Source organism: Pantherophis guttatus, chromosome 4, assembly GCF_059756535.1.
Source record: "Pantherophis guttatus breed Tessera chromosome 4, ASM5975653v1, whole genome shotgun sequence".
NCBI lineage: Eukaryota > Metazoa > Chordata > Lepidosauria > Squamata > Colubridae > Pantherophis > Pantherophis guttatus.
In genome coordinates, this window is record NC_142066.1 from 58,018,238 (window position 1) to 58,295,213 (window position 276,976).

The 276,976-nt window shown below is 38.8% G+C and overlaps 4 protein-coding genes and 6 long non-coding RNA genes across 19 annotated transcripts; 5 read left to right on the plus strand and 5 right to left on the minus strand.

Moving 5' to 3' along the window:
- Positions 1 to 9,969: 9,969 nt before the first annotated feature.
- On the plus strand, positions 9,970 to 12,732 carry LOC117665046 (uncharacterized). Its single transcript, XR_004591229.3, has 2 exons — positions 9,970 to 10,044; positions 11,983 to 12,732. It is a non-coding gene; the product is annotated as an uncharacterized LOC117665046 (long non-coding RNA).
- A 2,566-nt stretch (positions 12,733 to 15,298) lies between these two features.
- On the minus strand, positions 15,299 to 85,057 carry USO1 (USO1 vesicle transport factor). Of its 4 annotated transcripts, XM_034416089.3 has the most exons (25): positions 84,872 to 85,053; positions 79,012 to 79,098; positions 78,839 to 78,903; positions 77,919 to 77,998; positions 61,026 to 61,126; positions 53,450 to 53,552; positions 46,496 to 46,551; positions 44,669 to 44,789; positions 44,384 to 44,562; positions 44,090 to 44,230; positions 42,848 to 42,936; positions 41,079 to 41,233; positions 39,002 to 39,213; positions 37,716 to 37,736; positions 29,787 to 29,897; positions 29,025 to 29,143; positions 28,302 to 28,483; positions 26,939 to 27,060; positions 24,939 to 25,077; positions 22,555 to 22,718; positions 20,320 to 20,409; positions 19,530 to 19,595; positions 19,176 to 19,286; positions 18,148 to 18,363; positions 15,299 to 16,285 (listed from the first exon to the last, which is right to left on the minus strand). In XM_034416089.3, the coding sequence occupies exons 1-25, from the start codon at positions 84,935 to 84,937 to the stop codon at positions 16,187 to 16,189; spliced, it is 2,895 nt and encodes a 964-aa protein (XP_034271980.1). In that variant the 5' UTR covers positions 84,938 to 85,053; the 3' UTR covers positions 15,299 to 16,186. The 4 variants fall into 4 exon arrangements, with proteins under 4 accessions (XP_034271980.1, XP_034271982.1, XP_087748355.1 ...); XM_034416091.3 differs by lacking the exon at positions 37,716 to 37,736; XM_087892229.1 differs by lacking the exon at positions 77,919 to 77,998 and having other exon boundaries at positions 84,872 to 85,040.
- Positions 85,058 to 89,693: 4,636 nt separating this feature from the next.
- On the plus strand, positions 89,694 to 124,427 carry G3BP2 (G3BP stress granule assembly factor 2). Of its 5 annotated transcripts, none has more exons than XM_034416094.3 (12): positions 89,694 to 90,395; positions 96,405 to 96,520; positions 102,834 to 102,915; positions 104,495 to 104,668; positions 105,834 to 105,924; positions 108,509 to 108,611; positions 109,675 to 109,855; positions 114,038 to 114,133; positions 116,772 to 116,874; positions 120,924 to 121,052; positions 121,228 to 121,346; positions 121,675 to 124,427. In XM_034416094.3, the coding sequence occupies exons 2-12, from the start codon at positions 96,426 to 96,428 to the stop codon at positions 121,945 to 121,947; spliced, it is 1,446 nt and encodes a 481-aa protein (XP_034271985.1). In that variant the 5' UTR covers positions 89,694 to 90,395; positions 96,405 to 96,425; the 3' UTR covers positions 121,948 to 124,427. The 5 variants fall into 5 exon arrangements, with proteins under 5 accessions (XP_034271985.1, XP_034271984.1, XP_034271986.1 ...); XM_034416093.3 differs by having other exon boundaries at positions 89,732 to 89,933; XM_087892244.1 differs by lacking the exon at positions 89,694 to 90,395 and adding an exon at positions 90,833 to 90,873.
- An 11,538-nt stretch (positions 124,428 to 135,965) lies between these two features.
- On the plus strand, positions 135,966 to 161,324 carry CDKL2 (cyclin dependent kinase like 2). 2 transcript variants are annotated; one of them, XM_087892247.1, is made up of 13 exons: positions 135,966 to 136,155; positions 138,936 to 139,103; positions 140,817 to 141,011; positions 141,735 to 141,913; positions 143,671 to 143,783; positions 143,912 to 144,051; positions 145,259 to 145,347; positions 148,491 to 148,611; positions 154,305 to 154,594; positions 155,163 to 155,256; positions 156,648 to 156,765; positions 158,219 to 158,325; positions 158,973 to 161,324. In XM_087892247.1, exons 2-13 carry the CDS (start codon positions 138,936 to 138,938, stop codon positions 159,030 to 159,032), a joined length of 1,674 nt encoding a protein of 557 aa, XP_087748373.1. In that variant the 5' UTR covers positions 135,966 to 136,155; the 3' UTR covers positions 159,033 to 161,324. The 2 variants fall into 2 exon arrangements, with proteins under 2 accessions (XP_087748373.1, XP_087748372.1); XM_087892246.1 differs by having other exon boundaries at positions 135,983 to 136,291.
- LOC117664783 (uncharacterized) lies at positions 141,951 to 147,219 on the minus strand. Its single transcript, XR_004591173.3, has 3 exons — positions 147,086 to 147,219; positions 145,254 to 145,374; positions 141,951 to 142,863 (listed from the first exon to the last, which is right to left on the minus strand). It is a non-coding gene; the product is annotated as an uncharacterized LOC117664783 (long non-coding RNA).
- Positions 161,325 to 171,624: 10,300 nt separating the features above from the next.
- Positions 171,625 to 172,544, minus strand: LOC148114115 (uncharacterized). The gene is made up of 2 exons (XR_015733857.1): positions 172,425 to 172,544; positions 171,625 to 171,905 (listed from the first exon to the last, which is right to left on the minus strand). It is a non-coding gene; the product is annotated as an uncharacterized LOC148114115 (long non-coding RNA).
- Positions 172,545 to 185,608: 13,064 nt separating this feature from the next.
- On the minus strand, positions 185,609 to 194,372 carry LOC148114116 (uncharacterized). The gene is made up of 3 exons (XR_015733858.1): positions 194,051 to 194,372; positions 189,322 to 189,699; positions 185,609 to 188,282 (listed from the first exon to the last, which is right to left on the minus strand). It is a non-coding gene; the product is annotated as an uncharacterized LOC148114116 (long non-coding RNA).
- A 5,248-nt stretch (positions 194,373 to 199,620) lies between these two features.
- On the plus strand, positions 199,621 to 204,265 carry LOC148114117 (uncharacterized). Its single transcript, XR_015733859.1, has 2 exons — positions 199,621 to 202,817; positions 203,294 to 204,265. It is a non-coding gene; the product is annotated as an uncharacterized LOC148114117 (long non-coding RNA).
- A 9,213-nt stretch (positions 204,266 to 213,478) lies between these two features.
- On the minus strand, positions 213,479 to 265,629 carry PARM1 (prostate androgen-regulated mucin-like protein 1). Of its 2 annotated transcripts, XM_034416101.3 has the most exons (4): positions 265,286 to 265,629; positions 217,825 to 218,478; positions 217,013 to 217,091; positions 213,479 to 214,478 (listed from the first exon to the last, which is right to left on the minus strand). In XM_034416101.3, the coding sequence occupies exons 1-4, from the start codon at positions 265,341 to 265,343 to the stop codon at positions 214,394 to 214,396; spliced, it is 876 nt and encodes a 291-aa protein (XP_034271992.1). In that variant the 5' UTR covers positions 265,344 to 265,629; the 3' UTR covers positions 213,479 to 214,393. The 2 variants fall into 2 exon arrangements, with proteins under 2 accessions (XP_034271992.1, XP_087748374.1); XM_087892248.1 differs by lacking the exon at positions 217,013 to 217,091 and having other exon boundaries at positions 213,605 to 214,478; positions 265,286 to 265,617.
- Positions 218,291 to 229,472, plus strand: LOC148114118 (uncharacterized). The gene is made up of 2 exons (XR_015733860.1): positions 218,291 to 218,339; positions 227,859 to 229,472. It is a non-coding gene; the product is annotated as an uncharacterized LOC148114118 (long non-coding RNA).
- Positions 265,630 to 276,976: the final 11,347 nt, after the last annotated feature.

Sequence of the window (276,976 nt, forward strand, 5' to 3'; positions counted from 1 at the left end):
CTGTCTTGTGTTGTATACCCAAAGATACTTCAATGTTGGACAGTGCTGTAGACATTTCCATTGCCACAACTCTTGCTTCGCACCTCAATTTCGACAGTGGAAGCACATACTTGGGTCTTGTTTGGGTTTAAATGATTGATGGCATAATATCATTCTAATTCATCAAGTGCTACCATAATTTTCCCAGATACATCATCAAAGGTTGATCCTTGTCCAGCCATTGCTAAATCATCTGCATAGATGAATAGACGTGTTTTGTTGGGCACTGGTTGATCATTCATATATATGTAATACAATATTGGAGATAATATACTTTCCTGTGGCAGCCGGTTCTTCTGCATCCTCCATTTACTGTTCTTAACATTCAGCATCACATAAAATCTCCAGTTCTGGAGGAAGCTGCGAATGATACTGGAAAGCTTATTGTTTCTGCTGATATTATTTAACTTGCCTAACAATATCCTATGGTTATTGATAAAATCATTCCAGTAACTAGCTTTCTTTCGAAACCCTCCTCAATATGTTATATAAAGTTTAGGATTTGGCCGTGACATGATCTCCCCAGTCTAAAACATGCTTGCTCTCTTATGATTTTTCCATCAATAAATTTAGAGATAGTTGAGAATTATCCATTCTAGTGCCTTTCAGAGATGGCAGAGGAGTGATATTGGTTGGTAATTTTTCAGATTGTCTGGGTCTTTGCTGGGTTTTAGTAAGGGTGCAATTCTAGGCTGCCTCCATAATTTTGACATCTTAAACTCAACTGTTCATCAATTGTAGGAGCCAATCCAGAGTATGGGGACAAAATTGCTTTATCGATTCTCTTCTTATATCATCAACACTTGCTGCTTTGTTCATTTTCATAGTCTTTATAGCTTCCTCCAGTTCAAATACCACAAAAGGGATATTTAATTGCCCTTCCTCTTGTTCCTTTGTTCAGACAGCTGTTTTTTACATTTTACATTTTTTACACCTTTTTACTTTTTTCCCAATTTTCAGCAGCTGGCTGGCTACTTGGTCTGTTGTTACATCCATATGCTTGTTATGGTTTGTTTTCAAAGCTCATCTATGTGCACTGTCACGATTTCCAGTTATCGGCAAGTGCTTGCATCACCTCTTGCCCAGCTTCAACTCTTTCTTCCTGGAAAGAGTCCAGTTATAAAGTGCCTGATACCTATCCAGCAAAGATTTACTATCTCCAGTAATACATATAAGTTGAAAGGACTGTATATAGCATTATCAAAAACAATTAATTGAAAACAATGGCTCCCTACATTTACTCCCTGACTGCTTCCTGATTTTTCTGAGTTTCTGTTGTTTTGTTTTACCAGGACTCATTGTAATGCTGTTCCTTCTGCATAGTTATAGTAGATGTTTTAGACTCCCAATGGCTCATGCTCTTTCCTATGGTTCACAAGAGGTAGAATCAATAGCATACATTCTTTTATACTGCAGGTTTTATGCAACATTAGATTTAAATCTTATTTTTCTCCCATCAGCAATTTCTGGACAATCAGACAGCTCCTATGTTGATTTTCTGTTTGCTGACAAGGTTTTATGCAACCTATAATGATGTAAAATTTTGTTATTTAATATTAGGTTTCACAGCAGATCTATAGTAGGATAGAAAATGGATTGGTCTATGTCCTTTTGTTGTTGTTGTTGTTGTTGTTGTTGTTGTTGTTTATCTATTTTGATTCCTTTCCCCCTTCATCTCTGTTTTACTTACTTGGCTAAAGGGTGTAATAAAATTGAACTGAATTGAACTGGGAAATTAAAAAGGAGATATTTTGTGGTTAAAATGTTTCTTTGTTTTTCTCTTGGCAGGTATTCAGCATAATGAAATTCAGATTCGTATATTTCCTCCTGCTTGGGATTTTGATGTTTTTATCTGTGAGTATTTGCCAATGTTCCTGAATCAAGTAGCACAATCAGTATTGGATTCCTTGGGTTTAAAACATACAGCAAATTTATCTGGAAATAGTGGACTGCATATTCTTCTTCATCAAAAGCTCTAGAACCAGGCAGCAGCTATTCATTAATTGTCCCTATCCCATGTCTTCCCAATTCCTATGCAAAGTAAATTGCAAAGAGAAGCACGAGAAGTGGAAAATGGCAAATATACAGCCTATAAGCAAACGCTTGTCCTTTTCAATGTAGATTACAATTGCAACCATCCTCACCTTTTCTTGACTGTTAATAGTGAATTGGTTTCAGTTATCAAGAGAATCCTTTCATTTCGTTCTGAATGCAGCACAAAACTACTTTTATTTCCTGATGATTTTGGAGTCTGGAGCCTGGATTTTAAATGCCAGTCCCATAGCAAAGTATAAGCAGTTTGTTCTCTTACACAGTCAGCATATCCATGCCTCCACTAATGTGACTCCCAGTTCTCCCAAGTAATTCTTGGCTTCTGTTTGTCTCAAAATGCTGAGAAAACCATAAGCCAAATCTACATTTGGTCTTCAAAACAAAGGCCAACATTCAGTCACTCTCCTATCACCTTTTAATTTCCCCCCAGAATCTGAGTGAGGAGAGGAGGAGGAGCAAACTTCCAAAGGCTTAATAATTCTGTGAAATTAAAATATCTCACCAGGATATTCTATTGCAGTATTTTTCAACTTTGGCAACTTTAAGATATGTGTGACCTCAACTGCCAGAATTCTTCATCTGATGAGGAACCAAGAGCCAGATTTACATAAAACTTGCTAATAGGAAAAATCCCTAATTACAAGAGCTTCAGTATTTCAAAAGAAAAACAGTTTTGGTGGTGATTTGCAATGTACAGCTAGGAATCAGTGGTGAAATAAACAGTCTCAGTGTGGGTGGTGCTACATCTCCTTACAGCAGGGATATCAAATTCACGGCTTGCAGGCCAGATGCGTCACGTGCTGGCTATGCCCACCCAGTTTAGAGAAGGGGGAAAGAAGTCCCACTATGTCATGTGACAATGACATGACGATGTAAGTTTGACACCCCTGCCTTGGAGAGACAAGCAACTGTCTCTTCATAAATTCCTACAATTTAAATTTCACTTCACCATTTGTCCATCTTCCCCCACAAAGTATTGGGGCCAATTTTTGTTTTAAAAATACATAATCTCAAAAAAAAGTTGTGATATCATATGCAGTTTACATTGCACCAGGGAATGCTTATATCTAAAATTTTTATCTTCTTTTTTGATGTTGAAATATGTCCAATATATTAATGCACAATTAATTCATGGTCATTTAAGAGAAAATGGGGAAAACAGAGTAACTACCTGCAAGAGGCACTACCTGAGGTCTTATCCTGCTAATTAACCTGCAAACAAAACCCCACAGAGGATTTTACACTGATCAAAGCCAACTCCCCCCCCCCATTTTGATCATTTATTTTATTTATTTGAAATATTTTCAGGTTAGTGATAATTGATCAAATGAAGTTTAGAGGTTCTTGTGACAATTACAACCTAACACTATATGTGACAGCAGAAAACTAAAACATTAACCTGACCACAATAGGGATTCTCAAATCTTGAGCCTGTATAATCTCTGAGGCACTATTAAATGAATGCAATTCCTCTCCATGAAATAAAATTACGAACCCATGGTGTTTCAAATGATTACACTTCAGTGTATAATTGGCCACTCCAGATACTGTGAAACTGCAACTAAAGCAGCCATAGACAGGATTATGTATACTAGGTTTCGATGCATAGCATAATTGGAAGGATACAGGCTGTCCTTCTGAAGGAAGGTCAGTTTCCAAGGAAGACATATTAATGCACGCTAACTCTTGTCCAATTTCCAAGCTTTTTACTGCTGGAAGCAAAAAATGGAAAAAAAAGTCAGAATCCCCCACTGTGTCCTTCAGTGGTTTTGGCAGAAACTCCAGCCAGAGTTGTTGCAGCTCTTTCCTTCTGCCTCCCTAGCTACAATGCTCTTACTCAGCAGGAACAACCTGCCTATTGCAGCTCCTCCTAGGGAAAGCCTGCATTGAGGTCTCTTTCATAGGATAGGCTCCCTGTCCTGAACAATGAATTTTCACCCAGGTTCTTTTTCTTCCTGGAAAGAGAGCATCTTTTATACATTTTTTTTTTTCCATCAGAGGATGAAGCCCAGTTGGATCGCCTAAAAATATTTCAACCAACTCCTTTCATGTTTGGTTTAGACCTCACACACCCCTCCCCCAAATGTCACAACTCACAATGTCAGAATCCTGATTTACAGTCATTCATAAGATAAACCAAGGGACAACTGCAGGCAGCATGAAAGCCACTCTATTTCAGAGAAGATTGGCTGAGATCAAGCTAAAGGGAAGGTCTTGGCAACACAAATAATCGGGAAAGAAGATTCCTTGTATTTGGAGTACTAAATATGTCTGATTTAAATGCCTTAATGGTTAAGGAAAACATGTTGACCTGACTTACTCAGACCTTGAAGTAATAAGAAGCTTCTTGAGAAATATATATTTTTGAAACATGGTGAGAGCGGCAGACTTGGTTAATGCCACTAAATAATGTTTTTGGCTGACTGACAGTGAACAGACTTTTTTTTTCATCTGAATGCAATGAGTAGAATCAATTATCTTTTATGGAGAATTCAAGAGTACCAAATTTGGGTACCAATTTACACATACCAAACTCTGCACACCACAAATCTGTCTTTTAAATGAAGTCATTTTTATTAGCAAAATTGTAAGAAATCTGAAGGAAAAATTTACTCCTCTAAGCAGAGTAATCATGATTACGTTTTGTGTAGAAGTAGCCTTTCCACTTCAGTTGAGCTTCTGCTGCTGAGGTTTTGTTATGAATAAAAAGCACACTAGCTAGTGAAAGTCGGAACTAAGAAGACAAAAGGGCACCACATTTTCTTCTTCCATAGATATTTTAGTAATTTATATTAAATTAGCATCCATTATAGATACGTTCCTAAACAATAAAGAAGAAAATTTGAAATTAGGGATATAAGATAATGACTGTTGTATTATGTTCAGCTGGCATGCAAGTCCTAAAAAGTGCAGTAGGGCAGAGGTTAGATAGGTAACATAAAGCGGCAGTACTTAGCTTTTTTGAAACAAGACCTAATTTTATACAGGTAGTCCTCAACTTACAACCACTAGAATTTCTGTTGCTAAGAGTGGTGGGTTGCTACCAATTCACCTTGGTTCAGGTGAACCGGTAGCAGCGGCAGTGGGAGGTACCACCCACCCGCCAGGATGTCATGAAATACGCTCTGTGCATGCACAGAAACTTCTGTGCATGCACAGAAATGGCATGCGCGTGAGTGAAGTGAGCATGTGCGTGCGAGTGAACCGGTAGCAAAGGTAAGTGAAACCCATCACTGGTTGCTAAGCCACGCAGTTAAGTGTGCCACATCTGATTTTACTGACTTTTTTGCCACAGTTGTAAAGCTAATCACTGCAGTTGCTAAGTGAATCATGTTGTCATTAAGCGAATCCAGTTTCCCACATGACTGCCGGTTGCCGGCAATTTGGCAGTTCAAATCTCACCAGGCTCAAGGTTGACTCAGCCTTCCATCCTTCCGAGGTGGGTAAAATGAGGATCCAGATTGTTGAGGGCAATATGCTGACTCTGTAAAACTGCTTAGAGAGGGCTATAAAGCACTGCGGAGCCATATATAAGTCTAAATGCTATTGCTATTAACTTTGCTTGTTGGAAGTCAGCTGGGAAGGTCTCAAATGGTGATCACATGACCCAAGGATTTTGCAATTGTCATAAAAACATGCCAGTTGGCAACTACCTAAATTTCAATCACATGACTGTGGGGATGCTGCAATGGTCATTAAATGGAGGGACTGTTCATAAGTCACTTCTTTCAGTGCTGTTGCAACTTTGAATGCTCATTAAATAAATGCTTGTAAATGAAGGACTGCCTGTATCAATGATACAAATGATACAAAAGCTGTGATTTAGGCAGGGGAAAGTGTGTATCAGGATTACATCATTGTGCTGGCTACTCAGCACACATCATTTCATCACAATGGGTCTAAAAAGTTTTATCAATATATAGATTTATATTTATCTCCCAGTCCGATTTCCTCCTCCTCTTCCTCCTCCTCCTCCATTTTCTGGGGTTCTCTTGAGAGGAAAGATCTGTGGAAAAAAATGTCTTTTGAATTCAGTGATCAACATTTGAGACCTTCTGGTCTGAACTGGACTGCATTGGAATAATATTGCTTCAGTTGGATAGCTGATGAATCTCCTGAATCAGCCCAAATATAGCGTACATTTCTATCAGATACATATAGCAGTGGTGTGCCCTCCCTTTTAAGTATCAAATCATGCAATAACCACATATTTTCTTAATATATCTTGAACAGATTACAATTGCCTATCCTGTGTCGAAGTACGGAGCTCAGTATGCACAGTTGGTAAGCACAAGAAGTTATTCATCAATAACAGTTACTGCATTAAAGTATTGATGCCATTTAATTTTAGTAATGTTGCAGAATAAATTCCTTTAAATGCAATTCCTAGAAAGATAAAACTCAGTTGCTTAACATGTAGGAAATTGTAACAACACTCAGTTTTTACTCAATCCATTACACTATGCTGTTGAATTAAGTCATAGATATTCTACCCTTGCTATTTGAACCATGTTACAGGTCTCTTTCTGGCCACCTCTATAATCTAAACAGATGAGATATCACACTATAGGTATTGGAGTGATGGAGGGGAAAGGTAGAATAGGATGTGTTACTCTGGCACATTCCAGACGTGATGGCACCACTTCCAGAATTCCCAGCCTGAATGCTCTTCTGGAGAGGCATTTATTGTGGAAAGGAGTTAATGCCACCTGGAAGGTTTAATAAAAAATAAAGTTGGTGCTGCTGCTGGTCTGCAAGCCAATTTGACAGATTCCAAGGCAAAGTTTTCATAGAGATTTGATTAACCATAAAAATGAAGATATTATATATATTTAAAATGGGTTGTGTAAACACTACTTATAGTGTTCTTGTTGGAAATCAGAGCAATGTAAGTTCCACTAAAGCTCTTTAAATTTAAACAAATTTCAGAGAAATCAAACAGTTAAAAGAAAATGAAAAAATTGACAGGCTATGTCTTATGTTAATTGCTGCTTCATTTTAACTGCTGTGACAATAAATCTGACTGTAATGGTTTCAAAATTTGAGACTGAAAGTAAAAGTTATAAAAAACCCTGTTCTCCCAGGTACACTTAATATAGGAAGTCCTCACAAGAACCACATTTGAATCTGGAGTTTTGATCATCAATCTTTGCAGCCATTAAGCGGGTCACCTGATTTAATTTTACCATCATTTTTAATCATGGTCATAAAGCTAGTACCATGGTCATTAAGAAAATCATGTGGATATTAAGTAAATCTTGTGGCGATTAAGGGAATCCAATCTCTAGAATGGGCATTTTTGTCTAAAACTGGCAAAAAATATCAGAAATTGGCAAAAAGTGACAAGTCATGGTCACATGACGACAGGACACAGCAACTGATATAAATGCAAACCTGTTGCCTACTGCCTAAAATGCAATCACATGACTGTGGGAGTCTGTGTGGCTATTGTAACGTCAAGGATGGGTCATAACTAACTTTTTTGGAGTCTGTTGTAACTTTGAATGGTCATTAAGTGACTAGTTTGTAAGAGAGATATATCTGGGGGTGGGGAGGCTATGGTGTCCTTTAGAACAATGTTTATGAATCTCAGCATGTTTGAGATGGGTGGGCTTCAACATCCAAAATTTCCCAGCCAGCACGCTGAGATAGAGGAATTTGCCATATACTAATGCAGATGGGAGGATATTGTGCCTGCCCTGAAAAATAATTTCATGAAGCTAAAGGAAGTAAAGGTGTACAGATATTTTGTAGGTTCCCAGAAATCTATGTGTAGGATCTGTATAAGTCAGAATGGAAACAGGCTAGCATTAATATTTGTTCCATTCCTTTCTTGCAGATCTTTCCTTCGCATCGACTTTGTGTAAGTAATCTTTTATTTTACCATTTCTGGAAAACAGTTTTCTTATGTTAAATTATATATTCATATCTGTCATTACTGAAATGTATTGTTCTGGGGTGGCCCACTGATGGCACAAAGATAGTTCTCATATTGCTGGTGTATGGTGAGAAGCTGTGACTGCCCTCTCTCAGCATCTGTCGACGTCTGGATGGGGAGCAAAAAGCTAAAATTGAACTCTGGTAAGACAGAATGGCTCTGATCTAGGGTTTTTTGACTCTTGGATAATTACTATCTTTTGCCATACATGGGGTTGCACCGTCCCAGATAGATCCGGTATGTAATCTGGTGGTTCTCCTGAACTCACAACTCCTGTTCAAGGAGCAAGTGGCAGTCGTGGTTAGGAGGGCCTTTGCATATCTTAATGTTATGTACCAGTTATGTCCATTCCTGGGCCAATGTGACTTTCTCATTATCACCTATACCCTAATCACTTCCTGTCTGGATTATTACAATATTCTCTACATAGGGCTGTCCTTGAAGAGTATTCAGAAGCTTCAATTAGTTCAGAATGCAGCAATCAGAAGTTTTGTGCAAGCCTAGACTTGCACATTTCTCACCTCTTCTGCAGGAGGTGCACTTGTTAATCTACTTATTGATTCAATTCAAGTTGCTGGTTATAACCTTTAAAACCCAGTATCTCTTGGGGCCTCCCCTCCCTTATTTAATTAGCCTAGCCTACCAGGATAGGAAGGCATGTTTCATGTCCCATCAATTATAGATGAGTATCTGGGACCACCAAAACGGCCTTCTTGGTGTTGGCTTCTTCTTCCATTTCCCCCCAATTTCCTTCCAATGTAAAGTTGGCCTCCACCTTTTACTTGTCTGATAAGCCCTAAAAATGTGGTTTCGTCACCAGGCCTGGGGACCATGAATTGAGATGAAGCTGATCAAATGGCTGATTTGATTGTGTTATTGCTACCATGGTTTTTTTTTTTTTAAAAAAGGTTTCTATTATAATAGTGAATTTCTAAAATTTAGATAGATAGATAGATAGATAGATAGATAGATAGATGGATGGATGGATGGATGGATGGATGGATGGATGGATGGATGGATCTATCTAGATGATAGAACTATATATATAAAAGTGAAAACCACTCGCACATTAATCATAAAATCTCCAGAACCGTAAAACCTACAAACGTGAAATTTGCCATATATGTTCCTCTTGGCTTCTAGGTGCTCACTAAGAAAGGATTTTTCGAAGTAACCATCAGAGCATTAATATTTCCTATATTATGATTAACAGGCTCTGATGCTAAGGAGTTCTATTCGCCCTCCCCACCTGAAAAGAAATCTGTTCCAAATGCAAAACAGTTTTACTTTCACAGCAGCAAGCAGCTTTACTACAGAACAGTTGAGCTAATCCATGCCCAGCCTTCTTCCTGTCTCCTTCTTGCTCACACAGCAAATACTGTTTTGAGTTTCCAAACACTCCTCAACTCTTTCACACACTGACAGGATGCTAGCCAGATGAATACCGATGGATGCTGCAGGCTGGGGACATTCTATTCCCCCTTCCCCTCCGTTCCAACTGCCAGTTGCATTATATTAACACTCTGATGCTACAGAGTTACACATTGTACATTAAGTTTCAGGCTACAAGTGTCAATTTATCAAGCCTGAGCACATAGTTTCGTAACAAAGCACAGGCGTCGAGCTAATGAAGACATATGAGAGAGAGAGAGAGAGAGAGAGAGAGAGAGAGAGAGAGAGAGAGAGAGAGAGAGAGAGAGAGAGAGAGAGAGAGAGAGAGAGAGAGAGACAGAGACAGAGACAGAGACAGAGACAGAGACAGAGACAGACAGATCCATCTAAGACTTTCTCATGGCAATGGCATTTCTTTCCAAAGGAAAATGCAGACAAGGAGGAAAATAAGACAAGCAATGCAGGATGTATAGTTTGATCATAGTACCACCTTTGCTTTCAGAAATTCAGAGGAAATTCACTCTCCTGACTTTTTTTCCTACCTACAGATTGGAGGCCACTTATTATTTGCAGATAGCAGGGATAGCAGTAGTGGGTACAGAAAATGCATATTCCAGATGCAGGTAATTTATTATCAACCTGTTTTTGCCTATATGAGCTTTTCGTCCCTGCTGCTTTACCAAATGGGCAGGAATTCCATTTCTCACTAATTCTCATGGGTGATACTTGTCAGAAATTCTAAATCTTGTACTTCCAAGCCATGGCCTCTCTTTACACATTATAGGAGATCTGTGTTAGTCTATGGTAGCAAAAAATCAGGAAGAATCTAGTAGCATCCTTTTTGACTAACACATTTTCTTAAGGGCATAGGTTTCCCTAAGAAGGCACTTGTTATCAGATGCATAATGGCTAGACCTACGTAGGATTTAAGTTGGAATGAGGCAAGAGGAAGGCAGATTGATTACGCAGGTGAAGGTTACATGTGAGACAGAATACAAGTATCTTATCTGTAACATCCCAATACATATTCCATTCTTCTTCTATTAGACATAAAACATACATAATTTGGTGCGGGTGGGGTGGGAAGAGAGGGTAACAATCATTATACCAAAACCTGATCTTCATGTTACTGGTGACAGCCCCTTCATGGATTCCTATTCTGTAGTCATGATGAAGGAGATGGTTGGAATGCAAGAGTGGTAGGAGATGGAAAAAGTTGTCTTATGTTTGAACATTTCCCTGCCAAACATAGCATGATCCTTCCAGTGCATTATGCCTCTCCCCATGGGGAGAAAGGGTACAGCTCTGGTTGGAGAGAACATAATGGTGGTAGGCCATAAACTACTTTTATGGGGAAGCTGTTGAGACCTTCCAATGGAAGAGCCTATTTAATAGAAGCCCTTGTAATGAGGACTTCAAGTTTTTTTTCCAATAGAGAATATTCAGCCCTTTAGAAAAATGCTTTTTAGATATGGCAGAAAAGATAGCAAGAGCCCCTAAAACGGCCTCAATTTTATTCAATATTATTCTGCAAACAGGTTCAACAGTGCAATTTCAACAAACTAAGTTGCTATATCTTTCCATGGCTGAATAATAGTGTTTGCAACTTTGCATGGGAAATACTGTCATCTAGTGGAAAAATATACAAATTGTATACTACATTGAGCACTACCAACACTAGTCTGACAAAATTAGAAATAACTTACAGCCATCCAGTTTATCAACTAGATATTCAAACTGCATTAAATAATGAAACAGGTTTTCCTATTTTGCTTTGAACCTGAATTGTATCTAGATGTCTTCAGTGGACTATCCTTATATATATCCTGATAATTAATATTGGATAACATCATATTGAAAATGTCTCCTGTTTTCAGGGAATCCTCTTTAAATCTGATAGAAATGATATTGGTTTCATATTTCTTTCCTAAATGGAAGAAAAGTTCAGTGGAATTCTCAAGAATGGGATGTAGGTTTGTCCTGTACTTTTCTTAATTGAATGTGACTTTCATTGATAATCACCACTTCAGAGATCTATCAGCCTCTCTGGCTTCTAATGCCTCTAAGTTGTATCTTAGCAGAAGATATCAATGGCTAGAGCTGGTAGAGTTTTTGTTTACTTCAAACAAAAACAAAAATGCCCAAACAGGGCATACAGGAAGGTTGCAGAGTGACGGGAGATGTTATAGACATGTATTTGACATCTTGAAATAAATAAAATAAGCACTAGGTGCTGTTCTAGCCCTAGTCTACCTCATGCAGATAAGAACATGTAGCTTCCATAAGCCCAACCAAAACGTCAGTGGTCAGGTATGCTGATGTCCAATAACATTAAGAGGGCCCACTCTTATTAATAGAATGTATCTGTGATTTGGATATTCACAGCCTAATTTCCTTATTTATCTCTTTTATTCTAGAATTCAAAAAAATGTACCTGCATTGCCATTATGGTCAATATTAGATGAATAAGAGTAGTTACCATGTAATTAGTTGACAATTGTAGTGATAGAAATGAAGTCCAGCATTTCATAGATGTAAAATTTCTGCAAATTTCTTCACAGCCTTCCAAATGGCTTACTCCAATGCCTCAAGCTCTCAGACAACGAACCAGCATATTGGCAATGAAAGCTCCAAGGGTTCCATCTTTTATGACTCTAAAACCAAGTGTAAGGATACATTTTGTTGGAGCTGCAGCATGTTCTTTTCTGAAGATCCCCTCTCCTCATTATTGTCCCAGACTCAGAACTACTTCCACTACATTCAGAAATGGCAAGAAATTAGGATCAGTTTCTCACCCTCCAGGAAACAAGTTTCCTACAGTCACCCAAGGATTTTCTGTTGATACAACAAAGCATGCCACTTTTTATATCACTAAAATGCCCAGAGGTGATGCTTAATATCTCTTAAATTCTAAGTATTAAACTTCAGGCTTGTTCTTTAATTCATTTGGTCTTTAATGAAATGATACCTAGGCACAGCACTTCCAAATGATTTGTTGAATCCAATTAAATGTGAATGGAAAAATGTAGACAATATATTTAAATTTTGGGAATCATGTCAATACTTCTTATGATTCTCTCACAATATGAAATTATTTTTGTTCTCTGTGGTTTCCTATAAAATCATGTATCATTGATGAATCAATAAATGAACTGCTAAACAATTCAGAAATGAATATTCAGTGCTAAGAATTAGGAAAGCCTGAAAAATTCAAAATAATCTGTCTTTATTTTTGTTTGGTGTAAGATGAGGCACAGAGGCTTTCAATATTCTGTTATTTAACCTACAGTAATAAAGAGCATTGCTGGAAACTTGCTAAGTCTGTTTCTTGACCACATTTTTCTTTAAGTGTTATCAATTTTGTTCTGTATTGAACCCTATCTTAAGATTCATTAATAGAAGAAATTATATTTTAGTAAATAAATATAATAGTGAGAGAGGGTTCAAGTATTGTGCATCAAAGTGAGAAACATCAAAATCCTAGGGGTATAGTATCATCGCCTCTTTTGAAGGCCTCCCTCCTGTTATCTTCATTTATATCACTTCTCAGTCCACTTGAGTTACATTAGAATTCAAATGTAGACAGCTATGTGGAAGATAATATATGACCATTCTGATTTATCTTTTTTATATTTATCCTGCAAAAATTATCTCCTAAAATAATATGTATGAACTAGATGCCTTGAAATATATGTTGCCATTATTACCGTAGGAATAGCTAACACCAAATACCCAATGACCATGGCTAATTAATATTTTTAGCAATAAATCTTATAAAAAAAGGGTGCATAAATAAATGAAGAAAATTTTGATGAAGCAAATTAAAATCTCAGTGAACAATAATTTACATACAGCATGGACACAACTGTAAGACAATAAGTTGCATATTTGATTACACGACAATATGAACAACTATTAGCCAGAAAAGAATTACAAATCTATTTAGCACTTGAGATTTCCTGTTGAATTACAGAAAACAAGATTGCATATTTTGCTTGCTCAACATTCTGGAGCACTGCTATTAACCAGACAATAAGATAAGGAATTTTCTAGGGCCAATCTCTGTCATCTCCAATTAGAGGATTGCAGAGGAAATAAAAAATGAAATTCATCTTTAGAGCTTTAGTTGTTGTTGTGAGTCAGAAGAACCAACTAAATTAGATGGATTTGACTTTATATAAACCAGCTTGATAAATGTCAAAAGCATTCAATAGAGAACCAGAGTTTTCACTCTGGTTACTCACATAGTACCATGGACAAGATTTAATATTCAGAGTGCATTTTTTTTGTCACCTGGGATTTAGCTACCTTTGGCAACAAATTAAAATTAATCCCAGATTAGATTAAGAAAGCGTAGGGAACACTTTTATTTCCAAACAGAAATAATACGATACTGAGATAGCATTGCAATTTATTTTGCTGCAGGGCAGCATATATTACTTGTATTTTAATAAAGGGAGAACCTTAAATACGTCCTTTATACATTACCAATTTAAATCCTATTTTCTAAAAAACCCTATTAAAAGATTACCAGTGCAGAAAAAAATAATTTTATGGCCAATGCCTACATTTACAAGCTTTGCAGTGTCCCTTAGTCATGTGATTGCCACTATAGGTAGCCCTTAATCTCAATTGATCCCAAAATTTATGTTGCTAAGTAAGACATTTGTTAAGTGAATTTTGCCCCATTTTATGACCTTCCTTGCCATAGTTGTTAAGTGAATCACTGCAGTTGTTAATAACACAGTTAAGTGAATCTGGCTTCCGCGTTGACTTTGCTTATCAGAAGGTAAGGTAATCACATGACCCCAGGACACCACAACCGTCTTACATATGAAGTAGTTGCCAAGCATCTGAATTTTGATCACATGGCCAGGGGATGCCACCAGTCTTAAGTGTGAAAAACAGTCATAAGTCACTCTTTTTCAGTGCCATTGTAACTTCAAATAGTCACTAAACAAACTGTTGTAAGATGAGGACTACCTGTACAGTCAATACACATTGTCATGTGCCTCACCTCTTGTTTTTCTTTATTTCTACCTTTGCAGAGTAGAGATATTGGAAAGATTGTCTAAAGAGATTGCTTGGGTTTTTTTTTTCTCCCTCCATCCCTCCCTCCCTCCCTCTCTTTTTTACTGTATGTGATCTATCGCCCCATCTGCCTCTGCAAAGCAAAAAGATTGGCTAAGAAGGAATTACAAAGCAAAAGCAGGCACACAAACAGAAATGCGGCCAGCTGTTTGTGTAGCAGGCTTGTGCTTGGCAGCGCCAAAACATTCCCTGCAATATGTATTCATTACTGTGTGCCTGTCTACTTTCTTGCAGTCCCTTCCTCTCCAGTGAATGTAGATACAGATATTTATTTGCTTCTTGCTAATAACCCCGGCACCAGAATGAGCAGTCAAAAGGCAGAAGAGTGATTAGGAGGCAAATAAAAGCCCAAGGTCTAAAACTTTTGTCAGTTTTGAGCAGAAGCAAGCTATACCAGGTTGATCAAAGTTACTTCTTTACTGTTACAATGCCTATTTACAGAACTCTCATTAGACTGACTGCATTCTCTTGGGAACCATCAGATAAGGCTTTGGGAATTCGGGAAAAGTAAGATTTTTGCCATTTTCTGCTGTGCAAGCACTCTTAAGATCAGCCTCTTCACCCACCCACCCCCTCTAGCTAGATATTTTTACCAACTCATTCCAGGGTCTGAGTAAGCATATTTTGCAACCAATTTTTCCAATTGTGCACTTTCCCTGATGAAACATGGAGACCCTAGTATTTTTTCAGTAATACTTTTAAAAATTGAATCTGAATTTATTAGGGTGTTTATGTAAAATACACAGCATTAAACGTAATAAAAAGCAATCACAACTCAGTCAAATAAATGATACTAAATAGGCATATATTTATTTTCATTATTGAAAAAGTAAGTTGATATAGCAACTGTATTTATTTCTTTACTTTTTAAAATCTACTGGGCAAAAGAAACCTCAATAAATTATCATCAATCACAATGTGTTTTTTTTTAATAAAACAAATATGTTTTCAAAATAATAATCTGATATCCTTTAAACTTTTATATGGGAATTTTGCTAAAAATGTTTCTTTAATATACTATCAAATAGTGCTCTTTATCTTTGAAAATCCCTCTGTACTGTTGCAGCTCCTTTTACTTTCAAGGTACAGAATGCAGCCATTTCAGATGCAAGGCACTCAATGCTGAACAGCTCATTTCATTTCAAGCCAAAATCCACTGAGAAGAAAGCAAGGAAACTATGACCCACTTAACTTGAGCAAACCAAACCAAACCAAACCAAATCAAATCAAATCATCACTTTCAATCTTTTGTAAAAGGTATTAAGAAAAAAAATACGTAAAACTCTCCAAGCTGAATACAGGAGACAATTTCATCCAAGAGATTTTAGCCATATGCATACCATATTTAATCACAATATAATCCAAAATAAGAAAATTAAGTAATGACAAACACTCTGAAAATATGCAAACATTTTAATCCAACATTGTTACCTTCTTACAGCTTCTAAAATGGTTTCTAATTTGTTAATAATTGTTTGATCTGAATGTGAAATTTAACATACTAGGCTTCTGTATAGCTACAATATATTACTGACATTTAAGAAACTGAGGATACTTTCTAATGATCTTTTCTTTTATCAAGGTGTTTTGCATCACAAAGCCATCCAGATTGGTTCATACATTCCTAAATTTCAAAGCATTCCTAAATTCCATATTTAACCCAATAAAGTACTATTAATTTTCTTCTTCTCCTTCTGCATCCTCCTCCTCCTCCTCCTCCTCCTCTTCATCCTCACCATGATCACCTAAATCCACATCATCTTCATCTTCAATCTTTAGGGGGAAAACAGAAATAAAACTGCTATTTAGTGTATTATGTTAAATGGACAGCTTATTTTTAAACTTGCTAATTATTTTAATATGCTCAAGCAAATAATTAAAATTTAAATCTATCTCCTTAAGTTCAAAGAGAACATTTCTCCATCATCTGAGGCCATAATCCTTTTGTTTTATTGTAGAATCTATAATATAGAAATGTATTTATTTTATTTATGACAAGAGAACATTACATTCACCAGGTCAAGGTCCACATTTGCCTTTGAATAGCATATTAAGATTAGAATCCATCAACAGAAAAAGTTGGTCAAGATGCAACTAAATGAATGGTGAAATTGACTTGTTTGATCAGAAAGGAAAAGACAACTATTTTTTATAAAAGACTGGAAAAACTTTATGAACTTTTTGCTTAAAACAGATAAAAAGGATTTGATTTCTGGGTTTATCGATTAAAAAAAAAAAGCTTATTTGAGGAGAATGGAGCTTATGCCATATAATTTTAAAGGGGAGAAAGATATAAGTGTCTATAACTGCTGAAAAGAAGATCATTTGTTTCTTTTAAGTATTTTCTTTTTCTTCTATTGTTTTCAACACTTTCTTTTTTATCTTTTTTCTTTTATACTGACTTAATTTTGTAAATAAATTATTTAATAAAATATAAATAAAACTGCATAGTAAATTTTAATTTATGTTTATACAGTTATACAGTTGTATAATATAGTATCTCTAGTTGTAAAATTAGTTGCCGAAAGCCACACATCACTGAGAGTACTGGTAGCTGTCAGAACATGGTACTGGATTCTTTACTGTTCCCTTTTAGAAGCTTTCTCTACCAGGTAGAGACAGAAGTATTTAAACTAAACCTTCACTTTTTTCCCCTTTTTAATTGCTCTCTCACAATAGCACTGTGGAGCAGAGGTGTCAAACTCAAGGCCCGGGAGCTGGATCCAGCCTGCGGGGTGCTTAGATCTGGCCTGCAGGGCCACTCTAGAAACAGTGAAAGACTTGTCCACAGTGCCTCTGCCAGCAAAAACAAAGCACGGGAGGGCTGCGTGCGGCCCCTGCGAGCTCTGTTTTCGCTGGCAGAAGGTTGTAGGGAGGCCGTTGCAGCCAAAAATGAGCTTGGGAGTCCTTTTTCACTGGAAGAGCACTCAGGCGCCCCCGACACGAGTGATGTTGAGCTGGCCATGCCCCTCTGGCCATGGCCCCCTTGGCCCCCCGAGGTCAAACACAACCCTAATATGTCTGTCAATGAAATTGAGTTTGACATCCCTTCTATAGAGGATAAAAGTAGAGGAGAGCAGTGCCTCCAGTTAACATCTCTTACATTTTGCTGATAATGGTCCAGAGACATTTTCTCTTCCTAATTTCTCTTTGGTTGCCATTCTCCCTCTCCAACTTCCAAAGCATGCAGGGTTTGCCCAGAGGAAGTCAGAATTACCAATGTGGCAGTTAAACCACATTCTTTTAGAGCAGTAGTCTTCAAAACTGATATATCCGAACAACCTATCTCAATGTACAATCTATCTCAATCTGTAACTCATTAATTAACATATTTCATGCAATATATTTTATTTTAACAAAATGTTAAAATTAGTGTTGCAGTAATATATTTCATGCAAGGTAAACCAAGACTGTGAATGCTGAGACCGTAGGTGATAGTCATGGAATTCTGATGTTCCAGGGAACACAGTCTGAATGCCATGGTTCTAAAGGGCTGAAGGAACTTGGGGGCAGAAACACAAAAATATAGCTTTGTCATACATCTAAAGTCATACAACAAAAGATGATAAATTTACCCCTAAATTGTTTCAGAAAATTCAAGTCTCACATGTGCTTTTGCAAACTTTGTTTCTTACCGGTTCTCCAAGTTCTTTGAGTTTATTCTTTAATCCAATTATTTTCTGATCTTGATCAGCCAAAAGAACCAGAAAATCATCTTGTTCTTTTTTAGATTCTGCAATTTCCTGCTGCAGTTTACTTTTTTCATTTTTCAAAATTGCCACAGTGCTATTGGATGATTCCAATTGCTGTTTAAATGAAGTCGTCTCTTCACTGAGTCTTGCAATTTCATTCTGGCGTAGAAAAGAAAAAAATATTACATTCAGAGAGACTTTACCATCAATTAAAAAGTTGTGTCCGGAAGGAAGAAGAATATGCTTCATATACCATAAAACTCAATCTCATTTTAAGGTGATTTAAGTATTCCATATAAATATGTTCATATGCAATGATTTATTGACCCTCATCTAAAATCTGTTTTTTGGAAGTTTATGCTTCACATGGTTAATCTTTAGTAGATTTTCAATATCCGTTTCTCAAATGCTCTGTTCATTTTTAGAAACTTGACAAATGATTCTAGAACAGATCTTTGAAGATGGAAGAAAATAAAAGTGTAGCAAATCTCAGCATGCATTACTGATTGATCATTGCTCAGATCTCATCTCAGGCTAACATCTTTTGATATCTCAATGTACTGTATATTACAGTATAACAGCTTTAGGATGAGGACACATAATAAAGATTCCAGCAATAAAGAACTGTGACTCTACATACTTTAAAAGTACTTTTTTGACCAAGTTTATGAGCAATAAGACCTCACATGTTTTGCCTGCTTAAAGACTTTAGTATCAATACCTAAACATAAGAGAACATCAGCAAGAAGTAAATTCACATCATAATTAACAATGAGAATAATATTTTTTCTCTGGAATGCCTATTATAATCTATAGTTAATTCATCAATCATTACATCCAGACATTTTTTAAAAATGTAAAAAGCATTATGTGCCAATAATCCAATAAAACTGCAGTTATAAACTATAGACTGTTAACTCTAAAGTTAAATATGCAATATGCTTTATTAGTATGTTTTATTAATTAAATACCTTTAATTCTTTATTCTCCTGCAAGATCGCTGAAAGTTGTTTTTCCAAGTCAGTTGTCTTTGCTATCATATCAGCACTACTGTCTTCTGATGCAGGAACTGAAGTCAGGTTCTGAAAAACAAATAACACTGAACAAAATTATAAAGATAATAGTTTTCAGAAACTGTAATAATTGTGATTGTTTTATATGGTACAGTATAGCCAAGAATCAAATATGATTATTGATGGCTGATACTGAAAAGGCAAAGAGATTAAGGGATTACTTCTATTTATTATAATTCACACACACACATGCACACACAAAAACTAAACAAACCAGAAACTAAAAGGCAAGCAAAATTCTTAAGATCCTACCATTTTCTGAAGTTCTTGCTTCTCAACCTGAAGCTTGATTATTTGGGCCCTCAAGTTTTCAATTTCCTGTAAGAGAAAAAATTATTAAATTCAGCTAAACATATATTTATTTATAGGTCCAAGACTAATTATATTATAGTAGATATGATAGTAAAAATATTAATAAATTTGAAGTGGGTTTGCTGTTGAAGTATGGGTAACATGCAGATTTCAGTCTATTTCTCTCAAATATCACAGAAGCTAATTTTATAAATTGAACTGAATGTAGACCAGATTCTTATTCTAAGAAAATATTGGTGTTGTTTTGGATAAGAATGGATCAAGAGTCTTTAGATTGAGTTTGATGCCCAGTTCTCAGCTGGGGCATAAAATATTTTCCCCACCTCAGATTGGTCCACTTGTAATTTTTATACTTGAAAATACAGCATAGTAGTTTATGTTAGAGATATATCCAAATTGGATTTCTACTATGTGTATCTCACTGAGCTACTTTGAAGATACTTTAGCTCATGAAGAATGTGGAACCAAAGACAATTAAAGATTGCCTGTGAGATCAGCAGTGATCCTCATATGAAACACATAATAGAAATCAGGTTGGTCTCCCCATCCTAATAATCTGACACAGGGGGAAAAAAAGAGAAAACTGAATAGTACAATTAAAAACCCATAGGATCTAGTTCCAAAATCAAGGAAAGGGCACCCTTTTCATTCAAATTGTAGTCATACTTCGAGAGCAAGCAATGCATGGTTTCTCCCAAATACTTTAAAATAGGCTATAGCAGTTTCCTACCTTACACAGTTCACTATTTAACTGAGTTCCAGTAGATAAATTAGTTTGTGATGATTGTTCTGTTGCTTCTTCCATTGTTGTTGAAAGTTTCTACAAACATCAGACATATAAAAACACCCAGTTATTTAAAAAGCATAAGTACTTAATACTGTTATTCTGGTTTTATATTTTGAAAAAGTAGCAACCAGGATTATAGCTTCAGACAATCACACAATAATGATTGGTATCATCTTGGAAATTAGAAAACTAGCATTTTGGTATACTGCATATAGGAGAGAAAATAAATTATGCAAACTGAATTAAATCTTACATATTATTTTTTTAAAAATCCCATGCTAACAAACGTGCTGGGAATACCGAGAAGTATTTGAAATAGTCACGCTTTTAAAAAAAATAAATTAGATTCCATTTTTATGTTATGATTTCTAAACAATTATGAAATCAGTAAATCCATAGTATTTCATCTATAAACCCAGGTTCAGTTTTTAAAAATAAAGCTTAATTTGCCAGGATTCCAATTTATTCCTGATGAAATGAAAATAAAGTCATATAAAATTGGTGGGTAATTTCGCATTTTCTATTGCTTCTAGAAACAGGTTTCAATTTTATGGATTTAAACCACTGCCAAGGCAGTAAGCTGTTAAGTTTTTAATAAAATTCTGATTTAAAACAAACAAAAAATTTCTATACAAAACCACATTCAATATACCAATAAGAATCCACTGAATTTATCAATACATTTTATCATCATATCATCCAAACCCATTATTTAGATTACTTCATTCATTCATTCATTCATTTATTCATTCATTCATTCATTCATTCATTCAGTATACCACCTAATCATAAACTGAGATAACTTAGAACAGGGGTGTCAAACTCGATTTCATTGAGGGCCGCATCAGAGTTGTGTTTTGATCTTGGGAGGGCCAAGCTGGGTATGGCCAGGGTGGGCACAGCCAGCTCAATGTCACTCATGCTGGGGGCACATGCTGGTGGCCCAAGTGCTCTGCCAATGAAAACAGGCTCCTGAGCTCCATTTTCAGCTGCCACGACTTCCTGCAACCCTCTGCCAGTGAAAACAGAGCTCGGGAGGGCCGCACATGGCCCTCCGGAGCTCCATTTTCACTGGCAGAAGCACTGTGGGCCAGTCCTTTGCTGTTTCCAGGGCCCTGGGCCTTGAGTTTGATACTCCTAACTTAGAATAACTGCAACAGCATATAAAATATAACACATGAAAAAAATCAATTGATTTTAAATCTGGTTCAAAGTTAAAATACCATAAAAATAATTAGGTGGAAGTCTGGCAAAAAAAGAAAATGGCTCTTTTGCCATTTTCCTTAAATATTAGGACAATATGCACCAAATATTCCCTTAGGAAAAGCATTCTATAGGGGAAGCTGTGATAGACAGATGAAGCTATGTCCTATGGTGTGTCCGTGTGTGTCCCCGGGGGTGGGGGGGAATCTTCAAATAGCCTATACTGCTGATCTTAATAAAGGGGCAATTCCATAGTGGGAGAGAGCAAGTGCCTCTGAATCACCATATTACTTAAATTCTAAAGGTCTACATCTTAAAGAATGTCCATAACAGCTAATCCATATCAATGCAAAATTTTCCAGCACTGTTGTCCTAGTTTTGACAAATGTTAAAAAAAATACATCTGTGATCAAAATAAAAAAATGGGAAGGTTTTACAGAAATCTCTGCAAAATGCATGTAATGATCATCTGTGGAGATTCTCAAACATCCAGGCCATGGATGTCCTAAAGAGCTAAAGAAACTTCTTGGATGAGATAACAATCAAGGTATCAAAGCAACCTCTTGAGAACCTAAGTACATCATTAATGTCACAAGGAAGTTATCTGTAAAAACTGACTAATGTAGGGAACAACTTTTAATAAATTATGTATCCGGCAATTATATGGCTCAACTATTTCATGAACCATGCTTTGGAACCACTTTTTGAGATTAAGAAGGGTTTCAGAAAGGCGGCCCTCATAAAATGTATTTAGGCTTGTGGTCTAGGTGCTCCTTGCCCCCAGTACAAAGAATAAAAATTTACCGCTTGGATATATTTCTTTCCTCTGATTTGAAGGAATTATGGTCTGCTGTGATTTGGAAACAGAAGAAAGGAAACAATTTCTTAATCACCATTTTAGATCTGATCAGGAAAAACTGATGGTTTCAGACCAGATCAGAAGCCGATTACTGAGAATGAAACTTTACTGCTCACCAGGGTTTCAATCAAAGAATCCTTTTCTCTTAGCTGTTCTTGCAGTAATTCCAGTTTGTGCTTCCATTCCTCCATTTCAATGTGCAATTTGCTGATTTCTTCTGATTGAACACCATTCATCTGAGCCATATCACTGTGGGAACTATGATGCTGATTGTCTTTTCCTATTAAGCACATTATAAAATGATTAACTTCTAGCATTTCAGATAGAAAATTAAAACATTCTTACTTCAATGTATTTCAAAATTACAATTCCACTAGGAAATTAATGCAGAAGAACTAAAATTAAAAAACTGTATCAGAGAACTACTTATTGACTGTCAGACAGAGAAATAGAAACAGAAATTCTAGGATAAAATGGCAAATAAAACAGGACAAATAAATACATCATGAGGAATGATATTTAATATTGTTCTAAACATTTCACTTTTTAAACTAGCTTTTCTTGAGGCAAAACTTTCAAATATTGGTACCGTATTTTCCGGCGTATAAGATGACTTTTTAACACATGAAAATCTTCTCAAAAGTCGGGGGTCGTCTTATACGCCGGGTGTCGTTCTCCTGTAACCAGGTAGACCAGCCCGAAAGGCTCTGACAAGCCTTAAATGGCTCTGACGATCCAAGCTCTGACGATCCCAGCTGAGTTGCCTGCTAATCAGGCAACTCAGCTTGGATCGCCAGAGCCATGTAAAAAGAAAAAAGTCTTTTCCTTTTATATGGCTCTGGCGATCCAAGCTCTGACGATCCCAGCTGAGTTGCCTGCTAATCAGGCAACTCAGCTTGGATCGCCAGAGCCATGTAAAAGGAAAAAAGTTTTCCCCCTCCAGCTTGCTTACCTTAGCTGCTATCGCAACGCTTGCCTTGCTTCGCTTGCCTGAATCCATTCCATCAGCAAGCAACTCCCTGCCTGCAATCAAGCAGGCAGGGAGTTGTGGACTTCAACTCCCAGAATTCCTCAGCCAGCAAAGCAAAGCTTAAAGTCTTAAAGTTGCCAAGGTTGGAGAGCCCTCTTCCCCTTTGGGAGCTTTAAAAAAAATAGTTAATTGGAGTTTTTTTTAGTTGTTCTTTTTTAGACCTAGCCATTTAAAGTTTAGGAAGTTTTAAATTTAGCTTTCATATAAAAATAAAATAAAATAAAATAATATTTGTGCAGCTTTCTGAGATTTAGTGTGTTTCTGTAGTGTTTCACTCTAACTACACAAACACACAAAATCTCACAAAGCTGTATGTGGAATTTTGTGTGTGTAAAGTGTGAAAGTTGGGTTTTTAGGCTTTTTGTGGCTGTGTGAGGTTCCTGCTTGTTGCAGGGGCCATTTTGGGTCTAGCACAGCTGCTTTTACATTGTGGGTAAGCCAGCTGATGTTTTTTAATTTTTATTTGGTGTGCGTTGGAAGAGGGGTAGTCTTATATGGCGAGTATAGCCCAAACCCTATATTTTAACAGGAAAAGTGGGGGGGCGTCTTATACGCCCAGTCGTCTTATACGCCGGAAAATATGGTATTTTATGTAATTTATTTTACTGGTCAGTATCTGATAATTGCTGAAATGCTTAGAAATGTACTAAAGAGGGAGGGGGAAGGAGAAATATTATGATTCTCTATGATACTTATCTAAGAGCTTAAGTGGATGTGTATGGAAGATTCTTAAGACTATTTATATATAGTATGAATAAAAGAGTTGGATTACAGAGATATTCTGGTGTATCAGATTTATTACCTGATCAACTGATTGGTAGAAACTATGATAAAGACAAAGAAAAAAATTAAAGAAAAAGATATCGTCTTTTCAAGCTCATCATTGGGTAATAATATTCCTGCAGTTTTCTTGGCAGGATTACAAAAATCAGATGGCTACTCTCTTCTGTTAAAATGCTTTTTAAATTTCTCTGTAAAACCCACAGAGAACTGTCAAGTGGTTTCCCTATCCTTGGACTAATTAAGCTCAACCCTGCTTAGGTTTTGAGACTGAACAATGTTAAGTATGTTATCATTGTCTTCTGACAGTGAAATATAAACAAGAAATTTCTTAGCTTCTAAGGCAAGTGGGGAGGGATGGCACTGTGAGTCCAAACTGGTGCTATCAGTTAAAGCAACTGTTTAATTTATCTGTCTAAATTTTTCTTTCCACCACTATATCTCCCTTTGTCTTTTTGGGCTTCTTGAAAAAAATATTCCCACTTTATAGATGATAATCTAGATGAAACTCTGAGATTGACTCCAGATTGACTCCAGGTATTTAAATAGCCCATTGTCTGTTAATGATTAATGCCAATTCACCACATTCTTGAGGTGTTGAAAATATATACAACACAGCACAATTTAAATACCATGGCCTGCAAGTTATTCCTCAGGAAAAACTACATAAAATACTATTAGCATTACTACCTAGCTGTATTTTAAGGAGGTTATATTGGTCCTTGTGTTGCTGGATTTGTGAAACTTGTTGCGTAACTGCTGTCTGCAACTGTTCATTTTGAATTTTAAATGATTCTATTTGTTTCTTCAATTCCTCAAGCTCCTGATCCTTTAAAATAAAATAAAAAGAAACAAAATTAAGTTTGCATCCATTTCTTTAACATAGATCTACTATCTAATTATGCCTGGAACTTTGAATCTTTTACCAGATTTCTAACTGAGATGCTAAACTGACCAATTCTATTTGGTTAGTGCAATATAGATAAAATAGTTCTGGGGATTCTCTGGAACACGATAAGATAAAAAATGTATCAAGGACTAAACTATTCTACTTCTACCATTTACAGGTATTCCTTAATTTAAGATGTAGCAACCGTCTATAACAGTACTAAAAAAATGACTTACAATTCATCCTCCTACTTACTGTATGTCTGTTGCATCTCTGTGATCATCTCTGTGATCATGGGAAGGAAATTCACATGCTTGGTAATTGGTATGTATTTATGACAATTTCAGTGCCCTTGAGTCACATAATCCCCAACTGGTTTCTGACAAGCATGGGGGAAGCCAGAATTGCTTAACAACTACCATTATTCATTTAATGAATGAGGCAAAATAGATCATAAATTCAGTCACAGTCTGAATTTTAGTGATAGATGTTTCAGCCCAATTGTAGGCATAAGTCAAGGTCTATCTGTACAATAAGAGGTCAGGTCCTCTTCATGTCAAGAGGATATTCCAAAAAGTAATTCTGGAGAGAGTTTAGAAGATCTAAGGGATCCTCACTTACTGATGATAATTGAGACTGGCAACTTCATCACTAAATGACATTTTCATAAAGTGAAAAATCATTACAATGGCAGTTTGTCAGTTCCAGCTTTAATCATTAAGCAAATCACCATGGGTTGTTAAGTGTGATGCCACGTGACTGTGACTTGCAAATCCCACCAGCTTTGATTTTGCCAGCTGTGAAGATTGTAAATAGCGATCATAATCACAGAATGCTGCAAACATTTATGATGTGCAGGTTGTCAAGTGCTGGAATCCTGATCACCTGCCTGAGGGGACAATGGGGACAGTCACAATTTAGTAGACTGGTTATAAGTCTCCCATATTCAGTGCTGTCGTAACTTTGAACAGTCACTGAATGAGTGATCATTAAATAAGAATTACCTATAATATCTTTCAAGTATGAGTAACAAGTTTGACTAATTGATGTGTTATAGCTATTTTTTTAATCTTAACAACCAACTAGTGGTTGCAATTCTTATCTAGTGTTAAATGGAATTTAGGTGATGCATATTATAGCAGCAATGTACTATACATATAAGACTACGAACTATATAGGTAGTTTGGTGTAGTAGTTAAGAGGCTAGAAACCAGAAGACTGGGAGTTCTAGACTTGCCTTAGCCATGGGAGACAATTGAGTGACTTTGGGCCAGTTACTCTCACCCAGTCTACCATGCAAGTTTATTGTTGGGAGAATGGAGGAAAGGAGTATTAGGTATGTTTCCTATGTTCAATTATATATAAAACAAGAGGGATTAAAAATCTAACAAGAACAAGAACAACCATGGCCAGCCTAATGGAAGGCAAAACAACACACTGCATAATGACAGTTATTTGATGCTATTTAATATACAATTTTACAACATGACACTTATAAAAAAACCTAAGGCCTGCCAGAACTGAAATTACAATGAATAATGGAAAGTATTAATTTATATACCAAATTTATCATCAAAAGGTGCCTTTTGCTGCATTGCATATTTTTGGATATGTATGAGTTAAACTTCTCTTCCCCATGCTCAATACAAATCAATACTTCCATTTTTTCAATTAACAAATGCTATAATTTTAAATAAATTTCAATATAAAGTGTAATTTGGGCTTAAGACATGCCTCTTTAAATATGCACAATATTCCTGAGATTAAATGCAATTCACTTAAAACAAGATACATTATTTACCTGTACTCTAATGACATTTTTATAATGTGTCACTATGTTGTCATGCTGTTCTAAAGTTTTTTTCACTTCTTCTTCCTTTTTATCTTCTTCACTTGACTTATAAATTGCCTTTGTTATAACTCCTGTAAAATGATTATTTGTAATATTAGACAATTTAAGTGAAATGTTGTAGCATTCTAGATGACTATAGAGATTCATAGTTTAAAGGGTGCCTTATCATTAACTTGATAATGGCTATTCAGTATTTCTCAATCACTCAGATTTTTTCTTTATTATGCTAAAAACGTTCTTATCCGATAATACTGTTACTTTAAAATGAAAAACAAAACAAAACAGTTTGATAAAAATGTTCAATAAATAATGGATCAGGAAACATTTCTCAGTCATATTGTGGGTTAACCAATCCTGTTGCAATGTTTATCCCCACCCCCAATTTCCCACTGAGCTTAACTCTCCACAATTGTTTCACATTTAAATGAGTTCAATAAATACTAGTACAATAATACACCACAAGCATAATATATATTCTCTGATTTCTGTGGAGAAATATGAAAGCCTCAGAAAGAACAAACCATTTTTTCTCAAGCCTTCTGCCCAAGAGTGAAAATATACAAACTATACATTTGAAGAAAACTGCTGTTTCAAAATATTCAAATCAAATCATGAAATAGACAAATATGCAAAAGGTTTATCTCAAAATAAGTGAAAATTTCAGAAGTCCATGGAAAAATGAAGCAGAAGAAGCAGAGCCTGCTAAGGAACCCAGAAAATGACTGTGGATTGTTTCATGTGGCAACATTTGAATTCTGAGCTCTAGTGTCTCCTCTACTTGGTTTTCAGTTTCTTTTGAAACATTAATCTTCTATATGTATTTATAATGTATCATTTACTTTATTTTGCCACAAAGTAAATGGTTTCTTCCTCCTTTCTCAAAATTAACTTTTTGCTAACCTGATGGTCCTAAGCAAGTAAAAATGAATGAATGAAGAGATGCTACATTTCATTATATCCAGAAATCTACACCTCCATTGGTTACAAACTTTTTAAAAATTAAATTAATATACTTTGCGTAATGCTTTTTTAAAAAAAAGAAATTGACCTTTTCTCTCTACATGGTGCAATAATAAAGGCCATGAATGTATAATTTTTGTTATTTTTTCCCTGAATTCTCATAACTTTTTCATCAGAAATTTCAGAAATTGTATACCTTTAATCTATATAACATTATTGATTTTGATGGCACAAGATTTTTTTTAAAAAAAAGAATTAGAACTGCTGGTAAAATGTACTTTCTCCTTTTTCAAATGTAATACTTCAAGAAATAAACAAATAAAATCAGGAGAAATGATGTAACAAGTCTCACCTTCCAGTTCTTTCACCAGCTTTGTAAATTCATGATCAAACATCATATGATCAGGACTAGAAAAGTTTGGCTGTGGTTTCTGAGCTGCTCGGGAATAGAATTCATGTTTGCTAATAAATCCCAATTTCTCAATAAAAATTTCCTTTCCAATCCTTTTTTCTATAAGCTGCTTTAGTTTTTCTCTAAAGGGAAAAACAAAATTATATAGTAATTCTAGCTGAAAAAAATCCTCTTTTTAATCATATCCCTGCCCCTCAAAACCTTATGGTTCTCTTTAATAAATAGAGGATAGAGAAAAAGAAGATTACCAGGTAAATAGTATGCAATAAGCTAAAATGATGAGGAAGAAAAAAAGATGCCTTCAGATCTTGTAGAGAAATCGATTTCAGTGTGAAATAAATTGAGACAAATTACAAAACAAAATCAAGGAATTTCAGAATATTGAAAACAATGAGAAGACAAACTAAATGATAGTTTAAAAAAATAGTTATGTTTTATTTTGTTTTTTCAAGCCAACAGGTATTCTTAAATATCACTGGAGAAACTCAGCCTCTAATTCCAAATGACATTTTTTCAGTTTCAAACCTTTGGGGCCATAAAGTCTATAACAAATAATAAAAAAGCATGTTTTTGCCTTAATTTATATGGAAAGCTCATCTATTTCTAATACAGTATTTACAATGCAAAATATATTAAATGCAATATGAATGCCAATATACTCACTTTTTATAATTCTCAAGTGAATTGTCATTGTAATAAATGGAGATTCCTAGTAATAGAGCACACAATCCTTGAACCAGCTGCTCCTCTTCTCCAAGGTTTTCTGCTATTTGTCCTGTTAGCTACATTTTTGGCTAAGGATGCTAGAGACTCAAATCTTTTCTTTGCATCACATTTTAGAGTAAAAAGGTAACAATTTCCTTGATTTATTTTGACTGAATGGCCACGCCAAGCAGATATCTTTACATCTATTTGCTTGTACATTTGTTAATTTATTCAATTTCTATGGCCACCCATCTCATTTAATGACTCCATACCAATACCAAGTGGCTTGCCACTGCCTTCTTTCATAAAACTTACTGATTTACCAACCTGGCTACAGCTTTTGGACTTCCTGGGAGCTTTTTCTCTTAGTTCTAACTTAACTTTTCACCATCAGCATGTCTTGAGCCAGGTTTTTATCTTAATAACTTAACTGCAAAACAATCAGTTGTTTATTCATTTAATCAAAGCAAATTTAATAAAACACAGTTATCATACCATAACAGAAACATGCAGCATGCCAATTTTAACAGAGGAAAGTGAAAATCTATTTATGAGCACAATGTGAGATATTTTAATAATTATAAATGTCAAAATTGCAAACATTTGGTACATCATTGAAAGAAACATATCTTTTAGTGAAGTGTCACTTCTCTTCTTTAATCAAAATTTTATATAATTACTAAAGTGAAGCATTAAATGATAATTCTTTTAAAAGGATACAAATGGAATATTTGCTGAATTGTGAAGAAAATGTGTGACAGCGATGGGGCAATTGCTTAGCCACGTGCAAAGCAGCATTAATAATCCAACCCTTGTCTGCATTTTGCTTCCCTGGAAAAAACGAAAACAAATGTTATCTCTGTTTGCATCACTTTTATATCTTGCCTCATATTTTGATTCATAATCAATCAAAACCATTCTCTAAAAGTGAGGAATGCACAGGCCTAGGAGAAACTTGAAATACAATAAATTTTCAGGAAAAAAAATTGGGAATAAAATACCAAAGCAGTCTGATGAGAACTGTGCATCCTTAGTATTCGCAATTGGAAAAGAAAATAATTATGAAGAGCGGACTAGGAATTATTGCTATCAGATTATTATTATTATTATTATTATTTATTAGATTTCTATACCGCCCTACTCCCGAAGGACTCAGGGCGGTGCACAGCCAAACAATAAAAACACATACAATACAAAATTTAAAAAATAGAATAAAATCAAATTAAATAATTTTGGCCCCGACAAATTTAAAACCCCAAACTTTTAAAACCAATTTAAAATTGAATATATAAATACTAAAAAATATTTAAAATTTTAAAAATCTTTTATAAAAGAGGGGGAAAATTAGGCCAGGCCGGCCTGGTGAAATAGTAAGGTCTTTAAGGCGCGGCGGAAGGTGCGCAGATCCGGGATCCTCCGTATCTCTGGGGGGAGCTCGTTCCAGATAGTAGGTGCCCCCACAGAGAAGGCTCTCCCCCTGGGGGCCGCCAGTCGGCATTGTTTGGCTGACGGCACCCGGAGGAGCCCCTCTCTATGGGAGCGTACCGGCCGGTGGGAGGCTATTGGTGGTAGTAGGCGGTCCCGCAAGTACCCGGGTCCTAAGCCATGGAGCGCTTTAAAGGTGGTAACCAAAACCTTGAAGCGCACCCGGAAGACCACCGGGAGCCAGTGCAGCTCGCGCAGGAGAGGTGTTACATGGGAACGCCATGTCGCTCCCATTACCACCCGCGCGGCCGCACTCTGCGCCAGTTGGAGCCTCCGGGTGCTCCTCAAGGGGAGCCCCATGTAGAGAGCGTTGCAATAGTCCAGGCGGGAGGTGACAAGGGCATGAGTGACCGTGCGTAAAGAGTCCCGATCCAGAAAGGGACGCAACTGGCGAATCAGGCGAACCTGATGAAAAATCCTCCCGGTCACGGCCGTCAAGTGCTCTTCTAAAGACAGCCGTGAGTCCAGGAGGACGCCCAAGTTGCGAGCCCTCTCCGTGGGGGCCAATGATTCGCCCCCAATAGTCAGTGATGGCGTCAACTGACTATATCGGGACGTCGGAAACCACAGCCACTCAGTCTTGGATGGGTTGAGCCTGAGCCTGTTCCTCCCCATCCAGATCCGTACGGCCTCCAGGCACCGGGACATCACTTCAAGGGCATCGTTGGGGTGATCCGGGGTGGAGATGTACAGCTGGGTGTCGTCAGCGTACTGATGGTACTCCACCCCGAAACCACGGATGATCTCGCCCAGCGGCTTCACATAAATGTTGAACAGGAGAGGCGAGAGGACCGACCCTTGCGGCACCCCACATATGAGGGGCCTCGGGGTCGACCTCTGTCCCCCTGTCAACACAGACTGCGACCGGTCAGAGAGAAAGGAGGAGAACCACCGCAACACAGTGCCTCCCACCCCCAACTCTTCCAACCGGTGCAGCATGATACCATGGTCGATGGTATCAAAAGCCGCTGAGAGATCTAACAGGACCAGGACAGAGGAGCACCCCCTGTCCCGAGCCCTCCAGAGATCATCAACCAATGCGACCAATGCCGTTTCCGTGCTGTACCCGGGCCTGAAGCCCGACTGGAACGGATCCAGATACGTCGTTTCATCCAGGTGCTGGGGGAGCTGTTGCGCGACCACACTCTCAACAACCTTCGCAACAAAGCGAAGATTGGAGACCGGACGATAATTTACCAACATTGCCGGGTCCAGGGAAGGCTTCTTGAGGAGAGGCCTCACCACCGCCTCTTTCAAGGCGGCGGGAAAGTCACCCTCACTCAGCGAAGCGTTTATAATCCCCTGGAGCCAGCCTCGTGTCACTTCCCGGGAAACCAGTACTAACCAGGAAGGACACGGGTCCAATAAACAAGTGGTCGCGTTCAGTCTACCCAGAATCCTGTCCACGTCCTCAGGGGTCACAGGATCAAACTCATCCCAGATAACATTCTCAAGACCTGCCCCCGTCTCTCCCCCTGAGACTACCCAGTCGGAGTCCAAATCTTCCCGAATCTGAGTGATTTTGTCATACAGATACTGAACAAAATCCTCGGCTCTACCCTCCAAGGGGTCCTCCCGCGCTTCCTGGTGGAGCAGGGAGCGGGTCACCCTAAAGAGGGCGGCCGGGCGATTATCTGATGACGCAATAAGAGCAGCAAAATAACTACATTTCGCTGCTTTTATCGCCACTAAGTAATTCCTAATGTGGGATCTTACTACTGTCCGGTCAGATTCAAGAAGACTGGCCTTCCAACTACTCTCTAGGCGTCTTTTCCGGCGCTTCAACTCCCTCAGCTCCTCGGTAAACCAAGGAGCCAATTGAGATCGGCGCCGGGTCAGAGGCCGCAAAGGCACGACCCGATCCAGAGCACCAGCAGCCGCCCTATCCCAGGCGGCCACCAGGTCTCCAGTCGAGGCGTGTGCCAGAACCTCAGGAAATGGCCCAAGCTCCGTCTGGAATCTGTCAGGTTCCATCAGGCGCCTGGGGCGGAACCATCTGACCGGCTCCGCCTCCCTGCGGCGGGGTGCAGCGGTTCGAAAGTCGAGACGAAGGAGAGAGTGATCTGACCATGACAAGGGTTCAGTAACTATATCCCCTATATCAAGATCCCTCAACCACTGTCCAGAGACAAAAACCAGATCCAGCGTGTTTCCCCCTGTGTGGGTAGGGCCATGAATTAACTGGGTCAGGTCCATAGCTGTCATGGAAGCCATGAACTCCCGAGCCATCTCTGACGTCTCACCCACGGACGGCAGGTTGAAATCCCCCATAACCATAAGCTTAGGGGTATCAACTGCCACCGCGGCGATGACGTTGAGTAGCTCGGGCAGGGCTGTTGCCACGTGGCAGGGAGCCAGGTACGTGATCAGCAAACCCATCTGAACCCCATGACCCCATTTCACAAAAAGGGATTCACAGCCGGCCGTCTGAGGAACAGTGGCCTCCCTCGGTCTCAGACCTTCTTTAATGATAACCGCTACCCCCCCCGCCCCTCCCCTGTGACCTCGGCTGATGGAATGCTTGGAAACCTGGCGGGCACATTTCAACGAGGGGAACCCCCCCCTCCTGGCCCAACCAGGTCTCCGTAATACCTGCCAGGTCCGCACCCCCCTCCTGAACAAGATCACAGATGAGGGGGGCTTTATTTACTACGGACCTGGCATTGCACAGCATCAGCCGAAGGCCTGGGTCCTGAGGGTCTATGCAACCTGAGGAGCGAGTAGAGCCTTGGGGGCCGGAGCACGCCACCGCTCGTAGACAGCGAGTGCGCACTCCCCTAACACGATAGAAAAGGAGACTGGATGAAAGTGAATCTTTCATCCTATCTGGCTTACTACACAACTTTTATGATAGGCAACCTAATAATCAAACATATATTGCTGTGATTTTGTGAATGCTACAGTTCAGTCCACCACTGACAGGACCTCTCCTACTTTTGCCTTGTTCAAGCTTTCTATATAACTAAAAAGACAAGACCATATAATAATGTAATACTGCATTATTGAAGATGTTATCTAGTTGGCTAATGAAACTTCTGCAAGGAAACAACCAAGCTCAGAGAGCACCAAGAACTCCACATTAAAAATAACACAAACCATAGCAGAATAATATGATTTTAAAAAGGAAAATTATGAACCAAGGATGGATAGGGAACTGAATTATCAGATGTACAGTATACCCTTATTGTCTATTGCTACACTCTGTGTGTAGCTGCACAAAATTTAGTTACATTATACGTACTAGCAAGCTGTCTATCTCAAAATAAAAAGATGAGAAGAAATTCATCTGGTCACCCAGAAAAATTATTTAAAAAGAATAGTAAGTTTATTATGTAGATCCATACAGAATTTATGGTACAGCAAGACAAACTGTGCCAAGAGTAAGATTGATGCAATTCATTTAATAACCTCTTCCTTAGCAATGGAAATTTTGGCCACAATTCTGGTCATAAATTGAGGACTTGTACATGAGGGCAAGTATGACATTATTTACATTACTGAAACTTGGTGGAATATCTAGAAGGTAGAGGTATAGAGATTTAAATTGTTCAAAAGAAATAGACCTAATAAAAGAAGAAGTGGAGTTGCATCATTTAAAAGAAATAACTACACCTACACCTTTTTTTTTAAAAAAAGGATGAAAATCTTCTTAAATGCATTTGGTTAATATAAAAGGAAAAAGGAATGATATTGCCATATCTGTATATTACAGGACACCCTATCAATCAGAGGAAATAGACAAACTTTTTGCTAATCACATAGCTACAATGTGCAGGAAGCATACTAGAATAGCAATGGGGAATTTTAACTACCCCAACATCTATGGGGAGACAAACTCTGCACCAAGTAGAAGATCAAACGGGTTCCTGACAAACCTAGGAGACAACTTAGTTACCCAAAAGACAGAGGCGGACACTAGAGGTCAGCTAAACTCGACTTAATCTTTAGTAACAGAGATTAAATGACAGAAGGGATTGATGTTGCAGGAACACTGGGGGAAAGTAACCATGTCACGTTGGAATTTAACATAACCTAGGCACAAGCAAAGTCATACTAATATTTTAGGCTTTAGATTTTAACAAACTTAGAGAACTTGGGAAGGATGAAAATTTCAAAGGGAAAAACAACTCAAGAACCTCTGAAAATGAGAATATAAAAGCCCAGTCTAACAATATCACTGAGAAAGAAAAATAAGAGAGACCCCAGATGATATATATATATAGTCAATATTGGGAGAAGATTGCAAGTTGGCAATGGGCTTCAGGGAGAAATTGCATTTGCTTAATTTATTCTTTGCATGTCTTTCCACAAAAGGAAAAAAATAATCCAACCTAATAATAGTACCACAAAAAACAGATTATGAATACAAGTCAAAATAGGCAAAAAAAAAAATTATGGTAGGACAACAGCTTTCCAGACAAGTTTAAATCACCAGGACCAGATGGATTACATCCCAGGGTTCTGAAGAAGCTGGCAGACATGATCTTGGAATTACTGAACCATAACTTTAAAAAATCCATGAGCACCAAGGAACTACCTGAAGACTGGAAAAGAGCTGATGTGTTGATTTTCAAAAAAGGGGAAAAAATGAACCCAGGAAATTTCAGACCAATCAACATGACATCAATACCTGAGAAAATTCTGGAAAAGTTCATTAAGCAGCGTATCTGCAAATATCCAGAAACAAGCAACGTTGTTACCAGAAGGCAACATGGGTTTGTCAAAAACTGATCATGCCAGATAAACCTTACTGTATGCTTTGACAAAGTGACTAAGTTACTGGACCAGAAAATTGCTGTGGACGTAGTATACTTGGACTTCAGTAAGGCATTTGATAACATAGACCACAAACCTATTACTGAGTAAGATAGAAAAATGTAGGATAGATAGAATCTCCACCCACAGTCCCTTGGGAGTTGGGCGGCATAGAAATGCAACAAAATAAAATAAATAAATAAATAATAAGATTAATTTGTAACTGGTTTATCAACCACACTCAATTTGTAGTCCTCAATGGAACGACATCTACATAGCGGGAGGTACTCTTCAAAATCTTCCTAAACAATTTAGATGAAGGAGTAGAAGAGGAACTCATCAAATCTGCAGAGAACACCAAACTGAATGGAATAATCTTAGCATAGCCTTTAGAAGATAGGTTCAGGATCCAGAAGAATCTTGATAGATTTCAACAGTAGATCCTATCCAACAAAATATAATTTGGTAGTGAGAAAAATAAGATGTTACATGTATTTCTTTTCTTATGCAAGAAAAGCCAAATGCACAAGTTTAGAAGAGGTGACTCAACAGCAGTAATTGTGAGAGGATATAGGAATTCTAGTGCACAGCCACTTAAATATGAGCCAGTATGCCAAAGCTGCCAAAAAAGTCAACGCAGCCGAAAGCTATATCAACAGTAATAGTATCAAGGTCACATGACACTATACTAGCAGCTTTAGTACTGCTTTATACTGCAGAGACCACTCTTTATAAGATCACACTTGGAATACTGCATCCAGTTTTAGTCATCACAATATAAAAAAGATGTTGCAGAAAAAGTGAAGTGAAAAGTAATAAATTTAGCCTGGAAAATCAGAAATGTGAGAAAGAAATTCAAAATTGTTTCATTGACTCTGGTATAAAAGGGAATAAAAAAGAAATTCTATCAGGTTTTCAAAATTCTGTTACTGTGGCCAACTGTAATAATGTGGATTTCTAAGGTTTTTTTTCCCTTTTGTGGTGACTGCTTCCTGATCTGGTATACTTCAATGGAATGACACCACCTAAAACACTAGTATCATGCTGAGAGAACTCGATAGACTAAATATAATTAATTCTAGGCAGTATTTTTTATCATTTACTTCTAAAGCCATTTGGAAGTGAAAGGAAGATAAAAAGCCCTTCTGTGATTCTTTTTTATTTTATAGGTTACAGCTGCATCATCCACTTGCTTTAAAAAGATGTAGCCGCATGCTGTCTTCATGCTTCCCTATAATCTGAAACTATTTTTTAAAAAGAAAATGAAAATGATTCTGTAGGTTTAACAGGTAAATGTTTCAATAGTTATACTTGATAAGAATATTTATATTTTTAAAATCTATTCCTGACTGTTTCTATCTGGTTTTGATATTAAAAAATTTATAATTTACTTACTTTACTTTACTTTTTATGTCTTTTTACTTTAAATAGCTGATAGTTTTTATTAGCAATAGATTTTGCAATTGTATTTTGTCAATAGCATTTTTGTTTATTTATATCCTTTATATCTTTACTATTTACAAATAATGCAGCAAATATATCCAACATATCTTCCATCTATTTTCTCCATATAACCCTGTGAGGTGAGTTAGGCTAAGAGAGACTAACAGCCCTAAGGTCACCCAGCTGGTTTTCATGACTAAGGTAGGACGTGAACTCATGGGCTCTTTCTTTCTAGCCTGGCACTTTAACCACTAGATCAAACCGTCTTTCTGTTCTGTTCTTCTGTTCCATTTATAACTTAAGCAAAAAATTTTACAAAATGTAAAAGCATTCAATATATAAATTTTATCCTGCATGATCAGCAGAAAATACTACCCTGTTTTGCCCCAAATTATTATCCCCTGATAATAAGCCCAATTGGGCTTTTGAGCACATGGCAATAAGACCAAGTACTTATTTCAGGGTTAAAAAAAATATAAGACAGGGCCTTATTTTGGGGAAAACATGGTAATCAAGAGAGTGAATCACTTAGTAAAACAAAATTTAATCTGAAAATAATTTAATTAAAAATAGAATGAACACTAGTCTGAAATACAATGGTTTGGAAACACCTCAAATTGTTTATCTTCTATCTGGTTATGAACAGAAAGAAAGTACTCATTAAACTTTTAAATACTGAATTTACACTAAAAGAAGACAAAAGAAGTCAAACTACATTAGTACCCACTGGTTATGCAAGGACTCCTGGGAGAAAGAAAAAGCACCCATAACAACCATGTTTCCCTTATCAGTCACCAAAACCACCAAGAGATAGACAGTTTGTTACTAGAAATAACACCAAGCAACAGGCACAAACTGTAAGTAGAAAAAAAACCACCCTCAAACAGTTAATTCATAAAACACTGCAAAGCTGAGACAGCATAGACCCTGCTACAATGAAAGGAATGCCTTGTGTTCAATACATACCCGTCTGTCGATCTTATCACCCTGTGAACCATATATTAAATATTAAAAGGGAATGCTGCAGGATGTTAAAATCACTACAATACTGTATAGAGGTAAGTTGTTTTCGATTTTCATTAATCTGAACAGTTCTGCAACTATGTACATGGATGACATAGAAGTGTACACATTTTTTAAAAAAACCAAAGAGCAATAGCAGTTCCTTTTCAGAACAAATATTTTTGAATGAGATGAAAAATTAATACTGAAATTTGTTGTTATATATAGTTTAACATCAACCAAATGAGGTTTGCTTGGTTTATAGGGATTTTACTTCATTTAAATCTAGCTACCTACTCATTTGTTTTCAAATCTGTTTGCATACAAACAATGGAATGAGGTTCATAACAATTTTCCATGCTGCTCTGAAGGAAACAAATGTTATTTACTGTATTAAAAAATATGCAAGAGAAATCATTTTCCTCCATCCTAAATGTATGCACAAATGTTTGAAGCATATGCATGTTCTATAAACTAATAACAAAAGGATTGAAAGTCAATTTAAAGACCATTTACATTGGTATTTGTATTATTTTGTATTATTGATAAATTCATAAGAAAGTAAGCCCAAATGTGGTCTCAATAAGTGGCCTTTTTGTACACATTTGTTTCTTGGCTTCATACATTCATGGTTCAAATATTTACCATTGCTCTGATTGGGAAAAAAACAAAAGCACAACCTTTTAGTCCCTTATTTCAGTTTTTACTTCCTTCAAGGATGTACCATATATATCAAACAGATTACACAAGCGTTTCTGATTTTTTACAATCTGATTCTTTACAATATACTTTCCCTTTCCTTATGGAGTTCAAAGCATAACAAACACTCCTCCAATATTTCCCCTCTGTAGTTCTACGAGATAGATTGGACTGACAGATCTTCCATAGTTGAGGACAGATTTAAACTTGGATCTTCTTGGTTCAAATTCAGTGCAATCACACCACACTATTAATTTCCACATATTTCTATATATGTTAGGAACAGACATTATTACACCCCAGCAACTAGTTTTGATCATTCTAATCATTGGTTCTATCCCCATATGCTTATCAGAATTATCACAAATTAACGGAAAACACTATATATTAAAAGCAATAGTTTGTGCAAAGATCATTTAATAGTGTTTTATGGTTTACTAAATGTAATAATCAAGATATTTTATAACAGCTCTCTTTTTAAATAACGTTTCTTTATGGCCACTTCTAAAAGCGTTCAGAGGTATGCAAGTTATAGGTTCATAATGCTGTACCTGAGACAGAATGTTAGTGCACTGCTGAAGTAAGGACACTGGAGGATTTCCAATACTAGTGGCTAGCTGTACCCGTAGTAGCTGTTCCTTTAGAGTGGCATTTTCTTGCAAAGCATGGGCCAATGCTACAGCTGCACACCAATTTGAAACAGAATCTGTAGAAAAGAGTCCTCCACAAAGAAGTTGGCCAGCTGAGACAGAATTTCCAGTAGCTGTAAAATAAGCAGTCAATTTATTGACAGGACTATTTCAGACATGTTCACCAATATAAAACTTTTGAAAATATCTGGGAGATTATCTAATGCAGGAATGTTTTGACCTTGATAGAGCCTTGGTAGTACAGTGGTCTAAAGCACCCTGTTATTAAGACCATCTGCCTGCAATTACTGCAGGTTCGAATCTCACCAGGCTCAAGGTTGACTCAGCCTTCCATCCTTCCTAAGGTAGGTAAATTGAGGACCCAGTTGTGGGGGCAATAAGCTGACTTTGTATAAATATACAAAAGGATGAAGGCTATTGCTTAGCACATTGTAAGCCGCCCTGAGTCTCCGGAGAAGGGCGGCATATAAATCAAATTAAAAAAAAAAAAAGATAGGAGGCTTATAGCCAATTGAAATGGTGAGAATTGAAATGTGTTGGCCAATTTTGGGCAGCTATGCAGGAGTTGTTAGTCTGCTTAGGGTGGATTTTGTACTGCGCACTGGCCAGCTGGTCTTCGCACACACATGCACAACAGAAACCAGAAGACCAGGTGGCCAATGCACATGCCGGAAACCAGAAGATCATCTTCCTGATGCACGCATACGCATTGGGGGCGGCTGTTCTTCCGGTTTCCGGTACTCAGTGCTGAAAAAGTTCTCCAACACTAGCCTATACCATTTCGGACAAATGGCTGTCCAGTCTCTTTTTAAAAATGTCCAGTGATGGAGCATTCACAACTTCTGGAGCCTATTCCATTGGTTTACTACCCTCACCATTACGAAATTTCTCCTTAGTTCTAGGTTGCTTCTCTCTTTGGTTAGTTTCTATCCATTGTTTCTTGTCTTGTCTTCTGGTGGTTTGGAAGGTAGTTTTCTCGTCTTTGTAGGAGTCCTTCAAATATTGGAACACTGCTATTATGTCCCCTCACCATACTAGACATATACAATTCTAGTCTTTTCACCATACTAGACATACACAATTCCTGCAGCTGTTCTTCTTATGTTTTAGCCTCCAGCCCCCTAAATATTTTTATTGCTCTTTTTTGCACTCTTCCCAAAGTCTCAACCTCTTTTTATATTGTGGTGACCAGAAGTGGATGCAATTTTCCAAATATGGTCTTACTAAGGCTTTCAATGGTATTAGAACTTCATGAGATCTTGAATCTATTGCTCTAAATGCAGCCCAGGATTACATTGGCTTTTTTGGATGCACTCTGTTGGCTCATATTTAAGTGATGTCCTCTAGGATTCCAAGATACCTGTCATAATTATTGGTACTGAGCCAAGGGCTACCTATATAATTGGTTTTTCTTGCCTAAGTGTAAAACCTTACTTTTACCTAAGTTGAATTTCATTTTGTTAGACAGGGCTCATTATCAGTAAATGTGATAATCTTATGTATCATTATTTTGTTTGTTAATGATTTCTTATTATGAGATTTTTTTTCAGCACAGCAGGTAATGGGAAAAAACCCAAGGAAGTTGCTAGGAGAGTCTAATGCTGCTCACTGATACTTTATTTTGTTAAAATATCATTGTCATTTCTGGAATCAAAAAGGGATTAAGTGAAATGGGCTTCACATTTAAGGAAAAAAAACTATTCTACAATATTAAAGCAGCAGAAGGGTTTTCAAACAACTTACAGAAGCATCCAATAATATTTCTATTATGCCATTTCATGTGTTATTACACTAGTACCATGCCAAGCTTGTTTCTGGAGCAACTGCAAATGAACATAACTGGAAAGCTCTACAATTACCACTTATCCTTATAAGGCCTCCTGAAAGTGAGTAGAATTTTCCTCCCTCCTGTTACACCATAATCATGTATTTTTGCACCTAAAGTTAGAAGTAGGAATTTAACTTTCCAATATCGTACCATCAATGGTTGAAGGTAGAAGAGTTGATACAATTTCTCCTTGCCCTTTTTGGTTTTTGTATAAGAAACACTGGAAGCAATAAAGGACAGCACAGTGCAGGACAAATGGTTGTCTCTCATTTACCATTGACATAAGAAGCACAACAATTGCAGGCCTGTGATTGAAAGAAGAATCTTTTTTTTAGTTTAGGTCTGTACGCTTCCATAAGAATGTGGTGCATATATACATAAAATTGATACACTAATAGGTAAAAGAAAATATATTAATTAACCCAAGTGGTCAGAAAACATGTGACTTATTCAATTTCTCTCATTTTTGTTTTTCCAGTTCTCCCAAGTAATTACTTCATCTTACACATTTTTTTTTAATGTGGTTCTTCTTCCCAGGACAGCAATTTACAAAAATTATTTACAAATAGAAATCCAAGTTCAATGCTTAAGGTCTCCAAAAAAGGTAAGGAAGATGGCAGAGGGGCAACTAGAAATAATTACAACTTAGTATCACTTTTATATCCGGACTTTCCTTTAACTCATTTTTGAACTCAATTCAAAAAGAAAATAACAAAGTACTTTCTTTCTGACATTAAGAAACAAATGACTTGCAATTCATAAACCTCCAATAAAAAACATATTTGAGTATATGAAACAACTGTCAATACCACATTACTATTAGCGTACTATTAGTTTCCTTGATGAAACAGATTATTTGGACCTTTTGCAGTCAGGATTCAGGCCTAGATATGAACAGACATGGTATCATTGGTCGCACTTTTTGTGACCAATGATCTCTGGGAGCAGCATGGGAGTAGTTTGTTCATCCATGCTCTACTTGATCTATCAGGCTTTCTAGAGTGGCTTTGGGGGTTGCAAGTGGGGGGGGGAAAGCATTGTGTTGTCCTTGTTCACTTCCTTCCTTTAGGTTGCTCTCAGTCGGTGTTGATAAGAAGCAAGAGGTCCAGCCTCATCCCCTGCTTTGCAGGGTCCAACAGGGCTTGGCACTTTCTCCACTTCTGTTTAACATATACATCAAGTCACTGGATTAGATTATCTACCAACATGGATTGAAGGTCAATACGCTGATGACACCCATCTGTATATTGCAGCCCATGGTGAGTTAAACCATATTGTGACCTACCTTCCACAGTGCCGGAGGCTGTAACGGGCTTTATGGGGAGCAATGAAACCTTGGCAAGACAGAATGGCTCTGGGTTTGGGGTTCTTCAATCCATGGAAAATTGCCATCTCTGATCTTGGATCGGGTTTCCCTGCTCCAAAAGCCTCAGTGCATGATCTTGGAGGTTCTCCTGAACTCATGATTCCTGCTTGAAGAACAAGTGGCAGTCATGGCCAGTATGGCCTTTGGGCAACTATGGCTCAGGAATTCTGGCAGTTGAAGTCCACACATTATAAGTTGCCATAGAGGCCATAGTTGCCCACCTCTGATCTACTGGCACGAAGAAAGGCCTTCTCTGTGGCAGCCCCTTCCCTATGGAACATCATCGCTGCAGAAATAAGACTGTCCCTCATTTTGCAAACTCTTGCAAAATTGCCCTTATCACTGTAAGTGAATTGGGTGGCCATATAAATTTTCTTAATAAACAAACAAATAAATAAATCATGAAAACTCAGAATAACTTCTATATCAATTCCCATTTCTTATAATTAAATATTAACATTTCAGATTTTTATATCTAATTTACAGTTAAATGTGTTTCCTCCCATAAACATTAATTTTTACACAAAGTTGCATTACATTTTCTTTAACATACCTTGGAGGATTTGAAGGTGCATTTACTGAAGCAAAGTAATCTTGATTCATTTGAGATCCTCGAATTACTTCTGATACAGTGTTAATGGTCTAGAAAATAAGAATCAAAGAACACAAAGAAATCAAAACTTATAGCTATAATGTCAGAATCAGGAAGTGAACAATGAATTGATATTGAGTTAGTTTCTTTGATTTATGCTACATTATGCAAAATTCACATTAACAATATTTCTATTTATTTACGAAAATACAATCAAGTATTTTCAATTTTGATTCTCTGTATATCAGTGAAGGTAACATGATTGCTGAACAGATTTAAGATTGGACAATATTTCATTACTTATTACTCCACACATTTAGAAGAATATGAAATTATTGAAAATTGAGCAATTTTTGTGCATGTGGCTGTTTACATTGAATGCGTTGATTTGTATGTGATCATGTGAAGTCATACTCTGCAGACAACTTTTACATGCTATCCTACAAAATGTCAAAAACAATGAGACTGAATGACACCAGTCCAATTCACTTGCAAATGATGGTAAAACACCATAAAATATTCTAAAATGATAATATTACTCCCTAATAACATTGTTAACATGAACATTACCTTTATAATAGAAAAAGAAGACCTGAACTGTTTGTCAAACATTTTCAATAATCTAAAATTAGTTAAATTTACATTTGAAATGATGAAATTGAATCAAGCGCAGGTAGTCCTCAATAGTGACCATAGGTCATTTAGTGACCATTCAAATTTACAATGGCACTGAAAAAAATGACTTATTACTATTTTTCACATTTACAACCATTATAGCAATTCCATGATCATGGGATGAAAATGTAGATGCTTGGCAAGCAGTTTGTATTTATGAGGGTTGCAGTGTCCCAGAGTCATGTCATCACCTTTGCAACCTTCTGACAAGCAAAATCAATGGGGAAGCCAGATTCACTTAACAACTATGTTACTCACTTAACAACTGCAGTGATTCACTTCACAACTGTGGCAAGAAAGTTGTAAAATGGGACAAAATTCACTTAACAACTATCTTACTTAACAACAGAAACTTTGGGCTCAATTGAGGTAATAAGTTGAGGACTACCTGTAATAATGTGTGTCAATATTTTAAAGTTCTACAGAAATTTTAAGAACTTCAGTATTTCAGAAAAGGCTATGATAATTTCCTCTTGTTATCTGATCATTATCTTATTTTGCAACAGTCACTATTCTCTAGTATTTTACCTCTGTAAGAATATCAGCGAGAACTCCAGTTGCCATCAGAATTGTACAAAGCTGTTGTAATAACCCACAATGAAACATGGTTTTTTGACAACTGCTGGTGGCACCAGGAGGATTTGTAGGAGACACCAGCACACGTACCAGCTGTAAAGAAAGTAAACAATGATTTAGGTGTGCTGAAAGTATCCAAAGCATCATTTTTAAATAACTTCAAAGATAATGCTATTCCATTTGACATTAGTACAAAACTTAGTTAGACCTCATTTTAAATGTTACTGCATATGGATAAGAAATTACCTGCAGCATCAAATATAAATTGGTTACTTTCTGTGAAGACCACCCAGCATTATCATCACCAACTTCAAACCATGGTTTCATACGCTGAATATAAGAACCTTCCTTGAAAAAATTCTGATTTGAATTGTTATTTTTCAACAAATTTTGTAGCAACAGAAGACAATCCTCCACTACTATGCCTGCAAAATAGAGTGGTTAACAGACATTAATTTTAATAGCTGTTATAAAACTGAACTATCTGAACTTATAAACTATGGAATGAAAACGCAGATTTCAGGCACGTACCTCCATCACTATAACCCTCTTCTGTTATGATATCTAACAATCTTTCAAATGCATTTTCAAAAGCAACTATTTTCTGGATTGCTGCATTACTTTTTGTTAACTGCTGAAGTAACAAAACACCCTGGAGGAGAAGGGGGGGAAAAAAGACAAAATGTTCACTGGAGTTAAAAACAAAAGACAACAACCACCAATTGCAGACAAGAACTAGTATAAGTATATATTCCATAAAATTGCTTAAAGGTATGTGAGAAGCAATTGAATAAGAATCACTACTTTCTCTCATATACTGTCATCTTCTGTTGCTCAAATCTCCTTTAACAAAAATAGAGAATGAAGGGGGAATAAGTAGTTTTGTAAAGCAGTCAGTTATGTAGCTTCTTCAGATGACTCAGAACTTCTTCCTTATCTATGTGTTAGGGTTTTGAATGCCACAATATGGAGTAAAAATAATAATATTATATTGTTTTAAGTTAACTGTTTGAATAGCAAGGATAAATTATTACACATTGTGGGAACTTAGTTTTTTTAAACTTACAGTGCCATCTCTTCTTCTATAGTTTTACTAGCTGGATACTCGTGCTGTGCTACAAAACTATCTGATCAGGCTTGATAAATTGACATTTAAAGTTTGAAAATTAATGAGTAGTTACGATCGACCTCTCTTCTCCCCTTCTTTCCCTCAGCCTTGCCCCACAGAAATGTCTCCTATCCTACCCCCTTCTCTCCCACAGGTGTGCCCCACAGAAGCCTTCCCTCTCCTATCCCCTTCTTTCCCTCAGCCTTGCCCCACAGAAGCCTCTCTTCTCCTATCCCCTTCTCTCCCTAAGGCTTGCCCCACAGAAGCCCCCCCATCCTATCTCCTGATTGCTGCTGTGAAAGTAAAACTGAACGTGAAACTCCTCTCCTCTCCTTATGTTTTGCATTTGGAACAGATTTCTTTCCAGGCGGGGAGGAGGAGTAGAGCTCCTTAGCATCAGAGCATGTTAATCATAATATAGGAAATACTAATGCTCTGATGGTCATTTCGAAAATCCTTTCTTAGTGAGCACCTAGAAGAAGCCAAGAGGAACATCTGTGGCAAATTCCAAGTTTGTAGGTTTTATGGTTCTAGAGATTTCGTGATTACAGCATGAGTGGTTTTCGCTTTTATATATATAGATTTTAGAATTCTCTCTGAAATTATTAAATAAATAAATATGAACTTGCATATAGGAAGTTTTGGTTCCTGGCTCTTTCTTTGTTTGAACTTTGCAAAAAATAAAGGCATGATGCATACATAATAAAGCAGAATAGTGGCTGCTGCACCTGAAAATTTATCTCTCTATATATATCTACGTAGACACTTGTTGAAAAACAAGAAAATAAGATTTTGTTCTAACTATGCAAAATGTATGTCTGATAATTTATAAAATAAGGACAGCAATCACAACATGTAAATGAGTAAGGAAAATATAAGACTTAGGAATGTGAAGTGCAAGGAAATAGAGTTATAAGCAAAGAAACTGTCATTTCAGATTAATAATTTTCTGTGCAAAACAATGAGCACTTCTAAAATTAAAGAAACTTGTTCATCAATTTACAATAAATCTGTCAATCTCTTAAGATTTTCAGCATGAGGTTAATTAAAAATAAACATATTTTCTTCAAACACAGTCTATAATATTCTGCAATCATGACATTGGCATATACCTCATGTACTTGTCATCTACTCTGATTATATCGTATTTTCAGTGAAATATAAATGCTAAGAAAACACTGGGCTGGTTTTACAATTGAGAAAAGAATTTCATTAATAAAATGTTGCATGAATGTAAAATATCTACTCACATCATTTCTTATGACCTCTCTAGAATCTGCTAGTAGATCCATTAATCTTGAGACTCCTAGAAAAAAAATGATAGACTTGCGTTTAAGGGAGAATTATCTATTTTAATCAGACATTCAAGGTCTCAAGCAAAGTCTTATCTAGTCTGGCCAGTAGTGATTCTACTAAATGCCAAGGTCTGAGCATATGAATTTCTACATTCATGTCATATGAGACATCATTAAAGCATGACATTCCCCCTCCCCATATTCTTTTCTTTACAAATTAAGAAAGCTTGTTTTTAATGGCTTGTTGGCATTCAAAGAATAAAAAATAGCGCAGTCTACGTGCCAGATCGGCCCCCTGAAAGCTCTCGTCTCTCGAGGAGCCCGATCAAAGTTTCCTGCACCACTTCAGGGAGCGCTTCTCGAGAGACGAGAGCTTGCAGGGGGCCGATCTGGCATCCGCAATGGAGAACAAAATCTGGCTGCTCCCTGAACCAGACGCTGTTTACCGCTCCGAGTCCCAAGCAGTAGGAAACGAGGGCTGCCTTGGGCTGCAAATATGCCAAGGTGGAATCCTGATGCCGCACTTACAGCAGAGAGAAGAAGCTGGATTTTGCTCTCCATTGCAGACACCACATCGGCCCCCTGCAAGCTCTCGTCTCTTGAGGAGCCCGACCAAAGTTTCCAGTGCCGCTTCAGGGAGCACTCCTTGAGAGACGAGAGCTTGCAGGGGGCCGATCTGGCGTTCACAATGGAGAGCAAAATCCGGCTGCTCCCCAGACCAGACGCCATTTACACTCCGAGTCCCAAGTGGCAGGAGACGAGGGCTGCCTTGCGCCATCGGCTGGCACAAATATAGCAAGGCGAATGCTCATGCCATGCAAGTTCGAGTAGTGCTTCGCTCCCAAACTTCTTCCGGCCCTTGAATGAGAATGAGAGAGAGAGATGGGGGAGAGACTGAGAGAAAGAGGGGGGAGAGAGAAAGAGAGAGGGGGGAGAGGGGGGGAAGGGGGGAGAATAAGAGAGAGAGAAAGGGGGAAGAGAGAAAGAGAGAAAGAGTGGGACAGAGAGTGTGGGAGAGAGAGTGGGGGAGAGAGAGAAAGAGAAAGAGAGAATGAGTGGGAGAGAGAAAGAGAAAGAGGTGGGAGAGAGAAAGAGTGAATGAGAGAGAGAGAAAGAGAGAATGAGAGAGAAAGTGGGGGAGAGAGAGAGAGTGGGAGAGAGAGAAAGAGAGAGAGGGAATGAGAAAGAGAATTAGAGAGAAAGAGTGGGAAAGAAAGGAAGAGAGAGGGAGAATGAGAGAGGAAGAGAGAAAGAGAAAGAGGTGGGAGAGAGAAAGAGTGAATGAGAGAGAGAGAAAGAGAGAATGAGAGAGAAAGTGGGGGAGAGAGAGAGAGAGTGGGAGAGAGAGAAAGAGAGAGAGGGAATGAGAAAGAGAATAGAGAGAAAGAGTGGGAAAGAAAGGAAGAGAGAGGGAGAATGAGAGAGGAAGAGAGAATGAGAAAGAGTGAGGAAGAGAGAAAGAGAGAGGGGAGAGAGAAAGAGAGAATGAGAAAGAGTTTGGGGGGAGAGAGAGAGAGAGAGAGAGAGAGAGAGAGAGAGAGAGAGAGAGAGAGGAGGGAGAGTGCCATCCCGTCACTGGGAGTCCAAGTGCTTCAGCAAGCGGCGCGCTGGATTCATATTAGTAGTCCGCGAAATTTAAAATTATGAACTTGGTGGTGCCTGAGGTCCAAAAGGTTGGGGACCCCTGCTGTATGGAATGACAACATTGCTCCATTTGTTGTTCTCTTCCTTGTTATGAAACAGCTGCTGCTAGATCCTTTTGTGGATTTGATGAAGGCCCAGTTTTGATAGAGCATCCTTGATGTATTTTTGTTTTTTCTTTCTCTTTTACCTCAGGTGTCTTTGAGGATACAGAAAAACTCCCAAGTAGCCTCAACAACTTTCAGAGAGCTAATGACCAATCCTCAGAGTGCTAACAACCAGATGACTGCAAAGAATATATATTCTTCCATTCCTCACCAGTCAATCAGAACTGAAGCAGCTTCTTAGATGAGAAGAGACAATTTCAAAGGGAAAAAAAGTTTGGATGCATTTTGGAAAAGGCACATTTGGAACAATCATGACCGGGATATTGAGAATCTTCATAGAATCTCTCTCTTTCTCAAGGGATTGATTAAATAACATCTTAATTGGTTCTGGAACACAATTCTAAAGCTCCCAGCCTTTGCCCCACACTGCCTGCCGACACTGCCTGAATCAGGGTATGGTTTGATCCAGAATAGAGGCTCCTATATTGCAACATTTCATTACTCAATTATGATGTTCAAAACATAATGTGCTTATTATTACTCTTATCTTTTCATACTACAGAAAACATTATTTACCCAGAAAGTTAATGCTCACATTAACAGCGGTGGACACACACTTGACCTGATTTTCATCTCTGGGCAGTGGATAAATGCTCGGGGTAGGGATGACCTTTCTATATTACCCCTGTCATGGACCGACCATTCCCTCCTTCAGCTAGACTTTCCTTCCGCCAACCCCCACCGCTGGGAGGTGGAACAGACTCATTGGTTCCGCTCCAGGTGCCTGATGGACCCTGATAGGTTCCTGATGGAGCTTGGGACATTTCCCACTGACCTATCCCGTGATTTGCCAGAGGCCCTGGTGGATGCCTGGGAACGGGCCGCCACCGGGGCACTGGATTGAATCGCTCCCTTGCGGCCTCTCCTCTGACAGGGATCCCGGGTAGCTCCATGATTTTCCGTGGAGCTCAGGGAAATGAAGCTTCGGAAGAGACGCTTAGAGGGCCATTGGAGGTCTTCCCATTCCGAGTCTGACTGAACACAATTAAGAACCCATATTAGGTCCTATCCTGTGGCGATGGAAGCGGCAAAACGTGATTATTTTGCTGCTCTCATTGCGTCTGCAGAAAATCGCCCAGCAGCCTTGTTCCGAGTGACTTTCTCCCTTCTCCATCAGGGAGCAAGGGAGGACTCCTTGCAAGGCAGTGCTGAGGATTTTGCGCAATTTCTGCAAGACAAAATCGCTCAGATTCAGACGGGGTTGGACTCTGACTGGGCGGGATCCGATGAGAGATGGGAGCTAATCTTGGAGATGACATCTGGGTTGACTTTGACCTGTTTCTATGGAGGAAGTGGACAGGATTGTGGGTAGACTGGGGGCCTCCACATGTTTACTGGATCCTTGTCCCTCCTGGCTTGTTGTGGCAACCAGGGAGGTGACTGGAGACTGGATCCGGGCGATTATCAACGCTTCATTGAGAGATGGGGTCTTCCCCGCCTCACCCAAGGAGGCAGTGGTTCATCCCCTCCTCAAGAAGCCAGCCCTGGATCCGGCCTCCTTGAACAACTTTCGTCTCCAATCTTCACTTTATAGCGAAGATTGTTGAGTCTGTGGTGGCGTACCAGCTTCCGCAATTCCTGGAGGAGACTGATTATCTAGACCCATACCAATCAGGCTTCAAGCACGGACACAGCACGGAAACGGCATTGGTCGCCTTGGTGAATGATCTCTGGCGGGCCCGGGATGGGGGTTATTCCTCCATCCTGGTGCTACTTGACCTCTCAGCGGCTTTTGATACCATTGATCATGGTATCTTACTGCGACGTCTTGGGGGGCTGGGGGTGGGGAGCAGTGTCCTACAGTGGTTCTCCTCCTATCTCTCGGGCCGTTCACAGTTTGTTTGGGCAGGGGATCAGAGATCCTCCCCGAGGCCCCTCACTTGTGGGGTGCCACAGGGGTCGATTCTCTCCCCCCTGCTCTTTAACATCTATATGAAGCCGCTGGGTGAGAACATTAGAGGTTTCGGGGTGCGGTATCATCAGTACGCTGATGATACCCAACTGTACATCTCCACCCCGGACCAACCTAGGGATGCCCCTTCTGTTATGTGTAAGTGCCTGGAGGCGGTACAGATCTGGATGGGTAGGAACAGGCTCAGACTCAACCCCTTCAAGACAGAGTGGCTGTGGATTCCGGCGTCCCATGATCTAGCTGCCCCATCACTGTTGATGGGAGGGGAGTGTCTTGCTCCCTCGGATAGGGTCTGTAATCTTGGCGTCCTCCTTGATTCACAGCTGTCTTTAATGGACCATCTAATGGCCGTGACAAGGGGGGCATTTGCGCAGGTTCGCCTGGTGCGCCAGTTACGCCCTTTTCTAGACAGGGATGCCCTCTGTACGGTCACTCAGGCTCTCATTATCTCTCGGTTGGATTACTGCAATGCCCTCTACATGGGGCTGCCCTTGGGGTGTACCCGGAGGCTCCAACTGGTCCAGAATGCGGCTGCGCGAGTAGTAGGGTGCGTCCCGCTACTCCCATATAACACCACTATTGCGCGAGCTGCACTGGATGCCGGTGGTCCTCCGGATTCGCTTCAAGGTGCTGGTACTCATCTATAAAGCTCCTCATGGCACAGGCCCGGGGTATTTGAAGGATCATCTCCTACCGGCCTCCCACCACCCAGTGCGCTCACATAGGGCTACCCTCCTCCAGGTCCCCTCAGCTAGACAGTGTCGGCTGGCGGTCCCCAGGATGAGGGCGTTCTCTGTGGCCGCACCGACCCTCTGGAATGGGTTGCCCACCGAGCTCCAGACGGCCCCGAGCTCCGCACCTTCCGCGCCAACCTAAAGACATGGCTCTTCCACCAACTTCCCTGATCTGCCGTGGATTTTAATTTGGATATTTGGGGATTTTTAATTTGGTGTTAATACTATTTAATTTTTACTTATTGTCGGGTTTTTCTATTGTTGTGAGCTGCCCCGAGTCCTACGGGAGAAGGGCGGCATATAAATCTGACAAAAATAAAATAAATAAATAAATAAATAAATAAATAAATAAATAAATAAATAATGATATTGATATTTATTTATTTATTTATTTATTTATTATACCACCCTTCTCCTGAAGGACTCGGGGCGGTGAACAGCCAGCAGATAAAATACAGAAAATACAAAAATTAAAACAATATTAAAAACCAATTAAATTAATTTGGCCCACAGTTAAAATACCCCTATATTAAAAAATACATAATTTAGCAATTTAAAATTAAAACAATTTTAAAAATATGGCCAGGTCAGCCCAGCTTGATGAAACAAAAACGTCTTTAAGGCACGACGGAAAGTGCGCAGATCCGGGATCCGCCGTATCTCCGGGGGCAACTCCTTCCAGAGGGTCGGTGCCCCCACAGAGAAGGCTCTCCCCCTGGGGGCCGCCAGCTGACATTGTTTGGCCGACGGAACCCTGAGGAGCCCCTCTCCGTGGGAGCGTACTGGTCAGTGGGAGGCTACTGGCGGCAGAAGGCGGTCTCGTAAATATTCGGGCCCTAAGCCATGGAGCACTCTAAAGGTGGTAAACAGTACCTTGAAGCGCACCCAGAAGACCACTGGGAGCCAGTGCAGCTCGCGCAGGAGAGGTGTTACATGGGAGCGTCGAGTCGCCCCCATCACCACCCACACGGCCGCATTCTGGACCAGTTGGAGCCTCCGGGTGTTCCTCAAGGGGAGCCCCATGTAGAGAGCATTACAGTAGTCCAAGCGGGATGTGACGAAGGCATGAGTGACCGTACGTAACCGTATCGATCGTACCGATCCAGAAAGGGACGCAACTGGTGGATCAGGCAAACCTGATAAAAAGCACCCCTGGCCATCGCCATCATATGCTCTTCCAAAGACAGCCGTGTATCCAGGAGGACACCCAAGTTGCAAGCCCTCTCTGTGGGGGCCAACAACTCGCCCCCAAAAGTCAGCGATGGTACCAACTGACTATATCGGGATGCCGGAAGCCACAGCCACTCGGTCTTGGATAGGCTGAGCCTGAGTCTGTTTCTCCCCATCCAGATCCGCACGGCCTCCAGGCACCGGGACATCACATCAAGGGCATCGTTGGGATGGTCCAGGGTGGAGATGTACAGCTGAGTATCATTAGCGTACAGATGACACTTCACCCCGAAACCACGGGTGATCTCACCCAGCGGCTTCACATAAATGTTGAAGGGGCGAGAGAACCAACCCTTGCGGCACCCCACACACAAGGCGCCTCAAGGTCGATTTCTGCCCCCCCGTCAACACGAACTGTGACCGGTCGGAGAGGAAGGAGGAGAACCACCGCAACGGTACAGGACCCCCAGGCCGATAACAGGGCCAGAAAGAAGGGGGTGGGGGGAGGAGAGGCCACGCATGGAGGCCCCATCCCAGAGCCATCCACCGGACTCTCCAACCCCAGGTCTTTCCATCCATCCCCTATCATCGTTTCAGCCATGCCATGCCTCCATTGGCGACCTCCATTTCGCCTCTCTGCCAGCGTCCAGCAACATCCACCTCACCCATTTCGCAGCCATCTTCATCCAGCTATCATCCCCTCCCAATCACTGCGCGGCGGCCGCCATTGCCGCCGCAACTCTGCAACTCCACCGTCAGTGCCAGACCACCCTCAGTCCACCGTCACTGCCACGTCGTCACCGCTGTTCTGACAGCCGCCGCCCAGCGAGCAGGGAAGAAGCAGGCATCGCTGCAGGCCAGCCTCTCTAATCCTCCTTGCGCGGTGCCTCGTGGGGTCCTGCAGCCTCCCACGGCGTACTTCTTTCACTTCCCCTTACATCAAACATTTCGGAGGGCAAAAAAGCCCTCAACGGATTGAGGAGGAACTCTCCCAAGCGGTGGTCCTGGCAGCCCCAGGAGACCCTGAAACACCAAAAATGCTGCTCATCCCGACAGCAACTCAGGTCGGCACCGCCATGTTGGGGCATGCGCAGAAGATTGCAAATAAATAAAGCCAATGATTTTAAATTTTTATCAATTGCTTTGGATATCTGTTTTCATTCCAGTATGCTGTCCAGAGCCACCATGTGTGAGTTGGGCAGGCATATACATTTGTTTAATAAAAATATAATTAATAAATAGCTATTATGTTTAAAAATGGATGTAAAGGTTTAAAAATACTTACCCATAGGACTGACTAAGATTATCTGCTGCACTTGGGGACCTTGCTGTTTTAACAACACTGTAAGTAGTTTTACTCCAGGCCACCGGACATGAAAATCAAACTCCTGCAATGATCATATATTTCATTGATAAAGTATTAAAGTATTATTGTAGCAGTAATGTAATGCACCAGTTCTAAAGAGGCTAGCATTTACATTTTTCTCTGGGGGGAGTAATTAATAAATTATTGATTGAAATATTATAAATCTGCCAAATAATTAACATCAAGCAACAGCAATACCTAAAAAGCTTTTCTCAAGTAATTTAGATTAGTTTATAAGAAAAAAGCTTCAGGTAAAATTAAGAAGGATATATATGTGTGAAATTTACTTGTCATAGTCATAACAAATTCCTGGAATGACTATTCCAGGCAAACTGTTTCTTAATTTTTTATCCAAATAAAATTTAAGATCAAATTAAGTACATTCCCACACCATTTGGTCAGTGCTCCAGATTCTTAGAGCTACCCTGAATTATTCCTACAACACAGATGCGGGCTGGGGAAGAAAGCAAAGAATGTAAACAAGAGATTGTGGCAGCTTGTTATGACTGTCTCAGATGGAAGAGGAACAAATGAGATTACAGAATTCCAATCCAGTATTTCAAACATGGTCACATGCCACAGGGCTCACACTTCCTTTTTTTTTTTTTTTTGTAGCCCTTGGAATGCCTCAAATCACACATCTGAAAAAATAATGTGCAGTATCCTTTTTCTGGTTAAAATGCAAACATATGAGTTAATTTTGTTTGAATAATTGATTGAACTGAAAATTCTCAAGTGAGTTATCAGAAGCAAAAGGAAGCTAAAATATCCCAGTTCACTCTTCTGTACAGAACATTAGTGCAGCATATGAGGAGAAATGCAATCACAATGAGGATCTCTCCCTAAAATTTTTCCACTGTAATCCTTTCTTCCTAACTTTTATTAACTGGCACAAGTGAAGTAGGTAAGTAGGTTTTGTCCCATCCCCTGCTTTCAACACACACAAATTTCATGACTCCTTGCAAAATGTCTCTTTCAAATATGTATCAGACTGAAATGGTTAACTGGGAATGCTGTATAAATGTACTCTATTTATGAATTTTTGAATTGCAAACTTTCTCAGATAGAAACAAGCTGGTCCCTAAATTCATTCTTGAAAGTCCCAGAAATCAGGAGAAGATCAGAAAAGATTAGTTTCTGGTGCACCACACATCTATGACATACTCGCATACTGCGTACAACCCTTTCCTGTCTTCCCCCACCCCACCCCCATTTCATTTCTGACCTTCACAATGCCGACAATGTGGACATATTGAACAGAAGTGGGGAAAGATCATGAACATGACAAAATCATTAGGCAAAGACAAGATCATGGAACATGTGAAAGGTCCAGTATCTTATGCAATCCACAATAACCAAGAGGAAAGGAAAACTGATGGAAGAAATGGAGATGCTGTTTAGCATAAGGACTGAATATCAGCATCAGTGGTGTGTGCCCCGTAGCCCAACAGATACAGGAGAAGGCTAAAAGCTTGTTTCACGACTCATAACAGGAGGCTGGTGAAAGCATTGCTGAAGATATATTTGTTGGAAGTCATCAGTGGTTTCTGAGTTTTAAGGGTAGGGTGCACTTGCATAATGTGAAAATGAGTGGAGAGACAGTGAGTGTGGATGAGGATGCATCCTGGGAGTTCCTGAAAGCCCTCAAGAAAATAATTGAGGAAATTGGTTATTCGTCCCAGCAATATTCAATGTGGATGAAACAGGTTTTATTTGAAGAAAATGCTGTACAAAATCTATACCAGCAAGGAGGAGATGATGATACCAGGCTTCAGCTGTGAATAGCTAACTGTGATGCTAGGTGCCATGCTTCTGGTGATCTGAGCTTAAAACTGCTAGTCTACCACTGAGAACCAGCAAGCTCTTGAAAACATCTCAAAGCGCTCACTTTTTGTTGTGTGGAAGGATAACAATAATGTTTGGGTCACCCTTCTGAACACTGAAGACTGATTCTTCCAACATTTTGTCCTGGAAGTCGAGAAGTATTGCCATAAGAAAAAACATTTGGAGAATTATAGACTATTAAAATTAGAAGGCCACGATTTGTTAAAAGGGTGGCACGCCTTCTTGTGGAATGCCGGGAACAAAGCCTATAAACATTTTAAAAATCACATAATAAGAAATTCACTGATTGACATCTGGTTCGAAATTAAAAACAAACATTATATGAAGGTTCCTGGCTGGATATCTGCATTGGAGGCGGCAATGCACCCCAACACACTAACCCCCCATAAATTAATAAGATACAAAGAATTACTGGACCCCCAAGGAAGATTAAAAACACGGCAGGAACTCAGGGAACAAGGCATAGAAATAGACTGGTGGCCCTACCTACAAATACAAACTAGATACAATAAAGACAATGAGGAAGGAGGAATCGACATAAATCCCAACTGACTAGATAAATTATTAGGAACTAAGGATGGAAATTTGATTTCAAAGCTATACAAATATTTATTAGAATTTGACCTAGCAGAAAATTTAGTTAAAAGACAAATGATAGCTTGGGCAAGGAACATTGGCAAAAATATACAATTAGAAGAATGGGAAAGGGTATGGGAAACCAACTATAGAATAACAAAATCGTAGCATATAAGGAGAACCACTACAAGATGTGGTACAGATGGTATCTGGCCCCTGCGAGATTTGCGAGGATGTATGCAAACCTTAATCCAATGTGCTGGAAATGCAAGCAAGCACAGGGAACCTTCTTTCATGTCTGGTGGCTTTGCCCAAAAATTAAAAAAATATTGGATAAAAATTAAAATTTGGATATCAGAAATAATTGCAGAGGATATTGAGCTAGAACCAGAATTTTTTTTGTTAGGAATGCTTAAACAAAACAATAGAAAGGAAAAAAAGTACCTAATATTACATATAATTACAGCAGCTAGGTTAGCTCTAGCACAAGTCTGGAAAACAGATCAATTGCCAACGGAGCAGCAAATAATTCAAAAAATCTACACATGTGCAGAAATGGATAGACTAACGTTGAAATTGAAAGATAAGGAAGACTCTCATTATTTTAAGATATGGGACAGTTCGTATGAGTGGATAAATCAATGGAAAAGAAGGTAAAGTCAAAACTTAGTAAGAAATTTAAAGTAATAATTATACACCGTCATTAAGGGGAAAAAAAAGGAAAATAAGTTCTTGTATATATGTGTATTTATATACATTATATATACTGTCACTGCGTTTTTGTATTTACCAGCAGAGCTCATTATTTCTGGACTATCAGACTTTCCGTAGCTTGCCAAGAATCCTTATCAGTAAGCTAAACTGCGCATGTGTCCTACATCTACATTCTTTCACACACTTCTTTCCTTTGTTCTCTTGCCAAGAAGCCTGGCTGCTGAGAAGCAGCTGGCACGAACTTTATTTTCAAAATGTAACCAATTAGATCAGTTAGGTGTTTTATTTTCTTTATAACAAATAAATGAGTTTTCTTAGAAAATATCTTCGGGTTTTGTTTTCTTAAAGTATACTTGCAAGGAAAGGTCTCGATCCGCCCCTCGTAATCAGGTGCGATTATCCCAAAAGCAGAATGGGATTAATCAATGCCCTGACATATACCTTATTTGTTGTTTGTTGATATTGTTGATTGTATTTTAAGGTTGTGAATGTTTTATACAATTTTATGTTTTGTTTTTTAAATCTAATAAAGTTTGTTTTTAAAATTAAAAAAAAAGAAAGAAAAAACATCAAGTTCAAGATTCTGCATATTTCGGATGGTGCCCCAGGTAATTCACTTTACCTGAGCAATTTTCAATCAAATGTGAAGGTTGTGTACCTGCAGGTTGTGAACACCACCTGTCTCCCACAACCTAAGGAACAGGGAGTAATAGCAACTTTCCAAAAAATATTCTCTTTGCCACATATTTAGGCAGGCAGCTCAGGTAATCAAAGCAGACTCCCAGATGTCTTGTATTAGTTTTAGAAGCTGTACAACATCTACAAGGCTGTCAGGAAAATTGTTACAGTATGGCACAAGGTTATTACTGCAAATCTGAATGAAGTATGGAAACATTCTTCACTCATTTTTTTCATGACTTTCATGTCATATTAATATAAGAGAATGCACCAACACCATCACATCAGGTTTTACCAGATGCAGTAAGGTGCAAAATCTACTTTGAGTGTTTTTTACCTACTTCAGACTTACAAACAAAACAGATTTGTGAACAGCCTCTAGGAACATAACCTGTTTGAAATTAGGGTAATGTATGTATTTGCTGTGAAATGTCTAATTCTAGCTACAGCAGGCAATTAGAATGAGTGATAGCTTATCTGTCCAAAATTTCTGAAATAATCACCAACACTGATATAAAATACTCTTGAAAAAAGGTAGTCCTTGACTTGTAACCATTCGTTTGTAGTCAAAATAATGGTGAAAAAAAATTATTTACAACCAATCCTTGCACTTATGACCATAGCAGCATTCCCGTGGCCATGAAATTAAAATTTGGGTATCTGGCAACTGGCATGTATTTACGACAGTTGCAGCATGCCAGCATCATGTGAACACCATTTGCAACCTTCCCAGCTGGCTTTTGACAAGCAAACTCAATTGGGCAAGCCTGGATTTGCTTAACGACTGGATGATTCACTAAACAACTGCAATAATTTGCTTAACTATCCTGGTTTAAAATGTTGTAAAATTGGGCACCACTCACATTGACTGCCTTGCTCAGCAATGGAAATTCTGATTCCAATGGTGATCGTAAGTCAAGGACTACCTACCCAGGTACAGTACATTGTAACAGCAGTAACCGTAAGAGGGATCTAGAAGTCTTAGTGGGAACAAGTTAAATATGAGCCAGCAGCATGCTGGAGCTGCCAAAAAAGCCAATCCTAGATTGCATCAATAGAAGGATAGTTTCAAAAATCACATGATGTATTAGTACTATTTTATACTGCTTTGATAAGATTACACTTGGAATACTGTGTCCAGTTTTGGTCACCACAATACAAAAAAAGAAATTGAGAGTCTAGTAAAAGTGCAAAGAGCAATAAAGATGATTAGAGAGCTGGAAGCTCAAACATATGATAAACTGTTGCAAAACTGGGTATGTCTAGTCTAATGAACAGAATTCAATTTCAATCCAAAAGAGAGTTGGAAGGAACCTTTGAGGTTTTCTAGTCCAACACCTTGCTATATCATTTCAGGCAAGTGGCTTTCCAGTCTCTTCTTAAAAACCTCCAGTGATGAAGCACTCACAACTTTTGAAGGCAACTTGTTCCACTGTTAATTGTTCTCGCTGTTAGGAAGTTTCTTCTTAATTCCAGGCTGCTTCTCTCCTTGATTAGTTTCCATCCATTGTTCCTTGCCCTGCCTTCTGGTGCTTTAGAAAATACGTTGACTCCTTCTTCTTTATGGGAGCCCCTCAAATACTGGAATATTGCTAACATGTCACCCTAATCTTCTTTTCTCTAGACCAGGAGTGTCAAACCCAATTTCATTCAGGGCCACATCAAGGTTGTGTTTGACCTCAAGAAGCTGGGGGGGGGCATGGCCAGCTTGATGTCATTTGTGTCGGGGGCACCTATGGTGGCCCAAGTGCTCTGCCAATGAAAACAGGTTCTCGAGCTCAGTTTTCAGCTGCAACGGCATCCTGCAATCCTCTATCAGTGAAAATGGAGTTCGGGAAGGCCAGACATGGCAGAGGCACCACGGGCCAGTCCTTTGCTGTTTCCAAGGCCGTTCCACGGGCCAAATCTAAGCATCCTGCGGGTGTTAGTCTATGGTTAGTCTAGAGCAGGGACACCCCTACTAAAGACTAACCATAGCCAAATCTTGCAACCATTCTTCAAACGTTTTAATCTCCAGTCATTTAATCATCTTAGTTGCTCTTCTCTGCACTTTTTTCAAAGTCTCAACATCAACATCGAAGTCTCAACATCAAGGACTAAGAGTGACATAATAATAGTATTTCCAACATTTGAAGATCTGTCACAAAGAACAGGGGGTTAACCTATTCTCCAAAGCACCTGAGGACAAGACAAAAAGTAATGAATGGAAGCTTAACAAAGGGAGATCAATTCTAGAATTAAAGGAGTAATTTTCTGACAGTGAGAACAATTAATCACAATTAATCTGGTTTCCCTCCAGAAGTTGTGAGTGCTCTATCACTGGAGGTTTTAAGACACTGGACAGCCATTTGTCCAGAATAATATAGAGTCTCCTGCAGGGTGGATTTGATTTAAATCATGATTTAAATAAAAGGCTTGATTTAAATCAACTCGATTTAAATCATAATTTTTAAAGAGCAATTGTCATCTCTGCTACTCCTTTGACCCACCGTTGACTCACCGATAGTCCCAGTGTTGCAGAATATACAGCCTCATGCTACATAACTAAGCTCCATTTCATGCTGAATAAACTAAATTATTTATGTATCTTAAATAGAAAACTATCTTATGATAGATTTTTACCCCAAAAGTTTTTTATTAAAATTTGATAAAAATAAAAAAAATCCAATTTAAATTTAAAAAAAATATATTTATTTATTTATTTATTTTATTAGATTTCTATACCGCCCTACTCCCGAAGGACTCAGGGCGGTGCACAGCCAAACAATAAAAACACATACAATACAAAATTTAAAAATAGAATAAAATCAAATTAAATAATTTTGGCCCCGACAAATTTAAAACCCCAAACTTTTAAAACCAATTTAAAATTGAATATATAAAATACAAAAGATATTTAAAATTTTAAAAAATCTTTTATAAAAGAGGGGGAAAATTAGGCCAGGCTGGCCTGGTGAAATAGTAAGGTCTTTAAGGCGCGGCGGAAGGTGCGCAGATCCGGGATCCTCCGTATCTCTGGGGGGAGCTCGTTCCAGATAGTAGGTGCCCCCACAGAGAAGGCTCCCCCCCTGGGGGCCGCCAGTCGGCATTGTTTGGCTGACGGCACCCGGAGGAGCCCCTCTCTATGGGAGCGTACCGGCCGGTGGGAGGCTATTGGTGGTAGTAGGCGGTCCCGCAAGTACCCGGGTCCTAAGCCATGGAGCGCTTTAAAGGTGGTAACCAGAACCTTGAAGCGCACCTGGAAGACCACCGGGAGCCAGTGCAGCTCGCGCAGGAGTGGTGTTACATGGGAACGCCATGTTGCTCCCATTACCACCCGCGCGGCCGCACTCTGCGCCAGTTGGAGCCTCCGGGTGCTCCTCAAGGGGAGCCCCATGTAGAGAGCGTTGCAATAGTCCAGGCGGGAGGTGACAAGGGCATGAGTGACTGTGCGTAACGAGTCCCGATCCAGAAAGGGACGCAACTGGCTTTATTTAAAATCCGATTTAAATAAAAAAAATCTGATTTTTTAAAAAAAAATCATTGATTTTTATCCACCCTGGTCTCCTGCTTGAGCAGAGGGTTAGATTACAAGGCCTCCAAGGGCCCTTCCAATTCTTTTATTCTGCTATACTTTATTTATGACAATGTCACTCAGTTAAATGACATACTTATTTAATAATTTTAAAAAAACAATTCTCACCTCTAAATAAGTCAGCAGAAGAGTGACATTTTCATGTTGCTTAATGAAAATTTCGGTAAACTGACTTCCAAAATCTTCTGTTTGTTTCTGTGAATTTTCTTCTGTAACATTAAAAATAGTACAAATCAGAGGTCTCAACAAAGACAATTTAAAGTAAATATAATAAACATATTAAAAAGTGAAATTGAACGATTATATATATATATGTATGTATATATGTATGTATGTATGTATATATATATAAAATTGTTATATCAGGACTTTAGGTGTTACAGTTTACAGACTTGGTAATAAATGCCAAAGTAAAACAAACTCAATGAACTAGTAAATAAACATTTAAAAATATACCAATGTTCTATCTAAGACTACCTTAACTCATTCATATTCAGAAAAAGACACTTTAAGTTGTATTTCTCAAACAGGAATCCCTTAAACAAAAAACAATTTCATCTCATATTTTTTAAGTTCAAAAGCCTCTTCCTGAACAAACCATTTATTAAATCATATACAGCATAATGTCTGCAAGTTTCCAATTTTCGGGGGGGCGGGGCATTCGAAAGAAGGTAGTGTAGTTATGGAAAATCCCGGCTGAATGATGCTTTAGGCTCAGTTATATGATGAAAACATTATTAGATGTGGATATGGATGAGAGCAATGTGTCCTTTTAGACTCCTCAGCAGTATTTGATATCATGAACTATAGTGTCCTTCTAGATTGCCTATGAAAGTTAACGTTGTTTTATAGAGGTAGTACACCTTCCACTTCCAGCTAGTAGAGAATAGGAAGTCCCTTGGCCTTTCTTGGTGGGCGGAGCATACATTTTGAGGGTAAAGGTTCAATCTCCGAACTTGTGGGTTGATTTCTGAATGTTTTGTTACCAGGCTAGGTAACATTTTCAGCAGAGTTTACGGATGTCAGTGTCAGTGTTCTTCTGTTTATAATGGCTTCAGGTATGGATGTGTCAAGTGAGGATCTTGTAATGAGTCAGCTGCAAGTCATCAGTAGGTCTTATGATAAGGAGGTCAGGTTCATTGGGAAGTGAACTGCTGGTGGGGAGGGGGGTTGTGTGAGTTGGTTGAGGATTGATGCTGTCTCTGGTTGGCTGTGCAGTTGATTTGGATTCTGAGGGGTTCATGGGTTGGTCAATGAGTCTGTTGATGGAATTACTTGTGGAGTGCCGGGCTTCAATGAACTCATGAGCATGGCAGGTGGTAGTGTGGCTGATGAATTTTGTGTTTCTCCAATTGAACTAATACTGTTTGGTGTCAGTGTGGGTAGAGACTAACAAAATGTTTGGAAACCAACCCACAAGCTCAAAGAACGAACCTTAATCCTCATCCTACACCCAAGATACAGATATTTGTCCCTATTACAAACCATTGATTTTGTTGGTCAATAACCATATGAAACTTTTGGGAGAAGTTGTCTATTAGTTGGCAATGGATATTAGGTGCAGTAATAATTGAAGATGTAGAAGATACTTATGCATCTCTGACCTTGGCCAAGCAGGAGATACTGTGGATTTCTTTGTTGTGTCTGATATCTAAAAGGACTGATGAGATGAAATAAAATCTAAACAAGTCCTAGTAATACTGATTTATCACTGCATGACTGAATTACTATAACTCTATTTCAGACGTTAAAGATTTAGAAACTACAGTTTGTTCAGAAACTGTCAGCTTGTTTGCTGGCAAGTATGAACCATTTTTATAGCAGGATAACACCTGTATTTTAGATACTATATTATATAATATATAGTAGGTTTCCATATATAATTTAATGTCTTGGTTATGATCTATAAAGCCCTTTTGGACATTCTTTTATTTATGGAATTATGTTCTTTAAACTGAATCTGTCCTATATATTCAAATTGAAATAATGGGAGTTAAAAGTAGGTCATCTCTGGGACTTCCGGTGCAGCTATCAGATCGGTGCTGCGTTAGCTCTGCAGCGACGAATGATTTTCCAGACCCTCCGCGGCTTTTTTTTTTTTTTTTGCCGTTCTCAGCCCCAGAGAGGTTGGGAGAGCAGAGGGGCTTTCTTCAGAGGCAAGGAGGGGGAATGCGACCCCTCGCCGCAACGAAGCGTGAGCTCCAAGGATCCGGAGGACAGGAAGAGGGCCGCGAAAACAGCGGCCCCGAAGCCAATGACACTGCGTTTCCTTTTGACCGGTACAGGGAGACGGGACGGAACGATAGGGAAGAAACAAGAAAGAGACTGATTTAAAAATTAAAGGGACTGTATAGCGACTGGAGATAATAGCGGCAGCTGAGATTACAAGTGAAGGAAGCTTTTACTCACTAATTTTTCAACCATCTTGCTACTGTGGAATTGGAAGGAAACGGAAGTACGAATCAATTGGCATATTGAATTACAACGAATAAAAGAACAATAAATTTGGATTTACTAATTGTATGAAGTGGGTGATGATCAGGGGGTAAATCTTCTCCTGAACCCCCTTCCTCCCAGGAGCCTTAATAGTGAGCCCTTTCCGGTGTAATTTAATCACTCTAATGAACTGAATTAATCAAAGTGAGACTGGAGATTAAAACCCGCCTGAAGAGTTAATTAATAACTTATATATGCTCTTTCAATATTTTTAATATTTATTAATTGTATATAGTGATTATTGATTGATTGACTATTCACCTTTTTGCTTGCTTTTTTCTGTTTTGATTTACTACTTAGTATCATATATATACGTTTAGAGTGTATTTAATTGTGGATAGATAAGATAAATTAGAATTGATTAATAATTATATAGAATTGTGATTGAATAACAGTAAGAGCTTAGTTAAAGGGGAGTATTAATTTAAGTAATTTAAATAATATCTGTGCATGATAATTTGGAAAAACCTTCTTTGCTTAGCCAACATGTCTACCACAGTGACATCCACAAAAGTGGCGAAGAAACATATAGCCTCTACTGTGGCATCTTCTCCAATAACAACGCCTCCAGGATTAAGGAAATCATCGGAAAACTTACCAATAGCAGAGAAACCAATCACGATGCAAGGAATGCAGGCGATGTTTCAAAATATCCAAGAAATAATGGGAAAAAATCAAGAATCAATTTCTAAAAACTTTGATGATTTGAAAGTGGAGATGAGTGGACTAAGAGGATAAATTGTACAAATAAAAGAGACTTTGGGAGAAATGAGAACAACTATTTTGGAACACGAGGAGCGATTGATAGAGGTGGAAAAAACTACAGAAAGAGTTGAAACCCAGATTGATAAATGCGAAAGGAAATGTGCGCAAGCGGTGGGGAAACTTGAGGACGAAGTAGTCTTCTTAGAGATGGAGAAATCCGCCTTTTTCTCATGTCTCCAAAACGTGGTCGAGGACAAAGAGGAACAGCTGGATGAAATTGTGGGAGAAGTAATTGCAGAAGTAGTGGGGAGGAAAAAAGAAGAAGTTTGTGGTGATATTTATGAAGCATATCATGTCTATACTAATTATGCGAGATGTTATAACCTGCCCAGAGAAATACACGTGAGGCTAACTAAAAAGGCGTTAAGAGATGACAATCTCCACAAGCTAGGGATCAGAGTGTTACATACAAAGGACGTCAGATCACAATTTTGAAACAGATCCCTAGAAGAGTGAGAGAGCAGAGACATAATTACCAATTCATAACTTCACAACAGAGGAAACACAATGTGCCGTACAGATGGTTATTACCAGAAGGACTTTTGGTGACATGGCAAGAGCGGAAACTTAAAATTGAGAACATACACGATGTACAGGAATTTTGCGAAAACTTTTTTGAATCTGACGAAAGTGAAAGAGACAAAGAAGTAGTCAAAGAGAGTCAGAGAGAGCAGAAAGAGGAGTGGAGAAATGAAAGAGGAGCACAAGCGTATTACGGAAAGGGGAAACGAAATGGGAGGAAGGGGGAAGAAGGAGGAGTAGAAGAATACGGGGTAGAGATTAGATTAGCAGCTAAAACTAAAGGGATTAATAGATAGAAATGAATCAAGGAGTGAGATTACTGACGGTGAACGTCAATGGTCTCAATGTCCCAACCAAAAGATGACGTATTTTAGCTAAAATCACTAAAGCCAAAGCAGATATAACATGTTTACAAGAGACTCATATTAAACTGTCACAAACAAACTTATTGAAATGCCCCAAAGCAGGGAAATTATTTGTAGCAGCTTCAGAGGAGAGAAAAAGAGGAGTAGCAATATTTGTAAAAGAATATCTCTCACCGAAACAAATATTCGCAGACGAAGAGGGAAGAATGCTAATATTGGAGGTGGAATTATTACAAAATAAGATTTTATTGATTGGAATTTACACCCCCAATACTAAACAAACATTATTCTTCCGAAGATTACGAAGAGAAATCCGAGAACTGGAATACGAGCAAGTATGTCTCATGGGTGATTTTAATGCAATTAGCAATAGGACTCAGGATTATAAAACAGGAGAAAACTCCCCAAAAAGAAATAGAGGACAAAATAAAAGGATTTTACCAGCCATTTGTGAGGAAATGAGAGACAAATTAAGACTGAAAGATACCTGGCGTGAACATAATCGGAAGGTAGAGCAATTCACTTATTATTCTCCTAGACACAAATCGTGGTCCAGATTGGACATGATTTGGATGACACAAAAACTTAATTCCCAAGTAGAAGAAATTAGAATTTTACCGAATGATTGGGCGGACCATAATCCAGTACTAGCTGTATTAAAAAAAGAGGGGAAAAATAGAAGACGGTGGATGATGAGATCAGAGATTTTAAACGAAATTGAATTCACACAAAAACTTAAGACAGAAATAACCTTTTTCTTTCAAGAAAATAAGACACCGGGAATGCCACTTCAAACAATTTGGGATGCTGCTAAAGCCTTTATAAGAGGTCTTATTATAAAACATATGGCCATTAAACATAAAAAAGAAGAATAAGAAAGGGGTGATCTAATAAATAAACTAACAAAGGCTGAGGAACAGCTATAAAATAACCTACTATCTAGAGAGGCGAAGGAACAGATAATACTGTTAAAACATCAGCTTAATCTTTTAGAGTTGGACAAACTGAAAGATAAGATAAAAGCAGCAAAGCAAAAACATTTTGAATCAGCTAATAAATTAGGAAGATGGCTTACGTATAGACTCAAAAAAAAAACAACAGAACAGACGAATTGATCAGTTGGAAGATAAGGAGGGAAATTTAATAAAAGATAAAGGAGGAAAGGAAAGAATTGCAGTGGATTTTTATAAAGAATTATACAAAAAAGAAGAAATCTTAATAGAGGTGACAAAAAATTATATTGAGAATTCGGATTTACCTAAAATACCCAATCTAACGAAAGAATTATTAGAAGAGGAAATTACCTTAACTGAGATTGAAAAAGCAGTGAAGAAACAGGGAAATCTGAAAACACCTGGTACAGATGGACTCCCCACGGAGTTATATAAAACAATGTTTGAGGTAATGGGAGAGCATATGAAAGACTTATTTAATGAAGTTCTGGGGAAAGCAGAAATTCCCCACTCATGGAGAGAGGCCAATATTAGCTTAATTCCAAAAGAAGACCCCCCCCCCCGACAGACATAAACAATTATAGACCAATATCTCTTCTGAACTCCGATTATAAAATCTTCACAACAATTTTAGCAAATAGATTAAAAGGCTTCCTGAATGAATTTATACATATTGACCAAAATGGGTTTTTACCATCACGCCAATTACAAGATAACCTGAGAGTCATGCCCGGTAAACAGGTTGCACTAGTTTTTATAGACGCCCAGAAGGCATTTGACAGGGTCAACTGGGAGTTTATATTATTACAGCTAGAATATATGGGTTTTGGACAGAGATTCATAAACGCAATCAAAGTGATTTATTCCAAACAAACGGCCAGACTATTGATAAATGGGGATTTGACGGAAGAATTTCCTATTAGCAAAGGCACAAAACAGGGTTGTCCCCTATCCCGCTTATTATTTATTCTATCACTAGAAACCTTATTACGAAAAATAAGGAATGAGGAAAGAATAAAAGGCCTTAGAATTAGACAACAGGTATACAAAACCCAGGCCTTTACGGATGATATGGCTTTCATTTTAGAAGACCCTATAAAATCTGGCCCATACTTATTAGAATTGATTGAGGAATTTGGAGCAGTCGCAGGATTATTAATAAAAAAAAAACAAATTTATTAACGAAGAATATCTCAGAGGAAGATAAGAGGAGCTTACAGGAAGTGATTGGACTGAAAGTAGTTAACAAAATTAAATACTTGGGAATTTGGTTATCTGGCAGATGCTCAAGTATACAAGAAGACAACTATAATAAACTATTAATTCAAACAAGGAAAGAATTAGATAAATGGGATAAAATTCAACTTTCACTTTTGGGATGAGTAACAACAGTTAAATCCTATATTCTACCGAAATTTAATTTTTTATTTCAAACGATAATTTTTTATTCCAGTGAACCTATCCAAAAAATTCTTTATGGAATTAAATCAAATAATAACTAAATTTATTTGGCAGGGGAAAAAGCCACGGATTAAAAGAAAGATGATGCAGGAGATAAAAGAAAGAGGGGGCCTGGGCTTACCATGTTGGGAGAATTATTATTCAGCAGCTCTGTTAGTATGAGTAAAAGAATGGGTTACCCTAGGTAACAATCGTCTTCTTAAATTAGAAGGTTATGAGCTACAACAGGGCTGGAATATGGCTCTCTGGCGAGACAGTAACCCACAAAGTAAATGGTTCACCAGACATTACATAAGAAACATCTTAATTCGAAACTGGGAAAAGGTCAGCAAAAAATATATTAAAACACCGTGCTGGATATCACCAGTGGAAGCACTGACATATCCTAAAATCTATAATCCGACAAAGAAATTAATATATAAGGAGTTATTGAATGCACAGGGAAATTTAAAATCTAAACAGGAATTGAATTCTCTAGGACTACAAGTAAACTGGTGGACCTACCTACAGATTCAATCCAAATTTAAGAAAGATAGAGATGGGAAAGGTATACATGTGGACCTACAAGAATTAGATAAAATTTTGATGGGACAAGAAAAAGGCATGATTTCGAAAAGTTATAAATTGTTAATGAGATTAGAGATAGGTGATGAGATAATCAAAGATACAATGATCGCTTGGGGGAAAAACTTCGGTTACTCAATTCATTTAGACAAATGGCAAGGGATTTGGTGGGAGAATATGAAGTCACGGCATACAAAGAGAATATTTATAAAATGATATACAGGTGGCACCTTTCCCCCCGATAGATTGGCTAAAATGTTCACTGGCTGAATGTTGGAAGTGTGGGCAGGAACGAGGCAGCTATTATCATCAATGGTGGACATGCCTGAAAGCAGTTAAGTTCTGGGGAAAAATAAAAAAATGTCTTAATGAGATTTTAAACCAAAAGATTGATTGGGCACCAGAGACATGCTTGCTCGGCTCCAAACCGGATAATATAAAAAAAAGACTTATGTTACTTAGCCCTACACATTATCACAGCGGCGAGACTGATATACGCGCTATTTTGGAAAAATAAAAATATCCCATCGGAGGAAGCAATTATAAAAAAGATTTTGGACTGTGCGGAAGCAGATAAATTGACTAAAAAATTAAAAGATAAAGGTCAAACTCAAACATGTTTATCCTGGGAAAAATTATATACTTGGCTAGCGAAGAGAAAACCACAACCCAATTGAAAAGAGGAAAGGTATTTACTGAGAAACCTGTATTATATTAACAAAGTGAGGTCGGATAAACCTAATTGATACATAAAGAGATATAAGTCGTTCTGTCTCCCTCGGAATATAATGTACTTTGTTATTTGTTATGTTATCTTGTATGTTATTTATATGGTGTGTTGTTATTTTTTGTTTTTTTTAATGGGGAAAAAAAAAGTAGGTCATCTCTGCAGCATCCTTGACCTTGTGGTACAGCATTCCCTGGGAGATCAGGATGGTTTCATGTTGTTTGCTTTCAGGAAGAATATGAAGATAGTTCTTTTTCACTGTACATTTGGGAACTAAGTGCGAGTTGTGGGATTGATGTTATCTTAAAACATGATATATGGTTTTAAAAGAGCTATAGTGGCACAATGGTTAGAATGCAGTATTGCAGGCTAGGTCTGCCCACTGCCAGGAGTTTGATCCTGACTGGCTCAAGATTGACTCAGCCTTCCATCCTTCTGAGGTCAGTTAAATGAGGATCCAGACTGTTAGGGGCAATATGCGGACTCTAAACCGCTCAGGCAGTGCTTTAAAGCATTATGGAGCGATATGTATCTGAGTGCTATTGCTATTATACATATTTCATCTAGTACCGGTATTATAGAGTTATTAATTCTATAATTTACTTTAATAGATTTATTTTTGTCGTGAAGTTATGTTTTATTATAGATTATCCTGGTGTGATTTTTCTATTCTGAGCATCCCCAAGTCTTTAGATAGGACAGAACAGCTATTTTGTGATATATGTGAAATATTTTTTCATTGCTTCACTGACTAGTTCCAGATTTCAATTGCTATGTACCATACAGAACCTATATAGAAAATTGTGCAATATATTCTACTTGTAATACAATGAAATAGTATTGGGGCTATATTATGTATGTAAGAACAAACAAATATTAATAAATTTAGCTAAGATTTAATTCTCAGTTTATTTTTAAATATTTAATTCTTATTGTTTATGGTTTTTTAATCAACAGTAAGGTTCTTTAGCTCAGAAAAATTTGCAGGTATCAATCTACTCTACTATTTGGTCTGGCCTTCACTTTGCAGCAGTTTCCAATGGACACTGCCCAAGCAATATGCAGCAGTAGCGTGGTTTCCTGAGGAAGAATGACTGTAGAAATCTCCAATATGTATTGTCCAACACGCTATACAACCACCTATTTTATTTTATTTTTTTAAATTTTGATTTATATGCCGCCCTTCTCCGGAGACTCAGGGCGGCTTACAATGCGTTAAGCAATAGCCTTCATACTTTTGTGTATTTATACAAAGTCAGCTTATTGCCTCCACAAATTGGGTCCTCAATTTACCCACCTTAGAAAAGATGGAAGGCTGAGTCAACCTTGAGCCTGGTGAGAATTGAACTCGCAGTAATTGCAGGCAGCTGGATGTTAAATGCTGCCTTAGGAGGCATTAGCCTCCTACGCCACTCAGGCTCCTATTGATTGTTCCATTTGTGAGAATCTGGAACTTAGCTAGACTTTTGAATGGACATTTCATTAATGCTGATCTGAGATGCTTCTTACTAATATCAAATCACAGATACTCTCATACTGGCGGGTTCTTTATTGAGAAATTCTTGATGGAAACCAGCTGCTTGTAGAATATTTGTTCCCTATTGGCTACGAATCCCTTTTTCCTTGTCAGATTTTCCTTCTTCAGAACTGAAAGGAACAAAAATATTTTTTTTTCTACTTGGCCTTGCAGGAATTGCTACTTCTTGCATTCAAGAGGTCAGTATCATTGATAAACCTATTTCATTTCAGAACTATGAGACTGTGTTACATAAACAATCTGTATCTTCAGAACAAAATGGAAAATTTAGTTGACATAAATTGTGAAATTTATTTTATAACTATAGCTACATATCACTGAACATAAAAATGTAAAAAAATATGGATCACTATTAGTGGTTGTGACAAATAATCCTAAATTGTAAAGCAGACTAGAATGTCTTCCCTGATCACCATTTCCAATTTTTTTCAGTGAAAAAACGAAGAGCTGTCAACAAACTATATTTACTGAAAGATTGATTCAATGTTTACAGTACATTTCTTAAAAACTAGTGCGTGGTACAGATGAGACGTAATGTGAGAAATAAAGAAAATACTAGGGACATGAATACTGTACTACTGATTTTATTCTCATATCAAGGGGATTAAATTACATCTGCAAATCTTGTCTATTCAGCAAATCATATTATTTTCCACTGTTTTGCATATACTAGTGCTTGCTAATTGCCTAGAGTGTGACCCTAGGTGAAGAAGCTTCTTGGATGAGAAGCTAAATGTTTTCAAAGAAAAACAAGAAAGTCCAGTAGCCTCTTGAAAAAGCACCTTTGGGATGACTCTGTAGTGTGCAACAATTTACCCCCAAACAAAGGCAAAATAAGAGATATTGTGTAGTGCTTATAATCATATATACATGCTTCTGATCCAATGGAGTATCTCATTTGATCATGTGGATTATCAATCTACTAACTGATATAAAAAAAGTTAATCGTAAGGCATTTCCTGCTGTACTACAATTACTTTTCTTGTCAACGTCTATGCCCATGATGGCGAACCTATGGCACGCGTGCCACAGGTGGCACGCAGAGCTCTTTCTGCGGGCACACCAGCCGTCACCCCAGCCCAGATCCACCGCACATGCGTACACCTCCCATTGGCCAACTGGTCTTCGGGTCTCTGCTGCGCATGTACGGGGGCGGGGTCTTCCCCAATCTCTGCAGATTTTACCCTCTGCAGGTGCCTCTCTGTGGCAGGAAGGCAGGAGAAAGCTAGGACGCAATGTGGGGAGAAACTGCAAAGATCAGAGGAGGCACAGAAGGGCTAGGATTTGATGGGGGAGAAACTTTGGAGATTGTGGAAAGCAGGAGGCAGCTACGACTCGGTAGGGGCAGAAACTTTGGAGATTGTGGAAGGCAGGAGAAAGCTAGGACTCGGGGGGGAGAAACTTTGGAGATCGGAGAAGGCAGGAGAGAACTAGGATTAGATGGGGGAGGAAGAAACTTTGGAGATCTGGAAGGCAGGAGGCAGCTAGGATTTAATGGGGGAGAAACTTTGGAGATAGAAGGCAGGAAGCTGCTAGGATTCGATGGGGGAGAAACTTTGGAGATTGTGGAAGGAAGGAGGCAGCTAGGATTTGAGGGGGGAGAAACTTTGAAGATCGTGGAAGGCAGGAGATAGCTAGGATTAGATGGGAGAGAAACTTCGGAGATCGGAGAAGGCAGAAGGCAGCTAGGATTAGATGGGGGGGGAAGAAACTTTGGAGATCATGGAAGGCAGGAATGCAGGAGAAAGCTAGGATACAATCTCCACAGTTTCTCCCTCATTGAGTCATAGCTGCCTCCTGCCTTCCGTGCATTCTCCGATCTTTGCAGTTTCTACCCCCATCGAGTCCTAGCTGCCTCCCCCCACCCCGCACCCAATTTTGGGCCTGAAAAGCCTCCTGCACCAACCTGGAAACCAAAACAGGGACCCAGGATGCATGCACAGTGGGGGCGCACGCGCAGAGAACATGCATGCGCAGGGGGCATGTGCAGAGGGCACTCACATTGCATTTTGGAGGTTGTGGCACACACATGTGCATTCATTCGTGTGCGTGTGTACTTTGGGCACTCGGCACCAAAAAGATTAACCATCACTGGTCTATGCTATCCTCCATAAGGCTTAATTATGCTTCGGGATATATTTTCTTTTACCACCAACCATTAGTCTTTTTCCTACCATTTTATCACTTATCTTAAAGAAATTGCAGGCACAAGATGTAATAAACAAGGTTTTAAAGACAATTTGAAGTCTTAAAACATTTACAAAGGCTCTTAGCAGTGGATCATGCTCTATTTCCTAAAAGAAATATAAAGAAGCCTAGTGTAACATTGCTACTTTACAAATGTACAGTGTTTGGGATCAGATACATTTAAAAGTTGAAAGGTTTCAAAATGATATACAGGTAGTCCTTGACTTATGGCCACAATTGAGCCCAAAATGTATGTTGCTAAGTGAGAAATTTGTTAAGTGAATTTTGCCTCATCTTACAACTTTTCTTGTCACATTTGTTAAGTGAATCACTGTAGTTGTTAAATTAGTAACACAGTTGTTAAGTGAATCTAGCTTTCCCATTGACTTTGCTTATCAGAAGGTCACAAAAGCAAATCACATGACCCCGGGACATTGCAAATATGAACCAGTTGTCAAGCATCTGAATGTAAATCATGTGACCATGGGGATGCTATAACAGTGATAAGTGTGAAAAATGTTCATAAATCACTTTTTTTAGTGCCGTTTGAACAGTCACTAAATGAACTGTTGTAAATTAAGGACTACCTGTACTTCCAATCCCAAATACTTGAGTTGATCTGAGTTTCAGGAAGTTAAAAATAAAAAAGAGAACATTATGCAGGAAATAACAGCAAGAATTACAGTGAAGTATAAAAATGATAGAAAAAATGAAAAAAAAATCTTGTTTTATATTGGCTGTACACTGATTACAATTCCTAATAAAAACATGTGCTGCTCCAAACATACACACAGGAGTTGGCTACTGGTGCTTGTACTTCCTTCTCTCATATGCCTCAATAGATTACTGTAGTAAATGTTCTGCAGGCTAGTAATTTTTCTAAACTTACTTAGTTACAATGCTTTCCAAACCTGGGTAAGGTATTCAAAATTAGGTAAAAGTACTTTTCTTTAGGTAAGAGGACACAAAACTATTACCCAATCACAGCAGAAATATTCAAATAAGTAATTTCTAATAAGTAGTTTTGAATAATGAAGGAAAAATATTGGGAAGTGCTGACTTATATTACATTCACAGATATCTCACTGAATTTTTTGAAAAAAGATATTGCATAATTCTGTTGAAGAGGGATGATGGAATTCAAACTAAACACTGTTACAGCTCTTACTAATCTTATTCCTGCAAAGGAGACTAACAACCAGCTATAAATTTCAATCCATCATTGGTATTTGGAGGCCATTTTCTGCAACTTGCTCCACTCCTGCAGACATTATGAGATGAATGATGGTGCTTCAAAATAATTAGTGCATCATTAGCAACTTCAACTGCAAGTGGACACATGAAAATTTCCTTTTAAAGATTTGTTCCCCTTAAAGCATTTAAAATTCCTTAGTATCATTACAATTTTTCCAACATTTGATAATCAAAATTGTTATTAAAACAATAACCATTCTTTAAAAAATTGCTTTGATTACTCTTTTTAATAATACCTCATAATATAAGTTAATAAAATATGATAACCTAAGCCCAACTTATATATAATGAATAAATATACTATTAACCATGTTAAAACTGTTTATAAATCCTTAATAGAGTATTAGAACAAAAGCTTCTGAAGACTGGCTGCTTAATAAATCAGGACAGGCATAATATACAATGTTAACTAGAAAACAATCTTTATGAAAGTGCATAAATTAAAGCATGCTAATGGATCCAACTCTGTTTTAAAAGGACTGCAAAAAAATCAAATTGCTCCTATAAATTGTTCAAGGAATAATAATTGCCTTTAGCAATTATTTTAAAAAAGCATATTAATTGAAAACTCTTTAAGCAAAAAAAAATCCCAAGTATTTTACTTCAATATCTAATATCATCCATATTTTTTTCAAATAATACCTGAAATTATTGCATGACTCTCCTTAATACAAAGAGGACCATGTCAAGTTTGCATCAGATCAGACACTTGTGTGCATGTAAAAATAGCACACAGAAAACTGTTTAGAAAACTATTTTCTAAACTATAGCATCCCTTTTTAAAATGGGTAAGTGTTGAGAATAATTAATACTTAGAACTACATCTAAATGCATCATGCTCCATTTCTTTTACCTTCAGAATCATCTGTAAGAGCAGAGGGAGAAAGAGAAAGTTTTAAAAAATAAAGCAACTTCTATTTAAAATTGCAAAGAAGCACAATTGATTTTATATAACTAATGTTGAAAAGAAGAATACAAATTGGTACTAAAAAAGATATTTACTTATACCCTTCTAGTTAGAAGAGAAGGCTTAGGGTTTCTTTTCTTGTGGATGAAGCCCCTCCCTTCAGATACACATTTTAACTTCAGCTGACCACTGGACATAGTGTAACTTCTTTATAGTATGTATGGTCACTAGAATAATTGTCTTTCAGTGCATCGGAGTGTCACTGACTGTGAAAGGCACTAAGTCTTTAAATCCAACTATAACTTTTGGTCACTGAAGATGGAACTGAAAGAACAAGATACCGTAGTACAGTAATGGCAAACCTTTTAGACACCGAGTGCCCAAACTGCATGTGCATGGATGCCCAAACTGAAAAATGTGTGTGAACGTGCGCATGTGTGGACATGCGCAGCAGAGACCCAAAGACCAGCTGGCCAGCAGGTGGCCGGATATCCCAACCCAGCAGCGCAGCAAGATCTTTCTCTTTTGTGAGCTTCTGTTTTGTCGTTTGCAGGGAAACAGAAGCTCACGAAAGATACGCCACGGAGATCTGACCTGGGGCGACGGGGTGCATCCCAGCAGAGAGGACTCTGTGTGCTACCTCCGGCATGCGTGCCATAGGTTCGCCATCATGGCCCTAGTATGCTCAGGGAGGGTTAATTCAATGTTAAAGCCTCCCCAGTATTGATCTGTGGAGCCTCACTTTTCTATCTTACAATATTTAATGTATAGAGCTGGTTCAGACAAGATCAGTATCTTTAAAAAATTAGAATTCTCATTCTTTGATGTTGCTGGCACTCTTGACTAGATATGCTAAGGAGAAGAGTTGTGCTAGCTGAACATGCCATAGCAATATATTCTCTGACACACTTGCTGATGGTAAATACCTCAAGTGTGTAAGTGATAGACTGAATGCTTATTTGGTATATATCTGTAGTATATTTTAAATACTCCAGGCGCATCCAGATTGGGCAGGTTTGTTATCTAGGATGGGAAGGGGGGAATACAATTCCTTGGGCTCAGTGGAATTTGGAACTGTAATTGGGCATAAAGCAGAGATCTGGTCTTAGCACCATCTTATCTTGATACTTTTTTCACAGAGAGAGCCCCTCGTTCTATAACAAAGGTGGGTTTCAGCAGGTTCTGACCAGTTCTGGAGAACCGGTAGCGGAAATTTTGAGTAGTTCGGAGAACCAGTAGTAAAAATTCTGACTGGCCCTGCCCCCATCTATTCTCTGCCTCCCAAGTCCCAGCTGATCAGGAGGAAATGGGGATTTTGCAGTAACCTTCCCCTGGATTGGGGAGGGAATGGAGATTTTATAGTATCCTTCCCCTGCCACTCCCAAGCCATTCCCACCAAGCCACACCCACAGAACCGGTAATAAAAAATGTTGAAACCCACCACTCCTTCATAGTTAATATGGCTACCAAAAAAATAGGTGAGTATGCTTTTCGGCATCTGCCAAAATAATCTAAAAACCAGGGGTGAAATCTAGCAGGTTCTGACAGGTTCTGGAGAATCAGCAGCGGAAATGTTGAGTAGTTTGGAGAACCGGTAGCGAAAATTTTGAGTAGTTCAGAGAACCGGCAAATGCCACCTCTGGCTGGCCCCAGAGTGGGAAGGGAATGGAGATTTTGCAGTATCCTTCCCCTGCCACAGCCACCAAGCCATGACCACCAAGCCACACCACACCCACCAAGCCACGCCCATAGAACTGGTAGTAAAAAAAATGGATTTCACCTCTGCTAAAAACCAATTATAGAGTAAGTTTCATGAGGGAACGTGTTGAATGATTGGGAAAGTGAAGATGCTGACATGCTTAGGAAAGGTTGCCCATCACCCAATCAGGACATAGCCCAAAGTGACAATCAACTGATACAATACATTAGTTGTCAACTTTTCTCAAGCCCCATGTAAATGGCAACCCAAGATAGGCAGGAGAAGAATGTAATAATAAAACTTGAAAGTTAGTTCTCAGACAGACTTATAATAAACCAATTAAGGGAGGATTTCTGGATTGTATTGCTTCAACTCAAACTTATTGAACTCTTCTTCCTTTCTTCCTTTCCTTCTTCCTTTCCTTTCTCATAATCTGCCACAGCGCTTACACTTTGGTCCCATTTATAGGAATCTTAATAGTTCCAGGACTACTGGTTCTGGTGCCAAGAGCCTGTCTTCTGTGCTACCAAAAGCATGCCTATCAATTAATAGATTTTGGCAGTAGCCAGGTGTCTTGAGATTATGATTTCCTTCGGGTTGATGTTGACTCCCAGATGCAGGATCCGCTACACTGGTATTCTCCCAATATTTGACATTCGGCACATTTGAGCAATTTATAGTATTTTGTTTCTTATTGGGCCTATTTAATAAAAGAACAGTTCCAATCCTTTGCATCAACATAGTACTGTAAATCTTTTTAAATTACTTTCTTTAACATGAAACAGCAAAAAACACAAGGATATTTAAAGTTGGCAACTTTAAGTAAGATAAAAAGAAACACACAATGAAATATGGTTATCAGTAAAACAAAATAAATTTGAAACTAGAATGAAATGAGAATCTTTAATTTTAGAAATTCCAACATAATTACTTTACTTGTTTTGAGTTATACTCATTCAAATTGATTTCTGTAACCACTGGCTTTAGCATATACTTAAATTTAAAACAATGCTTTCAGATGCTGCTCATTTTACTCACACTACATTAAAAACAAAACATGCAAATCCAAAACAAAAATTAGGAAAGACTAAAGCAAAATTATTTCTGCAATTGGAAAGAGATACTGGATTAGTTTGGATGCAGCCTTAAAGTATGATCTATAATTACATGAATGTGCCTTCCTAAGCCTGGGGCACCACACTTTTCTCACTTCCTTATAGCTGCACTAGAGAAGGTTGGAAGGACTCAATATATCCCTTATAGCCATTTTGCAAAAATGGGGGGTGGGAGGAAATCAAATCCTGGATTATAACTTTTTTTCCTGCAATAGTCATAATACCTCAAGTTCATATACAGAAAAAGCCTTTTTTCAACTTAAAACTGGATTTATAGGCATTACATTTCCTCTGGCCATTATAGAGGTGACAGCAACTGAGCCAAAACCTAATGGAAACTTGCATATCTAAAGCAGATCACTTAAATTTTTTTAAAAATATTTCACTAAATTAAATAAAATTAAGTAAAATCTATTTGTTAAGGACATATTAAAAATCAACTACTTAACCTTGTTCTTCCTCTTCCAAATCATTGGACATGATATTGCAGAGGGTATCCAAAGCATAGCCGATTATTTCAGAATCTGAACTATGAATAAAAGGACAAACTCTCATTGAATAAACTGCATATAACACTAACATTGCAAATAATATCATTATATAATCTCTTATGTCGTTTCAAAGCTTATTGCAAAGCCTTGATTTGGAGTATATTTAATACTCGATAAGGAGTATGTTTAGGAATTCTACTACAGGTAGCCTTTGCATACTGACTGCAATAGGCACTGACAACCCTGCACTACACACTGTAGTCTAAAAAGAAAAATCACATTACTGTGCCTGACTTATGAAGGCAGTGTGATAGTTCTGGCTGTGTTGTAAGTGAATCAACTGTACATTAAGCACAATATAATGTGACCATGACTTGTGACTTCCTGCCTGCCTGCTTTCTCACTGACTTTTCTTGTTGGAAGGCTGCTGTGCAGGTTACAAATGAGGATTATGTTACTATGGGATGCTGTGACTATCATAAATACATGCTGGTTGGCCAAATGCCTGAATTTCAATCAAGTGACCATGGTGCTGCTACAAAGGCTGTAACTTCAAGGCCAGTTATAAGTTTCATTATTCATTATTCAAATTGTTGCTGAACAAATGATGAATGAGCAAGAAACACCTGTCATATGCATTCCAGATCAATTTTCTCATGTAAACAATTCGTTAGTTACATTGATAGGTTCTGAAGCTTCTTAAATATACTAAAGTAGAATTATACTCCATTATTGCGGAAAACACTGGACAGATAAAGATCAATTTGATTCTCATGAGTATATTTCTTACATTTTAATCATAATTCAATTTCATAATTCAAGATTTTATTATTGGAAGATCCTATTTATATATTTTTAAATCATCTGGCAAATCTTACCGGTCTGTTTGGAGAACATTTATAAGATGAGACATAGCTTGAATCCCCACTTCCAAACGATATTTCTGTCAAAAACAGAGCAAGTATTTAAAAAAAACGTTATCATGTTCTACCAAACATACTTTAGATGCCACATGCAAATGAAATTTTGTTAGAAATATATTTATATATACCTTTGAAAGAGATTTAATGGCACGTACAGCATCTCTGCGATCCTCAAGTAAGGTGGAAGATGCCACTCTATCACATAATTTTTGAATCTATAACAGAAATAAAATGATTCAAAAATTAAGATTCTAAGATCTTGAAATTCAAAGGGCTTTATAGCTTAGAAAAATTTATTCACAGATTTTCTCAGACTGAAATCAAAATTAAACATGGTATAGTTCACATGTTACAGTTTAAAAAGAATATGATACACAACACAATTTTATAAAAATATGAATTCTTCATTTGAAACGATGTGCTAAATGGATTCACACATACAGAAGTGCAAAACCACAGTACAGGATACCTGATACCAGGGTGGATTTGATTTAAATCGAGTCGATTTAAATCATGATTTAAATCATGATTTAAATCACTAGTAAAAAGACTTGATTTAAATCAACTCGATTTAAATCATAATTGTTAAAGAGCAACTGTCATCTCTGCTACTCCTTTGACCCGCTATTGACTCACCGATAGTCCGTGTTGCAGAATATATAGCCTTGTGCTACATAACTAAGCTCCATTTCATGCTGAATAAACTAAATTATTTATGTATCTTAAACAGAAAACAATCTTACGATAGATTTTTACCCCAAAAGTTTTTTATTAAAATAAATTCAATAAAAATTAAAAAAAACCGATTTAAATCAAAAAAATCTGATTTTTTTTTATTTTTTAAAAAAAAATCATTGATTTTTATCCACCCTGCCTGATACTGACTTAATATTTTGCATGAATATATCAAATTGTTGATTTCTTTGAGAAAAAATGGTTGAACAAACCACAGTTTAAAGCAATGTGCAGACTTAATAATAATAATTAATTATTAAAATGATTATTAGATATTAGTTCTCCATTTTCAAGGAATAGTCTTTTATCTATTTATTAGATTTAGATTTCACTTTTTTACAAGAATTCCAAGATGGGATATATAATGATACCTTCTATTTTCAACATGAGGTATATTGGCTAAGAGAGTGACTATCCCAAAGTCACCCAGTAAGCTTTTGTAATAAAGGGTGAACCTGGACTCACTGCTATATATCACCTTAAGCACTACATCAGCAATATTTCAAAATTTATTCATTTCAATTCAATTTTCAATTCAGAATAGATCTTTAAGGGACCTTGGAGGTCTTCTAGTTCAACCTCTTGCTCAAGCAAGAGACCCTATACCAGTGATGGCGAACCTTTTTCCTGTTGCATACCAAAAGTGGGGGGGTGGGAACAAAGGGGGTCGGGCGCATGCATGCCCACACCCATAATACAATCCCCTGCGCCCCGCCCATACACATGTGAGCCCTGCACACTCCCTCCCCTCCACCCATGCATACATGCTTGATCTCCCCCACACACGCGCCCCACATACCCCACCACCCGTTTTGGGCCAGGCAAGCCTCCCTGAACAAAAAACAGGCTGGGGGGGGCGCTGCTGGAACATGGAAGAGTGTCAATGAAATGCCCCCCAGTCCGCCACCAAGAACAAGCCAGTGCAGCCCCCCCCCTTCTGTCAAGGAAGTGCGCCTGCTTCCCGGCCAGCGCATATCTTACCCTGGCACCGGACAGATGTTACTTCGGGGCGGACTCCGCGCCTACAGCAGCACTGCTTGTTCTCGGTGGCAGGGGAGGTGGGGGTGGCAGTTCTCCTCTAGAATCCCGGCCACAAGCAGCAAGCTGAGAACTGCCCTCCACATTACCTGCCACCGAGAACAAGCAGTGCTGTCCCTGGTACTTTCCTGGGGCTGAGGAGGCTGCTCAGCGGTTTTCACCCTGCCGCTGTGGCCAGGATTCTGAAGGAGAACCACCGCTCCCACTCGCCCACCACCAAGAACTAGAAGCGCAGCCCCTGCTACTTTCTTTGGGCTCTGCAGCAGTTCTCACCCTGCCGCTTGCGCCCAGGATTCTGGAGGACAAACCCCCCTCCCAGCCACCGAGAACAAGCAGCGCTGCTGCTGCTGCTCTTCAGGGTGCCCAACCTGGCAGGCGCTCCGGACCTGGCAGGCGCTCTGGACCATGGACGCGCATCGCCATAGGCTGGAGAGCTGGGGCTGCGCAAGAAGCCTGGTCGGGCAGGGAGGGAAGCCCTGGCCCGCCCATCCTGGCCGACAGCTCTCTCCCCTAGTAAGTGACCGCTGGGATCCCGTCTCTGCCTCTTTGGGCATACAAGCTGTTCTTCATGTACGTGTGTGCACCAGAAAACCAGATGGCCAGGTCACATGCCGGAAAGCGGAAGATGATCTTCCTGGCGTGCACATGCATACTGCGTGACTGCTCTTTCAGTTTCTGGTGCTCCTGCGTGTGTAATGATCAGCTAGCTGGTGTGCCGGAACCCAGAAGAACAATGAGCGATGGCTCCAGGTGCCCGCAGAGATGTCTCTGTGTGCCACTTGAGCATGCATGCCATAGGTTCACCATCATGGCTGTATACCATTTAGACAAGTGGCTGTCCAGTCTCTTCTTAAAAATCTCCAGTGATGAAACACCCACAACTTCTGAAGACAAGGTGTTCCACTGGTTAATTGTTCTCACTGTTAGGAAGCTTCTCCTTAATTCTGGGTTGCTTCTTCCTTGATTAGTTTCCCTCCATTGTAATGTATTTATTGCAAAGTTCTCTGTGCTGTCATTTAAAAAGATTTGCCTGTTTATGAACAGAGCCATACTAAAGCTATGAAACAGATCAGAATAATTATTTATCATTGAGTTCTTTTTTTCCTCATACACATGTAAGTCTTACACTGGAACCTAAGCTTTATTACTCAATTTTTTTTAAAAAAAATCATACCCAACGCATTTCAACAGAAAAAAAGCAAGCAAAGATTTTTTTTTATTTCTAAATCATTCTAAGAAGATAAATTCATGATAAGTATATGTTTGCTTCTTGCAGGTAAAAACAATTGGGCATAATAGTGAAAGCTTACCAGACAAACAAAAATTAAAAAGTCTATCTTCACTCATCTCTTCTCTTCTCTTATTTACCAACATTTTTCCCCAGGAAAAAAGGATTCATAATGCTATTTAAACCTTAACTGTTGTGAAATGTATACATTATTAATTACAATTGCTTTTTGAATAGTACTTGTCAGTACTTTCCTTGTCAGCTCAGGTCCCTGTTACCTGTGAACCATCTATTCCAGGTGGAATTTGCCTTTCTAATATGGAGGGAAAGCCTATGGTTCCCATACACTGAAAAAAATATCCTCCTCAAAGAGAGTTCCCTCACTCAGGAACAGCTTCCCCCATAAGTTTTTATTATCTTAACATTTAGAAAGGCAGAACTATTTTTTGCAGAAACATTGGTGAAAAAACTTAAATTGACAAAATATGCTCAGAACATAAGCAGAATGTTGTTTCTGCCTTAGATGTAGCAATATTATCAAAGGTCACAGCATATTATCTTCTACTTTGATCATACTGAGTTTATTTTTCAGTAATCCTGTGTGGGACTCAAAAATGGTGGACAAACTGAGAGAAATGCTTCCAGCTTATTTTTTTTATTATGTTTAATATTAAGTAACAAAAAGAAAAAAATAAGTAACAAAAACAAAAAGCTTTGCGCTACTCTATTATCTTCTAATTCAGTTAAAAGTCATGTACATGTTCTCTAGTAGTAATGTCGCAGTTTTTAAAATAATTATGGAGGATTAGAGCGTATAGTGAACAATTGTGTTGTCTTTGAGGTTGCTTTAATCAATTCTTCTTATATTAAAATATAAGAGAATTGCATTAAAGGGCAGGATGTAGGGAAAAAAATTAAAATCTATCTTTTAGAAAATTCTCTGATTTGCTTATTTATTTTACTACTTGTTAAGTGCACACTTCATCTGCACACTAAATCATAATATTCATACTTTTTTCTAAACCTTAATATAATTTCAGGGGATTGTTTATTTATAGCACCTTGTTTTTCATTAAAGTAATCCCAAAGTAGATTAAAATAGTATTTATGAAATGCATGGGAAGATTTTAGAATTACAAAATCTAATGTTTTAAAAATTAGAATCCAGGGGTTCTATTCAATAAAAACACCTGGGTTGAAACTTAATGGTACTTCCTGGAACAATAGGCTACCTATTGAAAGTATAACCAACTATCTGTACAAATCTCTATTTAATTTGCTGTATTAGGGAACGTAAGGTACAGTGGTGGGTTGCCCCGTTCACATCGATTCTATAGAACCGGTAGTAAAACCAGCAGGAGGCTCTGCCCGCCCACCCACCCTGATGTCATCAAAATGCTTCTGCGCTTGCGCAGAAGAGTGTGTGCGCGAGTGAAGTGAGTGCGCTGCCCCGTTGCAAACCGGTAGTAAAGGTAAGTAGAACCCACTCCTGGTAAGGTAGGGTGTGAATCAGGGGTGGGTTCTACTTACCTTTACTACCAGTTCACAACGGGGCCGCACATGCGCAATCACAAAGCATTTTGATGATGTCGGGGTTGGTGGGCGGAGCCTCCCGCTGGTTTTACTACTGGTTCTATAGAACTGTGGGCAACCCACCACAGTGAATGTTATTGCTCTTAAAATAATGGCAAATCAGAAATTGCTGTTGAGGTTTTTTTGCAAATAATCCAAACCCAAGTACCAATAGAATCCAGGATCTTGCTATCGCACCAAATCACAATACTCATACTTTTTTCTGAACACAAAACATGACATATTATTGAAGACACTATACAAACAAGGTACAGCAACTGTGAGTATAATATGGGAAGCAATTTGTTAATACTCACTTCTAAATCAACTCAATTCCCACCCCATATAACATATGTATTATTTTAGCAGAATACAGATGTGATTTGCTTTACATACCTTATTCCAGGATATTTTTTTAAAAAAAAATTATCTTATTTTTATTTCTCCATCTTAGTATAGTCTAATATATCTTAGTAGTCCTGCATCAGGTCTAACTAACGTTGACTTTGCTGAGATTTCTTTTTAGATCAGGCAAATTTGGCTAGATGCTATCATTTAGCTGGACAAAAAGATATAACATGTTTGAATACGTTTCAAATTATTTTTTCACGTTTTATGTGCTATTGCCAATATCTATAAATTCAAAAACGTTTGCGCAAAAATGTATAATGTACTACAATATGTTTTTAACAAGCTCAGTAAATAAATGATTTTATATTCATAATTTAACAACATGGGGACACAAATGGAAATAAAATAATTTCTTAGGAGCAACTATAACAGAAGTCCTCTTTTCTTGGGCTGATTGCTGAAATGACCTTAGATTAAAAAAAAAAAAAAGACATAGCAGGCTAAGACACTGAGCTTGTCGATCAGAAAGGTCGGCAGTTCGCCGGTCCGAATCCGTAGCACAGGTCTCCTGCGTAAGCAGGGGGTTGGACTAGATGATCTCCAGGGTCCCTTCCAACTCCATTACTGTAATGCACTGAAATGTAATTTATGTTTTATAAGGGGCGACTGCAGCATTGATCCTCAGCTTACAGAAGCTAAGGTGGCAAATTAAGGAAAATAGGTGGAAATGGCTGAAATTCAGCTCCTCCGCTCATTGTTTTCAAAGATATACTTACTGTACAGTATTTACCAGGCTTTATCACCCCGAGGCAGTGCTTCATTGTGATATATTTTGTCTACATGGACACAGCCTCTTTTACATATTATTATAAAGAAACAGGTACGACACAAATGGGTTACTTCGAAGATATCCCCACCCTCAAGCTTCTGCAAAAGCTCTGCAAAAGCAGCGAAAACGCCACGGGTCTGTAAAGCAGGGCTTTTGCTCGGAAGAGGGTCCTACGACTCACCACGCAGAGAAACGGTCCTAAACCGGACTTTTTTCGCCAGACTCTCCAACTTACCGTATCAGCACCGGACGGCTGAGGTCCAGTGCTCTGGCCGCCCATGACGCCCCGTAAGAAGTTCATCTTGTCACCGTGGCCACTCTCCCAGAGATCCTTAGGCCGCGACACCCCACTAGGTCCCCGTCAACAACCGTCAGCATTAACTTCAATGCGCTTGCGCCAAGACGTGGCACCACGGTACTCACCATAGAGATAGACCTTAATAGTTGGTAGACAGAACTTCCGTTTTCAGTAGATCTTTTTAATCTTCTTCCAGTGGAATGTTGTATGCGGTGTAAGGGATCTGGGTTTTAGTCAAATTCCGAACGCGCAACCCGTGTGTTCACTAAAGCAAAACACTCGGCTTTTATGTTGTGTTTCATCATTTTAGATCAGGAGTCCTCAAACCTGGCAACTTGAAGACTTGTGGACTTCAACTCCCAGAATTCTGGGAGCTGTAGTCCACAATCTTCAAGTTGCGAACTTTGAAGACCTCTGTTTTAGATATTCAACATTTAAAATGCAATCGAATCAATGGAAAGCAAGGCGGTTTTGCCACTAAATTCTGAATTCCATATTTGGCTAGAAAGGAAAGCATTGGCGCAAGGTCAATGAAGATTGAACTTTTCTGTAATTCAAGGGTTATTTTAATAACGATCTGGCAAATAGAAATTCAAAGGAGCCTCGCATCATGTCTCAATATGTTATTAAGACTATTCTTAAACTGTTGCCCTAAAACATTGAGGTGACACCCCATGTGCAAAACAGGAGACAAATGGTCGATGTTTTAAAAGTTAAAAGCTTAAATTCTTAAGTCCAGTCTCTGAACTCGTCAGGATATCTTGAATTGCTCTATTAATTTTGCTGGGCAATTCTCAGGAAGGGAAAATGTTTTCCATACGAAGAGATGAAATACTATAAATATTAATGTCTGAGAAAAACACACACACACACACACCGTAAATGTTGTGAAACAATTGAAGAACAATGAAGAAGCAATAGGCAATAATAAAACAGAACAGAACAGAATAGAATAGAATTTTTTTATTAGCCAAGTGTGATTGGACACACAAGGAATTTGTCTTGGTGCATATGCTCTCAGTGTACATAAAAGAAAAGATACGCTCATCAAGAATCATAAGGTACAACATAATGATAGTCATAGGGTACAAATAAGCAATCAAATCATATTAGAAAACAGTCAATATAAATCATAAGGATAGTGTAAATGAAACCACTAAAATATAAATAAGGTTATCGAGTGAATATGCAGACAATGATGTCATAGTGTTGATTATATTGATAGTTAATTTTAGATAGGTTGCATGAGGGAACAAGAATATGGATCTGAAAATCATTATATTAAAAATCAAGGTAGTTGTATTTGACAGGAAAATGAAGAGTTTCAATTTACACAGAAATAATAAAAAATTATCAAGTACATTAACTTGTATTCATCAATAAAATGTTTACTAAAGAAATACCTAGATAAGTTAATCAGATAAAAGAGAGCGGATAGTATGTAGTTTGTTACAGGGAATGAACATTGAAATAAGGGAAAATAGAATACAGAATTATAGGGCTACAAGGGAGGCCCAACCCCCTGATCAAAGCAGACCTCATAACATCCCAGTCATATAGTTATGCAGTCTATATCTGAAAACCTCCAGCGATGGAGCTTCTACAACTCTGGGAGGCAAGCTATTCCATAGATAAATTGTTCTGTCAGAAAATGTCTCCTAGGTTGGATCTCTCTTTAAGAAGCTTCCACCCATTACTTCTTATCCTACCCCTTGTGCTTTGGAGAATACATCAGTTCCCTCTTCTCTGTGAAAGCCCCTCAAATACTGGAAAACTGTGTATAAGAAAGTGCTTCTGTTTGTAATTAAAAGTTAAATAATAATAATAATAATATATAATATAAAAATATAAAAGCAGTAACATTAAACTAAAATGAAGTGGCAATAGGAAATGTATGAGGTAAAGCAAAGATTCTTTTAATTATACCCGATTTGGTGGGCTCAACACAAAAGCACTCACAAGCTATTAGTTACTACACCATTCTTCTCATTGCTATACCTACACCTCATGAGTTTTACTACTATTGCTGCTGTTGTCCCGTTACTCTTTTCAAATACTGTTAGAGAAAATTTATCACTTTCAGGCTTCTTTGCTTCCTCCCCCCCACCCCAAATAACACCAGCTGTTTCTCAGCACCACTTTAAAAAATTGCAGTGCTGGCTTGGGAGAGGGTTTAAAAAGGACAAGAGCAGCACAGATGTTGGCCATTTTCTAGGCAGCCTTTTCTCTTACAGACAGAATGCAAAAGCGCAAAGTAAGTGAACTGTATTCGTCAATAAAGAAATACCTAGATAAGCTAATTTGGTAGAACAGAGTGGATACTATGTAGTTTGTTGCTAGGAATGAATGTTGACATAAAGGGAAATGGGTCTGCTTCTGTATATACCAGTATATTTTTATTTATAATTGAAAGTTGAATATATCAGAAACAGTAAATTAAAATGAAATAGAAATAAGTTAATTAGGAAATGTGTCTAGTAAAGCAAGAAAATCATGGGTTCAGAGAAAGGAGAAAACTTTAAATGATTGGCTAGAGGTGAGAATTTTACAGAACAAAAGGTGGTGTATGAAGTGATAAATGAATGTCTGTGATATAAGCAAAGAGGAGTTGCAAGGAAAGTGGTGAGGAAAGGGAGAAAATGTTATTTTAAGGCAAGTACAATTAAATAGAATAGCTGCCTTTACAATGCAGAAGACAAAAAATTTTTAAAACTGGAACAGCTAAATACAATTTTAGGTGACCTCTATAATTGACTGCCAGTGAGACAAAGGTTGTATCTTGAGACGTCCTCTAAAAGTGGCTAATGGGACATTTTTGAGCCACAGTTAAGTGGGTGTTCTTGTCTATGTCTTGGACTAGTGCACACAGAAAGCATGGCAGTTAAATGTGAGAAACTTTGTTAGTGTATATATTAGTGTGTAAATGTTGATATACAGAAAGGTCTGTTTATTTAGAGGTAAAGAAAAAATTGGATTTATTTTCCTCATAATTATGCCATTTCTACAATCTGCTAGCCAGGAGAGTTTGGAAACAGAAATGGTGAAAGAGAATTTAAAACAGTTAGTAGGTTGAGCACCAAATAGTTCCACAGAAGTCAACTAAGTCCCATGGTCAACTAAGTCCCTTAGTAAGCAGCAGGGGAAACTTGAAGGAGCAGGCAGCAAGGAGGCAGGTCTTGAGCATTTTGGATATAACCTGATAAAGCCATATAATGCTACTTCCTCTTAAGGTGTTATGCCATGTCCAGTGCTCAGCTTTCTTTAGTTAAAATATGATTTTGGATTTGGCACTCTCCGAAGGTCATATTCTGAACCAGCAACTACTAGCAATTAGTAATTGTCAGTACTCACAGACAGCTGGCAGCCTGTTGCCTTCTGAACTGCAGGCAGAGAGTTCACCTGGTTCTCCTTTTTATCCTCACAATCAGAGAAGTTAAAAGAGTCAGTAACAGTTGGATATGAAGATGAGCCCTTGAATTGGTGTTCAGTAAAATTGTGGGAGAGCTACAAAAATCTAATGGATGGCAGTGAATAGGAAAGAGACATATCGAGAAAGAAGTGAAAGGGAGGCAAATCTCATTCTCCCTATAGCTTTTACTTATTTTTCCGAAGGTGAATGCTGAAGGATTTGGGTTGGAGAGTGGAAGTATTCCTAATAATCCATACCCACCCCTACAAAGATGCTTCACAAAACTACACCTCAAACAGCACGTTTCTCCCTCACCCTGTTGTACCCTCACCACTCCAACACTTGTTGGAGTCCTCAATACTTGTTTCACTTCAGCTTCAGTGAAATAGACTAAGAGCAATACACAGAGTATGGTTCTGCAATGTCTTTCTTTGCCTAGTAGAACTTAGTTAACTTTCTCTCTCCTTGATGGGTCCAATTCAATGAACAGGCTTTTATGGTAGTCCCCTGAGTCAAAGACGTTACTTCTAGGTGGGTGAGTCACTCTATCCTGTTTCCCTCACAACTCCTCTGGTACACCTGTAAACTCAGCCATGCCATAAAATTAAAGTCACTCATAATCTGATCTGTTTTAGGGAATATTATACCTTTAAAAATAATTATGCTCCTTAAACTATGGAAGAATGTTTTGAAGTAGGTGGCTACAAAAATAACAGCAAGTAATAGTAATAGTTATTATTTTTCCTGAAAACTATTACCATTTCTTTTAAAATAAATTTGTTTCTGGACTGCTGTGGTTTATTCTGGAATAACTCTTGAGTATAATTGGATTTATAAAATTGCAATATTGTATGAGTTTCACTTCTAAAATGCTGTAATCTCTGTTTTTGTATTTATAAAATATTCATTTTTGAGGCTTTTTTTTCTTCTTCTCAGGCATTTGGATAATAAACAGAATGGGTAGGGCTACAGGATATGATCATTTCAGAGCGCTACAAAGATAAGAGGTCTTTAAATAGATTAGAATGATGGTTTCAAGAATAATTCCATTTTGTCTGCCCAGATGTGAAAAATCCTCATTGGAACTGGAAGTGAGGTTTGTGCAGGGTTGTTGTTTTTGTGGTTTTTTTTTTTTAAATGTCTCTTGGGAGAAGGGAATCACAGAAACCGTTCTCAAAGGACGTCATAGCTCGGAGGCTCCTGATTGCCTTGCAGCTGAGATAGTGAAATTCTTGTCTCTGGAAAACACTGGAGGGAGGAATTCATACATAGATACACAAGCAGCGCGGAGGAGAACCAGAACTTCCGGTCAAGCTTAAAACCTGCTGTTACCCCGTTAACTTTAAAATTACTCTGACATCCTCTCGCTCTGGCTCTAGCGGCCTCTCGTGGTAATCGCGACCCCGCCCACATCTGGCCACTTGCGAAGGTTGCGCGCGACGCGTGCTCTTCCCTCCCCGCCGAGGGCGCGCTTCAGACATCCGGTTCCGCCCCGAATCAGCGTGAAGGAGGGACGCGCGGCATCAGTCGCTCCTCCCCGTGCCTTTGCCTGGGAGCGAACCGGATCCTGAGCTCGAAGAGAGTGTTTAGGTGGGTAACGGAGTAAGATAGGATGAGAAGGCCCTTCCCGGGAGGAGGTGACTTCTTTTCCTTTGAGAGTGTCAGGATGTTATCTCTACAAATCAGGGCAGGTTCTCTGCTGGGGCGCTTTTCATTAAGGAAAACAGGGATGGGGGGGTGTTGGGGGAGCTGCTGTCAATAACACGCAGGCCGACTTCGTGATCTAAGGAATTTAGGAAAAGGTTTATCTTACTCTTTCCTAAAAAAAAAAAAAAAGAGAGAGAGAGAGAGAGAGAGAGAGAGAGAGGATCACAAAGGAGAAAACAGAAATTCAAAGCTCCTTAGACAGCTTATAGCATATCTAGAGCTGGCCTTTGAAAGCCATCAGGGTATGTTGCCTAAGAAAACATACATGCATACGCAGATAGTTTGAAGAACCTTTATTAAATTTTATAACGGAAGTCGTCTAATCAAGGAGAACAGCCGTATAAGGTAAATCAGTATTGGGTAATACTGTGAATTTATTCTTGGTGGGTAGCTGCTGACCACTGTACTATGCAAACTCAATATTGTGCGCTTATATTTCTGGTTACACAGCTAGGGTTGCTTCCTGAGTATGTTACCATATATGCTGAAACACACATTGCTTGAATACTTTTTTCCTTCCTCTAGAAATATAGTAATTTAGTGAACGATAGAACTAATCCTAATAAGATAACAAATTCTGAAGATTCAGGAAGGGTTAAATTTGCCTGAAATTTTATTAAGAGTGATTATAATAGAAACCACAATGCTCTTTAAAAGTCTCTTAATGGTTCGTCTTATTTTTATTACACTGAGATGGAAATAGATACAACTACAAACCCTTAGCAGGCAAGTAACAGAATTTGACAAACCTATTTTGTATGCTTGGTTTTCCAGCAGTCATGGCAAAAGGAAAGGAAAGAAAAACCAAGGTAAATTAACACAGGTATGCCACATAACCACTATAACTGAAAAGAGATGAACATTAAGGAAACATTTCCTGTTTATAGACCTAGCTGCATATTTACAAATGAAAGCATTTTGTGAGGTGTTCTTTTGCTCCCCAAGTTCATCTCTTTAAAATTTGAACCTTGGATGCCATTATGGAAGGTACATATGGAGGAAGGAGAATCATCCTTAGTAGCATGACCTATAATATGTGTAAGAAAATGAACTATCACTCCTTATCTTTTGTCATAGTTTTTCTATGATACAGCAAAGTTCTCCAATATTTACTCTCCCTTGCCATGCACTGCAAAGACACAGAAAGTCTGTGGAATAGGAGTTCCATGTAGTATTCTGTGAAATAATGCTACATGACAATACTTAAATACATGTTCATGGCAATACGCTGTATTGCATACTTTTTTTTGTATCTGTGTAGTTCTGGGACAAGGATTGTCTTTCTACTGCATCTACTGGAGGACCAGTATTGCAGAGAGCCAAAATAACAAGAAATAGCAATATTGAAAGGATCATAATTTTGTCTGGTGCTTGCAATACATATAAAGTAAGCTATAGAATTTACCAACAGAGTTTTCCTGGACATGAAGTTCAAACAACAATCACTTCAGTCACTTTCTGGTTACTATATCCTTTAGGATAGTTAAGCCAATATAGATGGATGGATAGATGATAGCTTTTCTGCAGTAAGACACTTTACAGGTAAATGATCAATGACTGACCTTTGTAGTAGTAGCTATTAATGGATATAGGGAGTGATATAGGCTTCTGGTCTTTGATGGGATATGGTTTGAGATTCTTTTGGGTATGGACTGAACTTAAAAGGAACAGTTCTGGCAATGTGTGACACAGCATTAATGTTTGCAAACTAGTGGATAGCTGTTTGCTAAATCTTTTCCAGATTTTGATGAGCTAATTGAACTTATGCAGTTTTCAATTGAATAAGTATACTGTTTTAAGACTGATAGAATCAAGCAGTAAAATCCTTGTGTACTGTGCAGACATTATAATGTGAGATTTTCCAGGGAAAATGATTTCTCTCAGATGGTTTACCTGACCCCTTCCACATTCCAACTGGCATGGTTATAGGCAATTATGTCCACAGGGTTCTGGAACTCTTATATGGGACAAGAGTTTCTGATTTTCCTTCGCTTTTAGGAAATCAGTTTTATCATCTATCTTCTTGGTCTGTTGGTACATGTGATGGTGTTTCCATCTTGAGATTGTCCACATCCTACAGGGCATTTCAGAAAAATTTAGTGGCTTTTACTATTGTTGAGACAAATCTCTGTTTACAAAGTTTATTTCTTGGGGATTTTTCTGCAAGTATTATTTGATATGCTGGTTCTGCTTACATAGCAACAGTTGGGTGCAGCATTTAGTTACTTCTTAAAGATCATGAGTATTGTAATTTTCACTTCTGTAAGCTGATAGTCTTTGAGAGCTAGAAAGTGTGCTACCACACTTAAAAGGTCCAAATGGCTTCCATTTAAGAGTTTAAAGCAAGTTAATCTAATCTAATACATCTCTAGTAATCCAGGAATGTTTCTTAATAATAGGTAAGGAAGGATTCGATGTTATTGTCTATTACAAGCCTTAATATATCTGGATAAATTCAATTTGAAGTACCGGTATATGCATTTCTTTCTTATGGTGTTTGTGTATGTAACTCTTTTCTTTTTGTTTGATCGTTATTGCAACTGCAATCTTGAGCACAGTTCTAGAAATGGGACTATGATACAGCCTTCTTCCATTTATTTTCTAGTCGCAGCTAAATCTAATAGAAAATAGAAAAACATGCAAATTCCTATGTACACTTCCATTTTCAGAGCCATTTTCAGTAGTTTTTTTTAGACAGCTTCATTCTGCATTTCTTAAAAATAATTCTAAAAGATAATAATTCCTATGTACACTTCCATTTTCAGAGCCATTTTCAGTAGTTTTTTTTAGACAGCTTCATTCTGCATTTCTTAAAAATAATTCTAAAAGATAATAAAATATGCCTATTCTTTCTTACTAAGATTCTTAGTAAAACAGTAAATTTAGACTACAAATCTGAACATTATTATAGCATCTATAAATTCATTCCGTGTAGAAACTTAGTTTTGAAAGTGAGTAAGAAATTTACTGAGCAGATGAGCGGAGCAAGTTATTGACTATATTGATTCATGAGTTTGAAAAAAAGCAGATCACATCTGAAATCTATTGGGGATCATTGTTCTTGCAAAACAGACTCTTTTGGACTTGAGTAATAAATTCAGACAAATAGAAATAATTGACTATTACATAGGAACTTAGTCAACATTGTACTATACTCAGAATAATTAATCAGAATGAGAAATTATTTTTTGATTTCCAGTGGTGAAATCAAGTGTTTTTTGTTGCTTGTGTTATTTGCTGCTCTTTGGGGATTGGTGAGGGATTGATTTATGAGGTTCTGGATTTTGTTCCCAGTGTCCATTTTCAGTTGCACTGTCCAGAATTATTGAAGTATCCAAATATTTAAAGATAATGGAAATATTAAGTTGTAGTTATTGTTCAAGAGGCATCCAAACAATTGTAATGAAATACTTCTCTGCCTCTTGGGAAAATGTAAGTCAAAAGTACTCAGAGCAGTCTCTGTTTTCTTTGGTATGATATATAGTGGTCAAAACAAAAGCAATGTGACCCATCACAAATCAGACATGAACAATATAACTTCTGAGAACTTTGCAATTCTGCATACGTAGTGATTATTTACATTTTTTAACCTGGATATGCATTTCAGTCTGAAATTCTACAATACTGCAGTAGTTTAAAATAATTTTGTAAGCATTGCGGTCATTTTAAAGCTTCCTCAAATTGAAATACCCTGAATTACAAAAATAATTTCAAATATCTATTTAGCACAAACTGCTAAGCATTATGCAAAACTTTACAACGTTTAGAAGTTTTACAGCAAAGCTTCTCTGAACTTTCATGAACTACAGTAAATCAATTGCAAAATGTTATTTCACTTTTACTGTTTCGTGTTGTATTTTTTAAACATTGCAATTTTTTTACAATAGTATAGTATGCTATAGTAGAGCATTAAGAAAGAAAGAATCAATTTTTCTTCTGAATTCTTAATATGAAAATTATTGTAAATGTTAACATCTGTTCAAATATATAAAATCTTGTGTGACTCCATTCTGAAGATTATTTGATTCTACTTCTTAATTTCATTCTGTTGAAAAAGTGTGTAGCATTCTATTCAAATGAGATTTTAATAAACATTTACCAGAAGATGTGAATAATAATAATAATAATAATAATAATAATAATAATAATAATAATAATAATAATAATAATTTTATTTATATACCACCCTCCTCCCGAAGGACTCGGGGCGGTGTACAGCCAAAATTAAAACATAAATATACAATATCATAGTTAAAACTAATTAAAATCATTAAATAGTTTTGGCCGAATTTTAAAACCCAAAGTTAAAACCCAATTTAAAATCATTCAATTTGACAGCCCCGTCTTAAGAATCCTGAATCTTTAAATTCCGTGTAAAAACCAAAAATCACCAAAAATTGTTAGTTAAAATAGCTTTGAAATATTTGTTGCGAGGGCCATATTTGCAGAGTCAAGGAAATACTTGTCAACAATATTATGTTCCTATAGACTTTAAAGTAATCTTATTAACTAAATCATAAATGTTTAAAAAATCTTGAACTGTAGATTACTGTAGTCCTTAATCTATAACCACAATGGAGCCAAAATTTCTGTTGCTAAGCAAGATAGTTGTTAAATAATTTTTGCCCTGTTTTATGTCCTTTCTTCCGATAGTTGTTCACTGCAGTTAAGTTAGTAATACAGTTGTTAAGTGAATTTGGCTTTCCCATTGATTTTGCTTGTTAGTCACAAAAGATGATCACGTGACCATGGGGATGCTTCATAGATCATAAGTGTGAAAAACAATCAGAAGTTGCTTTTTTCAGTGCTCTTGTAACTTTGAATGGCCATTAAACAAATGGTTATAAGTCGAGACTATGTGAATACAAATTTTGGATAATTAATCTGTAAATGTTTATTGAAAAATTCCATAGCGCTCATTGGAGACTTTATCCTTTGCCCGCTTAAATTTCAAGTAACTTCTGCTACAGTTAAGACTGAAGAGATTCAATCAATCAGAATAGAGCTGGAAAGGACCGTGGAAGTCTTCCAGTCCAACCTGGAAAAAGATGATTAGAGAGCTGGAAGCTAAAACATATGATAAACCCTTGCAAAACTGGGTTTGTCTAGTCTAATGAACAGAATTCAATTAAAATAGAGTTTGAAGGAACTTTTGAGGTCTTCTGCTATACCATTTCAGACAGGTCTTTTCTCCCATCCAGTCTTTTCTTTAAACTGTCCAGTGATGAAGCACTACAACTTCTGAAGTCAACCTGTTCCACTGATTAATTGTCCTCACTGTTAGGAAGTTTCTCCTTAATTCCAGATTGCTTCTCTCCTTGATTAGTTTCCATCCGTTGTTTTTTGTCTTGCCTCCTGGTGGTTTAGAAAATAAATTGATCCATCCTCTTCTTTGTGGCAGCCCCTCAAATACTGGAATACTGCTATCATGTCACCCCTAGTCATTCTTTTCTCTAGACTAGCCATACCCAATTCCTGCAACCATTCGTCATATGTTTTTGTCTCCAGACCTTTAATCGTCTTAGTTGCTCTTTTTTGCACTTTTTCCAAAGTCTCAACATCTTTTTTGTAACGTGGTGACCAAAACGGAATGCATTATTCCAGGTGTAGTCTAAGTTTTTGTAAAGTGGTACTAATACTTGATGTGATTTTGATCTTATGCCTCTGTTTATACAACCAAGGATTGTATTAAACTTTTTGGCTGCTGCCATATACTGCTGGCTCATGTTTAAGTAATCGTCCACTAGGACTCCAAGGTCCCTCTCATAATTATTATTTTTGAGCCAGGTGCCGCCTAATCTGTATTTGCATCTTTGTTTTTTTTCTGCCTAGGTGTAAAACCTTGCTTTTTTCACATTAAATTTCATTTTGTTGGATAGGGTTCCTTGTTCAAGTCTGTCAAGGATCTTTTTAGATCCTGAGCTTGTCTTCTGGTGTATTGATTATTCCTGCCAATTTAGTGTCATCTGCAAATTTGATGAGTTCCCCTTCTATTCCCTCATCTAAGTCTGATTCAAATTCAGATTCAAAATCTACTCTTGTCCATAAAAAGTCACTGGGTAACTTCAGTTTACATTTTTCAACCTAGTCTATAAGAGTATTGCAGTATAGGCTGCCTTCAGTTGTTAGGAGAAAGGTAAGTGTAAATTTAATAAATAAAATTCAAAGGGGTTTTCATGGGATTGAATTGTTAGATGTACTGATTGGTCACAAAGATCTTCAGCTGCAGCCTGAAAGAAAAGATATTCTTCTTTGTTTTGAAAACTTTTTAAATATTTTCAAAATTATATTACATTTAAAACTAATTATTTTGAAGTGTGTGTTTCTTATATAGATATTTTTCCTCTGTTGCAGCCTTTGACGTTTACCAAAGAAATGGTGATGGAGAAGCCAAGTCCGCTGCTTGTAGGGCAAGAGTTTGTGAGACAGTACTATACCCTGCTAAATAAAGCACCAGATTTCTTACACAGGTACTTTCTTTTAAATATCTGTGTCTTGTGTAATCAAAATCAACTAAGCAAGCTGGATCGATTTATTCATATAATGTAACTATCATTGCCTTTAAAATCAATTCAACATGACTTTAGGTTTCCTAAGAAATGTTTTGTTATGGTCCTTGGATACTTATTGAAAAATGGCCAAAGATCTTTTAAATTAATATTTTTATATAGCTAAATTTGACTAAATGTTATCTGTTCCAATTTTTTTTACAGTATTAAGAAAAATCCCCTGCATGGAAATGTATAAATTATCTAAATTTAGATTTTTAACTCTTAAATTTGCATCAGGTTTATATGCTGTATTCTTTGGAGCAAATAGAATAATAAGAAACTGATCAGCAAATTATAGAAAGTGGAATTATGTGGGAGAGATATTGCTCTGTCATGCAGTTTTAACTTTTAAAGGGGTTCACAAAAATAATAAAACAATTTGGGTGCCCAGAATTGTTTAGAGCTGTGCAGCTTGCAAATTTAATACATTTTAAATATAGGTATGAAAAAAACATTCAAAGTGAATGCCACCTCACAAAAGTGCCATAAATTGTTGCAAATTGAAATAGCATGTAAAAAGCTTGACAAAGCTAAAATGCATGTTTTGTATTGATAGAAAAGTACCTGGCAAATTTTTTCATGGAAGTAAATGCACAAGACAGGGATGTGTGATCTCCTAAATGTCAACTATTATTAGTTTTGATTACTAGAATTTAACATGTCATTTAACATATCAGCAATTATTATTTTATAGAATGCAGTCAAGCTGGGGGTTGAAGAGCATCCTCAATCATTCAGTTCTCTCTAATGATAATTTGGGGTATCTACCTCATTTGAAATAGGTATATAACAAGGTATTTGTAGATCATATATTTGTAAATTTGTATTTGTAAGTTGCATATCATAGGGAGGAGACTCTATCCATTTCTGGCACAGGCAATTCAGCACCAAACCTTATTTATTTGTATCCTGCCTTTATTATTTTCACAAATAAACATAACTAACAATCTGTGAGGTGTGTGGGGCTGAGAGAGAATGACTGGCCCAAGGTCACCCAGCTGGTTTCATGGTAAGATGGGATTTGAACTCACAGTCAATACTAATTTCTAACCTGGTACCTTAACCAATAGACCAAACTGGTTCTCAAATGCCAAAATGTCTCTCAAATGCCAAGAGTCTATAGTTTTCAGCGGTGCCTCACATAATAAGAATAAAATCAAGATTTGATTCAGCAAAATTTCATTGAAAAAGAAACAAAACAGTACAGCAAAATTATATATAAATTTAAATAAAATGTAAGCAAATATTGATGAAAGAATTTTTAAAATATTTAATAAAGAGTAAAAAAAATTGTGCCAAATCTGTTTAACTAACAACCATTTCAAAGTACATATAAAACCATATCCCTAATCTGTGAGAGGGCAGGCTGCCTAGAAACTGGCCAGCATCTCTGCTGCTATTGTTCTCCCTCTTCTCAGCCAGCGCAGGAACCCATGACTATAAAAGCTATGCTGAGAGAAAGCCGAGGTTGTTGGTTTGTATCAAAGAAGGAAGGAAGTGGGTTTGTGCATGGAAATAAAATAGCCTGATTCAGCTAGAAAGAAATACTTTTCTCCAGTAGTAGAATTCACAAGGAGTTGTGAAGAGCAGTAGGAAGAGTTGTAGTAGCAGTGAAGAAAAATGGAATAGTGGTGAGCAGTGTGTACTAGTCTGTGAAGGCTTGCGTGGATGTTGCGTCTGAGAACTGTTGGCTATCTTGTGTTTTGGAGCCCACTGACTTGGGTATACTTAAAAGAAACCACAATATACTCTTTCATGTTCTTCCCAGCATATGGGAGAAAAGGCTAATAGCATTCAGTGTAGTATCACTAGTCCAATAATTGGTGTCAAAGTTCACATATCTGACCTTCAGGCAAGATGGGCAGAAGATAAATTGAGTAAATAAATAAAACAACTTGTTTTAAAGGTTTGGTTTTGGTTTCAAAATAAAAATAAAATAAAACCAAGAGAGCTCAGTTGCCTTTTATAAAAAAACACCTTTGGAGCAACCATGACCCGGATAATTGACAATTCCATAGAAACTTGCTTTAAAAGACTGTTAGACTAAATACTATTCAAGTATCAGTCTGGTATTGAGAAAAAAAGATACATCCAATTTCTAAAGTTGGAGATAAATTAAAATGGAATCCAATCAACAAGTTGTAAAAGAACTTTAGAAAAAAAGTTAGAAAAAAAAAGTACTTAAATTATCACATGAGACTTTATTATGGAATGAATTACCCCCGGACATACGAAGGATCCCCGACCTCCGCGCCTTCCGTCATGCTCTGAAGACCCTATTATTTCAGCAAGCCGGTCTGATGGGATAAATGATTTTAAATTGGGTTTTAAAAGTGGTTTAAAATGGTTTTAATTGGAAGTTTTAATTTTGGCCAAAGATTGAATTGTTTTAATATGTTTTTTAAATTTTGTCTTGTATGTTGTTTTATCATGGCTGTTCACCGCCCTGAGTCCTTCGGGAGAAGGCGGTATACAAATATAATAAAAACTAAACTAAAACTATTACTGCTTTAGCAGTATGTTTGTGTACACCCACAATGTATGCTTTCCAGTATTTTTGACTAGTGATAATTACCTACACAAATCCACCCACTTTTTATGAGGTTTTTAGAAATGGTTTGCCTTTGCTTTCTTCATAGGACCAATAATGTGACTAACCCAAAATCATCCAACTGGCTTTGTAAGGAAAGCAGAACTGTAACTCACAACCTTCTAGTTTTTAGCTTCGTGGCTCAAACTGGTTTCACTGAGTAGAGAAACTGGAGTGATCTAGGAAAAGAAGGAAGGTAGTAAGGCCAAACACTACCTAGAAATTCCAGTTGCTAAGAGAAGTCTTTTTCTTGAATTTAGTCAGTAAACAGCCCCTTCATTTGGTTACTTTCTTCAGACATTCTAGCAGAAAATATTAAATACATTCCAATCAGTTCATTAAAGGATTACTGTAATTTTTTTTTAACTGCATCTTTTGGAACATCTTTTGTCTGTGCCTAAACCTAATTATGTGGACAAACAGGAAAATGGATTTTATTTTTCACTCTTATACTTGATTTTTCAATTGCAGATTTACTTAAAAAACCTCTGGCAGTGCTAAAAAAAGAATGACAGTTTCTAATTTCTACAATAAGAACAGAAAAAGGAGAGAACCATTACCTAGCAAAGCCCTCTTCTGTGTGGAAAAAAAAATTCTGACTGCTGGCATTTACATCCTAATTATAAATTACATTCATATCCTTAGTTGCATATAGAACAAGAGTAGTCATGAGTCATGCACAAACTCTTACTCAGGGAAAAAATGTTTTTTTCCCCTTTCATGCTGATAAAAGGACGGAATAACAAACAGATTTAAACATACTTTTGCATATCAAAGCCAGCATACACTGTCAAAATGTACTAGGTAGAAACTGTCATCCTTTTTTTTTAAGAACTGCCAAAACTGTTTTTGGGAGGGTGTTATATTGCAGGAGGGCTACATGTGGAGGCAGGGAGAGTCAATTTTGATATGTTAGGATTAAGCAAAGAGATGAACAGATGAAATAGGTTTGACCCTGTCATATCTAAAAAACGGGAGGATAAGAGGGTGTGGCCTCCATTTTGTTTGATGTATTTTCTTCATTGCAAAGGTGTATTAATTATACTGCATCTCAGATGATTCCAGATAAGATTTGATTCCACATAGATTTAGATAAATCTATGTAGAATCTCTGCCACTAGAACTATACTGTGTTTCTCCAAAAAGACGACCCACCTTGAAAAGAAGCCCTATCACGTTTTTGAGTGCATGCGTTCAAATTAAGCCCCACCCACAAAATTAGCCCTAAAGATCCCACCTACTCCAGGGGGTGGGGCAGAACACAAGTAAAAAAATAAGCTAGGGTGGGGATGGGAGGGTGGAGCTGGCTTCACACAACCCTATACCTGCCTTGCCTTTGACCGCTTGCTGCCACTTGCATGCATCACCCTGGTCTCTGTTTTGTATTTAGATGCCTGCCATTTTTTCGGGGGTCAAAAGAAAATAAGACCCATCCTTTTTTTTGGAGAAACATGGTATAATCACTCAGGGATTGCTTAAGAACTAAAAGAGACAGCCAGAACCATTTGAAATCTTCTCTAATCTATTGTTAAATTTATTTGCCGCATATGTCACCAAGAAACTACTCTGGGCAGCTTATAACAGGAAAAACAGAAAAATGAAAATAAGTGTAAACAAAACAGTATCAAAGTAAAGGAACTGTTTCAATATTTTTTATTATCTGTTACTTCCTTGCCATCTTCTCCCATTACTGAACTGATTGTTTCCTTGATTTTTTTTTCTCACATAAAAAACAAGAAAAAAGGAAACAATCAGTCTATTAATGGGGGGGAAATGGCAAGGAAGTAACAAGACAACAGAAAGAAAGCAGAACTGCTTAATTCATTCTTTGCATCTGTCTTCTCACAAAAAGAAAATGCAATCCAGTTTACCAAAAACAAAGCCCTAAAAGACAGACTAGAAATTAAATTAATTTCTTACTTATTAAAATAAGTAAGAAAAAGGTAAGAGCATCATCTAATCTAGAGGGATTCAAATCACTGGGCCCTGTCAAATTTCAGTGAACTGGCTGAATCCCACCACTGCTTATGACCATTTTCATACTTACAACCATGATCAAAATTCAGATGCTTGGCAACTGACTCATTTTTATGATGGTTGCAGTATTCTGAGGTCATGTGATCCTCTTTTGTGACCTTCTGACAAACAAAGTCAATAGGGAAGCCAGATTCATTTAATAACCACATTATTAACTTAACACTTGCATTGATTCACTCAAAAACTGCGGCAAGGAAGGTCATAAAATGCAGCAAAATACACTTAACAAATGTCTCATTTAGCAACATAATTTTTTGGTTCAGTTGTCATAAGTCAAGGACTACTTGTATAAGACCTTAAATCAAAAATAAATAAACAAACAAACCACAATATGTCTTTGCATGATTTCTGAATTAACACAAATGAGATTATGAGACAGATAGCTTCCCTAAATTATGGGTTTCTGGCTATTTTTACTGTTCTCACTGACAGCCAATTTTGGCTACTGATTATTCACATTGGTTATGAAGGATAAGACAAGATGTGACCTGGCTATGACATGTGCCATACTATTGATCACTAAGGTTGATTTGACTGAGCTAGGCAAGTGTCCCCTTCCTCCCTCAAAACTCCATATGTGCCCTCTCCCCTCAATCTGTGTGCTCTGTAAAAAAGGATGACCATTCCAGATAGAAAGAGTATACGATCTTCAGTCAACAGTATGCAGTCACTGTGCTCCCATTGCAACCTCAAAACAAGCTCAGGATTGTTTCTTCTGAGGAGGTCTGGTTTATCTTCATATAAGACTATACTCCTATAAGACTATGAATATAACTTAAAAGGAGATACATATTGCTTAGTGATGTTTGCTTTTCTTTTCATATTTGTCCTGTGTTTTTAGAAATTATTATTTACTATACTTGTGGTACTGATAACTGTTTTCTAGAATATTTACCTTTTTGTATGTTAAAATTAAATTCCTTCTACATGGGATCATCTGTATTTATTCAGCAACCACTTATTTAGTGGTTATTTAGTGACCATTTAAGTTATGATAGTGCTGAACAAGGGGACTTACAACTGTTCTTTGTAATTGCGGCTGTTGCAGCATCTCTTTGATCACTAGTAAGGCATTTTCAAATCAGCTGACAATTTCAGTATTCACAGTGTCATGTGAACATCACTCGCAATCTTGACCACTGGCTTCCAACAAGTCAATGTAGAAATCAGCAGGAGGTCACATATTGATGATGTGACCATAGGTTGATGCAACTCTGAGATTTACCTAACGAGCAATTGGAGTTGTTGCATTGTGAGACAACATAATCATGAGACATTTTGCTTTATGTACAATCCAATTACTGACATTAAACAAGGACTACTTGTAAGAGTTTTTATCAATTGAAACAGTTTGCCATGATGGTTAAGGTTTAGGTAAAGTATGAAAAAGTCATTAGATGAATTTGGGCTTGTCAGAATTTTATACAGTCCTGTGTATAAAAAAAATAAAATAAAATAAGGTCCTTTTATTTACCTCTCAAATGCAATATTGTAGAGCATTTAAAATATGTTTCATTTGGAGAATGAAATATTTGAAGAAGAAAATATTTTAGAATATGCTTCCACATGATAATTTTAAATATTGTTATTTAATTTTTTTTAAAGGTTTTATGGCAGGAATTCTTCATATGTCCATGGTGGATTAGATGCCAGTGGCAAGCCCCAGGAAGCTGTTTATGGCCAAGCTGTATGTACTATAAATCCTACTTGAAGTTGGATGCTACAAATAAACATGACTCTTGATAATTAAAAGTTATCTGCATTAACAAATGCTACCATATATTTACATGTTTCTGTTAAAGCTCACAATAATTCTACATATCTTTAAAGTTGGGACAAAAAAATCTTCCCTTATCTCACCTTTCTTCATTTCTCCTCACTCCATTCATCTTCCTAACGCTTAAATGCATGTGATTTGGGAGAGGGGGCTGGCTTATACTTCCTGTTTTATTGACTTTCTACTGCCATTCCTTGTAATACTTAAAAATAGCATCCACTTACTGATTATTCAGCAACTGTTCAAAGATGTACTGGTGTTAAATAATACCTTTAGGTTTATTTATGCCCATTTATGATCTTTGCAGTATCCCTTAATCATATAATTACCATTATAATTTAGTATACTTTTCTTTTTTCCCCTTTGCAGACCAAAGAGATTGGAGATTGAAAAAAAACAGACTGTTTGACTTCTACACATCAAAAGCAGTGTGTTTTTACAAGCAGTAGGAAAGAGTCAGACAAAAGAGAGAGTCCCTACAATTTTTTTTCTCTCTCTCTTCCCTCTCCCCACCTCTTAGAGCATAGAGATTGGAGAGAAAGAGATTTCAAGAGAGTATGCGTAGCATGCCCAGCTTCAGTTAGTCAGCATGGTTCCGTTGCTTTCGATATGTACAAGATAGTAAGCAGACACTTGAGCATTCAAAAGATCAGGGAGTGGTTAAGAGGCAAACAAAAGCTGAAGGTGTGACAATGTTGATGAGAAAAAAGACACTGATTGATTTTAATAATTGAAAAGCCCTTCTGCACTTTATGCATGAAACAGAAAAAAATTATATGTTATATAGGTTTGATAATTTTAAAAAAGTAAATGATAGTAAAAATGAAAATTATGTAATTATAGAGTAAGAAGTGAATTTAAATTTATTATAAGTATAAGAAAATAGGAAGTCAGTTTTATACACACATACACACACACATATATATTCCCTGTACTTTTGGCTTTATTCATTCCTTTTTTTCCTCTTTTTCTTACCTTAATTGTTAATTTACGTTAGGTTTTTATCTTTCTTACTTAAACATTTAATAAAGTTATTAAGCTAAAGATGTGCAAGTGAGTACCCTTCTCTCTTTCCAACTGAGAAAAACAGAAGTGGTGATATGATTTGCCACTTTACTCCTTTATTTAGCAGCAGAGTTGCTGCTGCCAATTAGGGTTGTTAAGTGAGGACTACCTGTTCTATCACTGCAAGCTATATTATGTCTCTCTTTACCAAAGAAAAAAGGATGTTAACGTAGAGCCTGTACCTGCCTTGTTAGCAGATGATATTTGAAAATGTTGTCTTTGCATTCACTAGAAACATGCAACTAGCTTCCTAAATGCATTGGTTTTCAAACTGGCTAGTACATTTTAATAAAACTATAAAGGAACATTTTTAAAATGCCTAATAATATTGTATTGTTTTTCAGTGCTATTTTTTCTACATAAATGTATATGTTGTAGAAAGTTAATTTTACTTAGCCATTTTTTTTACTGTATTTGTGTTTAGGACATTCACAAAAAAGTGATGTCTCTGCAGTTTAGTGAGTGCCGCACTAAGATTCGCCATGTTGATGCTCATGCAACATTGAATGATGGAGTAGTTGTACAAGTCATGGGGGAGTTGACAAACAATGGACAACCAATGAGAAAGTTCATGCAAACCTTTGTGTTAGCTCCTGAAGTAAGTGATATTTTGAATGTTGGAAGCAGTAGAGATAGCTGTACTTTGGTCCCTTGCTAATTGTAGGTGGAAGGAAAACATGGAAGCAGCCAGAAAACTCTTCCTTTAGAGTAAGGTTCTCTTAGACTATTGTCTCTGCAAACTTACACAGTCGCAGCCAATGGTGGGTAGAGGGAAAACATGGAAGCAGCCTGCAAACTTTTCCCTTTCTTCTCCCCACCATTTGCTGCACCTGTGTTAGTTTGCAAAGAGACCAGCATCTATGGTCTCTCTACTCTAAAGAATTTTGCTGTCTGCTTCCATGTTTTGCCTCCTCCCACCATTAGCTGCACTTGTGTAACAAAGGGGGGAAAGGTGCAGGGAATGGATGCAGAGGATGCCCAAGCAGCAGTGGGTACTTCAAAGAGTGGGAAGCGGAGCATGGGATATCTCAGTGGATGAGGCGAGCCGGAGGAGGTGATTTTGTTCCATGATTTCCCCCATCCCTGAGGCATCCCATGCAAACTCCACAGAACTAGCACATTTGTTTAACAAAAGCATTGGAGAGAACTGGGATGGGGGCTTGTTCACTTAACATCCTCTTGATTTGTGAATGTAATTGGCAGGCTCCATTACATTCGTAACTGGAGAATTACCAGTATTACCTCTTCCTCAATAAACCTCCCTTTATACATAGCTGTGAACTAGATTAGGATTAAAAGTTTACTTTGTGTCCCTTGCTGGCCATCTACTCCTTCCTTCAATTAGTACCAAAAATGTAGGCCAGCATGAGCAGTTTCACCTTCATTAAGAGAATTTGTGTTCCCCTAAAGTTGGAGGGAAGATATGTCTAAGTGCAAAACTAGAAAGCAAAGGCATGTATTTATATTTACATGGGTGCATAGAGCTCTTGCCTGGCTTCTATTATTTCATCAGACGTAAAGGCAGAAATAGCAAACCACAGCTAATAAACCACATGTTTTTTTGGCTTTCCCAGAGCTTCTCCAACTTGTATGCAAAAATGTAGATTTTCAAGAAAAGGGCAAGTGAAAATTTATACCAGATACGTTATTGCTAGGCTTAATTTGTTTTTTAATTATTTTGTAGAAAAAAATATAGGCATAACATGTAATATTGCTAGAGCAACAATCCTCAAATTAAGCTTTCTTCTATCTTTGTTTTTCAGGGGTCTGTTCCAAATAAGTTTTATGTCCACAATGATATATTTCGCTATGAAGATGAAGTATTTGGTGATTCTGAACCTGAACTTGATGAAGGTAGATATTTTTAGTATGAATTCTTTATATATTTTAAAATAATAATAAAACAAAAGGAATAAACAAAAAATACATTCATTACAAAAATACATAAGTACTTAAAAATAAGTGAAAAAATAACAAAAATGTACAGTATGTTGTTATAGTAGTAATTATAATTCCATATATATATATATAATTACCTAATGTAAATATTATACGTGTGTGTTTGTGTATTTCTACTACACATATATAACTAATGTTTTTTTTAAGCCTACTGTATTTTGTTTAAATGACTTCCATATTTATCCATACTATGTTTATAGTTTATACTATCTCCTCATTAAGTAATCTCCTGCTTAATTGTAATCAATTAAGGTCTTTAATCCATTGAATAAAAGGGATCATACATTTATCTTTTCAATGTTGCAGTATCAGACTTGTAGTTAAAATAAGGACCTGGAGAATCTATTTATATTGTCTAGTTGTCAAATTCCATGTACTAAGTAGGTAATTAAGAGAACAGTAACCTCTGAAAAAATTACCATTTGTTGCATAGACAAATTTATATAGTCCACTTCCAAAGTCTTAGTAAGTATAGGACATAAACAGGTGTTAGATAATTTACTTTATTAATTGATTAATCCTATGACCATATCAAAATACAAAACAATAAAATACAGACTCTTAATTTCAGGCTAAAATAGATAAGAGAAAATGCAGTAATAAAATACACATGTGCTAAATACAAAGAATCAACATTCAAATAAACACCTCTTCTTTACAGGATACCCTGATCTGTTTGATATAACAAGTTCTTAGCTTAGCTGCCTTAATTATAAACTTTGAAGTTCTGCTCATGATGTATAGCTTTGAACCTAAAAGAAATAGGACAGTGTGCGATTCAGATCTCAGTGGGCTGTTCTTTAAAACAAAACAATCAAAACATGAACAATTGCTGGGGCACTGCATATACATATTTTCTCATGACATGCTATGCGGTAGAAGTGCCTATATTTGATTGTGGAATCCAATAGCTTGAATCTGGCTGTCAAATATGCCCATCTTGAAAACTGTCAATTTCACTAGCAAGTCATTTTTCAAATTGAAAAGTAGTCTTGTTCTTAGCCAATCAACTTAAAAATCTACTTTTTGCCATTAACTCCATGTCAGTTTGAGCATTGATATCTAGGACTCTTGTTTAAAAATTTCCCTTGCCTGGGAGGCAGTTGAGAATAAATACTGGGCCAGTGGGGAAAAAAGAGTAAGATTAAAATTTTGCAAGGCTCAAAAGAGAGAAGTGGATTATCTTTTTTCAATCTCAGATTATTATTATAGAAGTAACCTGTTTGTCATAGATAACAGACTGGATACAGTTTCCTAATAGCAGAATATCCACTCTAGGACAGGGCTGTCAAACTCGCAGCCTGTGGCCGAGATCTGTCATATGCTGCCCACGCCCAGTTTAACGAAGGGGGAAAAGTTGTGATACATCACATGACACCACCATGATGACGCAAGGTTGACACCTTGTTCTAGAAGAAGCAGGCTTAGTCAATGGACTTCATAGATATTTATGGGATAAATAAACCAAAGAAGATAAAAATCAGAACATAACATAAGAGAAAGTTCGTCTTTTAAAAACCATAATATCTGATAAAGAAGATATGCTGTAGGGCCCGTCCATCTGGACTACGCTAAGTGGAATCTTCTCTCCCTGGGTGGAATCTTCTCTCCCTGGGTGAGGTTAATTCCATCCTTCTTAACATTCCTCAGGTCCTTCAAAAGCTGGCTATCCATTCAAATACTAGGGAGCCAAAAGAATCTTACAATGGCTCCCCTACTGTAGCTAACAGCATCCTCTCTTGTACTTTCTATAATTATTTTTAAATATGACTGTTTTTATATACAGATAGTCCTCCACTTAACAATTCATTTAGTGACTGTTTGAAGTTGCAATGGCACTGAAAAAGGTAAACATGACTATTTCCATGTTCCATGTGATCAAAATTCAAACGCTTGGCCACTGACTTATATTTATGATGGTTGCAGTGTCCCAGAGTCATGTGATCATCTTTGTAACCTTCTGTCAAAAAAGTCACTGAAGAAGCCAGATTCGCTTAACAACCATGTTACTAACTTAACAACTGCAGTGATTCGCTTAACAATTGTGCCAAAAAAGGTGGCAAAATGGGGCAAAATTCACTTAAATGTTTAGCAGCAGAAAAGTTGAGTTCAATTGTGGTAGTAAGTCAAGGTCTACCTGTATTATCAAGAAATAGGCTAAAAACCTAATGAGAATTGCTTAATGAAGTTAGGAATCTACAATAATTAATGTATTTGGAAATAATTGAAAAAATAAAAAGCTATCTCAAAGAAGGGACTTGAGCAAAAGGATGACAGAATTTGAAATACTTATACAAAGCTAAGATCATTTATTAGACTATACCTACAATTTTTTATGGCTTTTGGCATTATGGAAACAGAAATGTATTGTATTGCATGTCAGTTCCTGGAATAAATATGTTTCCTTTCATTTTCAGTAAAATTGAAAATATAAAAAATTACTGTGGCAGGCATCATACTTTTATTAATTATATTTTAGAATCAGAAGATGAAGTAGAAGAGGAAAATGAAGAAAGGCAAACATCACCTGAAACTGTACAAGAAAATACAAGCAGTGCTTACTATGATAGTCATCCTGTAACGTAAGATAATTATCCATGCTTATGTTTCAGACAGTCTGGGCAAATGTGTTTGAAAATCCATGAATCTGTATGTTAATGGTTTTATCCTTAGCCCATAATAAAACAAGATATGAGAACTTGTAATCAAAGTGAAATGAAACCTTGTTCATATTTTCTAAAATGTTTGATACAGGCAGTTAATTATATGGTTAACTATTGATGAATTACTGCAGATTTCATGAGGTTAATTGTTTTTTTTAGTGATCATTATAACTTCTATTATAAATAAAATAGAAATCATTTAATCATACGTTTATCTTTTATTAAAGTTCTTTGTAAAGGGGTTTGTATATAGAAGTAGAATGTGCTAGTGTGTTTTCAGTGCAGCAGGCAGTATTAAAATGATCAACAGTTCTTTTGAAGCCTTTTGAGGTGTATTTTCCTGACAAGTTTTCTAAATGTATAATAGATAATTACGTATGTTTGGATGTTTGCTTGTTTTGCTTTGTGGTAGCCTAGATCCCCAATATAAGAGTGATGTGCCCCGTGAGATGCCCTTAGACCCAGTCAACTTCCTTCTCTACTTCGCTTATTGTTTGTTAATATATTGTTTTAACTTCAAGCAGTTTCTAAATGAATTGTTGTAAGTTGAGGTCTACCTGTATTCTGTCCAAGGCATACTTAGAAAATAAAGTCATGGATGCCTGTAGCTCAGTGTGGAGCTTTTATTACTTTTATGGAGTAAATGGACCTGACCAGAAAAAGGCAGAACACCTTCTGGGTGGCTAGAAAGGGCAGAATATGTTTTCCGAAGGGCCAGATTCATTATGATAGCCACTTTCTCATACAAAAATCTAGAAATGTCCATCTGTCTCAAAATACTAACAACCTCTGCATCTTAAAAAAAAAAAAGGCTTTTAAATTGGGCATCAACAAAAGAGTTCAACTAAAACCTAATGTTAAATGATGCATAAGATGCATATGTAACAATTGTATAGTAAATTGTAGTAGTTTTTTTCCCTGCAAATTGGATAATACTAATAATTTACATTAATAGAAACATTGAAATATCTGATTATTCCAGAAATGGAGTAGAAGAAACATTGGAAGAGTCTTCTCATGAACCTGAACCAGAATTAGAATCTGAGTCAAAAACTGAGGAATTGAAAACTGAAGCGGAAGAAAAAAATCTTGAAGAACTAGAAGAAAAATCTCCATCCCCACCTCCTGTAGAAACTATTTCTCTACCACAGGAACCACCAAAGGTTGGTTAAGTCAATATGGTTTGTGTAATTAAATGGAACCTGATAGCAAAATCTAGATTATGCGGCTGCTCTAAATGTTTATAATCACATATAGATTTAAAGAGAATGTAGCTTGCATTCAGCGTCAGCTATATTCCAGTTGCCCAGCATGTACAAACAGAGATCATAATTACAAACTGTCTAAATCCAAAAGGTAAATACATACAATTGATAGAGGTTCATAAGTATGTGGATATTATTTAGTATTGTAATATTTAAACATTATTGGAACATAGTATTATGTTAAGGCATGTCATTTAATTGGGTGAAAATTAATTTTTGCATTTTTTCAAAAAAATGTGTTTTTACACCAAGAATTCAAATCTGCTGTTATTTTTGCAATTGCACAGTGTTTAGCTTGGTATAGTAAATCTGATCATATACCCCATAAAAGTCTCTTATAACCCAAGAGACTAACTTTATCTTCTCAAAATTATACCCTCCGCTACAAAAATTAAAGTTTTTTTCTGCATGAATCTTACCTAGCTAAGCAAAAAATAATCCATGCAATCATAAACAAACATTAGAAAGCAATTATCTAAGATACAAACATGTTTAAGTGAATTTCATCAAGTCTTGTTTTGATTCATTCTTCGACATCAGCCACCGACTTGTTTCTTGGTCTCTGATATAACTTTCACTTTCTCACGTGTATACACTCTGTTTGCTATTTCTGTGACCTATTTCACACATCTCTCTATTGATTGGACATGACAGGGCCACTGTGGTACTTGCATTGATTCGTCAATGAACATCTTTATTTCTGCTGTAGTCAGTTTGCACAGCAAAGTGGCTCATATACACCTTAAGACCAGTCACATACACCTTAAGTCAGTCAGGTCCAGAGAGTGGATGCTCTCACATTGATTAAAGGTGTTTTTCTTGCACAGAAAAATATCCCACTGTGTCATCGTCTGCATCCCTCAAGTCAATGATCTTTTGCATACCAGCGCTTTCATGAATGTCATCTGAATACAAGACTGTTTGAATTATCACTTGGTTGAAAGCATAACATGCTGAGTGCTGAATTGTTGGCTAAACAGCATATACTACAGCCTTCTTTTGCAATGTGACTTGCTGTAGTTGGAACAACACTGGCCTTCAATCCAGGAATATTTTACTTTGATGTTGAACCAGCAAGGATCGTACACACCAACTATGTATTCCACTATCATTCTTAAGTTTTGGAGTTTTGCCTTTAAAGCCATGTTTTGAAACCAATATTTGAAAAAACCTATTTGCAGTTGTCAGCTAGCATAAATGTTTTGCAGGACCAATTTCCAAAAGAGCCAGATTTGTGGGAAGTTTTCCTGTCCTTATTGCCTCTGTGATCCTATATCCATACGCTTGATCAGTAGGGAGATCCTTTACAACACTGTCATTTAGTGAAATGAGAGGCTCACCAATTGAAACTCTGGTGAATAAAGGATCATTGTCAAGTTCTGTTACAGTGTCTAGCAATTTTAATTGCCCATTTGTTGTTAGAAAAAGTCTTCCCATCCAATTTTGTGATTAAATGTCAGAGAGGTAATTCATTCTTGTGGAGTGCACACACCAATCAGCTTGGTCAAGCTTCCGGTCAAGCTTGACTTGTACCCAATGCATGGCACAACCTTCACAGCCAGTATTAAAATTTGTAGAATTTCCTCCAATGGCCTTTAAGATTTTGTCAATACCTTTCTTTTGCATGAAATACACCAGATTATCTGCAATCACTTGAGCAGGTTTTCTTGTTTTTGAGCCTTTCTGGAGTGAAATAATAAAAATATCTTCCACCCATCTCTCATCGTCTTGCCATTTTTGCCTTTTGACTAGTCATTTCTGCTTGGGCACATCTGGCAACCAATCTGGTGCAATCCAAAAGAATCAATTTTGTCTTTTTGACCTTTAACAAAAGCAAGTTCCTTCAGTGGTATCTTCATCTCCTTAAGGCAGGATCAGTTAATGTGAACTTTTTTGCAGCCAGCAGAAGAGCCAAATTCGGCACACAGAACAATTTCACACTTGTAGTTGAGGATGTCAAACAGTTAAGTTTCATAGTGAAAGTCTCTTTGACATCTAGCTTTCCTCTACCAAGAGATATGTTTTTGGTTTGATCCCAGCTCTTGGTTCTTGTCAAGATTGTCACTCATGAATTTACAATAGGGATCATAAAAGAACTGTTTGCTTATTCCCACTTTTCAAAACTTTTGGATATATGTCTTTTGCAAGATTAGCTGCTGGGTAGTTTCTAACATCATCACTACTTTGATCTCTTAACAGTAGGCCATATCTGAGAATGTCTTGCAGTGTTGGGAGATCAGACGGCAACAAGTCCCTGACAGTCCTAATTAGGGTGCTCATATGAGTGAATGTTCCCAGTCTTGTTCTTTTTTTAGAAGCCATTACCACACTCACAGGAAACAAGGCCAGCAGTATTAATACCCTCAGACAAAATAATGTTAAACAAAAAGAGAAAGACAGCTGAACCTGTGAAATGAAATAAACAAAATGTTAAAAAGTTATGATATTTACGTAGTTACTTACCAAGCACATCTAAATTATATTAAAGTAGCCAAAATATCTTTACAATCCCCAAGGCATGTCACAATTTTTGAAGACCCCTAATGTTCGGAATTGAAAGTTGAATAATTTGACACACCCTAGGATACTATTATGAGCTTTTATTTTAATCATAATTACTTCATATTTTTCACAATTTAATCTGAAATAATCCAATCCTAATAGTAATCCCTTGTTATTGAGTACTAGTTTGTAATATCTGGTTTGTAATGGTAGTAATAATACTTGTTCGTTTGGTTTTGCAGTCTGCAGGAAAACATTAAGAACTTTGTACACAGTCCTTAAATTCTTAAATACATGCATCTTGGTTTTGGTAATTGAAGATTACATACTATATCTCTACTATCTCTGGTACAGAACATAATATTCTTGCTATCTTAAAGAAGGATAAAACATCAGGAGTGTATTGTGAATACAACTTTCTATTATTGAATTTAGCTACCCTTATTAGGGTAATGTAATGATTCTTACTTTAATCAAAGTTAACTTTAATATTACCCCTGGATCTCTTCTAATTTGGATTTCACATTTGGTTGAAGATAATTAATAGTGCTGTTATTTAAATTCATTTGTTTAAATTATTTCTGATGCTACTCATTCTCCATATTATCTTTGGTTAGATAATAGTCTGGGGGGAAAAAGCCAAACTAATCCCAACACAATAAACAATGAAATAATTTAGAATATCAAATAATAAATGTGACACTATCAGGCACTTAAGAGATAAAATAAGCTGTGGACATGAAGTCAAAAATGTAAGAGTAAAAAGAAAGGTTTTCATTTAGTAGTAAAAATCAGATACTTTGGTTTCATCTTTGCGCTCGGGCAAGATCATTCCAAAGCCAGGATATCACAACAGATACCTCAAAGTTTGACATGTCACAGTTTGTATAGCCTAGATAAATGTTTCTCAGCATGGCAACTTTTATGTTTAATATCTTAAGCATTGGTGTCTGGCGAATTCTTGGACTTCAAGTCTGTGCAGCTTAAAGTTGCAAAGTTTGAAAAACATTGCTCTACAATATATTTTTTTCCTGGTACAGCATCTTCAGGTAGATTGTTTAATGCAACATCAGCTCATAAATTGTTTGTAGTATAAATGTTAAGGGTATAGATATTAAGAAAAAGCTATAGCTAATACTTTTCTAAAGTTTCCTGTTACTGAAAAGAACTCCTGATTAATTTTGCTTACATTAATTCAGGTGCTGATACTCATCTTGATGCCATAGCCAAGTTTGCTTTCAGTTCAGGAAGAGAAGAGGTTGAGAAAGTGTTTTACCCATAATATTTTTAGATTTTTAAATGTGCAAATATTAAGTCTGTACTACTTAAAAAATCATAAAAATAATTGAATAATTGACATCGGATATATTAGTAAGAACATTTGTAACCTTATGCAATGAACCTAACAATGGTGCTTGTTTAACTTTAGCTTGCACAGTGAATAAACTGAAAATACATTGTTCTAATTAACTGTAAATTGTGGATTAGAACAGGAATATTTTCATAAACCAGATTTTACTTAAGGAATGCCAAAAGTCTGCCATAATCAGTAGACCAAGTTTGTTGCATTTCCTGTAGGCTTTCTCCTGGGCTTCAGTGACCAGTAAAAACCTGCCTCCTAGTGGTACTATTTCTTCTGGAATTCCATCACATGTTAAAGCACCAACCTCACAGGTAACCAGTCTGTGGATGCCTTAAGTTATTTTCTTGTTTATCTCTGAAAACTGTTTCATTAACAAAGCTGTATTATTTTTCATATACAGCTGATTCTCCTGTACCACAGTTATTTGTTTGCAGGTTGCAATAATGATCTAATAGCATAATCGTTGTCAACATTTTAAAAATACTTGTGAGAGAGTAATGGAAAATATCTGGAAATATCAGGGAGGGAAGAGAACTGCCTTAATAGAAATCTAGCTAACACATTCCAGGAACAATTTACATAATTCTTCATTTCTTTAATTCCTCATTTCTTTATATCTCAAGCTATTTGAAGAAAGTTAGAAAACTCTGCACATACAGTAATTCCCAACAGATTAGTTAGCAAAATACTTAAATAAAGATTTGTGTCTAAATACTGATTTTCATATATTCATATTTAAGATTTGAAAAATATTTTTCTTATTAGAAAAAATAGTTATGGCTTATATCATTGTTGCTGTTTATTTCCTATAATAGTTCTGGAAATAACAAAGCAAAAATATGTATTTTCTATATATCCTCTGCAAGCTAAATGTTTGTGTGGATGAAGTTAATAGTATACTTTTCAAACAAACAATATTAGAATTTCCTGGTAAGAAGATACAGGTTAGGCTAATAGTTAGGGTGCTAGCCTAAAAACCAGCACTTAAACACTGAGTATTAGGCCTCAGCTAAGCTGACTTTGCGTCAATCATGCTGTCTCGGCACAACCAACAGAGAAGAGGGTTTTTTTTTAAATTGATCCCTAATCACTAGTTTGCATAAGCTCTCCTTTATGATGTTAGTACAGGAGGTAATTAGTTCTGAGTTAGAAGGCTTTGTTTGCATTTTTGGTCATTTTCAAGAAGTGTCCATTGACAAACCTAGATTTAGAATTTAGACTACTTCTGATTTTACTGGTTGTACTGCATGTTACAGGTAATGTTTGTACCAATGAGTTAATTCTGTTTGATGATTTAGGATTTTATGGTTTGGGATTAATAGTTGTTTACTATTTACAACACTTCACTGACATCTAAATAATCTATAATTAATCGAAGATATGGATATATATATACGGATATGCTACTGTATGAGAATCTCAATGATTTGCCTTGAATATTATGTATAATGAGGTGTCCAAAACCCCAAGTCACGGCCCACTACTGGGTCTTGAGCCATTTGGAAGTGGGCCATGGAAGTGGCGAGCGTGCTTCCACATACATCCCAGCAGCATGAGCAGCAAACGCCTGCATATGTGCTCCATTTGAACACGTGGCAGGCACAAGAGCCCACAGCTTGCGCAAATGGAGGTGCGCATGTCCTTTCCTTCTACTCACATGGAACCATTCCCCTCCCCCCCCCCAGCCAGTCCGCAAAGCCGGGGAACTCTGGTATAATGTACAGATAGTTCTCACTTAAGCATAGTTGTTAAGCATTAAAAGGGACAACCTAAAAGCTACTTACCACCTGGTACCAAAGGTCCAGTGTCCATCTCCCACATGCCCCATGATTGCATGACTGCATTTTGAGCACTCAACAACCAGGCTTTTATGGCCATTTGCAGCATCCCATTCCAGCATTCCATTTACTTCCAGTTTTCAGCAAAAACAGCCCATAGCAAACAATGGGTTTGCTTTGCAACGTGTTTGCTTTATGATTGCCATAAATGTATTAATAATAAATAAATAAATGTAAAAATGCATCTGCTCATGTGTTGACCTGCTTTACAATAATCATAGCAGGCTCCATTATAGTTGTAAATTGATGATTACCTGTATGATATCCCATGTATTATCTGAAAATTAATGTATCCAGAGAGCAAGGTAATTGTACATGGTGGAAATATAGAGTGTTCTTTTTAACAAATAATACAAGTGCCTGGATGACCTGAGGATATACAAGTTGCTTATCAAGAGCCTAATTGTTTTAAGTAAATATCCCAAAAGAGAAGAAATAATGTGCAATGAGATTAGAAAAAAAAAAATCTCTCCTCTTCCTCAACTTCAGAATGTTTAGAGAGAAGGTATTTGCAACTATAAAATTCCAAATTCATTAGCGAGATGATAAGAAAGAAAATACCCCCAATTTCTGAAATTTCTTCTCCATAATATCTGAAAACCTTCCCATTCCATCTGACTGGCTTTAACTTGGTTCTAATGTAATGTAATTGCTTTTTCCTATTTTTATATTGGTTACTTGCCTTTGTAATAACATAATTTGGCTTTAAAAGTTTCTGGACTGAAAAAATGTATGATTCCGAATACCTCCTATACCCATCTTGTGCATGTGCAGCATGATGAATATTTTTCTTCTGAAAGCAACACTTCATAACTACTTGCCTATAGGGCAAACTAGTGCACAATAATGGAAAAGAACTAAAAATCTCTCATAAGGCTAATATTTTAGTTCCAATCAATATGAATAAAATATATATTAGACATGGGTTACCACACATTTTGTTTGTGATTTTCTTTGCTGATAGAGAAACAAGCCATATAAGTATTGAAGATGTGGAATAAATAGTGAATAAGGGGTGGGGTTTTTGTTTTTTGTTTTTTTTGGTATAAATAATACACAATGCTCATGTTGTTTTGGATGTTGTTATCTTAAATTCTAATATTTTTTTCAGCAAAGAATCGAAACAAAATCTGAAAACCAGTCTCAATCACCTCGTGTACGTGAACAGCGTCCAAGAGAGCGACCAGGTTTTCCATCAAGGGGACCCAGGCCAGGTATTTGTTGTGAATTTCCTAGATTTCCATGAAGATCAAGTTATGAGTTTTCACTTAAAGATTATAGACTTAATATATGCAGGTAAAAAAAAAAACTATACATAGAAGATAGGAGTGCCTTTTAAAATTAGATAGGGGGTAGGACTGTTCATGGATGAATGGAAATTGGGTGAGAACTAAATGTGCCATTTTGAATTCCATGATAGAATATAAAATAAAATATTATTAAGTAAATAATTATGCTGGATAAGAAAATAAATAGGGCTATGCAAAACACTTTTAAATTTTAAATTTTACTTTCAATCCATAATTTTATGAAACTTAGAATCTGAAGATAGAATCAGTGTTCTGAGTATCAAATTGTTTGTTTCATTCATTTGGAAGCATTCCAAGTTTAATATGTGTTACATCATGTTTGTAGTTCTTCCAGAACACTTTGCACTCATGACAAATTGATTTTCCCAGATGTCCCATGAAATTTCATTCATAAAACATTTCAAAATGAAACTTTTACATATTTTTACTCTGGAATAAAGTTTTTCCATGTAAACAGGACTTTTTACAGTGACCCTACTCTAACAATATAGTGATTTTTTAAAATATTGTGATAATTCAGGAAGTCCTTGTTTAGTGATTGCTTCATTTAGTAATAGTTCACAGTTACAACAGTAATGAAAAAATAATCTTTGCAGTTTTGTAAAGCAAAGGAAAGCTGAAATAAGAACACAAGTATAGTGGTGGTTTCATTTAGCAGCTGCTTTACTTAATGACCAAGTTGTCAATCCCGTTGGTCAATAGCGAGGACTACCTATAATAGAAATTTGAGTTCCTTGCTGTTTTCAAAATTTCTTTTGTGAATATAGTTCAGATTTATAATCTTATACAACAGCTGAGTAGAGCCTTAAATAATGTTGTTTCTGAGTAACAAACTTGCATTAGAAATCAAATGAAATTGACAGTGAAAATCACATGAATGCTATATGAACTGCACAGAATTGTTCTGCATAAATATATGGAACAAATATGTTCAGATAACTATGACTATATTTACTGGAACAGTTAGGACCCTGTTTGGTATACTGGTTAAGGTGCCAGACTAGAAATCTAGTCCTGTCTTAGGTCTGAAAGCCAGCTGAATGACTTTGGATCAGTCACTGTCATCAGTCCAGTTCACTTCATATTGTTGCTGTGTAGAAAATAGGAAACTAGGAGGAGGAAGGAGTATTAATTATGTTTATCACCTTGTTATTAATAAAAATAATAAAAATGTTGTTTTATGGCCCTTTGTGTAATCAAAGCGCATAAGCAGCAACTTGTGAGGCTAAGTAAAACTGCAATAAAAATCTCTAATAGCAGATAACATATACTGTAGGTTCATAAGAATTTTTCTGGATCTAAGAAAAAGGTACAGTTCAGTAGGCACTGCTAGGTAGGTATCTTTTTGTAATGACTTATAGCTTTTTTTCATTGATAACAAAATGAGTAAGAGTCTTTAAACATAGTTTTTACAGAATATGTATAAAACATTTTTATAAAAAATTCAGGGGAGACTCACAATGATTATATGCACCATATGCTTAGAAAAAGCTGAGTTCACCAACTTTTACAGTTAAAAATATAATATTTTTGTTTTGGATTTTACATGATTCTGGCAGTGACAGTTATGAAAGGAACAAGAATTATGAAGGTCTACCCTCCCTAATCTACTTCCAGTGAAAATTATTCTGCCCTCCAAAAATCAGAAATCATTGCCCAGATGTTTAATTTTAACCTTGCATTTATAAGAACTAAATAATTCCTCTAAAAATAGAAATTTGGCAAACATATTTTCATTTGTATTCTCTATATCCTTGTATATAAGTTATACTTCCTATTATAACTTTAGAATAACAATGTATTTAAGCAAATCAATCTATTTTGAATAAATGAAGCTAAACATTTTACAGGCTGTCAGTTTTGGGTGCTGCTAAAGTAGTTATTTGAATCATGGCCAATAGGGTTTGAAGCAGATATGCACAAAATCTTGTCTCTTGATTTGGCTATTGGTCCATTTCATCACACTTACAGCCAGATGTTTCTGTATCCACCCATATGTTTCTTTGTAACCAAAAGGATTTAGCCACGTGTAACACACTATGTTGTGTTACTTTGAGTGAGCATGTGTAGTGTTCTGCTGCCAAAAAGAAAATAACAGAAGTCCTCTTCCAATGTTTTCCTGATTTTTTTCCTTCTTCTGTGGCATTTTATTTCTTGTAATTTCATGGCTGACTCTATCTATAAATTTGATACAATTAAGTAGAACAAAAAGAAGCTTATAGAATTCTTTGGCAATACTACTGCATTGTTTTAGATGTCAATAAAGGAGAATATTTGTAGTTCAGTGTTGAAATGAGGGGTCCTTGGTGCTCTGAGCTTGCTTGTTTTCTTGCAGACATTTCATTATCTAAACTAGGTAACATCATCAGTGCTAGTAAGGATTGGGGTTTGCTGTCAGTTTATATTCTAGTGTGGGTGTCTGCAACCTGCAGCTCCGGAGCCGCATGTGGCTCTTTCGTCGCCCTGCTATGGCTCCCTGTCGGCTGAACCCACCACTGACTGACCCCGCCCCTTGCCCTCCTCTCCCAGTCACTCCTCGCCTGAGAAAGTAAGGGTAATGGTGGGAGATGGAGACTTGCTCCATATTCCAGAGCGGGAGCAAAGCACCCTGTACTTGCCATATCTCGCAGGCGCTTCTTTTGATCCTTGTTGGTACTGCGCGCGCCTCAGTCACTCAGGGAGATATGCAACTTGCTCTCCACCTCAAAACACTGACCTGGCCCAGTTGCAGCCAATGCTCTGCATCGTAATGGGCTCCAGGAAGAGGAGGGGACACCGTCTCCTCCATTGTGAAGTGTGCTAAATTTAACTGTGCTGCGCAAGGCGCTGTGAGAGCAACGGGCAGGCTATGGAGGTGGCAACAGTAGTGGCATCGGCTGCAGCCAGGCCAAACCAGTATCTCAGGGCAGAGAGCAAGTCGCATGTCTCCCTGAGAGACCAAGGTGTGCACCCATCAACAAGGGCCGGAAGAAGCACGTGCAAGATATGGCAAGTACAGGGGTGCTTCACTCCCACTCTGGAATATGGAACAAGTTTCCATTGCCTGCTGTCACCCTTACCTTCTCAGGCCAGGCAAGGAGTGACTGGGAGGGGAGAGCGAGGGGCGGGATCAGCCAGTGGTGGGTTCAGCCAACAGAGAGCCACAGCAGGGGGACGAAAGAGCTTCATTTATCTGGAAACCTGAAATGACTCTTGATTTAAATATGGTAAAAAGCACCCAAAGAAGAAGAAAGAACAACATCAGCAAAACAACAACAACAACCCTAGCCTGTTTTTGGAAATGGTTCAGCAGGGAGCACACACATACACACACACACATGAGAGGGAGAGGGAGAGACAGAGAGAGAATGAGAGAGACAAAGAGGGAGAAAGAGAAAGAGAGACAGAGAGAGCAAGATATCTGTTTCCCACAGAAAACACCAGGAGCCACAAAACCTGGGTAAGCATGGCGGGGGTGTTGGTGGTCATGTGACTAGGTGGGAGTGAGTGACGTTGAGTTGGCCATGCCCATCCAGGTTTTGTGGCTCCCGGTGATTTCTTTTCTGTGGGAAACTGATCCAAATGGCTCTTTGGGTTAAGGTTGCAGACCCCTGTTCTAGTGGCTTGCCCTGTCAGTGTTGATTGAGCTGTTTAATATTGGCTTCTTTGGCAATTTCTTGATTTGGATATTGTTTACTTGATTGTTAGTCTGATGTTAATTTTGGAGTTAATCTATGCTGATATAAGTGCTGATAGCTGGTGGAGCAATTTTTTTGGATAGGTTTAAATTTATTAGAAACCAGTAAAATCGTATCTTCCTTATTTTTCTCTTTTGAGATTATCAGATTTTCTAAAACATATCTGAGTCTAAAAGAAGAATTGTGTGATTGAAATACCAATATAAAATTACCATTATGTATGCTTATTAAAAGATATGATTTTTACATTAATTTTTCATGTTTTAATTACTATAGGCCGGGGGGATATGGATCAAAATGAATCAGAGAGTCGTCGAATAATTCGATATCCAGATAGTCACCAGCTCTTTGTTGGCAATCTGCCACATGACATTGATGAAAATGAACTGAAAGAATTCTTTATGAGTAAGTAATTTCTCTTTTACTTTGCTATGAAGCCTAGTGGAGAGAAAACTCCATATTTTTAGATTTTTAAGCCCTATTATAATTCAAATATTAAACTGCTTCTATAAGCAACATGTCATTTCTGTTTAATCCATGAAATGCATTTTTCCTAACCACCTGCGTTATATTTTTACAGGTTTTGGGAATGTTGTAGAACTTCGTATTAATACAAAAGGTGTTGGAGGAAAACTTCCAAACTTTGGCTTTGTGGTGTTTGATGACTCTGAACCAGTTCAGAAAATTTTATTGGCCAAAGTAAGTAATTTGACTATAGTCACTGGATGGTGATTACCAGAGTGAATTTAGTTTGAATCAGTTCTGAAATTCGTTTATAAGTCCTATATTGGTCTTCTATTAGTAGACTTCTCTAGATGAAGAAAAAGTAGTGAAATATCTATTCTTGAGAATATTAGTTGCAGAATGGAGCAAATGTTTTCGTAGACCCATTATTTCAAGTTTAGCTGAATAAATTTTGAGCTAGAACATGTTTTTCATATAAACTATTATTGGCCTGTGTCTTTTGGATATTCAACTAACTAAACTTTTTGGTATTACCATTCTTCCCTTCCTCTTCATTTAAAAGCCTATAATGTTCCGTGGTGAGGTGCGTTTGAACGTAGAAGAAAAAAAGACCAGAGCTGCTCGTGAAAGAGAAACTCGAGGTGGTGGTGATGATCGCAAGGATATTCGGCGCAGTGACAGAGGCCCTGGGGGTTCACGTGGCATGGTGGGTGGTGGAATGATGCGAGACCGTGAAGGCAGAGGGCCACCTCTGAGAGGTGCCATGGGCCAGAAGCTTGGCTCTGGAAGAGGAACAGGGCAGATGGAAGGCCGATTCACAGGTCAACGTCGCTGAAGATTCATTGTTGGCAGGCAGTCTTGACAGTGATACGTTATTCGTCATGTTTGCATTTTTGTTAATTTTCTGGCTTTGGAATGTAACATAGCCTTTTTTTTATCATTTCTTTGGTGTGAAAAACATCTTTTGATCACCAGGTAAATTGTGGTGGACATTCTTTTCCTAATTTCATGACGAAGTCATAATGTTAATTTATAAATTAGTCTTGGGGATTAGGGACCGAGAAATGATCATTTAAACTTTCTGCAGCAACAACAAAGGACAAAGGGTATGCCTAATTGAGTTAAGGTCTTTCCAGTGTGTTAAAATCCTTCTGCTGCACATTTCGTTTAAGTGTTACTGTTGGAAATGCAAATAGTGCAATCTTAGAATTGGAAAAGCTTCCTCCCCCCCTTTTTTTTCTTTTAGAACTCTTGATTCCAAACAACTCACGTTGTGAACTTTAAGCGCACTAATGGGTACCTGCCTCATCTTACATTGACATCTGCTGAAAGCAGCAAGGAAAAATAATAGCTTGTGAAATGATGCGGGCATCTGCTCTGCTTGCTGTGACCAATATATGTACACGTAAACCTTAACAAGACTAAAAATATGTTCCAGAAGGAAACCATTTAGCTGTAAACACAAATGTAAAACTTCAAAAATCATAGTCCTAAATAGAAAAAAATTTTTTTTCTTTTTTAAAAGTCTTATGAGCTTTCTGCCTCTCTGTAAATGGGGATGGTTGATTGCTCTACACACTCCTCTTACCTTTTCCCTTTCTGTAAGCAGTGTACAGTGAAAAATTGTCTTTACTGTATTGAGGTCTCTGGTAATGTAATAAGCATGATGGTGCCTTCTATTAAATACATCATTCCAGTCTTGCTGGTGATTTTGTACAGTATAGTGTATGAATGGCTGTGCTGCAAAACTTTAACAGCTGTAAAAATGTTTATAAAATCATTGTATAAAATTGCAGTATCTTTAAATCAGTAAAGGCTACTGGAATATTACTTGCCTAGCTCTATAGTTAAGTTTTTGAAGCCTTGGAACAAAAGAGGTATTAAGTGGGAGATGCTTTTTAAAAATTGAAGTTTGGTTATAGAATTGAGTATTCCTTTTGCATAAACAAGTCCAAAGTTAATCAAGTGGGGTTTTTTTGTTTTAAGTAAACTCCAGATAACATATTTAATATACAACTTGTTACACTCAAGGATACTGCAATTTTCATGGAGCAGGGAAATAGCTCAAATACTTGCTACTTTCAATTTTTGAACTATCACCCATTTTGCACAAACTTTGAAGTGACTTTGCCTACAAGACTCAGATTTGTACATAGAGGGAAGATCTCTTCTTATGTATTTGGACTTGGTGGAGCATCTTGCGTTTGGATGAAAGGTTTGCTGTTTCCAGTTCCTGTTTGCATAGATAGCACATTCCAGAAAACTGCAGATGTAGCGAACAGAACTCCCCAGTTTCATGCTAGACAGTTCAACAAACCCTCACTCAGGCTTACTCTTGAAGAGGGGAGACAAAAGCTTGTGACCGTTCAGAACTGCTCTAAACATGGAAGACCTCATATGCTATGATGTAACAAAAGCCTGTAATGCAAGAAGCATTTGGTGAAACTAACCATTTGTTGTTTCCCAAAAATGTGGAAAATTTTGCCTGTAGAGGTGTGGAGTAAGTTTATATTGTTTTTTACTCCCCAAATTGAGATCTTCCATGTTTGATGGTAAGTCTTGCACTATTTTCATACACTTTCTGGGATACATTTCTCTATTTCCATGTTTATGTGAGGGGAGGGGGTCGTGCTGAATTGTTTCATTTTCAGATGATACCTGGATATGTAGTACTTGAATGCTTCTCCATGAACTATATTGAATTCAAAACCTTTTTTTAAACTGCTTTTCTCAACAAGCAGTTATGTACCAGTGTTTCAGTATTTATATTTGGCTTTTTAGTGCTATAATACCATCTTCTGTAAAACTGTTAAGGCAAACAGCACTAATGGAATAACAATAATAAATAATGTAATAAATAATGTAATGACAATTAGAGGAGCTACCGAGCCATTGAGCTTTCCAGTTTGCTTCTTTAAATGCCATGAACTAACGATATTGGAAGCATACACAGACGTTTACATGGTGATTATTCACCTACTTTATAGTGGAAACATAGTGTTCTTGTCTCTCTTTTCAATAAATGTACCTCTAGAAGAAAAGAACAGATCTCTTTGACCTATTTTATTGCTGATTTGTTGATATAGGTAATATTGCTATTGTTACAGTCCTATGTCAACAAACTTGCTTTAATCATCTTTTGGCTTTAATAGGTATGCAAACAATGGACTACCATCTTTATTGCTGTAATGTGTTGAGCATTATATGCTAGTAGAACCTAGTTAATTGTTGCAGGTGGAAAATATTTACTTTTAAGTTTCCATTTTTGAATGTGTTTTGACTAAACATACTAATAAACTACTGATGTCTGCAGCATTTACAAATGGTCCAGAATTCTCTCTCAATGTGATTTAGTATTCCAGTTTGGCAACTTTCTGACAAGTAATCCTGCTTTGGTGATATACAAAACTGCCTCATCCACATCATTTCATACTGAACTGTGGTACAGCTTAACGATGGTAATTGAGACTGGCAACTCTGTTGCTAAGCAATAATCTTAAAGCATGACATCATATGATTGTGCCTGACTTATAGTGGCAGTTGCAGCAGTCTGAGCTACTGTTGTTAGATAAATCCTAACGATTACAGCATCCCACTGTATCTCTGATTTCCCCATTGATTGTGTCAGACGCTGACAGTGAAGACCATAAATGGTGATCGTATGAATGTGGGATCTGCAACCATCATAAATCCAACCCAGTTGTCAAATGCATAGATTGTGATCATGTAATCACAGGGACACTGAGACAATGACCATGAGACCCCTTCACAAGGACATCTCATTCAGCTGGTTGTCAACAAGGACTATCTGAATTCCTTTTGATTGCAGACATTTCATTCTATATTTAACACACATGCTAAAATATTTCTATTTTATTAACTCATTGCTGCTTACAATTTAATGTTTTTATTTTCTTCAATAAAATCAGGCATCTTTTAAAATTTACTAGATTCTTTGCAGTGATAAAACAGTCGAACTTTAACTTTAAAAACCAAAGCAGATACAAAGTTATCACTTAATGATTCTACACTGTATATCACTTGTGCTTATGAGCTCTCATTTCTGTATTGCTATGGTTAATTCATATGATTAGTTTGTATGTTTTTGATTATGTGCCATCCAGTTTGTGTCATTACTTAGTGATCACCTACATGGATTTTTCCCAAGGTAATCTATTCCCAACCTGATTCTTTAGGTTTTCTAAAGGTGAATTTGCTGCTGTAGTTGAGTCCATCTTGAATTGATCATCATCACGTCTTTCCCAGCACTGTAAAATTCTCAAGAGAGCTAGAGTTTCCCATAATGTGTTGAAAATATGATAATTTGACCTTGGTCATTTGGGCCTTGAAGGAGTTTTTATGAGTTTTCACTGGCTGGTAAATGATATATTTTTCTACTTTAGAGAAGATGAGTAGCTAAAGCAGTTCTTTGATTCCATTGTTTGACACCTTGATTCTTGTGGGATTGCAATATATGTTTGGGGCCTGATGAAACCTGGACTGATTATGTATATTTAAAATGGCATGCGAAATTGTTTCTTGAAATGAGAATCATTTCAGTAGATACATCTTTGCCAAGGAAAACTAAAAATCTGTTCAATGAACATTTAAATGATTATATTTAAAGTCTATGAAATTGATTACAAATAATCCTCAATTTATGACTGGGTGCTTAACAGCTATTCAAAGTTACAATGGACTCCCAAAAGCTACTTATAACTCAGTCCTGAAGTTAAGGCTGCTGCAGCCCTCCCACAGTCATTTATCCTTATGGCCAAGTGCCTCCCCCTGCTTAGCTGCCTCCACATAGTGTACTCATGCCTTTCCCCTCACACTGGATCCCAGTTGGCCATTCCCCCATTAGGCTCTAGCAAAATTTTCCTTCACCACCAGATCCCTGCAAGCCTTTTCCCCCCACGGGTCCTCTTAGGCTTTCCTACCCCCACCAGATCTTTCCAGCCTTAAATCTGATTCCTACCTCACCAAGCCCCATACACTCATCTTTAATGTAGTGACACTACACTAGGAGTTCTAGGACAGTCCACTGGTGGAGGGGGGGGTGCAGGGGAAGGCCTGCTGTGGCCCAAGAGTTGGAAAGCAGAACACAGTGTCTTGAGGTGGGAGAGGTCTTAGGGAGCCCAGGGAAGTGGCTTGCACTAGGCCGTAGAGGGCCTCCCTTACCCCTAAGGCACCTGTGTTCCACTCAATGACCCACATGCTCATTTAACAGCTTCATCAGGGAAAGAGCAGAGGATAATGGCCATTAAACAAGCCTGTCTCACTTAATGGCTATCATAACATGTTCATAATGGGAAGGCTTCATTATAGTCATATGTTAAGGACTATTTGTATATCTTATGCTTTATAACTACATATGGAATGTTTGGTATTATCTGAGCTTGGTTGTTTTCTTGCAGATATTACCCAGCTAGGTAATATCTGGTGTTAATAATATTCTAATCAAGGAACAACCAAGGAGAAACTACACCCCACCAAAACTAGCAAGGAAAACTACTATATACAAACAAGGAGCAAATCCTACATTCAATAACACTAAAGATGTTAGCTAATTGGATAATGAAACGTCTGCAAGCAAACAACCAAGCAAGGACTCCACAATTTAACTCTTCTTCTTCTTCTTTTTTTTTAATTTGATTTATATGCCGCCCTTCTCCGGAGACTCAGGGCGGCTTACAATGCGTTAAGCAATAGCCTTCATACTTTTGTATATTCATACAAAGTCAGCTTATTGCCCCCACAAACTGGGTCCTCATTTAACCTACCTTAGAAAGGATGGAAGGCTGAGTCAACCTTGAGCCTGGTAAGATTTGAACCTGCAGTAATTGCAGGCAGCTGTGTTAATAACAGGGTGCTTTAGACCACTGTGCTACCAAGGCTCTTCAGTTACATTTATTCTTTTTATTGCATAAGACTTGCTTCATATATTCACTATAGTTGAGTTTTATTTTGCTTCACTGATTTATCTTGTATGTGTTTTTTTTTCCCCCGCTCAGTTTAGTTTTCTGGCAATTATATAAATATGGTCTGCCTCCTAATCTCCTAGTCTAGTCTGCAGATAGACATAGACATAGAATCATAGGGCTGGAAGGAACTTTTGAGGACTTCTAGTCTAACCTCCTGCAGAAGGCAGGAGACCTTATACCATCCTCTGGGATTTCATGATGATGTCTGATTTAAGTATTTAATCTGGCCTGCCCATCCTTATCTCTCAAGGGGAGCCAAAAACAATATTTTAAAAAATGGAAAATTAACCATACCCTAAAGCTAAATAATAGTATGGATGGTTTTGCCTAGACTTAATTGCATACCTTAAGAACATTCAAATCTTTCATACCTGGAAAGAAAGTAGGTATTCTACCAGTTAGAACATAAAGTGAGAAAATGAAGCACAATGAGATAGAAATAATGTAAAACTCTTATATCCAGTGACAAATATACAAAACTATTAAATGTTTTGAAAAATATTGCAGAGGGAATTTGTGCTCTGTTGATTATTATTTCTATCATTGTAAGGCATGATGTCCAAAGATAATGCACAAATTTGGAAGGCAGCTGGAGCATCATTCAAAGTCTAATGAACATAGCACCACAAATTGCACACACTGAACAAATATTCAAAGCATTAAAATATAGTATATGTAAAAAGTTTCTGGAATTTTTTTATCAGGCAAGGTGGCTAACCCAGGGGAAAAAAGGAAAATATAGTTGGTATTTAAATCACATTTGAAACCTGTTGCAATTTTAATAGACTAATGTGCAAACATGCACATTGGCGTCTATATATTCTGAAATATTGTCAAATTGTATTAGTTATTCTTGCGAAACTTTCAGAGAAGAAGGAAGAAGTAAATATTTGTCCCCTTTTAAAAATATAAAATCCAAATGTTACAGAATGCATAGAAAATAATAATCCTTTACAAATTTATCATTTCTGATATTTTTATTACACAACTCTCTTTTTTATGCAAAAGCCCTTAAAATCAGTATGTAAATGTAGAATGTTTCAAGAAAAATTGTCATACTTTTCTATGATTTGACAATGATTATTAAGTTTCACAGTCTGAGTATGCAGATTTATTTATTTTTTTATTAAATTTATATACTGCCTCTCTTGCCTAGAAGAGTTTGTAGGCAACTTGCAATCATGAAAACAACATGTAAAACATTAAAACAATAAATATTAACATTGAAATTAATGTACATTAATTTAAATTAACAAGATGAAAAAGAAGGGAACACGACACAGGGAACAGGTGAAGTTAGACAAGCTCCTAAATCCATACTATCAGTGGAAATATATAGCATTAGCTATTTCTAGATAGGAATAGTCTGAAAAAATAATGTATTAATAAATTAGAAATTATTACAATAGGCTTTGTGCAGGGCTAGTTTTCAAATGGTTATGGAAGCTACCATTTTCACTATTTGATTCTAAAGTGAATATACAGTATCAAGAATATATTAAATCTATTTTTAAGATACGTTACCAAATCAAATGCAGGGGTTTCTATTAACATCAAGCTTTATGTGTTCATAGAATAACAGTTGTAAGGAATTTTGGAAGTCTCCTAGTCAATCCCTTGCTCAAGCAGGAGTCCCTATATCATTCTGGTAAAATGGCTGTCCAATCTTTTCTTAAACACCTCAGTAATTGAGCATTTACAGCTTCTGGAGGCAAGCTGTTCCACTGGTTAATTGTTTCATTATCAGGAATGTTCTCCTTAGTTTTAAATCATGATTAGTTTCCATTCATTGCTTCTGTTAGGTTGTGGTCTACTTTGTCAAATGCTTTACTGAAATCTAAGAATACTATGTCCACAGCATTTCACCGGTCTACTAATTTTGTTACTTTGTCAAAGAATGCAATAAAATTTGGTGTGATCTGTTTTTGACAAGCCCATGTTGGCTTCTGATTATGACGTTTGTCTTTATCTGTTTGCAGGTTTGTTGCTTGATTATCTTTTCCTGAATCTTTCCAGGTTTGATGTCAGACTGATAGAGCTGTAGTTTTCTGGATTTGTTTTTTTCCCTTTTTTTGAAGATGGGAACTATATCAGCCCTTTTCCAGTCCTCTGGTAGTTCCACAGTGCTACAGTGCTACAGGATCTTTGAAAGATATGATTCAGTAATTCTGAGATCACATCTGTTAGTTCCTTCAAAATAGGGGTGAAATCCAGCAGGTTCTGACAGATTCTGGAGAACCGATAGCAGAAATTTTGAGCAGTTCAGAGAACTGGTAGCGGAAATTTTGAGTAGTTCGTAGAACCAGGAAATACCACCTCTGGCTGGCCCCAGAGTGAGGTGGGAAGGGAGATTTTGCAATATCCTTTCCCCAGGAGTGGGGTGGGAATGGAGATTTTGCAGTATCATTCCCCTGCCACGCCCACCAAGCCACACCCACAGTAGTAGTAAAAAAATTGGATTTCACCACTGCTTCAGAACCTTGGGTGTAATCCATCTGGTGATTTGCGTTCATCTAGGGTGTACAGGTGTTCCATTTTCTTGCCTATTTTAATTAGTCTTTTACGGTTCTGTTTTTAGCAGGCTGGGCTATTTTTTCAATTTGCATGACAGATGCAAAGAATGAATTAAGCAGCTCTGCTTTTTCTCCACTACCCATAAGTTCCTTGCCATCTTTTCCCATTAGTAATGTAAAGTGATGCTTTATTATCTGGTGGATTACCATTTTTCTCTGAAAAATTATAATCTAATAAAGATGTCACCTTAACACTGCTACAGAAATGAGTCAATGTGAGAGAAGTTCTCGATACAAGAATCCAATTACTATATGGAATTTTCTTCTTACTTTTATTGACAGGATCATCACCTGAAGATTCTTTTTTCCCCTCCGTGCATGATAAAAGTGTTCATATACATCTTTTTGTTGGTTGTTGTTATAGTTCTTATGCTTGTTATCTTGTGGCATAACTTTAACTAGGGTTGTGCATATCTTTAAAGAGGTTTGTTGCTGTATCAGAGATATGAGCAAAACATCTTTCTGAAGTAACATCATGAAGCAGTGCCTACTTGGTGTCAGCAGACTGGCAGGTTCATTTTCCTTCCTTGATAATAGGCCTTTCTGTACACATGATGCAGAAGCAAAAATAAAGTGGCTAATCAAAGTATATATTATCTGGACCCATTCCAATCAAGTTTCAGACCTCAATATGGAACAGAAATAGCACTGCTCACCAGATGATCTCTGGTGAGTATGGGATCCATCTTTGCTCTCAACCTCTTAATGGCTTTCCCTATCATTAACTATGGTATCCTTTGAGGCCAGCTGCAGTCGGGACTGGGCAGCACAGTTCATGGCCACTCCTTTGCAGTGTGTCAGACGGCTTGGTACTCTCTCCGCTCCTTTTTAACATTTACATGAAGTTGATGGGAGATCTGCCATCATGGGATGAGATACTATCAGTCACCAGATATAAACAATGTACCATCAGTACATTGATGATACTCAAATTTATATCTCCATCACTGGTGACCTAAGTGATGTTATTGCTGCCATTTTGGAGCAACCCTAACCCTGGAGGCTCTCAATGGAAGGAAGACAATAGGCTTTGGCTGAATCCTGCTAAGATCATGTTGTTTTGGGGTTGTAGAGCTTTGGGAAATAGGACTTTTAACATCTGGATGTGGTTAACATTGTTCTGGATGCAGCTGTACTGCCCCACAGACCTGGTGCACATCTTGGGGATTTTCCTTTACTTATAATTCTGCTCAAAGAGCAGTTGGCAATCATGGCTAGGATAATTTTTGCGCAACTTTGGGTAGTGTCCTTTCCTGGGTCAGGAGTATCAATGCTCAGTCACTTAAGTCCTGGTCTTCTCATGCTTGGACTATTGCAATGCACTCTACATGTGGCTACCCTTGAAGAATATTCAGAAACTGCCGATGGTGCAAAATGCAGCTACACAGAAGTTCTTGGTACCTCTAAGGAGGAACGTGTTAACTGCTGTTCTCTGAGTGCACCGGTTCCCAGTCTGCTTCTGGGTCCAAATCAAGGTGTTAGTTTTTACTCTTAAAGCCCTTCATAGAATGATCCAGGTCATCTCAGGAACTGTCTCATCTCAATAAGATTGGCCCATCATGAACATATGTGGACTTCCTGCTGATGTCGCGGCAAGATCAGACGCAAGGAGTGGTTCTCCATGCTCCTGCGCCAAGTTTTCTCCATTGGAGGGCTCCAAAAGGAGCTAAAGCCATCTGTAGGGGTGGTGAAGGAAAGAGGGGTGCCCTGTAGGTCGGGGAGAGTCACAACTCTCCTGATTGATCCAGGGCTCTTCCCTCTTACTCTCGATGAGAAGAGGCAGGCATCATGGCTGCTGTGAAGCTAGGATAGCCAAGGCAACAAAGAAAATGAAGGAGTGGTGTAAATGAACAGTGATCAGAGCCAAGCGAGATTATTCTTTTGCTACTTAAAAATTTAACCCTAAAAGGAAAAATATCCAGGAAAGAGACTCTTAGAACTATTTGTTAAAGTGGTGAACAATTATTCAGAAAAAAATCTCAGACCCAAAAGAAAGGAACTAAGGGGAGAAATGCAATTTTTTAAATAAAATAAAATAAAACATAGAAAATTGTACTTCTAAGCTGGGTAGATGCTGTTTTGGAAAGGCATTTTAAAATGCTGCAACTTTTTACTTAAATAATTGACTTTGCTTCTACAAATTGAATTAAAATTGGATTAAATACCAGTTAGAATTGAGACAATGCTGAAACCTAAGTTGAGGGTGCCACCTACTGTTGAATGGAAAATATACTATACTCTACAAGCCTGGGAAAATTTCTGATAAGACAAATAAACAAATCTACCTGGAGACCTGTAGTAATACTTAATTGTTTTTTATTTATCTACTCTATGACTATTGGAGGCTCAACTGCGAGACCAAGGAAGAGATCTAATTAAAGCGACTTTTGAATATTAAGAAGTATGATTAAACTTATAAAATGGATTTAAGGAGACATTTGGAGAGCTTTCTGGACTACTTAAATGGATCTGATTAACTGTGGGACATAAAGAAGGATGACTACTGTACTCTCTGAGGAGCAACATTAGACCTGAATATATGGTTTTTGGACTATTGAGCAAGAGTGGGACTTACTAAAATAAAACAAGATGCTCCACCAGGGGGAAATGAGTGGATTTTTGGAAGAAATGACACTGTTGTTTCAAAATATTAAGGATCTTATGACAAAGAACTGTAAAGAGATAAAGAACCTAATGTATGGCACATATGGGAAAATAGAAAACATTCAACAAGAGACAATGAATAATGAAATGAAAGATCACTATGTCCAGGAAAGGGGGGAGACAACAGAAGGAATGGAGGAAAAGACAGAACAGACAAATCAACAAATAAAACACGAAAACAAGAAGGAGAAGACAATAAAGATAAAAATGACTGATGAAATAAAGCAAGGAAAAAGTATTTTAAGAGATTTAAAAATGGATTGGGATAAGCAGGATGATACTTTAGAAAGGGAGACAGGAGAGATAGGAGCTTGGGTAGACACTCTAGAGGCCTGGCAACATGAGATGGGAGAAATATATAGACTGAATAGTAAAGATATAGAAGTTGATAGAGACAAAGTTCCAAGAGAGAAGTATGGGAGGCAATCCAAAAAATTAATAAGAATTGAAGCATTAATATGGGCAAGAGATAATGGATAGAAAGGAAAGGTCTTTTAATATAATGGTGGACTGACTGAGGCCTATCTAAAAGTTAGAATAGAGGTGGAAATAAGAGATAGGAATATTAGTATACACATTTTTATATAACAGAATAAAAGTAATAATTAGATGGGAAGATTAGAGGTTGGAAGACAGTATTATGTATGTTCAAATAATATTGTGATTGGCATTAGAATGGCACATTGAAACAGTAAACAAATAATGAAGGATTATATTTTAATACAACATGCCTATTAATACTAAAATTATATGTTTGATTGTGATAAATATTATTAACATTATTATTTGTATCAAAATGAATGACACCCAGATGCCACACTATTCATGTATTGATATTGATGTATATTTAAAAACAGAAATATATATATGCAAAAAAAAAAAAGATTGGCTCATCGCATCCATGCCAGCAGAAAAGGCAGGCTGCAGATCTCATGGTCAAGAAATTCAAACTGGTGGAGTCTAGGAAAAGAGCCTTTTCTGATGTTTCTTGCCTTCTGGAACATCATACCCTGAGGTGAGATCCATATGGACTCTTGACTTTCTGAAATGGCCTTAAAATCTAGATCTATTGGTTGATGTAGGGTCTTAATAAGGTCCCATCATTCTAGAAGTGATTAATGGACTAAGATAAAACCCCATGTTCACCTGTTTACCTTGTTCCCTTCTTTCCCATCTGATTTTTAAATCAGTTGTACTCTTAATATTTGTTTTAAAGTTTTGGGTTTTTAAAAATTGACTGTAAACTACCACAAATTGCCTCTATGCAAGATGGGCAGCATATGCCTAATAAATGGTATTAACATAGTCCCTCTGAGTATTTTCCATTATTAACCCAAGTCGTCCTACTCTTTCTTGAGTTGGGACAAAACAATGCAAACATAAAATTTGCTTCTCCCACCTGCCAGTTGACAATCCTGTACTGTTTGTACTGTTTCTGTTCCAAGTCATTGCCAAATGATGTTATCATGATTTGGGAATGTGCTACACACTATATACAAGAGCACTTATATTCTACTCTGGTTTTGTTGTGAGTTCAACACACCACGATCCAGTGGGATAAATATCTTATCAACCACCTCAGCAGGAATGGATTAGCCTCCCACCACCACTACCTTGCCTCTCCCATTTCCCATTGGGGCATTTACCAAAGTTTTATTTATTTAAAGGCAAAACACAAAATATATGGGAAAACATCAAGGCAGAAATGGTTCCAAAAAAGAGGGAGGCAAGTTCTGTAATTACCTTGTTCAACAGACAGGGATAACTGAAATTGACTAGTTGCTAGATAATCATTTCTTACTATACATGGAACAAAAGAAGTTAATAAAAGTGACAAATATAAGGAAGCTGTCAAATAAAAGTTGCTGAACTATATAGATATTTGTTTTGATCAGTGACTTGATGCTGAGCTAAATTATTATTTTCCAGATGCCAAAAAGTAGGGATACCTGGGATTCTGTTTTAGAATGCTGATGGAACTGGAACAATGCTACTACAACCCATGTTATCAAATTTAATAAAATACTGCTCTCCATATCTTTTGGAAAAGTTTTTTTTTTTTTCAAAACACAGAAAGTGGAAGAAATCATCTGTAAAAGTACAGAAAGTGCTGCTGAGGTGAGCAAAATGATAGAGGCACGCTAGTGATCAGAAGGGCAGGAGGATGCCTGCAACTCCCAATGTTCCCCAAACACCTCTCAGCTTATAAGTGTTTTTCCCCAGTGGGTCTATCAGGACAACCTGGTCTACCCAACTATGGGACAGAGCATACTGCTTCCTCTCGACTTATAGTTAGAACAGACCTCCTGATCTAGCCTCTAAAATAATGGCTGGTAAAGCATTAAATATAATAATAACAGTAAACACTGAAACACAAGAAGGGTTAAAAACAAAACAAAAAAATATGCTGGTTTTCCTTCAAAGCATTACATTTACACACATAGCTTCAGGGGGTGTAATAAGTAATGCTAACACTGTTGGGGAGGAAACTAGTTTTATATAGGTATTCTTCGGTTACTGACAACTTAGGGAGATTCAAATCATGGACTGGGGATGAGATCAGACCTATTTAGGAAGACCGGGATTGTCAGTACCACATGGTGGTTCAGTGGTAATACACAAGAAGGGACAAGACTGTCTCAAGGCAGGGGCTTATTCTCTCAAAGTGAATTGCCTTGTCAAGGTGGATTTCAGCTAATCTGCGCAAACCTTGCTTTAACCTCTTGTAATTTAATTTATATGGTTGTTTTGGGGACTTTAATGTATTAAAAGGGGGCATATTGGGGAAATGGAAACCTTTCCATGTTCCAATGCCAGATGTAGTTCTCTGGCTTTGGCATCAAAAGGATGGAGTTGTTTTCTCACTTCAAATGAGGTCAGACCTGATTTTGTATTAAGATGATTGGGGACCGAAATAGCTGTTGATATTTCGGTTAAGCTATAGTGGATTGTTTCTACACTCAGGAATAGTGAGATTCCCCCATTTAAATTCCTAGAGCCCCACTTCTATTTTGATGCTCCATCTTGGGGGAATAGCAGCCTTGAGAGAAATGATGCACTGTTAAAAAAGCTTCTGCTCCGAAGAGGAAAAGAGGGAAAAGGCGATAGTGACATGCTCGGGGCAGCAATCCTGCCTTCCAGTCTCTGAGCTTTTCATTACTAAAAGAATTGGAGCATCCTGTAAATCGGCGGCAACTCCCTCCCCTTCCCCCAACTTGTCCGAGCCCAAGTTTTGCGCAGCCATATTCCTACAATTTTCTCTGCCGCAAAATAAAAAGGATAGGGAAGAAAGAAGCAAGGAAAGGTATTTCTTGTCATTCACCACGAAGCCTGGGTTTTGTTATACATCGCTGGCTAATTTTTCTTCCTCAAGCCTTGGGACGCCTTTTTCTGACTGATCTACACTCCATCCTTGGGAAACGGCACTTGCTTTTGTATTGGATAAACATCCTTCAACCTTATTATTGACTGCATATTTGCTTCAGATTGAGGATAAGAAGTATAAGTATAAGAAGTATAAGAAGATCAGAATCTTCACTAATACCTCTTCCACCAGAGCCTGGAGTTGCCCCTCCTTCCCAGGCGGCGTGCATCGGCCGCTGCTCCTGCTATGTGTTGTGCAAGAGCAAGCAGACTGTTGCCATTGGTTACTGCCTGGGCCTTTGCGTTCCATTCTCGCAGCCGCGGCTAAGCTCGCGTTGTGCGGATCCCTCACTTCTTCCCATAGGTTTGTGGCTCCCCAAGAAGCCTTGCAGCTGAGTGGGTGATGGTGGTAGGCACAGGCAAGCTTCGACAGGGAACTTTGCAAGCGGAACAGGCTCGGTGAGTTGCGTCCACTGCTGCAGGTGCAAATAACTCCAGGATCAGAAATAGTACAATCTGGATTTTATATTCAGATAGTGTTACTGTTTTGCGAAGAGGAAGAAGGCTTTGGGACAGCGATGTAACAAGACCTGCGGTAAGATTTATGGGGCAGGCACTTTCGACAGCGTACTCTAATTGCTCATTGACCTTCCTGTCTCGGAGACCCCAGTCCTGCCAGAGAAAGGCAACTCGGAGAATGGCTCCGGAAGATCGGACTGGAGACGGAGCTCTAATGGAGTGATGATCCTGTAGGAATTTATAGCCCTCCCCGCTTTAAATATCTACGTGAAAATATGGGATGAGATCCTTTGAGTTTGGTAGTTTAGTTAGAAAATTGCGGTTCTCCAATCACTCAAGTCAAACGTGGAATGTCCACCTGAGATGAGATCAGAAAATCGGTATTGTACACTATTACTAAGCGTGGGTGGTGAGTCTAAGTGGCAGCAAGTAACCAAGATGGCATGTGATTTCAACAGTAGCTTTGCTGTTTTGGAAGTCCTACTAAGGCCGGTATTTTAGGGCCTCCTATTGGTGGCTCAAGATAGGAATGGACTTTTTTTTTTTTTTACTAGAGGCTAGTGTTGTGTATCTTCTAAACTTATTACAGTACTGCATTGATTGCTACAGGCACTACAGTGTGCTTCCAGATAGTTTAATTTTACTTCTCCGGGTATTGAACTATTTTTCTAAGTCATTTTTCAGTTTTCTTCAGGAACTGCAATTAGATATGTGCGGGAAAGGGGAAAGTTAAAATCAGCAAAATGGGGCTTGCATCATAACACTCTGCCTGTTACCTCCTTTGTTGGTGTGCCATTTCATGAATGCTCCAAACAGGCAAATCCCACATTGCAGCACTCCATCTGTCATCTTGCTAATTTTTGACTCTCCTCCCTTGCTAAATTCCACTATCTAGAATCCTAATTCAAAGGAACATTTTTTTCATACAGCCTTTCATAGTAGTAATCCAGCTTTCTTGGACATAAAACCATGGCTTGAGTCAATTTGATTCAGTTAGGGCACCTGGCTAAAAAACAAAGAAACTGAGCTTTAGCCCATCATAGGCAAGAAAACTAGGTGGGTGACTCAGGGCCAATTTCTCTTAGTCCAATTCACATTGCAGGGTATTGTGGGGCAAATAGGAAGAAGAAGGAATAGTATTAGGTATGTTCCTACTCTTGAGTTTATTTATTAAAAAATAGATGGGATAAAAAAAATCTAAACCAAAGATACATATTTTGTTTGTATAATGCTTATTTTCAATGGCAAATTGGGGTTTTTATTAAGGGAGATAGTAGGAGAGACTTCCTTCCTATGAAAAATCTACTAAAACTACTTTTGCAATCATTCAAGGTTGGTTAAAAAAAAAAGACACACATTGCTAGATATTTTGAACTGCATAATTTTATTTGAAGTGCCTTTGAAATGACATACTTTTAAACATAGGTAAAACATTTGTATTTCTAAAGTAGCTGCTGCCCTATGAGAGGTATCTCAGATGGATTCACACATTTTCCGCCCATGCTTTACCTATATCTTTGTAGTATATATGAAGCATAGTTTACTTGCGTTCCCCCCCTAATAGTATGATTTTATGATGAACTTGCAGACTTTCATCTATTTGTTTTATTATTTAGGATTCTTTTTAACGTGTCCCTAATTTTTTCATTGTAAATTCTCCTCAGCATTATTTTAATTAAACAAAAAATATAAATATTGAATATAAATACAAAATGTGACATAATATTTGCACTGTGAACACACAGTGTTTGTAAAACTAATGAAGCTGAATCAAATAAAGTCAATGGGACATTATAATTTGTTCCATTTATTTCATTGTGTTCAGATCACCTACTGAAGTGAACAAGAAACATTTTTCCCCCTTTGGTAGAAATCTTAAAACAGATTTCATTTCTAGTTTAGTTCATTAAATGTTCAACACCTATTGGCAAGTGTCTACAATTACACCATTATGTTTTCCTCATATACTCATCGCTTGATTATTTCTCTCTTTTCTTCCTTGCAAAGCAAAGATTAATGATATGTATTACCCTTATATGTTTTTAAAATCAACTTTATTTAACCAAGGATGTATATTTGTGTTTCTAGTGGCTTTTAAAATAATTGCTTTTCCTATTAGATACTAAGCATAAAAGCTCGAGTCCTAGCTGATAATATTAATTACTTTCTCTTTTAAATACAATTTTTATTAAATAAGTACTTTTTAAAAAAATAAACACAATACACCATACAAATTTTGAAAGAGAAAAAATAAGGAATATAAGGGAAAGTAATAAGCAGGGAAAAAGTGTAAGGAAAGAAAGAGAAAAGAGAAAGAAAAGAAAAAGTTATATAAGAAGTTATAAAAGTTATAAAAGAAGTGGTTTCAGGTCTTCTTAAATAGGAGTTACAAGTACATTTATATTTTACTGTAACAGAAAGGTTGTGCTCTTCTAGTTCTAAAATTTTCTTATTTCTCAGCAGCACCAACTTCTTCATCCAAACCAAGCAACAGGCCACAAAATACAATTTCAAATCAGGCAGTCCTCATTCCTTGGCATCTTATAAGATTTTATATTTAACCCTTGGCTTTCCCTACAATATTAATTACATTCTTATAAGGATATAATGTATTTTGTTAAGCCACCATGATGAGAAACTTGCTGTGATAATTGATATATTAATTAATGTACACTGAGTATTAATTGTATGCTACAGACTCCCCATTTGTTTGAATACAGATGGAAAAATATGAGATCCTTGGACTTGTTGGAGAAGGAAGTTATGGAATGGTGATGAAGTGCAGAAACAAGGAGAATGGCAGAGTTGTTGCCATCAAAAAATTTTTGGAAAGTGAAGATGATAAAATGGTTAAAAAAATTGCCCTGAGAGAAATAAAATTTCTCAAGGTAAGATAATGACTGATAAGTTCATATTTCTAAATCTGTAGTGCTCTTTCACTAATATCAATATATGTAATCTTATAGACCTTTTGTCTTTGCTATAATGTCATTCTTGATGTTTATTAAAAATTAAAAATATAGGAGATGGCAGAGGTAAAGTAACACCAAAAGGATATATGCAAATACAATTACTTATGTTTAGTTTTAGATTGATTTCATACATCATTTGTTTGCTTTCCATTGATTAGATTACCGGAACAAAAAAGTCATCATAATAGTTTATTAACCATAATTGTTGTAACCAAAATCCAAACTACTTGATGATTAATATGATTAATATGTAGTGTGAATAGGGCTCCAGCATGTTAAATATTAAACAAAATGTATGTAGAAAACTGTTTTTAGAGAGAAGGAGATGAGTATTACTAGAGGGAATTACAAGCATAACAGTAAGATTGAGCAAGTAAAAAAGAACTAGTTAATAAAAAATAGACCATTTATTCAACTAAAAAACATAAATTAAAAAATGGGTTTTGTTTGGTTTTTAGATAATTACTACAGTGGTGGGTTCCTCCCGGTTCGGTCTGGTTCGGCCGAGCCGGTAGCGGTGAGGATATGACATCACCGAACCGGTTCTCCCCCCCCACATTATTCTTACCTTTTATTTGGTCTCACCCCCAATCTATTGCTGCCTCCTGAGTCCCAGCTGATGACTAGAGGGAAAAAAACTGTTTAAACTCTTGCCACGGGGCTTCAAAGGGCCATCCTACCTACAGCTGATCAGTGTTAAAAGCAAACAAATGAGTCGGGTCGTAAGTGCGAGGACTGGTCGTAAGTGCGAGGACCTTCCAGAAATGACTCTGACCACCTAGCCATGCCCACCTAGTCACATGACCTCCAAGCCACACCCACAAAATAAGCCAAGCCCACAGAACCTGTAGTAAAAAAATTTAGAACCTACCCGTGAATTACTAAGATATGATTTTGTTCCTGAGAGTTACTAGCTAGTTAGAAAAAATATTGTAATTTCTCTTTTACTATATTTATTATCATTGTATAGTACCAAACTATCTATAGATTTCAAGATACAGAGTTCTAATGTTTAGAGAAATCTAATATTTGGAAAAAGAAATCATTTTAAAATATATATTATTTTATATTATATTGTATAACTTTATTTTATTGTCATCGGCTAATAGAAATAGGGCATAGAATTAAAGAAGTATTTAACCTTGTTCTATCAGTTAGATTTTGCTGAATAAATAAATGGAGTAAATGTCTACATTTAGGGAATCATCTCTGGAAAAATAAATAGTGTACTGCGATTGTAATGGATTGCTTAGTTAAATTATTTATATAGCGATAGGGAAAAGAGATTGTGTAAATATTAAGACTAATAACTGTTGAATATTAGTAATCATTAGTACTACCATGTTTACCCCAAAATAAGACCTTGTCTTATATTTTTTTGAACCCTGAAATAAGCGCTTGGCCTTATTGCCATGCGCTCAAAAGCCCAATTGGGCTTATTATCAGGGGTTGTCTTATTTTGGGGGAAACGGTATTACCTAGTAAACATGCATAGAACAGTATTTGGAAGTATTTATATGATTTACGTAATCATGTATATATTCTTCAAGAGGCAATTATTGTGAATGTTTTCACGCAACATACTGCCTCTTATTGTAGTTTTATGACGCACTTTCTGTCTCCTGATAGCAATTAAGACATGAGAACTTGGTGAACTTGCTGGAAGTCTGTAAGAAGAAAAAACGATGGTATCTGGTGTTTGAATTTGTAGATCACACAATCCTTGATGATCTTGAGATGCTTCCCAATGGCTTGGATTATAACAGAGTTCGAAAATACTTATTTCAAATTATAAAAGGGGTAGGATTTTGTCATAGTCATAATGTAAGTAAATTGCTGCATCTATTTAATTTTGTTTGCCCATTTTCATCTTAAGATTTTTGAGAGAGATGCTAGTTTTATATCTCAGAATAAATTTACATTTATAAGGATTTAAAATATCCCGATAATTATACTTTCATGTTTCTTACATACAGCTATGAAACTATACGCTATCTAATGAAAACAAACTGCCCTTTTCATTTCTATTCTTTGTGGAAGTGGAAAACATGACATGTTTGTGTCATGTTTTCCCTCATTAGTTGGTGATGTAATAGTTGCTTCAGGGTTAGTATACAAAGCTATTCTTTCAAAAGCAAGGATAGATTATTATGCTTGTGTGAATATTTTCTGAACATTCTGCATGTTTATCACTTGTATGCTCATATAAAGTGAGTAAATTTACATGTTCTTCCTTTGAGATAGCACAATATTTTACAGTATTGGGAATAGGAAGACAGTTCTTTCACAGACATTTTGTTGTTGTATAATTTTTTTTTCTTCTAGAAAAATATCTTTTTTAAAAAATAATTCAATGTGTGGAGATATAACATCATGGACCATCTGTGATGGACTTTTTGCAGTACAGTTTCTCACATAATATTCCATTTGTCAAATAATGAGAATGTGAAGTAGGCTGTCCTCTTTAGGTTAGTCTGAAGAACCTAGATGTTTTCCATGATGGGTTTATAGTGACTTTGCAAACATAGATATGAATCCTTTTTTTAGATCATACACAGGGATATTAAACCTGAAAACATATTGGTCTCCTGTTCGGGAATTATCAAACTCTGTGATTTTGGATTTGCTCGAACGCTTGCAGCTCCTGGTGAAGTTTACACAGATTATGTGGCAACACGGTGGTATCGAGCTCCTGAGCTGTTGGTTGGTGATATCAAATATGGCAAGTAAGGAAATTTAGAATTCAATATTAAAATATTCTTAGATTTTTAAAAATATTTTTTATTTTATTCAGAACAAAATTAAAATACAAAACTCAATAAAAATCCAAGAAGACATAAAAGGAAAAAAACCCACAAAACAGAACATTAAAAAAGGGTGCATCAACAACAGTATATTATACACATATTATCCCCTCTAGCTGAATACTGATTAATACATAATTACAATTAGTTCCTACCCCTTGCAAAACAGGCTCTCCCAAATTTTTGAACTACTAAATCTATTAGGAATGTTGATCTGTCTTCTATATGTTATATTAATGATAGTTAGCTGGAAAAACAATAATAGTAAAACAGAACAAAATTAAAGTTTAAAATCTTTCTGTTAACAAGTTGTTATTGTAATTCACTTGTAGAAAATTTACCAGGGTATCTTAACTATCCCGGATCACCCCAAAAGTTATAAATAGATTGTCCTGAATCAAAAATCCATGTCTGTTTCTTAATATCCTCTCTTGTCAATTATTGTTTAATTAAATGTAGTATATGCAGTCTCCAGACTATGTCTGTCTTTGGGTCAACGTGCAAGCGGAAGTAGTTACCACTTAACTGTAATAAATCCATCCAGTCTTCCTCTGTTTTCATATAAGAAAGGGATTCCTTCATAGAGGAAAGGAAGTTGTCTCCCTCTCTTCTAGCTGAAGCCATAAGACTTCAGACAGACTTCTGAACAACAACCACTTTTCTGATTCTTCAGCCATGAGACTATCTCTTTGATCTGGAACTGGGTCAAAGTCCTTTTGTTTATCTTTATCCAACGATAAAGCTTCAGGTTGTAACATTCTTTGAAGAATCATTAAAGTTTGATCAAGTTTATGTAAGAGGAAACCAGGTATAAGCTGCATATTTTTCCATCCTTCTTTCTTAGTTTTCGGACTTTGTTCAGCCATTTTAATCTGTGGAATTTAAATCAGGGACCAAAGAACAAAAAAGCATTTTCCTCTATATTTCAATCCAAAATTATAAGAAAATTTCAACAGAAATAAACTCCAGACATTTTGCAAATATGTCTCTTCACCACTTCCCAAACACTGCCATGCCTTCCATACAGAAGGAACTGAAGTTATCCAGAAATCGATATATCAGAAGGAAAAAAGAGAAAAAGCAATTACAGTCTAGCAAGGAGTTGAAATAAATTAGCATTCAATCACTGATCAACTTTTAAACAAAAAGCAAAATAAAGCAATAAAGTCAAAAAGTGAAAGTTATAATTCCTGCATGCTTAGAAAATGAAACTTCTTGACAAAAAGATGGAAATGCCCAGTGACTTTTCAATTGCTTCTAGAGGGAATTGGCATCTTCAAGACCTCCTTCCCCACTGGGTCCACGATTGTCCAAAAGTCATCTTGGGTTACTCCTAAGTACTCCCATTCAAAACCAGGAAGCAGCACTGTTAAAGAACCAGCTTCAGCAGTGAAATCAGCAGATTGTTGATAAGAGAAAAAAGAAAACATAGCAAGTAGCAGCCATCTTGAAAGGAGGGCCAAAAATTTTTTAGATTTTTTTATATATTTACAAGGAAAAGGAAATTAATGAATAAGCATTATGATGAATTGTAGCCTAAGCAGAGATTTGAAAGCATTATTATTATTGTAATATACTCTCTGTTTGGAAAAAATCAAATAGAATAAACTTCTTTTTCTATTATCACAAATAAAATATTAGGGCAGAGCTAGTTCTTCATAAGTATGTTCTATTTGCAGGGCTGTTGATGTGTGGGCCATTGGCTGCCTGGTAACTGAAATGCTTACAGGAGAGCCCCTTTTCCCTGGAGACTCTGATATTGACCAATTATTCCATATTATGAAAAGTCTAGGTAAGAATGCATCCTGCCTTTTTGTTTATGCTTTTATCTGTCTGGCTAGCCACCTAGTTATTCATATTTTTTGTGCAAGGTTATACTTTTAAAGTCTTGTTATTGATATAAACAATTATAAATTTTAGGTAACTTAATTCCAAAGCACCAGGAGTTATTCTACAAAAATCCTCTCTTTGCTGGAGTGAGATTGCCTGAAATCAAAGATTTAGAACCTCTTGAAAAACGATACTCAAAGCTCTCCATTGCAGTCATAGAATTTGCAAAGGTAATTTTGAGGTCTCTTATCTTTCTAGTCTGTTCCAATTAATGGAATCATATCTTTGGGAGTCTTCAAGTTTCTGTAAAATTGAATAGTGATAAGAAAACCAATCATTTTAATATCAGTGATCTTTTCCCAAACTCTTTGGGAAAGAGTGACTGCTTTAGAAACTGTTTCTAGCTATTTTAGTATGTATGCACATGCCCTCCTATTTTGCTTTTCAGAAAAAAAAAGCAGAATGAAGACTCTGTATTTAAATGCACATGAAAACAATTGGGAGACCCTTCCAAAGAAGCCAGATGTCTAGTTCTTAACTTAGCGGCCATTCAGACCCCTCAAAAGCTACTTATGTTCCAGTTTCAAAGTTAGGGCCCCTACAACATTCTTACAGTCATTTGTTCTTACAACCAAATGCAGGGATGCTGCAGCACTCCCTCCCCACCGCCTATCTTTCCCCCATATTCCTCCCACCAGTTTGCTGCAGGACTTGAATCTGTTTTCCACCTCACCAGGCCCAGAGCCCACCCAACATCGATTGTGCTACATAGTGACTCTGGACTGCTTGACTCCATTCCAGAAGTATGTGCCATTTTCCAAGTGCCATTATGAAACAGCAACGTATTTTTCGAAGTATAAGATGCACCGGAGTATAAGAGACACCTTAGTTTTTGGGGAGGGAAATAGGGGGGGGGGAAATTCTGCCTACCAGGTATTCACCTGGCTTGTCCCAGCACATTAATTCGCTCTCTGGTTTTGAGGTTGGGGCTGTGCTTCTAAAGCACAACTGATTGTCTGAGGGAGCAACAATTAGAAAAGAAGGCAAAGCACGGAAGATCACTTCGCTTGCGTTGTGGCTGAAAAACAGCTTCAAAAGCACAGCTGATCCTCAGATAAGTACAGATTCTACATATGTACAAAAAGCTAGTTTAGACTTAAAAGACTGGAGTGCTCAATGGAATTTTTGACATTTTAGTTTCTGTCATTGCTCTCCTCCCATTTCCACTGTATAGTATACCTTTTTTAAAAAAAAAAAGTCCATCTGCTTCAGAAATGGTTTGCTATATGATATGAAAGGAATTTCATAAAATTCAGGCTAAATTCTTCTGAAGTATGTAGATTAGATGTACTGATATTGTGTCTTGTTCAATAGAGCTTGGATCATTTTGTATGATTCCATTGTGTTTAACAAAATAAAATTTTAATCTTACTTCAGCAATGCCTGCAAACTAATCCAGAAAAGAGGCCATCTTGTAATGAACTGCTGCAATGCAACCTCTTCAGCAAAGATGGGTTTGCTGAAAGGTGAGTTTCCTGGTTTTATCAAAGTACCTGTTAAAAAGTAAGAATAGTGAGAATTTATATGTATATAATACATTCTCCTTTTAGCATTTACAAAGATGGAACTAGATATTGATTACTTCTGGAGCTGCAAAATACTTACACAGTGTCAGGAAGTGAAAATCATGGATTGGAATAGTGACACTTCTTATCTGCTTCCTTTTCTGTTGCTACGTTCTTATCTCAGAAAACAGTTAACAGATTTGGTCTAAGCACAACTCGGGAATACAAAGTGGCATTGGGCATGATCTGACCCGCTAATTCTTCTTTGCAGAAGAATTTTACTTCTTCCAATTTCCTGTATCAAATGTAAATTAGTTGCTCCTTGTTTGCTATCAAATGTTTGGTGCCAGTTCTATATAACCAAAATAATACCCATAATTTCTTTTAAAAGAAGTGACCTTTCAAATGATTCTTAATTCATATTAGAGACTGCCCCTTTGCACATCTATTTAGCTCTCATAGACTTATGTGAGTTTATCACATATGTCTATGTTCATAAACAGAGTTTATAAACAATTGAACAATATAAAACTCAGTGTTTAGTGCTCAGTGTTTCTAGTCAATTTCTTTCAGTTTTGACCAGCAAATCAAAACTTTGCAACATAGGTTTGCAATCATCCTGTTGAAATAATAGTATAACATATACATGATAAAAATAAGCTTTATTATTAACTTTAGCAGACAGATTTAAAGAGAAACACAAAAACATAACATACCAAGCAAGATGATAACAAATATCCGTTCAGCTATCAGGAACCCTAAGATGGCCATTGTACACAGCACTCAGCAATAGGTCTGTGTCAAAGTTTATAGCTTTATAGAGTTTTGTGAAGTCCTTTATGCCCTCTTAAGCTTGGTTTCATTACCTGAATGGATAACAATCATTGGTACACACAGTGATTGTTGTGAGCAAACAGAGAGCATCAAGGAGGCCATAGTTCAGCCGTAAACCACATATATTATCCTGTATCAATGATGGCGAACCTTTTAGAGACCGAGTACCCAAACTGCAACCAAAACTCACTTATTTATCGCAAAGTGCCAACACAGCAACTTAACCTGAATAATGAGGTTTTACTATCTAAAATAATGACAAACAACACAGAATTCAGCTAATTGTTCTAACAAAAACATGATAAATGCACTTTTATGCCCTTTCATTTTTTTTCTGTTTTTGAAATATTACATTTAGCAACAATAACAAAGAAAAACTTTTGTAATATCACTTCTCCTTCCCTCCCCCTCTCTCTTTCCCCTCTCTTTTCTTCCCCCTCTCTCTCTTTCCCCCTCTTTGTCTTTCTCTCTTTCTCTTTCCCTTCCCCTCTCTTTTTTTCTCTCTTTCCCTCCCCATCTCTTTTTCTCTCTCTTTCTCTCCCTCTCGCTCTCTTTCCCTCCCCCCTCTCTCTTTCCCTCCCCGCCTCTCTTTCTTTCTCTCTTTCTTTCCCTCCCTCTCTCTCTTTTCTCTCTTTCCCTCCCTCTCTCTCTTTCCCTCCCCCCTCTCTCTGTGTCTCATCTATCTATCTCCCTCCCTCCATCCATCTTTCTCTCTCCATCCATCATCTATCCATCTATCCATCCGTGCTCTCCTGTTCAGCTTCACGTGCTGTGTGAATCCAACCACTTGGGCTGTGGAGGGGGACTGGAGGCTGGCAGGCAAAGCCAAGCGTTAAAGATCCATACGAAATAAGGCAACTCCAACCTGGATCCTGTTGGGGAGACGCCCCCCCTTCCCTCTCCTTCTCTCCCTCCCCCATGGCGGGGGCCGGGCAGCCTGAGCACAGCTCCCTCCTCGAAGGCAATCAGCAAGAAAACAAATGTGGCACTTTGGCTGGGAGGCGGCGGCATGAAGCCCCACCTCTGGCCAGTGAGAGTGGAGCAGGCAGGATATGCACCTTCCCTGCTGCTGCTGTGGCGCTGGCGCTGGCTGGAAGGGTTGTGCGAGCTGAATGTTTGGAGCCGCATTCGGTGGAGTTTGCAAGCAGGCTTGGTGGGGCTGCTTAGCGGGGAGACCTTGGCCCATTTGGTTTGCTTCAGTGCGGGGTGGGAATGCAGAAGGCAGAGGAAATCTGTGCCTCTCAGCGTTCAGTTCTCAAAGACTCCTTTGGGGCAATTTTTTCTGCTTTTGAAACATTATGTTTAGCAACAATAAAAAAGAAAAACTTTTGTAATATCACTTCTCTTTTCCTCCCTCTCTCTCCCTTTCCCTCCCACCTTCTCTCTCTTTCCCTCCCTCCTTCTTCTTTTTCTCTCTGTCTGCCTCTCTCTCTCTCTCTCTCTCTCTCTTTCTCTTCCACCCTGTCTTTCTCTCCCCCCCCCTCTGTTTCTCTCCCTCTCTCCTTCTCTGTCTCTCCTCTGGTGTGGGGGGAAAAGGAACCCCTGAACTGGTGCTGAGTGCTGGGAATCTGACATCCAGAGGCTGATGAGCCCAGGTGCAGCATACCCAAGCTCAGTTGGCTGGCGAGGAAGCTGGGCATCCCAACACGGGCAGCTCTGTGGTAAAAGCAACTGACTGGATGTCAGTTGCTTTTTTTTGCCGAGCCGACGCAGGGTCGCATTGTGGCTCCACATCGTAATGGGCTTCAGGAGGAGGACGGGACCCTGTCTTCCCCATTGTGAAGTGCCCAAGTGAAAAAGTTCACTCAATCATTTCCAACTTCACAAGGTCTTTTTCTTTTGCGAGAAGTTGGAATTGATTGAGTGAAACGCGATGGAGAAACATGATTGGAGCTGGGCTGGGCCAACTGCACATATGCCCACAGAGAGGGCTCTATGTGCCACATCTGGCACGCATGCCATAGGTTCACCATCACTGTCCTATATTTTTCCTTAGACTTGTTTAAGTGGAAGTTTTATTTGTTATCTCATTGTATTTCTAGCTACATTAAGAAATGATAAATAAAAGGCCAATATTTCCAGAACTATATTGAAATGTCTTTACTTACAAACATGATAAAGATAGTTTTTAATTTATGTTTTTTGAAAATGTTTAATAACAACAAAAACATAAGAGAAGGGGGTTTAAATGTGAATGTATGATGGGTAAATGCTTTTACTTATTAATAAAAGTTGCATTTTTACGTTTTCATTTTAACATGGAACATAAGATTTATTCAAGAACTTAAAATCAAGATTCAAAAAGAAAAAGAACATTCTGTACCCAAGAAACCAAAAATAAATAAGGACAAAGATGATATAGGCGATGAAAGAAAAATGCTTTTAACCCAGGTTTGTGGCACTCCGGATTTTTCCTTCTTTACAATTGTATATGAATATATGTATAAAAAAGATTTTAAAGCCAAGTTTAATCTGTGCCTCTGAGAAATTGCTCTTCTTTGTTTAAGATGGGACTGTCAGAATGTTGTTACATTCTAAGAGCTTTCTTATTAGAAATCATGCAGGTTTTATTTAAGCTATTTGCATACAAACCCTGTTTTCTCCATGAATTACATAGCATCCTATTTTCAATGCTACGTTCCTCTGAAATCCTTCCTTCTTTATTTTTTTAGTTATATATTTTATTTATTCAGGACAAGATTAAAATATAAAGTACAAAAATCCCCCTCCCCCCAAAAAAAATCCAAAAAAAGACAAAAAGAAAACAAAAACATAAAACATAAAACAATCAAAAACATTAAAAAGGGTGCATCAAAAAACCGCATATTATCTCCTCTAGTTGAATACTGATTAATACATTGCTACAACATTAGTATCCAACTCTTGCAAAAGAGGCTCTCTCAAACTTTTTAAACTACTAAATCTATTTGCAAATTATTGACCCATCTTCTGTATGTTATAATAGTGACAAAGTAGTTAACAGGAACAATAATAGTACTAAAATAAAACAAAATTAAAGTTTCAAAACTCTCTATTAACAAACTGCTGTTGTAATTGTAGAAGGTTTACCATGACATCTTATCTATCCCAAGTTATCCCAAAAGTTATAAATAGTTCATCCTGGATCAAATATTCATGTTTGTTTTATAATGCCATCTCGTATCAATTGTTGTTTAATTAAATATAATAGATTCAGTCTCCAGAATAAGTCGATCTTCCAGTCAAAGTCCGAATAGAAGGGAATACCAGTTAACTAATAAATCCATCTAGTCTTCCTCAATCGTTGTAGAAGAAAGGAATTTGTAACTTCCCCTTTCAGTCAGAGTCCTGGTATTGTAGAAATATGCAGATTTAAACTTCAGAGCAGCAGATACACTTTGTTAATCCTCCAGACATGAGAATGTTTCTTTGGTCTGAAACTGGATCAAAATTCTTTTGTGTATCTTTATCCAAATTTTCATGCCCTAACATATTTTGCAGGATCATTATTGTTTCATCAAGCTTTTAAAGAGAAAATCAGTCAAGAGTTGCATATTCAGCATCTTCAGAATTAATCAAGTTGATATGGTACTATATGGTATTAAGCTATTACAGAATCTAATTTGTTTTGGATACTGCAGAGCCTTCCTTCTAGAAAATAACAAAGAAAACTAGTTATGGAGAGGATGTGGATTGACCCAGACAATACTGCAGACCCTAGTCAAGCAATGCTTATAGGCCAGTGATGGCTAACCTTTTTGCCATTGCATGCCAGGAGAGGGGGCGGTGGGGGGGTCATGCACGCATATGCCCACACCCATAATTCTATGTGCCCTGCCCTGCGCATGTGCGCGCAACCCCCCTTGCCCCCCGGCTCCTGGCACACGATGGCCTGGTAGGCCCGTTTGGCTGCTGATCCTCTCTATTTATCTGGGAAGAGCAAAAACAGCCTTTCTCACTCCCGCGGAGGCTCTCCAAGGCCTGAAACAGCCCATTTCCCAAGTCCCGGTGGGACAGGAAGTGACTTTTTTGCTGTCCCCAGCCTCCAGAGCTTCTCTAGGAGTCTCTAGGAGCCTCTCTAGGAGTCTCTGGAGGTTGGGGACAGCAAAAAATGTCACTTCCTGTCCCACCGGGAGTTGAGCCATTTCAGGCCTTTGGAGAGCCTCCGAGGGAGTGGGAAAGGCTGTTTTTGCCTTCCCAGATAAATAGAGAGGATCTGGAGCCAGGTAAGAAAGAAAAACGGGCCTTCCCCCCCACCCCCCAGGCCCTCCGGGAGCAGGAAACAGCCTGTTTCCCTACTTCTGGTGGACCCAGAGGGCCCGAAAATCAGCTGGCCGGCAGGTGCCCCAGAGCTGAGCTGGCGTGCCCACTGATATGGCTATGCGTGCCACTGTGGCACGCATGCCATAGGTTCACCACCACGGTTATAGGCTATGTCCTGGATAGAAGGAAGTGAACTTCCAATAATCTTTTCTGCCATCCTCATCATTCATTGCACAACCTTCCTGTCCGAAACAGTAATATCTTCAAACCATACAATAGTACAACACAACAGGATGCTTTCCATCGTCCTTTTATAGAAAGTGATAAGAAGAGAGGAAGGAAGATGTGCTCTTCTCATACAATGCAGAAAATGCAGGCACTGCTTTACCCACTTCACTAGAGCCTCACTGTTGAGCGACTAAGCTAATCTGCTCATGCTTCACATCTGCACATCCAAAAACTTGATATTACTAACCACCTCCACAGAGTTAAAACATGATGGAACATTTTCTGAAATCAACAATGATCTCTTTTGTTTTTCTTACATTTAAAACCAGGCTGTTTTTATTACACCAGTTCATCAAACCCTCTAGTTCAGTGGTTCTCAACCTGTGGGTCGGGACCCCTTTGGGGGTCGAATGACCCTTTCACAGGGGTCGCCTAAGACCATCGGAAAACACATTTTTTCAATGGTTTTAGGAATAATTTTATGGTTGGGGGTCACCACAACATGAGGAACTGTATTAAAGGGTCGCAGCATTAGGAAAGTTGAGAACCACTGCTCTAGTTCATCCTGTAATCGCTCTTGTTATCGTTCTGAATAAGGCCCACCAGTGTTGTATCATACGCATGCTTCACAATATGGCTGGTAGCAAACCTTCAACAATCGTGGGTCAACAGGGTGAATAATAGCAGACTCAGAACACAGCTCTGAGGAAGAACCTGTGCTCAAACACATACTGGGGCCTATCAGTGAGAAAAACCAAGAATCCAATTGCACAAAGGAGTATTGAAGGCTAAAAGGCTCAATTTATCTACTAAATGCTGAGGAATAATCGTATTAAATGCCGAACTTAAACTGACAAACAACATTCACACATGAATATTTCTTTCCTCTAAGTGCATCAAGCTCAGATGGAGATCATAGGAAGTAACATCCTGTAAAATGATTTGGATGATAAGCAAACTGAAGTTAGTCAAATGCTGGAAGGAGGCTGGATACAATAAAGTCGTTTATCAGTCTTTCAAAACATTTCATAATGATGGACATAATTGCAACTGATTGATAATCATCAAACATAATTGAAGACTTTTTTTGACACTTGCAAAATAATAGTTTTAAAACATGATGAAACACTGGCTGCTGCAATGAAAAAATGAAAATATTTGTAAGAACACAAACCAATTCATCTGGATACTTCCTAAGAACGCCCAGCGATATTTATCCAGGTCTGCTGATTTATGAATGTTAACTTTCCCAATGTCCTCCAGTTAGAGGTAACATCAAAGCTAATCACTTTCTCATCAGGATGGGGTATAGCTTTCCTCTCAGGTAATATTTGATGCCTCAAGTGTTCTCAAAAAAGGGTATTCAGCTAATTTAAAAAGATGGTTGTCCTTACAGCACAATAGAGCCAATTTATAATCTGTAATGGCCTGGATGCTTTGCCATATACACCTGATGTTTGTAGAGTCCTGAAAGAAGTTCTGAACTTTCTGACAATGGGCTTGCTTTGCTATTTTATGGTATATGTCAAATTGGCTCTGGCTGTTGTGAGCACCAGCATATCACTGGATTTAAAAGCCGCATTCTGCTCATCTGTATCAGGTTGCAGTAATGTGATGTCTCTAATAATCTTCAGGCTGAAAAATTCAATTTCAAATGCGGTTCAGCTGCTACCAATGAAGTACTAAATAGGATTTATTGAAGAACAAAAAGTATAAAATAGGGAGAAATACTGAGAATTAAAGAATGTGACAGTATTGCTGTCCAGCATATACTGTAGAAGTATGTGGTTTATTAAGATATCATTCCTATTGTTGCTCTAAAATAGTCTACAAGGCTTTACCTCTTCATTGCTTCCTGCTGTTATAGAATTAAAATTTAAAAAATGACTAATTTATCTTGCTTAAATATTGATACTAAAGAATTAAGATCACCCCACATCTTGGTGATTTAGTATGTGGTCCCTTAATTTATTTTACACCCATGTTTATATATTCCTTTCCTTCTATCTACCTCTGTGTATTTCATTAATAGTTACTATTTTCCAAATAAAATAAAGTGCAGACAAGAGTAGAGAAAAGAAAGTTTACTCTGTTTATTAAAAAATAAACAGAGTAACTCTTGTAGTAAATCAGATACTGTATTAAGATTTTTTTGTTACTGAGAAATTCTTAATAATTGTTCTTCCAGAGTAATGTAAGACTTTCTCAAATATATACAGTACATACTGTAGAAACTCCTGCATACAGAATAGAAAAGTGTTTAGAAATCGCATTTCAGAAAACCAAATAATTTTTTTGCTGAAACGTATCATTTTGGCTGTCAAATGACAGCCAAATGATAATGGAATATTTGAACACAGAAATAATTGGAAATTTATGTATATATCATGCAGGAAAACTCATTAGAGAACCAGGATCGGCATTAGCTGTTTGTCTAGTGTACACTTGACCAACAGACTCAGATTTATTGCCATTTCTGTTGAATACTTATTATAAATGTGACTTTCTGTGTTTCATTGAGATAAAATAGAAGCTATATTCTTACATAGTTGGATCAGGATAATTGTACATATATAGAGCAGTACTGTGGATTAGAATATGATCGGTTGCCTCTTGCAGAGAGAAATAATATTTTTTCCCCATGTTCTCCTAGTGTCACTAAATGGTGCAAATGTTAAAAGGATTACAGTTTTCTATGACCTTCATATTTAATTTAATTTTTAATTTAATTTCGAATTTATATACCGCCCTTCTCCCTGAGGACTCAGGGCGGTGTACAGCCAAGATAAAAAACATAGAATACAAATATTAAAACATTTAAAAATATATATAAAATTTGGCCCCAAAAATTAAAAATCGCAGACTAATTAAAAGGATTTTAAAATTTTAAAATTTTAAAATTTCTTCTTAAGCCAACCCGGCTTGCTGAAAAAGATAGGTTTTCAGGGAACGACGGAAGGCATTGAGGTCCTGGATTCTTCTTATCTCCGGGGGCAACTGATTCCAGAGGGTGGGAGCCCCCACAGAGAAAGCCCTCCCCCTGGGGGCCACCAGCCTACATTGTTTGGCTGATGGCACCCTGAGGAGGCCCTCTCTGTGGGAGCGCACGGGTCGATGGGAGGTCATCGGTAGCAGCAGGCGGTCTCGGAGATAGCTAGGCCCTATGCCATGGAGCGCTTTAAAGGTGATAACCAACACCTTGAAGCGCACCCGGAAGACCACCGGGAGCCAGTGCAGCTCGCACAGGAGTGGTGTTACATGGGAGCGCCATGTTGCTCCCATCACTACCCGCGCTGCTGCATTCTGGACCAGCTGGAGCCTCCGGGTGCTCTTCAAGGGGAGCCCCATGTAGAGAGCGTTACAGTAGTCAAGGCGAGAGGTGACGAGGGCATGAGTGACTGTGCACAGGGAATCCCGATCAAGAAAGGGCCGCAACTGGCGAATCAGGCGAACCTGATAAAAGGTCCCCCTGGTAACAGCCGTCAGATGTTCCTCCAAAGACAGCTGCCTATCCAGGAGGACTCCCAGATTGCGAGCCCTTTCATATAACACTGCCTATTAATTTTCACTTGTGTTCAGTTCATTTGTAGTACTTGGTTTGTGTTTTGTAACAGGATTTAGGTGTGAATTCAAAGCTCAAAGACTCCAAGCTGTTCAGAATGAAAGTATCTAAGGCTGACATCCTGAAATCGGAAAGATCATCATGTATGAGTTTCCTGTATGATAACAGTGTTGGACAATTTAATACAATTCCAATATATCTAAAGGATTCAAACAGTAGCCTAGAATATGTGAAGAATCCAAGCATGGTAATTCCTCCCATTGCACAGAATTATTCCACCACACAATCCAGCATCGATGGGACCCCCACAATGGGGACAACATTGGCAAGCCATAATTACAGGTACAAAATCAGAGTAAACTATCCAATTGGTATCAGTATTTAGAAAATATATATCTTTGCATATTATCTAATGTTACTTAAGGATTAATTCATACATTATTTTTACATTATTATTATTACATTATTTCTATTGTATAGCTATAATATACAGTACTTATTTCCAAGTAGGATGAAGATCTTATGCAAAGTGAGAATTGCTCCAACAGTATTTTTTCTTAAGTTTAGGCCTCATAGTTAGCATTTGGTTTAAAATAACATACCCAATTGTGCAGTAGTGGAACAAAAGACCTATAATTGAATAGATATTACAGAGTGAAGGAAGGTTGAAGAAGGAGGAAGAAAACCCTTACCTAGCTATTAGCAAATGTATATAGCATGACAACTTCAATATTAATTCATGTTAGCAGTCTTCTATACAAACACTGACCCAGATGTAGATCTAATTAATTTCTGCAAAATCTCAATCTCTTCTGTAGATCATTCTGGGACAATTATATTTTTCAATTCTATAGTCTTGGACCTGACTTTTAAATTTAAGGATGCCCATTTTTTGTGTGTTTATTTCTAGAACTGATGAGAAAACCAAAACATATTTTAATCCTTGTATCAAGCAAGGGAAAAAGTCACCAGCAGGTCACTATAATGTGAACTTAACAGCATCGGTAAGCTCTCTTCGAAAATATTTGATCCTTCCTGACATTTGGCATTTATGTAGCTACATCTTGTGGGAATATGGGAAAACATAGATGAGCTTTATACTTTAGCCATTTTACACTTTAGCCATTTCTATTTAGAAAATATATATCTTGGAAAGTGGGCAGAGGCAAGAGAAGCAAAATTCCTCTTCCATGTGCACCTAGCAAGTAGGGCCTTTCTCTTAACATTTTAACTCTCCTTGTTATTTTGGTATTATTTTGTTCAGTTAAAATATTCTACTGTACTCAATGGCCAAAAATGTTCCCTGGGTGATTTAAATAAAATCAATAAAAATACAGGAATCCTACTAGCAAGCTTACAGTGAAACATACACAGCAGAGGTGGGTTTCAATTTTTTTTACTACTGACTGTGGGTGTGGCTTGGTGGGCGTGTTTTGGTGGGCATGACAGGGGAAGGATACTGTAAAATCTCCATTCCCTCCCCAATCCAGGGGAAGGATGCTGCAAAATCCCCATTTCTTCCTGATCAGCTGGGACTTGGGAGGCAGAGAATAGATGGGGGCGGGGCCAGTCAGAATTTTTACTACCGATTCTCCAAACTACTCAAAATTTCCACTACTGGTTCTCCAGAACTGGTCAGAACCTGCTGAAACCCATCTCTGATACACAGCACGAAGAGAAAAAAAAACATAAGGAAGAAAGAAAGAAAAAAATTCAGCATTTTTTTCTTAAACTACAAAACATTTGTAGGGGGGGAAAAAGAGAAGAGTTTCTTCAATCCCTTTCAGTTACAGATTTGCAATTAATGCTTTTTTCTTTCTGAAGTATATTCTGTATATATTGACATTTCTTCATAATTGTTCCTGACCAAATGACACAAAATATTTTCATTTTTGTTACGTTTCATAACTCATTTAGCATCAGCTTTGAAAGCTTATCAAGATACAGGCACAAACAATTCGAATATTTAGGATATATTATGCAAAGTGTGTGTTTTTTCTTAATGGGGAGAGACTTTATTTGTACCTAGAAAGTCTTATCTCCTACTAGTAGATGCAACTCAAACTTTCAACTTTTCCTAATAGAGAATAGCCTGGTTTAACTTAACTTTAACTGATTTCATCATAGCATTCTTTCCCAGCCAATATTCCAACATTATATTTTCAATAGTTATCACTTCTTTCTGCAGATATTTGCAAATCATGTTTTCCCATCCCTCCCCCCACTCTCTCTATTATGTTTGTTAAAGTTCTTTTGGTGTTTGAGAGTGGGCTCGCTATTAATATAGGATATATATAGTAAATATTTAGTACTGCTTATATAATTTCTGCATACAATGTTTCCATTTAGACTTTATTTTTTGCAAAACTTTAACATTTTATTTGCTTGGTAATAGATGCCAAAAGAGAACAATGTTCTTCAGTCCCTCAAAAAAAAGTGGGAGTTTTCTAAAGCAGATGTCCATTTGCCAGAGCTTAATTACAGCCATCTCCCTGAACTCAAAGGCGTGGATGGTAAGTGTTTGTGTTTGGTTTTAGAATGTTTATGATTAATTTTTATTAAATGTAGATTTTACAAAGATTTTTTTAAAAACTACAGAAACATAGAAGGAGAAAATCATTGTGTAACCATATAAACCGATTTAATAAATAAAGAAAAGAAAAGGTAAAGACTATCAAGAGAGTAAGAAAAAGAAAGATACCTAAAGATGCAACTTCTGGTCTTCTTTGTAAGCAGTTTGCAGCAGTTAGCATAGCAATCACATCTCCACCATTTCATGTTGCATATTATAGTTCCTTCCAATAAACAAACTTTTTAAATCATATGTTCATTTTGAACCATTTTCAGCAAAAAGTTTATAAAAGATGTCAGTCTTTTACATTTTATAGTTCAGAATTTATTGAATAATCATAACATTCAAAGCTAAAAAGTACATCTCAATGTATCATTGCCAGTTACATTTTTCTGAAATGTGATAATTCTAAGCAAAATCGAAACATCAATGAAATTTTACCCTGCTCTATCTAAACATATTGAAATCATTTCTATGCTTGCAAGTTTTGTATATGATGTATCCTAAAATTCCTTATGCATATGCTTGTGCACAGATGTTCAGCCCATAATAAACATGTCTTCTGTCTTTGCTACAAATGTGGAGGACTGTAATTGATGCTAGCCTGCCCATTTGTCTGGAATTATTTTAGTCCATATTAGTTTTTTAATTAAGGAAATGGAAAATATTCAAGCTAAATATCTCTAAGTAAGCAAACTTGAAAAAAATCTCATTTAAAAGATATCGTGTAACTGTCTAGATCAGTGATGGCTAACCTTTTTGCCATTGCATGCCAAAAGCGGGGGGAGTGCAGGGGGGGTCGCGTGTGCCCATGCCCACACCAATAATTCTATGCCGCCCACCCCCCTGCGCATGTGCCCATTCACCCCACTTTTGGCACGCGATGGCACAATGGGCCCTGTAGGCCCGTTTTTCGCTCTCCCCAGGCTCCAGAGCCTTTCTAGGAGTCTGGGGAGGGCAGAAAAGGCCTTTCCCACCCCCCCAGCCCCCGGAGGTCCTCCAGAGGCCAGAAACAGTCTGTTTCCTGACTTCCGGTGGGCCCAGAAGGCCCGAAAATCAGCTGGCCAGCACATGCATGCAAGCCGGAGCTGAGCTTGCATGCCCACCGATATGGCTCCGTGTGCCACCTGTGGCACGCGTGCCATAGGTTTGCCATCACGGGTCTAGATTCTGTTAAGCTTCAATTACCTTCCTTCCTAGCCAGCATGACCAGATGTGATGATAATGTGAACTGCAGTCCAACAATTGAGGAGAGCCACATGTTGTCCAACCTGTTATAAATCAATGGCTAGCAGCTCAAAGTCCTATGTAGCCTTGTACATTTTAGGAAATCTGGTACTTTTGCAAAGAGTAACTTCTGTTTATCAAAAATCAAATGTTTCTTTCATAAATAGTTTGGAATTCCAGATTTCTAAAGAAAGAAAACAAAATTGTTCCAGAGTCTCGCATGCCATCTCTTGCCACAATAGATCTTCAGAATCCAAATCTGGCTCTGCATCAGGTATTCAATTCCTTTTATTTGGGGAGTAAAAAAATGCATACACAAGTTATAGCATTTATATTTCTTCTTATTATTATTATTAAGTATGTATCTTTCCAATATGCAGCCTTACCTCCCTTAAAAAAATGCAGGGTATTCCTTAAGAAGAAAAAACTTATTGCTTTTCATCTTTGTATTTATTAGTAAATGTATTGAAAGTAAAGCAGAGAATATCATAATTATATTTCGTACAGCTCGGTTAGAACACCATTATATCAATATTATCTCACAAGAAATATGAGAGAGAATCTTTAGAGAAAGATAATAGAAATATATATGAAGTTGGACTTTTTAATACCCTGTTTTCCCCCAAATAAGACATCCCCTGATAATAAGCCCAATCGGGCTTTTGAGCACATGGCAATAAAGGCAACCGCTTATTTCAGGGTTCAAAAAAATATAAAACTGGGTCTTATTTTCAGGGAAACACGGTATATAAAAATATGACTTTAGGGAACATAATAAAAGTTTATAAAATTATCTTAACATGATCAAACATGATAATAGATTCGAGTTATTGTTATTTCTTACTGATGTTTTTGGTAACACTAACTGCTGCCCAAATATTAGCATGCTTGAAATTCAGTCAAAATTTACTTGATTTGCAGATATCTGGAAGCTCCTTGCAAGATACCTCAGAAGCCACCTTCCCCAAGGTAGAGCATTAGTAACAAGCGGAATTGGCAACTCTTACGTGATTCCCATTGATTACACATCTGCATCACTTTTACACTCTTATGGAGGTACTTTGAAATTGGGGAGGGAGAGGCAGTTGCTAGTATTTTGCTGTAGTTAAGATAATGGCAATAAAAGGGAAAAAATGATATTATGTTAACTAACACTGGTACTAAGGCTGCTACTTCTTATATAATGTGATGTGCATGAAGAAAATAATCTACAATTACTCATTTCAGTGGTCTTGAAGATCTCTAACAGTTGAAGATAACAAACAGATTTAACCATTTAAATGAAATTCTCCCATTTCCTCATTGCTGATTCACATTTTCTATAGAAAAACTGTCTGTCGTTATACAGTAAATCAGGCTTTTAAAGAATCTTTCTTACTGGCTGTTCACATATTATGATAAATAGCAAACAAATCAGACATAGGTATCCAAAACAGAGGGGCCAAAACAGAGCCAGTGATGGAACATATATCAAAATATTGCAACATAAACTTCAGCCCTTACATACTTTCATTCACCATTGCAATATAAATATGAAAGGACAGACATCTCAACACATATTTCATAATTTTGGCATTATCATGGCTACTCGTACATGCTTGTGAAATTGTATATGACTTAGCATTAAGTATGAGGTCAAGCATGTAAGTAGACAGGGAAGGCAGATTTTACAAAATTGTCTTATACTAATAGGTATTTTACAAGCATCAGTTTTTAAAACCTTTTTATTTCAAACTCCTTGCTATGCAAATTGCAAATTGAATTGAAATCATAAAGAAATCAGGGGAAGGCCATTGACTTGATATCTTATTCTTTAACTTTCTTTTAAATATCAAATTCAGTCCTGTGAAAGCCAGAATTTTGGGCTAAAAAGCCTTAGCTCTGATCTAGCAGGGAGAGGGAGATGGTCTAGAAATGCAAAATATAAATAAATAAAATCTTTTATAAACTCCTAAAGCAAAACAAAATTAGTATAAGTTTTCATTGAAATAAATCTACTGTGAATTCATATCGGTGAAACTATGACAATCTATAGTTTCTGACAATCTATGGTAGGGGTGTCAAACTCAAGTCCCATGGGCCGGATCTGGAACACACTCTGGCCCATGGGGCCACCCTGGAAACAGCGAAGGACTGCCCACAGTGCCTCTGCCAATAAGGAGCTTGAAAGGGCCGCCTTCGGCCACATCCGTTTTCACTGGCAGAGGGTTGCAGTAGGCCGCCACACAGCCCTTCCGAGCTCCAGTTTCACTGGCAGAGGGTTGCAGGAGGCCGTTGCAATCGAAAACAGAGCTCGGGAGCCCATTTTGGTTGGCAGAGCACTTGGGCCGCCACAGGCGCCCTTGGTACACATCGAGCTGGCCACATTCACCCTGGCCATGCCCAACCCTGCCCCATCCCCCCAAGGTCAAACACAATCCTGATGCGGCCCTCAATGAAATCAAGTTTGACACCCTTGATATATAGCCATAAGATTAGCATTTTGTATGAACCCTGCCAGTTGTGGTTTATTCAAGAGAACATGGTTATGTTAACTGTGATTGGACACAGTATGCAAACAGACCTAGTAATGGTATTTTAGGAAAAATAATGCTTTGATAAAAGATAAATAGTGTTTAACACTATTTTTATGCTTTTGGTTAAAATTCATCAGTTACAGCTTACATTTGCAAAGTCTATGACAAATACTTTCCTCCCGTAATAAATTAACTTGGATGAATTAGAAAAAAACTAAGCATGATATGATCTGATTAGTACTTGGATAAAAGATCATCAAGACATTTCAAGTTTGTAGACTCTGGAAATTTGGAAAAAAATAATCACCAGTCAAGTTCAACGATGAAGTCACCAGGAGTCAAACTCAACTCAAGGGATACTTTTCTTTGTATAAGTTTTCTATCAAAATTGAGAGAATGCTTGCAGTTATTCATAGCTCTATGTCTCTCTATTCATTTCCTAGTTTTCACTGAATTATCTTCACGTAGTTTCAAGCATTCAAGGAAAATCAGCACTCCTAAACATTATGTTATTTGAGTAGTACTTTTTTCTATCACTGCACCCAAATAATGTGAATTGATCATTTCTAAAGCATTCTTATATAAGACATGTTATTGAAGATGCTTAAAAAGTGTGTTGTGAATATCAGTGTTTGTATATATTTGCCCTTATAACTCTTCAATGCATTTGGAAATTCTGGGTATTGTTACTGTTTTGAGTAAACAGATATCTAACATTTTTAGTTTCCAGATAATAATAAAATTGTAGTAATTATAATTATTAGAATACCAGTGATATTTCATATCTACAGCAGGAGTGGGCAATCTAAGCACCATGTGGATTGCCTACACACACACACACACCAGTTTCCCATTGACTGCCTTTTCAGATCGAACAAAATTGAACATTACAGAATCACCATTCTTCCATTTTGGTGATATAGGAAAATTTAAAGACAAATCCAGTGCTTTGTAGTACCAACTATATTGCTTAAAAATGCCTGTCTCTCTCCTCCCCATTATACATAACTTTTTGTGCGTACAGAAATGGTCTCCACAAAGCACATTCTATGATAATGAAGATGCTGATTTGGAAGCTAATGGCAATGTGAAGTTTCTCTTACTTGCCACTAAAAGCTTTGTAAAGCATAATGAAGGAAGAAGGATTCTGCAACCACTGCAAAGGACTTGATGTTTGGATGCTGCTTGCTGGAAGTTTTATGAGGAAGTATTATGTACTTTGGCCTCAGCATTTTAATGAAAACAAATCAATTCTTTTAAAAATATGGATGGATATAAAGGTAAAGGTTTCCTCTGTCCAGTTGTGTCCTACTCTAGGAGACAGTGCTCATCTCCATTTCCCAGTGGAGGGAACTAACTTCCGAAGACATTTCCATGGTCATGTAGTCAGCATGACTATATGCCAAGGCACATGGAACACTCTAATCTTCCCACGAAAGTGGTACCTATGTATCCACTCACATTTGCATGCTTTCTAACTGCTAGGAGGTGGGGCAAGGAGTTCACCTTGTCACATAGCACTCAGGTCTTGAACTCGGGCTGTTGGCTTCCAGCTGACCAGCTCAGATTTTTTAACCATTGAGCCATCATGCCCCCCCCCCCCCATGGATACAATTGTTTATTAATTAAAAAACTGAATCATAGTTTTTTATATTCATATAATTGAATCATAGCCAGACCAGTGATAAAAGAGCTCTTTATAGCAGCTAAATATCTTAGTAGAAGACAATTGTTAGTACAGTAGACTGGGGTTCCAATCCTGGCTGGTACCTTTTTACCAGTAGGAGTCCTTGGCAAAAAGAAAACCCTAATGCTTCATCTGCCTATCTCAAAATATGAGTTACACAAACTAAAAGAGTCATGCTGTCTTGCATGTTATCTAGATTAACACAGTCCACATTAGTGATTGAGGAACAGGACAATGTGATAATAGACGGGCTACTGGAATTAACCATTCATGGACATAGCAAGAGAACCTGGAATTGATGGAATGCTACCACAACATAGACCTAATGAGAGGGAGTATATGAAATGCATGAGGGAACTGCAACCACACTAACTGAGAAAAGCTAGTTACCCAACACTTTTTTTTTTTTTTAATTTGATTTATATGCCGCCCTTCTCCGGAGACTCAGGGCGGCTTACAGTGCGTTAAGCAATAGCCTTCATACTTTTGTATATTTATACAAAGTCAGCTTATTGCCCCCACAAACTGGGTCCTCATTTAACCTACCTTAGAAAGGATGGAAGGCTGAGTCAACCTTGAGCCTTGGAGAGATTCGAACCAGCAGTAAATTGCAGGCAGCTGTGTTAATAACAGGGTGCTTTAAACCACTGTAGTACCAACACTTCAACATTGTGAAGCATGTAGCTGATCTATCTCACAATTTGAGATAGATCAGCTACATATTACATCCCAAATTCAAGAAGACTTGGAAGAAGAACTGGACATGTAGCCAACACCTGAAAGTGGAATGTCAATACCACCTCTCCTTTACAAAGTACAACAGTGGATATGAGGCATAAGATCACAGATAAACTTGCTACAATCACCTGAGAGTGGTTACCAAGGCTCAGTAGAGAAATACCATCAGATAATATATTAGAAGCCCTCACAACAATCCTTGATATCACAATAACTCAAACTAATGAATTGGTATATACTACAGTCACTATAATCCAATATTTGGCTAAGAAAAACAGTAATACATACTCTCTCTGGAAAATGAGGTTAGAGGCTAAGATCAAGATAACTCGGAAAGAGGATAGTTAACTGGTGGAATTACAGAAAGGTGTAAAGATTAGGGATAAGATTAGGTTTCTGAAAACATACAAAGGCCTGACTCTATCTGAAATCCTTGAGATGGATAAACAAAGGCTTACAGTACTGGCTACCAGGCCAAGAAGATAGAGAAGCAGAGGCCAAGAAGATAAATGCCTTGTTCTTCAAAGAACCATCCAAGTGTGCTTGCAGTGCAATAACAGTAACAACAGAGCTACCATTAGCAGAAACTGAATAGTACTGGAAGAACATATGGGACAAAGAGAAGCCATAAAACATCAGTGTAAAGTGGTTGCAGGACCTGCAGCACACCACAGCAGTCTTCCAGAACAAGAACCAGTCATCATCACAGTTGCAGACATTCAGCAGCAGGTTAAGAACATGAAGAACTGAATAGCACTGGGCCCAGATACAATCCACATCAATTGACTAAGGAAACTAACATCAGGGCATGAATGCCTAGCATCACAAATATATTAGCTAGCAGCAGGTTCCCACCCACACTGGTTAACACAAGGAAGGACAGTGTTGATCATGAAAGATCCCCACAAGGGAACAACAATGCCCAACCACTGGCCAATAATCTGCCTCCACACAATGTATAAAGTCCTATCAGACATTATAGCAACCAAGCTACAGAACCATATGGGCCGATATATGAACTCAGATCAGAAGAGCATTGGGAACAACACCAGAGGCTCCAAATATCAGATGCTCCTAAATAGAGCAGTTGCCTAAGAATCAAATCTAGACAGACCAATCTAAGTACAGCCTGGATTGATTACAGAAAAGCCTATGACTCAATGCTGCACACACGGATCTGTGAATACCTGGGGCTACACAAAGTCAACAGGACACTAAGGACTTTCCTCAAAAACTCAATGGGACTATGGAAGACAACACTGGAAATCAGCTCAAGACAGTTCATATAAGTGACCATTAAGTGCAGCACATACCAAGATGATGCACTGATGATGCACTGTTCTGCGGAAGCTTGAACTCCTTTAGCCAGATAATCACAGGGACTGGATATGGATTCAAGTTCAAGAGTAGAACTACTGTCAGCCACTTCCTCTACATAAATTACATCAAGTTGTATGGTAAGGGTGAATGAGACATCAATTCACTGATCCACCTGACATGGATCTATAGTGAGGACATTCGGACTGGAGAGGTATGGCAAGTAGGTGATCAAGAGATGGAAAGTTTCCAGAAAAACAAATAAGTTTTGAGAGCCCAAAGTGTACAAATTCTACATATTTTCTATTTTTTCCCTCTCTTGCTCATCATTATTCATTTCATCCCTTGATTGCAATTCTCTGTCTCTAATTTTTCCCCCAGGCCTTTCCTTTCTTTTCTTATACCCTTGTATTTAAACTAGGAATGCCCAACCCAATAGCTAAGGGTACCAGTATGTACTCTTAAGAGTATATCCCTTGAATTCAAAAGGACATTGTAATTAATTAATGAGATTTAATTGCATTGTTTCTTTTCTAACTGACTTTTATATGACTTATTTTTTTGCATAAGAGGAAATGCTTTCTTATTACCTTCTGTCTCCTGTATCAAATAGGAATATTATCTTTTACTGTGGAAATAACTTTTCATTGATGCATATTTTTAACTGATTATTTGTTAAATGATGTGAATAAAACAATTCAGAGATTAGAAAAATAATATATATTTTAAGGTGCATCTGCTGCCCAGAGACATTTTTGTATTAGATCTTGTTTTAATTAATTCGCTTATGGCATTGTTTTCATATGTGAACCTTCTATATGTGATTTTGCTATTACAGTTTATGGCACATGAACATAATTATGTTTGTAGAAGATATAACTAGCCTTTGAAAAAACTGTTGTTATTGGGTAGAGCGTAGGCTAATATTTATGTTTGATCTTTCATATGAACAAAAACATAAATGCTATCATTTTTATCCAAATACTGACCTCTCTCTTATGTAACCACAAAATATCATTCTGATTTCAATGTTTAAATAACCTATAATTTCTAAGCTCTGTGGCTTTGCAATGTTCAAACATGTATTTCTCATTGTGTAGATAAAATGTTAATTAAATGTCTGTCTCATGTTTGAACAGAGATTTAAAATCAGTGATAGTAAAGCAGAAACAAGTGATTTAAGAGGGTGAGTTAATGCCTTGAAATAAGTGAGAGGCAGCATTGTGCCAGCTTTTTAGGTTTCCCATACAGCAATTCCACTGTATCTACTTTTCCTTAATATGACTAAAAGTGGGGAGCATCTGCATTTAATCGGGGAAAGAGCTGAAATAAGTGGGCCCCTTTGTCCACTCTCCTGCTCTGTTCTCCCCCTAATGGCCATTTGTAAAGGCTCACTAAGTGAATTCAAAATTGGGTAAATCAGGATTCTGAGGGAACAATTCCTTTTCTCTCTGCAGGGAAGGGGATAGTGTATCACCATTTCCCACCCTTGCATAGAGCATTTACTAATATCTGGACAGGTCTGCCTGAATATATCTTCTGATATATGTGCTTGTTCCAAGTTATCTGTCGCTTAATATTCTTACAGATCTTTTTTGCTCATTTAAATATGTGTCTCTGCGTACTCATGCATCGTTCTGCTTTTAGTCTTCATATAAGCAAGCTGAAAGGTTGAAAATGGCTTCAGTTGTGAATGTTTCTTGCTCTACCATTTTTTAACCAACTGAAATAGCAATGGAGACCGCAATCAAGTGGGAGTGGAAGGAGATGCTTGACTTTTACTTTGGAAGATCTTTCTACTCAATATTGTTCTCCATTTCTCCTAAGTATTAACTTAAACTATATTCCTTTTCCTAGAACAATATTTAATAACATAGATAGTAAATAAAATTATAAGACAAGCCCATATTATATGGAGAAGCATATACTCCATCATTTTATAATTCCAGCACAAGTGATAGCTAATCCTTTATAACATCACACACACATACACACAAATGCTATTTTGTAAGTTAATTGTACCAACTTGATTTCAGGATGAAATCAGAGGCCTGAATTCTAAACATCGATTAATAGTCTAAAATTATTCACCATTTTATTTTCTGTAATTCTATGGATCTAAATGTATTGGCATCAGCATTTAATAAGGAAGCTGAATCTATAATCAGCCTTCAACCTTCTTTTATCTGAGCTTCTTTGAAGGAAGTCAGGAAAAGAACATTATTGCACATCTTCAACAATACGGGGGGGGGAGGGGGGAATTAATGTATGACCCTTATTACACATTAAGATAGCTTCAACAGAGGGACCTTTTCCTATTTTCATGGGTAAAATATATTATTTCCCAAAGAATGAAATATGCAGCTAAAAACACTGCTTGATCTCATATGCTTGGAAAAGCTATAGCATTTTTAAAATGATTAATTTCAGCCTCAGTAATCTTTGACTATTATAAAAGTGAATATGAAAATCAAAAAGCAGATGTATTAGATTGGAACTATTACATAGCACTCCTGATTGTTGGAAATAAACATTATTGTATCATTACTGTTTCAACTCATTGTTCTTAATCCCGTTATCTATGCTTCACATGGTTCACTGAGTGTTCTGTATCCAAGGCATAGGTTTCAATCAGTAGATTTAATCAGGGCATATAAAGTCAAAGGTTCCTTAGCAGAACAGTTTCCTATTTTTAATTTTGATTCCTTTCCTCCAGTCCCATAATGGAAGCAGTGGAAGGGAATACTTGAGTGTTCCACCTTGGACCATTCTTTTTTCCTACCATTGCTTTCCACTCTCCTCCAGAAAAAAAACCAGCCTGGGCATTCAGCTTGCAGAGCCAAGTAAGCATTGTAATTCAAGGATCAGTAGAAGATGTACAACTAAAATTAAATGCTGGCTGACAGATACGCTCATTTGGAATATCCATTTCTCCAAGATACAGCAAGAATTGAGCCAGTCAAACCCAGCTTTGCCCAGGAATGGAATGAATGTTGGGTTACTTGAACCAAAGCCATTAGCAAAAATAACTACATGAGTAATCCATGAATTAATCTGTTCTTTATGTAATCTGTTTCCAAGATGCAGGGGGGTATATTAGAGAGCAGGTTCAAGATTGTAGCAGTCTGAGTAATTATAAACTTCAGGAGCAGAAGCTTCACTCACCATCTCTTTGATGTGGGTTTTGTTGCTGAATAAGATTTTGGAAGGAATAGAGCTGTTATTCAGGCAGCAGTTAGCATTTTTTCTCCAATTATCAGTTGTAACTTTTACCTGGTAGTGGTATTGGGTTACTTATTCAGAACACTTTGAAAACAAATCTCAAATTGTTGTCTTTGTGAAATAGGCATTTCTATTTTGCTAAATATTTAGGAATACAAATATTTTGTCAAACATTTATGATATAGTTGCCATTACCGAACATTGGTAGGATGAAACTCATGACTGGAATGTACTGATGGAAGGATATACGCGTTCAAAAGAAACAGACCTAACAAAAGAGGAGATGGAGTTGCATTATATGTAAGAAATCACTACATCTCTATAAAAATACACAAAACCAAGAATGAAAACCTCCTAGAGTGCATATGTGTCAATATAAAAGGAAAAAAGAACAACATTGCCATAGGTATATACTACAGGCCACCCAACCAAGCAGAAGAAAAATATGAATTTTTGCTAACCAGTATGTAGGAAACACACCACAGTAGTAATGTGGGACTTTAACTACCCTGACATCAACTAAGAGACAAACTGCATCAAGTGGGAGATTGAACAGCTTCCTGACCAGTCTAGCTGACAACTTTGTCATCCAAAAGATAGAGGAGGGAAGTACAGAGACAGCTATACTAGACCTATTTTGTACTAACAGAGAAGAAGTGATAGAAGGATTGAAGTTGCCAGAACTTTGGGGGAGAGAGACCATGTCATATTAGAATTCAATATAACACAAACAGTAGAACATAAAGCAGTGTCTTAAACCAGTGGTCCCTAATCTTTCCAGCTTGGTAGCCTGGCCTGGCACAGTAGTGGGGGAGGGGGGGACGGTTCTGTTGCGTGGCAAGCATGCATATGTACACACAGCTTATTTGTGTGAGCGGCTGGCATATATGTGCACCAATCATGAATGGAGCTTCACATGCAAGTGCCTGCTGCTTGCATGAGTGGAGCTTTGTATATGAGTGCAAGTGCCCACAGCTCATGTGAGTGGAGCTTTTGGTACACTCTCACCCACTGCTTGTGCCAAAGGGCCATAGCCCGGTAATGGACCACAGCCTGGGATTTTGGGACCCCAGTCTTAGACTTTGGAAGAGCTGGTTTAACAAACTTAGAGAGAGCTTGGGAAGGATTCCATTCATGAAAATCTTAAGGGGAAATCCACTCAAGAAGTTTGGGAAACTCTTACTTACAAAATCTGTTCAACAATTGTGGTCTGAATACTGTTGAACCCCCAGATCTGTGTACATGGGTTGAGTCTATCTCTGAACATCTTGCTCAAGAGGAGGTCTTGAACAAGATTGAAAACTTCACTATTCTCAGGAGGAAGATTTTGAGCATATTTGTTAAACATTTAATGTGGAAAAATCACAGTAAACCCAGCATCCAAGGGAATATTGAAAATAATCATTACAAGTCTTGGAAATGCAAAAGATTTGTTAGCAGGGTTTTAACTGCAATGTAGCACTTTCTACTATTCTATTAACAATATTGCAGAAATCCTTTTAACACCCAATGAAAGAATAAGAAGATATTTTGAAGTTTATGTGACTTTAAGAAAGCCTTTTCCCCCCCTGGGCGTTATTAAGTTACATAACACTTAGGTAAAGGATGTTTGTGAAGGAAGGGTAGGCTGTTAACCGTATCATTTACATTATTAATGCATCTGTTTCTGAACAGGTTTAGAGCTAATTAGTACTCCTGAAAATTGGACACATCAATGTAATCTATGCAGAGTTTTGATTGTATTCTACCTTGTAAGAGAAATGTCAAAATTGTTGTATGGGGACACATACTCCAAACTTACAGTTGTTAGTTAACAGTGATCCATTTTCCTAAATTCACTCATCTGCTTACTAATGGCTTACTGATGAAAGCTTAATTGGTTTGGTTCTTGTGTAATATTCCAAAATTTAATCAGAATCAACAAACCAATGAAAAATTGTATTTTAATGAGCAGTCTGTACGGTTATTTCCCCCTAATTCTTTGATACATAACCACACAATATGGTTGCGACACTTGCTAAGAAAGGGAGAGGTGATCTACCTTCTTTCTCATTTCATTCTTTGCCAAAAGCTGGATAAGAGAGAAGGCCAGAAAGGCCTTCAGCAAACCAACCATTAAACCCCAAGGTTATTCAGGCCTTATATCATTTCTGGAGGATAATCTAAGCCTACCAGATCAGAACTGCAAAAATCTGATGATTACTAGGTAGTGGCAAAGAAATCTAATCCTTGCTTTAGTGTTTTATTAAATTCTATCATGTAAAAGAAAATGTGGCAGGTTTGGGTTTTTCCTCTAAAAGCTTAAAAGAAAACACCAGGAATATTACTCTTTAGCCTTATTCTCATGATACACATAAATAGATTGGGGAGGGGGAGAGATAAATTGTAAACTGTCACTTGATCCAGTAGATTTAATCCCCCCAAAATCCAGTCATACACAAGGTACCCCCAGACTCCCACACAGTTATGCATTGGCCCATTTGAAAATGAATTGACCCAAAGAGATAGAAAAGATAGAAAAAGCCATGGTTAGCATTTTATCAGACAGAAGTGGAACCCAAAAGGCACTGAATATATCCTGCATGCTTGCATAAAAACCAATCTTTTCCGTCAGAATGCTTGAAGTCATATCTGTGAAAGCACATGTGGTAATGAAAGCAAATGAAGGAAGAAAAAACAACAACCTTAAAGTAGCATCACTAACTGATTGTGAGACTGAATCTCACATACTGTACTTCCAAAGTTAACTAAAGAATATTGGAATATGGATACAATCATGGCACTCAAAATCCCAAATATTCCCAAATATAAAATAAAAGCTTTCTTCTGTTTCAAGTTCACTCTGCCCCATAATAGTTATAACTAGCTTCTCCATTAATTATGCAAGGGAAACAACCAGTAAATAGTCTTCTTGCTATCAAATCTCATAGTACAATACTAAAAAAAACTCACCTGCCCCCTAGAGCACCATGAAGAATGGAATACATACTTCTCCTAATCCTAGTCCATGCACATAAGAAATGACAGAAGACCTGAGACATTGTCATTATCTACCTTGGGAGTCTCCAATTTTGGCAGCTTTAAAACTTGTGGACTTCAACTCTCAGAATTTCCCAGCCAGAAATCCTTGCTGCAGCTTGGACCATATGAAAAAAATGTATGAGAAAGCTTTCTACTAATTTGGCAATTGGAGGCCGACAAGCTGAAAGTCATGAAAATCAATTCATGAAGGTTTAGGAAGCAAGTGCAGTGTGTAGGTGTGGGTCTGGAGAGGGGAATATATTTGCTTGGAAGGAATATACAGAAAGGGATGAGTAGGAAATGTAAATCCCACATCAGCATTTCGAATGGTGCTATCTTTAGTGAGTTTTTTTTCAAATTAATCTCCTTTTTTGTTTTATATCCACTGCTACCTGCTTCACTGGTAGAGAAGAGACTACTAAGACAAGATATGTTCCTGTTGCCTGGGCTTATCGAACACTAGACATTTCTGTCTCCAGTGAATAGGTCTTTGATTAGTGTACCGTGAAAATGGTGACTTTTGACCCAATTAAGGTTGTTGTGTGCTGGTAGAAGTAGTAGTAAGGAAAATTAGCTAGTCCTTGTGTATGATAACAATGGATTCTGTTCATTGCCAATGAGAAAACTTTTCTCAACTCCTTTCTCTAAACTGTTTATAAGTAGAATTTGTTTTGCTTATTTAAAGATTCAAAAATCGGTATGTCTAATACCGTGTTTCCCCGAAAATAAGACCCTGTCTTATATTGTTTTGAACCCTGAAATAAGCTCTTGGCCCTATTGCCATGCGCTCAAAAGCCCGATTGGGCTTATTATCAGGGGATGTCTTATTTTGGGGAAAACAGGGTACTTGGTTCACTCTTGGCTGTTAACTTAGTTTCGTTCTTGGTTATAAAATCATTGTTTAATGTCTTTGTTGTGACTGCCAAAAAGAAGAAAAGCAAGAAAAGTGAGCATTGCAAAGAACCATCTTGTTACTTCATAGAGGTCTTGCTTTTTTCTTAACCATTAGTGTGTCTCTTTTCCTTCTCTTTTCTTCTGAAGAGTCATCTCTCAAGAATTTGTTATTCCAGATGGTGTTATAACCAATGGCACCTTTACTGAAAGGAAATATAACATTAAAGACAGTGCGTGATGGACGTGGAAAATAGGGCAGAAAATACAAAACTCGAGGTCTATCTTCTGATGATTCTGTTTCAATTGTGTGAGTTGTTTTCTTCATCTCTTTGGTTGTAGTTTGTGCTTTGGTGACTGGAGGTATTGTAGTTGTTACTGGAACAATCTGACAGTTGGTTTCTTGGCTGTCTGTGCCTCTAAGCTGTGATAGACCAAAGGAAGTGGACCGCTTTGCCATTTCTGTAATAAATATAGTTCATTTTATTTAGAACACTTTCTATTGAACTGCCTAGGAACATTTGACATATTATTTGACATAATGCCTAAAACAGTTTAGGTGGATTGTACCAATTATTTAGTATAATAAATAGACATAACCACCATGTTGAGCCAAGTACATGCAAAAGCCCCTTTACTTTTCATAGCAAATTAAACATTCCAAGAATTTTATATTCTTCCCATTAATCCCAGTAATTCTGTAAATCAAATGTGCACAATCCTTTTCATGGACATCATTTTTTAATTATTCTTATTTTCCTTGGCACTAGTACTACAGTGGCTTCCATTGTGACCTTCAGGATTCCTTTTGATTTCTTAATCCCATCTACCACCTATGGATTTCCTGTTAGTATTAAATAGGGTTTTCAAGCTTAGCCAATGTACCACAGGTAGTTCTAGGAGTACACTTTTAAAAAAGGTCAACAACATAACTTGATAGTTTGGGCTGTCTGGTATTCATGCTGTTTCTTTCATACTTACTTCTTGCAATGCATCCAGCTGGAAACTCACTATAGTCATCAACAGGTTCATTGTCTGTCTTGGTCAGCTCCACGCTGACATCTCTCTTTTCTTCTCTTTGGAAAAGGCTTGAGTCTTTTCCTACAAAGGTTAATGACAGAACCAGTCCAACAGTCCATGCAACCTGCTCTCTCTTCCCCCTCCCCCCATTCAGCATGTATTGCCTTGCATTTCCCATCAAACAGAAGCCACATGCTTCTCACATATAAGAGTAAGCAATGGGTCATTGAAGTTAAGAACTGAGATGTTTCAGAAGGAACTGGATGAATAACTTTGACTGTAGCAGCAGGGAACCTTCAAATATGGTTGTACTCTCCTCCCCCCCCCCCAATTTTAAATCTTGAGAATAATCCCAGCCTACATTGCTGAAATATGGAAACTTTCAAGATAGCTTTTAGCCATTTTTCACTAAAACTAAGGCAGATGTACATATTTGTCCTACCCTGATTCTAACCATTGCATTCATCCTTCCACAAGAACCAGAAGTCCTGGAAGTGGCTGCTAGATTAATGGCAGACTCCCCTTCCTTCCCCTTGTTCTCTGCTGTCCACCCACCCATATTTTTAGTTATCATTTTGATGCATAATTCTCATTGTGTTCCTATGTCATTGTTTATTTTATTCTATTATTTTATTTCTATTCTGTTTGCACTCCTTTCTTTTTTTTCCTTCTTATTATTGTAAGCCATGTGAAGTAGCCCCATGGTGAGATAGATTGGTGGCTGCTATTAAAGCCCCCCAGTTGTAGAGTGAGATATCTCAGATTTCAAGCCTTGTATGGAGCCGGACGATGACTGCGGTTTCTGGCCCTTCCCAGCTTTCGTGAGAGGGCAGCTGGTGTTAACATCTGGCCTCAAAGTGGCTTAAGACTCCATCCACTGCTGTGAGAGAGCAGTGGGATTTATTGAATTTATTGACTTGGAATTGATTGAATGTCCCTCCCCAGACTTTGGACTATCTGGATTACCCCCAGGCCGTGGACTTCCCCCAGATTAATTAACTGATTGATTAGATGTATTCGCCAACAGAACTTCTTATTCTGCGAGACTCCCCCCTCTCACAGGTGTGGCCCTCCACTTTATCAAGGGCCTACCTTTATGACGGGCTTTGGCACCCCGAGAGGTGGCATGCTGCAAAAAGGGGATTGAGGGGTTTTTTAGGGAAACTTTTTGATAGATTTTTAAGGGATTTTAAGGGGTGGGAGGGTTGTGTGGGTTTGGGGGTTAACCCACAGGGGGAGGGGTCCGGCCCAGCTGTTAGTGGGGCCACGGAGGGTGCGGATTCCGGGGGTAAGGGGGACATTAGAGTCCATTCTGTCGAGGGCTTTTCTATCAATATGTTGAGTGGGAGGGGCAGATATGGCGGGAGCAGGGGGCCGCATCATGTGGTGGGGGCGCGTACTCGCTATCTTCGAGCGGTGGCGCGCCCCAGTCCCCATAGCCCTTCTCGTATCCCAGGCTGTTCAGACTCTCAGGGCCCGAGCCTTCGGCTGCTGTCGTGCAATGCCAGGTCCGTGGTAAATAAAGCCCCCCTCATTTGCGATCTTATTCAGGAGGGGGGAGCGGACCTGGCAGGTATTACGGAGACCTGGTTGGGCCATGAGGGGGGGTTCCCCTCGTGGATATGTGCCCACCAGGTTTCCGAGCATTCCATCAGCCGAGAGCTCAGGGCAGGGGGGGGTGGCGGTTATTATAAAGGAAAGTCTTGATCCGAGGGAGACCACTGTTCCACAGATAGCCGGATGTGAGTCCCTTTTTGTGAGATGGGGTCGTGGAGTACAGATGGGCTTGTTGATCACGTACCTGGCTCCCTGCCGCGTGGCAACGGCCCTGCTCGAGCTGCTCAACGTCATAGCTGAGGTGGCGGTTGGTACCCCCAGACTTCTAGTCATGGGGGATTTCAACCTGCCATCTGTCGGCGAAACGTCTGAGGTGGCTCGGGAGTTCATGGCTTCCATGACGGCCATGGACCTTACTCAGTTAATTCATGACCCCACTCACACGGGTGGACACACTCTGGACACACAGTGGTCGAGTGGCCTTGATACAGGGGATATAGTCATCGAACCCTTGTCATGGTCTGACCACTCGCTCCTTCGACTGGACTTTCTAACCGCTGCACCCCGCCGCAGGGAGGCGGGACCGACCAGGTGGTTCCGCCCCAGGCGCCTGATGGACCCTGATAGGTTCCAGATGGAGCTTGGGCCATTTCCTGAGACTCTGGCTCATGACTCGGGTGAGGACATGGTGGCCGCCTGGGATAGTGCGGCTGCCGGGGCCTTGGACCGTGTCGTGCCTTTGCGGCCTCTGACCCGGCACCGAACTCACCTAGCTCCTTGGTTCTCCGAGGAGCTTAGGGAGATGAAGCGCCGGAAAAGACGCCTGGAGAGTAGTTGGAGGACCAGCCGCTCCGAATCCGACCGAACACTGGTGAGGTCTCATATTAAGAACTACCTAGTGGCAATAAAAGCGGCAAAATCTAGCTATTTTGCCGCTCTTATCGCGTCATCAGATAATCGCCCGGCCGCCCCGTTTAGGGTGACCCGCTCCCTCCTCCATCTGGAAGCGCGGGATGACCCCTTGCAGGGCCGAGCTGAAGACTTTGTGCAGTATCTGTATGACAAAATCGCTCAGATTCGGGAAGGGCTGGCCTCTGACTGGGTATGTCCGGACGGGATGACTGAGGCAGGTCTTGAGAGTGTTATCTGGGGGGAGTTCGATCCTGTGGCTCCCGAGGACATGGGCAGGGTCCTGGGACGGCTGAACGCGACCACATGTTTATTGGACCCGTGTCCCTGCTGGTTGGTACTGGCTTCCCGGGAGGTGACACGAGGCTGGCTCCAGAAGATTGTTAACGCTTCTTTGAATGAGGGGGTCCTGCCGGCCGCTCTGAAAGAAGCGGTTGTGAGGCCCCTCCTCAAGAAGCCCTCTCTGGATCCGGCTGTTTTGGCTAACTATCGTCCAGTCTCCAACCTTCGCTTCGTTGCGAAGGTTGTTGAGAGTGTGGTAGCGCAACAGCTTCCCCGGTACCTGGATGAAACTGTCTATCTAGACCTGCTCCAGTCCGGCTTCCGGCCTGGGCACAGCACGGAAACGGCATTGGTCGCGTTGGTGGATGATCTCTGGAGGGCTCGGGATAGGGGTTGCTCCTCTATCCTGGTCCTGTTAGACCTCTCAGCGGCTTTTGATACCATCGACCATGGTATCATGTTGCACCGGTTGGCGGGGTTGGGGGTGGGGGGCACTGTTTTGCGGTGGTTCTCCTCCTACCTCTCTGACCGGTCGCAATCTGTGTTGACGGGGGGGCAGCGGTCGACCTCGAGGCACCTTGCTTGTGGGGTGCCACAAGGGTCGGTCCTCTCGCCCCTTCTGTTCAACATTTATGTAAAGCCGCTGGGTGAGATCATCCGTGGCTTCGGGGTGGAGTTCCATCAGTACGCTGATGACACCCAGCTGTATATCTCCACCCCAGGCCACCCCAACGATGCCCTTGAAGTGATGTCCCAGTGCCTGGAGGCCATGCGGGCCTGGATGGGGAGAAACAGGCTCCGACTCAACCCCTCCAAGACCGAGTGGCTGTGGCTTCCAGCGTCCCGATATAGCCAGCTGACGCCATCGCTGGCTATTGGGGGCGAATCACTCGCCCCCACGGAGAGGGCTCGCAACTTGGGCGTCCTCCTGGACGCACGGCTGTCTCTAGAAGACCATTTGACGGCCGTGGCCAGGGGGGCTTTTTATCAGGTTCGCCTGATACGCCAGTTGCGCCCCTTTCTAGATCGGGACTCTCTACGCACAGTCACTCAGGCACTAGTCACTTCCTGCCTGGACTACTGCAACGCTCTCTACATGGGGCTCCCCCTGGGGTGCACCCGGAGGCTCCAGCTGGTCCAGAACGCGGCCGCGCGGGGGATTATGGGGGCGACGAGGCGCTCCCATGTGATACCTCTCCTGCGCGAGCTGCACTGGCTCCCGGTGGTCTTCCGGGTGCGCTTCAAGGTGTTGGTGACCACCTTTAAAGCGCTCCATGGCTTAGGGCCGGGGTACTTACGAGACCGCCTACTGCCACCAATAGCCTCCCACCGGCCAGTACGCTCGCACAGAGTGGGCCTCCTCAGGGTGCCGTCCGCCAGACAATGTCGGCTGGTGACCCCCAGGGGGAGAGCCTTCTCTGTGACGGCGCCCACCCTCTGGAATAACCTTCCCCCAGAGTTACGTATAATAACAGACCTCCGGATTTTTCGTCGGGCCCTGAAAACCTATTTATTTCAACTAGCTGGGCTGGCTTGAGCTAAATTTTAAATTGATTTTAAATTGGGTTGTTTTAATTAACGGCCAGAATATTTAATTATTTTAATACTGTTTTTTAAATTTTGTATGCTTTGTTTTTACTTAGGCTGTGCACCGCCCTGAGTCCTATTTGGAGAAGGGCGGTATAGAAATTTAAACAAATAAATAAATAAATAAAATAGGCCCACTGGAACTGACAAAAATTACGTTTTCTAGTGACAAAGTCTAGAATTGCTAGAATAGAATTGAAATAAGAATATCCTAACAAAGTGAGGTTCTGGAATCTGAAAAAGAGCCTACAGACTAGCGGTGAAATCCCCCCCCCCCGGTCCGAACTGGTAGTGCTGACAGCAGGAGGCTCCGCCCACCCGCCGGGACGTCATTATCTCCCTTTTTAAATCATCTGTGCATGCACAGAAGATTCTGCGCATGCACAGAAGAGGCACACTCATGCACACTCCTGTTCCCGAACCAGTAGCGAAGGTAAGTGGATTTACCGCTGCTACAGTCAGCTAGATATTTTATCACCTTGAAACAATCTATCTGTTACCGAACATGGTCTGAGACTCACTTTTAACTCCCTTCTATCTTTTCAGCTGGAAGACAGAATTGGCAGGAAGAATGTATCTAATAGGATAACTTAAGGGTGACTGAAACCAGTATGTTACTAATGTGAATTTAAGAGGCAATAAATACCATCTTAATACATTTTTCATGTCAGCCAGATGAATTCTTTCTTATTAATTTAATGTAACAAATTTTAGTCTAATTGCATATAGTGCAATTACTATATCACTACCTTGGCAACTTTAAAATGTGGCAACTTTGGCTCCCAGAATTCCCCAGCCAGCAGGTCCATAGATTTTAAAGTTGCCAAGGTTGAGAAACATTGATATAGATTATGGAAATAGATCAGTGGTGGGTTGCTACTGGTTCGCCCTGGTTTGGGTGAATTGGTAGCAGTGGCGGCAGGAGGCTCCGCCTACCACCAGGCCATCATCAAATATGCTCTGCGCATGCGCAGAAGTGGTGCGTGCGCAAGCAAACCAGTAGCAAATGTAAGTGAAACCCACCACTGAAATAGATAATGAAGGGATGGTGGTTAAACTGGAAATCTAACACTCTTTCCAGTTATTGAGTTAATTGTATCTCGTCTCCTATTGCTTCTATGTTATTCTGTTTTATTATACAGATAGCCGACTTATGAGTAGTTGCTTAGTGACTGTTCAAAGTTACGATGGAGCTATTTTGGGGTGGGGGAGGACTTACAACCCACATTCAAAGTTCCAGTGGCCACCCTCCCTCCTGTGGTCATGTGACCACACTTTAGATGCTTAGCAATCAGACTGCTTTTATAGCCATGTGTAGCATCCTGCAGTCACATAACCTCATTTTATGATGGTTTTGCTGAATTTACTTCTGGGTTGTTGTTGTTTTTGACAAAACTGTGTCCATAGAGATCCATTGATTTATTTAACCATTGTGACATTTGTTTAATCACCATGGTGGTTACTTTATAACTGTGAGGTTTGATTAATGATTGCCATCAAAAAAGATCATAAAATCATCAGCAGTTGTTTTACAGCTGTGACATTATCTTTTATCTATCACCAGTTATGACCCTGATGGCAGGCTCCATCACAGTCATAATTTGAGAACTATCTGAACATTATGTTATTATCTGGGCATTTGATTCCTGAGAGCTGTTTTATGCTGCTAGCTTTGGGCTATATAAAGAATTCATTCATTCATTCAAATCAAGAATGTATATATTTTTCTTTAGTTTTAGAGCCATCTGTGGGAGCTACTTATGGTTGTATTTGGCAGTGAATGAGTAAAATTGGGCTTCAGGTTAATTCAGAACATTCAGATCTAATTCAAATAATAATTGAAAGAAGTTGCTATTCAAGATTTCTGAAGACCATTTTTTAAGCCATTAGGTCCCAAAAGTCCTCTGTCAAATCAGTGTTTAATAAATTCTCTCCAAATGCAGCTATTGGTAAAGAACATCTATGCACTAAGAATATTCATACTTGTACTGTTAGGAATTAAGAAACGCTGGCTCAGTGATTAACCCAGGAACACGAGGAATAATTTTCTGAGAAAGAGCAAAATGATCCCAATAATCAAACCTGCTATGAATTATTTTGGCATCTATTTCTTTCATATGAACTATCTCCTTGATATTAAAACAGCTCTTTCTGCACATCCATTAAATGCAGACACAGCACTGTAATAGATAGCAGGCTATAACTTGCTCTTTGTCATCTCATTCTTTATTGCAATTTATTCTGCAAACAATTTCAAATCATATTGTATTCCAGGCAAATGAACAGTATTTACTATATCTGAAATGAAATTTTCAAGTAGGCACAGTTATTTTATTTATTTATAAAATTTATTGGCCACCCATTTTACCAGAAGGTGCATTTTATAATATGTTTGATGTCTTTATTAACTGAGGGAAGTGATACTCAGTTAATAAAGACATCAAACATATGTTCAAGAGAACATATTAATTATGATTATAACAGTGGTGAAATCTGAACCAGTTTACTATTGGTTCATTGGCCGTGCGTGTGCGCCATGAACCATGCGCCAAACATGTGTTGCGCACGTACATGCACAGTGCACACCAAACATGAGCTGCAGTGCGCACCAAAAGGAGGCTTGAGAAGATAAGTAGAACAGTGCAGGAGGGGTGGGGTTGATCAGCTGTGGTGCGCACGGGAACCTTTTAAAAAACTTTTTAAAAGCATTTTTTACTACCGGCTCGAGCGAATAGATAGTAAAAAATGCTTTAGAAAAGTTTAAAAAAACGTTCCAACGATCATGTGATCATCAGAGCCATTTCTTTACTTTTTTAAAGCATTTTTTACTACCTATTCACCCAAACGGTAGTAAAAAAATGCCTAAAAATTTTTTTAAAAAAAGTTCCGATGATCAGCTGAGTGACGCACCATCATTAGAATTTTTTTTTTTTAACTTTTTAAAGCATTTTTAACTACCGGTTCCGGAGAACCAGTAAAAAAATGTTTAAAAAGTTTTTTTAAAAAGTTCCAATGATCGTGCGTTGCTCAGCTGATTGTCGGAATTTTTTTTTTTTTTTACATTTTTTACTACCGGTTTGGCGAACCAGGAGCATTTTTTACTACCATTTCAGGCGGACTAGCCCAAACTGGTAGCATTTCACCCCTGGATAAGTTGGCTGGGAAATTTGCTCAAACATGCCTCTGGCTGCTAAGTGAACTTGTTCCAGAGACATATTTTTAAGCCCAACTGATCTCATATATTTATTACAAGCATAAAATTAGATAAACACGAGGAAACTGATCTGAACTCTATAAAAGGGATCAGAACTTTTTCATCATTGAAATTACCTAATGTTTGCAACATGAACTGTTGGAATGCTCCCCCCCCCATAAGAACTAGTAGAAAAAACATTAGAATTGCTTAGGGAGTAAGTTTGTTTAAAAAACAGGTTAGCTATAAAGACATTCCCAAAGAGCTTTTTAATAATAATTGCACCAACTATCCCTTCCCCAAATTACAACCAATATATTGATAATGACCTTAAAGTTAAGAGTTTAGCACAACATTTACAATCCTGAATTCTTCCATATGCACACATACATAAGCTCTGTTTAAACCTGAAAAACATAATAAAGCCAGAGAGCCTTACCTTCTACAATGGACAGAGCTAACCAGAACACCAGCCACCTGAAGCAAAAACTGTCAGTTTGCTCAAAAAACATTTTCTATACTCAGCAACCAAAGAAGCCTACCTTTGCCAAGAGCTTAGAACTATCATGGCTTTGAGCTTTAAAAAAAAATGTGTTCAGAAAGTGGACTAGAACATAAAAATGGGATGTCTGGTGCAAATTACCACCTTGGTCAATTTATTAAATAGCAATCCTATTTCTTGTCTGAAAGCAAAAACCACCAGCCAAACCAAAAAGTCTGAATGGAAAGAAAGATATGAATACTTCTGATTTCCATTTGGCATTAGAGAAACTTGGTGCTCTCTCCAAGAAGACTGTGCTGAAGATGGCTTGATTGGAGGCACCTCAAGCACAATGGACTCTTTTTCAACTTGGGAACTAGGTGGCCAGTAAGCAAGAAAAGAACTTTGTTTAGCAGGCAAGTCTAGCCCTGTGCACAGAATGTATGTGCAAGCAAGCAAATTTGTCTGGCTCCCACACCTGGGGTCAGAATCGTATAACTATGCAGGATTGTAGACTGAGGTTCTTCAGACTACCCATATAATCAAGCCCTCCCTTCACAAAGTCTGCAAGAAATTTTCTGAGATGAAATAGGGTGGAGTAGAGGCAAAGTGCAGGTATAAAGTCCAAATCTAAACTCTGGATGTAAGAAGAAATCAAAACACGCAAACATTTTATATTATATTGGGGAGAAGAGCTACATATAATTTTAGTAAATCCCACCGCCCTGTGCGCTCACATAGGACTGGCCTCCTCCGGGTGCCATCGGCGAGACAATGTCTGTCGCGCCCAGGATGAGGGCATTCTCTGTGGGTGCACCGACCCTCTGGAATGGGTTACCCACGGGGTCCGGACGGCCCCCGACCTCCGCTCTTTCCGCCGTGACCTGAAGATATGGGTTTTCCAACAAATTTGCTGATCTGATGGGTGATTTTAATTGGGAGATTTTAATTGAGTATTTTGGTTGTTATTGTTATTGTTTTTATTGTTTTAATTTCTGTGAGCCGCCCCAAGTCCTTTGGGAGAAGGGTGGCATATAACTATAATAAAATAATAAATAAATAAATAAATAAATAAAAAATATTGGGGAAGGGAGGGATGCAGTTTCTTTCAAGCTGCTTGATTATTTCTTTTCTTCCAAATGTCAAAATTACTCATAAGGATTGTAGGCCAGACAGCATTTGGTCGGTTTCTGGAATATGGCTTGGTTGGAATGAATCATAGGGCTGGAAGGGATCTTGGAAGTAACAGTAACAGAGTTGGAAGGGACCTTGGAGGTTATCTAGTCCATCCCCCTGCTCACGCAGGACACCTGTACTAGGGATTCAAACTGCCGAAGTGCTGACCTTTCTGATCGACAAGCTCAGTGTCTTAGCCACTAAGCCACCTAGTCTTCTAGTCAAACTCCCTGTTCAAGGTAGGAGTCCTTATACCTTCCAGGTTAAATAGTCCAGTCTATTCTTGAAACTCTCCAGTGATGGAGCACCCATAACTCTAAGAGGCAAGTTGTTTCATTGATTAATTGTTCTCATAGTTAGGAAATTTTTCCTTACTTCTAGATTGGATCTTCCTTTAATGGGCTTCCATCCATTGCTTCTTGTCCTAGCCTCAGGTGCTTTGGAGAATAATGGTACTAATGTACTATGTCTCAATCTCAACAACTTTAAGTCATGGCTAGGAAATTTTGAGAGTTCAGGTCCAAATGTGTTAAAGTGCTGAAGTTGACAAGCATTGCCCTGATATGGTGCGGGGATAGATGCTTATCTATTTCCAACAGTTGAAAGATTGTTAATTTATACTGCACACACACAGATATGCAAATTTTGCCACACTGGTAAATTTTTAAATACACAATATTTATCCTTAGGTTGTCTGAATTATAGTTTTTATTTATTAGTAAGTTAATTCTAATAAAGAAAAATGAAGTGAATTCTATTCCTAATTATATTTGTTCATCATTAGGGCTTTATTGTGTAGATAGTTATGTGAAAGTAAGCTTGTTTCAATGAAATCACTGGGCTTTATGAGAGTAAACAAGCATTCTACAATTTCTATTTACAAACCCTCAGACTTAGGGATATTTGGCATTTTGATTTGGTGTAGACGATCAATAATTGTTATGATAAGTATATTCACCACAATAGTTATTGTAAACTAAATGCAACTGAAAATCAATTTCACAAAGAATAAGTTGGTGATGCTAAAAAATAAGTTATTTGCTTAGAAATATTATTGTTAGATCATAGGCTAGATTCATGCATTCTACTAAGCTAGAATTTAAGATGACATGTTGAGTATACTACAATCATTAAGTTTATATACTATGCAGAGACAGTGACAAGACACTTTCTCTGTCATACACACATTGCAAAACTCTAAACAATGCAGTGATACCATAGGGGTAGGAGCTTTTTTTTTTTCCTCTATGTGATTTTGCAGTGTGACAACCAGGATGCTCAAAAATGGAATATAAAGAATATCTCTGTAAGGATTGATTGATTGATTGATTGATTGATTGATTGATTGATTGATTTATTTATTTATTTATTTATTTATTTATTTATTTATTTATTTATTTATTAAAAATTTTATACCGCCCCCTCTCCCGAAGGACTTGGGGCGGTGAACAGCCAAAATTAAAAAACATACAATATAAATATTAAAATACTATAAAAACAAAATTAAATTTATATTGGCTTCTCCCAATTTAAAACCCCTTACCCATAAAATTCAGCAATTAAAAGATTTTTAACCCAGCTTGGCTTGCTGAAATAAAAAAGTCTTCAGAGCCTGGCGGAAGGTCCGGAGGTCCGGGATCAGTCGTATCCCTGGGGGTAGCTCATTCCAGAGGGCGGGTGCCCCCACAGAGAAGGCTCTTCTCTGGGGGGTTGCCAGCCGACATTGCCTGACCGACGGCACCCTGAGGAGGCCCCAGGGGAGCGTATTGGCCGGTGGGAGGTTATCAGTGGCAGAAGGTGGTCTCGTAAATAACCGGGCCCTAAGCCATGGAGCGCTTTGAAGATGACAACCAATACCTTGAAGCACACCCGGAAGACCACTGGAAGCCAATGCAGCTCACGCAGGAGAGGTGTCACGTGGGTGCGCCATGTCGCCCCCATAAGTACCCGCGCGGCTGCATTCTGCACCAGTTGGAGCCTCCGAGTGCTCCTCAGGGGGAGCCCCATGTAGAGAGCATTGCAGTAGACCAGGCGGGAAGTGACGAGGACATGAGTGACTGTGCATAAGGAGTCCCGATCCAGAAAGGGGCGCAACTGGCGTATCAGGCGAACCTGATAGAAAGCCCCCCTGGCCACGGCCGTCGTATGCTCTTCTAAAGACAGCCGTGCATCCAGAAGGACACCCAAGTTACGTGCCCTCTCCGTGGGGGCCGATGTCTCACCCCCAATAGTCAGCGATGGCACCAGCTGACTATATTGGGACGCCGGCAACCACAGCCACTCAATCTTGCAGGGGTTGAGTCGGAGCATGTTCCTCCCCATCCAGACCCGCACGGCCTCCAGGCACCGGGACATCACTTCAAGGGGTGGTCTGGGGTGGAGATGTACAGCTGGGTGTCAGTACAGATGGCACTGCACCCCAAAACCACGGATGATCTCGCCCAGCAGCTTCACATAAATGTTGAACAGGAGAAGCGAGAGGACCGACCCTTGTGGCACCCCACAAACCAGGTGCCTTGAGGTCAACCTCCGCCCCCCAGCCAACATGGACTGCGACCGGTCGGAGAGATAGGAGGAGAACCACTGTAAGACAGTGCCTCCCACTCCCAAGCCTTCCAACAGGCGCAGCATGATACCATGGTCGATGTATCAAAAGCCGCTGAGAGGTCTAATAGGACCAGAACAGAGGAGCAACCCCTGTCCCGAGACCTCTAGAGATCATCGACCAGCGCGACCAATGCTGTTTTCGTGCTGTACCCGGGCCTGAAGCCAGACTGGAACGGATCTAGATAGACGGTTTCATCCAGGTACTACGGGTGGATTTAAATCCACCAGTGGATATACTAGGACAGTGATGGCTTAGTGGGCCCGGTAGGCCCATTTTTGCCATTGTGTGCCAAAAGTGGGGGGGAGTGCAGGGGGGGTCATGCGTGTGTGTGCCCACACCCATAACTTAATGCATCCCTCCCCCCCATGCATGCATGCATGACCCCCCTCATACTATCCCCGCTTTTGGCATGTGATGCACAGTGGGCCCAGTAGGCCCATTTTTTGCCCTCCCGAAGCTCCAGAGGCTTTCTTGGAGCTTGGGGAGGGCAAAAACGGCTCCCCCCCCGGAGGCCCTCTGGAAGCCGGAAACAGCCCATGGCCCGACTTCTGGTGGACCCGGAAGGCCCGAAAAGCAGCTGGCTGGCCCACTCATGCGTGTTGGAGCTGAGCTAGGGCAATGCTCGTGTGCCCACAGATATGGCTCCAGGTGCCACCTGTGGCACGCATGCCATAGGTTTGCCATCATGGTACTAGGAGATCTATGAAACCCAAAGGTAACACATTGTTTCCTCAATTCTTTAATGAAAAGCCAAACAGACCTTGGCAGTTGGCATGATAGTGCCCAATAAGGTTTGCTCAGCACCGGGGGTGAAATGCTCCCAGATCAGACCGGATCGCCCGGTCTGGTAGTGATCTTGGCCATTGGTTCTGCAATCCAGTAGCAATAACAGAGTGAAGCTCCGCCTGCCAACCCGGGTGTTATTACTTCCTGGTGTTAAACAGGAAGTAATGTGTTTTTTACCTTCTGTGCATGAGCAAAAGGTATTGCGCATGCGCAAGTCTGCATGTGCACATGATGCACATATGCGCGAGCAAAGCGAGCTCACACATAGCGTGTGCACTTTTGAACTGGTAAGGAAGGTAAGTAGATTTCACCCATGCTCATTACCTTGGTTTATTTAAGTGCTGAAAATTATGATGCCAAGAAGACAAAGGCTTTCAGTAGGAAATTTATAGCTCAACCTACTCACTCATCAAGGTTCCTCTTTAAGTTGGTTGCATCACAATATTATGACAAAGTATGACTGATGGTGGCAAGGAGTTAGTTTGACTTACAAATCTGCTCATATTAATCCCTGTGTTTGCTTTCTTTCATTTTGGGTTTTGTTAGAATGAGTACGGTATTCTTCATTTTTTCTTTGAATTTTCGTCTTAGATCTTAACATGAATGTAGCTGCTATAATAAGAGGGCTTTCATTCTTGCTTCTAAATAGTACCTCAAGCAATAATCATGGCTCAGTAGCATGTAATTTCCTAATTCTCCAGCTATCTCAACTAAGAAAATGCTAGATATGTCTACTGACCGATTGTGACTCAGCAGCCCACCAACACTTAAATGCTTAAACCAATGAATGATGCATGACTATTATTTTCCACAATTTTGCTGCTACTGAAATATTACAAAGAATGTTTGTAGAAAGCCAGGCTACAGGGCCAAACTCATTGGCTGCTTGAAAAGAATAGTGATATGAACAGTGGCTTTTTATAAAAGCAAATATAATGCTCAAAGTATGCTAAGTACTTGGAGTTATCTTAATTCCCCTCATGATCTCCGAATATGTTGGTTTATTTCCCAAGCTCTGAAATTCATTTCCTTTCCAACTCACTTCATTTTTCCAAAATATCTGTAGCACTAGATAGCCCTGAAACACTCTTTCACGTGAACTATTATTTGGGGTGATAGAAGCCAGCCGGTCATTTCACTACAATAATATACCAGTACAAGAAATGTGTCAGTGAATGATCTGTGAGTACTTATACATCTACTTTAAGAAATCAAATAAAATTTGAGACAAAATTAAAATACAAACAATGAAGATTAGGAGATGGAAGCTAAAACACATGAAGAACAGTTGCAGGAATTGGGTATATCTAGTCCAGTGAAAAGAAGAACTGAGGTGACATGATAACAGTGTTCCAATATTTGAGGGGCTGCCACATAGAAGAGGGGTTCAGCCTATTTTTCAAAACACCTGAAGGCAAGACAAGAAACAATGGATGGAAACTAACCAAAGAGAGAAGTTCTCCTTTTAGTTAATGAACACCCAGGCCCAGCTTGCATTGCTATCTGAAATTGGCTTGATCCTAATCAATTTGATCGCAAAGGCTTCCTTCTGTATCTTAAATGGCCAGGCCAGGAGCATGTTAAGCTTGCTGTACCAAGGCATTCCTTTCAATGGTCTTCCCCATTGTGTGCTTTTTCCTCTGTTGTAATTAATTCCTCTCCAACGAATATAAATATAAACATTGAAGAAAAGAGAGAAGTTCCCCTAAGAACTTAGGAGAAATTTCCTAACGGTGAGAACAACTAACCAGTGGAATGGCTTGCCTTCAGAAGTTGTGGGTAGTGATGGGTAACCTTTTTGCCATCGCGTGCCAAAAGTGGGGGGAATGGGAGGGGTTGCACACGTGCATGCCCACACCCATAATTCTATGTGCCCCACCCACCCCACGCATGCACGCACGACCCTCCCCCCATGCTTTTGGCACGTGATGGCACAGTGGGCCCGGTAGGCCTGTTTTTTGCCCTCCCCAGGCTCCAGAGACTTTCTAGGAGTCTGGGGAGAGCAAAAACAGCCTCCCCAGACCCAGAGGCCGGAAACAGCCTGGTTGCCGAACTACTCAAAATTTCCGCTACTAGTTCTCCAGAAATGGTCAGAACTTGCTGAAACCCACCTCTGGTTATTCTGCATTTAATTTCAGGAGTAGAACTGCCATCGTGAACAATTTTGAATCCAAGGAAGATAAATTCTCAAACTAATTCAAAGACAGATTAAACTAAAAACTTTAACAGTAAGTATACAGAAAGGTGGGTGGGAATAAAGAAGCAGCTTTCTTTTTTATTTGCACCTTTGTAACTGATTTACTTTCACTGTGGTGACTACCAGAAAAGTGCAAGTATAGTGTGGGAAGAAAAGGATCATTAGAGCAACTGACAGAAAGAGTAATTATTCCAGAAAATATTACCCAAAAATTGAAATGGCATTACAGACCACTGTCTAATGCCATTTAACTAACGCTTTTGCTTTTATTGCATCCCATTTTGTTTTGTTTTGATCTCTTTTATTCTTCTGCTAAAGACCTGTAGTTTTACTATTTTTTACCAGAGAGTGGTATTTTTATCATCTCTGCCATGGGGAAAAGGAAGAAGAGTTCACATTCTGCATCTCAGATTTCACCCAAGCCTACTAAACATTTCAGAGTTAACAGATACCAAAAACATTAACAGCCATGTGCTGTAAATAACAAACCATTCCTATTTTTCTTGATAGCCTCTCAAACACATATGACTCCTTGGAATGGGATCTACAAGCAGATTTTTCTGCCTCTATTGCTGAAGAAACTTTCCCTTCTCAGATCATAGTCTTTTCTCCTGATGCAACAAGGGGATAAGGACTTAAAAAACAAAATGTAACTGATAATGCCTACTGACAGCATAAACATTATTGTCAATTTTTAGCTTCTGGCCATAGTTAACAACAAAGTGGAAACTTAAAAGAGACTTTTATTAAGCTTAAACACAATCATTCAAACATTCTGCTGTGTCAGTTAAAACAAACTCATGCAGAGACAAATGTGATTCAAAATCAGAAAACACTGGTGGAAAGGTGAATTTTAATTTGGAACCTGAAAAGAGAGTGTCATGATAAATGCCTAACTACTATGTCTCCCTGATCACCCGGACCTTCAAGGGTTAACTAACCACATATCCCATAATCCTTATAACCACTCCTTACCTCTTAGCCCCTCCTCCTGGGTACAAAAGGTCCAACCACATGGTCCACAGATGATTCCAGATGTATACCTGAAAGAGAAAGGTACAAGGTCAGTGACCTCCAGTACCAACAGATCAATAATAAAGCTACAGAAAAGAATTGGAGTCTGTCTTTGAGTTATTGGGCTAGATCCAGCTTATAACAAAATGGTAGCAGAGGTCGGTTGCCCATAACTCCAGACAATGACTGAACCCAACACCTACCCTGAAGAAGCAAACAGAGCACAGACCAGAGCTCTTACCAAGAAGATGGCTGAGAAGCTTGCAACCAAAGCCACAGCCATGGAGGAGACAGAAGCTGGAAGCGAGCAGGACTCCAGCCTGGACTCACAATCAGATGAAGAGGGGCCATCCAAGGAAATCACCGCCCCGGAAGAAGAAACAGCACAGAAAATGAATAAATTCAAACTCTCCATCCTGAAACTGATGGAGGAAAGCAGCGACAAAGAAAACCTCATCGCGGACCTTCAAAGCCTCTTAGAGCAACGAGAAGCAGCGATTGAGGCCCCAAAGACCACCGAGAAAGAAAAGCCAGCAAAAAAGGGTAAGCCACCCCAACCCGATGACCCTGAGCCGGCAGAACCCATTTCCGCGCCCCCTTCCCGGCGGCCATCTTGGGACGAGCACCAGCCAATGGGAAGCCAGGATTTGAATCCCTTGGCGCGAAAATGCCCGAACCCCGAAACAGACGAGGGGGACTCAGAAAGCGACTACGAAGAGCCCAGCTCTGAAAGCGACCACGAAGAGACCACAATAATAAAAAGAAAAACGCCTACCGATCTCGAATTGCAAAAGGCAATCGAGACCATCACCGCTGCCCTAGGCTCCGCTTTCGAGCCTCCCGCGGCACTCAATAAACCAAAGAAAAATCCTGGAAAGTACAAGAAGGCCAGGACAACCAACAAAGACCAGGCAACCGAGTCACAGCCAACTAAAAACACCGCACACACCAACAACCGGCACAAAAGACCGCCCACCTGCAGGAAGAATCAACTGCAGAACTCGAACTCACCACCCGCTACACCGACAACCCGAGGCCCGAGGGAGAAGAGAAGAACCGGCTACTCACCCACGCCACGACATCCATCAGGCCAGTCCACGCGACCAGGGACCAGCGACCACGAGGGAGGATCCGCCGCCGCCGCCATTACCGCCGAGCCGCTGAGTGCAGGGAATCCTCAACCTACGACCTCCGCTGCTGCCGCGCCGCCGACCCGCGAAAGTCCTCGACTTGCGACCGCGTCGCCTCCTCACCTTCTGCCCTTCTTCGCCGGGGATCCGACCATCCAGCAGTGGTGTCCAGCCTCAGGGGGAATCTTCGGACCCACCAGGGGTGGGTCCAGCCTCCCACCAACAGGCCTAGGCCTAGGCCTGGGAGCTCCAGCAACAGGAACCTCACCCGATGGACTCCAACGCGGAATGAGCTTCGCGCATGCCCAGTACCTGCCTGTAACAAGAGAAGCAAGTTACATAGATCCAAGCAAGTACAGAATGGCCACAGACATCTCAAAGCCTTATTGTGAGTTTAATCACATTTTGGACCATGGACAGCTCCCCCCAGTAAGTAACCTTACTAATATTTCTGGGGCAAATTATACCAATTTGCCAAAATTGCAGTTAGATGGGGGTAATATTATAGAATGGAGCCAACAATTAAGGGTTGCTCTCATGAGAGAGAATGCACTGTTCCTAGCTAACAGACCTCCCCAAAAGCCCTGGTCACTGGAAATTGACTGCATTCATCACAGGGCATTTTGTATCATGTTAACCTCCATTCCATCTGCTATGTATCCATCTATTGAGGACAATCTAACTGTTTATGATATTATGCAAAAACTATGTAACCTGTTTTATAGCCAAAGCAGAGCCACTACCACTAGACTATCTAGGGAGTTCCACTCCACCAAGCATAAGGCAGGGGTCCCCATGAGTGAGCACATCTTAAAAATGAATGCTGCAAGGGCAGAACTCATGCAGAGGGGGGAAATCATCATTGAAGAGAGCATGATAAGCATAATCATAAACTCTCTTGATAGCAGCTGGGACAGCTTCATGACCCAACTAAATAGCCTCAACTTGCAATACCTCACACTAGGCGCACTGACCAGTCAGCTCGTTGCAGAGGACACTCTGAGGAGGGAACGCCAACTAGCCAAAGGGGATCCTAGGCCCACAAAGAGGGTGGATTTCCAGGATAGGGCCAGGGATACCTCAGAATGTTATTCTTGTGGATCAAGGAACCACTTAAGGAAGGATTGCCCCAGGAACCATAGGGATAGGGGACAGCACGACAGTAGAGGGGGAAGGTCACCTGAACGCAGGCACCCAAAGGAAAGAGGGCGAGGGTGGTCACCCAACCCCAGGAAACACCACGAGCGCAGAGACCACTCCAGGGACAGTAACTCTGGCTCCATGTATGGGATCAGGCATGATGACCCAAAGGACAAACATAAGGCAGAGAGAAACACATGGCTCCTGGACTCAGGGGCCACAAGCCACACTACTTGTAACTCAGAGCTGCTAGACTCACTCACAGAAATAGACTCAGAAATAAAGGTGGCAAACCAAAGCAAGGTCAAAGTAGTGGGGAAAGGAAACGTACACATCACACAGGTAGGGGACTTAAAAGGAGTACTGTACGTACCAGAGATTCCCCACAACGTGCTAGCCATCACAAAGCTGACACGAGACACAAATATAGAAATAAAATTTGAAGATGGAAAGGCACACTTGATCAAGCAAGGGAAAGAGATAGGAAAGGTAACCATACACGAGGGGCTTCCCTACTTCACACCCAACGCAAGGGAGGAAGAAGGCATTGATGCCAGCACCAATGATGCCAGGGGGTGCAGCAGGAGGCAGGATGTAGCCATGAGAAGACAAACAAGTCTGTATCTATCGGCAAGCCATTGCATGATAACTGTGCCCACCTCCTCCACAGGAGACTGGGACACATAAGCTTCCCCATTGTAAAGAAAATGATGGAATGTACCGAAGGTCTCAAAGTAAAGAACTGCGAAAACTACTTAGAGTGTTCAGTTTGTAAGCGTTCTAAGATCAAGGTTAAGGCCATCCCCAGGGGATCCAAACGAACCACGGAATACCCCTTCCAATTGGTGCATATGGACTTGGTAGGGCCAATGAAACCCTCTGTAGGACATAGGAAGCGATTCTTCCTCACGATTGTGGATGACTACACCAGATACGGGTATGTCTACTCCCTCAGACACAAAAACGAAGTGTTCCAAAGGTTTAAGGAATTCCACAGAAGAGTAGATATGCAACATAACATGAGAATAAGGCAGATAATGACTGATAGGGGCTCAGAATTCATGGCCAAAGAATTCACAAGGTGGCTGAGGGAGCAGGGCATAGCGCATTACACCTCTTCACCTTTCTCCCCCTTTCAAAATGGAGTCTCAGAGAGAAAAAACGGGATGTTGAAAACCATGATGAGATGCGCCCTGGAGGATGCTGGGATGGGGCAGCATTTCTGGTCAGAGGCATTACACTACGCTAATTACACCCTGAATAGACTGTGGTCAAGCTCTATCAATAAGACACCATACGAGATGCTATACAACAGAAAGCCCAACATTGCACACTTACACATATTCGGCGCCCCAGCTGATGTCCACATTCCCAGACAGCTAAGAAGAAAAGGGGAGAAATTATCAAAAAGGTTGAGGTTCGTGGGTTACGAACCGGGCACAAAGGGCTACAGATTTGTCGACAACAATAACCGTTTTGTGGTTTCCAGATCAGCCAGTTTCCACAAAAACGCAAACTGGTCGAGGGTATACTCCAATGACATCCCAGCCAATAAGGTCACGTTCGAGCATGGCCAAGGGGAAAGGGAGGTCAGAGAGGTCACAGGGCACAAAGCCAACCATCGCAAGGCAAGCGTCAAAGGTTGGAAAGAAGGGCACCCTTCACTGAAGATAGATGACCTGACGGACAAAGAGGCAGACAACATGCAGGAAACCGAGCCAACCCCCAGCAGGCCAATCAGAGAAACCAGAAACAAGCTACCAAAGAAGTTAGAGGACTACGTTATGACCATCCACAACACCCATTTCACGCCCAGCTCATATGAAGACATCCTCGGGCTCCCCCAGGAAGAGAAAGAAAAATGGATGCTTGCCATGGAGAAGGAGATGGAAAGCCTGAGGAACCTCCAGGTATACTCACCTGCCCAAGTTCCAGAGGACAAAAAACCAATAGGAACCAAATGGGTGTTCAGGGTTAAGACATTAGAGGACAACAAGGTCCTATACAAGGCAAGACTAGTCGCTCAGGGTTTCGCCCAAAGATACCCCGAAGACTATACAGACACCTACTCGCCAACCGTCAGGGCGGAGAGCGTCAAAAGCGCCCTGGTGGTGGCCACCATCCTGGGCTTGGAGGTCTTCCAATTCGACGTACAAACAGCGTACTTGCACGCCGAGCTGGATAAAGAAATATACGTCAAAGCGCCGCCTGGGCACAACAAAGGCGAGAACCAAACCTGGCTGCTGAATAAAAGCCTGTACGGGCTCAAGCAGTCGGGCAAAAGGTGGTATGACTGCTTGGCCAAGGCCCTCAGATCCATGGGCTTCGAGGCCACCTCAGCCGACAAATGCTTTTTTACGAGGAGAGAAAACAACACATTCGAAGGTGTGCTCGTTTACGTGGACAACATCTTGTACATCAGCAAACACAAGAGCAGGTGTGACAAGTTCGCCACTGACCTGGGTAGCCACTTCTCCTTAAAGTCACTTGGAAAGATTGACAGATACCTAGGGGTCCAAGTGATAAAAACCAACAAGGGCTTCCGCCTCTCCCAGAGAGAAAAAATCATCGAGCTGCTATCCAAATGCAACATGTCCGAAGCAAAACCCAGCAAGACCCCCATGCAACCCGAGTTCCTGAAGACCATGTATGAGGAATCTGAACCTTTCACAGACAACAAATTGTATAGATCAATGATAGGGTCACTGCTGTACATATCCAACTGGACCAGGCCCGACATCGCCTTAGCCGTCAACCTGCTGTCCAGGCATGTAAGCAAACCCACGGTAACACACTGGAACGCCATCAAAAGACTACTTAGATACTTAAAATTCAGTGCGGATGCCCTACTCTGCCTAGAGCCAGAAACATCTGAGAAACCAAAGCTAACCTGCTATGCTGACGCTGACTGGGCTGGGGACGTAGAGTGCAGAAAAAGCACCTCAGGCTAAGTGTTACTACTCAACAATTGCCCCATCCATTGGTACACTGGAAAGCAAAAACTGGTGGCCACATCAACTACGGAAGCAGAATTTGTTTGTCTATCAAAGGCAGCAAACAATTTAGTATGGTTCGATGACCTGCTCTGTGACATCTGGGCTGAACCCTCATATCCAATAGTTATCCACGAAGACAACAAGGCAGCGATAGAGATCTCTAGGGCCGATGCCATAGGTCAGCGTTCTAGGCACATTGACATTAAATACAAACACGTCAGGCAGTTTTCAGAGATAGGTTTCATTAGGGCAGTACACTGTGACACAGAGGAGCAAACAGCAGATATTCTCACTAAACCCCTACCACATAAACAACATGCTTACCTCATGTCAAAAATGCGTGTTTGCTTGTAATTCATGCCTGTACCTGTGTATTCTCTGTATGTATGCAAACACCGCCCCAGGTACCCAGTTAGGCATTTAGAGGGGGTTTTGTCATGATAAATGCCTAACTACTATGTCTCCCTGATCACCCGGACCTTCAAGGGTTAACTAACCACATATCCCATAATCCTTATAACCACTCCTTACCTCTTAGCCCCTCCTCCTGGGTACAAAAGGTCCAACCACATGGTCCACAGATGATTCCAGATGTATACCTGAAAGAGAAAGGTACAAGGTCAGTGACCTCCAGTACCAACAGATCAATAATAAAGCTACAGAAAAGAATTGGAGTCTGTCTTTGAGTTATTGGGCTAGATCCAGCTTATAACAGAGAGTGAGGAATAAGATAAGAGATTTAGCCCTACTAATAATTCATCTTGGCAATAAGAGAGCTTCTACTTTGAAGTTTAATTGCAGTAACATAAACGTTGGGAACTCCAAGGACCTTCTATCACCCTTGACCTTGAAAAGAGAGAGCTTGAATAACAACCTGTGACTCCCACAGCAAGTTTGAAAGACAAAGTTGATTAATTCTGCCAGACATTGAACACGGGTATTATAAAAAAGCTTGATGATCTGTCGAAATTATTAGCAAAAACGTAAAAAGTGTGCACTTCTGAACCCGTTGGGAAGGTAAGTAGATTTCACTCCTGGAACTGATACGAACAGTTGTGCTGCTTCGTCTCCACCTGTAACAAGGCCCTATACTGTGGTATCATCTGCAAACTTGATAATCACAGTGGATGGGTCAGGAGATACACAGTTGTATGTGTACAATGCATACAGGTATGGTATGGACTGAGCACACAGCCCTGAGGAGAGCCACTGCTGAGTTTCAGGGAAGAGGATATGAAAGACCCAACCCTCACTGTTTGTGTCCGATCCATTAGAAAGTCTTTAATCCAGTCACAGAAGGGAGAGGGAAAATTCAAGTCAGTCAGCTTTTCGATAAGGATGCTCAGCAGAATGATGTTGAAAGCTGAGCTATAGTCTATGAAAAGCATTCTGACATAGTTTCCGGGTTTCTCTAGATGACTCACTATGGAATGTAAAGCAGTAGCTATGGCGCCATCTGTCGACCTACTTCTCCTGTAGGCAAACTGGTATTGGTCAAAATTTGGTGGGAAGCATGATCTAAGGTGTTGAAGAACCAATCTCAAAGCACTTCCATCACTACAGATGTTAATACAATAGGTCTGTAGTCATTCAGGCAGTTAATTGCTGTTTTCTTCGGGACTGGGATCATAGTGGCTGCTTTCAAGCATGATGGAACAGTGATTGTTTGCAAGGAGATGTTAAAGATCCTTGTCAGGACTTCTGCTAATTGATCGGCACAAGTCTTTACCACTATCCCCAGCACCCCATCTGGACATGCAGCTTTGCTGGAGTTCATGGCCTTCAATACGGCTCTCACTTGGGTCTGACCAGAAGCGTCTGTGGCTGGGAGTTAGACAGACAGGGGCTACAGGGTCAGGTCTTTTCACCTCATAGCAGGCAAAGAAGGTATTCAACTCCTCTACCAACAAGGCATCAAGGAGACAATGCCAAACCACTTCTGAAAAATCTTGCCGAGGAAACTACAGGGACTTCTCCAGGCAGTCCCTGAGAATTGAACATGATTGAATGGAAGGGAAGAAACAGTTATCTAATAGTAGTAATATAGAGTATATTTTAAGAACATCTCATTTTTTATTATTTGAACCTCCTTTGCCTTTTCTTTTTTGTTAAAAGAACATTGCTTTGCACTGCAGCTGTAATATCTTTAGTCATCAGCTGGTGTTGCTCAAGATTCAGCACTGGAAATACATATCTATTAGGCTGCGCAATTGCAGTTCTTTCAGTCAGCTGCTTTCCATTTGGTTAGATACTTTTAAAATCTGTCCATGAATTTTGGACATATTCAGGCTGTACCTATTGGTTTCAGAATTTTATTATGACAATTGTCATACTGTGAACATACTCTTAAAAGAATTTACACCAAAGTTCTTACCGTTGGTCAGCATCCCCTTTTGTAACTCCTAAATTGCTTGTATCATCATGAAATATTTTTGTAAAAGAAATATTCAGACATCATTGTCATTTTCTATTTGTAAGCATCCCATGCTTTCCCTTGGCTTCTTTTTCTTGTAATTCAAAGGCCATGAAGGTAGAAAAGATGGAATAGCTGCCTGATACACAGTTTGATAAGGCTGGCAGCCCTTGATCAGAAAATATCTGATGTGGAAAAAGTAAAGAGTAATATCTCAAATCAGGCCATGATTTGATTTACCTTAATTAATTGACTGACTGGCCATATCCTTACAATAAGGTAAGCCATAAACAATGTCTCCTTTGAGTCAAATGCAACCATATAGATTCCTTGACAAGATTGTGGTTGTTATTGTAAGAGTCTTTGAAAATATCCTTGAGAGACAGCAGGAAGAGGAGGTGCCACAGACTAGGCAATGGTCAGACAAGAGGAAATTTGGCCTGCAGAAGGAATAGGAACATGGCAAATATATCAAAGGGGACCCTCTCTAGTTTCTTTGACTGTAAAGGTGAAGGGGGAGAGATGTACTTACGGACTTGCAAGATTGATGTCACTCCTTCAAGGTAATCCAGACAAGAAACATCAATCATGACCCCTAACACTACTTTTATTGTAAAGACAGTAACACAAACTTGCAAGTCTCAATTTTTTTTGAGAAAGTGGAGGTGGGATGGAAGAAGGAAGAAAGGAAGATTTCCAATGCTCCCCACCAGCTTCCCACAAGGAAACTCAATGGGGGAGGCTGTCAATGCTGCAGTAATATTATGATCTAATCTTACTTAGCTTCGGACTCTGGCAAGATTAGCCAAATGCTGCTGACTGCTAAGAAATCATGATCCATGAACCACAATGACTACATTTCATAAATGTTAAAACAAAATTGAACCACGTATTGGGTTAGCATATGTGTGGATCCAACTAGCATATCCAGGTTTGTCCGATTTTTAAAAATCTGCTTCTATTATGCTGGTTCCATTGGTCATTTTTGCAATTGTTTAGAATTTTAATTAGCCACAGTTGCATGCTCCCCATTTTTTAAAAAATGACCCTATAATCGCTTGCATTAGGGTGGAGTTGAGTGTTTACTTGCTGGATGCCCTTTCTGACACCTCACTGATATTTTTTCTTTGTGCCCAGAGAAATATCTGCCACTACCTGGGATCAAACTCACAGCCTCCTGATTGTGAACCGAGAGCTCCACCTCTAGGCCACCACGTCAGTCACATCCTATCTGTCTGTCTGTCTGTCTGTCTGTCTGTCTGTCTGTCTGTCTGTACGAAACAAAAAATATACCCATAAACTTTAATATAAAACAATAAAGGTAATTATAGCTCTAATATATCATTAAATCTAGTCATATAGACCATCTATTACTCCATCTTCTCAGTTTTTGGGCTCTTAATAAGCTACAGTCCCTTTTTTATCCCCCTCCCCCAATATTATGGCCTTTAAGATACCTGATTTTTTTTCATAGTTTTATATTTTAATAACTTGCTTTGCATTGTTCAGTGAAAGACTTGTAGTCTGTAATAGAAACAGCTGTTATGTATGGTCTGCTATTTTCTAAGAGTCATTGTTGATTTGTTCTGGTCTGCCTATGTAACAATATACCCATGTTCAATCACATTAGTCTCCATTCAGCTGCTTTTGGAGAAGTGCATGCCAGCCTATCTATCTACTATTTTTAATTGCTTTTCTGTTAAAATCAATTTCTCTAGGGAAGAATGTGTATGTATTCATACTATATACCTAGCAATTTTTATTTTTATTTCTATATTTAGGAGTACTACTGAATTGTAGAAAGATGTATGTTTTGTCTGTTTGGGAAGAAAATGGAAGAGAGCCACTTTTGAAACTTTGCTTTTGTTATACAAATAAACACAATTTAAAAATAAAAATAAAAAAAACAGAACAGCAATAAGAAAGGTGTAGAATTCAGAGGATTACCCAGAATTTATGGAAAAGATAGTATTTTTGTCTGGTCCAAGCAAAGAAGCAATGCAGATGTCATATAAAATGGCAGACCTCTTTCTTAATTTCTAGAATTAGGTTCGTTCCCTTTCAACTGTTTGTGTCATTTATATCCTCCAAAGGTAAGGGTGTAAATGTTTGAGAATTTGGAATTAATTTCAATCATTGTCAATAGCAGCCTATCATGAGGGGTTCCTGTTGGAAGGCAAACGGGGGGAAGAGAGAGCAATTCTTCAAAAATGAAAGCCAGCTGTCCCCATCAACCCCTGAGGAGACGTTGGAAAGTATCCTTTTCAGCTGGCTGACAGCCAGTTTGCATAGTTCAAGAACCAGCTGTATCCCCTCCAGCCTGATGAAAATCCCGAAACTATAGGTGGAACCTTATAACAGAAATCTAGGTCAGTGTTTGTTAACCTCAATGTTAAGATGCCAATTCTGGGGTTGAAGCCAATTCTGGAAACTGAAGTCCGCACATCTTAAAATTGCTGAGGTTCACAAACACAGATCTAGATTCCATCTTTGTAATTCCATCTTTATAACTATGGAAAGATAGTTCCGTAGCACTATATTCAACGTATGCAGCCCCAGGTGACTTTTTAAAAAAAATCTTTGGGTTAGTGGCTGATAAAAGAAGAGAAGTTCTCCATTTCCAATTCAAACCTCTTGGTGAAATAGTTTGAAATAGTTTTAACCACAAACTTATAGTGAAGACTGAAATCCTATATACAGACTGTTTCTCATAACATTTATTTGCATTCCTCCAGGGCTTGAGTGAACAGGATAATATAGCAGCCTAATTCGTGCTACTCTGTTGACTAAGCTTCATTCATTTGCTTCATTAACAAAATTCACAATAGTTCTCTTGCCGCATTATGATGTGAATTTAAAGATGGTGGTTATCTATCCATCCCCTGGCTTTCTATTCCCTCTAGTTATAGATGGGAAAGGATAAAAGCGATTGTTATTTTTAAAGTCGCCTACATCACAGGTTACTAATGTGGAGATGCTCTTCATTGATAATCTGTCATTTGGGGTATTTCTGAAGAGGAGCAAATAGGAGGGAACTTTCCTTATACATCATGGAAGACTAATAGACCTGTGTCCAAAAATAGCCCAGGTGACAGGTTGTTGGGTGGTAGAAGAGGGTGTGGGATAAAGGAACTTTTGGGATATATTGAGGGGTTCTTTCTGACATTATCATAGTCTCTCCTTCATCCCATCCACACACCAGCTAGACTAATTGGGGTATAGAAATATATGAGTCTTCTAGAAGACTGATGGACAGATGTACCAATCTTTCTATCACTTGGATTGGAAAGGAAACTGAAGAACATCTCAATCTGCCACGAGGAGCTGATAGAAGCCAATCTCCAAGTGCTTTATTATCAAGACATAGCTACAAATTATTCTATAACAAGATTTTTATCAGGAGGAAAATGGAAAGCACTATGTTAAAACTAAATCAGCTAAAGATTAATTTAGGCTGCTACCATGGCAGCTGGAGATCAGATAAAGGCCGTCTCATGAAGCCATGCCCTTCAAAAACAGCTAGTGGAGATTTTCCAACTACTGAAGTATCTCTAGTTATTTAGGGGTAGATCCCAATAAACTCAGTGGGACTGAGTATGCAGTATTGTGTACTATATGTAGGATGTATTGATTCCATTGTATGGTAGCTAGTTAATGTGAAGATATTTGGGATATAAGCAGGAAAGCCTCACAGACTGCTTTTTATTATAGAATATATTATAGAATATAATATAAGACACTGAGCTTGTCGATCAGAAAGGTCGGCAGTTTGGCGGTTCGAATCCCTAGTGCCGCGTAATGGGGTGAGCTCCCGTTACTTGTCCCAACTTCTGTCAACCTAGCAGTTTGAAAGCATGTAAAAATGCAAGTAGAAAATTAGGGATCACTTTTGGTGGGAAGGTAATAGCATTCTGTGCGCCTTTGGCGTTTAGTCATGCCGGCCATATGACCACGGTGCCGCCTTCGGACAGTGCTGGCTCTTCGGCTTTGAAATGGAGATGAGCACCGCCCCCTAGAGTCAGGAACGACTAGCATATATGTGCAAGGGGAACCTTTACCTTTACCTTATTGTCTGAAACTTCTGAGACAGATTCACATTTATTCACTGAACTTCTGAGAACCTTACTAAGATTAAATAAATAGTGGTTAATGATGATCATAGTTTAGCAATTGTACTGTAGACTCATCTAATGTAATTAAATGCCATATTCAGTTTTCAAAAATTAAGGGAATACTGGAATAATATCAGTTTAGCTGCCTAAATGCTAATTTTCCAGATAGTTCCCTTAAAGATTTAAATACTTTCTAAACTTTAATATGAGAGATGATGTAATTGTAAAAAATATTGGTGTCTTGGCCAATTTTTGTTTTGGAGTGATTGTAATTCAATTGTGCCTAAGGCACTTAGCATAGCTTGATAGCTGGATGTTTGAAAATATCTGTTCGTAATCAAATAATCTATAAAGTACAGATAGGCCTTATTTAGTGATCACAATGGGAACTAACAACTTGGTCATTAGTGAAATGGTGAAATGGTTGCTAAGTGAGCATTTGAATTGGGCCAATATTCTTACTTAAGCTTTGCTTTGCAGACTTACAAAAACTCTATATGTGAAGATTGGTCATAAAGTTACTTTTTCATTATTGTTTTAACTGAAAACCGTTGCTAAACAAGACAGTTGCTAAATGAGGATTACCTGTAGTTGCAATAACACTGACTCATAGATAACTTCTATTATGGGGATTGAATTTTGGGCCTTCTTAGGAATATAGATTAGTGTTTTCAAACTTGACAACTTTAAGATGTGTGGACTTCAATTTCCAGAACTCCCAGCAACCATGTTGAAAAACACTGACACAGACTTTAGAAATTTCACAATAGAGAAAGAGAGTCCCTACCTCATAGATATAAGGCAATGCCATATCTGGGCTTTAGAAGTCCAGACAATCACAGTATGGCACAACAGAGTTAAGAATGTTCTATATCCTTTGATGCCAAAAGAGGAGTTAAAGCCCTCTGAATTTTTGCAGTTCAGGCATATCAACCTATCAGTGTATAAGATATATTCATGAACTGGAATAGACATGGTAACAGGTCAGCCAATGGGGACTGTTTGGTGACCCAGATGGCTAAGAGCCTGGGCATGGTTTAGGTTCACTGATCTGTTTACTGTATATATATGAGTGCTTCTGTGATTATATAGATTCTGTACTTCTGGATTCTGAGTTCTGGTTCTGGATTCTGCTGTATGGTATTGTATATAAAGAAGTTTCTTATATAAATGAATCCTGCTGAATTGTTTACTTGTGTGCTGGTTGGATTGCTGCAAACTCTAACACAACCACATACAAATGGTCTTCGACTTATGACCACAATTGAGCCCAAAATTTCTTTTCGTAGGCAAGATATTTGTTAAATGAGTTTTGTCCCATTTTACAACCTTTCTTGCCACAGTTGTTAGGTGAATTACTGCTGCTGTTAATTACATGATTGTTAAATGAATCTGGCTTCCCTATAGACTTTGCTTGTCAGAAGGTCGCAAAAAGTGATCATATGACTCTGGGACAGTGCAACTGTCAAAAATATGAGCCAACTGTCAAGCATCTAAATTTTGATCATATAACCATAGCGATGCTGTGATGGTTGTAAGTGTGAAAAATGGTCATAAATCACTTTTTCAATGATGTAAGTTTAAATGGTCACTAAGCAAACTGTAACAAAGTTACAAACTGTAAACAAAGTTACAACAACTTTGTAAGTTGAGGACTACCTGTATCAGCTACTTTGTGGCTCTTGGCTACTAACAACTCTTTCAGGTAAGAACTCTTTTGGGAAGGGGCTGGTTTTGTGCTGACCTTACTATTCTGGAAGGCCCATGTGAAATCTGTCATATTTAATGTGGTTTGATTCCTTATAGATTCCTAATGTAGTCCAAAAGCACTTGATAAAAATGAGGGATGGGACATAAGATGATCTCCAGGCTGCTTTGAAAAATATTCTTGCTGTTTTGCAGATGAAAACATTTAGATCTATTCAGAGATAGTCTCTAGCTGCTCACTTCCAGAACAGGGTCTTATTTGTTATATGAAGTGAGTTTGATTCTGTTACTTCTTGGAAAGTGGAGATGCTTCTCCAGTTTTGCCCACCTGTCTGTTAGATCCAGCTCCTCCTGGATGGTTAATGATGTCCAGGGAATGACCTGAGGTTGGTCCCACCACCAATGGTGATGTCAGCTGCTTTGGGTGAGGGATGATTTTATTGGCCATAAAAGAGGCTGTAATGCACCCTGTCTTTGAGAAGCCATCACTGGACTCAAATAAATAAAAACAAATAAAAACAATATAATTGAAAGATACAAGCAATATGGTTATAGTAATAAGTGGGAAGAGATAGATACTAGTAAGGAAGAGAAGAATAATAGTAATACAGTCTTAGTAAATTATTTGACAGTGTTGTGAGAATTAGTTGATAAGCAGAGTGATGGCATTCAGGAAAAAACTGTCCTTGTGTCGAGTTGTTTTGGTGTGCAGTGCCCTATAGCGTCTTTTTGAGGGTAGAAGTTGAAACAATTTATGTCCAGGATATGAGGGGTCTGTAAATATTTTCACAGTCCTCTTTTTGACTTGTGTAGTATACAGGTCCTTAATGGAAGGCAGGTTGGTAGCAATTGTTTTTTCTGAAGTTCTAATTATCTGTTGAAGTCTGTGTTTGTCTTATTTGGTTGCAGAGCCAAACCAGACAGTTATGGAGGTGCAGATGACAGACTCAATAATTCCTCTGTAGAACTGAATCAGCAGTTGTAGAGATGGTGCTTGGGCTAAAGTGCCAGAAAACCTTGAAAGACGAGGATTATTTGGACCCGATTCAATTAACTTCAGACCAAGGTTTAGTATGGATACATAATTTGTTATGTTGTTGGTCTGTGGTAGTGCATCCATCCTTGTGCTCTTTAATCTCTTGATAGCTTTAGATACTAGCAAACTTGGGTGGGAATGGGAGGCACCGTTTTACAATGATTCTCCTCCTTTCTACATTGCTGGTTCAATTAGTATTGACAGGTGAAGAAAGATCTTGCCTACAGCTTTTTAATTAGTGGACTTTTGCAAGGCTCAACATTTTTTTATTTAACATCTACATGAAATCACTAGATGAAGTCATCTGCCAATGGAGGTCCTTGGCTGGCCAGAAAGATTGAAATACCCATCCAGCACCTAAAGCTGGATGATGGTCTGGATGAAGGAGAACAGACTCAGGTTCAATTGTGAGAAGACTGAGCGGGTCTGATTGTTTGAATCTTTTGGTTCCAGCAGTATTTCATTACTGATTCAAATGTTCTTTTCCATTTGTGACTTGTGTACAGTCTGTGGTTCCTCTTGAACTCTCAGCTTCCACTGAATTGCATCTTTTCCTGGATCAAGAGTTCCTTCAAACTTGTAACTGAATTACCTTACAACTGGATTATTGTTATGTACTGTACTTGGAGCTGCCCTTGAAGATCATCCAGAAGCTACAGCTACTTCACATACTGCACATTATTATTGTCTTGCTTCTGCACTGGTTATCAGTTGGCTTTCAAGTGAAATTTAAGGTGCTGGTTATCATCTTTAAAGTCCATCAAGGGAAAGGGCTGGCTATCTAAGGGACCACCTATCTCCAGTTGTTTTTATCTATCTGGTACAGACTAGCAGGATGGATGCACACTGGGTCGTCAGTTATTATCCCAAGAGACCCATGACATACTGCACCTATTCTGCTGCAATTCCTGGGCTTTGGAATGATTTCCTCACCAGAGACTCATGTGGCTCTCATCTTTAGTCATTGAAGAATCTATTGAAGATCTGGTTATTCTCCCAAGATCTAAAAAGGTGATTATGGAGCCATGTTTTGTACTTTTGCTGTTTTGTTTTCATTTAATTAGGTTTTGTTTTGAATATTTTACTCTTCTGGTCAAACCAGATAAAATTTGAAGGAAGGGCTGGAGGTTGTTATTGGAGAGTTCTGGATTCAGCATTGAGCTGCACAGCCACATAATGCTCATGTCACAGCTCAATAAATAAATACTATTTTCTACTTTAATTTTGGACTGATTTTTGACTATACTATGTAGAATTTATTACTGCATAAAGCACTATATTATTTTATCCTAATTTATTATATGGTATTTTTTTCTTTTTTTCTCTTACATTTAGTTTTGTAACTTTATCTTACTGTATTTAATCTAACTCTTCTTATAAATTGTATAAGAAATGGAGCTGATATTGCATTGCTGTTTACATTTGGAAAGCCTAACCTACTTATCATTACTACAATATTAAAAAAATGTATTCACTAATAACTGTTGCAGTTTTAATTCCAGCCATGCACCAAAATGTTTTACATGAAAAATTGGCAGGACTCTGAAATGCATAAAGAAGCATAACATATCAATGTAATTTTGGAGAATTGTAATAGAGGCCACTGTTTATCTCTTGGTCTTGCATCTGTTCTGATGGAATCTGTCACTGGGAGATTGCCAAATAGGCACTAGATTTTTTATCAACATTCAATGGAACTGTCTTACATAGATCTAATTCTAATAAACTAACACATTCAATTGTTTGTAAACCAGTCTAATAGACTATTCCTTAAAGATAATATACTTCCACTGGATTTCTTAAACTGATTCAATTATTGACTCTATTATATCCATGAAGTGTCATTGTCTAAGTAACAGAAAATGGCTATCCATATGTTTACTGAGAAAATACATTATGTTATAATATGGCTGTCGAAGAAGATGTATTCTATTATGCCCTTCTTACAGAGCTCATCAAATTCTTGATCTAGAGACTTTATACTTTTTTTCTCTTTTGACTTTATTGTGGTCAACTACAAGTCTCTTTTTTTCGGTGATAAAGCCAGCATCTATGAAGGCAGCTGTGGTAATGGCAGGAGTGGCACATAGACCAACACCGTATCTTATGCTCTGCATAGCGACATTTGTTATTTCTAATCTATCATATTCTGTCTGTCTGTCTGTCTGTCTGTCTGTCTGTCTGTCTGTCTTTATTTATTTATTTATTTATTTATTTATTTATTTATTTATTTATTTATTTCTTTATTATATTTCTATACCACCTTTCTCCCTCAAGGCGGTGTACAGTCAAGAAAAATATAGATACACAAACATCATAAAATTGCTAATTAAAATTATTATTATAACATAGTTTGGCCCAATTAAATAGAACCTAAAATTAGGTAACATTTTAAAAACATTCACGTTCATATGTTTAGCCCCGCTTGTTGGAACATCAGGGTTTTGAGGGCACGGCGGAAAGCACGGAGATCAGGGATATTTCGTATCTCCGGGGGCAGTTCATTCCAAAGGGTTGGAGCCCTCACAGAGAAGGCCCTCCCCCTGGGAGTCGCCAGTCGGCATAATTTGATTGACGGTACCCTGAGTAGTCCCTCCCTGTGAGAAAACGAACTGGTCAGTGGGAGGCTATTTGTGGCAAAAGACGGTCTTGTAGGTACCCAGGTCGTAAGCCATGGAGCGCTTTAAAAGTGATAATTAACTTTTTTTGAAGTAGAGAACACATATGTTTGGTCTAAGGCCTCTATAACTTCAATCACATTCCTCTTCATCTTCATCAGTTGTCTGTCCTTCATTTTCATCCTAAGAGATACTTACTTCATTTGTCAGTATCAAAATGTCTCTGCTTATATTTAGCAAGCCTTTGTTTGTCATCATCTTGATGTTTTTGCCTTTTGAATAGTTGCTTCTGCTCAGGCACATCACACCAATCTGGTGTGATCCAAAAGAACCAATCTTGTCTCTCTGACCTTTAATGAAAGCAAGTTCCTTCACTGATATCTTTGTGTCCTTACGACAGATACAGTTAATGTGAACTTTTTTGCAGCCAGCAGGGCAGCCAAATTTGGCACACAGAACAATTTGACACTTGTAGTTGAGGATGTCAAACAGTTTGTCAAGTTTCACAGTGACAGTGTCTTTTGATAACTAGCTTGCCTCTACCAAGAGATATGTTTTTGGCTTGATCCCAGTTCTCTTGGATATTGTTCAAAATTGTAACTCATGAATTACAACAGGGGTCACAAAAGAATTGTTTTCTTGTTCCCACTTTTCAAGAACTTTTGGATATATGTCTCTTGCAGCTGCAAGTAGTGATGATCTTTCTAGCATCATCACTACTTTGTTCTTTTAACAGTAAGCCATATCTGAGAATGTCCCACAGTGTTGGGAGTTCATATAGCAACAAGTCCCTGCCAGTCCCAATTAGGGTGCTTATATGAGTGAATGTTCCCAGTCTTGTTCCTTTTTTAGAAGCCATTACAGATCAGTTATCACTCACAGGAAACGAGACCAGCATTAACACTCTCAGACAAAATAATGTTAAACAAAAAGATGATATTTAAAAATAACGTTAAAAAGTTTTGATATTTATGTAGTTATTTACCAAGCACATCTAAATTATATTAATAATCAAAATATCTTTAGAATCCCCAAGGCATGTCACAACTTTTGAGTACCCCTAATGTTTTGAAATTGAAAGTTAAAAAATTTGACATGCCCTACTTAAGGACCAGATTGTCCCAAAACAGCTGCTCTGCAGCTGCCAGCACAATAAATTCAGAGAAATGTTTTGCTACCCTTATCAACATGATGCTATCCCTGATAAGGGTTCTTATATACACTGTGTGCACAATTATTAGGGAAAATGTATTTTGGAGGATTATTGAAAAACTACAGTGCTCTCTGTCAATCAAAATGTTAATAAACTTCAAACCTCAATATTTAAGAAAGTGAGGTTTTGGCTTTCTTAGGAGAATATCTATGTGTGTACAACTATTGGGCAACTATTAGTGTGCAGAATTATTATGCAACTAAATGAAAAAATGAACATTTGCCCATCTCACTTGTTTATTTGACCTGTTAAAGTGAGAATCAACAAACAACTCAAAATGTACAAATAAACATTTCTGACATTTCAAAAAACAAAACAAAACAGTGACCAATATGGCCACCCTTCTTTTCAATAACAGTCATAAGCTCCCATTCATGGAGTCTGTCAATTTCTTGATCTGTTGACAATCAACTTTTTGTGCAACAGCAACCCAGACACTGTTCAGAGAGGTGTACTGTTTTCTTTCACCGTAAGTCTCCCGTTTAAGAAGGGCCTACAAGTTCTCAATAGGATTTAGGTCAAGTGAGGTATGTCATTATTCCTTCATCTTTAAGGCCTTTACTGTTTAGCCACTCAGTGGAGTAATTCAATGCCTACAATGGAGCATTGTCCTGCATAAAAATCATGGTCTTCTTGAAAGATGCAGACTTTTTCTTGTACCATTGCTTGAAGAAACTATCTTCTAAAAACTGGCAGTAGATTTGGGAATTGATTTTGAGTCCATCTTCAACCCGAAAAGATCCAACTAGCTCATCTTTAATAATACCAGGAAATATCACTATCCCACCTCCACCTTGCTGGCGTCTGAGTCAAAGTAGACCTCTGTGCCTGTTACTGATCCAGTCACAGGCCCATTCATCTGGTCCGTCAAGAGTCACCACATCAGTCCATAAATCCTTTGAAAAATCTGTCATCTGTTGTCGGTAAGATTTGGCCCAGTCTTGCCATTTCAATCTATGTGTCTTGTTCAGTGGTGGTCGGGTTTCAATCTTCCTTACCATGGTCATGTCTCTGAGTACTGAACACCTTGTACTTCTGGGCACTCCAGGTAAGTTGCAGTTCTGCAATATGACATCACTGGAGGATAATGGTTCCTGATAGCTTCACGTTCGATTCTTCTCAAATCTTTGGCAGTTAATGTGCGTCTCCCCCCCGATGTTTCTTGCGACCCTATTGACTGCTTGCAAAAAAAGTCTTGATGATTTTGTGATCACACCCCAATACCTTAGCCATTTAAAGAGTGCTTCATCCCTCTGAATGAACTTTTTACAATTTTTGACTTTTCAGAATCAGTTAAATCTCTTTTTTGGTCCATTTTGCCTGAGGAAAATATGCTGCCTAATGATTATGCACACCTTGATATAGGGTGATCTCCTTAGGCTGCACTCGCCCTCATTACACATCATCTGATATGCTTGTATCCATTAAGCGTTTATGCTTATACAGATTGGAGGTGGAAATATGCATAAAAATGATACGGTCAAAATACTCACCTGCCCAATAATTGTGCACTCAGTGTATGCTTGGTATGATCTACTTTTTATCTTCCTTGAATGATCCTCCATATGCAGAGAAAGAGAAAGAACAATAACTAGTTTTATAAATGACTGGAAAATCTTTGTGGACTTTTTGCTGAAAATCAATAAAAATGATTTCTGGATTTTCCAATTAAAAAGGACCATAAAGGGGCAGAGGGAAACAATGCTTTGTAATTATGAAGTGGAGAAATGGCATTACATATATTTATAACTGCTGTAATGAAGATTGGAAGTCACTTTAAATATTTTTTCCTTTTTTTTTCTTGCTTTCAGTAATTTTTAATTTTTTTTTCTTCTATATTTTTCATGTTTATTTTTTAACTTTTCAAAATTATTACCTTCCTACTTATGCATGCTCCTGGCCTCTGTTCTTGTGCTTCATTTCCTAGAACAGCCATGGAACATCCTGTGAATGGCACAGGAGAGAGGCTGCAGAGGGGCAATCTCATTAATGTTCAGCCACATACCCATCCAAGGTTGTGACCAGCCTCAGGTGAACACTTGAGGCAAACCCTGAGCGCTCTCTGGAATTCTGTAGCCCTATTATCACCTGGGGTGAACTGATCTACTAGGCAAAGTGGGTGCTTAGAAAGTGAAACATACAGTACATACATGTTATTAAAGCACATTAGTGCAACTATTTAATATAAACCAATCTGCCATGCTTTTCCAAGAAGACATAGACCAATACCTTATATAAGTCATAGAAAATGATAAAATAACAATACTATTCACTTCACCTTTTACAGCAACCAGTAATCTTACACAGGAAATGCACTTTCTGCGTACATACATATATAACAAAAAGGATCACTCAGAGACTCCTGCAGAAAATAAAACAGGTCAGGAGAAGAGAAATGGGGATCACCAGAACAGACCAATCACATTTGAATGCCACAAGAATCACAGTTCTCTGGCCTTGGACTACTAGCCAGAGGCCATACTCTAAAGTGGCTGTCTAGATAAATATTAACTTGATCTGATTTACATTTAACACATCTGAGAGCCAGCACAGTGTAGTGGTTGAACCGAAGGCTCTCGTGAGATCCAGTTTAAAGTCCATCTTCAATCTCTGAGTGGTTTTTGACCAATCGCACTCTCTCAAGCCAGGCTACTCCATAGGGCAGTGGTGGGTTGCTCCCGGTTCTGTCCGGTTCTTTAGAACCAGTAGTAAAAGCAGCGGGAAGCTCTGCCCACCTGCCCGGATGTCATAATTGACAATCTGTGCATGCGCAGAAGCGCACACACGTGCTCCCGTTGTGAACTGGTAGTAAAGGTAAGTAGAACCCACCCCTGCCATAGGGACATTGTAAGGAAAAGCATGGTATATACCATCTTTAGTTCTTGAAGGAAAAGGAGGATGTAAAGCTAGAAATTAAATAGATAAATCAATAAAAATTACATATAGTTAATGATTACTCTTTCATCATTATTTCCCTACCCCCCATTCAAACTAATTTGGTGAAAACACTGCAAAGTTTTTGGGATCTATTGACATGGCTTTCAGTGTACAAAGGGGGCTCTGTCGATGTACAGGTAGCCCTCGATTTATGACCCTTAATGATTATTCAAAGTTACAATGGACCTCTCCAGAGCTATTTACAACCTGTTTTCAAAGTTATGGCTGCCTTCACCTCCGCTGCAGTCATATGATACGTTTTAGGCACTTGGCGAGTGACTTACCTTTACAGTGGTTTTTTGTGGGTTTCTGATGTTTACTTCAGATTTCAGACAAAAATGGTGATTGCTTAATGTCTGGTGTTTACTGAATCACCACCCCCAAAAAATAATCTTTAAAAAATTGGGTCGACACATGATGCCTTGACGTATGATCTAAAAGGCTTACCACCATAATTCTGGGCTCATTTATAGTCATAACTGAGTATACTCCCCATGCCTGCATGGTTAAATCAGAACTGATTTAACAGGAAGTTAAAACATCAGGTATACTTGGCATACATGATTGAACTTTGATATCACAGAAAAGTCAGAGCAATGTTTAATTGGATCAACTAGCTAACAGAACCCTCTCCTTTGTGAACATATGAAAGGAGACAAAGGTGTCAGGGATCGATCCCATTCGGGTAGCAATGAAATCAGTACAGCACTAAAAGGCAAATAGTTTTTTGTTCAGTATGGATGTATTCTCTAGTAAGTAGTATGTACCCCTGATGACCCATGTGATTTAAACAATTGTAACTTAAATTAAATAGGCTCCACCATGATGTCACTATGTTCAACCTTCGATTTTTATCCCAAGATCAAACAAATCAGCCACCATGTCTAATACCAACATAAATCTGCACCTGTACATTGTATTTTATTTAATCAGCTTTAATGGTAAAATAGTAAGAAATAGCAGTCTTTAAAAATTTACTCTGAATAATGACAAAATTGAAGACAGCTGACATTTTAGATAACGGTACAAAGCATGTACATAGAATGTCATGCAACCAAATGATTTGTAAAGCCTTAAACAGAGCATGGTGATAAAAAGTAAACATTATGAATGCTGAGAAAATGTTGATTTTAAAATATTGTTATGCTGCTTAAATAACTATATCTCAAATATTATATATATTACATTATATTATGTAATAATTAGAGCATGGAAAGACACAAAAACATTTTAAATTATCCTAAAACTGTTCATATTTCTAATCTTATTATTATATATAAAACAGATACGTTGAAAAATAGGAGAGAGAAAAAATCATAGAATTTCACAATCAAACCATTTTTATTTCCCAAACTGGTAGCATATAAATTGGCAAGGGAAAATAGTAGTGGCTATTATCTAAAGCAATGGATAATGTAAACAGATTAAAATCTTGAAGGGAAAACCTTGTAATGATTTCATCTGATTCATTTCGTAATTAAAATTTTAAAATTTGACATTCATAGATGTCACTGCAGATGTACTGCAGATGTAGGTTATGAGACGTCGACAAACTGTTTATCAAGAAGTATTTATTATCTGCTTAAAATGTGACTCATACTTATTACAGAGGGGCATGATCACCACCTAAATTGGTGGTTTTAAAACTGATTACATAATTAGATGGAAAATGAATGTATCAATGGAGCTTCCAATTTATACCAAGGATATGGACCAAAAAAATGGCTAGAAAGGAATAAACCTAATTTGGAATCCAACTGCACAAAGCTAGATTTCATTCATTCATTCAATTGAACATCCATTTGTCTCGATGGTTAAAAGACTCCTACCGTGTAACGGGCTGGACTAAAAACCTCCAAGATCTCTTCCAGGCTGCTATGATTCTGATTCACTTTAGAGCTGCTTTTCTCCAAATTGGCATATAACTTTCCTAATTACTTGCCACCATAAATCACTGCACACTATAGGCCAATGCATTTCAGGCTATCAAGTGAGGAGTGACCATTGTAGAGCTTTGTCACACGAAAGAAAAATGACAACTATTGAATGTATGCAGTAGTGAGATTCAAATGATTTAACAACTGATTCTCTGCCCTAATGACTGGGTGGGTGGTCATGTGACTGGGTGGGGGTGGCCAACTTGATGTCACTCACATTGAGGGGTGCTTCACCTTGCCTGGCCTGTCATGACCGTGGGAATGCTGCAATGGTCGTAAATGCGGAAAACGGTCATAGGTCACTTTTTTCAGTGCCATTGTAACTTTGAATGGTCACTAAATAAACTGTTCTAAGTCAAAGATTACCTATACAAAAATACAAAAAGCTTCTTTGCTTGCAAAAAGCTGCCCTAAATACCAATTATTAGATTAGAAAGCCTTACTATCATGAGAGAAAACTAAAACAAATTGGAAGGAGGATCCACTTACTATCGTGAGCAATCATGTGCCTTGGCCACTCTAAAGCAATACAAGGGATTCCTGTCCCAAAGGTGCTTTTTCAAGAGGCAACTGAATTTTCTGAAAACCAAGAAAGTCCAGTTGCCTCTTGAAAAAAGCACCTTTGGGACAGCCATGACCTGGATGACTGAAGAATCCCTGACAAAGCACAGTTTCCCACCCAGAAGAAGCAATCTAATTAGATCCATTTGCACCACTTAAAGATACCAGCTGGTCTCACTCATCTCACAAGATATCTTAAGGAAATCATCCAGATTTAATGAAAGATCGCATGCCCCCAGAAAGGCAGTACAAAAATCAGACAAAGTGCTAAGCTTGCATTCTGCCTTTTGGAAGTACACCCCAAGCAGTGTAAAAAGCTTTTTAAAAAGCCAAGCCCCTAATAAAAATACCAGCAAACAAAAAAACAAACAAACAAAAACTCCAGAGAAGCGGTTCTGGCTAGTCTGGGTGTATTGCCAAGAACCATTAACGGCTGTTACAATGTAACAAGGCTTAACCGGAGAGGCAGTTTCTGAAAACACTTAAAAGATAAACAGGATTAGGCTAGAAACAACACATAGGCACACCAGAATGTTTCCTTCCGGCCTTCCTGACAGGATTAGCCCTGTAAAGTGGCTGTTGGAACGAGATTTCTTCCAACAACCAGTTCGCCGAATTACTCAGAAAGGTAATGAATGGTTCTCCTGAACCGGTGCAAATCAGCTGATTCCCACCACTGAATGTACAGAATATTTAGTATAGCTTTTTCGTGGACTGGACATATTTTTTTTCATTTTTATGATCCTATTGATAGGATATAATAGTGGGATAGAGCAGAATATGGAGACAAAATGTAGAACTCTTTGGAAAATGGGGGTTTGTTGGAAAATGGTAGCAGTCTTTCTTCCATTACTTTTAAAATACAGTTTTTGCTATTATCCTTTGAACTATACAAGCAAAGGTAGAAAATCTGCTGTCCGAACCCAATTTCACTACTCAGAGTTTATTATTCTCCTCCAATTTCCTAGGTTTTATTTTGGGCCTTGTGTTTTTAAACCTACTTTTCAACATTAAAACCAAATCTTACAGCAGATTCTCCTTCCTTTTCACTTTCTCCTCAAACATTCAAGGGCAGTCTTCTGTAGTTGCAGATGAGATTTAAAGAGGCTCTTAGCTGTTGAAAATTTACCTGTACATTATTCTTATACTATGGATTTTAAGAATGCTACTTGTTTGGAGGATTTTCAGATGCAACTTGAAATATAGTTGTGCCTAACAAAATGGGAAGAATGCTTTGTGCAGTGGAGTCTGTTTGTCCAATCCTTTTTTAGGTGTTTGTGTTTAGAGAAGTTAAGAAAACATTTGAGAGATTCCACTTGTCTGTAATTCCCCACCCACCCTCCACCTCCAATTTATTAGCAAGAAATTGCTGGGAAATTTAATTTAAAGAGTGCAGCATCATTGATATTCCAATACTGACATCTATTTTTCTTTTTTAATTCAGCTGAAGAATTGTGATGGAAGTGTTGAACTAAATCAAGGTCAATAGCGGCCTGGATATTAGCATATTAATACTGAACCCAGAAAATATGGAATAGTTAATACTTAGTACAAATCAAAGAGGTAATATTTTATTTTTTGAAATAATCTCATTCTTTACATATCAAATCTACCAGTTTGGGTTTTTTTGGTGGGGGAGAATTATTAATTTCATTCCTTAAATATATTTGTGTGTTATCAGTGTACTATTGGCTCTGTTAAAGAGTTAAACAGTGTAGCTGTTGCTTCTGTTAAAGAGCATGCAGGGTTTGTTGAATTGGTATGATAGAAGAGGAAGCAATTGACATGGTACTGCCATTTGTAGCAACTACTTAACAAAGCAGTTAACAAAAACTCAGTGAAATATAAGATAGTACAATATTCAACTGAACGTTAATAAGAATACTCTTCTTACAAAAACAGCCTGGTGAAGCAAATAAACAAGAACAAGAGTTGGTATTAATCTTTTGAGCAATTTTTACCTTAAAGGTTTGCTAATGAACAGCTAAAAAGGCCATACTGTTTCTTCCAGCCAAATCTGCCACTAAAGGTTCACCTGTCATAAATTGCTAAAACTTCAGAGTATTCCATATAACTTCATCTTTTTCCTATAACTTCATCTTTTTCCAGAAACTGTACCAACTTATTAAATAAGACTTGAGTTATTTATTATAAGCATCACTTGAATCGGATTCACATTATAGAGTTTGGTTTCTATTAAACTCTGAAGATTCATTGGGAAAAACAGCAAAAGGAATAAAATATAGGATTGTGTGTCAAAAGATACAGGAACATAGTGCTTTTGGTGAATTAGGTGCATCATGACACAAGAACAGCTTTGGTATGGCTAATATTCTTAGATTAGGAATCATCATACAGTGGATTGTTGTAGTTTCCCCAGGATCCATAATCATGATCATCAAAAAGTCTGCCATATGAAGAATGCCTATGAATGAAAAAGAAACAGTATCTTACTCTAGTTAGCCATCCTTTTCACTGTACCTTCATCACAGAGGTTTCTCATTATCATATGCAGAGTAAAACAGAAATTAATCAACATCCAAGTACATGAGGGCAGATAAGATATTGTTGCCAATACGGAAACTTGGTGTGATGAAACCCATAAATGGAATATACAGCTAGATGGATTTAAATTATTTAAAAAACCAAGCCCTAATAGAGGAGGAGATGGAATTGCATTATATAAAAGAAATAACTACATCTCTACGGAAATACATTAGAACCGTATTAGAAACCCATCTTGAATGCATTTGGGTCAATATAAAAGAAAAAAAAATGATATTGCTGTAGGTGTATTCTGTAGGTAGGCCACCCAACCAAACAAACTGAGGAAATAGATGAATTTTTTGCTAATAAATTAACTAAGGTATGTAGGAAGCATATCATGATAGTAAGGGAGGACTTTACCTACCCTAATATCAATTGGGAAACAAACGCTTGTAGTTAGTAGAAGATCAAATAGATTCCTGACAAACTGAGCAGAAAACCTGTCTCCCAAAAGGTAGAGGAGGGAACTAAAAGGTCAGCCATACTGGACTTAATTCTCGCTAATAGAGATGAAATGGTAGAAGGTGTTGAAGTTACAGGAACCCTGGAGGTGGGTGGGTAGTGACCATGCAATACTGGAATTCAACATTGTGCAAGCACAAGCAATAGAACAAAGTCAAATTGTAGTCTTTGATTTCAATAAATCTAGAGAGAGCTTGAAAAGGATTCCATGGATAAGAATCCTCAAAAAGAAAACAACCCAAGGAGCTTGAGAAAATTTGAAAAGTGAGATTATAAAAGCGCGATCTAGCACAATTCCAATGATGAAGAAAAATAAGAGATCTCAAAAGAAACCAGCATGGCTGCACAAAAAAAAAAAAAAAAAACTCTCTATAAAATGGAAGGCAAAAAGGACAAGTATGAAAAGTGAATAGAGGGGCACATAACTAAGGCAGAATATTAGCACATAGCCTGAACCTGCAAAGATGAAGTCAGGAGAGCTATGGTTCAAATGAACTATGCGTTGCCACAAAAGTCAAAAATAACAAAAAAGCTTCTTTCAACATATAAAAAAAACAAAAAACAAGAAAACACTCAAGGAAATGATTGGTCCATTAATGGGAGAAAATGGCAAGAAGGTGATGAGAAGCAAGGAGAAAGCCGAACTGCTTAATTCATTATTTGAATCTCTCTTTATGCTAAAGAGAGTCCAATCTATCAATAAAAAAAATACTATAAAATGCAGATTAGGAATGCAAGAAAATGGTAAAAAATAGTCGTGATGCCCCAACTTTGGAGATTTTTAAGAAGAGATTGGACAACTATTTGTATGAAATGGTATAGGATTTCTTGCTTGAGCAGGGGACTAGAAGGCCTCCAAAATTCCTTCCAATTCTGTTATTCAGCTTTTTTCCTACTATTACACATACTTCTGGAAAATAAACCCCTCTGTCCAACTGTCCTTGAGTCATTCAACTGCCAGGTTATTCTTTAAATTCATTCTTCAAATTTGTTTGGATAATCAACATTGTTAATAGGAACATGCCTCATCTTAGTTCAGTACTTATTTCAATCATGAAGTTATCATTCTGTCAATTTTAGGAATAAGTTCAGGAAAACCATCAGCAATATAGAATTCTACCTTGCTTAGCAGCAGCAACAACAGTTACTCTTTAGCTTCCCAGAAAAGAATGACAGACCAAGATCCATATAACAAATATAATCAACTATAGTAGTTGAGAGGAAAAGACAAAAGTTGAAAGATCAAGATTGCGATTATGGCATTTGGGGGGGAGGGGAAGCATTAACCGTTGCTTCCCTTGTCAATCTCCCTATCAACAGCAGAATTTTGTTTCAGGTGGAAAGTTTGTATTTGCACAGAGAAGAAGATGGATATTTAAATAGGAAGAAGAAAAGGAGAAAGGGAGAAAGAAGGAAAGAGTGAGAGAAAGAAGGAAGGAAGGAAGGAAGGAAGGGATGGGAAGGCAGAAACTTTTGTGGTTGTGCAGGGAAGCTCATCACAATATCAAAATTTTGGTTGTAGAAAAATATTGTAGGTAGCAAGAGATAACAGAACAGAGAGAGAAGAAAATGCCAGCAGCGCAACAGGAGAAAGACGAGAAGGTGTGTAAAAACCTGCAGATAAGCAGACAACATAGGTATAGCTTCAAAATAGTAATGGTGCAGCAAATGAGAGAGAGAGAGAGAGAAGGGGAAGACTAAGAACCATCGGGAGGTAGAGTGAGGGAACAATGTAAATGCAGAACAATGAAAGATTTAATGCAAGAAACAGTTAATACTATGGCAATGTACAAATGGATGTGGTCTTGTTATTTATACTGTATATAGAATGAGAGAAAATCAGCAACGGTATATGACATAGTAGGGCACCCACTTTCAGTTCTAAAAAACATCTCAATCTTTCAAACAAATGATTGCTTCTCTTCCAAATAAGAGTTTGCCTAATCTTACCTGATTTTTAAAAATGCAGCTATGCCAAATACCAATAGAACCACAGCAATTACCGTTATAGTAATAGCTGCAATACTTCCTGCATAGGAAAAAAGAATGCATAAATTGGTTGGATGACTAGTTATCATTTCAAGATATTCTTTGGATTCATATCAATACAATATATTTGCACAATGTGTTCTGGAGTAAGAAATTTAGCAATGCAAACTAGTTTTTAGATATACAGTGAGACAAAAAGTATCTGGAAAAATGTGTAATCTACAACTCTTTACATCAACATACTGTAAATACATTCTTTGCATACTTTCTTATTGTCTCACATTCTTCAGAAATGCCAGATGGGGAGTTATTACTTCAATAATGTAGTACAATCATTGCAAATTGCACAAACACAATTTAGTAAAAGCTGCTCCCATAGCTCAGTATTGTTATCCACATACTAAAAATGGCAGAGTGAAGCCAAGAAAACAGCTCCTTGCCTTAAGCCATGAAATGACTTCACTGTGGCAAGATTTCAAATTCATATTCTTAATTAGTTGCTAAATGCCTTTCTAGCTTCTGTATTAGCTCAAAAAGGAAGAAAAGGAATTTCAGAAAGCAGGTAGTGAATGATTTCCTTTCTGGAGTTCTGAAAAATTTTAATGCCTTCTTATTTGCTTGCCAAAGTTGAAGAAAAATGCTCAACTTCCATATTTGGTGCTCTCCATTTCATTGGTACTTGACACATACATGTATCTTTTAAATAAAAAGAAAAGAAGACATGATATAATAATATTATATTATTATATAAGTAGTTAACTATATTGGCTCACCTGAACTCAAAGCCTGCTGAACCTCTTGTATGGTTACCTCTGAGGAGAGTGTGGCACTGCCAATAGGAGTGATCTCAACAGTTGCTTTACTTGCTAAAGTCCCTTGAGAGCTTGATGAGATGAGTGGCTTAGTAGTGACTTCAGATGTGATTCCTTCAACAGGGTGTTTCTTGGAGGTCACAGGTACTGTGGACACTTCTGTACTTGATAACTGAGTAACCCAAGAGCTGGTGTAATCCTCAGGAGCAAATGAACTGCTGCTGATGGATGATACACTCATAATACCTGAAGTGGTGGCAACTACAGTTCCTGCAGAGGAAATATTAGTTGTTGCTGAGCTATGAACTGGCATCACCGAGGATGGCATTTGTTCTGTGCTTTGTAATCCAGTGCTTGGTTTTGATAACAAATTAGTTGTTGATACAGTCATCACTGATGTACTTGATGTGTCATTAGGTATAGACAATGAGGTTGTATCCTTTTCAGTAGGTGTCAGTGCAGTTGTAAAGGAAAACGTAAGAGGACTTGTAACTGTTTTTAAAATAATTTTTGATAAACTGCTGTTGAGTGTAGGGGTCTGATTGATTAATTCTGTTTTTAAAATGTTTGAGGCAATAGATGTATTTGTTGAGGAGATGGAGTAGATATTTAGTCCTGCATAAGAGAATATGAACATTTATATTAGTAGTCTCCAAGACAATACATTTACTTGCATCATTGTCTTTTAGATATCTGAATTAGCATAGGTACCATTATTAATGGGGTGGCATGGTGGCTCAAAGGTTAAGAAGCTGGGCTTACCATCTGGAAAGCCAGCAGCCCAGTTTGAAACCTGAGTGCTATATAATGGAGTGAGTTCCTGTCCTCACCCCAGCTCCTGCCAACTTAGCAGTTCAACAGTATGTAAATGCAAGTAGATAAATAGATACCATTTCTATGAGAAGGTCATAGCACTTTGTGACATCATGCTAGTCACATGACCACGGGCAATGGCCTTGAAACAGAGATGAGCACCACCCCCTATAGTTGGCAATGACTAGCGGAATAAAATCCACAAGGACTCTTTTACCTTTTCTTACCATAATAGTGTATTATAACTATTTTAAATTGCTATTTGTTTTGCTTGCCTTGGTTTATTTTCAGTAAGTTAATTATCATTATCCAACCCTGAAGGTAAACTTAGGTCAGAAAAAAAAAATCTTAAATAAAACAAAATAGAAGTTGCTATTTAGTCCTGTGGAAAAATGAAAGGACAGTACTTGGATAAATTATTCAGATGAGAACTATCTTTTCATGTTAGTATTTACACTCATCAAAATAGGGGTTAAAAAATACTGAATACTGGATAAATACTCTTATTGATATTACTCAGTGAAATAGGTGCATTCAAATGAAAAGCAGACCTGCAAACTTATGAACTATGTAGAACAAATATTTCTCTAATTGGCATTAGAAGACAATTAGAATTTGTCCAACTTCCTTAAAACACTAGCCAACTAGGAAATAAGATTTACTGCCAGAAGCAATAATTCAATTTCTGTTCCTTTTAAGCTTCTTTAGTGATAGGTTTTTTTAAACACTAACATGACTTGTCTGTTGCTAGCAGCAATGCCTCCAGGTCCCACTATCTGCTATAAGATCCCTGCTCTTTTCTCCTGCCCTATTGAGCCTGAGAGTCATCTTCTCTCTACAGGTAACCCTCAATTTACAATCACAATTGAGCCCAAAATTTATGTTGTTAAGTGAGAATTTGTTAAGTGAGTTCTGCCCCATTTTATGACATTTCGTACCACAGTTGTTCAGTGAATAACTGAAGTTGATAAATTAGTAATCTGGTTGTTAAGTGAATCCGGCTTCCCCATCCCCATTGACTTTGCTTGTCAGAAGGTTGTAAAAAGTAATCACATGACCCCAACATGCAGCAATGGTCATAAGTATGAACCAGTTGCCAAGCATCTGAATTTTGATCACATGATCATGGAGATGCTGCAAATGTTGTAGCTGTGAAAAATAGTCATAAGTCACTTTTTCTGTGCCATTGTAACTTTGAACGATCACTAAATGAATTGTTGTAAGTCAAGGACTACCTATATATAAAACATCTCACTTAAAACTATGAACTACATCAATACAATACTCAAGGATTAAAATTAAAAATATATACTCTATATGTAACCCATTTGCCACTGCAATCATAGATGCAGTACAAATACAGTTACAAGTTATAGTCCAATAATAGTTTCAAGTTAGAATTAAAATCTATGTTAACATTTCCTTTTAAATACAAAATTATTCTGGACATTGAAGTATATTCTCACAATTAGGTTAATCATTTTCAAGGAAGGAATCAAAAATTCTTTTCAGTAAAATATATATATATATTTTAAAATATATATATTTTAAAATAATTTTTAAAATATATATATTTGTTTTCTGATGTTTTCATGGGTGTTTGTATGTAGGTCTTTGGTTATTCGGGTTTTCTTCTGCGTAAAATTGGAGGTGTCTTGGCAATGTTTCGACGAAGTCTCATTCGTCATCTTCAGGCTGGTGTTTTCGGCTTCGTGCTTCTAGGAGCAATGTTGCCAAGACACCTCCAATTTTACGCGGGAGAAAACCCGAATAACCAAAGACACACACACACACACACACACACACACACACACTGTACAATATTCAGTTCAATTACAACACTCAAGTTCTGTTCCATTCCACTATGGGTAATTTTCCAGAATTGTTTGGTTTTATACCATTGCGACTACATATGATAAAAGACACAAAAGCAATCCAATCTATTTATTACATTTCAAAACTAGGAAAGGCATTGTTCATTTTAACAATAAAAACTGCAATAATATGTCAATTATCTTTTCTTGAAATTTCTACCATTGTACGTTTCTCTATTACTGTAGTCAAATTCTGCATCCAATTAATCATACAATCTTTGACCTCTTCAGATCATGAATAACAGAATAACAGAGTTGGAAGGGACCTTGGAAGTCTTCTAGTCCAACTTCCTGCTCAAGTAGAAGACCCTATACCAGTGATGGCTAACCTTTTTGCCGTCGCGTGCCAAAAGCGGGGGGGAGCGCAGGGGCGGTCAATGCGTCCCTCCCCCCCATGCATGCATGCGTAACCCCCCCCCCACACACCCCTGCTTTTGGCACGTGATGGCACAGTGGGCCCAGTAGGCCCCTTTTTTGCCCTCCCAAAGCTCCAGGGGCTTTCTTGGAACTTGGGGAGGGCGAAAACAGCCTCCCCCCCCTGGAGGCCCTCTGGAGGCCAGAAACAGCCCATTTCCCAACATCTGGTGGACCTGGAAGGCCCAAAAAGCAGCTGGCCAGCCCGCTCATGCGTGCTGGAACTGAGCTAGGGCAATGCTCGCGTGCCCACAGATATGGCTCCAGGTGCCACCTGTGGCACGCGTGCCATAGGTTTGCCATCACGGCCCTATATCATTTCAGACAAATGGCTGTCCAACCTCTTCTTAAAAACTTCCAGTGAACAACTTCTGAAGGCAATATTATGTTCCACTGATTAGTGGTTTCATTCTCTGGAAATTTCTTCTTAGTTTTAGGTTGGATCTCTCTTGCATAAGTTTCCATCTGTTATTTCTTCTCTTGCCTTCAGGTGCTTTGGAGAATAGGTCATCCCCCTCTTCTTTGTAAAGGATCTCAAATACTCATTTTCCTCATTAGGCATTCCCAGTTCCTGCAACTGTTCACCATATATTTTAGCCTCCAGCCCTCTAATCACTTTTGTTGTTCATCTCTGCACTTAATACCATTTTTTCTACCATGGTGACAAAAGTTGGACGCAGTATTCGAAGTGTGGTCTTACTAAAGCAGTGCATAGCAGCACTAATACTTCAGGTAATCTTAATAGTTTTCCTCTGTTAATGCAGCCTAGGACTGCACTGGGTTTTTTGACAGTTGCAAGACACTGCTGGCTAATGCAGGTAGTCCTTGACTTGTAACAGTTCATTTAGTGACCGTTCAAAGTTACAGCAGCACTGAAAAAAATGACTTAGGATCATTTTTCACACTTACAACCATTGCAGCATCTCCATAATCATGTGATCAAAATTCAAACACTTTCCAACCGACTAGTATTTATGATGGTTGCAGTGTCCCAGGATCATGTGATCAGCTTTTGTGAACTTCTGACAAGCAAAGTCAATGGGGAAGCCAGCCATGTTACTAATTTAACAACTGCAGTAATTCATTTAACAACTGTGGCAAGAATGGTTGTAAAATGGGGCAAAATTCATTGAACAAATACCTTGCTTAGCAACATAAATTTTGGGATCAATTGTGGTCGTAAATCAAGGACTATCTGTCCTTTAGTGGTTGTCCATTAGACTGTCTAGATCCCTCTCACAGTTACTGCTGTCAAACCAGGTATCATCTATTCTCTATCTGTGCATTTGGTTTTTCACGTAAAACCTTACTGTTCTTGCCACTGAATGGTATCTTGTTGGATAGGGCCTAGTTTGCCTTCAAGTCTGTAAAGATCCTTCTGAATCTTGAGCCTATCTTCTAAAGTGCTATTTCTCCTAGTTTAGTGTCATCGGTAAATCTGATGAGTTCCCTTTCTCCCCACATTTTTCTATCTTACCAAGAAGCAGTTTTGGGTTGTGGTCTACTTTGTTAAATACATTTTTGAAATCCAATTATGCTATGTTCACATTTCGCTGGTCCATTAATTTAGTCACTTTGTCAAAGAATAAAATAAGATTTGTTTGGCATGATTTGTTTTCAATAAACCTGTGTTAGCTTCTAGTAATAGTTTGTCTTTTGGGCGATAAAGTTGTCCCCTGGGTCATCAGGAACCTGTTTGATCTCCCACGAGGTGCAGAGTTTGTCTCTCAGTTGATATCAAGGTAGTTAAAGTCCTCCATTACTATTGCAGCGTACTACTTCCTGCACACCTAATCTAACCAATTAGCAAAAAATTCACCTATTTCCTCTGTTTGGTTGGGTGGTATGTAGGACGCACCTATTACAATGTCATTTCTTTTTCATTTTATATTAACACAAATACATTCAGCTATTCAGTTGTCAGTTGTTCATTAGTCAAGATAATACTAATCAATTAGGTCAAATGCTTTCCCTTAGTATACATAAGGTTTGGAAGTCAATGGCTACTAGCCATAAGTGGTTACCCTCAAGTTCAGCAGTTTAAGCTTCTTTAGATCAGGTATGGGGAACTCAAGCACAAGACTTCTGTTGAACTCATCTCCTGCCTAGGTTCCTGTGGGTCTCTACAGGAACAAAAGTCTGGATTAGAAGTCCTTTGAATTAGTCCAGCATGGTTGGTCTTCTGGCAGGAACCTCATCTTTGAAAAGAATTCAGCATTAAGTCTGATGAAACTTATATTTAACCCTTTCTAAACAAATGAACAGACGGAGCTAACAGGTTTGGTGGCCCTCAGCTGAAGTTCAAGCAGGAAGAAGAAGCAAGAGAGATGACGGACTAGAAAAAAAATCAACTTTATGGGGTGAAAACATCATCCCCTGAATAATTGCTAATTGTAAGAAAGACACTGTAACAGTGGCTGATTGCCCATAGTGAGTTCCTAACAAGTTTTCTTTCCAGGTGGATAACAGTACTGGACAGATAGCAATACTTTGGACATGGACCAGCACTTGTGACAATTCTTGGAGGAAGTTCACCTTCCAGCCTAAAAAAAGAAACATATCTTTATCACAAATACAATGGAAAGCACACCTGAAGAAAAAGTATCATACTGAAAAAGCTGCTACACTTCATCTGACAAAAAAGGAGGAAGATTATTATATAAGAGGTTGTTCAACTATGGATTGTGACCTCCTGGAGTACAACAAAAAATGGAATCATAAATATTGGTGGCACATAAAGATGGAGTTCTGTCATCCCACATTCCTTGGCTGCAAGAAAAATTGACATGGAAGCTGTTTGAAAAAAGTATGAATTATGCTATGGAGTGCCACAAAAATGTGTGTAGTTAATGCTAATGAAAATATGTATTAGGCCAACAAATGAAGCATAAACTCTTATAATAGGAGTTGACAAAGGAAATTATTTCTGCTTCACTGGAACCCAGAATCATCATTTAAATTTCACAAAAGAAACCGCCTAAGAGCAGTTATTTTAAGTCATGTATGAACTGACAGTGCAACAATACAACGAATTTGCAACACTAGAAACAGTTTGATAATAGAATTTGTGTGTGTTTGTGTAAATTTAGTGGTTGGCTCCTCTCTACTTGTTTCACAGGTGAAATAGGGGCTAGCTAGATCAGGAGTTTAGACTTCATGGCTTTTTTCCAATTCTATGGTTCTTTATATAACAGTTACTTTTGGATATTACTTAAAAATTCTGTCTTAATGTTGAATAATCCTGAACATTTTGGTTTCTTCTGCCGGAAGAGGTGGCTGAAGAAACCAACATGACTTGGTCTCCTCTTAAGAAATTAGAGATATATGTCAAAATGTTATTAGGAGAGCAACAAGCTAACTAGAGAACCACATGACTTAAAAACTTGTGTGGGCAACCTGTAGTACAGCCCTCAACTACTTTTTGCAGGTCTTAGACAACCATCAAACAACAAAGGAGAAACTTGTTTCCCAGTAATTGAGATGAAAACTAAATCATAATGTGATGTTAATTATAATGTTTTAAATTGTGCATTTTAAGTTCTAAAACTTCTATATCACAGTGAAAAAATAAAAGTCCACATTCTACCCCTAGAAGGAATTGTCTCTATAGGCACTGAGTGGTCCTTTTCTACTTTGTGGTTCCCAGGACTTTCAGAAATATTAGGAGTGGCCCTCAGCTGCTCAGGTTCTGAGAATGGAATTGCATAAGTTGTATCTAAATAAAGAATTTATAAGAGGAAAGCCATGTTAATCTATGACAGCCAAAAAAATAAAAAAATGAAAAAATCTAATGGCATCCTTTCAGAATAACAAATTTTATTAAAAGGCTTAAGCTTTCAGGACCCTTTCCAATAAACCATATATATTTATTTGGATGGTACCTTTTCTTATGACTTTAGGTGGCTTACAATAAATCCTCAGTATTAGAAATCTAATTCCCATTTTACTTGTGCATGTTTTCAATGTAAAATGTTCAATTTCCATATTTCTCTAAGCTCTAGGGAGCTGCTGCTAGTCAATGTGAACAATACTTAATATACTTTGGTTTCTTTGCTGTTAAGCTTTAATGTCTTTGCCATGGTTCAGCTGCTTTTAAATGCCAAAACAGTAATTAAGAATGTCTCTGACTAGAGTTATTCTGAAACTGACATCTAAGAAGAAAATAAGCAGCTCCTACAATCAATCAGCCTTGCTTGCGGTTAGTTTTTTTTTTTTTTTTAAATAAACATCCTTGGGTTTCTAACTTGCTTTCTAGATACCTTTCAAGTTGGCTAAAATTCAATTTTAACATTTCTCTGTCTTAATTGCAAGAAAGTGTAATGTTTTGCTCTGGGGTTTTATAATCAACTGTAACCTCCAGGTCAGATTACTTCTAGGTCATTTTTGACAAGGGAGTCTTTGAAACTGTTACAAGAGAAAAATAGCTTAATGCAACTTCAATTGCTTCTCATTTAGTATAGCCTATATATGGTTTCTACTTTCACCCTGAGAAATAGAGTTGGAAGAGATCTTGGAGATCTTCTAGTCCAACCCTCTGCTCAAGCGGAAGACCCTGTACCATATCAGACAAATGGTTGTCCAATCTCTTCTTAAAAACTTCCAGTGATGGAGCAACCACAACTTCTGTGGGCAACCCATTCCACTGATTAACTATTCTAATTGTCAGGAAACTTCTCCTTAATTCTAAGTTAGATCTCTCATGGATAAGTTTCCCTCTGTTACTTCTTGTCTTGCCTTCTGGTGCTTTGGAGAATAGGTTGAGCCCCCTCTTTTTGTGACAGCTTCTCAAGTATTGGAATACTGCTATCATGTAATCCCTAATTCTTTTCATTAGATTAGATGTACCCAATTCCTGCAACTGTTCTTCATATGTTTTAGCCTCTAATCCTCTTTGTTGGTCTTCTTTGTGTTCTTTCTAGTGTCTCAATATCTTTTTTTTTTTTTAAATATGGTGGCGCCCACAACTGGATGTAATATTCCAAGTGTGTTTTACAGAGACATTATAAAGTGGTGCTTCATGTGATCTTGATTCTATCCCTCTGTTAATCAACCTAGGGCTGCATTGGCTTTTTTGACAGTGCAGCACACTGAAGGCTCATAAATATAAGTGACTGTCTACCAGGGCTCCAAGATCCCTTTCATACTTACTGCTGTTTAGTCCGGTATCACCTATTCTATACCTGTGCAATTTTCTTACCTAAGGGTAAAACCTTATTTTTCTCATCACTAAATTTCATTTTGTTACATAGGGCCCATTTTGATAGATAAGACACGCCTGTGGCAATGTCATTCTTTTTTCCTTTTATACTGACCCAAATGCATTCAAGACAATTTTCATATTTATTTATTTATTTATTTATTTATTTATTTATTTATTTATTTATTTATTTATTATTTATTTATTTATTTATTTATTTATTTATTTATTTATTGTCATATTTATATGCCGCCCTTCTCCCAAGGGACTCGGGGCGGCTCACAGAATAAAACAACCCAACAATAAATAGAATTAAAATGTTAAAATCCGATTTAAAAACCCCAAATTAAAATGCACGGCAGATCAGGGAATTTGCTGAAACAGCCATGTCTTTAGGTCAGCGCGGAAGGTGCGGAGGTCAGGGGCCGTCCGGAGCCCAGTGGGTAAACCATTTCAGAGGGTCGGTGCGACCACAGAGAACGCCCTCATCCTGGGGGCTGTCAGCTGACACTGTCTGGCCAATGGGACCCGGAAGAGGGCAGTCCTATGTAAGCACACTGGGCGGTGGGAGGCCGGTAGGAGGCTGGTAGGAGGTAGTCCTGCAAGTATTGTTCTGCTGTATTTATTTCTTACATATAGCACAATTCCATCTCCCCTTTTATTAGGCATGTTTCTTCCACCAAGTTTCAGTAATGGCAACAATGTCATATCTGCCCTCATTTACATAGAAAATAGATGAACTTCCTGATAATCAGTTAGCTAAGGTGTTCAGGAAGCATATTGCAATAGTAAAGGGACAATCTTGAAACTGTAATGAGTATTAATTCATTTACAATGAATGGATTAAGACTTAATCTCTTTGAATACTTGAAATGTTTCTTTCCAGATTCTTCTTCCATCTGGCTATAATTTGTTGTTTATGAGGCAACTGACTTGCCTGCTATCTCTCCATTGTTTGTGTCTACATTCCTGAACCCTTAGCTTTCCATTGAAAGACTTTTTTTCTTTAAATATTTTCTTAAAACTTTTGTTTTAAGGGAAGAGAATTCATACGTGTTTCAATGCAAACTGAAGAATCAATCATACAATGTAAAAGCATAAAAAATAGCATGACATGTAGGTCATTAATATAATACGAATAGATTAAGAGAGATTGTGTAGAAATTTTCCAATCCCATTTTTGAATTATGGGGAAAAGCTGACGAAAGGATTTTTGCTGCCACATGAAATGTCATGGAACACTGAGTAAGAATTACTCTGACGTGCATTGGTTGTTTTCCCATGAAGGTGAAACTTCCTAATATTTACTTCAACATTAAACTCAAGGGTCAAGCAGATTCTCCAGCCTGAACATCAGGGAACGTATGTGTCTGTCAGGGAACGTATGTGTCTGTCGTTCGGGGACGGTTGCATAGATATTCCATTTATATCTGAATCTGATATCTGAACTTTATGAAAAATTGACACTGATAAGAGTACTCTTGAAATTTATAAGTCCTTTCCCTATGAAACCAATTCTGTCTGCTGTGAAACCTGGGTTCTCTTAGATAGTTTGCAGGGTAGAAACAGGAAATCATACAGTGAAGAGATGAAAATATAGAAAATATATAGAGAAAAATTTCTTTCTTAAGGCTTTTCTGATTAGATTTGCTGTTTCTTTGGTGTTTGACTTCACTTGTGTTCATGCCTCATTTCAGGGTTCAGTATGAAGATTTCAATCATTCACCAACATATTTGCTTCTGGGAAGTGTTATGCAAATCAAAGTTAGAAAGATGGCAACAGAACGCTGTGATTCAAGCCCTGCCTCTTTTTGTATGTATACCACTGCATGCTAATCAGCCTGACATCAATACCTGTGAAGATCCAGGAAAAGATAATCAAGCAATAGATGTGTGGACATTTACAAACAAGCAAGGCTATTATTAGAAGCTAACATGAGTGTCTCAAAAACAGAACATGCCAGAAAAACATTATTGTATTCTCTGACAAAGTGTGATGACCTGGAGCGAGGCACAGAAGCAACACAGTCAGAGAACAGTTCTAACACCCCTTTATTGCTCTAACTTTCCCCCAAACGTCTCCACATTTACTGCAAGTCCTGGAGCAAAGCTCTCAAATGCACCTCCAACAGCCTCTGGCTGCGAGTAGTCCAGCAAGCAAAGTTAGCAAGGCAGCAACCTAGGCAAGAAGTCCAGTGAGGCAGGCAAATCAGGCAAGGCACACAAGGCAAAGCTCAGCAAAATCCAGACATCAACAACTGCATGTGAGGCTCCATGGATTCAACACTTGTTCCCGACAGATGGCCCTCCCGACAGTGTCTCTTTAAATCTCAATCCCCAGGTTAGCCTTGTGAAGAGGAGCAGGGTGCTCTCCTCCCAAATCGTTGGGTTGCCCTGACCTGATCCTGCCTCTTCTCCATTCTTCATGCTTGGGGATCAGCGAGGTACGGTAATTGCTCATCACCACCGCTCCATCGCTTCTCTTCTCCACTGCCTGCCCTGCCTCCCCACTTGGCCTGATCTTCCTGCACCCCTCTTCTTTGCTGGCGCCCCTTCCCAGGCCCAAGAGACCCAGGATTGCCTTGTCCTGCTCTGTGGTCGCTCCTCGGGTCGCCCTAGCTTCATCTTGTCCTGAGACTCAGACTCCAATGGGGTCATGATACAAAATGATTAAATTAATGGAACAGCAAAATACTGTGGGCATAGTATATTTGGACTTCATTAAGGCATTAGACAAAGCAGACCACTGCCTACTTTTTGTAGGCAGTGGTCTGCCTACAATGGGATACATAGATATATCATCACTACCAGATGAATTTGTAACTGGCTGACCAACTGCACTCAGTGTGTAGTCCTCAATGGAACTACATCTACATGAAGGGAAGCATGCATTGGGGTACCCTAACATTCTCTCTTGGGTCCAGTACTCTTTAACATCTTCATAAAGACCTAGCAACCCCAGAAGAAAAAACAGGAGTCATCTACAATATACAATGTAAGAACTACAACAACCACTAGGTAGGACAAACAAGCAGAAGACTGGCAGAACACATCCATGAACACCAACTGGCAGTCAGAAGACATGACAAAAATTCTTTAATTTCACAACATATAGACCGATTTAACCATAGTTTCAATTGGGAAAATATGTCAATCCTAGACGGGGCCAAGTTCAAAAATGCCAGGGAATTTCTAGAAGCCTGGCATTCTTACAAATCAGCCATCAATAGACACATCTATAAATTAACTAGAGATTATACTATAATTATATAACTATAGATTAACAACTTCTATAGACTATGCAAAAGAAATAATTAACCAGCCCAAAGAGAAAAAGACTCCAGCACTTCTCCACTAGTAATCAGCACTCAGATCAGCATAGATTAACTCCAAAGTTAACTTCAGACCAACAATCAAGTAAGCAATACCCCAATCAAGAAACTGCCAAAGAGCCATCAGTAAACAGCCCAACCAAAGAATCTCTAAGGCCACCCATACCCACACAGACAAGGAAGACACCAGAATATAAACTTAAAGCAAACAGCTTATTACCAATGGTGATGTTATCCAGGTAGGGTAATGAAATGTTTGCAAGAAAAAAGCAAGCTCAGAGAACACCAAGGACCCCTCATTTCAATCCTGAGCTACAAATATTCTCCTTTATTGGTATCTTCATAAACAATTTAGATGAGGGGATATAAGGGGAACTCATCAAATTTGAAGATGATACCAAGTTAGCAGGAATAGCCATACTCAAGAAAATAGGCACAAATTGAAAAAGACAAACTTGGCAAACTTGAACACTGCACTCTATCCAACAAAACACAATTCAGTAGTGAGAAAATAAGGTCTTAGGTGGGAAAAACCAAATGCACAGGTACAGAATAGGTGAGGAGGATCTATGAGTCCTAGTGGACCACTTAAATATGAGCCAACAGTGTGTTGCAGGTGTCAGAAAAGGGGCGTTGGTCCTACCTGATACGCTCCTTCTCGTTGAGTGGAGACAGCAGCCAGGATGGGTAGCAGCAGCCAATCAGCATGAAGGACTGAGTCTATCAATAATATCAAGTCCCGCCCTTGTTGCCGGGCAGACCCGCTTTGACGAAGGACTGAAGAGATAGACTCGGCGTGTGGGAGACGAAGAAACCAAGTTCCAGAAGAAAACAAGGAGAGAGAAGCACCAGACTGGCAAAACACAAAGGGAAGGTCTGGCTGCTGTCTCCACTCAACGAGAAGGAGCGTATCAGGTAGGACCAACGCCCCTTCTCCATTGAGAGTGGAGACAGCAGCCAGGATGGGACATACCCCAGTTCACTGTCCCGAAGGTAGGGTGGGGCCAGACTGGTGTGAAACGACCTCCCCAGCAACCACCTGTTGCAACACTTGTCTACCAAACGCAGCCTCAGCGGAAGCAAATGTATCGATTTTGTAGTGCCGAATGAATGGAACAGGTGAAGACCACGTAGCCGCCCGGCATATTTCCAATAGCGAAGCTTGAGTAGACCAGGCCGCCGACGTGGACGCACTGCGAGTAGAATGTGCTGTTACACGAGCCGGTCGCGGGAGCGAACGGAAGTCATAGGCCGATGCGATGGTTTGCCAGATCCAACAGCCAATTGTAGATGCTGTCACACGGAGACCCAGGGAAACGGGTAAGAAGGATACAAACAAGGACTCCGAACGGCGGACCTCAGCCGTTCTCTTCAGGTAAATTCGCAGCGCCCAACGAACGTCCAAGGTGTGCCAACAACATTCCCGAGGATGAGATGGTCTGGGACAGAAATTAGGTAGTCTGAGTTCCTGGGATCGATGAAACACTGAGTTGACCTTCGGGAGGAAGGTGGGATCCAGACGGAGCACCACACGATCAGCATGAAAAACACACAGATCCGAGCGAATCGACAAGGCGGCTATCTCCGAGATACGTCGGGCCGAAGTTATGGCCACTAAGAAGGCGACCTTGCAGGATAACAACCGGAGACTCGTTGTCTGCAACGGTTCATAAGGAGGGCCCATAAGTGAGTTCAACACCAACGGCAAGTCCCAAGTTGGATAGCGATGCAACACCGGGGGAGATATGTTAGCAGCACCCCGGAGGAAACGTCGAATCAGAGGATGCTGTGCCAAGGATGAGAGAGAACCACAGCGAAGAACGGAAGAGATAGCTGCTACCTGGCGTCTCAAGGTGTTAGGAGAAAGGCCCTCCGAGAAACCCTTCCGAAGGAACACCAACACGTCCACAATAGATGCCTGAAGGGGTGAAACATCATGACTGGCACAATACGAGCAGAAGGCCCGCCAGGTAGCCGAGTAAATCCGGTCTGTCGAAGGACGACGAGAGGCTTGGATAATCTGGATCACATCGCCAGGAATGTTTGCGGCACTCAGGCATTGCCGCTCAACCGCCAGGCGGTCAAGCTGAGCCAAGGCAGGTCTGGATGAAATAGAGCACCTTGAGTGAGGATGTCCTGATCGAATGGGAGACGCCAAGGCGGGGCGATTGAAAGAGACACAAGGTCCGCAAACCAAGGCCTCCGAGGCCAGTGAGGGGCTAACAATATCACCTCCGCCCGCTCTGTCAGGATTTTGCGGATGACCTTGGGAATCAGAGAGGTCGGAGGAAAGGCATACAATAGGCCCCGAGGCCAGGGGATCACAGAGCATCGGCGGCAACGGCTTGAGGTTCTGGGTAACGGGCGATGAAGAGAGGTAGTTGAGCATTCAGGTGCGTGGCGAAGAGATCGATCACAGGAGAGCCGAACCGAAGAATCAGGTCTTGAAAAATGCGAGGATGAAGCCGCCACTCCGCAGCGTCTACCTGTTGACGGCTCAGCCAGTCCGCTTGAGTATTGCTGATCCCTGAGATGTGCTCTGCGCGAAGAGAGCTGAGATGGTGTTCCGCCCAGAGCCCTATCGCCAGAGCCACGGACAGCAGGGACTTCGACCTGGTGCCTCCCAGTTTGTTGAGGTGTGCCTTTGCAGTGACATTGTCTGTGAGCACCAGCACGTGTGCCCCGGTCACCAGGTGACGGAATGCCCGGAGGGCCAGGAAGACAGCCTGCAGTTCCAGCCAGTTGATCGGACGGGAGACGTCCCGACCAGTCCAAGTTCCTTGAGCTATCTGCCCTTGACAATGAGCCCCCCAACCGTGGAGACTGGCATCCGAGGTGACCACTACCCGTTGAGGTTCGAAGAAGAGGGAGCCGGCTGACAGAGCTGGTGATTTCCACCACTTGAGGGACCTGCGAACTGCTGGGGGAACAGGAATCGGCTTTGCTGAGGTGGCTCTTCCCGCCTTCTGCAAAGGTAAAAGAAACCATTGGAGCTCCCGGGCATGGAGCTGAGCCCAGGGAACAATGGCTATGGCGGAAATCATTTTCCCTAGGAGCTGGGAAAGAACATAAGGGGACACAGTACGACACCTCTCAATCCTAACAATCAGGTCTTGCAGGCTATCCTGTCTTTCTGATGATAGAAATACCCTCCCCTGGACGGAATCAATAAGAGCCCCTAAATGGACCAGGGAGGTACAGGGAACCAAGTGGCTCTTTTCAAGGTTAATCGAAAAACCATGAGAAGCCAAAGTCTCCAGAGTTAGCTGGAGATCTCGAACAGCCTGTTGGGGAGAAGAGGACAAAACAAGAATATCGTCCAGGTAACAAAGTAACCTAACTGAACGAACCCTGAGGTAGGCCGCCAAGGCCGCTAACACTTTAGTAAAGGTACGGGGAGCAGAGGAAAGTCCAAAGGGCAAGGCCCTGTACTGATAATGGACCCCCCCCGTAACAAAATCTTAAATAACGTCTATAAGAATGACAAATCGGAACATGCAAATAGGCCTCCGTTAGATCAATAGAGGATAGGAGATCACCCCTCCTAACACCGTCGAGAATGGATTTTAAAGATTGCATCTTGAATTTATGGTATACCACATACCGATTCAATTTCTTAAGGTCCAGAATGGGTCTCCACCCCCCCGAGGATTTGGGCACCAGAAAAACCTGGGAATAGAAACCCGTACCCCGTTGGTCAGGGGGAACAAGTTGGATAGCACGGATGGAAAGGAGATGCTGAACCGCAGAGTCCATAAGGACCCGTTTCTCCGGGTTACGAGAAATCGGACAGCAAACAAAGGCACTCGGAGGAGGGGAAAGAAATTCGATGGCCAAACCCGATTTTAACGTGGCCAGGACCCATTTATCAGAGGTTGATCTCTCCCAGGAGGCAACAAAGAGGGCCAACCTGCCGCCTATGGGAGGATCTGAGATGCAACTAACGACGGCGTCAGTAGGGGCGACCTCCTCCCCCCCGAAAGGGCCGTTTAGTGACAAAGGCCCGATCCCGAGCTGATCTATCCTGAGAACTCCGGAACCTATTAAGGTTAGTAGAAGGCCGCGAGGAACCAAAAGAGGAAGACCCACCCGCCTCGTTACCTCTAAATTGAGAACGAGGGGCATAAGGAGAAAAACGGGACTCCCCCCTGCGGAAGATAGGAGCTAAGATTTTCTTCTTGTCTCTCGTTTCCGTGAGAAACGGGTCCAAGGCATCCCCAAACAACTTGGCATCCCCAAAGGGAACTGATGCCAGACGCCATTTATGTCTGGCGTCGGCCTGCCAGTGATGCAACCATACTAATCGGCGAGCGGCCACAGAGGAAGCCAGAGCCTTGGAAGCAAAACGGGCGGCGATCAGCGAAGAGTCCGCTGAAAACTGCAGGGCAGCGACAATCTTGTTAAGGTCCTGCTTAATCCGCAAATCATCCGGTGATAATTTTTCCTGCAGCTGCCGCAACCAGAGTAGAGTAGTCCGGTTAAAGAAGGAGGCAGTGGTTGCGGCTCGAATAGCCCAGGCAGAACCCTGATGAGCTCGCTGCAGGACTAAGTCCGAACGGCGTTCATCAGGACGTAAAGCTTCATCCGCGTCCCCTGGAATATTGACGTTAGGCAGCAAGGCGACGATGGGAGCGTCGACAGAAGGAATTTGGAGGATGGAATCCAATTCCGAAGCCACATTAAAATTCCGTCGATCGTTGGCCGAAGGTAGTGCAGCCGAAGTTGGAGAGGACCACTGCCGCTTAACAGTATCCAGGAAAAGAGGCGGAGTCAGCACTGATGTAGTCGGCCTAGCCAGTTCTGCAAACATAGGGTCTAACGAGTCAGTTGAAGATGAAGGCACCGGATCTACAACTGGAGAAGACATACGAGCCGTGGAAACAGCTTTAAACAATAATGATTTGAATAATGACTGCGGGAACAACCCCGTGAAGGCAGGCTGGTCCGGTGGAAGGTTTTCATCGTCGGAGAGGCCCGAGTCGCTGAGCTCAGCATCTGTCATAGTTGAAAGATGACTAGAGTGGGAACAGGAAGGGGAGCCAGGAACTCTGTGATGGGCCCTCTCAGAGGAAGAGCGTTCCGGAGAATCTGGAGAAACCGACCTCACTGATCCTGCGTGGCTGGAAACACAGGAACGGGCAGCCAGGGACCTCTGCACCGCAGCCTCAATCATACATTGAATCTGTTCTGGTGAAAGCTGGCCAGGGATCTGACCAGACATCAGCTGGGCCTCAGGAGCTGTAGGAGGAGGAGGCAAGGATGGAGGCACAGAAGCAGAAGAAGCCGGGGGACCAGGCAAAGAAGAATCTTGCAAGGGCGTTGGTTGTGAGGAAACAGGTTGGGAGGAGGCACCAACTCCCCAAAGATCAGTAGTAGAAATAGTCACGGGGCAATCCTGTAGTGACATCTGATCTGGAGTGATGGAGCGAGGGGCAGGAGCTGGGCTTGGAATCTCGCTCGTTAAAGATGCCTGGTTGCCAGAACCATGGAGGTTAGCAGAGGCCTTATCACACAATTTCTTTAAAACTCTGTCCCTCCTTTTCTCAGCCTTGGATATAGTGCCATACTTATCAGGCCTGGAACAGGCGCCAGGTGCATGTGAAACTGGGGATGGCTCCTGAGAGGCCTCCCGAGCCAATGATTGCGCAACAGACAGGGAGTCTGAGCTGTGAGTGCCAGATGTACCGGCTCTGCGGCCGTGTTTGGACTTTGCAAGTGCTTTAGGCATAATGCTGGCAGAAATCACCCCAAGGGAGCACAGGAAATAATTACAAGTCCACAAGATTAAATGTGCTGTTCAATAATGAAATGGGGGCGCTAGACCCCACTAAGCAGTCCCTTGAAATAGCACAATCCAGATGAGGCAGGCGGCGTAAAAGCTCCACAAAGCCTGCTATTTTGGGTGACAAGGCTGTAAGTACAACAGAGCAGACAATAGGGCAATGTTAAAATATGTCAGGAGCCTCCAGATGACAGTTATCAAGGAGAATCAAAGTTCAAATAGTCCTGAAACTTTTGAAATTTGTAGAAGGTGGTGCTGTTTGTCAGAGAGGGGAGCAGACAGGGCTGAAGACAGCTCAGAGTTCTTAGAGTAACAGACAGCTCAGAGTTCTTAGAGTAACCAAGGCAGGGCTGGATTAATGATGAAATAGGCAACAAAATGGCCGCCACTGAAAACTTGAAGCAATTCCCTCCTAAGGGCAGAGATATCTCCGATGGTAATGAGGCTTTGAACACGAGCGAAGAAATAGCCTCCAAAATGGCCGCCACCCTCACAACGAAGCCAAAGTCTTGAGGGCAAACAAAATGGCCGCTCACAAATCCCAACTCTGCAAAGGGCGGCAAACAATCAATTTGAAACAAAATGGCCACCGCAACTTGAAGCAGGCAATGCGAGCCTGTCAGAGTCAAATGGAGGCAAAAAAAACCCTGAACGAAACAGATCTAAGAAATTAGCTCAGCACCGCACTGCCAGCAGAAAAAACAATCCCCCCCCCCCCCAGGGGCGATAGGGAAATGAAAAAACGGCCTGTGAAGAGGAGGATACACAAATTTAACTATACCAGAATAAAGCGTTGTCAACAGTTCGAAATTTAGTAAACCGATCAGGGAGGAAGCCAATAAATCGCAGTCGAGGAAATCAGAAATATCCAAATAAACAGAGCTAAATAGCCAGAAAGGGTAAGAGCTAAAGACCCACACGCCTAATCAAGCTGAAGGACTGAGTCTAAAGCGGGTCTGCCTGGCAACAAGGGCGGGACTTGATATTATTGATAGACTCAGTCCTTCATGCTGATTGGCTGCTGCTACCCATCCTGGCTGCTGTCTCCACTCTCAATGGAGAATGAAGTCCTAAGCTGCATCAACAAAAGTGTACTATCAAGATCACTTGAAGTGTTAGTACCCCTTTATACTGCCTTGCTAAGATCATATTTGAAATATTGCATTCAGTTATGGCTGCCACAGCACAAAAAGATGTTGAGACTCTAAAAACAGTGCAGAGAAGAGCAAGAAAATTGATTATGGGCTGGAGACTAAAACATATGATGAATGGTTGCAGGAACTGGGTATGTTCCATTTCTAATGAAGAGAAAGATTACAGCTTGAGCTGAGGGTTGGATAGAAGACATCGAAGGTCCCTTGCAATTTAGTTATTCTGTTATCCTTTTTAAATCAAAATCAAATTGTTCTGCATTTTGATTTGTAATGGAAGCAGTGTAGAAAAACAAATTGTTCTTCATCTGTTCAATGATTTTACTTTCAGAGAAGAATAATTTCAGAAAGATAGCTTATCTCAATTTGTGAGAACATCATCACTGTATTAAGTAATCTTAGACTGCTTGAAAAGAGAACATTAGTCAAATTAATGGTAGAAAAAGGAGGGAACTGAAAGATGAATCTTTTGATTTGAGTAGAAGGAATTTTTAATGGTGCTGATGATCTGCCCTTCCCTATCAAGTCCTCTCAGCATACAAGAACTTGAGAGTCTTAAATCTTGTTCATGACAATGGACTGCCACTGGTACAGGACAACCTGTAAGGAACAGCACAAGTAGAAAATGTTATTTGGATGCTAAACCCAGAACAGGTTTAATTACTGGAATATCAATGCAGGTGTAGAGCTAGTCATATGATATATTTGACACCTGACGCCAATGTGCCTATTATGTTCAAAAGACCTAAGTATCAGTCTCAAAGAGAATAATGCCTTTAGCAATGTTTTGGGCTCAACCTTGCTCACGCAAAGCACCTGACTTAAGAGGCGCGAAGCGCGTGCACAAAGAGAACCGGTAGTAAAGCCAGTTAGAACCCACCACTGTTAAAGATGCCTCCAATTGAATGAGCTTGTTAGGAATTCTATCAACAGATAGAATGAACAGATGAACAATTCTAAGATGAAAGAATCAAGGATTCTGGAATCAGAAACAAACTAAGCTAAGAAGCTAATCAAATGTGACTAGGTTTAGCTTGCCAACACACCTGTAGCAACATTTTGTAGTTGACAGTACACATGAAAAACTCAAGGTTGCAAAAAGAAAACATAGCAGCTGTAGATCTGAAATGGAACAAATGTGCAACTGTTGTTTGATGTGACTATTAGCACACTTTCTGGTTTACATGGTAGAAATGAAAACATTCGTATCCTTCCAGTTTACAGAAGAAACATCAAGAAAAAAAACTTCCACTTATCTGTCTTTTAACTCTGTATTTATGAAGGTCTTTGCCAGCAACATATCAACAAAATGTTAGCTGGAGGTAGGACTAAATTTGATCAGAGACCTGGCATGAAGAGTGGGAATATTTAGCCTTTTCCTCCCACACTGGATCTTAAACTAACATTATCTTCCTGAAGTTATTACTTATTCTGCAGAAGGGGAAGGGGAAGAATTTAACTTCTGTACCTGTTTATTAGTTTTCCTGCCAACTTTGTAGGAAGGAGGTAAGCTTAGGAAAATAGTTTGGGAGAAAAAGTCTCACTCTTTTCACCGTCCATGTCTTAATCAAATTAATAACCTCAAACAGCTTTTCTCAATTAAAAAAAAGGTAAGCAAGTCAACTGTTTTGTTTTAGAACATAAAAACCAAGTACAAAACCTTTGATTATAACTCCAAGTCACATATTTATCCACCCAGAAGAACAGTAGGCATTGATTTGTGAGACCAAAGGTTTTCTTCCCTTTATTGCTATTTATTTATTCATTCATTCACCTATTTATATATTATCTCCTCAGGGCTTCACACCCACAAGCTTAGAATATTTTAAGAATATACTTTTTTTTTAATGTAAACATGATTTCTCCTTTAAACCTGTCTTTAAGCTCTTTTTTCCTTTTAAAAAAAAGATGATCGGTATAAATCATTACTGTGACTATTGTGGTTTGTAGCTAAAGCATGTTATTTATTTTGTCATATTTATAAGCCACCAATCTCTCAGACAAGTGATTCTGGGAAGCACTGTAGTCCAATACCATTTATGTTATTATGATGCAATGTCAATGTCAAAACAGGGCTTTTATGTTTCTTTTTTTTAATTCATCTGCTTTCCAGTTTGTGTACTTTTCTTGCAGGCAAAGTTCTACAGCTTATTTTGCATCCTTTCCTGTCTTCAGATTTTTTTGTATTTCCCCACTTCGGGGAAGCATATAACCCATATGTTATGGGAGAATAGAATAGAATTCTTTATTGGCCAAGTGTGATTGGACACCCAAGGAATTTATCTTGGTGCATATGCTCTTGGAGTACATAAAAGAAAAGATGTATTCATCAAGAATCATAAGGTACAACACTTAATGATAGTCATAGAGAAACAGTCAATATAAATCTCAAGGATACCAGCAACAAGGTTACATACAGTCATAAGTGGGAGGAGATGGGTGATAGGAACGATGAAAAGATTAATAGTATATTATGGGAGTCTCCACCAGTTGGGGTCCACCAAATATAAAGAAACTAGTAGTCTCAGAGTTCCAAATCACTGACTGAATGCTGTTAATCTTGGCCTATATTAATGAAGTTTTTAAAACAAATTAGGAGGGAAATTCAAATATTTTTCCTATATGTTTGTATTTCTTCTTTTTATATCTGAAAACTGCATTAAGCACAATTTTTGTATATTAATAAAACATAATTTTCAGTGGAGAAATTTATGCTAATAATTAGAAGAGTAACATCTAATTAAACTGTCCAAAATAATTTGTGGAGATAATAAAAAATATTAGCAAAGATGAATGTAAACTACCTTTTGGAGCAAAAGAAAATATAAATTATTTTCCATTTTCACAAAATCCAATGTTAAACTACAGCCATCTTGATCTAGGACCTAACAGTACATAACCTGCTATCCCAATCCTGGACCCAAATTAACAACTATTCATTAATTTTCCATATCATTAGTTAGTCAAGAAACATGGCCCTTATACAATAGCACCACAATCTCTGTTGCTTACTTTGAATTAATGTGGACTGAAGTTTCTATGAACCTAGAGAAATGAATACAAAGACTATTTACTTCTTGAATAGCTTAATTCAGTGTGTCTTAAATATGGTTGTAGAATCCCTGGGAGTTCCTCAAGACCAGTGGTGGGACTAAATTTTTTTTACTACCGGTTCGGTGGGTGTGGCTTGGTGGGCGTGGCATGGTGGGTGTGGCTTGTGGGCATGGCAGGGGAAGGATACTGTAAAATCTCCATTCCCACCCCACTCCAGGGGAAGGATACTGTAAAACCTCCATTCCTTCCCTACTCCAGGGAAAGGTTACTGTAAAATCCCCATTTCCTCCCAATCAGCTGGGACTCAGGAGGCAGAGAATAGATGGGGCAGGGTCAGTCAGAGGTATTATTTACCGATTCTCTGAACTACTCAAAATTTCCGCTACCGGTTCTTCAGAACTAGTCAGAACCTGCTGAATACTACCTCTGCTCAAGACCCTCCCAAGAATCCTCTCATAATCAAGACCATTTGCCATTTTTTGCTGAAAAATAATATGTTAGATTGTCCCATCAAACAATCATGATAACTAGTAGCAGCAGATAATGCATTAATTTTAATTTCAATAGGGCAAATATCGATAAATAAAACCTCTACAAAGAAAAGATGACGGGGGGGGGGTTTCCTCCATAATTTTTAAAAGTGGGTATAAATCTTAAGAGAAAAGTGGTTTAAGAAACACTGGCTTAATTCAAACTCACATCTCAGGCTGGGAATAGTTCTACTGCTTTTCCATAAACCATAAATCCATATATTTAGAAAGCTAGTTTTTATGGAGTAGAGGTTTCATATGGAGGTCCATTTGTAGAGATCCATTTGTTTCCTATGAGCAGATTTTTAAAAACTAAGTCTGAGAAAGTATAGTCCAGACAGAAGATTACCACTTCACTGAGACATCGATCAGTACCTCAAGAGCTTGATGGCCTTGAATGTTAGATAAAGGCATATAGAGCATTTAAGTTGCAGCCTGGGGATTTTGCTAAGTGATTCCAGTACAGAGCCATAAAAAGCCTGAACATGTTTCACTATGCTGGAAGAGATATGGGAGAAAAGTAGAGATTTCTAAGCTTCACTCTCCACAATCTATTTGTTCATGATTTAAAACAGCCGGCATTTTCCCAAAGTAATTGGTTTTCATCTATCAGGACTCATACATCCCTGACTTCCTTGCATAAATCCTTCAAAGTTCTGGCCAGCTGCTGCTTGAGACCACATCCCTTCACAAGGCCCAAAAGAATTGCCAGCCTAATAAATAGGCTTCTCTGCCAGGCCTATTCTGTTGAGCAGAACAGTCTGCTTTGTGTCACTAAGTCATTCTGACAAGTCAGCTGATATTTCAACTTGCAGTTCTTGGAGGTGATGAGGAGTGACTTGTTGTTTTTTTTTACTATACTTCCTGTAAGAATCTACAATTAACATCAGCTAAAACGAAAGTGCTTTCAAATCCAATTGTGCTTTCTTTGTCTTTGTCTTTATTTGATTTATATACCGCCCTACTCCCAAAGGACTCAGGGCGGTGAACAGCCAAACAATAAAATACATAAATACAAAATTTAAAAAACAGAATAAAACCGAATTAAACAAATTTGGCCTAGACAAATTTAAAACACCCCAATCATTTAAAAACAGATTAAAATTTACGTATTAAAAGAGAAAAAGGGGAAACGGACGTTGGCTTATCTGAACGTCCCTTTTCTGCTCGCTGCGACGACATTCCACTTGCTGGGTAATCGTCAGTGCTATTTGATCGACTGAGTGCCAATCAAAACTTCCTCCACAGCTTGGACACTTCCCCTTCATCTGCGCATGCTCAGTCTTTTCACGAAGAGGCACATCAGTAATGGTAAAAGATCAAAGATATGAACAGGAACTCCAAACAGGAAATCAATCACCAACCAGCAACTCCATAAAATTCAGTGGCTGAAGAGGAAGACAAACCAAAACCCCCACCCCGGCCAGTCGATGGATAAGGCTACGGGAGGGTCGGAATGTCGTCGCAGCGAGCAGAAAAGGGACATTCAGGTAAGCCAATGTCCGTTTTCCTGCATTGCTGCTCCGACATTCCACTTGATGGGACATAACCAAGCTTAATGCATTTGGGAGGGAGCCGAATCCATCCTCTGGCTACGGGAGGACATTACAGCTTGTAAAACCCTTCTACCGAAGGAAGCATCTGCCGAAGCAAATGAATCTAATTGGTAGCGTCTAATATCGACGACCAAGTGGTTGCCCTGCATATATCATCGATAGACGCCTGAGTAGCCCAGACGGCGGATGTGGCAGCACTGCAGGTGGAATGTGGTACAATCCCCCAGGAGCCTGGGTACCCCATGAAGTGTAAGTTGCAGAAATACAGGCCTTAATCCATCTCCTGACTGTAGCAGAGGAAACTTTTTGTCCCAGAGAAGATGGTAGAAAGGAGACTAGTAGAGCCTCAGTCTTGCGGAAAGAAGCAGTTCTTTGGATATAACATTTCAGCGCCCTATGTACATCTAGGATATGCCATCTTTTCTCTAACGGATGCCTAGGATCTGGGCAGAAATTAGGTAGAACAATATTTTGAGATCGATGAAAAAGTGAGTTGATTTTAGGAATGAATACTGGATCTAGGCTCATGACCACCCTATCCGGGAAGAAGATACAGACATCTTGACAAATCGACAATGCGGCCAATTCCAACACTCTGCGAGCTGACGTCACAGCCAAAAGGAAAGCGAGTTTCAATGTTAGATATCGTAAGGTAGTGTCCTTGAGCGGCTCAAATGGAGCAGAAGTAAGTGACTGCAAAACTAGATTAAGGTCCCAAATTGGGTAACGGTGCACTGTAGGAGGCCGCAGATTGACCGCGCCCTGCAGAAATGACCTAATCAGTGGATCATGTGATAATGATTGCCCTTTGTCACCTGGAATAACTGTAGCCAAAACTGCAACCTGACGTCGCAGCGTAGAAGGTGCTACTCCCTTTTCGAGACCCCCTTGCAGAAAATGGAGAACCTCAGGCACCGTCGCCGACGTAGGGTCTATATGTTTAGCAAAACACCAGTGAGCGAAAATTCTCCAAGACGTGTCATAGATGCGTATTGTGGATGGCCGTCTGGTCACTTGAATAGTAGAAATGACTTCACGAGGTAGATGGGCTTTCATTAGTCGAATCCTTTAAAGCGCCAGATGGTCAACTGGAACCAGTCTGGATTCGGATGACACACCGCCCCTTGGCTTAGAGATATTCGGTCGCTTGGGATCCTCCACGGTGGTTCGATTGACTGATTGACCAGATCTGCGAACCATTCCCGGCGAGGCCAATACGGTGCCACTAGGACAAGATCCGCTCGCTCTTTCATCATTTTCCGGATGACTTGCGGAATGATGGGAATGGGGGGAAAGGCATATAGGAGTCCCCAAGGCCACGGAAATCTCAGGGCATCTTGCCCCTCTGCGCCTGGTGTCGGAAACCAGGACAGGAATCTCGGGAGCTGTGTGTTTGTTGCCATGGCAAAGAGGTTGATGATTGGTGTTCCGAACCTGTTGGAGAAGTCGAGGAATAAACTCGGGTGTAACTTCCATTCCGACTGGTCGATTCGCCCCCTGCTCAGCCAATCCGCTTGCTGACCGTCTTGTGCGAGAGTACTTTTGTCACCAGTTCCTGGATGCTGGATTGTCGATCCGAAGAGAGAAACACTAGACCCTATATTGAGTCTATCACCACCCCTAGGTGTAATAGTCGTGTCGTGGGAACTAGATGGCTCTTGTCCCAATTGATGGTAAGTCCATGAGCTTGCAACGTTTGAATCACACGGTGCCTGTCCAGATTCGCCTGTTCCAGGGACGAAGAGAGAATCAATATATTGTCCAGGTAACAAACCAGTATCACCGAGTTTTCCCAGAGCGTTGCCGCGACTGTCGCCATGATCTTTGTAAAGGTGCGTGGAGCTGACGAAAGGCCAAACGGTATGGCTCGGTATTGAAAGTGCCATTCTGCATAAGCGAAACGGATGAATCGCCTGTGAGCTGGGTGAATGGGCACATGAAGATATGCCTCCTTCAGGTCTATGGACTGCATAAAATCGCCGGGACGAATGCACTTTAGAACCAAGCTGAGCGAGTGCATCTTGAAGTGACGATACTTTACACGGAGGTTCAGTTGCTTCAGATTGAGGATGCCTCGCCAGCCCCCCGAGCTTTTGGGCACGAGAAAGAAGATGGAATAAAATCCCGTGCGTGCTTGCTGTTCCAGGACCGATTCTATGGCCTCTATTTTCAGTAAATGTTGGAGTTCCAACTCCATGAGATGTTGTTTGGAGGGAAGAGTAGGCAATGGGCATTGAAGAAAACAAGATGGAGGAGGGGAGGTGAACTCCAGCAGGAGACCGTCGGTAACTATGCAAATAATCCAGTTGTCCGTCGTTGAAAATTCCCACTGGTGGTAGAACAACTGGAGTTTGCCGCCAATGGGGAGAGAAGATATCGAGTCATTTACCTCAATGGAACGATTGGGAACCTGCTCCTTGGAAGGGGCCCTTGAATATTGTCTGACGTCTGCCCCGGTCACGAAAGGAAGAGCGGTCTGGATAGGTAGCATAGTGTTGCGAGGATGATCTTGGGAAATAGGAACCTCTGGGTCCCTGCTCAGGCCGAAATGGCTGCCTCGGATAAGGAGAAAAGCGACGGTCAGGTCTTCTATAAGATGACGGCAGCACCTTCTTCTTATCACACCCTTCCACCAGAATCGGTTCCAAAGATGCGCCGAAAAGAGACTGACCATGATAAGGCGCCGTGGTAAGCCGCCATTTAGATTTCATATCCGCCCTCCAATGAAGGAGCCAAAGGAGGCGGCGGGATATTACTGTGGAGGCTAACGCTCTAGATGCAAATTTGGCAGCATCGAGAGAGGCATCCACCGAATACTCGGCTGCAGCAATTATCTTAGTCAAGTCTTGCTGAAGGCGAGCGTCCTCAGGGGGCAATCTCTCGCGTCATTGTCGAAGCCAAATCAATGATGCCGATTAAAAAAGGAAGCTGAAGTGGCTGCCCTGATTGCCCAGGCAATCGCCTGGTGAGTCTTTTGGCATGTCATCTCCGCACGTTTATCCTCCATCTTCAGTCCTTCACCCGCATCACTAACTAACACCAAAGGTAATGTAAGGCTAACTACCGGCTCATCCACTGATGGCAATTGTAGTAATGCCTCCAATTCGGGAGAGGCACAATAAAGCTTCTTGTCAAAACTATTAGGGCCTGACAGAGATCCAGGCCGTTCCCAGGGCTTCTTGACCATTTGGGAAAAAAGATCGGGACATGGTACATAATCATAATCCGTAGAAGGAACTGGGAACAGACTGCTAGTAGACTCCGCCGGAGTACGAGGGGCAGAAGACTGGTCCAGACCATGCTCCATATTTGTAGCTACCTTCACCTTACGAAGGAGTGACTTGAACAATGCGGGCTTGAAAAGCCCCTGAAAGGCAGGCCTATCCGCAACAGTCTCATCATCATCAGATAGCTCAAAATCCTCTAAATAGTCACTCTCCTGATCCACCTGGTCGATGTTACGGTAGGTTTGCAGCAAATGTTGTGAATCGGGCATAGGGGCATTACAAGGGGCTGAGGCAGTAGCCATAGGTCCCACAGGTAAACCAGCTTGTTGTAACCCCGCCTAGAAAATACGGGTGAATGTCTGAGACAATAAAGCCTGAAAGTCCACAGCCTGACCAGATGACTGTTCATCCCCCACATGGAGACCAACAGCCATTGGAGTGAAGGTGGCCTCAGGATAATTTGAGGCAACTGATAAGTAGTGGGACCAGAAGTTATAGCCCCATGAGACTCGATGCCTCCGGAAATATATGGCAAAGCCGGACTCTGTGAGCCTAGAGTCTGTTGCCATGTCACATTCTCAGCCCTAGGGGATAAGGATGGAGGATGCATAGACTGGACTACAACCACTTCCCCCGAAACGCTCTCAAGGCCAGATTGCGCAACGTGCCTAGCCTTATCAAATTCATGTTCAAGGGCTTTGTGCCTGCGCTGAGCATCTTTGGTTATTTTCAAAGTCCCCTCTACCTGTTTAGGCACATCTGCCTGGGCTATGGCCTTGGTCTTGCCCTTCTTAGACCTATGTGACTTGGGAGAAGGCACCCTTGGTGGTGAAGGTGTCTGGTCCAGGTCAGACGAAGGAACCTCTTCCGCCATTCTAACTACAGGCTCGACAGTAAACGCAAAGAGGTTTCTTTAAAAAAAAAAAAAGTAAATAAAAAAATCCCAAATGGTTTGTCAGAACTTAAATGAAGCAATCAATACTTCCCTGCTGTAATGACTCTCGAAGATAATTTTGGTGGCAGGAATCAGGACAAATGCAGACAGTGTCTGCAGTCGCTCACTTCAACACGGCTCTCAGATTCCAGCCAGAGGCTCAAGCGGGAAGAGCACCACCGCATCGCACTATCAAAATGGCGACCAGGCGAAAACGACGGTTCAAAATGGCGAGTGCTGTCCAGATACCTCACTCAGCATACCGCAAATGCAGCCCAGCAACTCCATCGACTTTCCTGCTCTGAAAGGTGCTAAATAAAGCACTCCAACTCCCCCCGGGTCTGCTGCGTCTTCAGGCGGTGAATACAAATGCCGCCAAGTGCCCTTCTGTCAAATGACTTTGCCGGCAAGGCAGGGACTCCAAAGCCGCTACGGCGCTGAGGGCTGCAAGAGTGAGGGCGGTTATGCTGGCACGCCAGACAACCAGCTCCCCACTCGCGGCAAATGGCTGCTAACGGGAAGAAAATTTGAACTTCCCTGTAGTGCTGACCAAGGCGGTAAAAAATCAAACGGCAGCAGGCGCCCCACACCTGCTCGCCCAGGGCATCTTTTAAATGTTCAAGTTTGTGATCGTAGCCCTCACAATTAACAAACGCCCCAATTTAGAAGAAAATTCCGCTGAAAATAATTCGGAAAATGTCGCTAAATAGCGCAGAAAAAGGCACACCAGTCGGATCACCAGCGACTGAGTGAAAAGACTGAGCATGCGCAGATGAAGGGGGAGTGTCCAAGCTGTGGAGGAAGTTTTGATTGGCACTCAGTCAATCAAATAGCACGGAAGATTACCCAGCAAGTGGAATGTCAGAGCAGCAATGCAGGAAAAATGATTAGGCCAGGCCCGCCTGGTGGAATAAAAAGGTCTTGAGAGCACGGCGGAAGGTGCATAGATCCGGGATCCTCCGTATCTCCGGGGGGAGCTCATTCCAGATAGTAGGTGCTCCCACAGAGAAGGCTCTCCCCCTAGGGGCCGCCAGTTGACAGTACCCGGAGGAGCCCCTCTCTATGACAGTGTACCGGCCGGTGGGAGGCTATTGGTGGTAGTAGGTGGTCCCATAAGTAACCAGGTCCTAAGCCATGGCGTGTTCTAAAGATGATAACCATAACCTTGAAGCGCACCCGGAAGACCACCGGGAGCCAGTGCAGGAGAGGTGTTACATGGGAACACCATGTCGCTCCCATTACCATCCGCGCGGCCGCACTCTGCGCCGGTTGGAGACTCCGGGTGCTCCTCAAAGGGAGCCCTATGTAGAGAGCATTACAATAGTCCAGGCGGGAAGTGACAAGGGCATGAGTGACCGTGTGTAAGGAGTCCCGATCCAGAAAGGGACGCAACTGGCGAATCAGGCGAACCTAATGAAAAATCCTCCCGGTCACAGCCATCAAGTGCTCTTCTAAAGACAGCCGTGAATCCAGGAGGACACCCAAGCGAGCCCTCTCTGGGGGGGGGCAATGATTCACCCCCAATAGTCAGTGATGGCACCAACTGACTATATCGGGACATCGGAACCCACAGCCACTCGGTCTTGGATGGGTTGAGCCTGAGCCTATTCCTCCCCATCCAGATCCGCACGGCCTCCAGGCACTGGGACATCACTTCAAGGGCATCGTTGGGGTGGTCCAGGGTGGAGATGTACAGCTGGATGTCATCTGCATACTGGTGGTACTTCACCCAAAACCACGGATGATCTCGCCCAGCGGCTTTACATAAATGTTGAACAAGAGGGGTGAGAGGACCGATCCTTGCGGCACCCCACATATGAGGGGCCTGGGGGTCAATCTCTGACCCCCTGCCAACACAGACTGCAACCGGTCGGAGAGAAAGGAGGCGAACCTCCGCAACACAGTGCCTCCCACCCCTAACTCTTCCAACCGGTGCAGCATGATACCATGGTTGATGGTATCAAAAGCCGCTGACAGGACAGGACAGAGGAGCAAACCCTGTCCAGCGCCCTCCAGAGATCATCTACCAATGCGACCAATGCTGTTTCTGTGCTGTACCCAGGCCTGAAACCCGACTGGAATGGATCCAGATACGCCGTTTCATTCAGGTGCTGGGGGAACTGTTGTGCAACCATGCTCTCGACAACCTTCGCCACAAAGCGAAGTTTGGAGACCGGACAATAATTAACCAACATTGCTGGGTCCAGGGAAGGCTTCTTGAGGAGAGGCCTCACCACCGCCTCTTTCAAGGCGGCAGGAAAGTCACCCTTACCCAACGAAGCATTTATAATCCCCTGGAGCCAGCCTCGTGTCACCTCCCGGGAAGCCAGCACTAACCAGGGGGGACACGGGTCCAATAAACATGTGGTCGCGTTCAGTCTGCCCAGAATCCTGTCCATGTCCTCAGGGGCCACAGGATCAAACTCATCCCAGATAACATTTTCAAGACCTGCCACAGTCCCTCCCCCTGAGATTACCCAGTCGAAGTCCAAATCTTCCCGAATCTGAGTGATTTTGTCATGCAGATACTGAACAAATCCTCATGTCAGCTTCCAAGCTGCCATAAGGAAGGGAGGAGAGGTTTGAACTTTCACCTACTTTTTCCCCTGAAGAACTGTCTCCACGGAGAAAGAGATGGGAGGGAGGCATTCCAGTGAAATGACAGAGATGGGATGAATAGAGTGGCTTGGAAGATGGCCAATGAGACGCAGAGAATTGGGAACCGGAAAGGGAGGTTTTGGGGGGGGGGCAAAGTTCAGTGCTAACTACGCTTGAGTCAGGGTCAGTTCGTTATGCCCAATAAAGAGAAAAATTTCCTCAAAGATCGGGCGTTTGGAAATTCATTTATTTGGAGATAACAATGAAGATAGTTATCACTCAACTTTCAAAGCAAACTGGCAAACCTCTCCTCCCTTCCTTATGGCAGCTTGGAAGGTGACACCTTGGCTCTACCCTCCAAGGGGTCCTCCCGCGCTTCCTGGTGGAGCAGGAAATGGGTCACCCTAAACAGGGCAGCCAGGCGGTTATCTGATGACGCAATAAGAGCAGCAAAATTACTACATTTCGCTGCTTTTATCACCGCTAGGTAATTCCTAATATGAGATCTTATCAGTGTCCAGTCCGATTCAGAAAGACTGGCCCTCTAGGCGTCTTTGAGGGTACACAATGTGGAACCAACTACAGTAAAATTAAGATCATGTTTTTGCAAAAAGACCTAAATTGCTTGCCTAGAAGATAAATGGTCAGAACATTGAGCAAGTTAAATCCTTTAAATATCTGAACGTGGTTTTCCATAGCTCTACTAAACACAGTGCATATCAAAACTATGTTAATCAAAATGCCCCCAAAACAACGATAGCAATTCAATCTTTTAATTTTTCTACAGGAGAACAATATATTCCAGTAGCACTGAAGTTATATTCAGCTAAGGCTTGTGCACAACTACTCTTCGATACTTAACTGGGACCTTACTCCTTTTTTACTCCTCTGGAAGATGTGTAATCCAAATACCCAACAGCTATAGGATGCTGTATAATACTAAGGAGGGAGGCAGGATTATCTAAAGTAGAAACAGGTGCATGAACTTACATTTCAACATATTGGTTAAAATTACTCTTTTCCCCTACAGGTTTGAGACAATTATTAATATAGAAGATAATTACAAATCAATATATTTAGGACCATTTTACAAAAACTCTAGTATCATAGCTTCTCCAGGGAAGTGCTTGTAATGATGGGATATGAGTGTGCACTTAATGCATTCAAACAACACACCAAAGATCTAGAAATCCAACAACAGCAGTCTGTCATTCCCAAAAAAGTTTTTCTGAGCAGTCAAACTCCACCTTTTAAAGTAGTGAGATATACTTATATTAAATAAATATCTCAAAAATCTGAAGGGTATTAATTTTAGTGCACTGCAATGTATTCCCACAGCACTTTTGCAGGGCCAATGCAAAAAAACAAAACAAAAAAATAACATATGAGCTGAGGTTGTGCCCCTGTAGATAAAGGTCTATCGAAACTACAGCTCATGTCCTACTATAATGTCTCTTCTATAAGGACTCACCAACACATGTTGTAACACCTCACCTAACAATACATCCAGGAAATACTGATTTCTTCTATGTTTAACTGCTGTTATCAGATCAGTCCATAGTTTTTTTTAATGTGGCCAATTTTTTATACTGTATGCAAAATTAGGCACTCTAACTGTCCACTGATATAATCCACCACTAATTGTAATATATTACTTTGTCTGTTTTTTATTTTTATTACAATTATTTTAATGCTTTTATTTGTAGTTTGTGACCACAATAAAAATTAATTGATTGACTAAATGTAGAAGCCACTTTGATGAGCTAATACATGTTGATTAGTAAGTCGGAATAAATAATCATCTACTCCTTTTTTGAGGATGGAAGAAAATAAGCCATGAAATCTTATGTTATTCCTAAACGGAAAGATGAATGCCTCTGAATAAGCCTCTTATCCTTCTGAATAATGGCTCTGAATATCAATGCAATTTCATCCACCATTTCATAACACACATATATTTTCCTGGTTGGGGAATCTGGGGAAGACAATAGATTGGGGAATGCTGAATGGGCTATGATGTTTAAGTACGAGTACAAGTACAATTAGAAATAAAATGAAATTATATCTGTGTGTGATTAATTGAGGTACTCAGAAAAGAGAGAAAACAGTTTGAGAGTACAAAGTGGCTTTCAACAGGTCTTCGTTTTATAACTTGCTTCCTCTACTTCTGAAGGTCCTCCTATGTTGATTGGCCAAAAATCTCATGGTGAAGCATACATTTTCCTTTGAAAAAGAAGTATGGGGAATAAAGAGAGAAAAGTAACAACTCTGAAATGATTTCTACTGTATTCCAATTCTTGTTAAATGTTATATATCCTATGAAAAGAGAGGAGGAAGAGAAAGAACAGATCTGACCACTATTTTTCACTTGCTTATTTTCTAATGCACATCCCCAGCTTCCCAATTCTTCAGATGTGCTGGAGCATAATTCCCATAATTTTTCGTTCTTGCTGGAATAAGGCTGTTGCAAACTTTAAACAGAATTATGTACAGTAGCCCCACATGGCTTAAATTATTACATGCCTGAATAAAATTAGTAACAGCAATTCTGTCCTATGATCAGTGCATATAACTGGGCTGAAAGATTTATTCTAAAACTATAATACAGTTGTATACCCAGTGTATAAAATCTAATTACTCATAGATTTAATTAGTCATAGTTCCAGTAAATAACCATTTTCTTTGTATGTTTGCCAAAACATGACTTTCCATGCTTAAATAAATAAAAATTATATCAGATCCATGGTGGATCTTTGTGTAGCATATTTACAATTTAAAGTTAAGATCTTGCTTCTCTATTAATTTTGAGATAAGCTTTTGTCAGTTGAGCAAGTTACCCCAGTGTTTGCCTTATCCTGCTAATGTTAGACAAAGGAAACACAATGGTACTTTATCTATGTTGGTCTGAACAATTCCTCAAGAAACGTCCATTAATGGGAAATAATGGAATGACATCAAGATTACATATTGGGCTACTTGTCAGCGTAGTGTACTTCCTTAATTCCAGCCATTTCTTATATTTAATACTATGCTTATGACAGTGCCATCTATTCTAAACTATCTTCTCTACTGCTGTTTCAAAAGCTGGTCCTGCCACATGTGGTCAAATATGGCAATAAAGTTTACCTACCTATCTACCTATCTGCTGCTGTCACTACTGCCTCTTTAGCAGCATAGCTTTTTAAAGTAACCCAGACCCACAAATTCTGTGGCTGCCACTGCTGCCTCTTGTCTGGCTTAACTCATGCTGCCCTAATTTCTAGAACAGCCACAGCTTCAAAAGCATCCTCAAGGAATGGTCAATATCTAGCAAGTGTATAAATAACCAATCTACTCTTTTTCAAGGGCTGCAAAGATGCAGTTATGGCACTGCAACAACTGGAGAAGCAGAATTGGGAATGCCTAAGTGGGAATGCAATTCAAGATCCAGAATGTGAGAGCACCAATCTGCTGTTTTTATATTGATGCTTGTGGGTAAGAACTTGACAGCTTGGGACTTAAACAAATTTAAAGCATTTAAAGTAGATGATCTATCTGGATCTGTGGAGTTATTCTTCATCTGACTTCTGAACCTGGTGGAATCGTCTGATCCCAACCGTGTAAAGGAAAGTAGGAATGGATATTTTCAGTAGCAATGCCCTAAGTTTCTCTAAGGAGAAACAAGCTCAGACTCAACCCCTCCAAGACCGAGTGGCTGTGGCTTCCGGCGTCCCGGTATAGTCAGCTGGTACCATCACTGACAATAGGGGATGAGATCTTGCTCCCCACAGAGAGGGCCCGCAACTTGGGTGTCCTCCTGGATTCACGGTTATCTTTAGAAGATCATTTGACGGCCGTGGCCAGGGCTGCCTTTTATCAGGTTCGCCTGATCCGCCTGTTGCGTCCCTTTCTGGATCGGGACGCCTTGCGCACGGTCACTCATGCCCTAGTTACCTCCCGTATGGGCTACTGTAATGCTCTCTACATGGGGCTCCCCTTGAAAAGCACCCGGAGGCTCCAACTGGTCCAGAACGTAGCCGTGCGGGTGATTATGGGCGCAGCTCGTTACGCCCATGTAACACCTCTCCTACGCGAGCTGCACTGGCTCCCAGTGGTCTTCCGGGTGCGATTCAAGGTGTTAGTTATCACCTTTAAAGCGCTCCATGGCTTAGGACCTGGATACCTACGAGACCGTCTTTTGCCACCAATAGCCTCCCACCGACCAGTTCGTTCTCACAGGGAGGGACTACTCAGGGTACCGTCAGTCAAATTATGTCGACTGGCGACTCCCAAGGGGAGGGCCTTCTCTGTGGGGGCTCCAACCTTTTGGAATGAACTGCCCCCAGAGATACGGAATATCCCTGATCTCCGTGCTTTCCGCCGTGCCCTCAAGACCCTGATGTTCCAACAGGCAGGGCTAAACATACAAACATGTGAATGATTTTTTAAATGTTATCTAATTCTGGGTTTTATTTAATTGACCAAACTAAGTAACAATTTTAATTAGCAATTTTATGATGTTTGTGTGTCTATATTTTTCTTGACTGTACACCGCCTTGAGTCCTACGGGAGAAAGCGGTATAGAAATATAATAAATAAATAAATAAAAATAAATAAGTTTGGAATTGTTTCCTCACAAAGGCGAGCCATACTCAGGCTTACTGTGTTCTGCTAGGCAAGATTATTTCTATTCCTCTCACTTTTGAGATTGAACTATTCTTTCAACATGTTTTAGCCTGGAGGTTGTACGCAAACTAAGAATTAAAATATTGCTAATACACAAACCATAATCACATCAGTTAAAGGTTCCTTAATGGATAAAACAGACATCCCATTAATGAACTAAAAATAACCACTTGTTAGAAAGTATTTATCATAACCTAATTACTGGTCAGTGGTGGGATTCAATTTTTTCTACTACCAGTTCTGTGGGCGTGGTGATGGGAAGGTACCTTGTTTTGAGTGGCATCGAGTTGGCCATGCCCACTCAGTCACATGACCCACCAAGCCACGCCCACAGAACTGGCAGAAAAGGCAACCTGTCCCCTCCTCCCCACCACGTCCAAGTACCTTAAAGGGACACTGCAGTATGGCTGCCTTCCGAGCAGCTCCGCTGTCACGCCGTCCCTCTGGCACAGCAGGCCGTTCTCCTGGCCGGGTCTGGCAATGGGGTGCAGCTGCTCACGTGCATCGGCAGGCAATATGTGTGTGTGTGAGGCCGGCAAGAACAGGGCAGCAACGGTGGCGACAGGACTTCAGGCTTCTTTTTTGGCCTGTAGTTTTCGGTGCAAGAAGCCTGCAGCCGCCACCTCTTTTTCGCTGTGAGAAGCTTCTTTGCCAGCCGGAACTGAGCCAGCAGCGGTGGCTAGAGGCTTCTTGCACTGAAAAAGAGGCGGCTGCTGCAGGCTTCTTGTGCTGAAAACTACAGAAAACTAGAGGCCGAAAAAGAGGGCTGAAGAAGTCCTGTCGCCACCATTGCTGCCCTGTTCTTCATGCCAGCCATGCACGTGCACCCCATTGCCTGTTGGTTCGTGGCCAGACCCGGTCAGGAGAATGGCCTGTTGTGTCAGAGGGACAGCATCACAGTGGAACTGCTCGGAAGGCAGTCGAAAACTACCAGTGGTTGGAGGCTCGTCGGCTCAGCCTCACCAAGGATCCCCACCAAGGCACGGACAACAGTGAGCGAGACAGAGGGTGAGTGAGCAGTATGTGGGTGGAGGCCCAGGGGAAGGCCAGAGCCAGGGAATGGCGTGTTCATTTCCTGACCCAGCCAAGATGAATGGTGAGCGGGCGGAGGCTCTGGGGCAAGGCTGGAACCGGGGAATGGTGCATTCCCCGACCTTGCCAAGGCGAACGGCAAGCGGGTGGCATGCTTACCTTTGGTGAGCAGAGTGAGCGAGGCACGGCGATTAGCAGGGCCGTGTGTTGAAGGCAACATATATAGGATGGGGTGAGTGGGGGCAAGCAGTGACCAGGTGGGCGGGGCCAACCAGAGGTGGTATTTGACAGTTTTGCGAACCAGTTAAAATTTCCGCTACCGGTTCTCCCGAACCGGTCTGAACCGGCTGAATACCACCTGTTACCGGTAGTCCCTAGGTTAAGAATGAGCTCCATTCCTGAATTCTGTCTTTAACTCAAATTTGTATTTAAGACGGAAATTGTACTTAAAAACAGATTGCCTATTACTAGAACTGGTGGATAGTATTAAAATGTGTGCTTCAGAGATTCCTGAAAGCACTGACAGCTTCAGCGCTTTGTCAGGTTGAAGGAGAACACTGCCCATCATTTTTAGTAATACTGTAGGCAGTCCCTTTGCATCTAGTAGTTGTCCTTAAGTCAGATGTTCTTAATCAGAGAACTGCATGTATATTATCCCTATGCCTATAAAATACTTTGGCCCTTGGAGATTTAGCAAATTTTCTTAACACTTCTGCAAAGTCCAGCAATTTTTCAAAGCTGATGTCAGTTGATAAGTTCCTATAAGGAACATTTTATGTACAGTTTGATGTACAGCTTTCAACATTATTTGACATTTTAGGCTAAATATTGTGAAAGTTTTGATCTCTCTGGTCTCTCCACATTACCTCTAGACAATAAAGAGAATAACAAAGCCCCTAAATTTAAAAGGTTATGAACTATTGCTTATAAATGTATAACTTATAATGTAAAAGAATCTGCTAATGAGAAAAAAATAGCTTTAACTAAAAAGGCACTGCAATCTTTTAAAACCAGCTATTTAATTATAAGGCCTGTCATTGGGTTTGATACATTGGGTTTTATCAGCAGTGCTCTCTTAGCCAACGCTCAAACATGAAAAACAAAAGATAAAACTTTCCTTTGTATACTTCCAAAATGGGAGGGATCAATTTAATACCTTTGTGACTGAAAAAGTAAAATTCCATTTACGATACTTGCCAAAAATCATATGACTTGGTTCACACATCTAAGGGCTCTACAGCATAATGGACTTAAATTATTTGTCTCCCATCTCAAATGAGCTGGAAATGCAGCTGGCATAAGAAAGGCTCCAAAGTTTCAATCCATTCTCCAGCTTGACTCTTCTGGTTATATGTTCTGCCTGGATGGAAGTTACCATAGCTCTTGACAGGTGAATTCCCAGTTTTTCTGCCTCTCCTATTTGTGTCTGAAAAACAAGCCCAAACTGCTTTTCTTTCCTCTGTGGTTCTTTCAGGAGTGGTTTCCATGGAGAAACCTTCTATCTCAGTCCTTCTTTGTTGATTTCCCCTCAACTTTGATACCTTTTGGTTTGGGATACCCACCAATAGAATCCTGAAAACAACAACAGGATTACTTTGCTCCCTGTCTCAAAAGAGAAAACTGGCAAAACTCTTTATCAGCTTCATTTGTTTTTTTAAATATGCCATTTCACAGAAAAGCTGTCTAAATTTACTAGTCCATAGATAGCAGGAAAAAAAAGTCTAGTGATCTATTGTTCCTTTCTGACTACTTATTACTTCCTTATATTGCATGACTTGTGACTATCAAATAGGAGTGTTTTACTACATCACTTATCAAAGATCTAGAAGGAATTATGTAATAAGCTGAGACTTAACTCACAAAGCACAGCAGACTTTAAGTTTTACATGAGATAACTCTTCTCCTCAAATAATGCATATACCTTGAAAATGGCTGTGACGGCAGCATGTAAAGAGGAGGGAGTGTTTCATAAGCAAAGTTCAAGGCATGTTTTCTTTCAATGCTTGTATTTTTCTGTTCCTTGAATGGGCTTATTTGGTTCATCCTGCCTCTCTGAAGCCTAATCTTTTTTTAAAAAAAACCCACCCATACTTGACCCGTTGCTGTGTGGATTGTTAAAAACTCTAAATATTATTTAAAATGTACTTGTCAACAAGATGTACCCTGTCAGCTATGATTCTGCCCATCCAGCCTGATGTGCTAGTATCTTGTACTGTACAACAGTATCTTGTACCACTGAGGTACAAGATACAAGATTATGCATTAAACCAGGGGTAAAATCCAGCAGGTTCTGACAGGTTCTGGAGAACTGGTAGCGGAAATTTTGAGTACTTTGGAGAACTGGCAAACACCACCTCTGGCTGGCCCCACAGTGGAGTGGGAATGGAGATTTTGCAATATCCTTCTCCCAGGGGTGAGGAGGAAATGGGGATTCTGCAGTATCCTTCCTCTGAAGTGGGGTGGGAATGGAGATTTTGTAATATCTTTCTCTGCCATGCCCACCAAGCTACCCCACACCCACCAAGCCACGCCCACAGAACCAGTAGTTTAAAAAAAATGGATTTCACCACTGCATTAGGCCTTTTCTCTAACAGCATCTGTATTTTGAAATCCACCCAACCAAGTTACATTTGACCTTAACTCTCTTTTCATTCCAAGTCTCTGAAGACTATTTTATTTTGAGAGTCCTTCAGTTCCTGTTATGACTGTGAATAGCAACCAAGTTAGTTTTTGATTGTTTTATTGTGTTACAATATTCTGAATTTTTTTTTAAGAGCCACTTTGGTCTATTGGTGAAGGCATCAGGCTAGAAGCCAGTAGATTGCAAGTTTAGCCTTGCCCTAGGCATGCAAACCGGTTGAGCCAGTCACTTTCTTTCTCAGCCCAGTTCACCTCACAGGGTTGTTGTTGTGGGGAAAATAGGAGGAAGAACAAATATTAGGTATGCATGTCACCTTGAGTTATTTATAAAAATAGTAACATTTGATAAACAAATCTAAAAAAATGTTTATTTTTGCTTTGCAAATACTTCCCCCCCCCCCAATACCTATTTGTGTTTGTTGAAACTATAATCCAGTAGCATGGGTCAAAATGTCTAGACTTCTCCAAATTAACTACCAAAATAAATAATAAAGATCTCCCGGAATTCCCAATTAGCACAGGAGAAGACATTTTCTTTCTTTGGACTTTGGTCATATGGCCTGGGGAGGAAGGTATTAACATAATGCAAGCTAAAAGAAGTAATTGCTGCATCACTTTCCATTGCCTGGTTGGGTGGGGCAGATCTGCTGAAAGAGAGAGTTCATTACAGCGAGGACTGAAGGGCATAGGACAGAAACATACCCAAGACAGGAAATGTCTGTTACTGGATAAGAAATGAAACTATACATCCCTAGAAGAGAAACAATAATCTACAGCCCAAACCCTTGTATAAAATTAAGTCTGAATGCCTTTTATTCAGTCTAGCAAGAAACAATATTCTGGATTCATATTTACAGGTATTGCCAAAACTTCCCCCCATTATCAATTCAATTGTATTAAGAGATACATTGATGACTGACAAATGCAGCATGTAGGAAAGCAATAAAAGACCTGGGATATTAATATAATTTGGAGTAACTGAACATGAGCTGATGGTTAATAAATCAGCCCACACAGTTCTATTCAGTTTTCTAATATATTCAATAATCACATACTATTTGCCTAGGAATTGAGGTTTATAAACTTATAATTATTACAATCAGGGGCATCTTTGGAGTCTGTCAAAAAATTCAAGAGGATGGTTGCAATTATATGACTGAAGTCACATTGTCTTTTATGTGTGACATGTAGCACACACAGCTCTGATTTCTATGTTCATTTTTGCTACAGACTGTTTTTGCAAAACTCCATTATTGCAAGAAATTACATTGACAATCAGTTTAAAAGTATAAGAGATTAATGCCAGAATGAAATCATTGAGGTTGATTCTATTTTTTGTTTAACTATATTTTATTTGAGATTTTGTAAAATAGCCTTGAAAACTGAAATTCTAGAAAATGGTTCTATATTTAAAATATAACAGTAATCATGGATTTGTTAACTATTTTTCCCTTTTCAGCTAAATGAGAAATGTAAGTGGACTGATTATATGTGACCAGAGTTAGCTTCCTTAAATCATTTAGGAAAATTATTTTATCTACTTTTATCTACTTTATTAAAAATCAAATCCAAGCCCCAAAGAAGTGACAGTTATAATTTAGTAACAGTAAGAAAGGAGCAAATATGTGATTTTTGACTTATAACCATAATGGAGCCAGAAAATTTGGCTATAAGTCAAAGTATCATGTGGCCAGATTCAAGAACCATTTTTGGTTTTGCGCTTTGTAAAACAAATTACTGCAGTTAGTTGTAAAGTGAATTACAAGGCCATTAAGCAAATCTATTCTTTTGAATGGAATTTTTTTGCTGGAAATTGGCAAAAAAAAAAAAAAAAAAAAAGCAAATCATGGTCACATGACCAAAGGATGCTGCAATCAGTTGTGAGCCACTTGTGAAACACCTGAAATACAATAACATGACCACAGGATGGGGAATGACAGTTGTGAGGATGGGTCACAAGCTTTTAAAAAGTTCATCACAATTTTGCCCAATAGTTAAATAACTGGTTGTAAGTCAAGGGCTACTGCAAGCAATGAATAAACTGATTGTCCACTAACATGGCCACTTACCCAAAGGAATGTTTCCTATTTCTTTTTTAAATGGGACACATTAAGAGATTTAAACAAGACAAATTTCCTTAAGGAGAAACCTATTTCCTCCCTGATGAATCTTGATCATAAACATTTAGCAAACCTATTGGATGAACAACCCAGACAGAGCAGATTACAAAGTTAGCCAGCAAAAATTAAACTGCTGCATTTTATACTAAGCGCTGTATCTGAGCTGAAACAAGATTCAGAACAAAAACCAAAGCATCACTTTAAGAATCTTTTGAAGCCTGGAACAAATGAATTTAAGGCAATAGTCCCAATAGTTCCATTTTTAAAGGCAGAACGGTTCATGTTTTCTCCCCTAGGAGTTTTTGTTTCCCTCCCAAGAGAAAATATTGTACAGAAACTTTTATGTTAGATCATTATACTTCCTATACAGAAGACAAATTATACAACTCTAAGATGCAAGGCTTTTCCCTGCTTCTAAGGGCTCTTCTAATAATGACAATAAAATATAAAAGAAACATAAAGATAAATTGTTGTTTAAACTTCCATGAACTGCATATCTGAAAAAGCAAACGTCTATTAATTTTTGATTTGTTTGAAACCCCATCCCATATTTCCAATTGCTTCAAAATTACTGGAAATGCAACCTTCCTTTACCTAATATTTTGCAGTTGCATTGGGGCATTAAATGACTCAGAATTATGGAAACTGCATTCATAATGAAAGCCATAGTGGCGCAATGGTTAGAATGCAGTGCTGCAGGTTAACTCACTGCTCACTCCAGGAGTTCGATTCTTACCAGCTCACGGTTTACTCATCCTTCATCCTTCTGAGATTGGTAAAATGGGGATCCATATTGTTGGGGGAAATATGGTGACTCTGTAAACCACTTAGAGAGGGCTGTAAAGCACTATGAAGTGCTATATAAGTCTAAGTGCTATTGCTATAATATCTCTTTAGTGTGCAGCCTGTTCTGTCTTATTATTTATTTAAATTATATTCCATCTTTTTATAAACAACTCCTTATTTTCTTATTTCTTATTTTCTCCACAGCAACCACCCTGTATTATAATACTCAGTATTATTATAATACTCAGAATTGTTGTAACATTCAGTTGGCAGATGGACACACATACTTATCTCAGTACAGATATAAACACTCTTTGGCAAGAGGCAATAAAACACAGGAGTTGCTAGATTAAACTCCTATGCCATTCCTATGTTGAATCCAAATGTATGCAAGATAAGAACTGAGTGACAAGAGCAGATTATTTGAGAAGTATAACTAACTGTCCTTGTTAGTCTGTTACCTTATATAGCACACTGGAGAGAAAGGAACCAGCCTTAAGCAAGCATGTATAATTCTGGGGGCCTTCAAGAACTGTTACCCTCTTTTCACCAAATATGCCTTGGCTCAAGCCTTCCTGACAGTCTTGTGTACCAAGGCTGCTTTATATACAAAACAGCAATATTGTCATAACACAGGAAAGGACCAATTACCCCAAATTATGGCAACAAGCAAAAAAGTGTTTCTGTTCCCAGGCAACCATAACATCTTTATAAATTTTAGCATAAATACTGGAAGGATACTGTCATGGTGGGAAACTGCTGTGAAAAATTGCTAAACTTGTGATTTGGAGATGTACAAGTAGATTAGATATCTGTCCTAAAGATTTCAATAAACATCATTAATGGAGCCCAATCACAGACTGCTTTGGTTAGTTCACCGTTCATAAATCAATACATTATTCTTCTGCTTCTGACCATTTGAAGTTTATTTTTCAGTTAGTTCTATCTTGCCTAGCTTTTCTTTGTTTAATGCAAAATCATATTTGGTGTAAAGTTTTCAGTTATATTTTCTAATCTTATTTCAACGCTAAGGTATTGAAAAGATCTCTGTTTTGGAAGCAGCAAGGATGAAAAAGGGGAATGGATGCTTAACCTTGGTGTCCTTTCCTTTCTCCAGTGGTGGTTGCTACTGGTTTGCACCGGATCAGGCAAACTGGTAGCGGCGGCGGCAGGCTCTGCCTACCCGCCTGGATGCTTCTGTGCATGTGTAGAAGTGTCGTGCGCGCCCATGAGCAAACCAGTAGCAACGGGTTGTGAAACTCACCCCTGCCTTTCTCCTAATCCTGGACTGAGTCTGAAGCACAGAAAAAGCCCTTTTGAATCCATCTGTAAAAGCCAGCTAAGCAAACAGATGGAAAGGCAGCAGGGCAGGATACATGTGCCCAGCTTTCTAATGCAACAGTTTCTTGCCAACTGTCATCTGAGGCAACAATCATCTTAATGGCAAAATGGTTCTTCTCTCCATCTTTCCCTTACAGGGTGGAATACTCTGTGGGGGCACCCGCCCTCTGGAATGAGCTTCCTCCCGGAATACGACTGATTCCGTATCTCCGCACTTTCCGTAAGGCCCTGAAGACATTTTTATTTCAGCAAGCTGGCCTAGCCTAATTAGGTTTTTTATGGGTTAGTTTTTAATTGTATAGCTTTGGGGTTTTAAATTGGGGGCCGATTGATTTAATTTATTTTAGCTATCTTAACTTTTATATTGTATGTATTTTAATTTCGGCTGTTCACCACCCTGAGTCCCTAGCGGGAGAAGGGCAGTATATAAATTCAAATATAAATAAATAAATACAAAATAAATCCTAGGTAATAAAACAACATTGGCATAATATAGCAAAAAAACCAACAACAACCCCAAAAACTAACTAACCCAATACGCTAACTAAGCTCACAATTAGGACAATTGAAACCAGGAAAATATAGAGAGGAAAACAATTATTAAAACAAATAATTTCCTTGAACTGTTGCTCTAATAAAAATCTGCAAGCCCCCTAACAATTTTATTAAAATAAACTGAACATCCGATAATGACGTTATAGAATAGGTCAGGGGTGTCAAACTCACGTCGTCACAGCAGCGTCACATGATGTATTGGGACTTTTCCCCCCTTCACTAAATTGGGTGTGAGCTTCGCCAGCACGTCATGCATCTGGCCCACTGTCTGTGAGTTTTACAGCCCTATAATAGGTCAACTGACTAAAAGGTTAGAGAATTATAGGCATGCCATGCATAGTACCGTGTTTCCCTGAAAATAAGTCCCTGTCTTATATTTTTTTGAACCCTGAAATAAGCACTTGATCTTATTGCCATGCACTCAAAAGCTCGATTGGGCTTATTATCAGAGGATGTCTTATTTTGAGGGAAACAGGGTACATGCTACACAAGCACCTGCCATGAATTAAATAATGTCAATTCTTGGCTTCAAGAAAACTAATAATCCTTTTAGTACTCAGATGAATATTTTGATTCACTGCTATAATATTAGCAATTTTCAAATATTTACTGGATATTTTAAGTAAGGCACATTGACAATCCATGAATTCTTGAGGGGAAAGGAAACACTTTCATAATATTAGGTGCTTTAATCCATTACGGTGACACTAATAGCAATCATTTTGTATATTGACTGTTAATTGTATGAAACATCCAATAAAAGAATGATTCCACTGGCAATGCTCAAGCATCTGAGGAAATTTCTGTTTCCATGTCAAAGTCACATCAATTATGGGGGTTCATTCTGGGTAATTTCCATACACAGGTTATATAAACCTCATTTTACAACTGCCTTGATTAGCAATTGTTGGCCGTTACAATGACGATGAAAAAGTAACTTTACAGCCAATAGTCACATTTACAACTTTAGTATGTCTATAAAAGTGAAGGAAAGCTGAAATAAGATCATAAGCATGGTTGCAGTTTTACTTAGTGCTTGCTTTGCTTAACAACCAATTGGAATCTCCAAATGAAAACCTTATGTACTTTCTTTATGTTTCTTGTAGTTCTCTTCCCCACTTCATTACTGTTTATTAACAGTATGAGATAGCAAAAGTAACTGAACACTTTGGAATTCTTAATTGTTATTTGCCTTTAAAAAAACACTTTAAAAAAATAAAGGACAGCTCCTTTGCTTGTTCATGATAAACAAAACTCAAATTATGCAAATCCACTAAAAAGCAAGGAAAGGTAGGCTATGTTGTTCAAGCACAATCAAGTGGTGAAGACTGATGGTTGCCTAAATCTAGAGACTCATGTCCCTAGTACATCTTCAACCCAATTAAAAAAACCTTAAGCAATTACATAGGTGATTAATGCTCACCCAAAACAACGCTGTGCCATCATAGATGTGATCTCTCCAGGCACACTTGGTAGCTATTGGATGGGGAGACCTTTTCTACTTCTGATATGTACAATTCCACGCATGTCAACCTGACTAGTTGCTCATTAGCCACTGAAACAGCTTTCTCTAGTTATCTTGCTCTTCAATTCTCCAAATTGTAGGAATATATGTGGAATGTGGCAAGTAGAAGAAAGGAGTGTTTCATATGCAGGTAGTTGTCTACTTAGAACCATTCATTTAACAACTGTTTGCAGTTATTATAGTGATGAAAAAAGTGACTTACAACCAATCCTTGCCTTTATGACCATCAGAGTGTCTTAAAATCCACTGCAGTTCCCTATAGTCATATAATCAAAATTCAGGCACTTGTCAACTAGCATGTATTTGTGATGGGCTGCAGTGCCTCGCAGGCATGTGATTGTTCTTTGTGACCTTCCCAAGGGGCTTCCAACAAGCAAATCAACGGGGAAGCCAAATTCACTTAACAACCATGTGATTTGCTTAGCAACCCTAGAAAAAAAAAGCTGTAAAATTAGATCTGATTCCGTTAATGATCATTTCCTTAGCAACAGAAGTTCCGGTCCCAGTTGAGAACTAGCTGTATGTACACATCAGTGTGTATTTATTGCAGAAAATGCTAATGGAAATATAAGTAACAGAACTGCTATACCACAGTAAAATGGACTCATCAGTACATTTTCACAAACATATTCAGAAGTTTACACAATATTTTTTACAACTACAATGTTGGACTATACATATGATGATTGCTAAAATGCATTGTTTTATTATGATATAAAACTTCTAAATTGCTGCAAACTAATTTGGATTTATAAAGAATAGATTAAAATATATGCCTGCAATAACACACCTATTTGACAAAGCCAAATATATTAGACAGAGCCAATTCTCAGCAACAATTTAACTTAAATGGAGACCAAATCGAATCCTTGTACTTATTCTTCAAGCCATCATCAAGATCTCCTGCTCTTTACTACACTACTTGCCTTTCTCATTATGAAAGTAGTTTGGAATGTTTTAAGTTTTGGTTTCTCCAACGTTATCTCTTCCACCTTCTGATTTCCCCGTGTTGTTTCTTTGAAGAGCTTTGCCCACAATGCTCTGCCCCCTCCCTCCCATCACACACTCTCTTTTTAAGAGAACTTGAAGTAGCATATTCTTTTGACATTATCTTTTCAGTTCTAGCATTTCCATTAGGAAAGCATATTCTATTTGCTTGGCATTTCTAGCCAACTATTTCAATGCCTCATACCACTATCTCTGATACTTAGGACCATAACTCATTTTGAAGGACAGATCTCAAACAGTGCACTTGAAAAATCTGTAATTTGTAGGCTTTAAAATGAAAAGAGGGGGGGAGTACTTTCTTTTTCTTTTTTTACACAACAAATCAACTGAAAGGATCTTCAGATGACCCATGCTGGCTAGCAGCTTCAAAAAAACCATTTAAGTTATGTTGTCAGAGAATGGATGAGAATTTTTGAGGCCATCAAGGCTACAGTACTCTTTTAATGTAAGAATTCCAGAAATACAACTTGTCCAACAGATGGCTGTTTTATCGAGAAAGGGGGAAGGGGGGGGGCAGAGAGATCCATCTCCAGTGGCGGCTTCGTTGAACAGTTGCTACCGCTTTAGTGACACCGCCACCCCCCACCCCCAGCGCTCTAACAACCTTGCCTTCTTTTGCCCGAACCTGCTCAAGGGGCTTCGGATATTGGCAGAGTATCTGCCATCCAGCCTCATCTTTCTACTTCCTCTCTCCTCAGATCGTGCCCATTTCAGTTCCACCTTACAGGCTTTGATCTAGGGGCTGATCATCTTCACACTTTCTTCTGAACTCTTTTTACTTATTTGTACAACCTTCTCTCACTGCGATGCACCCACTCGGTGCGGTAGGAGCTATTATTTCAAATGACTTCGAGAATAAGATCGTCTTAATTCAAACCAAGTATTAGCTTTTCTTTTTTTTTTCGCCTGCATCGAACTGCTGACTCACGTCCAGCTTTTGATCAACTCTATTTATATCCCGACCTGGCCTGAATTGGTGCCTCTGATCTTACCAATAGGCTGCAATTTAACACTGACACCCTAGCTGCGTTTACATGACGGTCTGAACCACAAATTAACAAATTAAGCACAGCTGTTATACACTAACTAATCCAGCCGGTTAATTTATGGCTCGTCGCCGGGTTGTGAAAATACATTAAACTGGTTGAAGCAAAGCAACGAATAAGTTAAGCATAAGCGAATAGTGCGAATACAGGCCACTTGCTATTGGTTAAATACAAGGCTCTGCGGGCGAGCAGCTTCGGTGGTAAACTTTTCTTTTAACAAACTGCACTTCCCGCTTCCTTACCGGCCGCTACGACAATCAGGCAAAGCAGGGAGGGTGCCCTGCCACCTTCAGGAGACATGATGGTGCCAATTCACCGGCTGGAGTTGAAGTCCTGGAACTGCAAGGCGGCCTTGCTGGCTTCCGAGTCGCTTTCTTGCGCGGTTTTGAGAGAGGCGGGCAAAAATCCTACCACCCGAATTGTGAGCACTTCCTCTGATCGCTTCAAGAAGAGCGTTTTTTCTTTCGTCCAGGACTGCGGCAATGAAACGCCTCCCTCGCTAAGTCTCCGTCCACCGCCCACTGCCACTTACCGCCCTTCGCCGCTGCCGGCGTTGCCGTCCGCCGTCTGTTCCAGGGCGGCCCCTGCTGGACGGTGCGAACAGACTGAGCAAGTGCCCGCAGGTCGAACCAGGCATTGGCCGCCGCTAGTCGGGAGGATAGATAGTCGTCAGAATGCTCTGCTACCTGCTCCCGCTGATTATGTCTTCGCATCTTCGGGTTGCCAGAGTTTCATCCCCCGCCCCCTTCTGCCGGCTTCCTGATACAGTATAGTAATATAATTGTCTGGCTTAGCTTTAAAAATATTTTTGAAAAACGAATCGTCAGTTGTCTCAACTTTTCATTCTTACAAATAAATGAATTAAACTTAGTATATTACAGTTTGTTAAGCCTATAGGCAAATCAAAATAACACCCCAGCATTTGTAATGTGATATCGAAGACTTTTGTCCCCAATTTGCAAGTTTCAGCTTGCAAATGATGTCTGCAACAGGTTTCTCACCCTTTGCTGAGAGAGAGGTTGATTTTATGCACAGCTTTGATTGCTCAAAATTTCTATAATATCAAACAAATTTATTTTTGCGAGCTCATACAAAAAGATTACTATCTTCCAATTTGATAGTTTACAAAGTTTATAACTAATATCCAGACTTGTAAAGCATGAACATATAACATCCCAGAGTGTTTTCACACATATTACTTTGGATAAATAGCAATACTTCAGAAATCCTTCCACTCCCCACTATCCTGTCAGAGCTGTAGAAGCTTCTTGGATGAGAAGCAAAATGTCCTCAAAGAAAAAACAAAATCCAGTTGCCTCCTGAAAAAAGCACCTTTGGGACTTCTGTACTACTTTGATTTTTTAAAATAGAATAACAGAGTTGGAAGCAACCATGGAGATCTTTTAATTCAACCCGCTTCTCAAGCAGGAAACTCAATACCATTTCAAACAAAAGGTTGCCCAATTTCTTAAAAACTCTAGTGTTGGAACACTTCACAATTTCTGGAAGTAAGCCATTCTACTGATTGATTGTTCTAAATGCCAAGAATTTTCTCCTTAGTTCTAGGTTGATTCTTTTTTTGATGAGTTTCCATCCATTGCTTTTTGTCTTGCTTTCAGGTGCTTTGGAGAATAGGTTGAACCCCACTTCTTTGTGGCAGCCACTTAGATACTGGAACACTGCTATCACTCCCAGTTTTCCCTTTCATTAAATTAGTCATACCCAATTCCTGCAACCATTCTTTGTATGTTTTAGCTGCCAGTCCCCTAATCATCTTTATTGTTTTTCTCTGCACTCTTTCTAGAGTCTTAACATCTTTTTTATATTCTGGTGACCAAAACTAGATGCAATATTCCAAGTGTGGTCTTACCATTATAAAATGGTTTTAACACTTCATGCAATTTTAATTCTATCCCTCTGTTAATGCAAACTAGAACTGCATTGGTTTTTTTCTGGTAGCTGCAGAACACTGCTGGTTCATATTTAAGTGATTGTCCATTAGAACACCAAGATTGCAGTTATACTATTGCTTAGTATACATGGCTTAGACCCGGGGTACCTGCAGGATCATCTCCTGCCATCCTCCCATCGTCCGGTGTGCTCACACAGAGCGGGCCTCCTCAGGGTGCCGTCAGCCAGACAATGTCGGCTGGTGGTCCCCAGGGGGAGAGCGTTCTCTGTGGGAGCGCCGACCCTCTGGAATGGGCTGCTGCCCACCGGCCTCAGGATAACCCCTGACCTCCTCTCCTTCCGCCGCAAATTGAAGACATGGCTTTTTCACCAAATGGGCTGAATCCGTAGGGATGATTTTTAATAATTTTAATTAAATTTTTAATTAATTTTAACTAATTTTAAATTGACTTTAATGTTTATGTAATTTTTTTGTTCCTTCTTGTAAGCCGCCCTGAGTCCTTCGGGAGAAGTGCGGCATATAAATTACATAAATAAATAAATAAATAAATAAATGAATGAATGAATGAATGAATGAATGAATGAATGAATAAATAAATAAATAAATAAATAAATAAATAAATAAATATTGTGCCAGGTACCACCTATTCTAGTGGCCCCCAAACTTTCTGGGCTGGCAGACCAGTGAGGGGAGTAGAAGAGATGATTCTGAGAGGCAAGGCCACAGACGCAGGTCCATTTGCACGCCTGCCGCTCTTTGAAGATGAGAATTACATCAGCTCTTTTCCATTTTTGGAACTTATATAAAGAAATATATGGGGAAAGTTATTTGGTTTATGATTATTATATAAAGGAAAAAGATAGCTATATAACTAACTGATTTATACCAAAATGTTGGATTGTATTACTTAAGGAAATGTATGTTATAAAACAATTGGGTTTATTATTCTTATAAGAAATGAATGATTGTAACACCACATAATTAATTAATTTGTACTAAGATGATGGATATAGAAATAGATGACAACAAGAAATATTAGTAATTATAATAAAGGAATATAAGGAAATACTAGGAATCATATTAGGTGAGATCTTAACTTTGAGGGGTACAACATAAAACAGAAGGGAAAAATTGAATTTGGTTAAGATCAGAGGTGAGGATGAAAGGTAATATTGGTTTTAAAAAAATAGAAGATAAAAAATATCATGGCAAAAAGGAAATATAGAAATTGTAAATTTAGTTGAAATGACTAAAAACTGTTTAAATTTGTGAACTGGCCAAATACTCTGTTCAGAAAAAATACATTGTATGTTGTATGTATGTTTGTGTAAAAAAAAAAAAAAAGGAAAGAAAACATTACCTGAAGATAAGTGGCATGCAAATCCTGGGGAGCACTGTGCCATGGGGTGAGGTGGGGGGGCAATAGTACCATTACCCAAGATTTGTATGCCTTGAGGAGTGGCACTTGGTGGTCTTTTTGAATGACAGCTGTGGCTCTAGAGCTGAAATTGTGGCCTGAGCCCCTACTTCAGGCTCAGCCTCAGCCTCAGCCTCTGTGCTGCCACTGTGTGCTGCTGTTCAGGGTGGCCTAAATGGAGATTAAATAGAGAATTGTTTCTATTTTATTTGGGGGTGGAGGTTATGATATGTCAGCAGAGTCAAATTTTTTCCAAAACATTTCCCATATTTTTTATCCAAAAGGTTCAGATGCTAACATTCATAGCATCTCCCAATGTCCTGAGTGAAAGATGTATAACTCAATAGCTCACTTTTTTAGATATTATGCCTATATAATTCCTCGGTAATTGGTCCTGTTATATTACATAAATCTGTTAGCATTGTACCATAAGAATATAAAATGCAATAAAATCTATTGTATAAAATAGCCATTATGAATATTGCTGCTATTCATATAGTTGAATCATATGGATTCCATGATTGTCGCTTTAAAAAACCAAGGATATTTCAGGATGAAAGCATTTTTTTAATATTTTTGAAACCCAGTCTTTGTCAACCCATTAACTTTAACATGTAAGGTCTTTAACTTCCAGAATTCTCCCTCGAGCACAGCATTGGCTGAGGAACTCTGGGAACTGAAGTCCATGCATCTTAAAGTTGCTGAGGTTGAGAAACACTGACTTAATCAAAAGGAACATTGGAAAGAAACTATATAAAGTGCCTCAGGAACTCTGGGATTCCATCTCTCAATCAGCCAGCAGGATAATCTCTGAAAACAAGGAGAAATGAGCCAACTTTGGAATATATGAAGAACCAACCAAAGAAAGATCAAATTAAAAATGAGCCATAGAGAAAACTCTCAACATAATAACTGTGGGAGAGAGTTGGATTCTTCCATTCTACCATCACCACCATTCACCTCCTGGTTACATGCTGCAGAGCATATACAGTCTGCTCATAAACACCTGTAGATATAACACAAGTGGAAAGCGAAAACACACACAGAGTCAGCAGAGTCCCTAGGGAGTTGGGCGGCATAGAAATGCGACTAATAAATATTACTTCGGTGCACCGAACAAAACATAGATACTTCCTATAGTCATTGCTGATAAGAGGGAAAGAATTCCATAAGCTGCTCCACCCTAGATCTTAAGAATATGTTGAAAGATGAGTTAAAATCTGAGAGAGCCTCAAAGTATAAAAACAGCAACTTGGCTCAATGTTGACAATGTGCAAAGATAAAGGATTGCTGCTGAAAGACTGATGGAAAATGGATGAATAGACATTAAGCTTCAACATGCTTACACATTTAATACAGGTAGTCCTCAATTTATGACCACAACTGAGCCTAAAATTTATGTTGTTAAGTGATAATTTGTTAAGTGAGTTTTGCCCCCATTTTATGACATTTCTGGCCACAGTTAAGTGAATCACCACAGTTAATAAGTTAGTAACTTGTTTATTAAGTGAATAAGTTAGTAACCTGGTTGTTAAGCTTCCCCATTGAATTTGCTTGTCAGAAAGTCGCAAAAGGTGATCACATGGTCCCAGGATACAGCAATGGTCATAAATATGAATCAGTTGCCAAGCATTTGAATTTTGATCATAAGATAATGGGAAAACTGCAAACTGTGAAAAATGGTCATGTCACTTTTTCAGTGCCATTGTAACTTTGAATGGTCACTAAATGAACTCTTTTAAATTGAGGACTACCTGTAGTGTAAAAAATTTTTTACAATAATAACATGTTCAGACAACCTTCATACTGTGATAACAAGCTAAAATCTCACATATTGCTTACTTGCACAACTAATGGCATAATTCTATCCACATCATCATAAGTCCCACAGAATTAAATGAGCCTTATTCTTAGACATATGTCCCAATCCATTGATCCTTAATATATAAGTACTATTGAGAAGTAAAATTTCCAAATCAGACTCCTGCACTTTATAAGAGACAGTGTACAGTACATGTGGGAGGATTGTTGAGTCAGTGTGAAATCAATAGTTAGATGCAGCTCCCATTTTCTATTTATAGATGAGTCCTGTATTCAAGAGTAGAGCACCTAGAGTGCACAAGAAGCCAACAGTAAACATGGATTACTGCAAAGGCAATGTAAACCCATCTCTATGGCATTAAATCACAAATGCAGAAGACATTATATCATAACAGTAGTGGCTAGAAAGCACTGTAAATTTTTTGTGTAGCATGTTCTGAAAAAATATATATGAGCATTGGGCTATGTGTAATTTGGATAAGGCACTTAGGATAAGTGACATAAAAGCACTTTATAATAAAAATAAATAAGGCATTGTAAACGAAAGATCAAAACAGATATACTGTGACTGCTTCAAGCACTATAGTAGGCTCTTCATGTTAGCACTTCATGGCTTTACTTGGTGAAGCAGCAGTTAAAGAAGTCCCAGCAAAAATAAACTAAGGCTGTTTAGAGCTGTCTGGGGAATTCTGAAAGTTGAAACCCACACATTACCAAATCTGAGAAACACTGCTCTAGAGGGCTTCAAGCCTTGCTACAGTTTGGGAACAGATGAATGTTCTTATCACTCGTCCATCTGGTCTCCTGGATACACAGACTACCTGCAAGCGCCCTCTCAGGTCTCAGGGAGAAATTTTCTTAGCCTCAAAACTCAGGAAGTAGTTTTGATTGTCATAATAGGACATAGAACTCAGAATCACAGGACTGGAAAGGATCTCAGTTTTCTAGACCAATCTCCTGCTCATTATACCAATCTGATCAAATGGCTGCCCAGTTTTTTCTTGAAAACCTCCAGCAAGGGAGCACCTAAAACTCCTGGAAGCAAGCTATTTGACTATTAATTTTTTTTCATGGTCAGGGATTTTCTCCTTAGTTCTAGGGAGAAATCTTTAACAAACTTCTTTAACAAGCTTCCATCCTTTATTTCTATCCTGCTGCCTAGGGCTTTGGAGAATAAGTCAATTCTTTCTTCTCTGTAGCAACACTTCAAGAACTGGAAGGCATTTATCATGTCACCCCTAATCTTCTCTTCAATAGGTTAGACATACCTAGCTAAAATAAGATAAAATAAAAAGGCATCAAATTGTGATTATTTTTAAATTTGTCTTCTAACAGAAAGGGATTGCTCTTCTGTGATGTTATCCTACGTGGCCCCTCTTGGTACCATGCACTTTGAGGGGAGGAATTCATTTAAGTTATTTTAAAAAGTAAGTAAATTACTTTGGGATGTTACCATGCAAACTATATGCTGTATCACTCAATGTTGATAACTTTTGCCCCTCAGTTCTCTTTACGCAGTTTGAATCCCATCTAGAGTAGGATGACTCAACATCTATCTTAAACATGGCGACCTTCAATTATTGGGGTTCATCAAATCTGTGGTATCACCCAAAAATTGATTCCACTATTGCTTACCCATGGCACCTTACTTTAGGTCTCTAAGTGACTTCATCCAATGTTTTTATGTAAGTGTTAATTAGCTGGGAGATAAATAGAACTTGGTTTTTCTGCAAAGCATGAAAACTTGAGAGCAACCTGGTCACTCGAGGTGCAAAGGAGGAAACAGTGGTGGCTCTGCTAGAAGAGGACAAAGGCCCTGAAACTCTGTTTATGTCTTAGAACCAAAGACAAACCAAAGCTTTGGATGATAGTGAAAACAATATATTGCATCTTTTATTTTCCTAACTTCAAGAAATTGATCTGGTTCATTAATTATCTGATACTGCAACTAATCAGTGCAATAATTAGGTAGTAGGTGCTAGTAGTTACTATCTAATTACTGTTTAAATTTTTAGAAATTATAGGAGGTTTCCATAGAACATTCACTTCATAATAGTTAAATATCTGCAGAGTTTAAAAGCAGGTACATAGTCACCTATATCAAAAAGACTACAGGTAAAAGCCAACTCTCCTAGTGACATGGACACATCCAAGTAGATTTCTCAGAAGAATTGTCAAAGTGGTTTTATATATGTCCAATCCTACCAAAATAATATAATGTTTCACCTATTTGTATTTGCATTGCTTTATTGCACATGAGTACATAAGATGGAATTTGCATGTCATGACATGCTTTGTCATTTATCCTCTCCTGCCCCCCTCTGAGAGATCTATGAATGGCTTGCCATTGCTTCCTTCAAAGTAGCTAGGTGTTGCACAACGCTGAAATGTAAATGTGCTGGTTAGACTAATAGATTAGGTAACGGATTAGTTTCCGCCAAGCATATCTTCAAACTGCAGAAACTAGAAATTATTTAACACTAAATTTATTTTCCAAACTGCAGAGTATGGACAATTTTATTTTTTCATATGTTTAATAAGAACTTAGTGTTGACTGATACTAACATAGCCTGATGGACTTAGCTGAGAAAAACCTATACCGTGCAGAACAACTCTTTTGAACACACATTGTATTATTTATTCAATGCTTTAATACTCCCACAGAAAAAGTCTGAAAGATTGCTTTCTGTGTTCCTTCCATGTCCAAAATCTGATTTATTGTCTTGCTGTTTCTGGTTAACCAAGAAATCAAGAGAGTGCTCTTCAGGTGGACAGAGTCTTTTCAAAGTTATTGGGAACCAGGATCAAAAATATGTTGTACATATAACATAGAAGTAATATAGTATTAAAATAGCTAAAGTCATTTTACTATACAGTAATGGTAAAATACAAGGGCAGGTTTCAAAACCCGTCACTACCGGTTCATTCATGGGCGCACGTGCTGTCATGCACTTACGCAATGCTTCTGTGCATGCGCAGAAGCGTCCTGGTGGGTGGGCAGAGGCTCCACCCACCGCCGCCACTACCGGTTTGCCCGATCTGGGGCAAACTGGTAGCAACCCATTACTAGTAAAATACCATACAGTGTTTAAAAAAAGTTCTGCTAGTATTAGTTTATTTTAAATGCCTCTTCAAATGTACCAATAGTAAAACAAATCTATAGATTACCAATGAACATCCCAGTTTTCTGAATTTTAAAATAGTTGTATACCTGGGGTTAATTTTTTTATCATCACTGATTTTGTAGGGTTATGTAATATGCATACAAAATAAATCTGTATTTGTCTGGGTCTCATGCTAAATTTTGGATGTCACTTACTGGTCAAAGAATCTCAATAGTGTCCCATCCCATCAGTAGGAACATTCAAAATTCAATACAATTTTAAATTTGAAAATGTTATTAAAATAGTTATCTAAGAAAGATGCCATAATTAAAAAATTTTGTCTTAAGATGACCTGGCATCATTTTTTTAATGTTTTCATATCAGAAGATTTAATACTTTTCTTTAATTCTGTTATTTCTCATGATTTTACAAATTTGTTTAAAAATTTTCTGCTAATTCCATCTGCTATTTAATCTGTATATTTGTTCATTTTTTATTTTGTGAATAAAATCAGCTCCTATCCTAAAGCATTTTGATGGCTTTCAAATGAAAAGTGCTCTTGAAGAGATGGACAGATTATTTTTATGAAAGTTATCAGTTGTAACCCTGGATAGGGAGATGGGCAGCATATAAATTTAATAATTTTAAATTAATAAACCCAATGACAATAGTTACACTATTACTAGCGTAATACTAGAATAACTTGTAAATCATTTAAAACAAAAATACCTGATCAGTTTCTGTAGATATTTGTTATAATAAATTAATTCGATTGCAAATATTAAGAAATGATAGGAATAAAGAACTAGAGGTTCCTATATTTTCTAAACAACGGAAGAGTGACTTAATTTCTAACAATAGTGTCAGTGGTCCACAAATTACAACATATACAAAAATAATATTTTGAATTTATTGGATTCCATAATTATATTTATAGAGAAAAGGACTGTGCTGAAAAACAGCATTTTGCTGGAGATGTAATAAGGTCAATGCTTCTTTAAAACAGTTTGAATTTCCCCCTTTTTATGTTGTTGTTTTGTAGTTTATTTTTTCTTGAAATTAATGAAGTTGCATTAAAAAAATAAAGTGGTCTTGTAGGTGCATGCCATACATGCATCTTATGACAATTGAACTGGGGAAGATTTAGTTTCTGCATGTTGTGGTGCAGAAAAATTTCAGAAGAATTAAAATGTAGCTGACAATAATAACTAAAGTTAATAAATACAACAAGAGCAATGGCTCCAAATTTCTACACAATTTTAATTATAACAGAATAACAGAGTTGGAAGGGATCTTGGCGGTCATCTAGTCCAAATGCCTACTCAAGCAGAAGGCGCTATACCATGTCAGACAAATGAATGTCCAATTTCTTCTTAAAAACCTCCAGTGTTGGAGGACCCACAATTTCTGAAGTCAAGCCATTCCCCTGATTAAGTTGTCAGGAAATTTCTCTTTATTTCTAGATTTCCTGCTGTTGTGAAGATGTGCATGTTTAGAAAGTTTCACAAGGATGAGGGTGTTTGTGCCCTCTGAACTTTGGCTCCTTAGGCCAATGCCTACTTGGCCTTAGTGTAAAGCTGCCCATGGTTCTCCCTAAGACCTTTTTTGTCACTGCGTTATGTGTTTGTCAGCCGAGCTTCCATCCTAAGACTTACAGTAGCCTGCCAGAGAACTTTATCACGTTTCTGTAGCAACAGAGATAAGACTGTCTTGTGATTGCTGAGCTGCTGCGCATGTCCAAATTTGAGGAGAAAACTTCCTGACTTTATTTTCTTTCTTTGTCTGTCTGTGCCGGTAATGATGTAGTTAGTAAGTTTGTTTTATTTCTTTACAATAAAATGTTTCTTAGAATATATTTCGGGTTTTCTTTCTTTAAAGTATACAGCATGGAAAACAAGATCCATCTGTCTCTATTTAAGTGCAATTACCCCAGGGGAACGGGGCTGGTTTACGCTTCGACATTTTTTATGCTGTCCATCCCTTTTATATTAAGTATATTACCATTAAGAACAACAATAACAAAAATGGAGACAATTCCTGGTATAGGGAAGCTAGGCAAGTGTCACTGTGAGGCCCAATATCTCAAACAGTTCAGTGGTTTAAGGAGCAGAGCTGCTTAAAGAGAGATATTGGAATAGGCAAGTAATATTAATTTCCCATTCTGTATCCAAAATAGGGCAATTATTGTTTCAGTTATTACCGGTATTCAGTTATCCAGTTCAGCAACTCTGGTCAGAGGTTAGCATATAAAGGCCTTCCCAAAGCAGGACTAGTGAATTAAGTGCTTTTTCCATCATTGCTCTCCAATGCATATAATGGACTTATTTCCTAATTAGTCCAGCAGGATAAAACCTTTTGTAAAGACCAAATAAGAAGAAGACTTGGCTTATGGGTTTTTAGTAGCCTTGTTTCCCTTCAAAAAATTTAATGCAAGTCATTTCAAGGGAATATTTGAATATTTTCCACAAAAATATTTATTCAACTATCTCTAAAGAGGCAGAATTATAGTGCAATCCTGCTTGGGTTCCATTAAATAATGGGGATTACTTTGGCCAAAAGGTTTTACATCTCCTGGAATGAAGAAAAAAGGACTTTTTTGAAGGAAAGTAATTAGGGCTAAAATATTTTCACACAATGAACTTTTGATCGGCTACACAGAGTTGCTGGATGCTTAATGAATGACTGTTAGGCATTTAAACATTTTTTTTATTCAATGTCTTATCTTCTTACTTGGTATTTATGAAAAAAACCCTAAAGCTTTAATTTTAGATTAATTTATCAGTACTTTTCTACCTTACAGAATTCCACAAGGGATCATAAAGCTCGCCTTAGCCCTAATGAACCAAATCAGTAACTCAGAATTTTTTTTCCACTGCTCCAACATAATGAGCTGACAAAATAAAAATGGATGCAGATTTTTGGCAAAACAACCATCCAAACTCCAATTTTTTTTCAGCTGTGCACACTCCCATTACAAGTAAGTCGAGCCCACCCCTGCATTGTATTGTGATTAAACTCCATGTTGGAGTAATGTCAAGTTAAATGGATATTTGGAAATTATTATGATCTTAACAATTATTTTTTGACTTGAGTCAGTATTAATTCTTCTGTCTTAGGTAAACCAGTATAACAACACAGTTCTTCAATTAAGGAAGTGTCACACTTGTTCCATAGCTACTAGGGTCTTCCTATGGAAAACTGTGAAGCTTTTACATCCAGATGAAAGCTACAGAAGTAAAAAGAAAGGGGGAAGAGATAGATAAAAAAGAAGGAGAAAGAGGAGAGGGAGGAGAAGAAGAAGAAATAATTAGAATCCAAGATGGAAGAAGAGGAAGAGGAAGAAGAAATTAGAATCCAAGATGGCTGCATGTATCTCTTCCTTATATTATATAATATAACCCTTATATTGTTTCAACATGGCATAATGTAACTTTGAACCTTATCATAATATATTGACAGCTGCATCTCAAATGCTGTACAAATAATAAATTATACGGTAAACTGGGGCAGTTCTCTTTATAGCTTTATCATGTATATAATATTTTGATTATGAGAGTTATGATACAATTGGAATTATACTAAAGATTTAGTACAGAGTGCTTTACAGTAACAGCAGAGCTGCTGAACAGTATGAAGCTGACCCAAAGGTGGACTTCCTTGGTTTGTTTTTGTTTTGTTT

What these genes read in the sequence shown, in the direction of transcription:
- G3BP2 (XM_034416094.3), top strand. Translation starts at nt 96,426, where the DNA reads ATGGTGATGGAGAAGCCAAGTCCGCTGCTTGTAGGGCAAGAGTTTGTG. An exon ending in TATGATAGTCATCCTGTAAC is followed by an intron (nt 108,612 to 109,674) that starts GTAAGATAATTA and finishes TGATTATTCCAG; the next exon opens with AAATGGAGTAGAAGAAACAT. An exon ending in ATCAAGGGGACCCAGGCCAG is followed by an intron (nt 116,875 to 120,923) that starts GTATTTGTTGTG and finishes TAATTACTATAG; the next exon opens with GCCGGGGGGATATGGATCAA.
- PARM1 (XM_087892248.1), bottom strand. Translation starts at nt 265,343, where the DNA reads ATGTCTCCTGAAGGTGGCAGGGCACCCTCCCTGCTTTGCCTGATTGTC. An exon ending in CCTGATTGTCGTAGCGGCCG is followed by an intron (nt 218,479 to 265,285) that starts GTAAGGAAGCGG and finishes TCTCTTATGCAG; the next exon opens with GACTAAATATCTACTCCATC. An exon ending in TCAGCAGGCTTTGAGTTCAG is followed by an intron (nt 214,479 to 217,824) that starts GTGAGCCAATAT and finishes TTTCATTCATAG; the next exon opens with GCATTCTTCATATGGCAGAC.
- USO1 (XM_034416089.3), bottom strand. Translation starts at nt 84,937, where the DNA reads ATGAACTTCTTACGGGGCGTCATGGGCGGCCAGAGCACTGGACCTCAG. An exon ending in TTTGGAAGAGGAAGAACAAG is followed by an intron (nt 61,127 to 77,918) that starts GTTAAGTAGTTG and finishes TTAATGTTACAG; the next exon opens with AAGAAAATTCACAGAAACAA. An exon ending in GAGAGGTCATAAGAAATGAT is followed by an intron (nt 44,790 to 46,495) that starts GTGAGTAGATAT and finishes CTTCTCCTCCAG; the next exon opens with GGTGTTTTGTTACTTCAGCA.
- CDKL2 (XM_087892247.1), top strand. Translation starts at nt 138,936, where the DNA reads ATGGAAAAATATGAGATCCTTGGACTTGTTGGAGAAGGAAGTTATGGA. An exon ending in GAGAAATAAAATTTCTCAAG is followed by an intron (nt 139,104 to 140,816) that starts GTAAGATAATGA and finishes GTCTCCTGATAG; the next exon opens with CAATTAAGACATGAGAACTT. An exon ending in ATGTGAACTTAACAGCATCG is followed by an intron (nt 155,257 to 156,647) that starts GTAAGCTCTCTT and finishes GCTTGGTAATAG; the next exon opens with ATGCCAAAAGAGAACAATGT.